Source organism: Lingula anatina, chromosome 4 (genome assembly GCF_051362555.1).
Source record: "Lingula anatina isolate TDL-2025a chromosome 4, LinAna3.0, whole genome shotgun sequence".
Taxonomy (NCBI): Eukaryota; Metazoa; Brachiopoda; class Lingulata; order Lingulida; family Lingulidae; genus Lingula; species Lingula anatina.
The window spans coordinates 12,101,333-12,388,643 of NC_141770.1; the positions used below are offsets into that span (position 1 = coordinate 12,101,333).

General features: G+C 36.1%; 5 protein-coding genes and 2 long non-coding RNA genes across 21 annotated transcripts in view; 5 read left to right on the forward strand and 2 right to left on the reverse strand.

The window, feature by feature from the left end:
- Positions 1–14,726: 14,726 nt before the first annotated feature.
- Positions 14,727–64,347, forward strand: LOC147762318 (uncharacterized). Its single transcript, XR_015334037.1, has 3 exons — positions 14,727–14,838; positions 51,677–51,773; positions 64,121–64,347. It is a non-coding gene; the product is annotated as an uncharacterized LOC147762318 (long non-coding RNA).
- Positions 18,939–193,305, reverse strand: LOC112042664 (uncharacterized). Of its 13 annotated transcripts, none has more exons than XM_087011774.1 (7): positions 193,169–193,305; positions 175,221–175,364; positions 151,981–152,055; positions 107,431–107,475; positions 53,285–55,140; positions 37,684–37,731; positions 18,939–33,369 (listed from the first exon to the last, which is right to left on the reverse strand). In XM_087011774.1, the coding sequence occupies exons 2-7, from the start codon at positions 175,351–175,353 to the stop codon at positions 32,770–32,772; spliced, it is 2,757 nt and encodes a 918-aa protein (XP_086867900.1). In that variant the 5' UTR covers positions 175,354–175,364; positions 193,169–193,305; the 3' UTR covers positions 18,939–32,769. The 13 variants fall into 13 exon arrangements, with proteins under 13 accessions (XP_086867900.1, XP_086867897.1, XP_086867899.1 ...); XM_087011771.1 differs by having other exon boundaries at positions 151,981–152,058; XM_087011773.1 differs by lacking the exon at positions 193,169–193,305 and adding an exon at positions 183,733–183,801 and having other exon boundaries at positions 151,981–152,058.
- Positions 76,480–85,225, forward strand: LOC147762319 (uncharacterized). 2 transcript variants are annotated; one of them, XR_015334035.1, is made up of 3 exons: positions 76,480–76,755; positions 83,344–83,592; positions 83,918–85,225. It is a non-coding gene; the product is annotated as an uncharacterized LOC147762319 (long non-coding RNA). The 2 variants fall into 2 exon arrangements; XR_015334036.1 differs by having other exon boundaries at positions 76,481–76,755; positions 84,286–85,225.
- A 53-nt stretch (positions 193,306–193,358) lies between the features above and the next one.
- Positions 193,359–205,166, forward strand: LOC106157869 (translocon-associated protein subunit alpha). The gene is made up of 9 exons (XM_013533654.3): positions 193,359–193,554; positions 195,257–195,375; positions 196,394–196,493; positions 196,900–197,027; positions 197,606–197,737; positions 199,726–199,805; positions 200,239–200,317; positions 201,105–201,207; positions 203,085–205,166. The coding sequence occupies exons 1-9, from the start codon at positions 193,479–193,481 to the stop codon at positions 203,174–203,176; spliced, it is 909 nt and encodes a 302-aa protein (XP_013389108.1). The 5' UTR covers positions 193,359–193,478; the 3' UTR covers positions 203,177–205,166.
- A 5,872-nt stretch (positions 205,167–211,038) lies between these two features.
- On the forward strand, positions 211,039–224,638 carry LOC106157870 (nose resistant to fluoxetine protein 6). Of its 2 annotated transcripts, none has more exons than XM_013533655.2 (15): positions 211,039–211,433; positions 213,005–213,162; positions 213,662–213,758; positions 214,081–214,180; positions 215,367–215,608; positions 216,103–216,276; positions 216,796–216,889; positions 217,300–217,392; positions 217,680–217,854; positions 218,406–218,485; positions 219,042–219,188; positions 219,445–219,595; positions 219,829–220,027; positions 220,598–220,740; positions 222,198–224,638. In XM_013533655.2, the coding sequence occupies exons 1-15, from the start codon at positions 211,211–211,213 to the stop codon at positions 222,429–222,431; spliced, it is 2,310 nt and encodes a 769-aa protein (XP_013389109.2). In that variant the 5' UTR covers positions 211,039–211,210; the 3' UTR covers positions 222,432–224,638. The 2 variants fall into 2 exon arrangements, with proteins under 2 accessions (XP_013389109.2, XP_086867546.1); XM_087011420.1 differs by having other exon boundaries at positions 215,367–215,587.
- Positions 224,639–243,193: 18,555 nt separating this feature from the next.
- LOC106157868 (transcriptional regulator ERG homolog) lies at positions 243,194–256,253 on the forward strand. Its single transcript, XM_013533653.3, has 5 exons — positions 243,194–243,483; positions 246,641–246,694; positions 249,353–249,436; positions 249,827–249,874; positions 254,454–256,253. The coding sequence occupies exons 1-5, from the start codon at positions 243,363–243,365 to the stop codon at positions 254,978–254,980; spliced, it is 834 nt and encodes a 277-aa protein (XP_013389107.1). The 5' UTR covers positions 243,194–243,362; the 3' UTR covers positions 254,981–256,253.
- Positions 256,254–272,719: 16,466 nt separating this feature from the next.
- LOC106180952 (retroviral integration site protein Fli-1 homolog) overlaps positions 272,720–287,311 on the reverse strand; it is a 30,891-nt gene continuing 16,299 nt past the window's right edge. Inside the window, exons 5-8 of the mRNA XM_087011317.1 lie at positions 284,636–284,689; positions 280,686–280,751; positions 275,108–275,155; positions 272,720–274,521 (exon numbers count right to left, since the gene is read on the reverse strand). Of these exons, the coding sequence (XP_086867443.1) occupies positions 273,986–274,521; positions 275,108–275,155; positions 280,686–280,751; positions 284,636–284,689 (704 nt within the window). The 3' untranslated portion in view covers positions 272,720–273,985. The remainder of the gene's footprint in view (positions 274,522–275,107; positions 275,156–280,685; positions 280,752–284,635; positions 284,690–287,311) is intronic.

Sequence of the window (287,311 nt, forward strand, 5' to 3'; positions counted from 1 at the left end):
ACCATTCCCAGACCCTATCGTACCAACTGTGAATCGATCTATCTCCGAGGGGATTCTCGCCATACTGCAATCAACTCAAGCGGCTTAGATATCTGTCACGCCTACTGAAGCTGCTAAGGGTTAATTAATCATCGTTTAGCAGCTTTAGGCGCACAAGACATATAAGCCGCTTAAGCTGAAAACAATTTAGCGAGAAACGCCTCGGAGATGGATCGATCCTGTTAGATCGATCTAGATATGGGAATCTAATATAAGATCCTGGTTTAGTCTCTCCAGATTACTATCTTTACGCCCATCACCAGCACATTTAATCCCACACATCTTGTTGGATTCTTTTTAAATGGTGTTTTGTCCTTCACATTTAGAAGAATACTTCTCGGGGTGTTTATTGGTGTTAACATAGTACTATTGTTGTAAAGTTAATTACTTACGTTTACACTAACTACAATTAGTAATGAAAGGGAAATCAAATAGATGAAAAGTTAGAGTGATATTGAGCGCAAATTAAGTTTCATCGAGTGTCAACAAGTGTAGAACATGTTTTTAGTGTCAGAAGAAGATGGAAAAGGTCAAAGTCAATGACATTTAATGTGATTGCTTAATTTCATAACAGATTTTTATTTTGATGAAATGTTTATCACATGATAACTAAGTTTTGGACATGATTCAAGTATGAGTAATGCAAATAGTATTTTGGATAAGTTTAGTTGAAAACAAGGCTCTTAGACATTGCCTAATAAGCTAGGGAATGTTCTATGGTAAAGTCAACATGACAATGGAAAGTTTCTGGAAATCACGCCATAAACAATAAAAAGAACATAATTACACGCGTGATCGATACGGAGAATTATAGTATAAATATGGGTAAAATTGTATGAAAATTAAGTGGTGAATAAATGATTGAAGACTCCAGAAACTCGTCGTCGATATAATACTATATAAATTTAGTTGAGATTATTTATGATCATAAGGAGAGGCCATTTAGAATATATATATATATACAGTGTATATATATTATAATATAAATATAATAAATAATGTACAAAGTCATAATATGCAGGGGCGGATCCAGGATTAATTGAAAGGGGGTCCGCGGCTGCTAAGCCGACCTTACCCCCCCTTTTTCATAGATATTAGATATCTTGTCACTAAATGCTTTTAACACATGCAAAATAATGAAGGTAACGTATACCCAGCTTACACATAACGTTTTGATATCAGGGTTATATATTGGTTAGACCATCAACAAGTGTTTAGAGAACGTTATTCTAACGTTCTAAACTGCCACTGTTATCATCAATGATCCGAGGAACGTTGCCATGGCCAGCAAGTTCTATTAACGTATATAAATTTTGATAAAATTTACAAATTATACATTTTTGTTAATTTTGGCAAAAACACATGAACAAAGGATTTCATATTTTGCATTACCACAATTTGCACAACTTTAAGTATTAAAACGTTCTATCAATTTTATAAAAATAAAAAGATGTGTCGGTTATATTTACCAATATAACAAGCAGTAATCGCGCCATACGCTCTCGATATAACGTTGGGCATCGAGCCTGCGTCACACGCTGTCTTTACTACACCTAGTGGCTGATTACAAATTGGGGTTGGGGTTAGTTGGTGACTAGAGCGATGAGGATTTTAGAACTCTCGGCCAAGTCGGTGCCTACTCGAAATTACCGATCAACATGATGAAAAGCTTTAAAAAAAACTATAAAAATAGACTTCAATTATGTAATAAAATTTATCAAAATTATTTTAAAAAAATTTTCAAGTAATCCTGATAGTTGATTGGCATTTGTGACGAATAACTGGATTGTTTTAACTTCATTTTAGAAAATTCATTCTAATAAATTGCTTACAAGGTCAGCTAACACAGGAGTAGTCATATGATAGACAAGTTGGAGAAGTCCATTCATGGAGGGGTTTAGTGGAGAAAAGCCACTCAATCCGTGAGATGATAGGTGGGGCGATTCCATTCCATAAGAGGGTGGGCAGGTAGGGAGAGTTCATTGCATAAAAGAGGTGACAGGTGGGGCGAGTCCATTGCATAAAAGGGGTGACAGGTGGGGCGAGTCCATTGCATAAAAGGGGTTACAGGTGGGGCGAGTCCATTGCATAAAAGGGGTTACAGGTGGGGCGAGTCCATTGCATTGGAAGGGGTGACAGGTGGGGCGAGTCCATTGCATTGAAAGGGGTGACAGGTGGGGCGAGTCCATTGCATTGGAAGGGGTGACAGGCGGGGCGAGTCCATTGCATTGGAAGGGGTGACAGGTGGGCCGAGTCCATTGCATTGGAAGGGGTGACAGGTGGGCCGGGTCCATTGCATAAAAGGGGTGACAGGTGGGGCGAGTCCATTGCATAAAAGGGGTGACAGGTGGGGCGAGTCCATCGCATTAGAGGGGTGACAGGTGGGGTGCATCTTGTTATTATCCAAATTTGGTTCAGAGAACAGGAACTGAAGAATTTGTTCCGTCTTAATCTCAGAAATCAAATTTTTGGCCAATTTCAGTCGTATTCATTAAAAAAACCAACTTGATCTAAGCTTACATCAGAATCATCCCACATTTTCATTATTTTGTTCAAGTATCAAATAAAGTATTTAAGAACAAGCCGCAAAATTAAAACAATTCATGATAGCAAAAGCCAAAATCCGTCAAAATTGGACCCTCCCCATATAAGAAAATATAGGAAAAATTATATCCCAACGAATTAGTTCCATATCCTATGGAACAAAAATCTCATGTGAATCTTTTAAAAACCATTTTAGATATTTTATTTCAGTGTGCTAAAACAGCTTGGAGGGGTTATTTAAAAAATACTGGTCATTTTACAACTATTTAAAATTTAGGTACCACAGAAAACTGCCAGCCACAAAAACATTTACATTATTTACAGATCAGATTGAATTTGAAAGTCCTCAAACACTTAAAATAGCTCGTTTTCCATCATTTATTATTACTATCCTTATCATAATAATTTCATAACAAAGTGAAAAATAAAACACCAAATTACAAAAGTTTTTTATTGAGTTTTCATTATATATATATATATATATATATATATATATATATATATATATATATATATATATATATACGAAGGAGCGTGGGTTCCTGTGTGTGAAACAAAGGCTAGACTTCATAGGTTGCTTTCAGGCGGATGCTGTGCAGACTCATTGACCACCTGAAAAGATAAAATAATGTTTACAACTTTGAACTAAACAGACAGACTCTGTACATTCTAATAATGCATGTAATATCACAGGGCAGAGGGCACATATGAATGGAAAAATGGCATGCACGTTTATTAACTAGTCTGATGTTCAGGTTCAGCTAGCGTAAAACCAAAATTATTATCTGGAATTAGTTAATGATATAACTATTTGAGGCCTCTTGTTAAAAAAGTAACATTAATAGCACAACCCGTTTCTTTCCAGGGTGGGTGAGGTTATTACTACGACCGTTAATATGTTCCTCTTTATATTAAAAGTTAGAACACGTGTTGTAGTACATGTTGACGCATTTCAGAGAAAGAGATCATTTATAAATTCTCTTTGAAAAGCATAACAAATATATTGCACATATATAATAAGTTTTCAACACAACACACGGCACAATGGAGACGACAGGCTGTGTAAAATATGTATCTGTCAATCATTGTGCAATGAGCACTCGAAATCCTTGGATCAGAAGTTCAGAACGGTGACAAGCATCATCCAATTAATTAATTTGGGTGGTAATACTTATACTTAAACACACACGAGATTTTAAATTAGGTCAAAATATTCAAAATTAATTGTCAAGGCCGGGGCACGAGAAATGTTCAAACAGAGGGTTACAAAGTGCAGAGGATTTCAAGCAAACTTAGGTTATCATCAAAAGTCGGATGAATGCGCCATTTATTCTGAATATTTGGAGTCCCAATGCACTGTAAGCAATAATTTCTACCATTCTGAGTGACATACAAGTAACAATGGAAATAAAGAATAAGGATTCATGTCTTAAATATTTGCCGTAAATATTTTTCTCATTCTTTTGCGCCTTTAGTATTTAATGGCTGTGGTTGATGAAGAAATATTGATACTCACATAAATATACATTTGCTTCCACGCCTTGTAAAAGCTCGACTTTCTGACTGCACCACACATACTGTTGCGTCTACACCTGACCCTGTCTAACTGCCAAGTGAGCATTCGGGAAGACAGCTTGCACTACGATGAACAACTTGTTGTTATGCAAATAACAACAGGTATAGCTCGTTTTAGGTGAGAGGTTGTTACTGAAACTGTTCACGAATGTTCAATAAACTCGGTGGTGATACCTTCATATGCTCAAAGCCGTGCAAATATTCGAAGTCGCATACGATACACGATATTCTACAAGTCCAAAAGTGTCTACCCCCCCCCCCTTGTAAATCCGCCACTGATATGTATGCGCCAATACAATGATAAAATGAATTGAATCAAAGTGATATCTGTAAAGAAAGGGTACATGGAAAATCTGCCCCGACTTCTGAAATACACCCTGCACCGTGTTTACTAGTTGGAGGATGGGGGTGTGTGGGTGGGTGGAGGTATTTGTTTCCTTTGAACACCTATCTAGGTTACATAGTTACATCTGTCACAAATGGCGTATTTTTTTTTTATGTTGCTAGAATTTATTCCAATGTGTTATTGGAATACCATTCCTTTTTTATGTCCATGATATATTTGAAAGGTGACCAGTTAAAGTCTTTGAAAAGTTGTTGCTATGGGTAACTGTCCCGGCTTTTTACCAAAAAGTACAAAATAAAAATAGTAATCAAATTTTTATTTATATCTGAAACCCGTGTGTGACATCTGCCTAAAAGTAAAAGCATTCAAGAAGATTCAACTGGCACATCCGCTGTCACAACCAGTGCCTGTTGCACATCTACCGCAATAAGCAGAACAGTACGCCACGCAAACCACCCAACAGTGCAGGAAGGTGAAATGTACACGTTATGAAGAAATCTTTTATAACCGAAACCATATTGGTTAATGTGGCCTAGCACTGTAACTTTATTTGCCTAGTGAACAGAGAAAAGATTACATGATACTGTTTCATTGAGTAAACTAAAGAATAGTAAAAAATAAAAAGGGCCCTGACAACCTGGCGATTTATTTATTTATTTATATTTCAACTGCAGCTCTCAATTAACATACCTTTAAAATTATTCTGCAAATGTTTTTGGCCAATTGAAATCAAATGTAAAATGCTACTGATTCAAAAACTAGACTTTTGCCATATGATATAACCTTTGTGCAACGGAGGGAGAACTCTCTTTTCTTTCTTCTAACTTTTTTCCCGAAATTTGGAAATTTAAATGTAAAACATATTTTCTGAAATGTCGATTTCAGCATTTCCCAAATAAGATCTATATAGTTAAAGAAATAAGAGTCTACGTCACATTACATAGAATGAAATGATGCTTTGTCCGCGCTTTGTCCAGACGGACTCTAGTATTTTGTTAAAGATTTATTAAGCCAATAAATATATAAAATATGTAACAATGGGAATAAATTGCCATGTGAAAGAGTCATTGTGTTTAATTTAAAAGCTTTACAGTAGTAATAATTAAATAGGTTTAAGACTTATAAATATATATACAGTTAAAGAATGAAAGCTACATAAAATAGTTTGCTACCCTTAAAAACTAAAAGCTAGATTCGCTCGTGAAAAAAAATAAATAAAAAAGTCGTGAGCTGGATCTGGATGGAAGTGTCCCTCATGATAGGCATTGTTTAATTTGTTACCCTGTCGAGATAAGTGGATTTAATAGGAGTGCGATCTGTCCAAATCACGCCACTCGCCGTTTTAACTGTCTTTCCCAATTTGTTAGTTTGAACGCAACGATCTAAAAGAATATGGTACTACACGATTTTAAAATGGTGGCTTAAGTGATGAACTACTAGAATAGACTATTGTAGGCATTAACAATGCTTCATTTACATTTCTATTTTTTGTAAAACCGTGTACAGAAAGATTGACTACTCAAATAAGCTATATACGTTTAAGTTCGCGTGTTGATACCAAAATATTTGACCTAGCTTCTCATTACCGATATATTCATCGCTCGAGAGTTATCTAAATTAAATCTCAGTTTATTAATACGAGGCTGGCATACATCCGTAGCTTGAGAACGCACAGATATCCTAAGGAGAAATTCGAGGGTTAAACAGGAAAAGGTTTTGCCTGCAGGATTTCTGAACCGGTTTCATAACGCAATAGTTAGGTAAGCATTACCTTGCCGGTGAAATTCGTCGCCCGTGGACTTGAAATAGAGATTTTTGCAACAAAAGTCTGAAACGATAGGGCGCTGGTTAATGAAGGGGGTCATTAAAAAATGCCTCCCCCCTCCCCTTCATCATTAATAACCACCACCTCTGACATGATGGACGCATTTAACGTCCGGCAGACCTCTGGAACCTAACATCCATTTGTTTCATACTGCCCTAACATAAATCAGAGATTAGTGGCTATCAATCTGCTCAGCGTCTGCTCTTCTGTTGGCACGTTCACAAAATCCCTGAAAATGGTGCACATTAGCAGTGTTGATAGTCTAGCAACGGCGGCAGTGCAAATCCACCAAGCTCAAGTAGATATGACTGATTCACTCCCAAGTGTAAAGAAATAGAAGATATTGGTGACATTCGATTTAGATTTTTTTTCTGTATCTGCTGGTGGTGATTAGTCGAGCAAATTGTACGCTTGGGACGCCGTGCGGCACACTCTTGGACACATCACGAAAAGCAGACGATCGCGATTACCGCAGCCGATCTCACCTGACGCAATTCAAACCCATGGGAGACCATCCAAGTTGGCTACATGGAGAATGACTCCCAAGTGCGCGTCTGCTTTTGAAAGATTTCCTCTATTCGTTGCTGCTAAACAGCGTTCATAATGATAAGCGGAATGGCGTTCTCCTTATTGAAAGCTGAACGAGCCGGTGTTAAATCAGTCTCGCACACTGGAGGTAGAGCGAAAGGTCAGTCACCTAATTTGTCGTGAAACCTGCATTGCGAGTCCCTGTCTCCAGTGTCGTTTTTTTTTTTTTAATCTTGTTGCTGAAAAAAACCTGCCCTGGAAAACGCAGCCGATAATTTATGCGCCTGCTAGATTCTGAAAGACGTTGACTGTTGAGCTATTTAATTATAACCTTCTCTCAAAATGACGGCAATACTTTATTTAAAAACTGAACACATATCGACTTAGTCGACTCATAAAAAGTAGTTTTTTTCCAACTTAATCTAATTCTTGGCAGGATGCGGTAGATCGGTAAATTACGCTTGCACAGAATGTATTGCTCACATAGGTCCCAGCAAAATGCAAGACTTAATTCATCGAATTATAAAAACGCACGAATGGTCACTTAACAATTGTACGCACCGTGATCAATTTGCACAGGTTTATCAGTGAAAAAGAAAAAAGGACAACGAGTATATTTTATAGTAAATAAATCCACGTAAAGAATTTTAGATGTCCATACTTGTTTGATTTAGATTTAAGTAACTAAAAATGCTGAACAGCTGACTTATCATTTTGCAAAACAAAACGACTTTTCCGTACTAAGGGGCACGATAAAAGTTTTTAGGAAAATCTCCCAAGAATTAAACTGAACTTACAAATAAGAGAGAATACAAATCCCTGTCTATTTTATTTATTTATTTATTTATTTATTTATTTATTTATTTATTTATTTATTAAGAAGAAAGAAATATTCTTAATTCACTTTTGAAGAAGTTTCCGCAAAATTGCTAAAATACGTTTTGCAGCCAGAAAGAAACTTAACCAGAACAGGATTGCCTTCAATTTGCCAAAACAAATTGGGCTGTTCCAAATTGGTCGCAGATATTTGATTTACTTTATGGTGTAAATTTGGAACAAAATTGGTGTTTTAAAATTCAATTAAACAATTTTTACATCTACAATCTTCATTCGGACGTCTAATATTTGATTGATTTCTATCCTTAACTTCGGAATAAATGCAGAAATGCAAAAAGAATTCTGATTCCATGGCATTCCAACACACAGTGAATAGCGCATAATGTGAATAATCGACACGCTAAATGAAGTGCTCTTTTAGACACAAAACACGCAAAACAAACGCAATCATTATCAACAACCCCTTCTTTTCACATACCTAGTAAAGTTATCAGTGAAAAAGATAAATGTAAGACGTGCATTTAAGTTTATTTAAAGCCATTTGTAAATTTGTGTTAAACTCACTTTTTTCCTCAAGTTCAGTTACGTAAGTATAAATCTCAAGATAAAAAAAAAAACTTTTAAATGAAAGGTGAACTTTCCTAATCTTAGGTAGTGTTTTTTATTTTAGATTGTGTCCCATTTTTGTTCAGTGCCACTATATGCGATTTTTTTAATTTTTTAAAATCGAATTTTATATAACCCATCACTCTTAGATGAGATACAATATTTGCTTTACTTCATAAGCATCGCAAGCAGAGCTAGGTTTGACTAAAAAGAAATTTTATTGAAAGTTGTCTTAATTTTTTGACTTAGGATATCAGTTATTTTGGGCCATGAAAACCATGCAGTTTAATACTAGTGTGAATAATTTTTGTTCCATGATTTTTTAAAAATCTTTTTGTGTGTGTGTGTGTGTGTGTGTGTGTGTGTGTGTGTGTGTGTGTGTGAAGAAGCCACATATATATATATTTAATTATTTTTTTCGTGGACAACAACTTGTTTATCCTTGATCAAAGTAAATTTTGGTTTAATGAAACGGGACACAGAAATCAATCATACAGTGTGAAAAGGGTGACGGAAATGTGTCCTCCGCTGAGGTGACAGAGAGGATTTTTTTCACAAGACCTTCACAGGCATTTCTCTCGCTGGGCACATTTCTCTCCAAGCAAAAATTTTTAAACAAAAATGACGTCATCACTCAGCAGCCGGCCACAGGTACAGAGTACGTGGCATGTGTCACAGCTGTACGAAAACGACATTTTAATCGGGTACCGCCCTCATGAAATCAGCCAGCATATCACACACATTCGAATGAGCTTTTTTGAAACATTGCATTTGGAAAACAATGGGGATTTTTTTCATGCGTTGTATATTTAATTTGCTTCAAGGGCACTTTCCTGAACAATTTGGGCTCTGCGTGAGAAGATTGTAGCCTATTGTCTTATGCGCCTGGTAATACAGGATTATTTGCGAAATCATAATCCGTTATAAATGGCGTGGATTTAGTACAGTACTTTGAAGTTGCACTCGATATTCATACCTGAGATGAAGCAAACTATAATCAGGGGTAAGATTTTAAAGTGCTGAGATCGGTATGGTTCAACCATTATTACATGTAGAATTTTATCTGCGAGGTAAATATTTCAACGATCATTTGAGAGCCATGTGGAAGATAAGCGTACACTTAACATGGTTTACCCTCTTAAAATTAAGTTTATTTTTATAATTATTTTTATCATAACGAAAAACTATTGGCAAAATGTATGCAAAGTGGACATAAACTATATTTACATAATACAAACAAAAAATGAAATAAGAGGAAAAAACGTGCCGTTATTTCAGGAACTGTTGACCGTTTTACACAATATATTTGTGAGTAGCCTGCCATTTTTTTATTCCTCTTATCCTTATTCTTCAATATATGGGTGGCATTAAAGCTCAAATGATTTCTTTAAATTGGTTTAAAAATTCAATAGAAAGTTAATTTCTCTAGATCTTCTTTTGTTCTTTGCAGAACAATTACCGTTTGCCTAATGTGACAAACAAACTGTGTCTTATTAAATATTTTTCATCTTTAAAGATTTATAAATATAAAACGCCTCATAATTTCGCCTTTTTGATTTTGCACCTCGTCTTGTTTTATTAGATATGCACGCTGGTCGTTGAAAGAACTTAAAACAACACTGAGATACAATGTATGAAGCGGATAAAATTTCTGAAATAAAATACATGTTAAAAACGATGGAAAGCAGGTGGCATTTATTTATAAACTGCAGGAGGTGTTAAGTGTAATACACAGCCCAGAGGACCTTATGGAATTGAGTATATTTCCTGTATTAAATCGATGATTGCTGGTCAAATTTGATCAAGACGGCTGACAAAACGATAGAGGCAATAAAAACTATTTAGTTTCAATGTCTTGTCGTCAAATATTACCTTGAAGGAAAATAAACACCTTTTTTTCTTCATGCCCTCAGATTTTCTGGGTTTCCGGGCACGCGATTGAAAGAGATTAACCTTGCAGGTGCGCTGGCAATTGTTCTACGGTAAAATAAAAGCGTTTGAGGTTAAAAAATCTCTGGTACGTAACCCCGGCAGAAGGCCTTTTGTATGTGGTTAGACTGACGGTCAGGGACGCAAAAAGGGACGCTGAGAAGACTGCCAGGTGGTTTTAGTTTGTGGCCGCAAAGGCGGATGCCAAGGACGGCACTGCTGTCGTCTTATTATTGCAATTTCATAAGGACATATTTCTTTGTATGTCAAACAAAGGAAAAATGCGGGTTACTTGACTTTTCTGTCGATTGGATTCAAAAGCTGATGTAGTGAGGGCCTGTGTGGATTAAAGGTTGATTTTAAGTTGAAATGGTAGATAGACGCTAAGATCTAATATACCGTTTATTAAATCTTAGATAGACGTAAGCCAGACCATATTCACGCCTTTACTCAGTTTTTAAACGAAACAAAATCGATTCATTTGGACTGAAAAGTATTTTATTTTATAAATCATTTTTGATGGAAAGACATGAGCACGCCAAAGGGCAGGAGATAATCTAAGAAAGACTTCTAGTTAGTTTTAATAGAACGCCCTGGACAGTTTACACAATTAAACGATTTGCACCATGATCGTACAATAGATTGTCGAAAAATTGCGTTTCTCCTATTTTGCAACGCCTGGTCGTTTTAAGGAAGAATAAGATTGAAAGATAGAAACGAAGAATTTACTCGTTGTTGTTTGGATAACGTTAGACGCCAATAATGTTTGGAAAATGAAGATTACTTGATTTTTTTACGATTGTTGCCAGATAAGACAAAGAAAGAATAAAGAGAAAACTAGGCATTTGCTTAACACAAAAACTAGCAATATAACTCATTATCAAATAAACCAACACGCGAACGAATGAATGCACGGGCAATTTAAGCAATGTACTGTGAATGGACCTTGGGCATTTTTTATTAATGGAACTTACGCATTGTTCATAAATGTTTGATAGGGTAGAAAAATGATTAAGAATTAGGGGAAATATTCACAAATATCTTCTTATTTTGCCATTTAAGAGATAATAATATGCTTTGGTGAGACATTACAATGGAAACAAAATCCAGAAAAAAAGGGAATGTGGAATTACGAATGCATTTATTTAAGATGATCTCGATCATTTTTTTTTCATTTTTATATCACTCAATCGCTCATCCCTCTTTGATTGAGAACGATTTGTGATCGACATTTTCTGTGACCTGCCCATTCTGTGTTGCCAAACACGGAGTGGCAATAATAACACTGAAAAATAAGGCTACGCAAATACAAATACAAATAGTGGCAAAAAGCTGCCATTATAATTAGGTTTACATCTTAGACGGTTATTATTGTTTAATTTTCCGTTTCATGAACGCATTCAGAACTTTATTTTGTCTTGCTGATTTGGCTTGCTAAAATAAAGAATTTTTGTACGATATTTAATTTTCATTCTTTTGTTTCGATCTACCTTCAAATATACCGAACTATTCGCTGTCTTCAAACACGCGCACACTTGCACTAGTTTACTACAAATAACTGAAAGTAATTTCTTATTTAGTTCCTTCTCAGTTTTTTTTTTTTTTCATTTTTTCTTATCACTGTTTTGGATTTAGATAAAAGGAAAAAAAGCTCATCGCTGCTTCACTTCACTTCACTGAAATTGCAACTCCTTTCTGAGATTACTTCTTGGACTAGTGCCTAATCTGCGTTAAAAATCTTTAAAGTGTAATTAGCTGGCCAGTTAAAAACACGTTAAAATTGATATTTCCATTTGACACAACTTAGAGACATGACCGGTCAAAGAGAGAGAGAGAAAGAGAGAGAGAAAGAGAGAGAGAGAGAGAGAGAGAGAAAAAGAGAGAGAGGGAGTGAGAAAGAGAGAGAGAAAGAGAGAGAGAGAAAGAGAGAAAGAGAGAGAGAAAGAGAGCTTTTGATTATGTTACAACGGAGAGTCTCGTGCGAGATGGAGTGGAAGATGGGTGTTCAAGTTTGTCGTCTGGCTTGTCTAAAGCTTTTATCGTTTATTTTATTATGTGCGGACGCTTGATAAATATATATGCATTGCAGTGGTAGGATTGCCGATGCTTTAAAATCATATACTAGTGCACAGGTGTCTCTAGGCCAGGTTAAACCGCAAACCTTTCTCGTTATACGGGCACTCTAGTTAGATGACACTCTCAAAGCTCTCGCACGCAGTGAACTGAGAGAGAAATGGCCTAAAAAGACAAAATTAAGTACAACAATAATAATAATAATAATAATAATGATGATAATAATAATAATAATAATAATAATAATAATAGATAAATCAATAAATAAATGAATGAAAAGGGAGAGAGAAAAAATAAAAACTTTATATCACACCTGAACTTTACTTTCGACACGCATCAGTAACACATTGCTTAATCAAGAAGTATTTTGTCGTCTGAAGACCGTCCCCTTAAGCGACTGGTCAAAGATTTATGTTGCACGTGGACACAATGTCACCGACCCTGTTAGGACGCCGGACAAAGAGGCGGGAGGACAACTGGGCGTTCTTTACTTCTTTGAAGTTGATACGAATTTTATTGCAAATACTTTCATATATGTTAGAGACTGAAGTGTCAATTAAAAAAATACTGGCCCTCGAAAATTTTATTTTATTTCATTTGTTAATTACTGATATTTCGAATTTATTATTTTCTTTGTGTGGGTTGGGGTCAGATGTTCGCCTAATTAACCAGTGATGAATACTAAAACAAAAATGCCATTTTCGTTGTAAAAAAGAATTTGACTTGTTAATGTTACAAATATATTTTTCAACTGCGGTCAACCTCACCTTTTTCAATTTGTTTCAAACAAAATTAGTCTGTGCATCGTTGACCAGAAGTAAACTAAGAAATGAAGGCTCTCTTCATTGTCCTATGTCTTCCTCCATTTATCCATTGTCTGCTCCTGTTAAAATGGAAAAGACGCTGACGCAATTCTTTTTTTTTTCCTAATATTTTTTGAAAAAAGTTTAATTATTGGAAATGAGTGGGGCTAGCAATCGATTCTTTGTTTCAGTGAATAAATTCAAATATAAAAAATAGCAAACAGCTAAGCTGTTGGCTGTGCTTTAAAAGACTGAAAAATTCGTAACATGTCAATACATAACATACATTTGCATTCTCATCGTTTGTATCCGTTTTAATGCTTTTCATAGCAGATTTCCCCCTAAATCTGATGCTCATTTAACCTTCTTTATACATATTCAAGGATTTGGCTATAATGTCAACATATTTAGGCTAGATGTTGCAAAGAGCACATTCCATTTCACCTCCCTAACTAATACATTTTTTGTTAAACATTACCGGCAACGTTCCCAATAGACAGATGTTATATTACCGACCTTCACTACATCTAATATAGTGTTGGCACCTTACGTAATTTTGGTTTTAGAAAAAAAAAAAAACGATAATAATCTCTCTGAGAACGCCACTTCCTGCCGTTAGGTCAAAGCGACCCCACCTGTTCAACACTTGTACCTATGTTATAATTTCCGTTTTTCTCCCAGGCGGGAGGAACGTCGTGACATGTTTAGTCTTTATTGATGTTTGCGGTTTGCCGTCCCCAGTACATCTGCCGGGTACAAAGACCAAGGAACCTTTTAAAAAGGCTAGCTGACTTTCAGACTCAGATATATCTTAAAGGCTGATAAATGCAACCGGGGTTCATTATAATCTGGTTAATAGAGGTTCTGTATTCAAAATATTATTTAAAATTCCGTTCTCGATAACTGCCTCGAATAAAGTTTTCAGCAACTGTGCCAAGTTACATGGAGTAGGCCTACCTTTGTGGGTGAATATAAATATAAAAACCTTTCAGTGAGAGATTTAAATGCCATGCACTGACTTTCAGTTATGATATATCATACGACAGCCACAATTTTTACTGCGCCTTGAAAATGAAACCACCCCTCACACTAGGAAAGCGTCTCATTTTACAAAATGGTACAAAAAGTTATTTCACATGTTAATGTTAATTACTATATTTATCTGCTAAAAGGTATCCTATCTTATAATTTCTTATTCATTGTATAAATGGTACATACACTTAAAACTGGGTGTCGATTTAAATAAATACCATATGACACAAGTATGGTATGGAGTTTTTGATAGACGAAACTGGTCAAAACACAGTATCCGTTCAAAACAAACAGTAACTGTATTAAACTTTAGACTGCATTTATTTGCCAAGTGGGTGATTTTTAAACTGTACGCTTTCTTTCTTTTCTAATTTATTTTAATTATTAAGTTAAGAAATGAAAAAGACTTAGATGTTTGAGAAGTAACACGAACATGGCCTTTTCAAAACGATCGCTCTGATAACCATACAGCAGGTCCACTCTCAATCCTAATGCATCAATGGTTGATTGAATGAAAAAAAACGCACCTGAAACAGGTAGATAATGAGGAAGGTGCACGTGGCGTATACCAAGCCCACTCCATTGTTAAAAGCGCACTCGAGTACCTTTTCCTGTTAGCTTTGTCTCCGCGGAATGGCGCGTTTGGAGTTACCCTATTTTTATTTCGGGACGCTATCGTAGGGTCAACACAGAGAAATCTGGTAAGTGAAAGTGTTTATGGTCTTCGTACTATTTTAAATTTGTTTCAGATGTTAGATTAGGTTGTTTAAAATCCATGAAGTTGCCTGCAAAACGTTTTTCTCACTTAAAATAGTTTTTCTTGTGATACGTTCATCTGAGGCAGGACAAGAGGGACCCTATATATACAGTATACAGAGAAGATACTGTACGTCCTGAGATGTGAAAACTTCCACCAAACTTTTGGAAACATTCCAATGTGTAAACCATGCCAAAATCACAAGATCAGAATGATTATATGGATCGCACACAGGGCGTACCTTTCAGTCTCCCATACCCAATGTTGACTAACCGATAACCGTTTTCAACGTACAATTTATTTATGTTGATCTCACGTTCACTTTCATTTTGTTACAACTTTTTATCATATACATATCTTGTCTACTGCTTCCCCCTCGAGTACCCATGATTATTGATCAAACCTAAAGCCTTATAGCATGAATAATACATAAAGGCGTATAATTAGCCAGACCAGTTTTTTAGGCCCTTAGTTGCAAAAGAAGATAGGTTGATATGTTAGATACATAAAATAATTGGTCGATTTTATAGATTAGCCAAAACTGATGTAGTAAAACAAGTAATAAGTGATATGAGTAAAATGAGTAATATCGATATATACCATTTATTTGTATCAGTGTTGGATTTACGAGGGACGTGAATGTGCCGTGTATTTATCGAAGAAGATAGCACCAACGCCAATCTCAGATACGGTACACAATGAGACCAATCGAAAGAGTCCGTTCTCTCCGTTCTCTAGATCACTGTGCTAAGAAGGCAGTCATTCCTTTCCTTTGTCAGCTTTATTTCTTCTTTTCAAAGAGTCCCACTTTCCTCTCACTAATGAAAAAAAGACCAGTGGTCATCTTATTCAGGCAGCCAGGCTGGCGTCTCTCGCGCGCGTTTGTCCAGTTGACCTTTGGCCCGTCGGGGGCAGATGGCCTGTCTCCCTTACGCAATATTCTTATGTAACAATTTTCATTAAAACGATAAATCACATTAAGGGCATTAGCTCCACACTGGCACCGGACACAGGAACGGAGAATGACCATTGGCGGTCAATTTAGTCGGACTCGGACATTGAGTATTGTCGAGACAATGCTGATGAGTTTGCACTCACCATCCTTTATTGTTCCATAAACTTGGGTTGTGCGTTTCTTTGACATACATTACCACCTTCGCAGTTTCTTTTCATTTTTTTTTTATTTTGCCGGGGCAAAAGATGTCCCTATGTTATCACCTTGTTGTGATTTTTTAAGCAATTACTGGGCACCGCAATACTTTTAGTTTTGTTTCATTTTCCTTTCTTGTTCAACGTTTGTTTTATGTTAAATACATATCTGTGGATAATCATTTATTTATTTATTTATTTATTTATTTATTTATTTATTTATTTATTTATTTATTTATTTATTTATTTAAAGTACCCTATGTTCCCTATGTGTTATATTCAGTAATTACTTATATTATCAATTGCCACATTTTCTAGTTATATATATAAAGACAATACATGTTTTTAATGAAAATACACTCATGTTTGGAAACAGCACGTCAAATAATTCCTTTACAGTTTCCTTTGTATTTTTTTCCAAACCATCACAAACATGTACCTGCTTCTTATTTCGTTCAACATTTCACGATGTGCGCATTTTAGCAACAGACAAAATAATATATTTAACCCACAACGAAGAAAAAACAGTAACATTAAGATAGTTCATGAATGAAAAAACCATAAGAAAATTACTCATCAAATCACATATATCTTGAATCCAAACACAGTAATATATTTAAAAAAAACTTTCATTTTTGTGAAGTTAGTTATATCAACGTGTATAAAAACTAACATTGTTGACCCAAGCGAGAAACATTTAACTCATTTTAAAAATGCAAATTTAAATGACAAGCACTATTCGTTAAATAAACGCACAGGAATATCTATAGGAAAATTAATTCTGACTATCAAATAGGTTAGGATTGATAGGTTTAAAAGTAGCTTAGATTCAAAGTTGTGCTGTCATTATGTTAAAATGGAGAAAAAAGAGTAAAACAAATTTATCAAAATTGTAATTATTAATTGGTCACAAAAGACCAATAGACAAGATACGTGATCAAATTATACCGACGCTAAAGGCAGTTGCTTTAGATATTTATTAAACTGACAATATTCATATGTACCAGACCTAAAATGAACAGTCTGCTGAACGCTCATAATGGTGGTTAAGTCCAAATAATACTTAAATTACCCGATCATACTGTTTGTTTGTACTGAATAGCTTTGACTTCGAACAAAAAAATGAAAAAGAACGGAAAAAACGATTGGACATGGAAAATCCTACCCCTAGAGCGTGTTTTGATAAGAGCTTTCGTTTTTTTTAAAGGCAGACTGCAGTCTATTTCATGCAATCGCTAAAATATTTCTTCAAATTCGCTGTATTATGTAATAAACTAATCTATTTATATCTAAAAGTAAATTAGTACAAAAGTCAGATTATACATATTAAGGCAAATCGTTCTGTATATTTCACTTGGTGTATTTTGATTTTCACGATTTATTTTTGTGATTGCAACGTCAATGATAACTGCCCGTGCTTCGGGTCACCCGCAGAGAGTCCCATCTTGTGTGTTTTTTTTAGAGCCAAGATTACCCTCAGGTAATAAATTATATACCCACGATGTTTACACCTGAGTCCACGGATCGGGACGTGCCATCATTCAACGAGTTAAACTGGTTACTTTAATGACCTATGCCTATACCAGAAATGAAGAAAGACCCCTTGTTTATTTTCGTTAACAAAACAAGCCTTTGGGCAACGAGGAAATAATCTGACAAGCGGCGTTACAAATGTATAAAACGGAACGCATGGTGACAGTCTTCAACGATATTTATTTACAACTCATAGAGAACTAACAACGAAAATAGAATAAAAATCGACAATATCCAGTTTTTAAAACCAGTTGTCTTAGGTAATTCAAAAAGAAAACGAAACAATAATAATTAATCATATTGAAAATAAGAATGAAGACAATTAACTTAAAAAGAGAAAGCATAATTACACCAATGTTAAATAGCACAAAGGGTGAAAGAAAAAACTTATCGGAACCATCTAAACGTAAGTTACGGAGGGGGGGGGGGGGGGTCGGCTTCGCATTCGCGGACCCCCTTCAAATAATCCTGGATCCGCTCCTGTATAGATAACCGCATAAGAAGCTTATCTCATAATATTCAAAACCATTGCGTTCGAAATTTTTCGTAGTTAACATATGCATTTGATAATACGATAAAGATAAAGAATAAATTTTTAAAAGGCATTTTTTTAGTTCGGTGGTCAAATTTCGTATTGCATTAACCTCAATATTTTAACAAATTCTTTTGGAAACAATGAGTTTCCATATGTTCACCATAGGTCTACACACCCACGACCCAGCAAAGACGCCACGAGACGCTACATTAAAATAGGAGATGTCTCGAATTCTCTGCGTTGAAGTATACCTTCTGGCACTCACTAGAACATTAAAGCTTTTCAGGAAATAGTTTCGTCGTCTCGATATTTTTCTGAAAGTAAAATAGCTTGTAGCACGCATGTCCATTTCCCATTGTCTTCTCAGAATAAGAAACGTAAGAATTTTCCTAAAATACAGGGTGAGGTCTGAGTTTTTTCTTAAGTAAGGTCTATTATTATTCACAGAATGCTCTCACCACAAATGAGGGGATATCTGAATTACGTCACAGGGCACTGGGAGCGATTTAAAAATCAAGCTATCGACTGAACAGATTGCGCAGTCTCTGGCGCACCTAACACATTCCTAATCATTGTGTTATTTCTGGCGCGCTCCAAGAAGCCAGTTCAATTATCATGTTCAACAAAAAACTAAAAAATGAGGCTATAAGACTGTTACATCTTGAATTTTACTACAAGGTTCCAGAAAATTATTCTAAATCATAAGGACTGGAACTGTAACAAACTGAACACATTCTGGACATAAATTATTGAGTAAGACCCGATATACATTTAAGAAATAAAGAAAAATGTTTTTTTTTTTATAAAACAATTTACTCACGAGTGTGTTCAGTAAAAATTGCACAATTTTTATTTACCATATTCAATTGGTTTAACAATAAGAATATACAAGTGGAGTATCTAAGTAAGATGTCATAACAACAGAATTAGCACAATTTCCATAACAGTCATTATTCATTGTTTAATCAATGAATTAAGTCTCCTCCTCGTCAATATGTATCATCATCGATATATTTACTTTATACCAATATCCACAAGAGAGAAAAAACTACTTTTTTAAAGATACAAACTCTTGCATATCATGTTGTACTTCTTTGGTATCGCTGGCGTGTCTGTGTATAATTTCATACACACACACACATAAAAGTTGGAAAACATACATCAATGGGCTCAGCTCTCTCTAACAATACATTTTGGAGACTGAACTATGAAAAAAAAAAAAAAAGAAGAAATTACCTTACTGACACTATTCAAAACACTTACATTGTTTTTACAACATGTACACGTTGACATTTTTTTCAAAACATGGACACCAAATCTCTTCAATTTGATGTCAATTTAAATCTCCTAATCTAATATCAAAGACTATTTCTCATTAAATGGTTTAACACTTTTTTTTTTTGAAAATATTACAGTCTCCTTTTGAGTGCACATCCATGTAGATAAAATAGTCTACATCTTCTAAAAAAATCAGTTTGGTTACCATGGTTACATGTTACTACGACAACGTTCCTGAGTCTCCCAATCATGTGCAAAAAAACTGAGCAACTGTTTCACAAAGCACACCTTGAAAGCTACAGACTATGCAATAAAGGCCCTTCTATCTGTCCAAATTTTCATTTTCCTTCATCCTGACACCCCTTGTGTATTATGTGGACTCTCCCTTTATTTGTTATTTTAAGAGGTACTGGGAGATTTCATTGTGAAGCTTGAAAAACTCACATATGATCTTTAAATATTAATATTCCAGTTTTTTTCTGTACAAACCATAGGTAACAACACGTATATTTTCAGACTGAATCAAGCCACTCTTTTCTGCAGGTACCTGCATATGCAGGGGGATGCACGAGAAAAACAAAGAAATTTAGATGCATTCTGGGACAGATAATGGATTTCAGAAAGATCATAAACCCTGTGTTTCTTTGAGGTGATGGGAATATACAAATGTTTTGATGGCTTTGACGGCTTATTGTGCACATTTCATGACATAAGCAAACTAATTGTCATTCAAAAGCCTACTGTCATATTTCTGTAGCCTGCGCTACAGTGCCTGTTCAAGAACTACCATGACACTTCAATGATTACTCGCAAGGCTGATCATGACTTAAACCAATACATTCTTTCATGTGCTTTGTATGCAAGAGATTTTTTGTTCTATATGTTTTCCAAAGAATACAGATCAATGTCTGCAGGTATGCTTTTTGTAAACTAAAAGCTAATCACACAAAGCTGTTCACACAAAACTGTCATCCACCTTCTTAAGGTTTTGGGGGTTAAAGTCAAGCTATGAGCAGTCCCACTGTATAAAAGAAAAGCATATCAACATATTTGTTGAAAGGTTTAGATGATCATGTGCTGGCATAATTTGCAATGAGTGGACCATGCTACATGCAGTCAGTTGAGTAGAATGAGTCACAACCATAGAGGGCGCTTGTGTACGCACTGCGCAGGGTCTGCCTTCACATGGCAAACTAAGAGCACATGGCAAACCTCACGCCTCCCTCCTGTGCACACGGGTAATGCCAACACAGTGGCAAGTCCTTCATTAACAAAACCAACACTCTACTAATCTTAAAGATGACGATACTGCTTATAAAAGTAAGTGTATGAATTATGAAAGTAAACCTGAACACGGTACAATGTAGCATGTATCACTTATTTCACCACAATGGGCAGTCTTTGGTATGCTAGACGTCTCACAGCCCTTAGTACCTCTGGAAAACATGTATCTCCGTCATCCCTCCTTATTGCCTATGTATGGTATAAATGTAATTATATTATTCTGAAACTGGTAATTACAAAGTCTTGAGGTCACTTGATTGAAAACACAGCTCGCAGAATCAAAACTGGAACATTTTTCCTCCACAATTTTGTCTTAATTCTGCTGTCTACACTCAGTCAATGTTCCATTGGAAATTATTTGGTATCAAAAAGATTCTATCTAAAATATTTACTGCCTTGTTAAACCAGCTCTCATTCTGAGAACCCTAATCTTAAGAAATATTCTCACATCCTACAACCACTTGCTCCCCTAATCCCTTACAAACTGGTGATTGTATAAACATAAACAAATAATATTTTCCAATGTTGAATTAGTGCAAAGCAAATAAGTAATTTCAAAATCTAAATTTAAAAAAGTAAAAATGTTCATGTCTTCAGGTAGTGAAGCATAACAAGAAATTAAAAGGAGCAAAAAAAAAAAAAAAAAAAAAAAATTAAAACATGGGCAATCAAGCTGAGAACTGGCTTAACAAATCCAGCTACATTATCTTGTACACTTAAGCATAATTCTATGACACCATACCGTACCAGACAGTTGACAATATGGGACTATTCCTCATCACAATAATAGAGTTTAGAAATAAGACAAGATGGTACCAGCACTCAACTAACATTCATTGCCATCAGTCTGAAACATTGTATCTAAAACTGAATTCATGTACTTGTCTGTGGTGTCTGGCAGTCTCAAGTGTCAAAATCTAAAACATTATGCATTTAAAATTTGGAACAATTTGCAAAATTTGACAAATTGCCAATTTATCTAAAAATGAGGTTTTGAAATGAAAAAAAAAAAAAAAAAGAGTTTTGTCTGATAGTTGGCTGGTATTCATTTGTTTTATTCCTAACAAACATCCAAGGTTACACATTACAAACTGGTTCAAATTGGTGCATACCTAGTTTGAACCAACAGGTCAAGTTTGAGTTACAGGCAGTTGTGCATGAATATTACCATTTATACCGACTTGTATTAACAAAACATTATGGTGGCCTAAAATGCCTTACGAGCCTCTTGGGCTGAGCTCTGGCTGGCATGAGTATCTACTCCCAACATTTGCACCATGCTTTTTGCACCCGGAGCATACAGATCTTGAATGCACAAGAACACTTCTGAGATCTTGGTGGTATAACCTGGAATTTTTGCTTTATACAAAGAAACAAGACATAGTAATTATTTTTAGGTCACTTTTGAAGTTGCAAAACCATAAATTGTGATCTTAAAAGAAAGAACAAGGGACACGGCACACATTCCAAATGATCACCATGGTAACTACGAGTAATAGAATACCATGGTAACAAGGTATCCCAGAATGCCATCCTGCTGTTGCTAGGTGACCAATTGACATAAAAATGGAACTTAAAACTGCCAAACAGAGTCTATACAATTGAGGTAGACAGTAGGTGCTAAATCACATATCATTTCTTTTTTCTTCTTCTCTCAGTCACTACAGACATAATTAGTTTACAACACAGTCCAAAACCATGATGAGCTCACTAACCAAAAGTAAAAATAACTTAGGTCACACTTTTTTAGACAATATTTTCATGGGCAGATTTTTTGTTTGCAATTGAAGGAGTATGAATAAAAACAGAATTCTAAAATGGTTCAAAAATTCCTATAAATGTTTCTCGTGGTAACCAATACAGATTTAATTCCTTGGGTCTTGTCACAAATATCCATGTAGTGAAACAGATATTTGTTGTCAATAGCTTGTTAACATTTTCTATCTTTGTCATATAAAAATACAAGCTGCCTGTTCCAATTACATTCTTTGGGCTTTTCACTTTATTTCTATTAAATGTAATAAAATATGTCAGAAGACCCATGAAGCAACATATTCAAAAAGGGTGGCCTAAGAAAGAAAAAAAATGAGTTTGAGTCACCAGAATCAAGTACCATGAAACTTTCAAATATTGGAACTGATAGAAATTCCAACTATGTCATTAATTCTGTAAGCAAGTCCTTCTGGTTACTGCAGTGGGGTGTCGTAACAAAAATGTGAGCACTACATAGACAGATATCAATTAAGAAGAACCTTGCTGGACATAATTTGTTGGCCTCTACAATTTTAATGAGTCCAATAACTGCGGATGCATATGCCATTATTTACAACATCTTTCTTTCCTATTTATCAGATCTTTATAATCTGTTTGAAACAAATATTTCTATCACATTAATAATTCTCATTGTTCCTGCAACCCCCAGTCTCCTATCTAAAGAAATGTAAGAAATTCTTTATGGATTTCAGTGATCACTAGCAGACAGACGTTTTCTCAAATGTTGTGACATATGTATGTCCAACACGTTTCTCACCACAATGAATAGAAGTTCACTACAGACTTGCCAGCAATACTCACTCAAAGGCATAGGCGACAACTTTTGTGAATCAAAAGAGATAAGGCTATAGTGTTTGATGAATTATATGAGTTAAATACCCCTAAAAAATACAACTTCATTAGTCAAAATTATATTTGAACAGAGGCTTCTACATAATAACTTAAAAACTTGGTAACAAATTTTTAGAAAGGACTACTGAAATCAAAATAATTTATAAAAATCTTGAGATGTGTTTAGACAGTGTTTAAAAAGACTGAACATAATGGGACTGCCACAGGTTCAATGGCATCGAAGGAAGAATATGAAAGTGTTATCAGAATCCAGTTTGTTGACTCTATCTATCTATCTATTCAGTTATTTGCCTCCTATGCCTGTAATGGTATTCACCTCCCTCCTTGAAACAGTGCATGGCCAAATTATGGCAGCCTGCATGATATTGGGTTGTAATAAAATAGGAAGAAATGGTCTGGTGGCCTTAAGACCAGGGGGTATGGGTGCCACATAAGGTGAAAAACAGACAAGAAAACAATTTCTTTCAATTCTAAACAGGAAAAATTCATGTCCGTGGCAGTGTGATCACATTTTGGGTATTATATGGAAGTTTGGTGGACATACCAGGGTTTTTCCCCCCTGGTGTTCTTTATGTTTAGGAAAGATGGGCACTTGTTGAATGGTGATAAAAATATAGGGACCTATTCTATTCATATCACCACTTTTGAGTAGTTAGTACTATAACAGAGATATTAGGAAAGAATGATTCTTGGAATTTTTTGCTTTAATGGGAAAATTTGAGATTTCTCATTGGTTGTCACACAGCCAGCAGAATGGAATAATAGCGAAACGAAATGCAGGACTACTGAAATTTACAGGTTTAAAAAAATCAATGAACCAAAATGCTTTTAATTGTAACAAAAAGTGTGAAGTGTCTGGATAATAAAACAAAATGATTATTCTTTATGTCTAGACAGCCTTGCCTGCTTATTCATTATTGTTTCTCACAAACCTTGTCTCTTCACACCTTCCAATTGTTCCTTTTTTGAGATTATTCTTTGAATTTGCTTTTAAAAATTCAAAATATGACATGATTTTTACCTTAATTTTGTATCACCTATTCTCCAAAACCAGATATAAAACACTGTTTTTGGAAGATGTAATTGATCTATTTTGCTTATCCTCAATGACTTATTATCAAAGAACATTAGCACCATTAGCAGATCAGAAGAAATTCACAGGTATGTTTTTTTTTATCTAAAAAGGTAAATAAATAAAGTAAGTAAACACACCATACAAAACACTAGTATTCATCTGTCCCAAAAAGTCAACAACTATACATATTTTGAAAGGTCTTCTGAGCTATTGAATGGAAATTAAGGATTACATGGATGCAGTAAAAAATGAAGAAAAATATGTGTATTTAAAACTCAAAAAGAAATAACCCTAGTTGCCAGCCTTATATTGAGCTAACAGAATCTCCTGCGCAATTCCTCTCGGTTTTTCTTTAGTAATGAATCAATTTATTTTTGTAACCCCTATATAACAATGCTGGTTTTAGAGATTTGCAAAGAAGATAAAGCGCATGGGTAGTTCATCAAGCAGTAAAATCAAGGGAAAATGTACTAATGTAATTAAATGTATTTCAGAAACCCTGACAAACACTTCTTTTCACATTGAAAAATTGCCACTTCTTTTTGGAAAAAAATTACCACATATGTGCAAAATATTTCTGCCTGCCCAGCTGTGCAACATTTCATTCATAACAGTTCCTCTTTAAAAATAATAATTTCCTTTTTTAATGAAAAAAAGCCCACTTTTGTCAAAAATTTATGTATATTTATAAAATATATGTGCCTGCCCATTTATGCAATTTTATTATTCTAGGAAACTGATGGCCATTCTCCTAATAAGGGGATATGATACAGGTTATTCATGTGTCTTTTAATTATAATAAACCACTTCCTAGTTTTTTCATCAAGCAAAGTCACATCTATAACCAGAGCCACAGGATATTAAAAGTTCCACATAAAACCCTGCAGGAAAAAATGTCTGGGGAGTCTGGATGGAGACAAGAACAGATTATATGAAGCAGATTTCCACTCAAAATGAAGAAAATCTGATCCTATCATTGCATGACTTTCTGCATGCTTTATTTTTTCTGGCCATACCTGTAGGTATTGCACAAGTCTTGCTTTACATATAATCCAGGACACAGACTTGGGTTATGTAAAATTAACCCCACTCTGAAGGAAATTAATTGTTTTTAACATGTTGTTGAACTACAAATCTGATTATCTTTATCTGTCCTGCAATAATCTGTTCATCAAGGCAGACAGAAAGATGATTTCTAAAAATTAATGCTTCACATTTTCTTATCTATTTCTTATCCCTGCCTGATTCAGTAAATGATCCATCTTTTTATGTGGCTCTGTTATCCAATATCAACTATACTGTTATCAACACTTGTTAATGCCTTCAATCTTCTACCATCATTTTTCATGGGATGTTTAATTTCCATATTCCTTTTGACATAAAATAAAGATTTCCTGTGATTCATACATAAGTGGTAAGAGAATTGAAACTATGCACTTCTTATATTAAAAACTAGTTCACTGGTTTTAAATTTGATTTTTCCCCATAAATCTATAATCTGTTGATTGAATAAATGAAACATTTTCTTATCTAACAGTTTTCATTAACATGCTATTCATTTAAACACTTAATTCTATTAAATAATTTAACAGAATTAGGCGGGTTATTCATATACCTTTCAGTTACAAGAAACCAACAAGTTCTTAGTTTACAAAGTCACATCTAAAGCAAAACCACAGGATATTAAAAGTTCCACGTAAAACCCTGCAGGAAAAAATGTGGCTGGGGAATTAGCTTTGTGTACCAGAATCAAGAGAAGAGCAGGTATTATGGAGTAAATTTTTACTCAAAATGCGGACACGAGTTGGATTCTACGAATTTAACCCTATCAAACAAAACATATATATATCTTTAAAAATGATGTCCAATTTTAAGTCTGATTATCTTTATCTGTCCTGCAATAATCTTTTTACCAAAACAGAAAGACGGATTTCTAAATATGCTTCCGATTCTCTTTTCTATTTCTTATCCCTGCCTGATTCAGTAAATAATCCATCTTTTCATGTGGCTCTGTTATCCAATATCAACTATCCTGTTATCAACACTTGTTAATGCCTTCCTTCTTCTCACGTCATTTTTCAGGAGATGTTTAATTTCCACATTATCTTAGCTGCTATCTACATTTGTGTATCTGTAGTAGGACAGGTGGCACTTAAAGCATCTTCTATTCTTATGCTGTTTTTAAATTCAAAATTTCCTAAAAATCTTAGCTTTTGAATTTGGAATTCAAAATAACAAAAGTACAAAATTTGCCAATATTACAAAAAAAAAAAAAAAAAAAAAAAAAAAAATCAGGAAGGCTGACTACAAGATATTAAATTGAGCATATTCTGAAGTTTTCGACTAGAAAATAAAATGGTGTAATAATTGCCAAATATTTGCAATACTATGTAGTATTAAAACATTTTGAAAAAAAAAAAAACCTTTACAATTTTAAGAAGCAATATATTTCCATTACCTAAACTGATATACTGCTTCACAGTTTTTGTATCATTTCAATCTGCTGGCTGTGGTGTTGTGAATAATAGAGGATAGGTGGGGACGAGAGGTCCTTTTGTGCTTTAGAATAAAAAAAAAATGATAAAACATTTCAGTAACTGTGTTCTGTGCATTTCCTGACATATTTGTGCTTTGAATTCTAACAATATTTAACAGCTGTGTTGGTGTATTTTGCACTGATGGTGACGGTAGCCATTTTTTAGTCCAGTGAGCAAGGGCGGGGAGCTTATCCAACTAGATTAATCACAAACAATTATGTTTAACTTTTATCATAAGTGGCTGAAAAATCATTCATGAAAAGTTTTCTTTTTACAAATAGATCTAAGCAATGAATGGTGCCTACTATATTTCACTTTAGTTCACACAAACTTTTGGTTTCAAGAAAAAATAACTTCTGCCTTCTTAAATCTTATAGCCTATGAAACCGAGTTCAAATCTCCATACAATTTTTCTTCCACATCAGTTTTGATTTTGTGCAAGTTTTCCAACAGTTTTTCACCGCTCACAGGTGAATAACACAATCATCCAGCTAAACTACCATTATAAAATCATCTCAATTCCAAAAAAAGAGAATAAAAATAATCAAAACTAGAGGATCAGAGAGGCGATACCGCCTCCGAATATTGTACCACCAGCTGGAGCAAGCGCATTCGTGTAGACCCCCACATACACAAAATAAGGGGTGCAGCCACCAGTCTTGTGCTTGACAAGCTGTAAAAATGCAATCAACAAGAATTTTCAAAATATGCAAAAAATATATATAACTAAAAATGGTGCAATCAAAGTTAAGTTCATTGTAAGGTAGGTCAAAGGTCAATTTCAAGGTCACAGTAAATTGCCAGTATATGACTTCCTATCCAACTTCAATAGTAACTATGGACCTATCTCTGCCAGTTTTGGAGATAAAAGGGAAGCAAAATTTGCAAAGTTCAGTTCATGGTGAAAAGTAGGTCAAAGGTCAATTTCAAGGTCACAGTAAGATTGCCAGTATATGACTTCCTATTCAACTTCAATAGTAACTATGGACCTATCTCTGCCAGTTTTGGAGATAAAAGGGAAGCAAAATTTGCAAAGTTCAGTTCATGGTGAAAAGTAGGTCAAAGGTCAATTTCAAGGTCACATTTAGATTGCCAGTATATGACTTCCTATTCAACTTCAATAGTAACTATGGACCTATCTCTGCCAGTTTTGGAGATAAAAGGGAAGCAAAATTTGCAAAGTTCAGTTCATGGTGAAAAGAAGGTCAAAGGTCAATTTCAAGGTCACAGTAAAATTGCCAGTATATGACTTCCTATGCAAGTTCAATAGTAACTATGGACCTATCTCTGCCAGTTTTGGAGATAAAAGGGAAGCAAATTTTGCAAAGTTCAGTTCAAGGTGAAAAGTAGGTCAAAGGTCAATTTCAAGGTCACAGTAAAATTGCCAGTATATGACTTCCTATTCAAGTTCAATAGTAACTATGGACCTATCTCTGCCAGTTTTGGAGATAAAAGGGAAGCAAAATTTGCAAAGTTCAGTTCATGGTGATAAGTAGGTCAAAGGTCAATTTCAAGGTCACAGTAAGATTGCCAGTATATGACTTCCTATTCAACTTCAATAGTAACTATGGACCTATCTCTGCCAGTTTTGGAGATAAAAGGGAAGCAAAATTTGCAAAGTTCAGTTCATGGTGAAAAGTAGGTCAAAGGTCAATTTCAAGGTCACATTTAGATTGCCAGTATATGACTTCCTATTCAACTTCAATAGTAACTATGGACCTATCTCTGTCAGTTTTGGAGATAAAAGGGAAGCAAAATTTGCAAAGTTCAGTTCATGGTGAAAAGAAGGTCAAAGGTCAATTTCAAGGTCACAGTAAAATTGCCAGTATATGACTTCCTATGCAAGTTCAATAGTAACTATGGACCTATCTCTGCCAGTTTTGGAGATAAAAGGGAAGCAAAATTTGCAAAGTTCAGTTCATGGTGAAAAGTAGGTCAAAGGTCAATGTCAAGGTCACAGTAAGATTGCCAGTATATGACTTCCTATTCAACTTCAATAGTAACTATGGACCTATCTCTGCCAGTTTTGGAGATATAAGGGACTAAATGTTATAATTTTGGAGTTACCATAATGTGCCATAAATTTCCTACAGAAAAAATTAATTAAAATAAAGAAAAGGTCATTTTGGTCAAAGTTCTTGAAATGGGAGGTTCTCTGAAGTTGCAGAAGTTTAAATTTGATAAAATAATGTCATTTTTGACCACAAGTTGTCTGCTTTGCCAAGCATTATGTTTTATTTTTCCGGAGTTCAAAATTTATTATCCATTACCGTACTGCACATTTTTACGGAAGCCGACTGGTGCCATATGTTGAAAAAAAAAATTATCTCGAAATTTCGAGATAGCATTTTTTTTGTTCAAATTTCAAAATACTATCTCGAAATTTCGAGATAAATTTTTTTGCTCAAATATCAAAATGCTATCTCGAAATTTCGAGATAATTTTTTTTTTGTTCAAATTTCAAAATGCTATCTCGAAATTTCGAGATAAAAATTTTTTTTGTTCAAATTTCAAAATAGTATCTCGAAATTTCGAGATAATTTTTTTTTCTACATATGGCACCAGTCGGCTTCCGTACATTTTCCTTTCACCACCAATATGTACTTTCTGATACAGCGTAACTCGAAAACCGTATGGAATACAAAAAAACCGAGACCACCTCCAGTGTTGGGCTTTACATGCTCTACAAAATGCAAAAAAGAATGGGTCTCTAGCATTAACGGTTCCCGAATTAGAGACAGTTTTCAGTTTCGGTATCTTATGGCCGCTACTCCTGTGAAAATGCACCGATTGACCCCAAATTCACGGAGATGAAAGATGACCTGAAGGGTAACACTTTCCAATAATATTATTGGTTAAGTCTGTGTGGCGTCTGAATAACAGGGCAAAAAAATTTTTTTTTCGTAAAAAATTTCATTTTTTTGAAAATTTTGACCCATTTGACCTTGAAGTAAAGGTCAAAGGTCAAATCCGAGGGTATATTTGAAATCTACACATATGACTTTTGGAAAGCCGTCTATAGAAATTTTTCCCGTAACTCCTTCTGTAAGGTAGATAATTAGCATTTAATTTTGCCATTTTTAGACAAGGGTGCATTGCAATGAGTGCCACACCCAGACCCCAATACCGACAAAGCCCAAATTTTACGTGGAACGAGTTGAGATTATAGGTGACCTAAATCCATGAGATGGGTACGGGGGCCCTTACCGTCTAGGAGGAGAAGCGGTAACGGTAACATGGCGGCGGAGCCGGCGGAACGGACCGGACGGGACCGAAACCATGTGTACCGCCAGCGCTAACGCTGGTGGTAAATTTTTTTGTTCAAATTTCAAAATAGTATCTCGAAATTTCGAGATAATTTTTTTTCTACATATGGCACCAGTGGGCTTCCGTACATTTTCCTTTCACCACCAATATGTACTTTTTGATACAGCGTAACTCGAAAACCGTATGGAATACAAAAAAACCGAGACCACCTCCAGTGTTGGGCTTTACATGCTCTACAAAATGCAAAAAAGAATGGGTCTCTAGCATTAACGGTTCCCGAATTAGAGACAGTTTTCAGTTTCGGTATCTTATGGCCGCTACTCCTGTGAAAATGCACCGATTGACCCCAAATTCACGGAGATGAAAGATGACCTGAAGGGTAACACTTTCCAATAATATTATTGGTTAAGTCTGTGTGGTGTCTGAATAACAGGGCAAAAAATTTTTTTTTCGTAAAAAATTTCATTTTTTTGAAAATTTTGGCCCATTTGACCTTGAAGTAAAGGTCAAAGGTCAAATCCGAGGGTATATTTGAAATCTACACATATGACTTTTGGAAAGCCGTCTGTAGAAATTTTTCCCGTAACTCCTTCCGTAGGGTAGATAATTAGCATTTAATTTTGCCATTTTTGGACAAGGGTGCATTGCAATGAGTGCCACACCCAGACCCCAATACCGACAAAGCCCAAATTTTACGTGGAACGAGTTGAGATTATAGGTGACCTAAATCCATGAGATGGGTATGGGGGGCCTTACCGTCTAGGAGGAGAAGCGGTAACGGTAGCCGTCCGGCGGAGCCAACGGAGCCGGCGGAGCCGGCGGAGCCGGCGGAGCCGGCGGAACGATCCGGACGAGACCGAAACCATGTGTACCGCCAGCGCTAACGCTGGTGGTACAATTAGAAGCGAAATAAAACAGAGCTATACAATGAACACAGTTCACGTAAACTACCAAGGACAGAAAACAAATAGTAACAGAAAATAACTTGATTTGTTAAATATGATCATATCACAATATCGATCGTCGCCACCAGAGGGCGGGCAAGGCAGGCGCTGGGTGAACAATAACTTTCCATAACATTTCTGTTCAACTAGAATTTTCAGAAGGGTGAAAAACATTTCCATATAATCTGACCACAAGGTAAGAATTTTCTTAAAAAGGTTGTACAAAAGCAGCAAAAAATTGTTACACAAATTCAGATAATCAAATAATCCAGACGAAAAATGCATTGCTAAGCTTTTGTTTAAACAACCATCTAATTTTTTATCGTATGATTTTTCTACATTTCATTATATCAAGAGCTTCCTGTCATTGTAGCTCTCAGGCCATCATAAAGCTTGACCCCTACTAATTTTGACCACTACAAATCTTGACCAGCCTGCCCTGCCCTTCTCTGCCGCAGTGACCTAGCACCTTCAAATAGAGCAATAATAAATAAAGACGTTCAATAAATGCATATCTAAACCTCCACAGTGAAGTCCACATCCATTCTCCATCATACCTAGGCTGACCAGTGGTCAAATATCACCCTTCTTTTAATCCACAAACTTTGAATACGAATCCTATAAAATGGAGGGACCCAACAAGCTTATGAAACTATAGGTTTTTTTTTCTATTAAATGGAGCCATATTAGATATTAGCCACACTCAAGTAGAATAAAATAGCAAAGAACAAGTTTGAGCCAAGGTAGCAGATGATCTTCTAGGAAAGCATGGTCAGAAATGATGTGGAGAAGTTGGTTAAAATAATTTAAATTAAAAAAAAATCTCTCATGAAATTTATTGACTGCCCTATCTCATGCATGTTACCACCTGCAACAACAACAACAACAACACACAATTTCTTAATTATCTGCTCTCCCTGTCAACAATAGTAAAAAGACAATGCCAAAAAATAATAATAAATAAAATAACAAACATACAAACAAATAATACACAGTATTGACAACTCTCACAACATCAACCATGCAAAATTAACACAATAATTGCTTGCGTAGCAAACAACAAAACCATGTTGTGATTTCAATCTCAGAAGCAGATTGGCAGATTTGAGAAGATCCTACGGTAGAACTTTAACTGATATATCTCATATTTTATATATATTTTTATATAATATATATGAGCTCCTCCAGGTCTGCAATGAGATGCTCTGACAAGGAGAGAGATTGATATATTTACCAAGGTACATATCACACATTTCTCAATGCTTCGATCACACAATAAGTTGTACATAAAAAGTTACATTTTATCATTTAGCAGATCTTGAGATATTCTGAGGAATTTATATAACACACAATAATAATAACTGTAGTAGTAGTACTAGTAGTAGTAATAATAATAATAATAATTATGATAATAATAATAACCTCTAGCTAATAGCATGAATGTGAATACTAAAATTTGGATGATTTATGTACAGTGAATGAGTGTTTTCATTGTTGAAGTCTGCACAAGCAATGTGTGTACATACATACACAGCAAATAAAACAACCAATAGCTTTCAATTTGTCACATACAAAAAAGATTTACGTCTCAGTATCAAAATATACCACTTTTACTTAGACTAACTACTTTCTCCTAATAGTCCCAACATCATGATTTTTGGTGTTCAGATTTGCTGCCACTGCCGCTAGTTCCATGTTGGCCACCACTGCCACCACTAGGGGCGCCACTGCTGCTGCTCCTCCCGACCTCCATCGGCTGTGGACTTCCTTCCTTTGGTGGGCTCGGCTTGGGCGAAGCCATGATCCCAATCTGGTCTGGCGCGGACCAGCGTCGCTTTCGCTGAGTAGAAGTGGAATCCGTAGAAATATGAGGTAATGACACACGTAATGGCGTCTCTGTGCTTCTCTGAGTCTGGCCGACAGCAGCCTGCACTCGTAATTCACCTTCTGCCTCCTGAAACCGTATGTAACCTTGACCTTGTCTCTCGAGCGCAGGTGCATGACCTTGACCCCCAGACACACTCAGTGTGCTAAAAGACACGGAGGCCCTCTCCACAGGCTGATTTTGGCGGGAGAGTTCGGCCACGCGGTTACTGACGTCTTTATGTGTTAAGGAGATGCAGATGTCTCCAACATTAAGTTTCTGGCATGGCAACCCGTATCGTTGAGAAGTTCGTTCAGGACTAATGGATGACCAACCTTGGCCGAAAACAAAGAAAGGATGCTCCAGGGCTGCCTCTACTGTCACCTGCAAATAGACAAGACCCAAGTAAAACTGATTCCTTTATATAGCACATAAATATTAAGCTTAGACAAAAAATACTTCAGATGACCTAAATTAGAGAAGATGAAGAATATGCCTCACCATTTAAATTTATATTTAAACTGAAAACAAACGGAAAATATGATTCTAAATGAATAAATACAATTTTCAGTAAGCCAAAACTTGTAAAGGACAGCAAAATATGATAAATGCAGAAAATAAATTCAGTCAAATAAATAACAAACAAGGCCACAATTTCATATTTAAATGACATTTTCTTTGCTGATCAATAGCAGCGGTATAAACCATGACGCAGTGGACCTGCAGACATCCCTTCTTCACATAATTCAAAATGTGATTACCTACAGAAAAAAGAGCTAATGCTGATCCGTTTTAAGGAAAAAAAAAAAAAAAAGATCGGTAAACATTTTCCTTCTTCATTTCTTAATGTGTACAAGATATCCTAGCAAGGTCTCACAACATACTACCAGGTGGGGTTTTACAACGTCGAAACATGCTTTACAAATAGTCCTAAAATAACCATTACGAATCAATGTAATTACATTGGTCACCCTAACTTATGCTAGAACAAATAGTCTACTTGTAAAATGTATCAGTTTCAGTTTTTTCAAGTCCTAGGAAAAGTAATGAAGAGGATTGATGAAAGGGTTAGGTTCGGTATCGATCGCAAATTCTGGACTGTAATGTTTAACCACTAGACAATTTTTGCATAGCATCATGAATACTCAAGACCAGTCTTAAAACTGAAACCCCAATCTGTTTTTTTTAATTATCCATTCTCATCAGGTATTCAAATCTAAGAATACATTATATCAACAGATTTGCATAAAAATTGAATAAGAAATTGCATGTAAATATTTATTTAGTTTTCAGTATTATATTACACATACACTTATAATGCAAAAGGAAAAACTATTTCATGATGAAAAACTTAAGAATAAAAATAAAAAAATTGAAGACTCATGTGGAGAACAAAAGACTATTTTTAGTTAAGTTTGCAGAAAACAATCAGATTCCATAATTAATTAAATCTTATAACTAATAACTGAACCTCCTGATTTGTTGAATTACATTTTTCTTTAAATACCTAAAAAAAGAAACCTTGACAATTCTCATCTTCAACAAACATATTAAACCTCTAATAAAAGAGTTTACAACAATTATAAACCTTTAATGGCATACTAAAACATAAATAGAGAAGAAACATGTTTACTTAGTGGCTATTCTGTTTGTGGGCCTAAGGGCCCTACTAAATAAGTGTGAAATATTGGAAACAAAATCCTCCCGGTGAAATCTATAGAGTAGCTGAATACAAGAATACACTTTTGCTTGTACGTTTGTACCTCTCACCCTCCAATAAAAACAGCACTGCAACTAAATATACAACTGTCCAAAGAGTTATCTAGATTTCAAGGGATCTCTGGATGTTCAAACATACTATTTGTGTGTACCTGAGACAGTGACTGGACCTAACAAATGTTTGACAATTAAATTAAGTTTCCAAGCTGTGTAGGAGTCACGGTGTCAACATGTTAATAAGTCTAGTATGGGAATCAGCAGCAATGCACATAGTTCGAGGGCATATTTTAATCTATTTCCTCTGTGTTTGTCTTGACTGTATCGACCAATCATTAAAGTAAATGCTGCAAATGGCTTGCTATCATCTGGTCGGGGAGGGTGACATCATCGGAATAATTGACGTTCACTTAGTTCTCCGCACTGCACTAAAAGACTTGTACACACAGGTATTGATCAGGTGTGGAAATGCAGCGTAATTGTTGGAACAGTTACACCCCTCCATTTCACCTTGACCTACACAGGGAACAGGTGCAAGAACTTCTAGAAAAATTTTGACGTACTCAGTGAAGTTTAAGTTGTAGGAATTTCAGGCCTGTGGCAAGCAATTTCAAAGAGGGGGTGATTTTTTCCCCCTTTTTCTTTTTTGAAAAAGTGGACCTCTTTACTCCTAAAGTTGAGAAATAGCATAGAACCCCTTTTAATTTCAGAATGGACCTTTTCCAGCAACAAAAAAGTTTTGAGAAAAAGAGTTGTGAGTATAAGTGAAAAATTCCAGGAAATGTAGACTCACATAATATGTACAGCCCTACACCTTTCCTTGCTTACTGAAAGAATACATTCAACACCACTGAGCACATGCCATACCTTTATTTCTACCTCCCTCTTCCTAACCTAAGCCCAAATACAAAGCAGAGAAACTGCAAGAATATTTCTCTTTAAATACACTATGTATTCACATCAAAAAAATGTCTGAGCATATATATATTCACACATTATTTTATCAAATTTCTACAGCTAAGCCCTATATCCATCTTTTCACACCACCAGGAAATCATGCTGGGGCACGTGCCGCCAGGGGGAGCTGCGTGCAGTCTACAACATGAGCTTTTCACACCAATTCTCTTGGAAATTCCCAGGATAGATTACCTCGACTACTATGCACTACGTTGCTGATCTTCAAATGATGCTAATACCGCTACTGCTAACTCAGACGTATAACTATAATCATGTCTGCTCACGTATTATCCTACTTTTGAAAACAAATTCCACTAGATAAATACAAATGACGTGGCTCTCAGAATGCACACAAAAGAAGAGAGAATCGATAATTTTCTGGGCAAAGGGCACAATTGATGAGGGTTAAGTTACTTTTAGCTAGAATAGAAAAACTCAGACACAACAATTCCAAGAGGTAAACAAGTACCTAGAATTCAAAAAGTTTATGTTCCTGGGTATAAAGCCATTGCATTTTCCTTGTTAACGTTAAGTACCTCTTTTGTTACGCTATTTGAATAACTAAGAATAATTCTGATGCAGAAGTTACATTCCTGCTAATATTTTCATGGCATAGTCGGACATCAGACTTTAGTAAACAATTCTATGCCATTAGGTGCTGAAAACTACTGCTTATATATATATATATATATATATTAGTTTATAGCGGCAATACGCTGGGTTTTCTTGACTTATCAACTCATTTTTTATCTCCTCATAAGATTGAACTTTTTACTTTCTACACTCAATTAGAGCTATACCTCACAAAGCTTTCGGTCACTCCGTGATATTCTTCAGTGTGAGTTCCTACGAGACTGAGCACTATTCCCAAATGTCTCAGAGTGAATTCAGAGCAGATGATCCGAGGACTAACTGATCTGCAGACTAAATATGGCCGATCTCACTAAAAAGCAAGCTGCCCTAATCCCCTGATGGTCTCCCTGCCCTCACACACACCATATGAAAAGGATTAAATCTCAGCTCAAAAACTTAATTGCCAGGCCCCTGCAGCAATAGGCAGGGGTCTAGCAGGAATACTGTAAGGCTCTATTCCCATAGATTTTAGATCGATCTATCCCCGCGGGGAGTCTCACTAGATTACTTTCAGATAATCCGACTTAAATGTCCGTCCCGCCTACTACAAGCTGTAAGGGGGTAATTAACTTTCGTGTCCACCCGGCTGACAGCTATTTAGCGTGAACCCCCAGGGAGATAGGTCGATCTAAAGTAGGTCGATCTAATCTATGGAAATGGGGTGTAAGGGGATCTGTTTGTCCTTATATCAACTTATTCTAAATGCGCTCTCAGTGCTGTCCCACGCGTGTGACAATTTGGTGTCTCCCCATCTCAGTTCAGGCTTTAATTCAATGTAGAAAGTGAAAAGTTTAATCTCATAAGCATAATCAACAGACTACACAGATGAATTTTCCCCAGATTGTCATTTTCTATATGCATCAAAATGCTCTCTGTAGCTATCAATGCATTTTGTGAAATACATCTTTTTAAGCGATACCACTGAACTGCCTAAAGTTTTACGGTCTTAATTAAGGAGGGTAAAATATATTTTTATGAAGTAAGAGATGGGGCATGTTGTTCTTAAATATAAGCAAACTTGTCTAACTCAACCTATAATAATATCATCTCTAAAGATTATCAGTTTGTTTTTCTGTAAAAAAAAAAAAAAATTCACCCGTCACTAAAATACTTTATATCTAACACTGCAGTATTTTCTATCGTTAAAATTTAAATGGTGAAACAATCACAAAAGAGAAGTTGCAGAACCATACACACTGAGAGAAAGAGAGAGTGAAAGGAAGAGAAAGAGAGACTAAAACTTTGCTAATACTTCCACATTTGGTAGCTGAAATGGAGCACACATAGAAATAACATCTTTCAAGAACATTATTTTCACATCTAAGCTCCTATCATCAGAATGACAGATCACAAGTAGAAATTGTTGCATGCAAGAAGGACGTCCATACATACTGTATAGCTGGACAGCTTGCCCGACTTCTTTTTTTCCGCACGGATTTTCTGAAATTGTAGGGAAAATTGGGAAAAATGAAAATACCTACTCCTTCCTTAGCAATAAAAATCAAAACATCCGAAACGTCCCAATTAAGTGAAGAAGCCTATTAAAAACGTGATTTATATTTCAATAGCCTTATAGAACATATTCAGCATACAACTTGGTTTTTATCCAAAATATTCATAATTGTATAAATTCAGAAAGGGAGTGAAATAGTACATTCATGAAATGATAACAAGACAGAACATACTGTATGGGGATCTGTTGTGACAATTTTCTAAATATTACCAGTATTTTTTTAGTTATATATACTGAAAAATATTGGATATGATTTTACTTTAAACAAATTTGACATAAATGTCAACATTTCATAACAATATCTAATTTACATAAAAATATAAATCCTTTAGAAATGCATGGAAAATATATGGCACATATCAAACACAGAAAGTTTGTGACAACAGATTTCATTTTTTTCCTTAATCTCATTTATGCTTTGCTTACACTTTCCAATTTTTTACTATCTACGGTTGGCTTGTATATTAATTTCAAGTTTATATAAAGTAAACTCCCCTTTCACTTTTGGAGAAAGGACTTTTTGTAATGAACCCTTGCACACTGTTTTAAATCATACTTCTGCATGTTGCAAAGCAACATATTTCTCATGACCAAAGTACAGAATAGGAACAAAAAGGTTACAAATGTAGAGATGTCTTGTGTAGCACAGCAAATATTTTGTCTAAGAAGGTTTTGATATAAAAAAAAACAAAGTGATCACGCTATTTAATATGCTCCGCAGTAAAGGCGAGTAAAATTGATGGTTAAAGTATGATTCTGATTGCTAAAACTTGGAAAAAATGTTGCAAAATAAATAATTCAATCTGTGTATCATGTTAACCATATGATAATAAAAAACAGGTTGTTAACAAAATTCAAATCAGGTGCCAACTGTTCAAATAAATAAATAAATAATGGTTCATTTAAAAAAAAAAAATTTATGATTTTTGTATTCTTCACATGAAACTGTTATGCTTCTTTTCAATTCTTATCCATTTTATATTTTATAGAGTAAAAAGAAGAAACATAAAAACATCCTTTTGTCCGGAAAAAAATGGCATTCTTAAGAAACATCGAACTTGTCAGCCATGGCGGAAAAAAATCAGCATTTATTGATTTTTGCATCTTCTTGGTAATTAGAACAGGAACCAGCAAGTCTGCGAGGCATCATTTCAATTTTCCTTTTCACCAATTGATATTGTCGTGATCTACTCCACTCTACATTGAATTATTCTAACTACGCATATCAGTCCATCATATTCAATTCCACTCTTTGGGTGCGCGTTATTCTTTTACTTTCAATTTCATGCTCAATTTCCACTTTTAAAAATGACCCTTTCACATGAAGTTAGAAATTGCACTGAGAGACCTCCCGAGTCATACAGAATAGAAAAGAGGGACTGTAAAAATTATAACAGTCAATGGCAGTAAGGACCTTAAAATTCAGTCCTACATAAAATTCTTTTTTAAGTGTCTTAACCCTTGTGATTCCTCTTGATAAAAGACCAATGGTCAATAATACTTATTACTAAAAGATAAATTGTTTGCATAGCACATTCAGTGAATTCATAGGCATTACTTTTCAAACAGCAGCTGAAATTCTAAAAGGAATGCTCAGCCAAAACATGAAATTCTAGGTATGTGACACAGCTGAAGAGGGAGGACATTTGAAACATTAGTGTCAGTCACACTGGGTAAATAACCCTAAGAGCTTATGACTACAGAAAAGAACAAAATACTTTTTCAAATAACTGCCACAGTCAAGTGCACACAATGCAACTTGAACTGCCAGTTAAAAAAATCTACCAAGGCAACACCAAATAACTTGATTATACCAATCCTGGCATCTAGGCATTGTTCGCCTAGACCCCAGTGCCGCCTCTGCTGTGCGATAATCTGTTAGTCATATTGCGGTTTACAGGAGTCCCCCTCACAACCAATGAAATGTAACCCGGCCTGACAGCGGATAATGGTGGCACACGCCAGCAGACTCCACTTACACCTTTTTCATTCCTTTCACAAAAATGTCAGCAAACACTATTCAGCGTTAATAGAACTGAACTGAAAAGCCCGGCAAGCACGTGGTGTGGGGATCTGAGCATGGTGAAAGGGTTTCAATAAAAAAGACCTGCACCTCTGCCAACCGGGGTTTTCTTGGTGTGCACTCAGAAGCATCCCCTGTTAAACAGATGGCCAGCCAAACTTTCATTGAAACCCACACGTTGCATACCTTTGCATAGTACTGACCTAAGGCAGGGTTAATTCTCTTCACAGGACGGTACATTCTATACCTAAAGGCAATTAAATCTTGCTGAAAGCAGGAAAATATAGTTATAACCAACAGTTGACAGTTTATCAAGGACTTGTAAATATGTATTCTTCTTCAATGACAGTAGCTCGGCAGGCAGAACTGCACAGAGGACGCGTGGAGTGCGATGAAGTGCAAAAAACCAATCTGTTTACACAGACTTATTGAAACCCACATGCCTGTAAGCTTTATTCTTATTAGATAATCCATGTATTTTTTACTTCTTTCATTCAGTGCCATTAGTAAAGAAATAGTCTGAGCAGGAGTCAGGTACTGTAAGAGGATACTCGCCATTCTTTGCTTTGAAATAAAAAGGTAGAATTAAGGTGCAGTGTATTGAAAACAAGGGAAGAACAGGTAAAACTAGAAATCGATTTTTCAAAAATTTGTTTAATGGCAGTAATTGCAAAATTATCACCTATCAGGTAGAGATCTGATGCAGAGTTGTTTTTTTTTTTCCGTGATATTCAGGTAGTTTTCATGTGAGCCGGAAACTAACCTGTTGAGATTTCCAGACAAAAATACAAAGTCCCCGCTCAGGCTGAAAAGATGCCATAAAATACTACTGCCACTTGAGAGTGTAATTTTTTTAAACTAACGTTCACAAGTCTAGGCATAGGAAGTTGGTTTAGAGTATCATAAATGCAATAAAGGGCTCTCAAAGCATTTTTTTCAACATATTTTACATTGTCATATAAAAGTTTGTTTTTTTTTTTCATTCTGAGTAAACTGCACACACACTCATACAGAAGTATGCCTACACACATGGCTGTTGACTTCATTCCCTCATTTGACAAATTATTCACTAAACTGATCTACCACTTATGTCTCTCTTTTTCCCCTCCCTTTCTACTTGACTAACTGAGATAGGCCATTGCTAATTCACAAGTAAGCCATATAATTTGAATTCCAGCTCAAATTAACAAAAGAGATAAAATGCTACAATTCATTTTTTTCGGCATACAAAACTGCAGAATGCAGACTGGAAAAAGATTTGCCAAGCATTAATATTGTCAAAGGACTTCTTTTATCCTATAATAGCACTGAAAAGGAAAACGTTTGAATATCAGGTGTTTTAAATATGTACAATAAAGTGAAAGCAAGCCTGACACTGTTTGCAACCAATTTACTGTCACTATTGCACGAGTAATTGGGGCCCCAGAAACCAAACAAAATCTAGTCCAAATTTATACTTCGGAACATGAGACATAGCAAACACATTTTCTTTTCAAAACTTGGCGTGCCACCAGTTAAATCGATGCCTCCAAATTACACCTTTACAGCAGTGCTAACAGTAAAGTATTTCAGAGTGAAGGGACATACATTTTTATTTCATAAAAGAACACATCCAAAAGGATATTACTTTTTTCAACAGCATAGATATTATATTTCCTTCTTAAAATTACAGGCAAAATGGAGATACTGAAGTGTTAAAATTAGAAACAGTTTCTTTTCCCTGTTTTTTGTTTCCTCTTACAACAGACATGTAACTGTCAGAGTGCATGATTTGTTTCTTGAGACATTTTGATTTTCACCTCTCAGAAATATAAGACTGTGATAATTTAAGGTGTATCAGATTTTCCCTAAATAAATGCATTCACACAATCAAGTTCTCTTTCACAGAATTGCTTAAACAGAGCTCACACTTTATCTATGTAAATTAAGCTAATTATGAAAGTTCCAAGATAAAGAAGGCAAAGTGTTGTTGCTGGATATATACACCATATAGGAGAAAAAATCTGGATCATGTTTTTCATAATTTTCCCTTAATGCTCAATGTCAAGTTAACTGATATCCCTTTGCCCCAAACAATATCCATTAACGTCTGTCGCAATTCTGACCCTGTGGGCACGGCCTTCAATTCTTCTTCTTCTTTTCTTTTTTAAAATCTTCTAGTATTGCTGCTTAAATGTTTTAGATTTGGGACGCATAAGTCATATTCTAAGGAATTAAAACAATTCTCACTTTACTGACACATAATTAACATCCTTTCTTTTGAATTTAACATTTACCTATATTCACAGAAAAAAAATTACATAAAAAATTTCAAATTTGGTGCTGAAAATGTATGGAAAAAAAGCATAAAACAGAATAACCAAAATTAATTCTTAAAATACGCATGGACATTGCACTTATCATGTTGATAAAAATAAGTGAAACCTGATAGCAAAGTTGATCGAAATAAAAGAAAAAAAAACTAAGCATACATGTACATTAGGCCACCTGGGAGGTGGTTTAAGTCATTTGAAAATGTCTAATTCTTTAAATCACTTAATGTGCAGGGAACCTTTAGGTGCTGTTAGCAGAAAAAAGTATTTTAACAGAAAGTGAAGACTAATGTATCAAGTAAAAGAAAGTCTAATTTTTTTTACTTGGCTTCAAGGGTAGACATTGCTGCATCAAATCAAGTCTTCGAGATAAGAAAAAAAATTGCATCTTATTGATGGAAGAGAAAGTATGTAATTCAATTTCAGAGGATGGCAAAAAACCTTCATTTTGTTTTTATACAAAAAGAGAAATAAGAATATTACAAAATGATTGCAAAGAGAGCGAAAATATATCAAAAACAGGATATGTTAGAGAAACGCCAACATCAGCATTTTTTTTTACTTAAAAAAAATGACAAAAACTCAAAATTTACCACAAATGCTTCCTCAGCCAGTCTCGATTAGAAGCTCTATTTTGCTTTAAAACTTTTTAGACTTAAAGAAAACAGGAAATTCAATCCATAGCAAATGGCCAGTTTTAAACAATTTGGTTTCCATCCACCTAATTTAAAAGCCCGTAGCTTATACCAACATCATGAATGAACTAATTTCCCTTTCCTTTTCACTTAAGCTTTTAATAAACCTTTCAAGCTAAGGATCCTAAATGAATTAAGAGCTGCCGTGTCAAGTCTACTATAAAAAGTTTTCGAAGCATTTTGACAGGAAAATGTTATACTCAAATTAAAATATAACATATATCTTCATTTTAACTGTATATTTGATTCTGATTATGTCTTTTTAAAAAATTACACCAAATAACTTCATTACAGATGAATAAACAAACAAGAAAATGAAACAACCACCCAGCAACAAAAGAAATACAACTTGGTTATTCAGAAAGTGACAAATTATCATGTTTAAGAATCTAGGGAAATGATTTTGCAGAAGAAAATGTTCTACACCTAATCCCATGAGGGTAATTGAGACTACCAGTCTACCTGATCTCAGTTTACCATTAATTTTTCAAATTCTGCAAAAATTAACTTATGTACTATAATTCCAGCCATGGTTGAAATCGGGTCAATAACACAGATAGTCAATTTAATTATGAGTTGACATAGTACATAAATGAGGGGAAGACAAAGGCACACCATATATATTTATCATATTCCAGTCCAATAACTTAGAATTTCACTCAAATTGAACCTCCATGGAAAGTCGTCAAATTTAGTCTCATATTTCAATTTGATATCGGTCTAATAAGACCTGCATGCAGTTTAGAATTTCAATGGTATTGGTTTTCTCAGACCTGCACACAGGTTTAAAATTTCAGTAACAATTCAACATGTTCTCGTATTCAGCTAATAATACCAAGCCTGGTGTCCCTTTTTTTGCGACTTATCCTTGAATTAATTTTGAGAGTTCTGACTTTTTAGAGATACAACTCTGCCAATAAGGCTCTGTGTAGCTTTCTACACATGTTGTGGGTACAGAAATGTCAACCATGTGCATTTATTTTCATTTTTCTTGTACTGTTTAGAGATGTTATACTTTTGTTAATACAATATGGACAATAGACCTACCCATTTAAATACTGCCATGACAGATTGGCATAAAATGTTGCCGATACCCCCTCCCCCCCCCCCCCAAAAAAAAAAAAAAAAATAAATAAATATCTACTCTAAAATCAGCAATTGAAACAAATAACACAATGAAACACATGAATTTCTACATTCTATTAATCCATTCTATATATATTTATTAATATTTTCAAAATTCTTCCACCAATTATATATACCCAGCAAACAAAATACATGAAGATTACCATGCAATAATTCGAATATCAGAATAAAAATTAAAAAAAAAAAAAATCCCATTAAAAATAACCTCCGTGAAATGTTGCTAGTCGTGGCCCGCCTGGTCCCCCAAGCCCTGACCTTCAACTTACAGCTGACGTTGTTGTAGCCTCACCACGGAATAACTGCATTAAATGCCACGTGTTTCCCACCCTACTCTACAGACCAGGTACACATCGCAGGCCAGTGGCGCACTCCATATCTCCTGATTGAATTTCCCTCACTTTGTAATCTAATTACCGTGAATGAAAATCTGAGAGATAGTTGACAACCTGAGCTTTGGAGTATTCCTAGGAGAGTCGTGAGCTGGTAGGAATCAATATGTGACAGATACCATCTCTTTTACTCATGTAGACACTCACTGGTTGATTCTCCTGCTTTTCCCACCTGCTTTCCTGCCCGCCCTCTTCTATTGCCCTTCCTATTTCTACACCAATCCAAAGATTTAATTTCTTCAAATTTGTTTCTCCCACTCAACTGACCTTGTCCAAGTATTTAGCTATAAGAAACTTACTTCAACACACACAGTTATACAAAATAACTTTTGTGACTAGATTTTAGATGGCTAGATTTTACTAGTGGATGGCAAGCTCACCTCTGCTGAGTAGCCTTTCGATAGCTTCAGGGTGAGCAAGGTCAAAATTGAACATTAAAGTGAATTTTATGTTTACACTTTTATACTGAATCCACATCTACAACCTTCTAAATAAACTCTCAGGTGTGCCTTTTCTCTTCCTTAAAAAATTTATTAATGGGCCGGTGTACTCTTTAAGCACAATCAACTACAAATCAAAGTAACAAACTTATGCCAGGAAAACTGAAGGCAATTTTACAGCAAATCTCTTTTATCTTTCATGCTATACATTAGCAGATAATCATGATAAAACCAACTTGTAGAAAAAAAATAACCTAGCTAAGAAAAACAATATAGTCTTTCTGGAAAAACAGTTAATAAGTTTTGATTTCAATTCAGCATATTATTTCTTATAAAAAGAACAATAACAGTAATGACGAAAAAAAACAACAATAATCATAATAATAACAATCAAGGAAAATCCCTTAATTTTCTTTAAAGTAAAAACTGGGACACACAGTTCTTTCAAATTCTAAAATAGATATTACACAAAAGCCCCTTATATAAATAATTAAGCCAGCATTAAAAAGCGGAGTTTCACAATTATCAGACCATATCTATTGTCTGGAGGAAATTGTATTATTTCTTTTTGGGCTTTTTTTTTCACAACATAACATGGATATTGCAATTTCAGTGGCACCATCATTGAAATACCATTCCATAAAATGTATCAAACCAGCATATACCAACTGAATCTCCATTTATATGCAGACATGATTTTCTATCAATCAAACTAGAATAATGGTTAAAAGAAACAAAAGAGGCCGTGTAAATTTAACTATGAAATCAAGAACACATGGTGTATCAATATTTCAATTGATCAAAAAATTATGTTCGATGAAAAAAAAAAAACAAAGGGAAATATAGTCAAACATGGAACTGTCTGGACTAGCAGACATTTTTTCTCTCTTCGCTCTCTGCGTATATAGTGGTCAACCAGGAACACAAGTATTGATTTTTTTGGATCAGCCATGTCGATGGTACATTATCATTTTTTTGCATGGCCAAGTAGCGGTCATTTTGATACAACAGGGAGAACAGGAAGGCGAATCACGATTTACACAATTTTGGTAAAAAGCAGGACCTAAATCATTTTATAAACAGAGTTTACATTTACTGGGCCATGAAATAATTGCAAAAAAAATTCACTTCTGATATTTTGCCATCTTGGTAGAACGTTTGAGTCATGCTGCAAGGTATGATGAAATGTCTCTCTCTCTCTCTCTCTTTGGCAATGATGTAATGTCTGTCTTTATACTGAGACACATGTGTCAAAGCCTCTTTAAGAAATGAGTCTAGATAATACTGCTGAATTAGGATAAATAGGAAATTACACAAATAAATTCAAATATCAATAACCAATTTTGTTTCAATAAACATTTTTGAGGATTTTTTATCCTTGACTTTTGAAGCATCAAAATACATATACATACTATATATGCCTACATCTATCACCACTTTAAAAAGGAGTAAGAATGGAATATTTTGAGAAATATTTCATATTTTGACAAGCATTTTCTGTCACATTCAAAACATTTTCAAGGGTGAGAGTGACTTTAACTTGCTTTTCTTATCATCATTACAAATAGGGAAAAATGTATTTTGCAACTCATGAACAAGCTCTATGAACTAATACAATTTTCCTCCTTTTAATCAAAGAAATGATTAAGATTTTAGATTCAAGTCCCAAAACAGGATCTTCCATACTCATTTTCATCATCTTACCATGACATATTAGTTTAGAAATACAGCAGGCTGCTCCATATTCTTAGAAAAGAAAAAGGGCAGAAGAGAACAGAAGACACAGAACAAAAGACAAACGAGACTACTTTTTCGAACCAAGGGTTATGTCTGCCGCCATTCTTGCACTGGTCAGCCACACCGGTCTGGTTGTCAATGTTGACATGCGCAACACATTCATCTGTGGAAGGAAGATTGAAGCCAGAGCTGTGCACGACATACATATGAAGCCTGTTTCAAAGGCCAAGACACCGCATCAACCTTTTGATTGTTTAAGATCCACAACTGTATCCTCCTAAACCTTATACCTTGTAAGGCTATAACATACACCCAACACACATACACAAAAAGATACAAAATAAAAACAAATAAATAAAAATAAAATAAGCAAGATGAATGACATAATTCCCACCAAACAATCTCATCATTTTTTAAAAAATAAATACATAATTATATACTCAGCCATGGTTTAATTCCAATATTCTCAGCCATTGTTAAATTTCAAAAGTCCATTATCAATTAGGAGAAAATAAAAGAAAGAAACGAAGAAACCTCAAAAACAAAGGACAAAACAAAAGCCACAGAAACCAGACAAATAAAAACCCTTCAAAATTCCGTTTGTCATAGATGACAATGTAACTGACAGAGTTGTATGCCGTCTTATCTTCCCTAGCTTTCGGCAAACAAAATCGACTCCAACTTTTCTTTAGAGAAGTGAAACAGTAGTCTTTTTCACTAGATAGTATCACCGTCAGGTGACCGAGTTCGACCTCCTCCTATTCTGATTTCAGATCCAAGTAATCGGCTGCATCTTTTCTCTTTCCCTGCAATGAGTACTAGTAGGACTTTTAGAAAGAAAAAATCTATATTTAGGATGGTCTAATATATATTTAAACAGGAGTGCAAAGAAACGATGGATCGATACGAAATGGGATCTAGCTCTTTATGGTGAAGTTGGTCAACAACAACCCTGAGAAGTCTTCTTGCAAAAATCAAAATCAGACAATCAAAGAACTGCTACTGTTGCAGTGGCATTAGCATTTGATGTTGATACAATATTGACATTACCAGACGCAAAGTAACCATCATATTCGATCGCAGGGACGAATACTGAGCAGGCCAGAGCACCTCGGTCCGTTGTGCCCAGACATGGTGGGTGTTGGATCGAATCTTCACAAGTCTGCGCAAACATTCCCTGCTGCAATGGCTGCATTTATTTTCTAGTCAAAATGTCAATTACCCATTTAATGAAAGCTATTGTTTTACTTCAGCCTAATTAGCACAGCCGCTCTGACCCAGACTGAAGGTGTGCCTGCACTAGGGCATAGAGCAGATATCTCCAATGGTTTTTCCTATAGTATTGAATTGCTGAGTTTATCATGTTTCAAGGAAATCTTTTATTTTAGTGACATGCTATTTCTGAGTACATTATGCATGAAAGGAGAACGACATCTAATATTACAATTAAAATGTGAAACAGATATCCAGTAGAATGAGAGAGAGAGAGAATGAAAATATATATCAATGAAGCACATGCTTTGTTTAAGTGATTATTTCTGGCTGAATGTTTTGTTGAAACTTGAAGTTGATTTTGATAAGTCAATTTTTGTTCATAATGCTACTATTGTATCATATACACATGTATGTTTGTATTTGGGGGATTAGTATTTGATGACTGACACAGAATCAGACCTATCACAATTAAGTTTGACGCTAAAAAATAAATGCATTCACGTTAACAATGCGACGTATCTCTAAATCTTCTCAAACTGAATAATCAATGTCACAGAATCAAGGTAAAACTGGGGCACCTTTTCACTGAAATTCCAATAAAAGAGATACTAATAAAAGAGTGTGCGCGGTGTCTATAAACGGCTAATTTACAAAAAGACAATAACAACAACATGTTCTACTACATTTGCTACTAAAAATACTCCTTCTCTTACTACTACTACATTGTACTACTACTATTATACAGACCAGTAAAAGGGGGGGGGGGGGGGAGGAGTGGGAGGGGTGCTAGAAAAAACTGCCTTTTGGACAGAAAATGGTCTACTCTGTATCAAATTTTGATTTAATTTCTATACCATTTCTGAAACTTGATCTACTACAGGGCTAAAAGATCATTCCCCTCCTTTTTTTAAAAGAAAGATAGCCTCCTTTAATAGTGCTGGCTATGTGCCTGCTCTATGTACTACCAATCTTACTACTGCTACTACTACCAATACTCATCCATCTAAAATACATTTTGCATTCTTTAAATATCCTCTTTCTTAGCTGTACAGTATCAATTACTGATAAAAATTTCCCTTTTCTGATCTCGCCTTTAGTACCACATAGTTGCATACATTCATTAACTTCAAATTTTGTTTATGTCCAGATAGAAAAATATTTGTACATGACCTTAAAAATAAATATTTCTCATAATTATACAATTTCTACTTATAACTTGTGAAATAAACCACAATAATAATTGTATTTAAAATAGATGAAGGATGAAATATCACCTAAGATCATCAGGCACACTTTTGAGTATCTTTTTCAGATAGCTGCAATCTGGTGACTTGATTATGCTATACAGTATCTTACATAATGAGAACAATTTGCAAAAGGGGAATCCTAACAAATGAGTTGAAACAGTGGCATTCTGACCAAAAAAATAAAATCAAAATCTTAAAACAGATCAATGAATATTTGCATTTTTTTTAAACATTAAATGTATACATACTAAAGCATAAGCCTGTAAAGTTAGCTATACAAGTGATTCATTATAGAAAAGAATGATGTCAGTTTGACCTTTTGGTCAAGAAATCATCTTCCTGACCTCTGTTTGACCACCGGACACTAGTTAACCTGGCCAAAGAACCAGAAAAGAAGAAGGTGAAAATGGTCTGCTAATATTTCACCCCAGATATTGATGGCCGGCTATGATCCTCTATAAAGTAACTGACCGAGTCATTCCCTTCCTATGGCAATATGGAATAAAGCTTCGCAGACAGGTGAAACTGATCTAATTATCACGCCCATGATTAATCAATGCAAGCTTATTTTTTCATTGAATTCTGCATTATTTTAGACATTTCTGGAGGCAAATGTGTGTGTGTGTGTGTGTGTGTGTGTGTGTGTGTGTGTGTGAGAGAGAGAGAGAGAGAGAGAGAATCAAACAAAGTATCAAACAAAACAATAAACAACCTCATGTTACATTTTCATGTACGGATGAAGACCCTGCGCATTTTCAGCCCCAAGTAATATCAAACTTCTCTCATTCATCTATGTCAAGAGTTTAAGTCTCCTAATTTTATAACTGACTATGATATCGGAGAAAAATGTATCCAAGCAACAACATCTATACCATATCACAGTATGGTATCCTACACTAATATTTCACAATTACAATGTATCATTTACTTTCCATCCTTCTGTTGATATTGCAATTTTCTCACTTAAACATTTCAATAAAGTTGCATGTTTCTTATTAGACTAGCCAAACAATATTTTATACTTCATTTAAATCACTGGGTAGGCAACACATAACTGAGGAATCTAAAAACTGACTTAAGTTTACAAGCTGGTGCTTTGATATAGATTAAGAAATAAGGATTGATCAGCTTGAGGTGCACTTGGATAAAAATATTCAGGTATTCACAAATAATTGTTGCCTATTAAAAAAAAAAAAAAAAAAAAAAAAAAACATTATTCAAAACCCTTTTACTGATCTTGCTTTTTATGCCACTTCATTTGATGATGATGTTCACTTTTTTCTGATCCCAAGTCTTTTAAGACATTAAAAAGCACTATATATAATCCTTTCCTCTTTTTTTTCTGTCTAACATCACATCAAAATTAGCCATTTATGAAAACAAAGCAGACTCTAATACCCAACTGAATAAATAGGCCCCTATCACACATTCTGTGTTCAAATCCCACGTATTACCATTGTCCATGTTTGGTGACTTTGTTTTTGTGTGACCAAATAAAAAATATCCTAAACATTCTGTGGAAAAAGGGACCAGCATGTCAAAGATATCTGAATCCATTTTAAAACCAGCATGTGTTGTAGTCTTTTTTTTTTAAACAAACAAAACTAAGTAGACAAATAGGAAAGGTAAATAAATATATTTCACTGAAAGGATAAAATCTTACTTTTAAAATTTTTTGCTTGTCAGTTGTTAGACTATTTGTATCAGAGATTGAAAGCACAATGCGTCATCTGCAACCATATTTTACGGTATTTTATGAAGTATAAACATGCTTTGTTTCAATAAATAAAAACACATTTTTCCTAGCACTTTAATTTTTATCAATGCTAATTTGAGGAAAAAGCAAAATAAAAAGCAGTTTCTACAGGAGAACACGCATTGACATTATGTCAACCTCCTTTTTTTCTCAAAATTTGACGAAAAAAGAACAACATACATTCAAGTGTGGAAAAGCCACACCCAACCAGATGTATTGCTAGGAAAAGGTCCAAGATATCAATCAAAAGTGCACCAAATTTTGCTGAACGCAACCAGCAGGGTGCTCAGGAAATATATGAACACATTATTCTTAACAGTTCAACCTTTCTTTTTTGAGCACCTATATATTTTCATTCAATCATTTCATCAGACGCATAAATATCATAAAAGAGACTGAAATGGTGAGGCAAGCTCGTTCTAGGTGCACAGCAGGCCATTTAATGTGTAGATGTTGTCAAAAACGTCCTCGTACTCCTTTTCTCATCCACATCAAATATACGCACCTATATCATCTATCTTTTCTTCATAATATTTTCAAACACAACACTTTTAATAACTGGATATTTGATGTTGGTCATAATTTTTTGATAGTATTTCACAGGAGAGACAATAACCCACCAATGGCTGCAAGGAAGCAATCCATGTCTGATGATGTTGCTTTTGTATAAGAGTGTCTGTTTTTACTATATTTCCCATGTGGTTTGTTTTTCTCCTTATACCTGAAGCCCCTAAGAAGTACCTAGCTAAGCTCACTACAGTTTCAACAGAAAAAAAAACTCAATCAGACATTTTACAATTCTGGAGGAGCAAAACCCCAAATGAATGCAACAAGTGATAGCTTCCCTTCATCTTCTTCTCACTCCGTGCTGGGTTAACGATCTTAATGATGTATTGGTACTGATATTTACAGGGAGACGGATGCAACAAGTGAAGGTTTCTCCTGTTTTATGAAGCTCGCACCGCAGTGAGAAAAAGTCAAGTCAATGACTAACAAGCCATTTCCAAAGGTGAGCCCCTCCAATAACCATGTCTGGGTTGCTTGTCTCCTCGCTCATTTTCTACCTGCTCGTTTACTGAACTGCTTGATTTACGTTTCAAGTGTTGGGAGGGTCAATGGAGTGGGGGGGGGGGGGGGGGGGGTTGCTAGAAAAGAGGGGAAAATGAGGTCTTGTATTTGGATTTATGCATTTTGAATAATTTTTATCATAACTGCCATCTGGTATTTCCATATCAGAAGAAAAATTAACATCAAGACTTTGATGTTTATTTCACACAATGGAGGAAACTAAGAGTTGGAGATGAGAACTGATACATTCAGTTTTTTTAATTGCATTTCTTTTTGTTTAAATAATCTATATTGCATGGCATCCCCGCATGAGAAGGAAGACACTGAACATGTAAATATGAGATTGAAATCCCATATAGCAAACAAGAACAAAAAAAGGCCAAATAATTCCCATTAAAAGCTACATATTATACTACATAATCACTAATGCTAAGAAACTAAATAAAAAATACTAAACAAAATATCCTTATTTTTTCACTCTTTCTTCTTTACACTTCATAATTTATTCATTTATATGCTGGATAAAATGTAAATAAATTATTAAACAATTGCAACACTTGATTCTACTTCAAAAGCAACTAAATAAGTGAAATTAGACTTATGCAATCAAGAAAGCAAAAACTGTCAAAGGTACAGACTCATAGTTTTATTATGATTAACCTGTAATCCTCAAAGTAAAAAAAAAATAAACAATTGGTTTAATTAAATGAATGAATGAATAAATAAATAAATTGGAAGTTTTGCTGACAAGGAAAGCATTTAATATCGTTACGTGACTCCTATATATTAAAACCAAAAACAATCTGCAAAATGATCTGATCAGGCTTATTTGAATTTGACCTATATTTCAATCTTGTGGGAGACTAAAACTTCAAAGCAAAACTTTTTTTAGTAATTCCAATGACAAGCAAATGAACTTGCACAGAAACAGCCATAAATGGTATGAGCAGACAATATATAACAACAACCGAGAGAGAGAGATGGGATTTTTTAAGGAGGAAAACTGCATATTAAGTCGTGCAGCCTACTGGTAATTTATAAAACCCATACAAAATGCCACATGAAAGCAATAATATCAGGTACACATTAATTGAAACATATTATACTAAATATCTTACTTCAACCTGCATTTTTCTCTCATGTCACACAGTCATAGCATATTATAGACATTTACACCAGTGTGATCTACCTAACCCAGACATTTTTTTTTTTATGAATGCCATATTTCTTTTAGATATCAAATGGATATGATTTATTTTCACTGAAAAGAAAAAAAGAAAATATTGGTAGTGGAAAAAGACCAATACAATCTTCTCATGAAAAAGAGGATAATTTTTGTATCCATTTCTGATGCAAATAATTTTTTCTTTGTCTATAAATGAAGAAAATGCGTCTTGAAAGCACAGGCTTTCAGCACTCACACACGAACACACACACACACAATAAGCGTACCTGTACTTTATGTTCCCCTACAGAGAATCCGAGCAAGGCCGTCCCTGAATCCGCGTGTTCTTGGACCTTCACCAGAGTACTGCAGTCTATTTTGAGATCAGAACTTATATCTGCACTTTGCTGAAAATCTTCAGTCCGTAAGTCCTCCACCCTCTTAAGTTCTCCATTAGCTAGTTGTATGATTGAGCCCTTCATAAAGTGAGGCGGAAAGTGGGGCTGCGGGAACGTGGACACGGGTTGGAGGGGTGGGGGAGGAGGGAGGTGGGTGGGGAATGATACCCCGGGGGGTGGACCACCTAAATGAGGCGGGGGCCCACCTTGTGCAGGCTGTAAAGGTGGAGGATGCTTCTGAGTTCTTTGTCGTTTCGGAGACGGGGTGTCTCCTTTGAAAACTTGAGCAGTACCCTTAGAATTCCCTGAGCCACCTGTGCTGTCATAGTGTGTGTCGTGGGGCCTTTCGACCTTATGCGCCTTCCATGGCCCCTCTTTCCCACCCCCACCAGCGCCCCCTGTGTGTCTGGACATTTCAGAGCGATACTGCGAGGCCTTCTGTGAGAGTGAATGTTGAGGTAGCCCTCGTTCGTGTCCACCGTGTCCGCCAGGAGAGGGCGGCCGTCGCATTAACGGGCCTGACGTGGCTTCCTTTGGTGGCAGGTGTGTGGGGGTGAGGGGTTGTGTAGGGGGCTGGGGGTGAATGCTTGGTCCTGGGGGAGTGCCCGGTGGGAGATATGGAGGTATCTGTGGCCCGGGGGGAAAGAGTGAGGATCTCTGGGGGTGAGGTAGTTGCCCGCGACCTAAGTCCTGCAGGGCGGAACTCGCACTGTTCCCGCCAAAAGTGTCTACAGTTGGAAACACAGTCAACGCACTGGGAGGGTACATCCCATAATGTGGAAAGATAGTCGAGTACGGACTGAGAGATGCAGAATTTCCCGTGTACACAGATGGCAGGTAAGACGGCAACGTTGTTGCAGAAGAATACATCGGGAACTGTGATTGGTAGATTCTACCCGCATGATCTGGAAGAGTCAGTGGAGGTCTAAAAACCCCGGGGTAGTGGACCCCGGGGAGAAATGGGTGTGGTGCTTCTCCTGGACCTCCCAGCCCCCCACCCCCTGCTCCTGATGGCAGCAGCCCAGGCTGAGGGCGGTGAGGCTGGGTGGTGATCGGATTAATCCATGGCAGGTGGGACTCTGTACAGGTAGTGGGCACGTTACTCCTGGTCATGGTATTCCTGTCCACACCATCTGTATTCATACGCCCGTCCAGACTGACCGATAGTGGACCGACCTGACCATCGACATCACCACCACTACTGGGGTCACTGCTAGTGGAACCCTGGCGCCTTTGCTGCTTACCGCTTCCACTTCCTCCCGCACCAAGCACCTGCTTGTGCTGCTGCTGCTGCTGTAATATATGTTGTTGGACTTGGCTGCTGTAACTGCTGTTTACTCCGGTGCTGTTACTGTTACTGCTTGTCTCCGTTGACAAGTCGAGACTTCCGTGTCTGCTGCGTGGCTGGCGACTGCCGCTGTTCCCTTTCCCTCCCTGTGAAGGGATGGGTTTCTGTAAAGTGGGGACTTGTAAGTCTGTGGCACTGGCCACCACCAGGTCCCGGCCACTCAGTGGCAGGGGAGGTTTCTGTATCTGGACAACTGACCAGGGTCCTGATTTCAGCCGGTCAGGGTTGTTATTGTTATTCAGTGCGTCTAGTCTCCTCTGCCATGGTAAGGAGGACGCGGCATCACAGTTGTGCTGCTGGAGTAGCTGACTGGTGGCACGGTGAACAAGGTCTTCTGGGTAACCTGGCGAGCTGGCCAGCATAGACTCCGGGCATAGTAACGTCTGGCTGTCTGCCCCTGCAAATATATAAGAATTCACTTAGTTTATATGAAGTGAAAGGATAGGACATCAGATATTACTGAATATATGATATTCATGGCAGGCTGCTCTTGGAACAAGACAGAGACCGCCATGAATGAAGGAGGCAAAAATAAGCACATCTATATATACATACATATATAACATACTATTATAGGATACAAGAAGCCGGGTATCTGCCTCTGCAATAAGTATTAGAAAACACCTTGAATGGAATTGCTAAAAGCAAATATTACTCTCTTCTTATAAAAATTTATGACAGAAAATGCAACGTCAGTCAACCTCTTGCAGCTATAACAAAATGAGAAATGCTTTATGAATTAAAAGTCAATGGGTCTGTCATATCAAAGAACTGCCTGTCATTCACTACATAACATCACACTCCTCATTATAATGGACTGTCAATCCCAGATTCTTTAGCTTAAAAAAAAAAATATCGACAAGCTTCATCTATCTGGGTCTACAAGAACACTGCATCCCACAACTGAGTTTCAGAATCAATGGCAGCATATCGGCACTAGCTATCTTATCAATGAGAAAAGAAAAAGAAGTATACTTATACAGCCTCCCATGGCCACATAAATCAGTCTCAATGAATTCATGCATAATGTCCATCAATTCACAGCAGCAAACACATACAAACAGTATTCGGCAGAATGCACAGACATACGGCAAAACATACGTAATAACCTCCTTGCCTGACGTTGCTCCCTCACCTTGCACGTACGTCTACACACGTCTGCGTGCAGACACATTCCCCGCATATGGCAAACACAGACTGAAGGCATTTAACATGAACTCACTCAGACTGCCGCTCTAATGCAAAGAGCTTGATCCCTCCACCTCACCTTCACATACTCCGTGCTTTCCTTACCTCAGCCCTACTGGCAGTTGCAATGCAAGCAAGCAAACAAGCACACAGTGCAGCAGTATACACGTATGGAGAGAGAAGGACCACAACATCAAGAGGCTCAGTTCACAGTTTTTGCTTCATCACGTGATGAAATGAAGAAACACCAGTTGAAAAAAATTGTATTTTTTTTTTCTGGTTCAGAGGCACCAGGTTTGGTTGGAGGAGAGCCAATGGCCATCTTCTTCATTGTCGTGGAGAGAAAGCCTACCCCTAGGGGCACCCCAGTGTTAGCACTAGCTACACGCCAACCAAACTGGGCCCTCGTCTCCCTTTAAGCTATAATTTAAGGTTGGGCTGCAGACAGTTTCTGCATAACCCCGTCTCTATGTCAGACAACTTGTTATAATGCCAGCACTGGGGCCTAGAGAGGGAAAGGCAGGGCCATGGTGAAAGGGTCCACAGAACGTATAAGTTCTTAAATTATTCATGGGAAACGCTTCTCTTTCTTTTTTTTCCTTTTTGGCAAAAGAGTGACTGCCCTGATCCAGTATTAACCTTGATCCTTGCCACAACCAAGGTCTACCATTACCTCGGCAGGTAAAAAAGTACAGAGGATTAAGCAGTGAGAGTACAATGGGCGTTGATACATGGGGTGTTTGCACTGGCCTGTTGAATTATTAGCACAGACTGGTGAATAGCAACATGAAGGCCCAGGCATGGGTCCTGTTACCTCACAATCCCTCTGTCCAGGCTGTTTATAGCCTCTTTTTTTACCCAGGGCACACAGATGTGCTTCTACCACCCCTCTATCCTCAGCGTGACATAGTAAACAAAAATCTGTTTTTCCTGCCCTTGTATTTCTAAACTCTTCCCTGCACTCGTGTTTCAACATCCTCCAATATAAGCAACATTGCACGTACGAGAACATTTCTGGAGACCTCCTGCTACTGACGAGTTACATAAAATGCGAGCCAAAAATGTTTTGTTTCTATTATATACATGTACCACCCCCTTACTACTTTGTATAGGGTTATCCACAAATAATACCACACAAGAGTAAGAATTACCTTACTAACTCTGCAGTTTTCCTACTTTAAAAACCTCTCTCTCCTTAAAGTATACACTAAAACACATTTCAGATGTGCTGTTATTTTCTTTACATCATAAGGAAATTGACCTCAAGTTTGTGGGTTAAAAATACCAGACTTATCAACAGGTGTGCATAGATTTCTGTAGGACTGTGTAATGAGGAAGGATAAGTGTAAGTGGACTAATTAGTGCCTGGTGGCAGGTATTTCCATTATACTCTACACAGAGATTAAAAACGCTGGGTCTACAGCTTCTCTGGCTACTAGTCTGTTAACCTTTACTAAATATGTCCCTACTGACAGGATCACTCCGCAAACTTGTTCCATCTGAAGGTTCGCATTAGCACGGAAGATATTTATTTACCAGCTGACATGGTAAATTTTGGGTGAAATAGGTACTGGTAGATGATTAAAAAAAATTTTTTTTTTTACTGATTGGTGACCAAAATAGTAATTCAATATGGAAACAGTAATGTTGATAGCATTTTTGTCGTATTGTTAATTTTGATTATTATTTTTCTGAAGGTTAAATTACTTGAAATATTCTTTTTCAATTAAGAAAAAAAAAAAAACTGCTATGACCAACTTTTTTCTCCTAAAATATATCTTCTCAGTTTGGTCCTTTTCACTTTGAAATAACGTTTGGGTAGAAAACAAGATCTGAACACACTTTGTCAAACAAAGATACAATAATAAATAAATAAAAAAATAAGTAAATAGACTTAAGTCAGAAAAAAGTGATGTAGGAACAAATTCAACCACAAAATCAATAAAAAGATACCTGGATTTCAATACATTGCTTGACTCACAAAATTTGACAATTTTGCTAAATGCCTCAACTGGAAATAAAACTTACAAATGACTTCAGAGAAAAATTCATCAACTGTTTTCCCCAGAAATATGGACTAATGACAAACGCTTAATGAAACATCTATTTCCATAGCAAAGAATTGATGTAGTTCATTTTTGCTTTCAAATTTCCTTATCTACCGAAGTGAACCGAAAAGCACAACCAAGAGGTGCAGTGCCCAATGCTTAACACAATTGTTACACACGACCACCGTCAATAAAAATCAAATAAATACCAAATCATTCCGCTAAAACAAAGCATGTGAAAACACTAGTGCAAAAATTCAATAAAGAGATAATAAATTTTGATGCGAGACAGAAATGAGTATTTTTCATGAAATGCTCTCCCCTTTGTGTAATTTTTCTTCATTACACTGCCATATTGCTATGAACTGGTCAATATCCTTCTCCTACTCTTTCACTCTTGTTCGTACATGCCTCTTATTTACTATAACTCTTCAGTCTATTTTTGTGCAAAAACAAATCAATCAAAAATAAATAAAGAAATCAATAACTTTATAGATAGAAAAAGCTTAACATTTTTCCTTGAGAAAAAATGAGCCTGAAAAGACTTAACAACAGTTGTAATGAATTTTTTTAAATTTTGAGAGGAATAATTGTACTAATCACTATATAAAATGGACCTATAGAAAAAAATATGTAGAAGAATTATTGCTAATAATTTGTGCAAGTGAATAACTGAGTAGATGTAAGAATTAAAAATTATTCTTACCCTTAATTAATTCCATTTATCCAAATTTACTTAAAATGTGGCATCACCATATTAAAATAACCCAGAAATGACTCTGAAAACTATTTCCTTTCTTCCCCATCTTGTTTCCTGTCACATTCACTGCATTTTTTATTCGACCACAAATATCCACCATTCAATACCCAATTCTGCCTGGACTGTTTTGCTGTCAAAGAAATCCGGACTTACTCATACAATTCCACCATGCCATCAGTAAAACCTGTGAAGTGAAGTCCTCATATACCTGACTAGTGAAATATCTATATTTCTTGAGGGGATTCCTCTGTCCTTGTTTACCAGGGATTATATATAATGAGATCCCATAATCCTTGGAATCTAATAGGATTAGTTTCATTTTAAAATAAACATATTTTACATGCAGCTTATAGGTTTTTCTTTGCAAATAAAAATAACTCTTACTGCCTTTTTATTTATTTATTTATTCATTTTTATTTGATACCTAGAATATATAAAATCAGTAATCTAAAATAAATAAGATCAACAATCATAAAAACAAAATAATTCACCTGTGCATATTTATGAGGAAGAAATAAAAAAGAAAATAGTTTCTTTGCAGGAATGCTCAGAACGAATTGCAAATACTAGACGCTTTTTTCTTCTTTCAGAGGGAGAGAAAAAAACATTAACGGCTCATTTTTTGACTTTGACCTTTGGTTTTAACATAAATATCTTTGCTATGTTCACCTGGTGATAAATAAAAGAGGGAATACACCTGGAAATGAATAAAACAAGAAAGAACCTCTCACCAACTCTGTTCACTATTCTGCAGCAGAATGCTACTATATACACACTGGTTTTAAAATCCATGGTCTCTTCCTGCACTCTATAGCCACTGTCCACACCAGAACCAAAATGCCCCATAAATTAATTAGCATCTCAGTCAACAGTAAATCTCACAACACAAAAGAATGTTGGCATTGTCTCAAACAATTACCTATGAACCAAAGAAAAGAAAACTGATTTCTACTAATGTGAAAGACGATTAAAGAACAGACCCCCACTCTGTGATTACAAGATAAAACGACATACTCACACCTGCAACAATGCATGAGCCTGCACGGACAGCAATAATTTCCGTTAATTTCAGACATAAAACGATAGCTGCATCCAACAAGTTTTCTATTCACACTGCACGCTGGTGAAACAAGTGCCCAGAGATTGGGGAGAAAAAAAAAGACGAGGTAACAAACTTACACTAGCATGACCGAGCCAACCAATCAATAACCTCACTGGGTGGTTGCCATGACAACAGGAAAGCAGGCTCAATGCTGTTCAATGATTTGCTGAATCAGGCAGAATAACTTGAATGATAGCTAACAATTAGTGAGGAAACGCTTTTTCCCATTATCACACTCAAAGGCAGCCCAGATCAGCCATACTTGAAAACCAATATCTGCGGGTCTTTTCTCAGCGAGTAGGAATCTAACACTCCTCGTTGGTTAGATTACAAGGGATATCAGGAAGAGACGGCTGAACATGTCAATACTGAGTCAGCATCGGCCAGTAACAAAAGGATTATCCCTACCTGCCTGCCACACCTTTCACTCTAGTACACCCTTTCACTCTCACGCCTTACCATAAATCCTGTAGAAGTTTTAAAATATATGATTTCGTTGTTATTATTATTATTCCCCTGAACTGCTTGCTGTGAAAGCAACCTAACCGTTGTTTACAAAAAATATATATCAAAGTCTACAGCTTTCAGTGCGGTAAGCCAGTAACCTTCATCCCAAATCTCACCTCTGGGTTCTGAGAATTGTTTTCTGAACTAAACCTACTTTTGTTTCCTTGAAATATTTTCAACTATCAGGTACATAGATCTACCTGCTGGTAGGTTGCAGGTGAATTTTTCTGTCTACCTGAGGAAATTTTACTTTGAAACTCCGGGACAGACAGTAAACGGAGGTGCTTTATATCGAGACTGACCTGCTGTGCTACCTCAGATCTCAATTATAAAAAAAGGAGTAAAAACCATGATAAAAAAATTAAGAATAAAAAAACTATATAGTGCATCAACTGTTGAAGATTTTGCGCTTTATTGAAGATCTCTGTTACTCTTTGTACTTACCTAGCATGGGTAGCATTACATAACATGTCTGTTTTCATGCTACATTTTTGTGCATCAACTGTTGAAGATTTTGCGCTTTATTGAAGATCTCTGTTACTCTTTGTACTTACCTAGCATGGGTAGCATTACATAACATGTCTGTTTTCATGCTACATTTTTTCTAAAACCACTGCAAGTGGAAATCATAAGAAACTGAGATGTTATAAGCAAGTGATGTTCAACACAAAAAAATGGCCAGACAATGTATCCCTATCCAACGTGAGTTCAAACGGGTTATTTTTTCTCACTAAATCTGAAAAAGATACAGAAATGAAAAAAAGGGAAAAAATAAATATGTACACCTTAAGCTGATGATTCATTATTTTAAAGATCAATAAAATCAAACAGGGGTGATGATAAGAAATGAATCACCTTATCTACAAAGGTAATAAATCAAAACATATCTATGAAGAAGACCCAGTAAACATTTTCATATTTCTTATCTTTATCTTCTTCACTCTCTATTCCATAGGTAAATACCAGTTATGCGGATAGGAAATTCAAATACATTTGTTTACAATGCAAGCAACTCGTAAATCTGGCCCTCGCATGGCAGCTAAATAAACCAAACTCTAATTTTACTCAAAGCATGAAAAAAATTGCTATCAAAAGACTATTAAAGATACTATAATGAAACAAAATATGCCCTCTCACACTGTATTCAGTCAAATTCAACTGCAACTGTTTCCTTTTATGCAGCTGATGCGTAGGCACACAATAAAACTGCAGTCAAGTATAGAAATCGTGCTCAAGTACCAATACCATCAGAAAACACCATTACGGGCACAAAAAGCAGTATTTTTTTTATAAACCCTTATCCTCATTGAAGGCAATTAATCTGGCAATAATTGGTCGCAGGAGCACCATAGCGTGTCACTTATACACCCCAGGACTGAAGACCGACTCTCCGCAGTCAAAGGGCAATTTTTTTCACTGTTCTCCAGACAACAATACAACAATAACTCCCTCCGAGTTAGTAGCTGTCAACTTGAGTCATTTTTTTAAAGGCTGTTTGCTGAAGCATTGAGATGGGGGTACAAGGGGTCACGGATAATAGGAAAAACATGCGACTGGAGTGTGCTGGCAACACGTGTCTGACACGCGCCGCCTCTTGCTGAGGCCTGACAACGGAGCTGCAGGAAAGAAGACCAATTTTGTGGATTTTTCTGCGGAGCCTGACTTGTTCCTGCTACTGTTTCATGCTGATAGGTTTCTGATAGGGCATTGTTCATTTGTTTTTTCTTCAGAACTAAATATTTGTGATCAGTATGAGATTCAGGCCTGCTGTATGGGAGACAGGTTTTTGTTGTGGGAGGTGACTTGCGTTTGTTTTACTGGATTTACCAAGTCATTTCTTTATGCACTTATTGTCAAAAATATTTTTTTCATATATTTTGATGGGTATGTCTTTTAAGGACAAATTTAACATGAGGATAAAACAAAATCTTACTGTGGCATTTGAGGAATTCAAACCCAATCGGATTTAATCTATTGTTAGAAATAATCTGTTATACAGGTAAGGGGAGGAGGAAAAAGGTCACATTTCTTTTTATGAGGCAGAGAAATGACTGAGACATATCTGTGGTATATTGTTTTTTTTTTTTTTATTTTTGTGGCATATTGGTAATAGAACCAGGCTTTTTGTGGCACATTAGTAAAAGCACAAGTTTTTAGAAATAATCTGTTATACATGTAATGGGGGAAGGGAAGGGTCACATTTCTTTTTATCAGGCAGAGAAATGACTGAGACACATCTGTGGCATACTGGTAACATAACCAGGTTTTTCTTGCCATTGACAAAATCTCTTTCAACTGAACATGGTAAAAAACACCACTGTCAACTCTGAACAACATAAAAAACAAAAAATAATGATCTTTTTGAAAAGATAATAGACTTTCAAGAAATGAGTTACAATTAATAAAACAACAATCTGTTCACCCTGACACCTTCCTACTCACATCTACAGGCATGTTCATACCAGGATTATATTAAGATTGAAAATTGACCAAATGACATCATCAAAAGACGTGAGACTACTTATACTCAAAAATCATTTGTCCATTCATAAAAAGGGGGTTCTGATGCTATAGTCACATGGTGCTGGTGGGTGGATTGTGGGGGGGGGGGGGGGGGATTTGGGGGGGGGGGGGGCACCAAAGTGACTGTATGTTATATGTTCGAAAAATTAGTTTTTTCATATTATGTCTGGCAAAAATAAGTATCTTTCTGGATCAGGGGCAGATCCAGAGCTATTTTCTGACAGTCTTCCAAATTATATTTGTTGATCCCTTCTCCATTTTTGACCATCATCTGACAGAAAAAATACATACCCGCCAGTGTAATCTCGAAAATCTGACCGTCTTTCGGAAGACCCAGAAGATGGCCTCAATCCACCCCTATGAATATATTTCATGATTAAATCATTTCTGGCATGAACATGTCTTAAAAGTCTGTTCACTATAGGTAAGGCAAAGGCTATTAAGAAATGAAGTATATATGTTTAAGTTGATCAACTGTCGAGTGACTGTCACATCACTGACTGAAGAGACATTTAGGATAATTGTGTTCATTTTTTCTTTGCTTTCCTATAACTGCGAAGAATTCCATATTTATTCTGGACTAGAATTTTAGACAGGTGAGGTTGCATTATGATGGCTTCCTTCCTACCAATGGAATATTTTAGTGAAACTAATCACTTAAGGAATGAAAAAAAAATCCTAAAATAAAATAACACAAAAAACAAAGGCCACCGGCTGCACATTATACGCTCGTGCATTTACTGACAAATTTCTAACCATGATATATTTCTGCTACAATGCGGCTTTTAATGTACACATTAGGATAAGGTTACATAGAATTGCCTTACCATATGGCTGTTCTCAATGAATTTATTTTTTCAATTTTTTTTTAAATTCAAAATTAAAAGTAACAATTACTCAAGTGCAGTGAAGCAGTGGCCATCAAAATGTAAAATAACTACTGACAAGGGCGTTTTAATGGCCTAAGCAGAAGTTAACTTCCATTTAAGTTTGCTGCTTGTTTCTTAATTTGATGATCTTAATTTCTTCAGGGTGGTCACAAAATGCGCACTCTTCACTGAACAATGATGACAACTATTAATATATACAATGTAATATCAATATTAACACAACATTTTGTACAAATCCTAAAAACAATTCAAGATATTTTTTTAAAACTTTCACTTTCTACTGACAATAAGCCTCAAAATACTTATAAATTAACATTCACTGACACACAAACTAAAATTTCTTTATTCTCATTTTGTAGATTCTGATTCTATTTGGATACAAGTAAATATCTTAGGAATGCAGACACAACAGCCAGAACAGATCCTAACATCAAGTTGTCTGAGAGGATGAACTCCACAATAACAGTGGGACATCCAGAAATCCCAACAATTTCATGTTGGGATCAAAGAAAGTATTTCAACTGCTTGGTATCAGGGTACGAGAGAGGGTGAAAAAACAGTATGGAGCCTTACAAGATAACAGAAACTACAGGTACAAACACTTATTTTTTTTTACTTAGGGATACACAGAAAATATGAAAATGTTATATATAGTATTTTGTTTTTGGACAAAAGGTTATTCTGACTTGTGGAAAAAAAAAAACAGAATTATTTTCTAAAATCAACTTCTAAAACAGCATATTTTTTTCAGGATATTTAAGTTTTTAGATCTCCTTTTTATCATAAAAAAGTGCCAAAGACTTTTGTTAGCTGAATACCATCACAACCTATATGATTTAAAACCATCCCAGGGTTTTTTTTCACTCCATCCATGTGCTCTATTAATCTTGACACAAACAGAGTCGTGTTTGTTTATTCTGTCTTGTAAACATAATTCTTCTTCCAGTGTGTATTACCTCTCCTAAACATTTGCCCTGGAGGCTGTAACTTCATCCATACCACATCAACAAACAGACAAACTGGAACCTAAACTAAATACCAAATTTTAGACCAAAACTTTATTCTTTTTTTTTTTTTTTTTCCTTTTCAGATGGATAAAAAAAACCTTCAAAATATCCGATCTATTCAACATATCACTTCTGCAATGCGGTGGTCCACAACCTGTCCTAAACAACCTCTTCCATCGTGAATAAAAAATAGACGCTAAATGCGGCAGGGTCCAACTTCCTGTTAAATGCCACACTAACTGTATCACTTTCCTGCGATAGCATCTCAAGATTAAGCACTTTTTTCCAAATGAGTGCCTGTCGGCTACTATAAACAGTAGCATTTCACTCAGGTAAGAGAAATAACCAATGCAGTGATAAAGCTTCAACTTTTGACATTCCTCTGGCTTGTCTATTATTCTGTTTATTATTCCTGTGCTCAAACTTGCTTTTGTTTGTTTATTCTTCTATTTATATATTCTGTCTATTATGCGTGCTATTCATTTTGCAAGTTAAAGATACATTATCTGTTTTTCTTATGGTATTCAAAGAGGTATATTTCTGAGTTATAAACTATAAAATACAGGACTAAAAGAAAGTTTTGATTATTTAGTTATTTGGAAGACTTCTAATGTGATTTAAGTTGCAATCATTTAATTCATGACAAGTGAAACATTTCGTAATCAACCTGTCTTGAGTCAGACCACCACAGACTCCTAAATTATCCCAAGTTTCTTATTTCAGTTTATAAAACGCCAAAGAAAATTTATTTTGCACCTCCTTTTGCTTCTCAAAGTCATCAAAACAATGTCAAACAGTTACAGCAATTTTTCAAATCAATTTACAAAGGGAAAGGGTAAAACCCCCTGATAGTATAAATCTTGTGAAGTAAATAACTGTAGGCTGTCAGAAAACACTTTGCCCTTTAAAACAAACTGTACAAAAGGGGGAAAACGGTCTTTTTTTGGAATACCAGACAGGTCAGTTGTGGTCAGCCAAGTATTTTGATTTACGGTCACTTCTACTTGACCTGCAGGACTATTAGTGCTTTATTCACTGAACTCTGGGCAATTCTTTTACTGTAAGACAAAATTACAACAAAGCATGTATTACACCGTTATCTGAAAGCTTTTACTCTATTAAATTAAGTCAAAATATAAATAAAAAATAGCAGAACTTTTTTTGTGAAGTTTAATTCTCCTTTCAAGTAAATATCTTTATTTTTTTAAATCAATGCATGTCAGCAGTGAGACAAATTCGTTTTTAGTGCATATGATTTTTTTTAAAATAAGTCACTTGCCTAATGTGCAAAGGAATCAGTTTGGTCATGTTTCCCGATTTCTTCCTACAGTAAGTAAAAGCCTAACGTAAGCTCTAGTTGACAGTGAACCAGAAATTAGGCAGGTCATTTACCTGGGTTCTTGTATAGGTGCCCTTTTCGGTTGTCTAGAACACGGATTGAAAAAGATCTAGGGTCTATTTGACAAATGCAATTTTTAGATTATGATTGATGTTACAGATCTGTTGCTAAATTTCTGTGCATCTAAATAGCATCCTAAGAATGAAACTCATAAAAAGAAATAACTTATAGCTAACAAAGATCTCAGACATTTTTTGTTGATATTTTCACTTTTCTGTAAGAAACTTTATTTTGGTTGATATCAATTTTTTCCAGATGACTTAATGTGGTAAAATAAATAAATAAATAAATAAATATATATATATATAATATTGTTCTCTATTTCATGTGCCTTTTTCAAAACCAAGATTTGTCTTGCATTTTGTTTACTTTTTCTAAAATCTTTATCGAATGGAAACTTAAACCTACTTAGCAATTGGCAAATTTTCTTTTTCACAAATAACAGAAAGAAGATATGAAATGTCTAGGCAGAATAAAAGAAATGTACACAAATATAATGAATGTTTCTATAAACTCGCATCTATCTATCTATCTATCTATCTATCTATCTATCTATCTATCTATCTATCTATCTATCGCTAGCTGTGCAAGAGGGTTCACCATTTTCAGCATATTTGTCAGTATATAACTGCCTGACACTGCGCCTACCTTACACATATGGAGCGTAGTTATCTGGTTAAGAGTTGTAGTACTATACATGTGACATACTGATTGGAAGCAAAACTTCATTAAAAAGGTCTGCCCAAAATAACACAACTGTTGCTCCACGCAATCTAGTTCACCTAACGAGCTGGGAATGAGCTCCCAGACTCCAAAACAAATAACTCTTAATTGGTAAAGGTGGGAGCTGCTATGGCTGGCCTGAAAACCAAATGCATAACTAAATTTCAAGGCCTGCAGCACAAATGTTTTTCACTTTTGCCAGCATTATGTACTAAAGTTGCAGTCCGCATATTTGAGATGATTTTTTTTTTGTACATCTCCCAAAACACTGGGCTCACTACTGACGATGTATTAGCTATAAAGCAACATTTTCATGTTGTATTACGTTATCCACAATCAACTGAGATGATAACCCCAACAGTTCTTTCTGACCTGGAAATTGTTTCATCCTAAAATATTAAATTGTACTTTTCAGAAACACTAAATAAGGAACAGGTGCCAACATGGTCTACCTCACAGTACCTACAAGTCAACAGCAATACTGAGGATGAGTTTTGTCTCTGGCTAACACTTAACAAATATCAGGCTACAAATTCTTCAATCAACTTAAAAGTTTGCTTCTCAGTAAGCCTTTGAAATTTGCAAAAGGAAAAAAAAAAACTTTTGTTTCAATTATAATGATATTTCCCTAAAATGTGTGAAGAGTTTGTGACAGAAAAGTCTAAAATGTATTTCCAAGAATGTTTGAGTACATTCACATTTCAAGCTGTGTTTTGAGACGAAACAAAAACGGTAAGAGCAAATAATTCCGAAAAGAGAGAAATTTCAGGTTCTTGGTATTTGTACCAAATTTTCTATACATACCGATATTGAAAGTTGTTGCTATAAAATCTGAGAAGCATAATATTCTACAAGATGTTTGAAATTTTTAGAAAACTTTGTAGAAAAATGAATAATACCAATTCAATAAAAAAAAAAAAAGCAAACACATCATCTTACTTCTTTGTCTCTGATATGCATTTCTTTTAGACAATGAAAAAAATCTACAAACATATCAAATCCTACAATTTATCACACTCTCACGTAAAGTGATTAAAAATTTCATTTACAGGCACCTCCCAAGATAAAATAAACCTACTGCCTAGATGGGGAATTAAACATACCTAATCATCCAAATATCTCTTGTCCTTCTTGGCTATGTTAAGCAGAAATAACCATGATCCATTAACTTTGAAATACATACAGGCTTGATCCACTGTGGCGAGATCTCAATCTCATTCTCTCTGAAAAAAGCCTCAAGATGCTTCAAACAAAGTTCTCCTCTGACCATTTTCAATAAGTATTCCCCTCTCACCTCTGCTGCAATGAGAATTTCACCAAGAACCTCGATTTTTAATTAACATTACATCAATACAGGACAGGTGCGGGGCATTAGATAAACCTTTTTTTATTTGGCAGGAGGTGTCGTGGTGTAAAATTTCCCACTGGCACGCTTTCTGTGGTCAAGTATTTTTCACAGTGCTGCCACTTCGTGGTTAGGAACTCGTGGATTTCTTTGTAGATGTCAAAGAAAGCCTGAAACCACATCATCAATCTTTTTCATACGACTTCTAGCAATTTTCTACAAAGCCATCTGTCCTATTACTTACAATGAATATCAATTCAGTGGAGAGAAAAAAAATCCATTGTTAAATAAATAATCATTTCAAAAAAAAAAAAAAATTTAACAATAGAATTCAACCATTTTGTTTAATAGAAAGATAAATTGTGAGCTCAAATGCTTTTTGTTTTACTGACACAGAAATGAAATCATCAAATAAATCATATTGACAATAAAAATAAATCTAAATTCTGAATACATGTTTAAATAAGTGGTTTATCTACAAACAATCATAAAAAAAAATTAGGCAAAATAAATCCACCATAAAAAATCTCTACAATGTTTAATTGATTGGAAAATAATATTTAAAGGAATTTTTGGCCATGAATAGAGTCAAAATTGATATCATAAAATGAAAAAAAGTTCACAACAGGTTTATCAGAAAAAGTGGTTAATTCACCATATATAGTAAACTATGAGGCAAATACAATGGTAACCAAGAAAGACAGACTGACATAGAAAAGAAAAGAGGAAAATGAAAGAGAAAGACTCAACCGAGTCATAAAAAAGAAGGAATGAGGAAAAAAATCGGCATGATACCTAAATACTATGTGAAGGTAGCAGCTGCTTAAAAAAAAAAAGAAAGAAGAGAAATACCACAAACTCACAAGATCCCATAGTAGTGCCTCCCGCTTATCCTCTGGTGAAATAAAACTCTTAACCATGAAGGATAATAGGTATTTACTATTAGGGTCAGAAAAAGCTCACAAAAATGGCAAAGGCATAACTCGAGCACGGAGCCAGCAGCGTATATACTCACAGAGCCAGGTGTAACTGACCACAAATTCGGTTGACTCACCGATCAAACAGTTTTTACGAAGAGCACCTCAGCGTGGGCTTTAGTTTGAGAAAGAAAACCACCAACCCCAACAGCCCGTCTGTTTCTAATTTTTCTATCTCCATGATCCCACCTACACACTACCAGGATCTCGACCACAAGGCCCTCCTTACAAGGCGTTATTACCACCATGTTTACTATACCCCTACTACTACATGGCAAGGTGTATGGCACCAGATGAATCAGAAGAGTGAAAAACCCAAACAAAAATATATATTTCAGTACCAGATCCCCAAAGGGCTCTTCCCTAATTGAAAAACCCTAGTTGTTTGCCTATTTATAGTATTTACCATTTCAGAAGCTAAAACCAGCTCAAACGTCTAATTTCTTGACATTTTCACAAAGTTTTTTTTCTTTTTGTTCATCTTTTTCTTTTTTTATGGAGGGGGGGGGGGGCAGATACTGAAATAAATCACCACAATTTAAAAAAAAAAAAAATTGGTTAAAATTCCCCGAAGAACAACTTAACATCACTTCAACTGCTGTTTGTCGTTTTCAACTTGTTTGACATTCATTTCAGTTTACCTGCGGTAACATGATATCTCCACCTGTATAGTAAGCCTGACACCTTCACCTTTTCTTTCTTTTTTTATTTGTCATGAATTTTCAACCTTCTTGAATATCTTGTTGGGTAACACGCACGATTGGTAATGCGAGAGTGCTCTTCTACGGCTCAGCTGTTTGCCTTTTAAAATCCTGTTCTTCCTTTTCATAAATCTCCGAATCCTTCAGAAGTGTTTTGAATGATACTCATATTTAACAATGGGAGTCAACAGAAGAAAAATATGACACCAATTTGATGTTTTAAATCCATCATTTTTTTTCTTTTTTTTTAATCTGTAGCAATCAAATTCAAGATTGAATAATTCTATGTTTTCTACAAGGTTCATATTATTGTCTCATATATATACTAGTATACTTCATTGAATTTTAGCGCGTTATTATCTACACCAGAGTAAGCAAACAAAGACAGCAACAAAAATCATTTTTTCTAAATTCCTGAAAAAACCTCAACACTGTCAAGTGGTTTTGGCTTTAGAAAATGGCTTTTGACTCTTTAAAGTTCAATGAATTAACATTAAAGGAGTTCACTTCAAAATTAGGCCTTAGTTTTTTCAGCCCATCTTTATTTTCATCAGAGAGTAATCAAACAAAGATAGCACCAAATTACTTTCAAAAATATGAAAAATCTCAACACTGTCAAGTGGTTTTGAATTACAGAAAATGGCTTTTGGCTCTTAAAAGTCCAAAAAATTAACATAAAAGGAGTTCACTTCAAAGGTAGGCTTCAGTTTCTTTGTGAAATCTCACTGCTGATTAAAAAAGAAGAAATGAGAACAGAATAAACTAGAATTTTCTATCTCTGTCTTGAATGATTTTTCATCTCGTCAATTCGCTTTTACTTCAAAGAAAACATAAATATTAATGTAGCAGCAAATGAATGTAAAAACATTTATTGATTGACATGCATACAAGAATTATTCCTGCATTTTTTAACATCTGCACTACTGCCACCTATTGCTTTGTTTCTAATAAAACTCATTTCCGATGTCGAGCATTTATCTGTAAGAATTACCTTGGCAAAACCTCTCCCTTCAATATCTTTAAGTCATCCAAAATGATATACTAGAACAAGCCGTTCCTTATTACACAACATGCCATAATATTTCTTATTACATAGCTGTTGCTAGGAAACCAATTTCTGAAGCACCTGGGAAAACTACAATAATAATAACCTTTGCATGTTTGAGCTTGTGCAAATGTGATATGGCTACTCTCTGTAGTAATTTGCTCTCCACAGTGCCATCATATTTGATTGCAAACTAACAGCTAGTCTACAACACCAGTTGGGCATTTTACCTAAAATATGGTCAATACACAGACAATATTACAGCAGCTTATTAACCTTATTGTACTGAGGGAACAAACAGTGTGTGACTGAATAACACAATTTTAAAATCCTGTTCATTTGTTTCACAATGTTTTTTCTTTCTACCAAAGTCCCCATGTTTTTTTCTTAGAGTATCACAGGAATTAGTCATATTTTGGTTTAACTTTATAACATGTCTGAAGTAAGATTTACTTAATTTTTCTTCATCTATTTGCTCTTTCCAGGTGGGTTTTCTTTGACAAAAAAAAACTCCCAGAGTTACAGGTGCAGTGGTCACTGTACCACAGATCCTGAGTCAAACCTCTTCGGAATCCAACCATCACATAGGATAGCAGTCTCAGATAAAAATACATAGGTCACTTGTAAAGTGCAAAATAAATACATATTATATTTTCTCCCCCCCCCCCCCCCCAAGGCTTCCATAGTAAAGGTCACCATGGGAGAGGTCTAAAACTTTCTATCATGTTATTTTTAAGTGGAAAATTAGGTGAAAAAGATACATTTTTTGCTGTTTGATATTTACGTCATAGACATAGTGGTGATAGAGAGTCACCCAGACTCCCTGTTATGAGTACAATTTTAAGTCCAGCTTTTGAAATATATTTCAATAAATGGGTACAAAGAGACTTTAAAATCCAAACAAGAGAAAAACAGTTCCCAAAATTAAAAACCAAATTGCTCTCAGCACTATAACTATCATGAATATGAATATCCTAAACTCTTACCAAAAAGAAAAATAATTTCATCAAATCCTCCACAATATTAACAACTATATATCGATTCAACCGCTAACTTTTCCTATAGTTTAAAATGAACCATTGATGCCTAAGTGGGTCAAAAGTACCGTTACAAACTCATTTTTGTGCACAATTACAATCTTCCAAGATACTGACTGCACTTGCTCTCATTGAAATAAGACCAAACTATGGTCGGGTCGTCTACTGGGCCAAGCTGTCTATAGGCCGAGTAGTGCAGGTAGGTATCAGTTTCAAGACCCTCATGACTAAAGACAATGAGACATTTGCATACAGTTACAAAAGACCCCCATTAAATCGAGGTAGTACCTGTATTAGTTCAAAAACACACAAATGAAAACGCAATTCATTCACAATGGCGCTGCCTCAGCTGGCTGGACTTGTTACCAGTCTCCAATAACAAACCCTACTCCAGGTAATACAATTGTTAGGAACCTCAGATGCAAAGGTACATTTCTGAGGTTCACAGAAATTGTGGACTTTTTCCAGAAAACTCCGGATTCATTGGAACTTCGTCAAAATGTTTCAGAAAACTGGTTTTGTTATGTTAATATGTTCTGAAACTCGTTTTCAAATTCATGCATCTCATTTATCTTAAATCGATGGATAATACCGCATAAAGCATAACATGTTAGTTTAACTTGAATATTATTGATCTTCATCATGTGAGATATTTTGTCAACTACTTCTACCTAATGGGCAACACAGACAAACACACGCACACACACACGCATGCGTACAAGCGGTGTGCCTCCATCTCTAATACTGGATATCATTGCAAAGAACAAAGCCCAATAAAAATGTTCATGCTTTATAATTTTTTTACTGACAACATTTCTGAATTGAAAAGTAATAACAGCACCACTGCTCCATCTATCACCATGACAAATATATGTTGATAAAAAATCATCCGTATCACATTGATAAGCCACAAGACCTACCATAAAGTTTCTCTTTTCTAAGTTTATTATTTTTTGTAGACAGTAAAGTGAACTCCCCCTGTCCATTATACACATAAACCTGCAGGTTTTATTGCCATACTAAAAGTGTTGCATCAGACACTGACAAAGTGATGATGCCAGGATCATAAAAAAGAAGCCTCATAAAACTACTACACTCTGATGTACTTCCCAGAAATGGTGGATTGTGGACAGGGTGGAAATGGTAGGCAGTTTACCAATCCACATTATTTCCATTGTTACTGTAATGATAGTTATTTTATTTTTACAGAACTATGTGTGATATATGACCACTGACAGGTCTGACCATCTGACAACTGACAGGTCTGAAAACAGACCATTTGACAACTGACAGGTCTGACCATCTGGCAACTGACAGGTCTGAAAACAGACCATTTGACAACTGACAGGTCTGAAAGCAGGCCATCTGACAACTGTAGGTCTGACCATCTGACAACTGACAGGTCTGAAAACAGACCATCTGACAACTGTAGGTCTGACCATCTGACAACTGACAGGTCTGAAAACAGACCATTTGACAACTGACAGGTCTGACCATATGGCAACGGACAGGTCTGAAAACAGACCATCTGACAACTGACAGGTCTGAAAGCAGGCCATCTGACAACTGACCTTCTGACCACATGATAACTGGATAATCTGAAAACTCACAGCTGATAACCAACAGGTCTGACTACCTGACAACTGACAGCTCTGACAATCAGCAACTGACATTTAGATGGTCCATCATGGGTGATCTGAAAACTCGTATCTATCTGACAACTGACAGGTTTGACAACTGAGTGGAATGAAAATGACATCTAACAAAAGATTGACATGATATCTGTACTAAAAACAACAAACTCAGTAAGAATAGAAACCAAGCTTACTATTAACTATAAATAATAACATGTGTCTGTCTGACAGCTTATTATAATGATTAAGTGGATTATGTTAGTTATTGTGTTGTTGGCACATATTTATATAGAGTGATGGATCAAATGACAAATATAATTATGTCATTGCTATTGAGACACTAGCTGAAAGTGCCGATAAAACTAGATTATGAGCTTCTGAAATAAGAATTGTATAACCATAGGTGAGACAGTTACACAGATGGGTGAAAATGAACGAGAAGGAAGGGAAGAAAACCAATATGTTGCCAGTTCACACACTCGGGAGTCTAAAAATAAAAATGTTGTCTATCATTAATGCACTACAACATAACAGAACAAGAAAGGCGATTAGCTTTGAGCAAATTCAGCTCTTTGTTCTCTCTGCCCATTAAGGCCTGCCCAACTTGCGAAGAAAAACTGCTCGAAAACACTGCCATCACATCGCCACTTGGCCACTGCTGGAAGTGTACTATTGATTCCGCACAGGGTGTATTACTCAGGTGTAATTGGTGGTGTGATCCAAGGCAACCTAATGGTGCCGTTTTTCTAATGTGGCGGTTGCCTTTTCAGGCCACATTCTAAGTACTGCCTGGGGGGGTTTTCATAAAAGAAGTTAAGGCTGAAAATTAGTCAACTTTGAAAATCAAATATGTGTCTACTTCAGTTCAGATCATACCTGTATGTAGTAGTTGACTGAAATAAACTATCAGACTAACTGAGTGTTAAACATTAGCCTTATCTTTTTTTGTTATAAAGAGACAGTGCCACATTAAACTGGACCAATGATACCTTAACTTGGGTCCTGGAAGACTAACATTTTGCTTCAAAATTTCAGTCTCAATTCATTCTGTAGACCAGACCCCCCCTTTACCACTTCAACTGATAGATGTCACAACAATCAGAGTCACCACTACAGCAGAAGTCCACCTGACTCAATCATTGTGGTCATTTTATCTTATTAATAGGTGAATCAAGACAGACACAAACCTGAACAGGTTAAGGTTCTGATGGTGTCACCAGACGAACAATTTGCATAATTAGTGATTTTATGGCCTACATGTAGTGGGATTCTCTCTCTCTCTCTCTCTCTTTCTCTCTCTCTCTCTCTCTCTCTCTCTCTCTCTCTCTCCAAAGCTACACTTTCTTGTTCAAAGTCAACAGGATCTTAACAAATAACAGCCTTAACTGGATTACAACAATTAATACTTAACTTGTAACACACATATAATTCAGACACCTTGCAACGTCATTCAGACCTCACTCTGTGCAGGGTTTTCCTGGAACTGTAGTTTTCCCACCCAAGGTTATGACACTATGGGGTAAAGCATCAACACTATCAACAGTCCTTACTGACACCACACCAAGAACTCACTACCTGGTACTTGTCACCTTGTGTGCAGAGAGGTGTCAACCGCGGAGGGAGTTATTACCTGGTAGTGCAGATGTCACCTTGTATTTCACGACTGTCAACCGAGTCTTAATGTTGGCGCCTTGTCTTAAGATGTGAAGTGATTCATTCAAGATCCCCCCCTTCCCTTCCCCCCCCCCCCATTCAATGCCAGCAGAGGTGCAAAGACTGTCTAATATGGGCAAATGCGTACATGCAAACTTTCCTGCACATGCACAAATAACGTCAAACTAAATTACAGACACAGAGGCATTTAAATGCATGTGTTTCATGCGAGATGTATGTGACCTAACGAACCTTGTGCGACATATCTTCCAGCTACTTAAATATCACGCAGCTTAGTAACAGAAGAACAAGCATTCCAAGAATCGGAGCTTCCATAGGCCATACTCATAAAAACTCATACACGTAAAATACAATGGGCCATAATAAGAAAAGCTCATTTTTGACAACTACATAAAAACAAAGTGCAGTTTATTTAATTGGTTTGACATATAACTTGGATACATTAAGACTGAAAAATGTTTTGTTTTACGCAGTGTGTTATGAAGTTTTGTAATTAAGATGATGAAAATGCAAAATAAAAATCTGTAACATGAGAATTGTTCACAATAAACAGTAACTAGAATTATAAGGTGACCAATTGTGTGAGTATATGAACAATATCTATACCCAAATGGGATAACATCATATATATATTGATTTAACTAATAAAGCATACAGAGAAATATCATTTGTGGATGTACATTCCAACACGGTGCTAATTGCACACCAAGGTCTGAGCATAATAAAATGCGGATCAAATTCACGTCTAATTTTATCGATTAACAAGGTTAATTTTCTACTACATGTATGTCTGGATCAAGGTCCAGCTGACCAACAGACTCTGCTATTAGGTGACCTATTTGGGTCTAATATAGGTGTCACAGGAACTGGAGGTAAATACTGAACCAAAATTGCACTTAAAATATTTACCATCTAGTACTTGAATTTGTGCACGTCGTGGTGCAGCATAACGATGAGCGAACTCTTCAGGTTATGATTATTTCACTTTTTTCCCAGTTCACATTTCTTCATTTCTACATAGAGAGGGCCTTATATTAAACCAGTTTTCTGGACTTGGTCATTCTGTTTTGACCACCTTCTGGAGTTGTCATCCATTCTCTGAGACTAGGGTCAGTTTTAACACCAGATTGTTATCAGATCACATGATAAGAGGTTCAGGCCCAGGTAAACAATGGCAGAGGAGTTAAAGAGACTAAAACAGCAGAGAACAATGAATTTGGACAACTCACTACAAGTGGAACTTTTACTGCAGGAAACTACAAAGACAACTAGAAAACTACATGTGAATAGATTGAATTAGATGTAAAAGGGTAAAGAATAGATGGAAAGAAAGCAGACTCCTTGGGAAAAAAGGTAGCAAAAAGATGCCAAGGAGGAGAACACAAGACAGAGGAGAATGGGAAGAAAACACAGGGAAGAGGAGAATGGGAAGAAAACACAGGAAGGAGACTGGTAAACAGAAAAAAAACATAGCAAACTGTTCACAGGGTATTTATACTGGGGATCAAATGATAGAAGGGAATTGGGGGGATATTGACAAAAGAACACTGGTGAAAGGAAATGAAGAGGAAGTGGTAATGAAATAGAGATAAAAAAATTATCCCCCCCCCCATGACAAATCATATCCACGCAAGAACGAAATCATGCTTAATGCAGGTGTCAAATTCAACTTCATAACAAAGCGATCATTTTTTACACGGTAATACCCGATTTAAGAAAAAATACACTTGCTTAACTGGAGAATAATTATACTGGTATATTATGTTTTCACATAAATCTCCTGGCCTCATTGAACACACTGACAGCTGAACATAAAATACAAAATAAAAAAAAAATTCTATAGAAATTCATAGCATGCTAATGTGCTACCCCTATGTAAGCTAAGCTCAAATGAAGGTATATTATGTGAGATTGAAGGCAATAGCTTATTATGGTTCCAACTTTTTTCTTGATATTAACAGATAAATGCAGGTTTGGAAATGCTGATTAATGTTCAGGTTACTGCTCAGCAGTAAATGGAGCCTCTCTCTCTAGTCCAAAGCAGGTCTTTAAAATTATAGTCATGATAATCATTCATAATTTATGAATTTGAGGTCATGCAATTGCTGAAAAAAAAAAACTTTTTTTTATTGATAACATGCTTCCTTGTACAGTAATAGATACCAGTTTTCTCTCATTATTTTCAAAAGACCCTGAACTTCTTAAAACTTTTTCTCTTTGCTTTCTCTTTTGGCGAAATTAGAACTGTGTTTCTTTACAACACATTTTTATTTTTTAAAACCTTGTGGCTTCTTATGTTTCAAATTAAATGCTAGAAACCATTTTCAATGAGCAACTTATAATGTGTGTGTGTGTGTGTGTGTGTATATATAACATGTGAACAGGAATGATGAAAACAAAATCTTTCAGTTGAGAAATCCTAACAAAAAATTTATCCACTTCAATTTTTATAGAAAAAAAGCTGGTCTCATCCAGAGGTGAAGGTGGGAGGAAAGGGAGGGGTGGGGGGGGGGGGGGGGGGGAGTCACAAATCAACCAACTGCTGAAAACAGAGCCAATTCATGATGTCATTTTGCTGAGGATCATGCCAAATACTACACTTTAGACAGCACTAAAGAAACCAAAAAAAAAAAAAAAAAAAAAATTGGATAAAAAACAGAGAGAAGAGTTTACTATTAAATCAAAGAACAATAATGGATACCATATGAACCATAGCAGAGACTACAACTTTTTACTCCAGCATGTTCATCTGTTGCCATGGAAACACCGACTGGAATAAAACAACAGCCCTAGTCATTCTTAAGGAGGGATCAAGGCTCATCCCTTATCTATTTTTCTTTAAACCTCTCTCTCTACGAGTACACTTCTCTCTACTGCATTCATCAAACACATGATTTATAACCGTCACTCAATGACCATTTATTTGCTTGACAATCACACCTCTTATTTTTCTCTCATCCCAAAAAACTTCCGTACACTTCCACTGAGTGGAGAGGATGATAAATCACCAAGCAGAAAGGAGCTGTCATCACATTTTCCAGTCAATTCTGCCAAGTGCATCAAACCAAGCTCCGGCAGGATTTATTGACATGAGAAACCAATTCTTAAATTTCACACATTTTGAATTTTTCGAATGAAGACCTGTTTGGTTCAAGTTTATATTCATGACCACAAATACTCACCTATCACAGAGACTGTAGTGAAAATTCTACTTAAGGAAGAAACGATAGGCAAGTGATAAATTAGGCACACCGACAATCAATCAATCATACTTTGAGAGGAATGAAGGCAAACTACATGTCAAATCGGTTTATGCTTTCTTTGTGCATTTTATGATGGTAATATGTAATATGCCAAATTCAAACATTTTGAACAACAACTGATTTCATGTCAACAACAACAACAACAAAATCAGATATCATGCACATACATAAAAACAGATGATAAAATGCTTAACATGATCTTAAAAAATAAGTTCTGCTGAAAAATTTGGAACAAATGATGTAAGTGGACATGAAGAAATGCGCAACCCAAGGATACATGACTTTTCAGCCCTGGTCACTTCCTTCTCCATGACACCCCCCCCCCCCCCCACACACACACACACACACACTGTCCTTCAATACCATGAACAACAGGGTGAAGGCTGCATTCACAACAGCGAACTTAGTAGTCTGTGGACCAAATATGGCGACTCACTTGAAAGCTTGCTGTGTAATCCCCCAAAAGTCACCAAATAGATTCCCTGCGGGGAAATACCCAATAAGTATTCAAGTGGATTGGCCTATTTGATCTGTGGACTAAATAGTCTGCTGTTGTGAATGCAGCCAGGAAAATGAACCAATCAAACAGCACATGTCAAACCATTACCATGGCAATGGGTAGGGCAATGGAACAGAGACATTGGATTGGCTACCCACTGAGATGTTATTGTCATTGAATTGAACTGGTGCATAGTTGAGTCAACCTATCCATGCAGTCAAAAGACGTTTCGTTATCTCCCATGCAAACATGTCTATGCAGTAGGATACAAGGTTTGCCTGGTGGGAATACACAACTATACACACATACACCCAACAATGAAGTTGTGATGACACTGAGGGTGTGTTCACAATGAAACTATCTTACTAGGTAGATCGATTCAACTCTGCTGAATGCAATCAGACTAACTGAATAACATGCTTCCTTGAGCAGCTAGGGCATCATCAACTTTCAGATCAGTTACTCTGATTGCATTCTGCGAGAGTCCCTGCAGAGTTGAATCGATCTACCTAGTACAAAAACTTCATTGTGAATGCCCCCTTCAACCATACACCTGCACTTAAATTACATATAACTATTGAGATCTGCTTCCAATGCATATACATATACATGTACCTCTTAGTGTCCTGCTGTCTTTAGCTTGCTACACTCCCCAATGGTAGGCAGTTGAAACTCACCACAGACGAGTTTCAACTTGTCTGATTCTGATTCAGCACCATGTGAGTTGTACTCATCATAGTTTTGAGGTAAAAACATTCCAGCTTCACTCAAGATGTGGTCAATTTTTCTTTTTTACCACATGCACCTATAATCCTGTCTATTGTTCCTTGTGCTGTTGGTTAAACTCAAAAATTCAAGAGAAGACAGTGAGCGTAATCAATTGCCTATATCCCGAAATCAGAACAAATTTTGGGAAATCTAACTGCTCCGAAGTTGGCTTTATACATTAAGACAAGGCGGATGAGTCACATATGTTACCCTTTATATTGTAGACATGTTTTGGCAGGTAGATAACATTACCTAATACCAAATTATGTGGGTACACTACAATACTGCCTTCCACTTTAGCTGCATGATTACTCAACACTTTCAGATAGATGGCAGCATTATGTCTTACTTGGATAAAATCAATCATTTTTATTTCAGAGAGAAGAGACTTTTCTCCAATAAATTTGGCAACTACATACTTTTCTTCAAATGGAATGGACTCCATGAATTCATACACATTACTTAGTTTTTCTTCAGCAGATTAAAAAAAAAGGGGGGGGGGGTTGGACATTATTATGAAGGGATTAAGTAATATACCTGATACGCTGGGATTGATACAAATCTTGACATTAAATTCAAGCAATAATGGTGTGAGTACTCACTCAATGAAGACTTTAAACTCCTCCATATGCCTCATAAACAACAATTACTGTTTGGTTTTTGGAGATGCATATTTGTGACTGGGATTACTGAACAATGAAAATATTGCCTGCAAGAAGTGAGAGAGAGAGAGAGAGAGAGAGAGAGAGAGAGAGAGGGGGGGGGGGGAGGGGGAGGGGCGGGAGAGAGAACAGACACCTTCATATTACACAAGAATAAATTACCAAACTCATTCCATCTATCAGGCAAACAAGAGTAAGAGATCAAACTGAGGCCAATGTAGACCTTCACCTGTCAATCAAAGTCATGTTAATTGTATTAATTTCTAGTAGGGCTCCACTAGAATCTTACACACTGCTTCTTTATAGTAAGTCTCTTACTTAACCTGTTCAACTTTATTCTTAGAGTCAGGGCAGGTAGTAGATAATATTATCTAGTTACCTGTTGACAGCAGGGCACACACATCAGATACAGGTAAGACATGTGACAAATACCCCATTTCCATAGAATTTTAGATCGATCTATCCCTGTGGGGATTCTCACTAGATTACTGTCAGCTTGGCCGGCTTAAACGTCTGTCCCGCCCACTAAAAGCTGTAAGGGGGTAATTAACTATGGTGCCCGCTCGGCTGACTGCATTTTAGCGTGAACCCCCAGGGAGTTAGGTTTATCTAAATCTTAATCTCTAGATCGATCTAAATCTCTGGGAAAGCACCCAAATATGGGGCATGTACACTACAGGATAACCTAAAACAGTCTTATTAACTCAGGGTCCCTTCACAATGAATTTATCCACTTAGCTCTTGTGCACTAACTCCAGGCAGACTCTCCCTAAATGTAATTATATTAACAGACTAACACGCCTCCTCCTGGCGTTTAGTAGAATACAGAAAAGCTGGTTATTATACCAGTATGTTAGAAATAAGAAGAGGCATGTTAGTTTGTAAATCTGATTGCATCATTCAGAAACCCCCTCTTATTAAAGCTAATTCATGAAAGTTTAAACTTAGTCATTCTAAAAGTTAGTCAAGCTTTGGGATCTATTTACTGGACCTTAATTGATCATAGCGTATTGGAGACCAGGTGTCCCAAATGAACTGAAAGCTCAAGTAACTTTTGTTATGAATAAGTTAAAACATTCGTGAATAATGTGCAATCTGGTATATAATAGATGTGTTTGCATAATGCAATGTTCTACTCAATACCATATACTCTTTTTAGCCGTTCAAAGGACTGGTGATGATGATCTCTTTATTAAAGGACTGAATGATGCAGTGTGAGATCATGGTTTTTGTCCCGTAATCCAGGATCATATATTGGTGAATAATCAGTGATGTGTATGATCTCACCTTGATCCCAGTTCATTTCTGTCAAGTAGGGTTTCTTGTATGACTAACCGTGCTGTCTTGGAAAAATGTTTATGCTTATTAACTTGGATTGATTTGCATGTTTCATATGTAATATTTAAGAAAACAAATTTCTTTTTCTACAGAAGTAGTAACTTTATGGACAAAAGTTGTCATTTTTTATGTCTCGAGCTAGGGTGCACTTAACCAATGGCTTAACATTATAAGCAAATGACTATCACTCTTCCAATAACAAGAACACAATACAGCCACTCTGATAACTAGACACTATCTAGAACACTGTTACAGCATATATATACCAATTTCTTTAATTAATTTGGCTAATCAAAAGTTTCATTTTCATGATTATGGATGTGATATTAGAACCTGATGTCCACTTTCAACAGGTTATATGAGCATCCAGAAAATAAAATGACCACAAGATTGTCCTGTAGGACAATTTTTTTTTTGTTATAATCCAACTTAATGGTTTGAACAGAAATGACCACAGGTTTGTGATTAAGAGAAAATTAATTTTTCAATTAATCCATTTCCAGAATTGTTAAAATTCAAGGAAAGCAATGCAAGATTTACTAAAGATTTTTTCCCATACTGCTGTCTAGAGCAATATTTATGTCCCATTGAAAACTGACAGACTATATAGTAGAACCACTTTGGCACTTCACCAATCTCTTTTAGCAAACATTTTGATCATTAAAAAAAAAACTTTTTTGCAGAACCCACCTTATGCCATGGTAATTATCAGTTTATTCAGTTACTTAAGATGTATATGTTAAAACCAAAAAACAAACGCTCAGGCACGGTCAGCTCACGACTCCTATCTTCCAATTCAGTAACAGTTAACATAAACTGATCCTGGCATAACCGAGCTATTTCGAACAATAAATACCAAAATAAAACAATAACTGAATCATTTTGGAACAAATTATACTTTCATAATTTCATACAAAGAGAAATATTTGTCTTGTTTCAACTCTTTTCTATATCTTAATTTTAACTTTTTTATTTTTAAAATCTTTGATATAATTTAAGGGTTTTCCAAGCTCCACACTGGACCACTACCTCCACCCCAACCCCTCCCCTCCATCCCCGTTCCAAATTTTAAGAAGTCCAAGCGGATAGGTTATCTTTATCTGGGTTATTTGCTCCTACATGAACACCCATCCTTGTCAAATTGCCAGATCTGTTCTTCACGAAATGTGTGTCGATAAAATATATTGTTTATCAATTTTCATGACATCAGCATCAAGAAAACACCTGACAACAACAACAATAATCTGAAGTCAACAACTGAAACAATATCAAGGGGTAAAATTGGCAGACCTTAAAATGAAGTTGGACCAAAACCAATAACCTAGCAAAAGCGTAAATGGGGACAGTGAATGATGGGAAGAAAAACAAAACACAAACAAAAACTCCCTACCTTCATACAATACAACCCCACAGACAGACAGACAGCAATCACCTCCTCAACACAACAGAAGAAGTATCATTTAAGTAAACATAGGTAGTAGTAAACCCTGATCATTCCTCTCCACTCTAGGTTTGAAATTAAATCTCCGCTGTGCCTCCGAATTGGCCGTCATCCACATCAGCCAGTGCCCAGTACGCAAGCCTCAACTCCAGTGTACTTTGCCACCACCTATTCATGAATGCTAGAAGGAATTCAGGTCTGGGATGTGGTGCAACATGAAGAGGCATATCAATCACGGCAGTTGCAGTATATAGTTATGATTATTATATCCCAGAATGTTAATTAATAATCTCGACACGCTCGGCTCAGGAGGTCACGGTAAGTGCGATAAGCAGTCTGATCCTAGCCTAATTCTACCTGTTTAACTTGATGATAATGCACAACCCACTGCCCATACTATATGTATATCTTTATATACGTGTAAGTGTGCTCTTCAAAAATTTCATCTGAAAATATTTGAATATTTTAATTTTAGCATAATCAGCCATTCATGTAGTACATGCTCATTAGCCTGGTTCTAACTCTTATTCAAAATTATTTTTATCAACATAAATGACAGTCCATGGTAAAGACCTAGTACTGTATGTAATGGCTATTATGTCCTAGACTATTTATAAATAATTTAGTTGCACTATGCTTACAGGGTCATAGCAGAGTGGGAGGCTAATCAACAGTCAGCGTAGACATAGTCAGCCTATGCCATTCCACTGCACTGTAGAGTGGCAAGGTTAACCAAGGTCCACCCAGTGGGCTAAAATAGATATGACCGATGCATCCTAGAATATTTAATAATAATAATAATAAGTCAACTGGACAAGCTGTTAGGCCCATGAGGTCACAGTGAGTGCTGTGAACGGCCATAGCTTGCTTACCTTTACTATCCACTGCAAGGCTGGCACGCTTACAGCATTACAGCAGTGTAATATAGTCTGGTGCCGGAATACTTTGTATATAATTTTTATATACAAAAATGTTCATGAATATGATCTGTATACATTCTTCTCTTCCTAGGTGATAGTAGATCAGCCTGTGGCCTCTTGGTTTTTACGAAGGGGCCCTAGTACTGCTGGTTATATAGTACTGTGTGTGCGAGGTGAAACAGCAGTTGCCGCCTCCTGGAAAAAACCTAGTGTGAGCTCCGTCTATTAAAAATTCCCAGTGATGGCCTTCCAGGAAATAATGACCTTTAATTTGACCGCTTCCTCTCTAAGCTGACCATTTCCCACCCGTCTACAGACTGACCATTTTCATAGGAAATAAAACAATGCTAAAAATGGCTGCACCGCTCTTCCTCCTTGAAAACCAGCCATTTATTTCTTTGCCTCTGGAAACCTGGAGGATCAGACAGCCAGAGAAATGCTTTCTCTTCTAATCACGCTGACCATTACTAGCTGACCTCCTGGAAACCCATACTGACCAATGACTATACAGATGCAGGGGAAAATCCTATCGTCATTAATTGTTAGCTGGGTTGGTCAGTTGTTTTCTCCCGGGAGACAAAAGTCGAAGAGCAATTGAAAGGAAATCTCTATGGGGAATCAATGTGTTTCACTCAAACCCGATGTCACAGGTTTCTATGGGAATTATGCATTTGCTTCCACCCGCTGAAGCACGGAGCAGACACTATTTTACTTCGAAACAATCCAATTCCGACCAATATTGTTCCATTATATAATGGACAGACAAACAGTTGTGAGGCTACTGGCTGAACCATTTCATTATGCCTGCCATGTTAAGTAGCATTCAGTACACTGAATCCCAGACAATGTTTTGATTGGCCCATTAAGTAATATGTCTGAACTCAGGGTTAAGAGGTCAGAGCTCTCGGAGAAAAAGGGAGTACTACAGGATGTGTGGAGTCTAGTCTCTTCTGAAAATGTGAAATTTCGACCTGACTACTGATTAAATTTCTGAATATTCTGAATAATAAATGATTGTGGTGTCAAAAGAAGATTGTGGTCAAGCCTGCATGTGGCAATTTGAAAAGAACGGAGGGGGGTGGTCTTTTTCTAATGAAGTGGACCTTTTCACCCCTTTACTTGATCTAACTTGAGGATTGGCACATCACATGAACAGTCAGTGCATGGTGACGCGTGCATGCAAGCACACGTACAAGGGTACCTGTCCACTTGGCAACAGCCACGTTTAATTCTATTTAAAGCAAATTTTACACAATTTTTGTCCTCTGAATAGATCATAGAACTAGTAAATAATTTATCCTGCTAGTGTAGAATGAACACACTTTAGTCTGATAGATAAATTTAAAACTTGAAGAATAAAAAGCTGCAGTAGCACATACAATGTGCGATTTTTATATTTGATGAGGACTGTGTGTGCAGTGAAATGCAGGGATGGATTGGGGCCATCTTCTGAGTCTTCCAGAAGACGATCAAATTTTCAAGTTTACATTGAGGGGTATCAATTTTTTTTTCTGTCGGAAGACGGTCAAAAATGGAGGATGGATCAAAAAAAATTTGGAAGCCTGTCCGAAAATATCTCTGGATCAGCCCCTAAAATGTATGTGTGGGCACACATACTAATACATATCTGTGTAACTGATGGAAATATGTACACATTTGAATATGTTGAGAAAATTTCTCTAAATGAAATGATTAAGTTATACGAACACACATCGAAGTGCAATCGTTCTTAATAACAAATAAATTTCATGGGGAAATTAATAGAATTTTATTTCACTTTGTCAGTTACAAGCCTTTTCAGTCATATATAAAAAAGGAAGAAAAGGATAGAAAAATATCACTGCACTTCTGCCGATAAGGAAAATGCAGCTAACCTGATGAAAATCAAACATTGTAGGAAAAACCAATCAATCTTGGACACAACTTCAATCTGCGGTCACTTAGTCATCAAGGACTGACAAAGTCACCTGAAAAGATTGACAGCTGTCTTTCTCTTCACTCACTTCCATTTACGCACAGCATCTGAAAAGCTACAACTGTATTCTTCCATAATGCATGCATCTATTCAATTGGTTTATTATGATCTTATTTACTGAGCAACATACTAAACTCGCATGAGTGCCGAGGCAACATGCAAGATCAACAACAACGTCTACCTGCCTAAAACACAGGTATACTAATTATGTAGAGTTATTGTAGTATATGGCCTTAATGGCAGGTAAAATGATACTTTTCAGTCCACCTCCCGTGGGGAAATAGAAACGTGACAACAACGCCAAAATGAATCTACATTCATGGAAACACTACCTCCTAACAAATGAACCCTTCACGATAATCGATGATATATTTTGCTCCATTTTGCCCAACTATTAAGGCTATTGTTATAGATATTTTAAAACCAGTTATTGCCTTTTGTTGCTACTGCCACTAAAACTGATTGTTGGTCTTTTGTCTCTTTCTCATTCTTGTTCTATTTCACTGTCCTATTCAGTGCACTGTTAAATTGCTGGAAAAAAAGTTTTGAAAAGTAACACTTAAGCCCCTGCCACTGGCACTTACTGTTTCTCATTTCATTCATCCATTCATTTATTCTCTCTCTCTTTGCATAATAATGCACCCTTACATGCATCTTTACAAATTTTTTAAAAAATTGAATAAAAATAATAAACTGTTAAAATCAGTGACATATTCCACTCCTTAAGTTTGCCATATTATCCTAGAACAACTCAAAAAAAATAAAATAAAATAACAAAGTGTTCTGCAGGAATATTTGGAGAAACAGTCGACATTTACCACACCTGCCCAAGGTGCGAACGACACCTATGCTGTCTGGAAACTTTTATTTTTATCCCTTATGTCTGTGACATCATCACATTTATTTAGCCTATCTTGTCTTGTTTAATGTCCTTTTTGCTTGTGAATAATTAAAGGATACAGTGATATTCCCCCTCCCCCCCTTCTCTCTCTCTCTCTCTCTCTCTCTTGTTCATCATCATCATCACTTCTCTCTCTCTCTCTCTCTCTCTCTCTCTCTCTCTCTCTCGCTAAAAATCCAGACAGAGCTGACGTAGGTTGTAATATTTCTCATTCATGTCTGCATGGATTTGTTTAAGTGAGAGTATCATGATGAGAAATTGACTGTACAAGTCTGTCACACAATCTGTGCATGCTTCCAATGATTGCAACAACACTATTTTGTCACTGCAGTGCCACTTCAATTAAATGTACCAGGTAAGACTGTCTGAAATAATGGCTGTGAAAAGAGCGTACTTTAATTTCTCTGAAAAGATACAATACCAGTTTCCCATTCTCTCTAGGTCTGACCTGATTCTTCTATAAATATACCCTAATAGATTCATTTGATATACGTAACACAAATAACTAGACACAACAGTTTCTAAACCCTTCTTGTACAGGTAAACATAGCCAATAGTGTCACATGTTAAAACGACCCACTTTTTATCTGTGTGTAAAAACTTGTGTAAATCAGCTTCTCCTCCCCCCCCTCCCCCAAACATTTTTGTAACCCATTTATGTTGGAAATATTTTTTTCAACTGCTCCATGAAAATTCCAAGGATTTCTCCTTCTGACATCTGTTTTGGCACATTTACCTGCCTTCTCAATACCATGGCCCAAGAAATAGGCATGAAGCTAATGATTTGGAACTAATCACGTCCTAAATTCTTTCGCGTTTTCACCACTTTCTATATCTGGCATACATTAAGGATACTAAATTAGATAGACAGGAAGAACTTAAGCAGTACATTTTGTATATTTAGCATCTACTGTTCATCTGTCTGTCAATACTAAAAAAAAAAGTCATCAGATGGATGCAAAATAATAATGGGCAAATTTGGGCGTAACTATCATGGCCAATTAAAAAAAAACATTAAACTCACTACTTAAATAAATTGAATATTGAAAATGTAAATGAGCTCAGAATAAGATTTTTGTCATAAGAAGCTATGTGTAAGAGATGCATATTTACATAACTGAACTTTTAATAATTAATTTCTTAAATTCATCTCAATAACTGAATTCTCAGGTTAGTAAAAGCCTGATCAAAAGTGTCTATCTGAACATTCAGTCAGACTGAATACTAAATTGCTAGTAAAATTCACAAAAAATCTCAAGTCTACCTTAAAATCAATTCACTCCAATGATTGAACAGATTTCCTGACTCAAAACACTAAAACCATGTGAACTTAAGAGTCTAGGCTCAATTTACCATCCAGTAATGGACCTTAAAGTTACATTTATAGCAAGCGTGGATACTCAGTAAGGCGAAAAGCAACTTCTACAAGTTTCTTGTATGACCAAAAATAAAGTTGACATGCAAAGGGATAAGCCAAATTAATCACTGGATAAGCCATAAAAGAGCTTTAAAACTGCATCTTCTTCAAATTTCTGGTTGAGATATCTGTCCCTCCTGTTAAATGATGGAATACTACACGTGCATTGCATAATCATCACTCCAATGTGTGGATATAGCTGTACGCATCACATATTTATTTAAATGAGTTGCCGAAAATGACTGAAGATTACATTTAGCGCATAAAGCAAGCATAGAATATCCACCCAAATACCATTTTTCTGGTAATATTAAACAATGTCCTTTGGTATTTCTCTAAGTTACACTATTTAAAACTGTATGGAGGCATTTGTCCGGGCTTTGTGGCAATAATTCAAATGCATCTTTAAAAAGTACCCCACAGATCATGCAATTATTACCAACATCACTGAAGGAGGTTGAGTTTTCATCAGTTTGGTGTTAATTCAACAAGGTCGCTTAAAAAGTTCTTCGAAAATTTTGATGAAATTTCAAGGACCATAGCATTAAATGAAAGAAACAGTAGTCTTTGAGAGAACTTAAACTTATATCAGTCTCACAAAAGTTACCATGTAGAGCAAGACACATGCAACGTATTTATTGTATGACAGGTAGCACGAGAAGAATAGAATTCCTTTTGAAAAGCTTTTTATATCACGGTGCTCACAATGGGAGGGATACTTTTTCAGGTCAGTGGGGGCAAATTTTGTGAAAAATCATTCTGCATTTCATGGTAAGAAATACAAAAGGAGTAAAACAACCTTGATGAAATGTGAGCGGGGCTGATCATGACTGTTTATGTAAAACCACCATTCTCAAAAGATTTTGTTGAAAGTACATGCAGAGCAAACATATTTCTATGGAAAATTCTCTGATTACCTGGAAGCACAGATACGGGATCTCAAATACACTTCATAACATATCTTGTCTCTATTACCTTTACTTTTTTGTTCTTTGTTCTTCTGACAAATTGCATGCTTTGCAAAGAGGACTGAAAACTTTACACACAAAATATAATAGTATGAATTAATTAAGTTTTACAAGTGTGCGTTATTAATGTCAAACTTGGGGTTTTCATGTGCTTCAGATGTGGTGAGAGGAGTCTTTGGAAAGAAAAGACATGGCATGCTAACAAGTTTGTTTATTATTGATTTTCTTACACATGCAACAGACAGACAGATAAACTGGAAGACCAACAGACAAACAAAGGGACAGACAGACAGATAAACAGATAGACGGACGGGCAGACAAACAGATATATAGAGTTATAAATATATCTTTACCACCTGACTGACTGATACACCTGAAGGCCTTGTAGCTGAAATATACTGACCTCCATTTCAAACTGAAGTTCTAGTAAAAAGATCTATTAGTTATAATTCCACGTTTATCTTAGCTGAAAGCAACTGCATGAATCAAAACTTTGGCTTTGATATGTACATAATAACTTGAGTCTCTCTCTCACACACACACACACCAACTCTCATCATGAGAAGATACACTGATGAAGCATTTCATGTTACCAATATGAAGATACAAAATAAATCAACAAATAAACCAAGAGAATAAAGTTTTTCTTTAAGAATCAATTTTATATTCTTTCACATCCAATCATGCACATAGTTTGCGATCACAGCACTCTGCCAATAATAATAATATTAATAAAGCGCCCACTTTTCCCACACTGTATTATTCTGACTGCCCTTGCAATCCCCCAATCAAATTCAAGGTACTGCAAAGAAATATCAATACCCGAAGTCCAGCTGGCGGTCAGCATATATTTTTCACCATGGATACCCCCTCCCCCCCTGTACCTTGTGCAACTGCCCTCCTCTTCTTACCTTGAACTCAGCGGGTTGGCGTAGGCCTGTTAGTCGATGGTGGGTAGCGCAGGCTATTCATTAACCCCCAGTCAATCCAATCACGCTGTTATAGAGCCAGAGACTGCCTCGTCGCCGCCTAATCAATACCAGTCACTACTCTACACAAATTCCTATGGAACAAGCCAGCCTTCCTACTATATTTATATATATATATGTATATGTACTACCCGATCTTTCCCACTCTTACAGCCAATGCTGCCTTTTATTACTACTATGTGTGTAGGCTCTGGGAGCAATGTGTGCATATATTACCAGGGAACCAGAAGGGGGCAGCCTCCTTTTCAGATGGAGGCTCCATGAAGGAAGGCAGAAGAAGAGAAATGAATGTCTGGAGGGACCTCTACTACTGCCCTCTGCTGGTCAATACTAACCTCTAGAATGCAGACAGTATTTATCTATTTATCATTATAATCTTTCGTTCCTGCCTCTGACCGATGCAGACAATCATCAATAATTCTGACTTGTCACATCTCGTTTAGCTTTTTCTGGCCTCAAATCAGCCGTTCTCTCTATCCTGCCATCTTCCAATACATACTCTGGCCTGAGCAGTTCCAGGAAGGCGAACTGATGAAATCCTGTTGCCATAGTAACCAAATAATTTATACACCATGCAGCAGACCAGAGGCAGTGTCTTTCCGATCGGAGGAGAGAAAAAGACGAAATGAAAGAAAGGGAAAAATTCCAATGAATGAAGCATATATTTATTGCCTGTTTAATTAATTTTCTTTGCTGATGAAATAGCTGTCGTGTGTCTTTCGTGAGCCCTTTCTCTGCATGTCCACTTTATTATGACCACACAGCTGGCTGGGTATATAGGTCGAATACATTGGCATAGCAGTTCAATAAGGGAAGGCAGATGCATAATTCAGTAATGGCAGTGCAGTAGGCTGTACATGTACATAGTTCAAGGCTCAATTCAGTGCCCTGTAAAAAAACATTGCTGCAGACTTTGTCAGTGCCTTCAGCATACCTCATGTAACAGTGAGGTCCACGTGTATTGTCAAATGGTTGCTTTAACTGTTTGATGGAGATGACAGTATTCAGCAGCTTACAAGTGTTTCATCACATGGCAGAAACTTCACTGCAGACTTTTTCATTTTGAAGCTGTATGCTGGCCGTGAATGGCAAGCCAGATGGACCTGGTACCCCAGAACACGCTGGAAATTTTATTTTCTATGCTGTGAGGGTAAAGGATGTTACAAGAGCTGCAAAATCAAGTGTATGATCAAAATATGCTCTCCACTCTTGCTGCCTGTGTTCCATGTTGGTTCACGCTGACACAGTGGGAGAGCATTGTGTAAAAAGATGGAAAGATGAAAAAAAAAAAGCTCACGATGTAAGTGTATTTTTACACTGCATGAATTGCCTGCCTAGGATGAGCAAGGAAAAGAAGTGCCGATCATAAGAGCAAGCCGTCTGCCTGCCTGTCTGCATCGTGTTAAAAGCAGCAGAGAATGTACAAAGTTATATCGCATTACGGGATGTTCACTCTTTGAACAGGTGGACTTCTTCAGTCTGGTCCCTGCACCCAACCACCACAGTTCAGCTGTTACTACTACTACTTTAGACTACGACCACTAGTGTGACCTCAGCACATTTCTCACTGTATGGTTTATCTGTTTTCAGATGGCATATGTTCTGATTACAACATGATAAGCAATGAAACTTTTACCATTATCATTACTGTTATTGCCTAGCAAGCTTTGTACAAGCTTACTGGACATACTCAATGTTTACCTAACCAGGACACAGGACTAAGGTGGGGAGGGGGGGGGGGGTATTTTTTAAATTTATTTTTGATCATAAATTGTTCATAAATTTATTGTTATTCATTTTTTAATTTTTTTTTAAAATGAAATTTGTCCCGAAATTTTGTTATATATAGCAAAATAAAGGTTATGAAGTGCTCTGTTCTAGGTTTTAAAACCTTATCTAAAAAAACAGTTGTAGGAAATCCCTGGCTAGAAATGACATGCAAAATCCAGGGGTTGCCAACAGAATTAGAGTTCTCAAACTGTCTGGTTCCAAAGTTCCTTCTCTGCATTAGAATAACACGTGAATACAACGAAGATCAATAGTGAGAAAAAATTTGTAGTATTCTCCAAAATGAACCACTGGCAAACGAAGAACTTTGCCAATGGTTTCTAGCCATGGATACTTGCAGTGAGGTCAGAGCATAGACAGAGAATCCATTCATACAGTTCCTGAGCCAGCGATATTGACTAAAACACAGTGAGAGTGGCTGTCTGCATAAGTAACTAGGTGCAATGACCCTTTCAGGGCCACCACACTGTATCTGGCACAGCCCCTAGCTCAATGCCTGCTATCATCAATCAATGGGTAAAACTACACAAAATGGACAACGTATGCTTTCTTCCCTTTTTTCTCCTGAACTGGACTCCTCCATATTTTTGGGAGAAGTTCATGTTGGAAAGCAAGGGCATGTGTGTGTGTGTGTGTGTGTGTGTGTGTGTGTGTGTGTGTTTGTGCGTGAGTGTGTGTGTGTGCACGCCTGCATGAGTGGGTAGGGGGCGAGGAACTGGGCAGTTGTTTAGCATGCAGTATGAATTTTCTCAAAAAACACATTTGTAAAGTAAAATGGATGTTTTTATTTCACTTTCAGTTTTCAACAAACTCTTGGAAGATTCCAGATTGCCAGACAAAAATCAGGAAGATCCAACACATCTCTAGAATTCATAGAACCAGACCTTTAGATTGGCTGACGCACTTGATAGATGCTTCAAAGAAATCGGGTGTTAAAAAAAGCTCAGATAGAAATACAGACCAGCAATTTTTTTTTAGATATATAAAATCTACAGTGCCTTTCATTAATCTTCTTTAAATAAAATAAAATGCCTAGGAATAGTTGACTTATGAATGGTTATATCAAATGACAAGAAAACTGATCATCCTATAAATTGCTGGTCTTGTCACACAGCAATTCAAAAGTAAGAATCCGACCTGACAGGTCATACAACAGCCGGTGTAAGATGAGTAAAATGACATTTCGTAATCTCATGACATTAAAATTTTAAGACCCGGTGTGGATGGTAATAGAATTGCACTTCGTCTGCTTTTTTCAAGGCTCTTTCTTACTTGCAGGTTCACTTGCAATTTCATATCATTCCATTTTAGCCAAGGAGATAATTATTTCATTAAAATCCAATTATAAAGCAATAGCTATGGCAAACTGAAAAAATGACAATTTTTTGTTATCAAAACATATTTTCCAATTTTTACAGCTAATTTTGTCAGAGAATTAAATGTGTTTTACCACTGGTGAAAATTAAGCATTCTGGCCCAGGCACCGGATAAGAATATTAATATAAAATAGGATGCTGAGGTTAGAGGTTGTAAATTAGGGTTAGAGGTTATAAGTCAAGGGGTGTGTAGGTCTGATGTTACTGATAGGGCAAACATTCACCTGTAAAATAATCATACACTGGAAATCTGGTGCCAAGAGAGTGTTCTTTAAGATTTGCAACTTCCAGCGTGTTAAAATGAACTTCCAAGTTATAAGCTACTTAATATCAACTGATTGTTATTCTCTTTCTATTTTGGAAAACTGCCATGAAAAAATAAAAAAAAAAGTAAGAGATATAAAAACTGTATGTCTTTTGTTACCCATTTTCATAGCCAAGTCACAGCAGTTTAACTACAAGAAGTTCATGTTTAAAAAATCTAATTTCCGAGAACATTGTATAAAGCTTTTCCGTGACTCAAAATACCACACTGCGAGGAGCTGAAAAGATCAGTTTGTCACGGATCTCACCCAGATGTCCTTTGCAATAGAAATGGCAACGTTTAAGGCTCTATTCCCATAGATTTTAGATCGATCTATCCCCGCGGGGAGTCTCACTTGATTACTTTCAGATAATCCGACTAAAATGTCCATCCCGCCTACTACAAGCTGTAAGGGGGTAATTAACTTTCGTGTCCGCCCGGCTGACAGCTATTTAGCGTGAACCCCCAGGGAGTTAGGTCGATCTAAAGTAGGTCGATCTAATCTATGGAAATGGGGTGTAAGATTCACAAACATGGAAAACCGTGACTAGTGCAACAATAGGAATAGGACAGTTAAATAAAATTAACAAAAGCAAAAAGAGGAAACTGACGGTAGCAAACTATGAAATCCAAAAAGAAAAAAGCCCTATTTTTTTTATGACAGTCCTTCCTCCAGCCATGAGGCTAACGTGCCTCGGCAAACAGGTTATTATTTGAAGCTTTCATGTCAAAAACTCATCATCCATACTCTACTTCCCTCTCTGATCATTACTTTGCATGAAAACAAACCAACTCCCTCAGGTATCAACACATAAAATACATCGGCTGCAATTTGGCCAAATCCACTCTATCAATAATTAATAACCAGACAACGACATGCATATAACCTCCCCCCCCCCCCCATCTTTCTCTCTTCCCAGCACTTGCACGGACACATGTGCATTCACACATCTCCAATTTGTTCCAAATTACAGGTATGCTCATTAATAGTGCGATTTGGAAGCAGAGAGGTCAAGAGTTTAGTGTCAACGAGTTCACCTGAAATCTTTCAAGTAGTTTTTTATGGCGCTGTGTAAAGTTATCGCTCGTTATGCCTAGGTTATTGCATGTCGCAGGAAACCTTACATGTGGAGAGCTCCGTGTGGATTGTGCAAACAAGATTTATTGTGTTCAGCATGGCAGAAAGGCACCTTCTGTTACCTGAGGAAAAAAGAAATTGCTATAATCACCTGGTGATGAGGTGTCTTTAATAAACCTCGCTCAAGTGACATAAGATGGTATGATTTACATGTTGACAGTTGTCTTAAATGAATGCTTGTCAGGTGACATAATTACAGGTGTTATGTCTGGTATTATTCAGGGGTGCCGATGTATCAGTTCTTGGCTTCAGTTCTGATTTCTTACTAAATGGCACTTACTTCAATTGGCTATCATATGGATTTTAGAATTTATCTTTAATGTGTTTCCTCACCCCTTTAATATTAAAGGGAGCATTCAAAAGATGCAGCCCTTTTTAAATTGGGAGGGGGGGGGGAGAGACCAACACCGTGCAGCTTACCTCCTGAAAATACTCTTTGAAGAGCCCTAGTCACAAGGCACTCACAATAAAGAAAGTCACAAGGCACTCACAATAAAGAAAGCAGGGATAAAATATGTCTACATAGACATTTTTCCACCTTCCCTATTTATAACATAAAATGTGGAAATGTAAAATGCAGTATCTGAAAACAGACATCTAACAATAACCTTCACTTTCAGTTAATATCCTCGGAAACCAGTTGTACAGAAATTGTTCTAGTACATGGTTGAAACTGGGTACATGTATGTCTTCTCGTCTTCCAGGAAATGAAATCAAAACATAATTGCCAGATTTTCCGCAATAAGAGAGAAAGATAACAGCAACAAGGTGAAACTATATGCCGTCATATTCCAGTATATCATTTCAACATTTGGGAAACTGGCAGCGATGTTCAAAGAAAAAAAAAAAAAAAAAAAAAAAAACAGAAAAAATCAGAACAGAAAACAGAAAGAAATATAACATGACATAATCATTCATAATTAAACGTAATTAAACTATAATAACTGTTTAACTTTCAAAAACAAGCTCTCAGCTGCAGAGGGAAATTCAACCTGAGGTGGCAGAGGCATTATGCACTGAAGGATTTTTGTTTCGTTTTTCATTCAATAAGGCACCCAGAGGTTGCAGCTGACATTTTAAATTCACAGATTCATTAGCATGCCAGGGCAGAAAAAAATGGCCTTGGATTAAAGTGATATATTATGCATTACCTACAGAAAATACCATTAATGTAAACCTCTGAATTAGTCAAACTCCTGTTTTCTTTTCAAGCTGATTAAGAAAGAACTTAAATGGATTATATTCTAATAATTGATCTCACAAATATATCTGCTAATTCCACCACGTCCCATAATTTAATCATTTCCAACATCTGCACTGAATGAAAAGATATTATGAACATTTATTATTTCTTTCAATGTCAATCAACATAAGCTATAACGTCTTCATAAAAGTTCATTTTCCTAATCAAAAATGAAAATTTCCTTTTTCAATTTCCCGCACATTCATATCTCCCTAGCTAGCCACTGATCTTAGTGAGAATAATGTCTATATGATTTTCCCCAAACTAATCGGTTAACTGACACTATTTGAAGAACAGTAAAACACAGCTAACTGTTTCCCTATCACTGGACTTAGATCAATTCAGGTTTTATAAAAGAGAGCGCGTGCCATACACTTTCATGCCAACAGCCATATGTACACGACGCGTGCCATTCCACACACAAAAAGAAATCTCAAACGTACCCCAATGATACTGACACACTCTTGCCCTTCAATAAACAGAACGTTCTTTTTTTTTTTTTTTTCTAAAAACTGCCCTTGGTTTCCCAAAACCAGTTTCCCTGACCTATGACACCTCATAAATAGTTTCATGTGCACAAAAATTCCTTTTACAAACTTTGAAACCTGTAAGTCCCATTTTTGAGTACACCAGTCACTGAAAGTGGAGGCAGAGCTAGTGTTTATGATGACAAATTAATAGCAAAAAAAAAAAAAAAAAAAACAGACATGAGTATAAATTACAAATGTGTTCTAAAGTATGGAATCAAAATTTAGAATGCTGTCATGCTTATCACAGCAAATGAATATTCATCACTATTTTTTCTTAATTCTAGTTAACCCTCTAATATTTGGCTTCCATAACTCTAGCCCTATCAGGCCAAGCTTCAAAAGAAAAAAAAGTTTTGTCCAACTTAAGAAGATCCATCTTATCCCATTATCATGGGTGAGTGTTGTAAAAACTAAAAATCCTGCAAATTAAGCTTGAAATTTCTCATCACTTTTAAACCATTTGTAAAAAGTGATCAAAATGAAGACTGAAAATCCTGAAAACAGACATAATCCTGCAAACTTTCAACCACGCGCTATCTTATGAAAGGATTTTTGATGAGAAAATGGCATTATAGCTAAAAATCTTGGAAAATGCTCATAAATATTCTAGAATTTACATATTTCTCAATCAAATTAAAGTCTTTTCTGTATCAGCTAAAAAAATCAGGCTGTGATCTTGGTAGAAAACCTTAGAAAAAAAACTAACCAGGTAACAAGTAGATTTTGGGAAATATAAAAACATGGAGAAAAACTCTTCTTCTAGCTTTTTTCCCCTCATTCTTCACTAAATTACAATGACGCAAGTGTCCAAAATTCTTAAACATTTCAGGCAGGACCCCCCCCCCAAAAAAAAAATAAATAAATAAATAAATAATAATAATAAATAAATTACATGTGACATGGATAACATGGTTCTAAAGGTTGCAAGACCTGGCGACCTAATGGCTGTTAAACTGAAATAGAGGACACCTTTTTAAAACCATCAAGCTATACCAGCAGTGACATCAAGTGCTTCCAGTCACATTTACAGCTGTGCTGGCTCTGACGTATTGCGCTTTGTGCGCATACATCTCTGCAAAGCTTAAAGGGATAATAACTCTTCGTTTTGGCCAAAAATGAATTTTCCTGGAGTAAACAACAATTTTCCCATACTTGCCAATGGTTAATGAATCCATTTTTACAATCAAAGTTAGTCCCTGGTTTTTTTCCAAAAAGTTTGGTTTTTTGTTAAAATCTCTTAAGAGATTATAACAGAGTATAGCCATCAATGGAGGTCACGTGGTCTGAAGACAAGCTCAGATATCAGAATAATCGCTATAACTGCTGTTTTCGTCATAAAACAGAATATATTATATTTCTATGAGTTATTCACAATTTTTTTATTGTGAAATATAGATTTCATATGAAGAGTTATTATCCCTTTAAATGTACCTCGATGGCAGAAACAGGCAGGAAATTAAAACAAACTAGAAACGCTCACAAAATTAAAACATATGTAGCATACAGCATTATTCCCTACCTACTGTTTAGACTACATAATCATCAGTCAATCAATATGTCTGGGGATATAATAAAGGTATATGTACTCAGCGTCAGGTGCTTGATTATTATGGAGAGAAGGGACTGGTAGGACAGACAGACAAGGGGATAAAATGTTTTACGACTTATTTCAAAGCAGTCAGTGCACCTTCAGTCTGTAGAATCATCCCTGTGTATGCATTGCACATTTTACTTTACATCCAGGTGCCGACACTTAGGAGACCATTTAATGTTAAACTGATGCCTAATGATGGCTTCAAGACAGGGCGGGAACAGGTACTGCTTGAGGCGTGTCCTCACATCTCTTGCTTTTGTCATATAAAATAAACAACTTCACTTGAGCAACTGAATGATAATTTCTAAGTAGAATTAATCAAATTTGGCTCAAGGTCCCCAGGCCTTGATATATTGTTTGAGGGGAGACATCATCATTAAAAACCTGATGCTCCAGTGGCGGCACCTAATGGGAAGAGTGAAAACTAAAAGTCATCAGGTAAGCATATATATCCTTGCAAGGCACTTTTAGTTAAATAACATCCAGAATGATTTTTTTTTTTTTTTTTTTGCTCCCTACTTCATGGTAGAGGAAAATAACTTAACTCAATCATATTTTCATGCACATTTGCCTCTCCAGTGGTGTTGCTTACCAGATTGTTATATGAACAATATTTGCATGAAACTCCGAACCTCCCCCCTAAACATCTAAACAAGAGAGAGAGAGAGAGAGAGAGAGAGAGAGAGAGAGAGAGAGAGAGAGAGAGAGTCTAGAATGTACCTGGCAAAAGTTCATGGATGACTACCAGTACATTACTGCGCACAGGAAAAAAAAAAGGGGGGGGGGAGGTGTCCAGAAACAAACTTCTTCTCAGACTGGTATTTGTTGCCAAACCAGCTTCAGGTAAACATGACAACAAAATATAGCAACAATATAGAGGCATTTCACGTTTGTGAAGTAAACAACCTTACTACAAATTTTTGCACAATAGCTTTTCATATCTTCACTTCCTTTCTGTGAAAAATGCTGAGTCACCAACATTTCATTAGATTTTTAGCACTTTATGTTCATGACATGGAGCCAAATTTGACAAAGACAAAAGACATAATGGTAGAAAAATAAGTTAATAAGAGATCTGCAACAATAATGGTAAACACAGGAATTGAAAATATGTACACAAAAGCCTCAGGATCATCTCCCATAAACTTATCTTCAGAAAAAATGCATTATTTGTTCCAATTAATAATAACCAAAAATTTTGCAATTTCCACAAGTTGTGCAACATTACTTTACAAAACTGCAGGTGCTTTAACCACTAATTCATTTTTGTTGTTACAGGACCAGGTTATCATGCAAGGTTAGGGTCAAAATTTATTGTAACGACCACAAACTCCCGCAGGTCCTCAGGATATCATAACCTTATCATCATCATCATCATCATCACGTCCCAGCACCACACTACCTCTGCTTGGTAACTCCCCTTTCCTTTTTCTTGAAAAGCTCACATACTTGTACAAGTAACCTTCACCAACACATACCTTTACGTATTACCTGTTGCTTGGTTGAATATTGCCCCTTTTGCATCAACTGCTGGCAACAAAGAAGAATTTTGATTCGGAGTGTAACTGCTACCCAGTCACGAACTAGAATCTACCAGTGCCAATTGCAAACTGGCAAAATTCACCAAGGACGCCACCATATATATTTGCCTACCCCTCTTCCTCTTTAACCAAGAGGTTTCTCTGATAATAGGCAACCCTTTTGACGCAGCATATTGTTGTCAGAAAATTTTCTGTGCAATTTTAGCCCGCTGCCTTCACAATTCTGCACACAAAAACATTAAAAGGGTAATTAAAATAACATCTGTAATCCCAGACATAATGGCTTGGTATTTTGCAAAAAAAAAAATATATATATATATGGCAGAGTATGACGAAATGTATATCTAAACCGAGGGCTACATATGCTGGAAATTTTTAATAGATTAAAACACAAGGGAATTGCTGAGCATATGTTTTAAGACATCATGCTTTCATAGCTTGATAATTTACCAAGGGGAGGGGGGGTGGGGTTCCAACTCCATCTTATCAATGCAAATACTACCAATTTTGTCTAGGTTAAATACTTTTTGTTTCTTGGTTATAATTCTGATATCATCAATATTAAAAAATAGATGTAACTGTTTTGAATTCATTTCAATCCGATCATCAACAAAACTGGTGAAACTAACCTGCTGCAGATGTTTAATTATGGTGCGTGTACCCTCACATCCAACCGGATTGTCTCCAATCAATCATCGATACCTCATGCAGAAGAACAAAAATTGGCAAGTGTTATATGTCAGTGATGCCCTCCTATATTGTTCCGCCTAGTAAGACACTGCATCTTCCTCAATGTGACGCTGTGGTTGACCACCGAGTACAGATATATCAATCCCTCGTGTTCTCAACATGTCAACAGAGGAATGTGCAGCTTTGAGGATAATTGGGCAACCAAATAGACACTTCTAATTAGGACTGCTATTCTTAGTATCCGTATTGAGCGTTTGGATAAAACAAGATCACTTGGTGCCTTCTGATCAAATATTTATTGTGGCATCATCTAATATTTGTTGCCAAATTTATATGTGCCACCTCCAATGGCCGACCATGAACACAGATAGGGAAGTCAATAGTGTCCTCCATATGGGGTCAGTGCGCAATTACTGAAACTTCTTCTGAACACAAAAATCTGGTATTTTTCTTTGAACTAAATAGAGGTATCATTTGAACCCATGAAGGTGAAATTCTGGCTTCATCAAGTTACAGGTTTGAGTTAAATTGATTTAAATTATTATTGCATTTAATTAATTAGTGAAGTTCATAATAACATAATGACAATGAAATATCTGTTGAGTCTATTTAACATTTCTTGAAAACAGTTATTTTCTTCAGTATATATTTTTCATTCATTTTATAACCAACACTATTTTGTTATATTCATTAAGCACACTATTTTATTTTTGTACAATGAAATGTGAGTTACACATTTTCATTTCTAATTTGATCATTTCCAACATGCTGTACAAAATATTTGCCAAGCTCAATATCTATGGAAGTTGTGGCACAAATGTCAGCTATCCTGCAAGATAGTAAATGTATTCTTTTTTTTTAAATTTAAAAGCGAAATCTTAATTAGCATTCTGTTCTGGTACTACACAATTAGGACAAAAAACATGGTGTTGCACTTATCATTTTTCATTTTAAGCACTGTAAAAATTGAGAAGTTGCAAAACACCTCAAACATGAATTACAACTGCAGCTTTGGGTTGCAGCTGATATCATTTAATAAAGCCAAACAAACCCCCTTTCAGCTTTCAAAGCACATATTGATACACGGGTGTCCAACAGTCACCTGAACCGACCCCTCCATTGAACCCAATTTCACCCTGAGGCAAGTCCACCTGGGCCAAAATAATCATGCGTGAAACTGCTTCATTCCCTGTTCCATTCATTGCACCCAAGAGCAAAGAAATAGGCACTGAATTCAAAACCCATGTCCTTAATAATAATAATAATTAAAATGGAAATTACAACAATGGAAGTTCACGCGATTATTTACTGTTAAGAAGACTGCGTGACTATATATAAATAATTGGCACGTCAGGTAGCCATTTTTTCCCTGCGGGCACTGACTTTGTCGATGAACCGCGCCGAATAATGACAAAGCTTTTAGTGTGAGATACTGGGAGGCAAATACTGAATAGAAGGTAGTGGTTGATGAAGCAGAACTGAGTCAAATCAATTCTCACATATCATTAACCTCTCCACCACACTAGGATATATATAATTGGCTACAAATTCCGGGATAAAAATGGTGGTAAAGCACCTGACCACAGAAAAAAATCGATAGTTTCAAGTAAATAATTTTCTTACTAAACTAATTCAGGCCACTTATTTGATTTGAAACATTGTAAATTATGTGAATTGTAAATTTCTATTTCTTAAGACTTTTTTAAAATAATATTTTTTCATAAATAATATATATATATAATGTTAAAATGTCTTATCTAGGACAAAAAATATCATTGAAAACTATCTAGTAATTGCCATTATTTTTTTACACCTGCGTGTTCTATACCTCTAGAACAGAAAATCAATTTTAAAATAACTCTGTACAAAGAAACTTACAGTTGCCAGAAGAATGGTCAATTTTCAAACACCACTCCATGTCGAATCCTTCACTCAAAAAGACGTATCATTATCCTTTCATACAGTGACCATTGCAAATTCCACACAACTGAACAAACACAACCACTTCAGAGCCAGTTGTCCACACAAATTATTATGACCAAATATTAAGACAATGTATCTTCATCTTTTAAAGCTAGTAGCAAGACAACTTACAAAATTGACTTGATGGGCAATAGTTGTTGGTCATTTGGTCAACTCATTTTGACAATTCATCATTTGTTGAGAGAGAGCACAGAAATCCTAAATCACAAGATATACATGGTCAGTTTTTTATGCATTAGATATTTATTTTTGATGTGTGTGTGTGTGTGTACATGTATTTGTGTAAGTGCATGCATGTATGTTGGAATACATGTGTGACGCGAGTGATGACATATGAGTGTGTGTGCGTGTGTTAGGAAGATAACGAGACAAGACTACCTACATCGGAAATATTGCAAAGTTCATCCTAATCATTATTTGAGATAACTTAAGTGATTCATCATAATCTAAAACATTGAATACGATAAGAAACCAACATTGATTTATGAGTAGCATTAGACAAAATCTTCAACAAATAATCCACATCAATGTATAATTATTTTTGAGTGACCAGTAATAAAAATGACCTTCAACTTCAGAGACACTAATTTTTTTCCCTTTTCCCCCCATTCTTTTTCATGCTGGTCACTTAATGATTTTTACCTATCTTATCTTTGAACAAAAATCAAGGCAAAAGGAACTGTCACAGCAAGAACCCAGCCAGATGCTCGGTCATTTTTTCCCTCCTTATCACTCTCTGCCTGGCCGCATATTAAAAAACCCCGGTCACCGAGTGCACTGGTCACCTTCTGATGACCACGCAGTTCTTTTAGTGCAAGGAAATTGACTACGGGTCAAAATTAATTATGTCCTTAATTACATTAATCACCTTTTCTGATGACCCAGTAGATGACCAGCGCATTGAATATGGGAAAAAACATGCTATCAGATAATTGAAATATGTGGCGACCATCTTAGGGCTCTAGGGAGTCAGCTATGCCATGGCAAGTCAATACTAGAATGAGGGAGGTCAGCATTCATTTTTACTACAGATGAAATGAGAACTTGATATAAGAAAGAGATTTGGTTTTTCATTCTTTCGTTTCACTATCATCAAATTGCAATACATGTGTTTTATCTTATTACCAAATATTTAATTGGGATTATGAAATGGTTTTATCACTGACAGAAAAAAGAAAGCTCAAGAAGATAATAAAGCAGTCACTCAGTTAGCCTTTCTAAATCTTGACCTCTGTGTGTGTTCCCTTTGCATTTGAAGTGAAGTGTCCAATGTCCAAATGTGATAACAATAGAAAATATCATAAAAATTATGATAAAACAAAATTATGAAAGTACACATAATTAACTTATATTTTGCTATTTCAATGTTTTCTTTCTTAGTTTCAGATAAGTGCACAGTGGCAATGTATAAGGTATGGTGTAAATCTAAACATGATAACCAAGGACGACAAATCTGTGTTAGTTTTGAAAGCTGCATCCGCTGATATAAGAATAAATCATGATGTTTTTATGACTAAAGATGATGTGGCATTTAAGTCCAGCATATTAAGTGAAAAACTAGATAATGTGGTGACTGAATCATTGATAGAATGGATGTGTGAGTTTATGGGAAGCATCTGGACATTATCTTTTTACATCCATTTTATGCAACATATATATCTTTTTACGTCCATTTTAAGCAACACACACACACACACACACACACACACACACAAACACACACACAACGGCAAAGCCCCCCCCCCCCCCCTCTTTCTCTCTCTCTCCCTGTCTCTTTCTCTCTCTCACTCAGTTCTCTAGTTTCTAACAAATTAGTCATGGTGTACACAGCATTTCTAAAAAGCAGCGGTTTAAAAACGCACAATCCTGGCATGCATCTTCGACTAAGCAACAAAAAAACGGGTATATTAATTGCACTCAAGAGCACTTGAAATGCACAGATCAAGTAAACTGGAATACAATGACTTCTTGCACAGCATGTATGTACTGTTTTCAAATCTTTCTCAATCCATGTCCTACTTACCCTCTATCACATAAAAGTATCTTCTTGGAGAATATCTATCAAACGCAGACTCCATTTTTTAAATCTATAAAACCAACATTCATGCGTAGATATATTTTCTTCAATTTTTTTCATCCAAAATTCACTGTATATACTTTGTTTCCAAGGTATAATATATACCGCATTCCCACCACCTGTTATGTGTAGTAGAAACCTTATCTGAGATTAAATGACCTTAAAACTCTTTTCAAGCCTTGCCATAATATGCCTGGATTTTTTAAAAACCTGGTATATTATGCACAAAGAGGTGTACTTGAGTGTGAGTGTATTCACTGGCGCTAAACTAGTGCTAAAAGGCCAATGGAACGCAAATAAAAAACAACAACAACACAAATACTGCATTCAGATCAGTGTCACCCGTGTCGTCCCCTGAATGCAGCGTAGTACGCAGTACTCTGGTCGTACAAACACAATGGCCATGGTAGTACACTGCAGACAATGGGGGGGAAATGACCTTCCTTAACTTACTGAAGTCCCTGCCAAAATCTGTTTCTTTTCACATAACATCCAACTCGATGAACTGCAAAAATGCTCTTTATTATGAGGGGTAAAGCCATTCCCTCTCAGTCCCTGTATGACTCAATGTTGGGTAACTGCTTTGTCCTCCAAAATGCAAACAGTTATACCCTATTCCTTACAGTTGATTATGCCCTATCAATAAGTATCATGCAAAAATTGATAATCCAAACAAGTGATAAAAGCTGCCCAAATTACAAAGTAAACAGAAGGGTTCCCGGGCTCAGAAAGATATCTTTTTAACTGGTCTTAAACAGCTGGAGCCGGGGACTTGTACATTGTTCGCAGCCCTGGGGGCTCATTAGGTGCAAAATGCTTGATCTGACTGTGATTTCTTCCAATGAAAAATAGGCGTATTAATAGTCTCATTTTTGCTATAAGCATGTACGCTGAATGTGTTATAATAACATCTTTTTCCATCTTCTTTATTATCACGTGCAGTGTCTGTTGAACTTTTATGATCCTTATTATTTACAGGTGTTGCAAACATTTTCAGGAATTTTTTTTTTACTTTCTTGTTCAAAAGGCAGAACATACTGTCAGCTTCATTCTCGTCTCTGTTCATCAAGTAAATATGTCACTTGCTTTCTGTATGTGCAAAACAATCTTTGTGTATTTCAGCCTTTAATTTGAAAAAAATCTACCTTTAGAACATTGTATTTTTAGAGGTATTACATATTTTCAATTGGGACTATAATATAACTTCTTTCTACATGATATGAACTGAAATTTGGTAGAAGGAATGAGTCAAACAGGATTTTGGGTCAATAAATGTGCCGTAGCACTCGCCAGCACAGACATGCTATAAAATCTCTCTGCCACCACCCGCACACACATGCTGTAGAATCCATCTGCCACTGCCCGCACACATGCTATAGAGTCTCTCTGCTGTCCTCAACACATGCTAATTTAAACTAAGTCTACAAAATTGGCCAAATTTCTGAAAATATGTATTAAGCAACCATCAACTGTGATCTATTCAAATGCTCTGATGATCTTAGCAAAATTAACTTGTCTGAATATTTCAATTAGTTACTGTCATTATCACCATTTTTTTCCATTCAAAATTCAAACTTAGTTTCAGTTGTAAAAAAAAAAAGGGGGGGGAATATATATATATATATATATATATAGAGAGAGAGAGAGAGAGAGAGAGAGAGAGAGAGAGAGAGAGAGAGAGAGAGAGAGAGAGAGAGAGAGAGAGAGAGAGGGCAAAGGCTGATTTTGTTAGGAAGTAAAAGCCGCCATAGCTTCATAAAACTGATGACATTTTAAAATAATATAACATCAATCCACGTTGCAGTGGCATTGGCAGAAAAACCATATATATATATATATATATATCTGCCAAGCATAGGATACAGTGCACTTCCAGAAATTTTTGTGACAGTCCAATAAATTATAAATTATAAAGTTCTGGTGCTTCATAAAACCAAGTTTTGAACTTTTGATTTCATCAAAGTTTCTATAAAAATTCTATCAACAAATTTCAATCAGATAAATCAAAATACAATTGTAGATCTAGACTAAGAGGAATAATGTAGACCTTGCTAAATCTACAATGTAGAATTGGAAAAATATGTATGCAAGTCATGTATAGATTCTTCACTTTGTAACTTTGAATTCATTTTCATTCATTACAAAGGTAACAAACTCACAACACCTCACACAATGTAGCATCACTTCATCTTGTAAGACTGGGACTAAAATATATTCCTCAGATAGCCACCTGTATGACAGATTTCACGCCAAATCTGTTCAGCAATGAAATATTATATAAGACAATGAATTATAAATAAAACAATACATCTACACAATTCTGAAAGAAATAGAAATACCATACAATACATGTGTATAACAATAGGTATTATATGCAGTCATTTTTTACCACAGTAAGAAAAGGTCACATAATACATAAGAATACATTAAAACATGCGCAAGCCCATACACATATATTATATACCATCTTTAATTGATACATTACACAATTTTTACAAAATAAAAATAAAATTGACAAGCTTATAAATAAATAAATAAATAAATAAATAAATAAATAAATAAATAAATAAATAAATAAATAAATAAATAAAAGACGTCACTTTAATTTGACAAAGCGCATGCAGTTCTGGTTAGGGATAACACACTTCAAGAGTTTTATTCTTTTAATAATGTGAATTCTAATACAGAAGTCAGAAAATATACTGGCAACAAATTAACTCACCTTCTGTTTGGTTTTTCTGATTATGACCCTGTCCTTTGATTAAATCTATAAAAAACAAAAAATAAAAACATTAAGAACATTAAAACCCTACAAGATACCTTTATTGGTATTGTCAAGTATTTTTACTGATACTAAACAGTTAAAAATTCTAATTTCTTCAATACATAATTATATGTTCAATAAAATTAATTAAAAACATATATGTATATTCCATGGGCTCTTAATACAAGGTGGTTAGTAATATGAAAGATCAATCTAAACAAATAGTTCAAATTCAGCAAATATATTTCACAGTGTTCACAATTTCAAATAAATAAAACTATTTAGGTATACAAAGGCTGTGTATATTAAACAGATATCCATTTTCCAACACACACAAAAGCTATTCTTCTCTTCAAGGAAAGTAACATTCTCTTCGATACTTGTAACAATCTTCCCTCCGGCAGAGGGTTCTTCTTATCAGACCATAGTCTCCATGTTATCAAAGAAACAACAGATCGGTACATTTGTTTTTTTGTCCAACACGCTGGGAGAAGGTGTCATTGGCCAAAAGTTTATCATGCTTTGGTTTTACAACAACTACTTGGCAGATGATATTCTTCTGACCAAGCAGGCGCTATCGCTAAGACCTTTTCTCAGTTCTACTTCCTGTATTTTTTCGTACCCCCACTGAATAAATTCACTTCCTTTTCAATTAATACTTTGAGTTTTCTTCCTAATTCTTGTTCTTGGGTTATCGATTGCTGTTATTCTGATATCTAGCACAAACTTCTGTCACTTACAAATGAACTATTTTTCAATTTAAAATGATTTCAATTCCTTTTACATCAGTTATGGTTTAAAGTCACTCACCATATTCAACCACTTACATTACTTATCATAAAAGTAATTTTATGAAAATAAATAAAAAAAATACCAAAAATAAGGCACGGTCTGCAAATCAAATATTTTTGAATACAATTAGAATTTTTTGTATAAAACTATAGTTTAGTGAAGCACATTGTTGCGTAACTATTATCACTTGATGTGATCATTAGAAAAATTACAAGATTAGTTTCTCCATGGAGAAAAAAAAAAAGTTTCATATTATGAGAAAGGTCAGATGCACTCATTAATACTACGCGGTGTCGATCGATGCATTTATGTCCAAAATAGCTCGCCTGAAAAATGATGGCACTGGCTTTTTTATATAACAATGCCATACAAAATTGGGCAGATTTCACTTTTAAAAAGTGACTTTTGGGACAGTAATAAGATAACATATCTTACTTTAATTAAGTAAATTGTCATGTGCTCAGAAAGAGAGAGAGAGAGAGAGAGAGAGAGAGAGGCAGAACCATGGGAAATTTTAGCACCATACAAAATATACAATGTCATCTTCTATTCTGCAGTGATAATAATTAACCGTAGTCAGACCTATCATCATTAACATTCTTAATAAGGAATCATATAGCAATGGATAAGCAATATCTCCAATTATTACTTATAACATTTCATAGCTCCAAACTTAATAAAACCAAACTGATTAAAATCTGTTGAAACAAATCCTACATATATATGTATTTATATATATATATGTATTAGAAAGACTGATAATAATTATCATGATAATGCAATGATGCTATCTATGAACAAAGCAAATAAAGTAATGAATATGTAGGGATAAAAATGAAAAAATCTGACATAATCTAGTGCTTTGATCATTACCTAAGTCTACTGTTCAGTACCGTTCAAGCACTGGGAGCATAGAAGCATTATTGAAATAAGCAACTGTTCTTTGTACGGCTATTACTTGAAAATTTCACACACCAAACTTTTTCCATTACAACTTATCATTTTATCATTAGTTAACATTTATCGCTACTCACAAAAATGCATATTGGGATATGAAACAAACTCATTTGTCAAAACGTCTTAATCAACATTTCTATGTTTTATTGATAATAGGTATTTATGAAGAATATCATCAATTAATTCTGTTCACAGTTAGTGAGTAATTATCGTATACTAACAAGCTGCTGACACCTCAATCAAAAGAGATGCCACTTATATCATATTGATTGTGAGCCTGTTATCTGAAAACTGAAGCCCTTCTTTCACATATTGTATCTCCCCGTAAGGACAAGGGAAGTTCATATAGTGTAAAACTGCAGAGGCGTTATCTGTGGATCAAACTGCAATCATCAATTAATTTCCTGTAATTTGTTTACTATATCTGACTATCTCTCCCCCCCTCTCTCCATCAAACACTCTTCAACCCCTTTTCTAATTCACTCTCTCCTTTACTCTCTCTCTCATACACTTATCCCTTTTCTAATTCTTTCTTTCCTATGCTCTCTCTCTCTCTCTCTCTCTCTCTCTCTCTCTCTCTCTCTCTCTCTCTGTGTCCCCCCTCCCCCCCCCACCCACCCTTCAATCTCTTTCTCATATCTCATCCACTACAACTAATAACGGGCCAGTCTCTAATCAATCATATACCGTAGTATTGATCAGCAGTAGTGCACCAGCAGTCAGGAAAAAAATTACTCAATGGCCATGGCCCCGAGGTCAAACCGTGATGGCCGCTGGGCAGACCTATGCTAATGTGCTATCTCTGAGATAAGTTGCTCCTGGGAGGTTGCTCGGTGCAATTTTTACATGGTCCAATTTTCTCACGCTACAATTCCCTTTTCGGGTGGAAGAAAAAACTTTTTCTAAAAAGTTTTTGCAAAATCAAATCTTTTAGCAGCATCAATAAATATATGGTTTATTTATGTCTTCTTCTGTTTCATGGTTAACTATTATTTCATTCTTTCTTTTTTCTTATTTTGAACTTTCAACATTAATGAATACCTTGATAATTTTTTTCCATTTATTACATAACATCTTTTTTTCCAATATTAAGGCCCATGCAAGCAAACCTTGAAGTAGACTTCAAATGCATACTAAGAGAAGGGAAAGAGGGTCATTACAACATCCATAATTTCACTTGTTTTACCCAGCAAATATATTCAAAACACCAGCCAAGAACAAGAGTTACTAACTGATATTACCAGAAAACCCCCTTTCTTAAAATTCGCTAGTCTATGTCTATCTATTTGGCTGCCTTTATAGGTATTTATTTCTGGTCTTAGATAGGGAAAAAAAATGGCTCTAACACTGGGTGCTATCTGATTGTCACCTACAAATTTGACCTGAGATGAGACAATCCAGACAGGTGCTTGGTCACTGCATGCTTTTATTGTTTTTATTTACACTTTTTGTATGATGCAATTATAACCCAATACTGCCTTATGTCATAATCAAACAGTTTTTAAAAAAACCAAATACTCCAGATAAAATTCATATTCACATATATATTTTTTTCCACTCATCAATTCAAATCATTGTAGGCATGGCCTTTGCATTCTAGCAGGGCTTGTCATGAATACTATAATATTACTTATCAATGAACCCTTGATCCAATAGTTCATCATGGGGCCCTGGAATGAGAATATTAAATACTAAAACCTCTTGGGGACTCTCTCCGGCTCAGACCTTCACTGCACCTAATATCCTCTTTGACTAGCGCTAATCCAAATTAGCACCGAATGAATGAAATAGCAATACTCTCACATTTTCCATTGATTGTCTTTTATCACTCCCCCCGCCAATAACTGACTGATATGTGTAGCATGAGAGAGAGAGAGAGAGAGAGAGAGAGAGAGAGAGAGAGAGAGAGAGAGAGAAGGGGGGCCGGGGTGGGAGGGGGGGAGGTGAGGGGAAAATTAATATATTGCATGACTTGGAGATCCTTTCACCACAGTTTTGGTCATCATAATATCTGTGTCACTTGTCTAACTGGTGCAATGACATGTGGCCGGTAATACACTGAAAGAGAGGGGAAAAAATCCAAAAGGAACAAAAAAAATACAAAGGTCAATCCCAGTTATCTTGGACCTCGCATTTTATCAATGAATTATCGATAACCTTTATTGATCTATCACAACTATGAGTTGGGGTGTGTTCTGAACATTGATTCCTGATACAAAGCCTCTCTTGGTGTCAGCGGTGACAACACATCTGGTGTCACAGGGTGCAGGAAATAGTGCAGTCACCCCAACTGAGCTGGTACGTCAGAGGTCTTCATATTACTACAGCTAGGCTATCAAAAACGAAATCCCCATGAGAAGATTAATTTGTTGGAATACAATTGAAAATGATATGATATGATATGATAAATCAAAATATATTTATTTTATGTCTAAATTCCATAAAATGTCCAGTAGACTTGACAACATATAAAATTTATAAATTTGTTTAGATAAACATGATTATAGAGACATATATCTACAGAAACTGGTACAAATTGTATACATGAAACCTTCCAAATAGAAAAAAATACTACAATAAATGCATATGCCAAGCAGTGCATATTTCAAGTTTAAAAGATTTAAATAAATTGAAGCAAACACAGACTCAATAAAAGGTCTGGTAAGACTTATATATAACAAATCCAGGTTTTACTTCATCCACATATTTCTGATAGTATCATAACTTAAGCCCAGCAATATGTCACCTGATTTACTAACTTACCCTTACCATCAACTCTAACAGCTACTAGTAGGCACCTGGCCATACAAAGTTTAATTATCTGGTGATGTCACTTAAGCTGAGACCAGTCAGGGTTTAAGAGTATCTTAGGTCCTTTTCACAATAAGATGTATACTTATGGGATACAATCAGTACATGTTAAGCTACAGAGGGTTTCACTCCCTTTCACAAATGAACCACAAGTTCACTTTCTGGTGTTTTGTTAATTCAAGTTAATAATTAAACCATGCCTTACACACGTTGTCAATCTCTCAAAGTGCACTGAACTGCTGAAGTATACTGCTCCAAGTAAAAAAGCAAAAAGGGCCCTTATACACCTGAAAGTAATGGAACTGCTAAGCTGAAGAGTGGTACCCCAGCTGGTCTGAAGCACGGTACCCTTGGCTAAGCTGAATAGTAGTACCCCAGGATAAAATGAAGAGTGGTACAACTGGATAAGCTGAAGAGTGGTACCCTGGGTTTACCTGAAGAGTGGTGCCTCTGGCTAAGCTGAAGGGTGGCCCCCTTGCTTGGCTGAAGAATGCATGGTACCCTTGGCTGAACTTAAGAAGAACAGACTTATCCTTACTGCTGAAAACATGAGAACCCACAGGGAGGATAATGCCCAATCTTAAACTTCAGAAAATACTACGTAAAACTGTCTTAAACCTCATCAGCAACTCTTAATCCCGAGCATTATACCTGGGAAATACAGAGTAAGAGGAGGTAAACCCTGGCTCACAATCTACCTTGAAAAGATTACATTTAGCAAACACACTGGTTTTTCGATCAGATGCACATATCCTCACTTTACATATACACGTTTATCCAGCTCTAATCAATGACGACCAGTGCAAGTCCTCAGAAAGCAGTGCTGAGCATTGCAGTGATGCAATTTTGACTGCCATATTCACTATATATATATATACATATACATACAACACAAACACCACTGCTTGCACCCATGTACCATTCACAAATCATTGGTGGACTCCTGGAAATAGCGTTGTTTATACTTAATGTTTTTAAAAACCAGGTAATAACTTGATGGACAAAATGACGACTGCATAATGCTAAAAATAACTAAACGATAATATTTGGGTATTTTTAAGAAACCAAGAGCTGTATCAGCATAAATCAATGACCATTTATATGGCGGCATGTCTGGCTGACCTTTCAACCTACCAAGTTTTTCCATTTATAAATCCCTTACAATAAAAATCAACATACAAATGTACTTTACATGTATAACTACATACCTATCTTCGAAACTCCTCAAATTATGAGTATTTTGTACAGGCATGATCATTCTCTACATTTTGAAGGAAGGAAAACACTGTGCCCAACCCAAGTCAACATATTCTCACTGATACCAGCTGCCCTTATGTTGTGTCATCATAAATGCAGTTTAAGAAATGGCATCAATTTTTGGAACTTTACTGCTCTTATTTTTGTCACTCTATCATAGACTACTACCACATGTATATATCTGCCAAACACTGGAATATAATTTCCAAATACATTCAATTTTAAACGCCATATCACCCTTATTTCTCTTATCATACCGAATGAGAGAGTTTAAAATCAATGTTGGTTCATATGCAACAGCATTAAAATCTTTTCGTAGGCACGACATACTGTTTAACATATACATACCACATTACCGAAGCTGCCCATTTTTTTGCCGCTGAACAACAGTTATTTCCTCACAAACACATGTGTTTATAAGTATCAGATGAGCTCATTTAAAATCAATGGCTGCCTCATATACCTTGCTGTATTTTTAATTGTGGACAAGTATTGATTGGTGTGTACCTCTCAGGCTGCCAGCTTCCATGGAATAACACATACGATTTGTGACGTACAAACTTCCATGCTCTCACTGGGCTACGATGGTCTAGCTAAACATGCAAGACAGACTGTGGGTAGTTACCAACGCAACAGTCAGCATTTCGCTCATCAAAACAAATAGATTAACAAGTGCGGATTTCTGCATTGCATAATCAGCTAGCTTTCATCTTAACTATCGCTGTATGTAACATATATATATAACAGTGTAAAACTTTGTCCAACCAGTTAATTAACTGACTTTTGACACATTTTTTTACTTCACTAATATTTTAAGTGGTTTAAGTGGGCTGAACATACACAAAGTAACAATAATATGTACCTTCAGTTTGAAACTATTACAGATTCTTGAAACTCCCAACAACATGACATCACTAGTAATTATCTGAGCATGATCATTGACTTTCTACATGTATTTCCTATCATGATTTTATAACACCAACCTTGATCAAAGCAATTAAAACCTAAATGCGCAGCAACCATTCACAAACAACAAACTTGAACATGAAGTCCAAAGTAAAAAATACAGCAGCAGCAATTTCTCCTCACCTTTTCCAACTTACCTTAGTCTAAGGAGCACCAAGGGAGCCTCGCATCCACTTGATGCAACAGATAATTACCTTTTTCCAGAGAAATACCATGTAAATAACTGTGAGAACAGATAATGGCCTAGGTATTTTTCACGCTGGAGTCCTAGGGACGCATTTAATGGCTGCCACTGGCGAAAAGGGATGGGCGCTTTTCAGGACAATGGAATCTTTTGGGATTCCAGAATAGACGTATTTCACCCACATAAAAATAAATTGATCTTGTAGGTTCAATAACATACAGCAACTTGATTGTTGTCTATTAGTATGAAAATTTTACTATTTTTATAAATAAACTTTTATATTTAATTTACTATCCATTTCTGTTGTTGTTCTTGGTACATTGTACCTTAGGAACTTAAAATACTATTTTAATCTTTATAATATAAATTATTTCACTGTAACAAAACTATTAATTGATATTTATGGAACTGGCTCTTTTATTCTGTGACAAATCATTGCATTTATGATTGTATGTGTCTTTTAATGTGAAAAATCAGATAACTTATCATTTTTCAGAAATCAAACCAGATATCCTTAAAATATCTAATATCAAAATATTCACAGAGAAGTCATTTTAATGACATTGTAATGTAATATAACAGAGCACAAAGAAAATGTGGAATGGATGACATATGCACATATATGTATGAACATTTTCAGTAAACCTGAATAGTAATGAAAAACAAGAAATCCATGGTACCATTAGTTGAATAATCAACACAAATTATTAATAAATTTTTAGATTAATTCGTCCACTTCTTTAAAATGTAAAACGCAATTTTGCCTGACCAATACAAACAGATTAAAAATGCATCAATTCAAATATCAAAATTCCAAATACTGCTGACTACAGTTTCCAAGTAAAAAGCACTTGAATCTATATAATTATATTCAGACTGACCAGAAAAACAGACATTAACTCTACACGTAAAGAGAAAATTAATTCATCAAAAGTGTAATACCCCAGCAAAATAACTTCTTTTGCTGAATTGAAAAAAAAAAAAAAAAAAAACAAACAAACAAAAAGCATTATGTACAACCTATAGCAAATCATTTAAATACCATTATGAATAATTTACTACTTGAAATATTGAAACAAAGAAAAAAAAAAACATTGGGGGAGGGCCACTTTACTACTCCAGTCCTCTCATCAATCACAATTTACAAATTTTACCTTAAACAAAAGGCTGTAAAGTGGAAGATTCCAAAGGTGAGTCTTGCCGTATAGATTGCTTTAACAATCTGATTTCCTCCGTCCAAGGTGAAGTGCATAAGAGGCCGTTGCATCGGTCACAGGAAGTTCACGTGGACTGTCTGCTTCAGCAGTACCCAGAGGCCTTCTGTTGGGTTTCGAACACCGTACCTGAGAATTGTTTCTGAGGAGGTTCACACCTGACGCAGGTGTCACATTTCTTAGAATTAATTTTCTTTTGTCTCTCCTGGCATCTCTAATGAGACCGATATACCGTATGTATATATATAAACCTGTGAACGTAATCCTACTGGTATGAACCATGGCTACCAGTCTGAGTTCACACTCTCACTAGCACAATTATTTTTCACGATGACAAAAGTGTCATAGAATATAAAAAAAGATTCAAACTTATGTTAACTGAAAGAGGATTTGATAGCACCACTGAATAAATAAATTAACTAAATAACTTACATTTATTCTTTTAGTACCTGCACTCCTTTCAAAAAAAAAAAATAAATAACCAAAATAAATAAAAAATAGATAATTAAATGAAAAGGCATTGAATTTCACTTTTTGCCAATGGTTTTAACTAATTATAGAAAATTTTAATTGCACTTCACCTGAAGTTTTGGAACTAAACTACATTGGGTAAAATAGAGGTAATAAGTTTTAATCTGGGTTAAAAAAAGGCTGGACAAAAATGCTGTGGTGTGTCATGTTGCCATACAACACTGATCAAAATATTTTTATATTCTTCATTTTCGCAAGTGCCATAAATAAGATCACTGTTAAACTGCTGTTTGTAATACAGAAAATTCTTCATTAAAAGCTCAATCTTCAGGAGAGAGAGAACCTATTGCCACGGAGAACCGGTCTATTTTTAAACTTGTCTGAGCACACCTGGACTGTTCTGGTATTATATATTATGTATTATGGCCACTACTCCGGGTGCCTCAGTATTCATAATTACTTCGTTATCCTGCTATTAGCAAAGATGTGTCATCATCACGTGCTTGTAACCGTGCCAAATATTTGGCATGATGGTAGTAGTTCTAGGAAGTGTCAACAAATGCCACGGGATACAATTTATGCCACTTTGTCATTTTTCTAAAAGAACTTCTTTTCTTTTGCTGCCACGGGATCATAAGATTCATAAATAATCTTGACTTATACATGTAGCTTTTAACTAACTTTTTGCCTTGTTAATTTTCAATAAAGAAATTCCCGCCATTTTATTACAGCATGGTCTTTTACTAATAATCATCTTTTCCGCTGGATATCATCAAACATAAACATGTGAATCATGCACGCTATTTTATATGTATCCTATTACATAATTAATGAGTAACTTATGTTAAAGAAAAATATGATAATTTATCTCATATCTTTTTTTTTTCTCACATAATACATGAAAATTGACAATAACCTTTGGACACTGGTAAACCTTGATATATAATTTCCAGTAAATGCTGCATCTACACATATGGTTTATTACTTCGCCTAAATATTAGAAAGACAAAGAGACGTTCAGGAAACTTCTTGGTTCACTTCTAGCACATTAATTTTTGTCAATTATGCCAAACATATTATAATATACACTTACAAAAAGTACAGCATCTAAATATTTTTCCCTTTTCTTTTAAGTCTTACATTTTGATATGGTTTAAATCACCCAGCTGCTTTGGAAAACAATTCTTAGTGCTAGTCAAGAATTTGTAGTAAAAAGAACACTAAAATGTGCTGATATTCAAATAGCCAGTAAATGACAAAATGATCACCAAATGATCAAACTAAGTTATTTTATCTTCAGAAAAAAAAAAACTTGACCACTCTTATTTTGATATAACACCGAGCTTCTGAAACATGCCTTATTCTGAAGCCTTTATGTGACAGAGAGCCACTACTGGATTTATGTAAAAACGGCATTTCAGTCGGCCATCTTTAACCTGACCCTTGCTCGTTACATAATTAGCCGGGTGTATCATGCTACTGGAGAATTCTCTTTACAACCAATCCACCTGGTAAAACCTAATGTGCAACGACACTTAAAAAGTGCAAACTTATTAAGCCGGGATGAAAAGGTTGGCCTTAATACCACAGGGTTACCTAGTACACTGAGCTGATGTTTTTTCTACATTTTTTAACCAGTATGTTTTTTCTCCTTTTTTTCACCAGTAACTTTGAAAGCCAGGTAGTGTTATGGAATAAAGAATACAGAACATTATTATTACTTCTCATCAGCACACAAGGAAAAAAAATGGGTCATATCTGACCAACAGACTGTCAAAGTTCTTTCCAAGGCAGAGGGGCACAACCATTGGCTAAGCCCAAATTTGTGCCTCTTTCCAATAAAATCTATTCTAAAAAAACTACCAAATGTACCCATGCAGGCAGTGCAGTGAACAGACTCCATGTCAAATGTTTACCTGGAGAGCTATAGATCGATCTGTTTATTTTTCTTTACGTCAGATTCTAAGAAATTATTCGACATTCGGTTTACTATAGAGCCTGCATTTCATTAATTAATAATGTTCGAGTATGATTAATTTTTTGCCGACAATGTAGGTATATTTAAAGTTGCATTTTGGTGTTAATCTTTAATCTATGAAATCTAGCAATGTAGTAGTCTGTACTTGATGATATTACTAATAACCTGACTTGACCTGATTCTGCAGGCATTTCACTAAACATGTAGATATGTTAATAAAAACATCACTCTAAACTCTTACAAAGCTTTCTTTATCATGATGGATATATTCCGATCTTCAAAGGTTTCAGAGTCACAAATTCAAATTTGCCAAAACACCTCAAAATTTGTTTCAATCCCTCTGCTTCATTTTCTAAGATTCATTCGTGCTTAACATAATTTCCCCTGATGTTGCATGCATTCCAATGCAACAAATCTCAATTTCAGTTTTTAAAAAATCTCCCCAGTTGCCCTGGGTATATCACAAACTCATAGATGGTCTATAGATCACGAGAGGTAGCCAGGTTATGTACTGTCTGGGCCACAGCTAAAAATATCGCAAATATATAGACCTAATAGATAAGAGCTTACACCTTCCAACACATCCAGATTGATTAGCATGCAGACAGTACTGTATACCTGCAACATTAATATCATCTTACCTGAAGGACCTCAGATACATTCTGCCACATACATATATATATATATATATATATATATATATATATATATATATATATATATATATATATATATATATATATATCTGAAATAAAATAATTTTCACCTATATATACACCCAGGTGACATATTAGCACATGCACAGCTTATTAAGAAGAAGGTTAAATAAACAAAGCTTTTTGTATTCTATAATTGACTATTGTTTTATTTAGTTACATATATATATATTATCAAATGAAATGATCGAGGCAGAGTGGGGATAAAACACGTCTCTGTATCATTAAAAGTGCATGTTTGTGCATAAGTGTGGGAGTGCAACCTCCTATCTTAGCATACTTGTTCATTATCATAAGTCTCCACAGGAATATCACAGGTAATAGCACAGGTAATACCTCAGGTAATATCATATAGGTATTAGATAGGACTCTCTGACGGTCTCCTTGCAATCCTTAGGTAAAGTACCTGTACGTAAAGGCCCATTCCCAATGTAAATATCCTTTTACCAGATCGATCCAACTCCGTGGGGGCTCTCGCTAAATGCAATCAGATTACCATGCCTCCACCTGGCATTAAGTAAAATACAGTAAAGAAAGTGAGTATATGAGTACATTAGAAACAATGTAAAATTAAAGTTTCATTGAGAATGGGCCCAAACAAATTAATGTGGATTTGGACCAAGTCTGCTTATACCAATAAAGTATTTTTCACTGTACCCATGTTAAATTGGTGAATAAATTACTCACCCCCCCCCCCCCCCCCACCACCACCACCACCACCACCACCAAACTCCCACGATTATTTATCCAAACTTAATCAACCTAGCAAGTTTTTTGGCACTTATTTGATGGGCAAGCCTCAACTTCAGGGATGCAATTTCAACTACTATATTTGTCAACAGTACAAGCATATCTACAGTAGAAGTAACTTACTTCAAAACAATATGCCATACTTCAAGACTGTTATACAGCACACCTCTTATTAGTGGGCTGGAGCACATGTTAAGACAGTCCACTCACTCAATGATAAAAGGGACCCCTTGCACCAAATTACTCTGCCCGAGTTCGGTCAATTTTCACCAAAAAACCTTTTCAGTCTTAGTAACTTAAGGAAGAAGACATGCTTTAACCTACACCTCCTCCCACTAAAAAAAATTGCCCAGTAGTCTTTGTGTTAACTGCTGATTCAGGTCCTAGTTAGTATGAGACAAGACTGTTTGCGTGGTAGGGGGCAACACTTAAACTCCTCCTTTTTGAAGTGAGAGCTGAAACAGTTTAAGTTCAAAGCATTCGGAATGTGATTAGGTAGCCCTATGTTGTAAATCCCAAGTATTACTAGCAGAAGGAGGAGTGTGTGTGTGTGTGTGTGTGTGTGTGTGTGTGTGTGTGTGTGTGTGTGTGTGTGTGTGAGCACGCACGCATATGTGTGCTGGCTTATCAGCACCAGCCCAGAAAAACTCAAGTCATTTAATGATACGGTAACCTCCATGACTGGTGACTGCAGGGTGTGCCGCAAGCGCTCACAATATTAAGTGCCATACACACACACACATACACGCACACAGAAGCACTCAAACGTGCACGCATACAAACACACATACACAACTAAGGTGGGCTAGTCTGAGATGTCCTGACCATCCCTGAGCTGTTTTCAAACAACAACTAAAACTTGTAGGTCTTTGCTTGTTTAGAAGTAAGTGAATTTGTCAATACCTGTTTCACATATATTAATATTTTTACAATTTCATCAATCATTATGATGCAAAAAATAAAATATTATTAATCTCAAAGATCCAACAAGCAGATTTTTCATAAAACACATCACCAATGATGAATACAACAGTATTAAAAGTCCTTCCATTGTTCCTCCCTCAGAAACATAACCAAATTAATTTTTCGCCATCTAAAAAACCTAAGTCTACAACCAAATGATCCAAACTACTACCATTAAAGGTAACACCATTAAAGGTACACCAGCGTTTTCTACCATCAAAATATATTATATTATATTTAACCTTTGTAAAAAAAATATGTATGCTCAAAGCCCAGTATTACTGAACAGAATAGAGGTCAATAGCTAATAATTAAGCCTGTAAAAGGCCCCAGAAGCCTTTGCCTTTGAACAATCCAACCAGACCAAAGTCAGTGTTTATAACAACAAAGCCAACTTGGCTTATAATTTATGAACTCACCACAGGATGAGGCACGTGCTCGCACTGTTCGCAGTCACACTTTCAACAAGCAGCGTTGTAATCCATCCCCATACGGTCGCACCTGCACGTACTAAGGCCAATGACATTTACAAATTAAAGGATTGGGTTTCTGTATCATAAAAAAATCTATGCAATCAGCAAGCCAGTGTCACTCAGTGCTTTTATGCAGTGTCATCAACATTGACATGGTGTCCAAATCCCCAAAGACATTTCAGCTCTTCTGGTGTTAACGTACTGTTTTATTCTGTGACCAATACAAAAAGTTTTTATTCTATTTCTTACAAACCAAAGGACCAATTTGCTGGCTTAAGTAGAGCCAACAAGAGCCAACATCATTTATATTTTTAACGTATAAATTTTGATAGATGATCTGAAAGAAGATGAACTACTGGTTTTAATCTGTTGTTTTTTATTCATTTCACCTGGCCTAAAAAAGGCATGTGATCCTTAATCCTCTTATAAACCACTGTTCTATGTATAAAAATGAACAAATGTGTAAGACAACGAAAAAGATAATCCAAACTTCTGTCAAAGTTCATCATTTTTAGCTTTTCACCTTGCAGACTCTGAAGGGGGCAGGTCTGAAAAAAGTCTACGCTTTGTAGACTTGTGAAAATAATGATAAAAATGGATGACCCTTAAGACCATAAAGCATGCCATGACAAATACTATGATAACTGAACTGTGAGAATTTTAAAGCATCTGGATATTATTAATAGTGTTTCCAGCCGATCTATTAGTTTGAGTTACCACATGGCAAATGCATTCATCAGTGCCAGGCAGCTATTTGTAAATAGCCGCCATTTTAAATAAAAGATATATATATGCGAAGAAGTAGAATTAAGTAAACCATGTAAAAAAAGGGACTTCGTCTGTTAATTTATTAGCAAGATGGAAGGGGAGAGAGTGTGAATGGCGTTGATGCTAATACGCTGAAAGATGAATTATTCCTAAGCAGCTCAGAAATACTGCATCCTTTCACATTGGAAAATGTCAACTCATCGAAACAATATTTACAGCAACATTTTGTATCTATGTTATCAATCTTCTAAATTAAAATAAGGAAACAGTCACTGAACAGCTGTTGCTTCTACTTTTACTAAACCATCAGGTATGTCCAACTCTTTTAAGTTCTAAAAATATGTCTACGTATTGTTCTGGATGATACAACTTCAGGAATGTCTAACCTTATGTAGTTCTAAAAATAAGTCGACATATTGTTTATGGTGTCCTCAAATATAGTGAACACACAAAAGTACACTGTCAAGGGCAAAAAATGTGCATGACATGATGAGATGTTGACTCTCGTCCACAGGACTTGGAATAGTTGTACAGCTAGAGAACATGACGAATACAACACGCTTGGTTCCACTACAGGGTCTAAATGCACTCTTACTATCCAGCGCTGTCAACTGGCGCCACAAACACACACACGCACATGTTAATAATGCATGCAAAAAACACATTAGCAGCTATGAGTTTCATTCATAAATTATTCTTCAAGCGATTATTTTTGAAAATGCTACATTTAGTAATTTTAATAATGTATTGAGCAATGTTGTGCAGGTTAAAAACTGCAATGTTAGTGTACTGAGTATACATGTTTCTAAATCACACATGCAAATTTATTACTATCCAAAATATATTACATAAAATGAGTTTTGGGAGCCCCTATGAATTGCGAACAGATATCAATGACAAATTATGATGATAAGCAACACTGCCCTTATGAGGAGTACATCTAAATAATGTACATACAGGGGCGGATTTAGGCCGTCTTCTGGGTCTTCTAGAAGACGGTCAGATTTTCAAGTTTACATTGTCAGCCATCTAATGTTTTCTGTCAGAAGACGGTCAAAAATTGGAAGGTGGATCAACGAAGATAATTTGGAAGACTGTCAGAAAATATCTCTGGATCCGCCCCTGACATATGTATCTAATAATGTTGGAAGGTAGAAAAGACAGAGATGCATAGCACATACTATATGAACTTCCATATGTTCATGTGTATAAGTACATACATGCTTACCTACATACATAAATACATACAAATACAGTATGTGCTATATCTTATCTGATTGGCCTGTTACAATGTTCCTAGTCCCTGTAACCCCAGCAGAACAGTTACTGGTCAGGGATTAAGGGCTCATTCCCAATAAAACATTTGTTCTACTTAGATGGATCTCACTGAGTGCAATCAGATTAAAAGATTAACTGGCCTCCTCCTGGCACAGAGTAGAATACAGAAAATCTGGTGATTATAGGAGTTTTTTAGAAACAAGAGGAGTCCCTGCAGAGTGGGATCGATTTACACAGAACGATATATTCATTGGGAATGGGCCCTATGACTGCACTTATTACTAGACAAAATTAACACTCGTGTGGCAACTTTAATAAATCAGCTTACATATTTTCCATACACTTATACTATTATACAAGTAAATATATATGAGTAATTATATACACATGCATGCATACAAGCATGCATGCACATGAGCAGCGACGAATCTCATTTTGTTTTATAATAAGCTCTTTAATATGCTCTTTACTTTGGCTGAAGAAAAAAATTAAATATCCTGTAATTCTTTATAAGGGTTTTACCATATTCAGTTTAGATAATTGATTTTACAAGCATTCCCAATTGCTAAGGTAAAACAAATTTTATTTTTCTGCAAGGCCAGCTACTATATACTTATTCAGTAAATTATCCATAGTCAGGGCCCTCTTGTTGTATTTGGACCTAGACATGGATGGTACAATGCAGTAAATCTGACAAATTTAGACACCGTTGTAATAAGCCACAGTTATCCACAATACAGGCCTTTTGAATTAAGTACTCAAACCACGACATGAATGATGGAACATCGTAAAAATCATCCATTTAGCATGGCCTGAATATCATACAGAAGTGCCCTCTCCAGTCCTGTCCTATTAAAATGCTGCAGAACACTATCAATAAGTCATTGTGGTAAAATCAATGAGTTGAGTATAGCAGGATTTGACTGAGTGGGAGAGAAATGGACAGCAGTAGGTAGTGTGTGTGTGTGTGTGTGTGTGTGTGTGTGTGTGTGTGTGTGTGTGTGTGTGTGTGAGAGAGAGAGAGAGAGAGAGAGTGCATGTGTGTGTGTGTGTGTGTGCTTGTGGGTGAACTAGCACGTGATAGAAAAGAGAAAAAAGAGTGCACACACCTGCAAGTGTGTGTGTGTGTGAGAGAGAGAGAGAGAGAGGGAGAGGGAGTAAGGTAACAATTACTTCAAATACTCCAGTATCACATGAATCAAGAAATGAAGTAAATATGCATCCAAATGTGTCATAGGTAAATTATGCACCTCCCTTCTTGCTACAACCAGTATCTACCAATGCACTTTGAAATAAATGATGATCCTAATAATTTTAAGAACATGTTCAACATCTCTTACCTGAAGAATTTATACCTTATCCCAGAAATGAATACATTTGCATAATGACAATAATGTCATAAAGAAACAAACAAATTGTTAATAAATGCACTCCCTGAATTTGAAATATCACTGGGATAGAAGAGTGGGAGGTGTTAGCACATGTTCAAATCCATAGAAAATCTATATTCTTAAGAGGAAGTAGATAAAATATACATATATAAAAAGCCTGGGTGATAATTTAATCACAAAATCCGGCCTCCAGTGTAATTCATGATGCATAACACTTAAAAAAAAATTGCCAAAAGCAGGCCCCAAAATCTCTCCAGTCCTTTACTGTTGAGTGGGCAGATTGTATACATTTCCTGGTCATTAAGTTCTCTTACATAACAGTAATCTGGTACTCCACAGCCTCTGAATGTTGGCCTACTAGTACCCTTCCCGTACTCATCCAGACAGATGGATTAATGCTAAGGTAGCAGTCAATCAAATGGGTCTCCTAGCAACCTGATACATCACTCTGCATATACAGTTCTTAGAGTCTTGTTCAGGAGTCTGTCAACCCTCTGGAGCCAGGGTGTAAAGCACACAAAAAGGTACCTCTACTGTAATTCTTCTATCTTAATAATCAATTTAAACAAACCACTATTTTCATCATTTCTTTCAACACAAATTGTACAGGAAAAATTCTCAAAACACAACACAATCCGAAGGCCAAAATATTCAACTGAAATAACATGTATTCTACTTATATCTGAAGACCAATTTTCCTTTGTTTTTTAGGTATTTTTTTCACTGTTAATAACATAATTACAATAGATCTCCACATGTTGAGAACGCCGTTATTGACAGCCCTATTTATGGTCCAGAAGACATTCCACTAAAATCAATCATAATGTACTAATATAGCAATCAATCAAATATTCTTCCAACCACATATTACATAAAACAGGATATACTATTTTTTTTTCTTCCTTTTGTTTCTGTATATCACACACCCACAATGACAATATTTATTTTCTTTTTACCCTCTTCTTACTTTTATGCAATTTTATTCTGTTTTTGCTCCTAATATAGGTCAGTCTCACTAAAGTGGTCACTTTATATCATAGATCTATATGAATTTGGTATTTAAGAAAAAAGTAGGAAGAAACAACTCAATGACCCTTTTTTTTTTTTTCTTTTTTTGTTCAGAAAACCATATACTTGGTATCAATAATGGCCATATTGGGTAAATATCAAGAAAAAAAAAAAACTGTGACATATTATTTTTTTGCAAATCATTTTTCATTTCAATAATATTATTTTTAAATTGTTCAAGGTATCACAATTTGCCTTCATCTGTCCCTTGAATATGAGAGAGACGTGCCAGGGGGGCAGGGAGATTGGGGGGGGTGGGGGGGGGGCAGGAGTCCATGTTGAGGGTGTGTTGCCCATATGGAGACCATATCACATATATACATCAGTCTATTACAGTAACCATACATTTGGTGCTACTAACCCACATATACCACCAACCTGGTACTCCAGGAGATAACCTGCATTGCCATGGCAACAGTACATACATTTTGTACGCAAAAGCACACATATATTATATGAAAAAAGAGCGATGTTTCTCTATGGGTGCAAAAGTATATGGAGGAAACTGATTTCCCTGTGGCGATTGGAGGTAAAGTGGGATCTATTTGTTTTCCTAAAATACAAGACTTCCTGAAGAGTTATGACTGAAACTCGGACTTTATAAGTCACCCTGAATTTTAATTTTGGTTGTGTGGACTCAGGACAAATATGCATGCAAATGAAATAAATAAATAAATAAATAAAATTAGGAATGTTCACTTTTATACAGGGAGAATTTTACGAAAAAGGAAGTTGGCATATACTTTCAAAGATTATTGTCAAGTAATTGATCATGTACACAAAAAGTAATTTTGCCCACATTCCAGAAATATGACATATCAATAAAGGCTGACATTTGGCTTCCCGAGCTGGCTCTGAATATGTAAGGGTTATGATCAATGTGACGGCTGTTTGGCCACATTCACATTGGTTCCATACTTAAACCATTACCAATTTATACACGCCATATATTCGCAATAATTCCACAAGACAGTCTGCAGGCCCATAGCCTACGATTTCGGGGGGGGGGGGGGGGGGGGGGGGGACTGAAAACCTCTTACCATGATAATTTTGCCCAGAGCAGACCTTTTCCAAGCAAAAACAGCGTTCCTTTGAACTTCCGAAACACCCCTCCATGACAACAGCTTGGTCCGTAAAAAAGTTCAGAAGGGCTTCTCTCTGCAGACGAACTTCCTGAGTTTAATCTGGTCCATCTAAAACTGCTGTATCTTAAAACCAGTCTAAAGACAGCTAAACACACCTCCTGACTGTGACACACTTTGAAGGTATCCGGAACATCTGACCTGGTGGATCTGTTTGTCTGTAGCAAACCTGCCATTAGGTCTGTGACCCTTCCAACTAATTTCCTTATGTAGGAACCACAACACTAAAATAGTGCGACTATACTGCTGCGAAATAGGGATGGTGTCCGTTTGACACTTCTGCAACATTTCTAAGGTTTAAAACTTTACTGCAAATTACACTAAAATTTTAAAATGAGAAATTAAGATCCACAATTGACACCTATTACTTGACTTCTGAGATACCCCTATTCTTTAATTAAAAATAACCTTTCAAAAATACTAAATAACCAAAGAAAAAAGAATATAGCACTTAAATAATCCAAAAATTGAATCCTTTTTTCTTTTTTACTTTGCGATCGAAAAAAATCCCTGTTTCCATAATGCTATCAAGTTAAAGCATTTCAACTAATAATAGGCTGTCCTTAATTTATTAACAAAATTTTATAAAAACAGTTTTTAACCTGACCAAATGCTGTAAGATAATGGCCCTGGAACATTGTAAAAAATATTTATGAGATCAGAAAAGAATAAAGAATAAAGGAGTAATTTTCTCAAATCATCTGAAATCAACCCCCAATATTTTAAAACTGAAACCTGTACCCGTCTTTCTATAGGCAGTGGTGGTGGTGGTGAGGAGGAGGGGGGGGGGCATATCTTATGCATAGAGGCTATACAAACTATGCATATGGATATATATACATGTAGATATATAGCACCATTCCCTAAAGAAGACACTCTAGACAGAAGCTGGAATACTGGAGGTAAAACAAATTCAATGTCAGCTGTTGATTTTAAAAAATCACTTTTTTATTTTCATGAGCTTGTACCTCAATATTTACCAATATTTACACATGTTGCCTCGAAATCATCTATCCCAGAAAACCCTGTCTTTACATCCATCTTATCTCCTGGTACCAGTTAAAATGGCTACAGAAAACTATAATTTTTTTGCCAAGGAGATAAGAAGAGGCACCTCACAAGACAAAGCCTCTTCAAAGACCACGCCACTAAATATTTAAGACATGTTGCCATGGTAACTTGTCATGCTTGACAATGCTCTGTGGAGAGGCCTCTTTAGTAGTGAACCTGGAGTAAACTGGCCGCAGTCACATCACTGACCCTTCTATTGAGATGCAGAGTAGGGAACACGGTGAGACAACAATTGACCACTCCACTGGACATTGCTATTCACAACTGACCACTCTATTCATATTGACTGACCAGTTCCTCCACCTCTTCTCGCATGCCTTGCATATAAATTTCACCCCGATGATTGAAATATATATATATATATATATATATATATATATATATATATATATATATATATATATATATATATATATATATATATATATATACATTCATGAGCTAAAAGGACAAAGTTAGTTTCCAATAAACTTTCATTAATATACATTATTATTATTATTATTATTATTATTATTATTATTATTATTAGTTGGGTTGGATTGGGGAGGGGTGTGAGAGTAACTGGATAGATGGAAAATTTTGTCAATGTGTGCTCAGATTGTCCACTAGCCATTGATTCTGCTTATTTTCTGGCACTTGCAAGACTGACCCATACCCAAGTGTTCCATGCTACCTTTTCCTTATTGCACTCAATGTCCTTGGGTTCTTATGTCAGCAGGTTCATTACCTCACACTAAATACCTATCGCATTCTTTATTTCGTACTGGACCCTAGCGACATTATTTATTGTGAGCCCTTGGGATTATTCATACTATCTATGATATCGCTGAAACTGTGCGATATCATTTTCTTAATGCACCCCCTGCTACTGCTTTTCATTTCTTATATCTGACATTTCAAGCTTAAAATGAATATCTAATGGGCTGGCAATTCTAGGCATTTGGGCTTGATCTTGGTCACTGATTTCTGGTGCTCTATCCACGTCTTCAGGTTATACTCTATAATAAATCAGACAATCAAGAAAACATTTTGTAGAACTATAGTGTCAGCAGCCCTTAATCTAGCTATCACATCTCACTTCATGCCCAGTACATAAGTGATATTCTTTTTTCTTCTCTGATGCCCTGGGGTATAATTGGATCTTCAAATCAGTGACCATATGATATTATTTCTTTAATCATGTTCACTGAACTCTCTTATGTGACATTTCTAGCTTGAGTTAAACATCTGCTATCATCTTGTAGAGGACAGATCCCGTTTTTTTTTTTTTTTTTTTTCTTTTTGAAGGGTGTTTCTTATAGTTTGACATTGTCTTGAACATCAAATTAATTTCCTCTGTCGTAAACATATTTTCTGGTTTCTATTTCTTGACTTCAATTTCACTTTAATAGATTTCTCCGTCTTTTGTCATCATGACTTGATATTCCATAAATTTTAATGACATGGATTATACTAAATTCATCCTATTTATATTATGATTACACCCCCTCTGACATACATATTGCACTTCTTTTATCATTATCCAAGATAAATATCTCACGACAGACATCAGTTACAATCATATAACTTTTGAACTGAAAATAATCTCTGTTTAAATTCATCTTTCATCACAACAACCAAAATGTCAAAGACACTAAATTAATACATCTATAATATTTCAATATAAAATCCATTTAATGGTGAAATAAGCCTATGTCCCACCATTACCAATTCCTAGATAAACTAATATAAACTAATATATAAATATTATATATATACCTATGGCTACCAACTTGCTAATTAATAACCCTACATATATATTACTACAATGATAAATCCTGCCTATGATTAAAGAAGCAGGTGCCCCCATCACAAGGAGTGCCCAGATTACAACCAAATTACAAACATGGACACAGACATACTTCACCAGCTTCACCTGTTTAACGATTCCCGAAACCCTGTGCTATGTCTAGACACATACTGGCTAGCCTTAAATATCCAATGAAGTGACCCAGTCGTTTCCTAGACTGAATCAAAACATTTCCTTGACTCACGTCAATATCTCTGTCCACATAGTGCGTTGTACTGTTAGGTGAAGGCTGGGTTAACCCAGTCAGTATATATTGGCTATGTGTGCTTTACCATATCCTGACCATAGCTAGAGTACACAGCAGCTAGCCACTGGCTGGTTGTAGTAGTCACAACATCAAGACTAACTAAGACCAGAAATAAACGACCTGCGATGACATCAAACTGTCAAGTTTAACAGGGACGGGCAGGCTTATTTTACGATTAAATACCTTATGATGTCAACTGGTTCATTTTGGAGTTGGATCTGGAGTGAACAGCGCCTTATTAACACAGCTTTGCGAGTACAGCTAAAAACAGGCTGTTGCATTCTATACATACATATAACATATAAATACACACACTTAATCTATACAGACGTATATAAATATTCCATGCCATGGCGGGATATTCCTCCATATTACACAGCAAAGCTTCCATGGGCTGGCCATATTTTGTGAATGGATCACGATTTAAAAAGTTTTAAGGCTACTGAAAGAATACAGATGATACCAGCCTTTAAGATTAGAGGTCAAACTGGGCTATAATGACAATAGAAATTCTATCATTGCACATGAGTGTTTTAATCCCATTTACAAAGATATAAACCATCCCAGTTTGGTCAGGGAGAACTGAAAATAAACTTTTACTTTTACGCCAGGCTTCCATGACCTAACCGGGACCTCGGCTGTTTCATAACCTGTAACATTTACCCAACCCAAACAAACAGTGATATTTTATAGTTGCCAGGCCAGTGAAGTAGCCGTCAGTGCCTTGCAGGCTGGCAGGGAGCTCTGTAAACACAAGGCTATGCTGAGCTCGTTTCTCACTTGAAATCTCTACAACCATGCAGACCATGTGTGACCAGTCCCACACATAAGCCTAAGCTTACTAATAACCCTGACCAGGTTAATTCTTAATCAACCCATACATTTTACTACAGCCAGGCTCCATCATTTCATATCATATCATACCCTATCTGTCTGCCAGGCTATAAAAATCCTAGCCTAACCCAGGTAAGCAAGCGTGTAGCTTTAACCACTCACTGTAGTAATCCGAGAATTTAAGCCTGGTAGCTTGACCAAGGATGGTCACAGCTCCCGTCTTAACCTCACTCACTTCACCTGACCTGGGCCACGCAGACTGCCGCCTCTTAGTCCAGCTAGCCCCTAGCTCATCTGATCTACTTACACTGTAATCTGAAGCTCTGCGATGCCCCCTGAAGTCGTCTTTTGGATCTCTCTCACACATACACACCACCCTGCTACTATAAGCTGTTGCTGTGTCTGTGGTCAGGCCTCTTCCTCAATGATATTATCTCCTTAATGTCAGCAGCAATGGCAGCAACGACACAATCCAGTCTCCTCCACAGCTGTTAACCGGTTAAGTATACAGGGAACAGAGCGTCCACTGTCCTGGGAACTGGCTCTATATATATATATACTGCACTGCACTCACACCTTGGCTAGAGTAGACAGCAGTGTAACAAGCCCAATTCTCTTCAGCTGATTCCAGGAAACGGCCTCCCAGAAATCTGAGCTTAAGTACTCACTCTACTATGTCTCCTGGTACTGAACCAACTTAGTCGTAGTATATAGTAGTAGTATAGGAGTAGTAGTGGTAGTAATAGTAGCTAGTCCATGCCCGTCTGGTAAGATCCTCGAATCCCTCTGGGATTTCAACCAGTGCACTGGAAGGAGTGGAGTGACTGGGCACCGATCTATTTTTGAATACAGGATGGATCGCCCAGACAGTCGCGGCAGACAAAGGTCAGAGGTCAACCCAGCCACATGATTGAATTATTCACTATGTTGGGCTAGCTGACTGCTGCTGCTGCTGCTGCTTACAGTGCTAGCTCGCTGGCTACTCCATAATAAACTCACTCTCGCTTAAGAAAAAAAAATCAATTTCCATAAAGGTCAGCCTGCAGTGCATTTTTGCCAGTCAGTCATAATGAGTGCAAAAACCTACAGGGAGAAGTGAAGATGGAACTGGACTGATGTTCATATCTGTAGACATATATTATTAGAATGCATACACATATATAATGATAATAATTATTCCATCCAGGGTAACAAAATACCACTTGCCTAAAAGCAGTATCCTAGCTTCTTTTCTTCCCTGCTCTGTGTATTTAAAATTACTTTAACTAGGCAAATGAACATACTGAATTTCTCTCTCCAGTACTACATGAGATTGTGGAGTAAAAAAAATCTTCTGATGACTCTAGAGATGCGAAAAAAGTGTTTTGTGGAAGTGTACTACAGCGTAAGGCACCACAATATTCAGAGAGTATTCTACTCCAGTCAACTTGGACTGTGTTTTACCATAATAAATTCCACGCAATGAAAAAAGTCCTGCAGTTTTCTTATAGCTTCAAATACAACCAGATATCAATGCTGGTATTTTGGGGAAACCCGAGCCACATTAAGAAGAATGAAAATATTTTACGTGCATCCAATGTATGGCACTGTGTATAAAAAGACCATACATCTGACCAGTACTATATAGACAGATATGATGCTAATAATGCTTGGCATGCTGAACATGTGTTTCCCTCTGTTTCACTCCCAGGTCAAGAGAGAGAGAGAGGAGAGGGGGGGGGAAGAAATCTGCACTATTAATATCCTCAGCAGGTAGCAATACCAGACACCGTCTTCCATTTACAATAGCCACAGCATCAGTAGCCAAGACAAGCTCATGCTGGCGCACTCTGCAGGCAAGTTCACAGACAAAGTTAGACTGGCAATAGAGTAAGTGATGTCACCAGCAGACTATGCCTTGATAAGACTTCCACATCTCACATTGAGTGATATGAATGTCTACTGATGTCAATAGATATATATTTTTATTTAAGTTGACTCAGTTGTGAACATGCCTGAAGACAGCTAGCATTATCAACATGCCAAGATAGTTGTCCAGTGAACTCTTGCTTATAATACTTTTTGTTCTGCCAAAATCTTTTTTTTTTCTTTTATTGCAAAAATGAGATTATTCTTTTATCATTTTACTTATATTAATCTTTGATTTAGTGAAATACTATTTTAATAGCTTTGAAGGAAAAAAGGCCTCAGCGATCCAAGCAATCTATATGATATTTCTTTCAATTGTAATCAGCATTACTATAATCATTAAAAATTACATAAACATAATCTTCTGCAACAAGGTATACAGCAGCCACTTACTTGCTGTCAACAATCTCAAATGGAATAAAATCATATATATATGATGTGTTGCTGGTAAAAAAGTGGGTATAGCATTTTAACGGGGTGTGGAATACATTAAAGTTTTATGTTCAGACTTAGCATGACAACGACAATCTATGTGATCATAACTGAAAATTAAGACAGTTGATTGCATTAGGTCATGTAGAGATAAAAGTTCTGTTTGCAGTGAGACCAATTGACCCAATTGATCAATGTTATGAAAAATTAGAGTTGATTGCATTAGGTCAAGCAGAGATAAACCAGTGCTGCTGGTAACTAAAAATGACTAAAATAGATGAAGAAACTTCGAAAACAGTCTTTTAGAAAGATATCTATCTGGCATCTTACTACACTTTCTACTTCTAAAACAGTTAAAAGGCCAATTTTAATACTGTAAAGATAAATTGCATGAACCTCAACTACCCATGACAAAAAAGAAAACCTGAGACATTCTTGTTAAAAGACGAAATTTAATCAATAAATAGCCCTCTATTAATTCAAGAACCCATACTGCGTTTACACCAAGCTATGTTAAGTCATCTGTGCTGACAAACTGTTTTTATTTTCAGTTCAACCACCTTCAACTGCAACACACTACTCTATTACCAGTCTAAAGTGCATTTTATTCTCTTTTTTTCACTCTAAACGAATGGTGGAGGTGGGGTCCCCCTTGGACAAGGATTTTCATTTCCTCCACACTAACTAGATTCCTTTGAGATCTGTTCGCTACCATCATCGCCATGTTCCTGCAATGTGATTAGATTCATGTTCCCAACTTCTTCAATATACACTGGAAATTATGAATGAAAATGTTGCCAAGCAACAGGGCAAAGCATGAGATATATACCCAAGAGATCCGAGACACGCAGGAGATTAAATGGCTAGTTACAGGTATGAAAGAGATGCTTCACGCTACAGTATGAGAGCTTTCCTCAGTGCCTCCACTTTATAATATTATGGATGAAAAGTAAAAAAAAAAAAAAACTCTTGAGGACAGACAAGTGCTCTAGATCTCTTAAGGGCAATGCTCTGCAGTGTTGTATAAAAATAACTTGTATTCTTAGAAATGAAACTTGATTGCATACATTGGTGAAGGTCTATTGACTTGTTTACAATTGGTAATTTTTTTTGTCATAAATTCAACTATAATCAAACTACATAAAATTGTTCTGAAACTATATCACATACATACATCATCATAAAAAATCCATAATATTCTTGAAAAAAAAATGATCAGCATATTTTTAAGATAAATACATTTTCACTAACATATAAGCATAGAAAATCTAGCCGTCTACCCAGTACAACTACAAATAACAACAACAAATCAAACAGTAAAACAGATAACAATGTTTTATACCAGAACAGTTTTATTTATACCGGGTACAGCTAAGCACCCATTACTCTCTGAGAGCATGGCGGTTATCATTCCTCTGACAACCGAGCAAACGGAAAGCTTATCTCTCCAAGTACTACGCATCTGCACGCCAAATCAACTGGTTCTTTCTACATAACTCTAACATCAAAGGGGAGGAGGCAGGGAACTGACTTAAAGGTGCTTTTTTTTAATTCAATGGAAACTTGAGGTAAGTGATACTTTTCTAAGATGGACCACCTCAGGAGCAGGACACGTCTGGCGGTGACCTACTTGACATCCATGTGCCTGTCTACATATTAATGTGCGCCGCATATTGTTAAAGTGCAAAATGCAACAAATTAGGGGCCCATTCAAAAGTAAGGTAGGCAGGAAAGTACGCTACTTTTTTTGCTGGTGTAAAACTTGTCAACAAGGAAAGCATACTGTTCTTTTTTTTTTTTTTTTTTTTTTCAAATGAAGAAAAGATGAGTTCATTATGTCATTTTAGGTATTACATTACATCTACCTGCAGTACAGCCAAGTTAAATATGCATAACTCTTATTAGGATATAATGAAATGCTAATTTGGATATACTCTGCAAGGCTTTTGTATGATTAATTATATTTTTAAAATGTGATTTTACAGACTAACTTCTATGAGGACAAATCTGTATCAATTTTTAAAAAAATAATCATTATTAATATCATTTTGTTTTGATAGACTGTTTCAGTTTTGTTCATCATTTGCCACCAGTGAGACCTAATATATTTTATAGCACCATTCTACAGTTATGAAATATTAAAAAATATCACAAAAAGCATTGAAATACGATGTTTTTAAAAACAATTACTTTTCACAAGACAATAAATTCTAATTTTTTCCAGTGTACTATATCTTCATTATCCACAAAGGTGAAAGTTAAAAAATATCTAGTTTATTTTCAATGAAACAAAACTGACAGAACAAAAATGCATGCTGCTTTAGGATAAAAAGGGGTTGTCAAAAACAAAACATGAGAAAATCAGAAAATGGCAGGAAAAGTGCAAAGAGGGAAGTTATCCTGGACCCACAAGAAACAACTGTCAACATGAAATTCTATATAGCATGATCAACTGTTCACTGATTATTCTAAAGGCATTTATCAAATATTCATATAATTTTCAATTAATAAATCTTAAATTATTTATCAACCAGACCCTTTTAACCCCCACCCCCATCCCAACAATATTTCTCCATTTAAAGCCTTCATACTCAAAGCCCACAGTTTAATATCTGTACTCAACTCCTCACCATGTTCAGGTTTTTAGAAAGTCCCAAACCAGCCATATAAGAGAGTGTGGTAGGAGAGAATGCTTCAGATATACCAACTTTTATGTATATTCATCTTCATGAAAACCTAGCATCCCCAAAAATATGTTCTTTTTTCTTTCAAAATGTCATAAAACGAACAGTATCCATTGTAAATAAAAGAAACCATTAATAACTCTTAAACAAAAATGTTTCTTTGGGTGTAAATAAGGAAAAAAAAACATTGAAAATAACAAAGAAAAGTAAAATCAAGGAAACAAGCTAGGAGGATCAAGTCTGCTGTATCACATTCAACATATAAATTTCCCCCAAACCCTATCCAACCAGTTTTTTTTTTTTTTTTAATATTTGACCCTTAATCCTTCTTGTACCCTTGAGTGCCACTTTCAAATTAAAAATAAATGACCGCCAATATCCAATTGACCCCTCCCCATAAACTACCCTTGCTCCACCCTTCCCTTTAACACACCTTGACAACAAAATTTTCCCCTAAAAAACTGACCCCCTTTTTATCTTTTTACTGAACCCTTTTCCAGACCCCCTGAAAGATCTATTTTTCAGCCATTGTTCTCTGTGAGGACCACTTTTTTTTTCTTTACCCACATCCTTGCAGGCAGATGCCTGGGTTCTTCTGACCCTTCCAGCGGCCATCGTAAAATCTGGGTCATCAAGTGAGGAACAATAAAGCAGATCTAATGGAGACAATAATAGTGGTGATCATTTAATATCTGCTGTATAATCACATCAAGCAAATTACCCAAACGGTCACTACAGGGAGCTCAAGGCTTGCAGTCACTGAATTACTAATAATAAATTAATATTCCATATGCACTTAATGTAATGGAAGACGGTCAGTGGAAATGATCCCGCCTTGGGCTACTTTTCTTTGTGTTTGAAGCAGAATAGCATGTATTTTTAAAAATCAGGAAAGATTGCATTTATGGGTCAGAAAATATTTTCAGAAAAAAAATAAGAATAATAATCAAGAAATTTGAGCTCATAGTCAAAACTATGGCACATTTTAATTTGACTGAAAATGTATAACATGTGGTATAGCTTTACACCATCCAGTCTGTGTACCCTCTGAAATGACTTTAAACTCTCAATATTTACTGCAGCAGTCTTGTGGTCAGTTGGTGGCGTGGTCATCACCATCGCTACTAGACATCCCAGATCAATACTGCCCGCAGGACTAACCGCAGTTGCCATGGCTGATAAGAAATTCCACTGACCACCGACCTAGAGTTCACTGAAGCTTACTCAGTCTTCTCCAAGAAATCAATTGTTGTAGTCTGCATGGCAAATTGATATTTCTAGATCCCAAGACACTCTGGACTCGCATATATTCTGCATGCATTAGTGGATATAGGCCACAAGGTCAACTTGGTGCGTTTTCCTCCCGTCTTTTTTTTTATTATTGGATGAAGGAAGCAAGGGGGGGGGGGGGGGTCATGATAGTAAAATTAGGGGTTTGGGGTTTGGGCATGATTATATCAAAGTATTTTCAGTAGTACAGACATGACAAAATAATAAGCTTAATTATATTTTTGATAACATAATTGGATTATTTCTTTAAATGACAAATATTCAATTTTTGAATCATGTATTAAAATATATAATAGTATTTTAAGTAGTTAAAGGCATAAAAAAACAACCACTAGCATTTAACATATATTTTTGACAATTAAATTAACTTAAATAAAAATTAAAAAGACATTCAACAGCACATTAATTATACAAAGAAATGAAATTCAGACTAAATCTTCAATCCTTATATCTTTAACAACCACTCCTTTACATACAATATTCAAACCTTTCCAACTAAAAGTAATAACACAATATCCATTACATTTCTTTTTCATCTTTCTTTTTTTTTTTTTCTTCTTATTGGCACTTCCACACCTTGAACCAATTTTAAAAGAGTAAATTTTCTCACCATTTTTTCTTTGGATATGAAGAGATGAAGATTCTTAAGAAGGAAAAAAGATGCATAGAGTGGTGGAGTCCTGGGTGGAATGGCCCAGTGGTAGATTGAAATGGACACACATTAAGGCATACACAGTAGAAATTAAGCCCAGTAGCCGTAAAGTTAAGCCATGTTGCATTATAATGCACATTACAAATTTAAAGAAACATCTAAAAGCCTTGGCAATTAAGACTCTTTAAATTCTCCTGAACAAGTCACAGTATGAGATAAAACATGGTTTTAATACATGGTTTTCTGTTACAGTACAAGTTGCTTTGCAGACAATTCTGCTGATGAAAAACTTCAGACATACAGATGAAAAAGTTTCCTTTTTCTACCTTTTTCACTGTAACATATCAGCCAAACTATATCCCTTTTAATTTCAGTGTTACACTTTTCTGTATGGAAACACTCTGAGAGATAAAAAAAATTTAATAGCTCAACTCTTATGTAAGAGACTCACCTAAACAGACCCTTCCCCACTACAACCTTAAGTATAGCTCTTCAAAATTCAAGTCCATCAGAAAAAAAAACACCATAGAACACCTGGCATCATCAGGGGCATATTCTATGATGTAAAAGCCAGAAGGTTAGCAGCACAACCCTATAACTACCTGAAACACTAAAACAGAACACTTTCAATACCTTACACATTCCAGGTTACATTCTGAGGAAAGCACGACCCTCACCCCTTAATAATAACACAGAAACAAAACTTAGAAAACTACACTCTGTATTGATAGCAACAGGTAGTGGATGTCATGTCGATGTTCCATGGTTTAATTGAGTAGCGCCAGGTGAGAAAGGTGGAAAGATGAGGACTAATGAACCTGGTCCCTAACCAAAAGAAAAAAAAAAAAGAATTCTGGATTGTTGCAATGAAAAAAATACCAATTTTGAGAGTACACAATCTTGGCACCATGTTAACTTCAAGGTATGCAATTTGCATTTGAAATCATGCCCCCAAAGTCATATTTATTTCTATGATGTCTACATATCTTGCAAAGCTATCTTTCCCCGATTCAGGCCTTAAAAATGGTAAATCCCTGAAATAAAAGTGCCGCCTGATGCCAATATAATTTCCCTCTGAAATGTCAGGAAGACTACGGCAGTCTAATTGTCTGACCAGACATTTAAGTAATTTCATTAAAAATGGTATAAAACATCAAATCCAAGTGTAAGGATCAGTCGAGCAATGAAAATAGCGTGGGAGAAAAAAATTTCTCTAGGAAAATCAAATTTAGAGCAAAAAAAATCCTGGATAGGACACCTTTAATGGCAGACTCCCAAACTTGGCCTAGAAAACAGCAACAGCACTTGGTCGATCATGATCGTTCTGTCAGCTAAACTGTACTGAAGGCTTACAAGGAACTACCAAAGCCGTAGAAGAGGCGTAAGATCAAAGTTAATATCCTCATCTGTCAGAGGGCTATTGGTAAAGAAACAAAACAGCCTATATACCTCCTACATCATCACTCACTTACTGTACTACACAGCTAGCATCTTAGACAGATGTTAGGCTTTTTATCTGACTTTTTTTAAAGTAAAAATAATCTATATTCTTGACCTTAGCAAAACCTCCACTGGCTAGCTAAACAGGTGTTGGACATACATCTTTTCGTGAAAATATGAAAATTCATTTTTCTATGCATTCATCCAGTCTTACATACATCAAATCCAATAATAATTAATCCAATCAAAATTGAATAACTTCTGCTGACGATAGCAATTAATTCCTTTTAAATATGCTCCAAGACTTACAGTTCTTAAACTAATTTGGTTTTGCAATGATATTCCAAGCTTTGGCATGTTTAAAACTCTCCACTCCATGGGGAAAAAGCTCATGTCACGCACACTTAAACTTATGCAACTTTATAGAATTATAAATGTCATATTAAGAAGAAAATAAAACCTTTTAGCCAACATTACCCAATGAATTAACTCAGATTAAAATCAGTTGTTTGCTTATTGAATGACTCCAGAACTATTCAATTTTTAAACTGTACAGCTTTTTTGGACACATAAAACATAGACACGCCCACTGAGAGATTATTAGACCACAAAATTTACGTGGGAAGCTCTAACTTGCATGTAAAAAACTTTCATATTGACTGCAAAATAATACAGCCCAAAGCAGGTTGCATCAAGTTTTTGTCTTTCCATCTTTTTTATCATCATCACTTTATTCATTTTTCATGAATTCTTCAGGAAATGAGATGATATGTGATTCGCTAATTGTTTTAGAACAAAATTAACATTAGGTTTTTTTTAAAATAAAATAGACTAGTCCTTTAATTTAGTCCCACAGATAAAATTTCTTTTATTTATATACAAACCGGATCTATTTTTCAACTAAAAACTTTCTTTCAGTTAAATAGGCCAAATCTTTGTACAGATCCATTTTCCCCTCTGTTGAAATAAACTGTATCTCCAGAGCTCTTAGAGCACCATCCAGTCAAGTAGTTGCCATAATCACACCATGAACGTATGCCATTCTCCGCCACTTCCAACTGCCAAATAAATTATCAAACAAACAAACACTGAAACCAATCAAGCCCACTTAGAATGCACAAATCCTGGTTTAAATGTGTTTTAAGTGTTCCCTAAAGGCAGCAGACTGTAGTACGTCTGTCTGGATTTACCCAGTGTTGTTCCAGGTATTTTCACCTTGCATGACTTGCCTGGAGGTTTTATGGTCTGGGCCCTGGGAGATGGGCCAAAATTTGAACTTTCTACAAATCTTTTTTCTTTTCCAATGAATACAAACGGACCCTTAACCAGTCCATTTGTTTGAGTAGGATCAGTGGGAGTGGGGTGAGGGCAGGGTTATGGTGGAAATCTGTACATAGACACCTGTGCTATCACATGCAGGCACAATTACACATGTACACACATACATATACACACATACATATACACAAGGACCCTCTTGGGCAAAATTTTGAACTTTCTGTATCCTTTTTTTTTTTTACATTTTTAATGAAAAACAAATAGGCGCTTAACCATTCCATTTGTTTTAGTGGGAGCAGCAGGAAAGGGGAGGGGGAATGGTAGCCATCTATACATAAACACCCATGATGCCACTTGCACGTGTCTATACACACACGCATGCACGTACACACGCACACACACACAAACACATACGAGAACCTTCTAGCCAGACAAGTATAACAGACCAACCCTCACATACATTAAAATGTACAGCTCACTGAATACCTTCTAATCACCAAGTGACTATTATTCATCATGCTGTTGTCTAGAAAAACCAATTGGTTTGAATCTGTTACATATAAATATACATAATACCATGCAAGATTGATCCTTATCAGTATAAATAACTTTCCAATCAAGGGATTGAGTATTAATTCCCTGGGGGTTCAGGCAAATCTCTCATCCCAAGGGTCTTAAGCCTTATTGGAGCTCTCTGTACAACAAACAGGCTGCGATTTAGCAAAATTAATGTATTCATGTCATGAATTCATAGTTTAGCATTTTAAATCAAGTGCACAAAGCTAGATCAGAACTCAACAAAGTAAAAACTCATTTGTGTATCTGGTAACTATTTCAGAAGTTCTTTCTTTATTTATTTTATCTATTTATAATATTCATTCATCCTTTAATTCATTCATTTATTTATTTGTCATTTTCACTACCTGCTTTTTTTTATCATGTGGATGTAAAATACAACATTCAGATATTAAGATCCAAATAAGTTTGAATTCGGACTTTAATATACCTCTATCAGTATGTACCAAAGCATTATAGTCAACTAGCCCAAAGCAAAAAAAAAAAGTGTCCTGCTACCTGATAAAAATAAACAAAAATTTACAGTCATTTAGTGTCAAGCCACTGTTACCATCACAGGTTCTATATAAATATTTTTTCAATTACCAGAGACCTATTACTTAATACGATCCCTGCCCCTCCTCCCAAAACCACTATGTTTGAAGGAAAATGAATTCTAACGATTAGATGTAAGATTCAAAATCATCACTTTTTTTTTTTTTTTGCTTTAACACATCAAATTCAACAAGTAGATAATTTCCTTGCTCAACTTTTCATCTAGTAATATGTTTCAGAAGTTTCGTAAGATGGCCTTGGCAATTGGGTCAAAATCAATCATTCACAACTAAGATCCCCATGAGAGTCTTCCATTCCAAATGAAATGGTCCCACCCCTACCTCAAGTAATTATGTTCACAAGGCTTTGAAGCAGCCATACCTGCAGAGACCAGCATTTGGAATTTATGTGGGTCTGACATATTGAAAACTAATTGAATACATTTACCTATAACGACAACCATGTATGAAAACAGTTGCTCCACCCATCTCTCCACCACAGCTGACAGCAAGTTTAGACAGAGCATATATAATAATACAAGTGTTATTTTTATTATTATAATATTCAATTATCTATTTTTTTTGCAATTGTAGAATATACCACTACTCACTTATACAGAATTCCCTTTTCTTTCACCCTTTTTAATTCTGAATGTGAATGAATATTAAAAGATTACACGAACACTGATATGAAGTGTGAGAGAGTACACTGTGCACCTTTAACTATGGCCAGGGATTAATCTAAAACCAGGATCATACTGAAGGCATTACATCTTTGAGTGAAAAACTTACATAAAAAGCATCAGGCAAACTGACAATCACTCTGATGAATTTGTCCAGATTCTCTGATCTTGTACCTCTGTTATGCAATCTGGGAACTGTCAGTGCCCAGTGTACCACTCCAAAGTTTTGTCTCATAAAAAAAAAGATGGTGGCCAAAGACCATGAAACATTAATGTGAAAGCCATCTTGGCCTCAGGCTTCCTAAAGTGCAAAGGAACCACTTAGATCCTCAAAGGAAGGAACGGTAAGAGAGCTGGTGAGGATCTGGATGTATTCTGAGGAATAGTAAGCGAGGTGGCGAGGATCTGATGTATTCTAAGGAATAGTAAGCAGGTGGCAAGGATCTGGATGTATTCCGAGGCATAGTAAGCGAGGTGGCGAGGATCTGGATGTATTCTGAGGAATAGTAAGTGAGGTGGCGAGGATCTGGATGTATTCTGAGGAATAGTAAACGAGGTGGCAAGGATCTGGATGTATTCTAAGGAATAGTAAGCGAGGTGGCGAGGATCTGGATGTATTCTGAGGAATAGTAAGCAAGGTGGCGAGGATCTAAATGTATTGTAAGGAATAGTAAGTGAGGTGGCGAGGATCTGGATGTATTCTGAGGAAAAGTTAGAAAGACGTTGAAGATCTGGATATATTCTGAGGTATGGTGAGAATTTGAACGTATTATAAAGAATAGTTTCAGAGAGATATGAGGATCTTAATTATATTATAATTATTATATCCTTTGACTATATTTAGAAACACTGACAGTTCTTGATGAAAAAATTTAATAAATGATCATTTATTTATTTATTTATTTATTTATTTATTTATTTATTAATTTATTATTTATTTATTTGAGATATGATGAACAGATATTCTCTTTTTATGACTTTGTAAGATGTTCCAATATAAAACACAGTGGACAGTTTGAGTTCAGCTACATTGGTCATATATATATATATACAGCTGTGGTCAGTAAATCAACCAGATGGCCAGACAGATAAAGCCATTCAGGCACAAAATTCATCACACCTCCACCAGACACCAAGTGTTACAAAAACAGTAAACTCCATCCATATCCAAGATCAGGGAATTACTAACTGTATAAAAGCTGTAAACCTGGGAAATTCAACTTTAGCTCCTCTTCTGTCATCCATTTGTAAAGCAATAAACTGCATTACCCCAAGCTATGAGAATCCACGCTCAGCACTGTTGGCACCAACAAGAAATCAAGGCTTAAACTTACAGGGCACCATTTTTGCAACCACACACATTTGCTTGATAAAATGAAACACAATTTATGATATGTTTAACCTGTTTGACATCAACTTTCAGAAAATCCAAATATTGGGCAAAAATGTAACTTAAATTCTATTGCCATGACTCAGCAATTAGGACAATTTTGAATATTTTTTATGAAAAATTTCTTCAAAAGTTCTGAAAGGAGAAATGTGTTGATGTCAAGATTTTCTTTTTCAGGTCACTAGAATTGACAAATCTTATGACAAATAAAAATACAATATGAAAGAAAGTGAGATATTATTCATTTGTGAATTATTATGGTATCCATAATACTGTATCAGTTTAACAAGAACATGTATATGCAGTGCTGAAACACATAAAAATGCAATACAGAAAAAAAGGAGATTTAGTTAACATTTATGACAACAAAGGTACATAAATATTCTAAAATTTTTTAAGTAAAAGTAAAGTATAACTACTAACTGCCAATTCTTCATGTCTCAATGTACATATTATTAAAGCTAAATCATTTTAAACAAAAATAAACAGAAAAAAAATGTTTGGAAGAAAACAGAGGTGTGAGTTATGATGCTGTTAGGCTACAGGCCAGTGTTTTCCAAATCAATGAAAACCTCTTCCCCTCCCTATGTGTGCTCCCAGGGGGCGCCTCCCCTTTAACACTCTATCCATCATGCACCATCTGAACCTAGCTGCCATATTGGCACTTTTCACAGTGTTCCATACAGCCGCAAACTTACAGATAGAATCAAAGTCCTGTTCACATCAGGGTTAACTTGGACCTGAAGTAGAGACTAATTGACATCATCAGATTACCAGACTGTTAAACATGGGACTAAATAATCTACTAGTGGGCTGCTGGGAGAGAGAGGAGGGAAGGGGAATCTGGGTTACTTATCACTTGGTGATGTCAGAAAGTTTCACATAGTTTTCAGTTATTCCTCATGTGAATGTGGACAACATTTGTAGCTGTGCACTGTACTGAAATATTATACATATCAAAATGGTGATAGGTCCAAGAAAGAATCAGGGGCCACTCTGGTGTATATACAAATGTCCATCTCCTGAAAACACACGTCTGCCCACATAAGTTCTAATGAACAATATTTGTAAGGCAATACCAGAGGAAGGTTAGAAACAAGAAGAAAATTTCCCTACGGGTTGCAGTAATTTCCCCTGTTCAACTTATCTGACCCTCAACCAGGTGTCGATTGGTCTGACAAGTAATCAAGCATAAAACAACATCAAAATATATGGCACTTCTGAGGGAAATAAAGATCCCTGGCAGAGGATGTGCAAGCTAGACTGGATCAGTGAGGGAACAAATGACGCATGGCGCATTCTGCGATGATATGTGTTCCCAATATGTACGTAATGTAAATATTCGGTACTTTTGAGCTCATCTTTTTATTAGGCAAAAAATGGACCTCGTGGGAGCACCTAAAAATGGGAGCGGAAACCTAAAACTGCAACAGATGGAGGGCTCACCTACCACACTCACAATGCTAGTTCTACTGGACCCTTGTAAAGATGAATAAAAACAATAAGCTTCCAATAAAGTTTATTCAAATAAAAATACTCCACTGTACAAAATACCACAGCAATGTTTCATTTTGATATTTAAACTTTTGAAATGGTTTTTATTAATTTTATCCTTTTTTGGTCTTTTCTTTAAGGCAATAAACTTGAAAACTTGACCCGAATATTCACATAAACCAAAAAGAAACAGAACCAAATTTGCAACCAACAGAAAAAAAAATAGATAACAGAAAAAAAGGCATATCAATGCAGAAAATCAAAACAAATTCAAATATTATTATCTGGATAGGTGACTATAAAAAAGGATGATATGAGTAAAATGCTTAAGAATAATTAATCAATGTATATAGGCCTGGGCATTATGGACTTGCAGATGAAAAAAATTACAGCCTTAGAAAAAAAGAAGAGGAATTCATCAATATAGAAATGGCCATTAAGAATTTGCACTAGAACTCTCCCTTTTGATCAGACAAGATTTATGCCATTACTCCCACACAAATGTCAATTGAATGAAACCAAAGCATACGTGAGTCAATACCAAATCTAAAACTATAAATATGGATATTGATAATCCACACATTTTCCTAGAAACAAGCAGTGCTAAAATATAAAAAAGGCATCATAACCAATCATTTGTTAAAGTATTTCTTCAAAGAAATAATTTCATTCCTTTACCTAGCCTCTGCTTAATGGTTATTCGTATTCATTTCAACATAATGGAATCTTTATCAGTGATTTTTTGAAAATATACAAAATTAATTACTTATTGAAATACTGCTTATCTGATGAAAAACAGACTTGGCATAAGTAACAGATCAGTACCAGGAATTCCTTCAAAGAAAAAAGTATTTCCATGAAAAATTGGTCGATTCATGGCAATGAGCATTTCAGATAAGAGAATTGTAAGCTTCAGTCATACTGAACCCAATGATATCTTCAGTTTTACTATCAAACAAATTAAGGTATCCTTCAGAAAAGATCATGTTCCTGGTTGGTGGACCACGATATGAAGGGCAATTTCATATCCACAGTTTCACTTTCTGGCTTTAATCTGCATTTTTTTCTTTTATTTTTTCAGTATGACTTTACTGATTGGAACACTTTTTAAACTTGTTTTCTGAGTGTAGTTTTACCTAAGGTGAGTAGACTTTAGACTGTTTTTAACTCATAAGACAATATAAGCTAAATTATTAATTAAGAATATAAAAACAAGGTGCAACAAGTATTAGAGAAGTCCCACACCTTTGTCAAAATCGATTATTGGAAAGGACTGTTTTTTGTATCATATTTTGTCATGTTGTGTTGTGTCATGTTGTTGTGTTGTGTCATGTTGTGTTGTGTCATGTTGTTGTGTTGTGTTATGTTGGACTAAACTGTACTTCCTGTGAGGCAATAAATGGGTTTTTTATCCTAATGCCCACTTATTTCAATTGTACTGTATTGTATTATACCAAACATGAAACAAAATGTTATTAACATTAATCAAATTGTTAAGTATTGCATCTCTTAATTAAAACAAAAAATCAAGCATAATATGTAGTAGTGTTTGTTTTTTTTTTCTATTCTTTTAACCTATCTATAAATGTAGCAATGATTAAGGGTTTCAGACCTCATAAACAAAACAAAAAAGCAAGGACACCTTTGCCAGATATGCTTGCAGCATTTTATTTTTACATAAACTATGTTTATATAAGACTTTTACTGCCTCTGGGACTTTGGATGACATCCTAATAATCTGAACAGGCAAAAAAAATCACTACCTCATAGGCCCAATTCAGAATAGGGGACTAACTAGTCTGAGGGTCAAATATGGTGACCCGCTACAAAGCTTGCTGTCTAATCCGCTAATAGACACTGTATAGATATCCAGCAGGGGAAGTATTCAGTGGGTCAGCCATATTTGACCCTCGGACTTGTTAGTCCCCTATTTTGAAATGGAGCCTTAAAGTTATCTTTCTGTCTACTACCTATTGTGAAAAAAACTAGTTTGAAAAAAAAAAGCACCATTACGCAATATCAATTTCATTAAAACCCTCTGGTAATTTTCCTTTAATTCTGTCCGCATGCCTCTTAACTTTAATTTACATAAACCAGTGGTCTACTGACCACTGGCTGGGATGTTTCCAACATGGCCTGTAAAACCAGTCCTCCTGACCTACAGGGCTACTGACACTGGTGACATACACTCTAATCAGCAAAACAGGTAGATCTGAACCTAAATACTGCATGACCTACAGTTGTATAATTGGCGGCAAATCTCTCTCTCTTTCTCTCTCTCTCTCTTTGTAATACTCCTTGCATGTAGTGATTTCAGTGCAAAATAAACATAAACTATGTCTAGCATAACCTAGCTATTTCGAACAATAAAAATTGTTTCGTTTATAACTTTTTAGTTGTGTAACACTTCACAGTTAGGTCAATAACCAAACTTGAATAATTTCCAGCTGGTAGAAGATCCAGCATGGCAAATACTCCCAGGTCCCTCGGCCAAGACGGCCCCTGATGAAATGAAAGCATCCCTAACACTGTGTAGACTGAGTGACATCAATTGTTATTCATACTACTGCAAAATGTTTAAAGCATGAGACGTCTGCTTGCTTGTTCATTGTGTATACAGTGAAACTTTTCTGCTGTGCCATCACTTGTATAAAAAGAACTGACATAACTTGGAAAAGAAATAAATGTAAATGCTTCTTGCTCCCCCCCCTTCCCAGTGCAATTCAAACCAGATTAAACTTGGATGAGTGATGAATTTAATTAGGACTTGAGCTATGCAAATATATCAATCAGAACTTAAGTGGGTTTCAAATCCTTTTATCCATCCTCTTATTGCTTTTATTAAAATTTAAAGATTATCTATGGTATTCTGTTAAAGAGGACGGTCAAAGATAAGAAAATCACTGATTTATCACTGGTCACTTTAAGCTTGAGAACAGGTCCATGTTAAACCTGTTGTGAACGCAACTATAAAACCTATAAATTACCTATATCTATCAAGAAATCACGATTACCTATATTTCCCAAGATATCTACGTATTTCATATTTGTTAATCCAGGGTTTCCATGGCAACCAGACCATCAAGCAGACAATCGATATCGAGTGACGTGGACAATGTAAAGTTGTGGTTAACAGTTTTAGATCATAATCAACAATTACTAGGGATATGCTGCTTCTGCTGACAAGCATTAATCCCTTATTAATTGTGCTCTCTCATCTATTTCAGACAAAATATTGATGTTCATATAATAATTCTACAGTTTGTAAATCTCATCTATGATGTTAACTGCTCGAAAGCATGCCAAATTAAACTCATACTTCTCAGAAAAGGGAAGTAGTAAGGCACATACGCATTTAAGTAATGGCCGAATAATTATATTTTATGGCCTTAATCACCTAAAGTATTCCCCCGGAAATCAATGCAACTCCATCAAGTCTGCTGTGCATCGTGTACCATAATTACATAATGGCATATAATGAAGACAATCCGTGACCAAATGAAGCTGTCTGCTGAATGGACTGATATGATAAGCACATTGTGTCATTTGAGACAAAAAAAATGCTGATCAAATACTATAAAATACTTGATGTTTCATAACACCAAGATAACTGTTTTTTTTTTTTTTTTCCTTTGCATCAGGCACTGATGCTTAAAATTTTTTTTTGACAAACTGCGGCCACTGCAGACAAGCCACTGTCACTGTGCTATTTTTAAATTACAATGTGCACCATTCAGCTTATCAGTTGTTCTAAAGAAAGTTAAACATTAAATAAAACTTTGTTTGATCTAGACAGACTGGTACAAAACATGCATGCTGTTTCATTTTGCCTATCAATATCATGGAGTCATTGTGGATACAAATAATATGTAATATCAAAATCATCAATTTACTCATATCTCAATATGTCAATATCTGATACTTGCTAATCATTTTTTTTTTTCGCAATTAATAAACACCAAAATAAGCTTACCTACAGTATGTCTAACCCCTCTTAACCATCAGTATCTCCAAGGCCAAAGTCAATCAGAAACAGAACTCTGTACAACTTCAACTTAAAAGATTTTTTTCCCTGTTAGACATGCAGAAAACAGAAAACGGTCACCTCTTTCTATTACTACAAGCTGGTCATCTAGGCATTAAGAGTGGCCAAAAAATAATATAATGTGGCTGACCAACTGTCTAGCGGCTAGCTCCAGGTGTTTAACGACCTGGTCACACCCACTTGGTCATTAAATAACAGAGGTGCCAAAAAGTTCAAGCACTCTAGTAAAGTTGGATATTAGATTGGCACTATTTAATAATTTTTATTGCTATGTTCATAATTAGCAATGTGATATGACACTTCCATTTTTCATTCTCTCTTTCTTTACTTATTACATTATTCTTGGGACTTATACATTCATTTTTTACAAGTTCATTACAGGCCACACATTGGGGTCTCAAAAAGCCTTTATTTTTGTTAGCTTAAATTTATGAAATAGTTACACAAGTATTAACAGATATTCAAAGGTAACCAGTTTGTGAAATGATAAGCAAAACTATACGAGTAAGGCTTGTTGATCTTTTACATAAGAAGTGAGCATTCTGTTTAGGCGATTTCCAATGATTGCGTGACTTAGGTCGTCAACAAACCCCTGACATTTTATATCCACTAGCTGTTGACCAGCAGATTATGCCAATGTAGAATGAGGCATGGCATGATTCAAAAGCAAACGTAAATAATTTCAAACTTTGCAATTTAATATTAAATTGTCTTAGTATATGAGCAAAACATTTCTGGATTGTTACAGCTTTTTGTATGTAAAACAATAGTTACATAGTTATATAAAATCATGGTTTATGAGAGCTTAGTATAACTTCTGTAAAAAACAAGGGAAAAAAAGAAAAATGATCTTTGAAATTTTAAATTTTTCTAAGACATATTTCATTCTGAGACAGACATACTGAAATACTTTTGCTTTTCAAAACAATTTGTCAAAGTTCATTTTCTTACTTTTATCTCTTGGTGTTGCATTTCGTGGTAATTTACTACATTTTTATAATTTATCAATTTGCTTATGGTTTATATTCCAACATAAGGCACTTATCTTCAATATTTAACTTATAGGAATATTTTCCTTAATTAGGCATAGAAAATACGCTTCAAGGTTGATGCTTATATAACCCATGCAATGTCAGCCTTAGGACAATGCTAAAACTAAGTTTTATCATCAAAAACAACATAAAGATTTGCGTCATCTATGCTGCATTAAAAATGTTTGAGAAACCAATCTTCAGTTAGTCAGAAATCAATATCACTGAAAAATGCTAAAGAATGCAAGTACATCACATTAGTTAACAAGGTGAAAGAAACAGTTTACATACAGGGGCGGATTTAGGCCGTCTTCTGGGTCTTCCGGAAGACGGTCAGATTTCCAAGTTTACATTGACGGGTATCTAATTTTTTTCTGTCGGAAGACGGTCAAAAATGGTGGATGGATCAACAAAGATAATTTGGAAGACTGTCAGAAAATATCTCTGGATCCGCCCCTGACATACATTGTGAAGAACGGGTTGTTCACAAGCTTCACACTACCACTAGGACTTGTCTTTAACTGCTACAACAACATTATATATATATAAATAAAAGGTAATACATGTTACCTGTAAATTATTACTAGTGAAAAACGAGTCATTTGGCTAAAACAGAAAAAAAAGCATTTGTTTGACCCCAGTTCAGCACCACATGGCGTCCATGTTGATAGAGACAGCTGACATTAGAAGGTAACGTTGGCGCCAAACTCTCTGTCCAACTCCGACACCTGTTGCACTCCACATAACTACCATCAGTGAAGTGTCATAGCATCATATACGTCGGAACTCAGTCTGCTAATGGATGTTGGACATTATAGTGTTGACCTCTGCTACACTGATCAAACAACTATAACAGGCCGATTGAAATAGATGTTCAATGGGTGTTCATGCTAATGCAACCCAGCACAAAAGCAACTGTATGAATATTTGTGTAGGATTCTTCATTTTCATTAGTCTTCATTATACTCCTGTTTGCTTCAATGTACAAATGTTAGGTAATGGAATTTGGTAAATATTGCACTGCACCATAAATAATTTTAAAACATTACTTAACATAGTATACCATATACCTCTTATTACTTCCTTCATCATGTAACTGACAGTAGATCTCAACATTTATTTATTTATTTATTTATTTATTTATTTATTTATTTATTTATTTGGAGGGGGAGAAGGCATAAAAACTTTATGTCCCTTTGATTTTAAAATGTAGTTGATAAATACATCAAAAAATATAAATGAATTTTCAATAAACACTTATCTCCTTCAAATTTGCAGGTAATCTGAGGTAAAACCTGCCAACCTGTGCCTAACCTTATACCCAAGATAAAACTGTGACATCATATAAAAGAGGATTCATTTCAGGCTCTTGAAAATCCAAGGTTCATATGCTGGTCAATTTTTCAAGTAAAAGTTAACGTAATAACTAGCCAAATTCAAACAAAACTGATTAATAACAGCTCCCAATAAATTGCCATATTCACTTTGTAATACCTCAGAAACAGGCCTCAGAGGTTCCAATTAAAAGATAATAGGATTTAAGTAAAAAAAGTATGTGAGATCTTCAGTCAGATTAACTCAAAATATTAAATCTTGAAATTAAAAACATATTGACATATGTGGAGAGTTTGAAATTTGTTAGTAATGACTGAAACACAATGTATACAGACATATGCTAAATAACATTGGCCATTCTAACCTGATATTTACTAGTACAGCGGCAGATTTAGGCTGTCTTCTGGAAGACGGTCAGATTTTCAAGTTTACATTGACGGGTATCTATTTTTTCTGTCGGGAGAGGGTCAAAAATGCAGGAAGGATCAACAAAGATAATTTAGGAGACTGACAGAAATTATCTTTGGATCCGACCCTGGAGTAACAGTTAATCTTACCTGTGACACTGAAAAGGTAAGGGTTGGCTGACTGGATATTAACTGCTGCTGTGGTTACTGTTATTGGTTGGTCTTCTGCTGCAAAAAATTAAATAATAAATGTGTCAGAAAATACATAAATTATGTTAATGACAAGTGTAATTATGGGACTTGGGTAAATCCTGTGGTAATCCTTTCAAAGCTAATTTCATAATTTACAATACAGTCTCAGAACTGCAATTAAACCTTTAACCTCTATTGCAAAATGGAATTTATCATTACAGTAACACTGTTCGCAGTTTACTGGAACTTTTTAATAAAAATGTCTCTTTATATTTTCCAAAGTCAACTGAAAAAAATCATTGCCAAAAAAAAGTATGTTTCAAAGTGAAATGCCTATTTTAAATTCACGCTGTCAGCCAATGATGTTAACTTAGTAACAAATAAGTCACACAATAATCAAGTATTTTCCAATACAGTCAACCCACATTTCATTCCCTCCTACTAGCTGGCTCTGTATGGGCAGGAGCAAACATTCACCATACAAAGAGGACCAGCTATTACTGGTTTACTACATTTGATTATGTCCCAAAATCTTATTTTTGTCCAAATACCATGCAAAACTACCAAATGTTTTCCAATTAAGACTTTTAAAATGATAACACCCCCCCCCCCCCCCCCCTTAAATAAAAGCACCTGATGTCAGGAGTTCCCTTCTACAGGAAGACATTTAGAACTTAAATTATCTAATTAGAAATGCTTCAAAAAAAATCAAGTCAAAGCACAGGGAAGTGTTGAGCAATGATTCATGAGCAGCAAAAAATTGTTTTTCTCGAGAAAAATTAGATTTGGCATAAAAAGTCTTACGTAGACAGGATACCTCTGATAGACAATGTATTTGACTAACTCAACACCAGCTCTGTCAGACACTCTCAGTCTCTTACTTCCACCCCTCCCCCTTTTTTTTTTTTTTTTTTTTTTTTTTTGACAAACATTGACAACGACAGTGCAAGATGGTCACCAGCATGATAATGTCATATTTAGCGACAAGCTATCTTTCCCTAATAACAAGGCATTAAGACAGAAATATATCACAAAACATACAAACAGCATGCTATTGTTTACAGTATGTTTCATGCCCACAGGTTACAGACCTATTTAAAACAGCTGAAGATTTTGCTGCATAGACATATTTTTTTACAACAGAAACTGTCTGTGTATTTGTGTGCACACATGCAATATGCATACTTTTTAGGTGCTTCTGTATCCTTTTGAATGTGTATAATATATGTGCATTTACCTAGGCCTTGTTCGGCAATCATTATTTTTGCTGAAATGACGGCGCCTCCTTAAAATTTAGTAGTAATACAGGATTATTTGAAAAATTATGGAAGCACTTGTCAAACAAGGCCACTGGCACTACTCCTAATGGAAAAGAATCCTTTGAAAAATTATTGGATCTGGATAATGATCAAGATCACCACCAAAATAGAATCACTTTTAACTACGCTGATTTCTGACCCATCTTGAAAACTTCATCAAAATCCTGCCATAACTTTCTCAGAGTTATAGATTGGTAACAAACAAACAAATAAGCAAATAAACAGACAAAATACACAACCTCTTTGGTGGAGGTAAAAATAAGAAAAGAAATAATCTAAATATCCTTAAACTGGCTAGGACTGACTTTACAATGTCTTGCCAAAGTCCAAGATAACGTACTGCCAGATAACTTACTGTTTGACTGTTAAAAAAGATCTGCATATCAGGTTGTGACTTACCTTACAACAGAATGAGAACAGCAAAGACAGTGAATGCAAGAAAATGTTACGACACAGAATGACTTGCTGAACGACTGATTTAACCACAAACTGTTACACAATAATTATTGTATAATAATCACACGAAACTTGTAGCAAAACACCCGTAAATTAATACAATGCCTGGACTTCACATAATGTGCTGGTTTTATCATTGACAAAACAGCACGACAACCAAATATAAACTTGAAGTGACATATAATTAACAAAATTCAGACAATATTCAGATGACTTTGATACAAATTTCATTTGATTTATTACTATTTTTACTGGTAAAATAATAAATAAGTAATACACCTATATATTATACCGAAATATAATTTTGGTTTTAATTATTTATTTATTTATTTATTTATTTATTTATTTAATCTGATCTGCTACCTGTCTTACAGTGTGCCATGACGTTCCAAGATAACAGAAAACAAAATTTCATTTTTATTGATGGCAAATAGTTATTAAATTTACCATGTTTGTTTAACAAAACCCAAACAATTCAAAATAGTACTATTAAGTTTTAAATTCAATACAAGTCTGTATCTGTTTTTATGACTGCTTTCATATTTTTCTGGCCTTATTCTGCTGTCAGTACTGCAACTATAAGATAAATATTTAGTTACAATGCTTACAATCATAACTATATTGTAAAAGTCAAAAACATTATCAAAAAATCTTAATCATATGCTTGGAATCATTTTTTTATCATTCCGTTTTATGATCTTGCTTCAACAAAACAACAAATTCAAAAAGATGATATTAAAATTGTAAAAAAGAAAAAAAAGGACAAATATTTAAAGGGATAACCATTCGTAAGATGTCCATATTTCACAATAAATACATTGTGAAATATGGATATCTTACAAACAGTTGTTATCCCTTTAAATATTGTATTTCTATGTAAATAACTCATAGAATTACAATAAATTCTATTTTACCCCCAAAACGGCAGTTAACACAATTATTTTGGAATTTCTGCTTGCCATCACATCAGGTAACTTCCATAGAAGGCTACACTCTGTAATAATCTCTTAAGAGATTACAAAAAAAAACTTTTTAGAAAAAAAATAGTGACTAATTTTGACTGTTGGATGGATTCATTTACCATTGGTAAGAATGGGACAATTGTCCTTTACCCCAGGAAAATTCATTTTTTGGTCAAAATGAACAGTTGTTATCCCTTTAACATATAAGTCAAAGTTAGGCAACTTCAGATCCTAAAGACAAAATTATACAATAAAAAATCACAGGCTCCAGTGAGCCTGATAGTCAGCATGCATAAACAGCAGAACTTTGACAGGTGCTTTCAGCTTGCAGAAATTGTGATGTAATAAACACTCTAATACCATTTTCCCCGATGTTACCTTAATTGTAGACATGAAAGCTGAAGCATGCTAAGCATATCACCAACAACAGACAACCGTTCAGTTGCATAAAATATTGTTCCACAATGGCTTCCATTCTATTTGACAACACGTTATTTTAATTTCCCTTCCTCTTGCCTTCAAAGTTATTCAATAAGTTAACTGACCAATCATCACAGCCCAAGACCAATTAGATACTTCAAAAAAGTGTCAGCAGCAGAAAAATCGGCACTTCAAACATCTCACAGCAAGCTTTTCAAACCTTGCTGTTATAAGGCTCACTATCACTACTACTTGTATCAGGGCGTTCCATAACACCAAACTTTAAAAAAAAATCAAAACACACTATTTTAATCTACTCCATACTTAAATAAAAGCTAAGTCTCTTCAAGTTTCTTCTTTATTCATTGGCTATATATTTTGAATTCTATCTTGGAACCCCTATGAAAAAAAACACTGCTATTCACCTAATTTACAGAGCAAAAATCTGCTGTCTTATATTCTTGACATTTTCAGATGATCTTTAACAATTTGCAGAGTTGCCAACTGTATATATTCTATGTGTTATTTAGGACAGACAGCCATTGTTGAAAAGTGTTATTCTATTGTCAGTAATGTGTTAGGCAACAGATCCACATATTTTGAGTAGTTACGTTGATTTCTTCATCATTTCTGAAACAACGTAGAAGATAGCATACAGCAATATTTCATGGCTATTGGTCTTATTTTCTAATTTCTCTAGAGATCAATGATCTTGGAAACCTTAAAATTGCGCTCACCTGTATTGAAAACAACTTGGTAGGCACCGCAATTCAGACTGTGGGAAAGAACGCAATCACTGGCTGCTGCATTGGTAGTTTTACAGGGAAATTTTTAAGAAATGCGTTAGGTGAGATGAGTAATAAAATAAAACCATATAAATCATTTTAGAGGCCTGAAATGAGACCTTTGGCACTGACTGACATCAAATGAGACTAGAAAACATACAAGAGCCCATGCAAGATTGGGTTGAATCCAGGTGAATCTCATAGGTTTAGGTTTGTTGTTTTAAAAAGCAATACAAAAGAGCCCAACCAAGCATTCCAGCTCGCCAGAGAGAGAGAAAACTCTAACTCTTTCTCCCCTCTACACCGTAACTGGTATAAGAAGGACTAAAAAAATAAAGAGAGAGAGAGAGAGAGAGAGAGAGAGAGAGATAGAGAGAGAAACACATGGCAAATCGGTACTGCTGTGTAAAACACTTCCATTCAACAAAACAACCAGAAAAATATCTGGAGAAATTATGTCAGCTTTTTTTATGATATATGATATCTCATATTCAGAATTTCAGTATTTGATGATGTCTTATTTTGAAATGTTTTTATGTTTCTGTTTTGTCTCATGAGACAGCCATTTTCTAGTATTATTTTCAAGTAAAGCACATATATTTATAACTACCAGTTATCTTAAAATTAAGACACATTTGACATTCAACTTTTTCAAACAAGAAGCCACTGTTTTCCACACTTCTTTAATGAAAAAATTAAGAACTATTTGTTTCTTCAAAATTTAACCATTTGGGCCATGCAAGCTATCTAAGATTAAAAGATTTTGTTGATGTTAGATAACTTTAAAACATAACTTATCATTCAAATGTCCTTTATGTGCTAGAATGTATTTTAGAGACCTGATTATTTCCTACCTCATTCATTTAACCTCTGATAAACTTCTCTTATTGTTTAACATTTTTAATAGTCTTCTGTTTTATTGAACAATTCAACTGCATTTAGTTGCAAAATAATCATGGTTGTGAAGTTAAAAAACACTTTCATAAAAAATAAAAATGTATAATATAGGAACGCAATGTTAAAATTTTCACTGTATGTATGTATGTATGTACATATGCGAACATGCATGCAAGAATGAATCTTTGTGTTCTTTTGAATATAAAAAGGTACAAGTGAATTAATATATATATGAAAAAAGTACACTTTTTATACTTTGTATGTGCCAGCCCCTGCATGAGCCCATTAAATGACAATGGGAACTCAAACATCAAAATTCTATGATACCCCTGTTTACACTCTTCAGTAACTATACACAGTATCATTTTAAAAGGTATGGCTATACAAACCAATGACACTGAACAGAAATCTCCACTGCACTCTTTTCCCTTTTCTGACAGAAAAAAAAAAGTCACTGTTTATACTCTGTGTCTGGCATGTGACAGGTCCCTGAAAAGCTATTTACACTTACACACACTGAAAAGATCTGTTACTTTCTGATCTCACAGCTGTTAGGAGGCCACCAAGTACACTTACAGGGACTATAATACTGTATCAGGCCTACCCAACTACCAGACTCGGCACCTACGGATCCTGAATTAACCGGTATATCGGACCACGCTACCCGTTTTCAAGGTGTGTGTCAGATCGCATTTCGGAGTATCATACCCCAGAATAAATTTTGTAGCACGACTGCGGGCTCATCCACGCTCGGCTGAACAACCTGAAACTGTACTCTTACTTTAGAGTACTCTATTTTATTGTCTCTATGGGGGTATATGGGGACTTTACGACATTCGGTTTGAATGTTTTAACCACTTTTGATAAGGCTTTTTTGCATTGTATTAGATTAATGTGGCAGTCTTAGGTTCATCTAGGTGGCTTTCAAATTTATGCGCCCGGTTTTAAAATCATATAGCGATTTTACGACAATCGTTTACTATCCAATCAAAGTGACAGCCGAGCATGCCAGGGCTCATCCTGTCGGTGTTCTGCCTGATACTCCAAAATGCGATCTGACACACACCTTGAAAACGGGTAGTGTGGTCCGATATACCGGTTAATTCAGGATCCTTAGGTGCCGAGTCTGGTAGTTGGGTAGGCCTGTGTATGCTATATATATATGTGTGTGTAACTTGGGGGTTATATACAGGGTTTTTGAACTCCTCAATTGTTATTCCTGTCTCTCTCTCTCTCTCTCTCTCTCTCTCTCTCTCTCTCTCACTTTCTCCCTCCCTCCCTCCCTCTCTCATCCCTCCCTTCTCTGTCCCTCACATTAATATACCAGCATTCTAAGCATTTGTATTTAAACAGCCAAAGATCACAAAGTTTGTTCCCCCTCAATTTTGTGCACACTCGTGTAGTAAGACCCTAACCAGTTCCTAGTTCTGGTGAGTTACTCCAATCACTGTCTAAAATCTAGTTCGACAGCAGGATTTTTAGAAACCCGTTAGCAGAAATGTTCATGCAGTCACACTACAGCAATTATCTGAACCGTGACCCAATTCACTATTTTTACGGATGAATGGCCATAGTGTGAATGTGTTATAATAGAAAATTGTTGTCAATCTCTGACAAATCATTTGACTTTTTTTCCTCCACCATCTTCAGTTCCAGGAGATTGAAAGTCATTTCACTTTACCCTCATTTTAAAGTACAGATCCAATTATCTTATCATTTCTGAGAAGTGATGGTAAAATCACATTTAACAACTCTTCATAATTGCACATTTCCTTTTTTTTCATATGAGAACTGCACCAACTTCAGAAGGCAATAGGAATAAATATATAATGGCCTCATGGTACTCTTTCAAAAAATTATTGCTAAATAATTCATCTACCATTAGGCTGCAGAAGGTTATGTGATTTGAGTATTTCATTCACAGAAAAAGAAAACCTCTTAAGTAAACTATACAAGATGACAAACAGCAACCAGTTAGCATAAAATATCTGACAAAAGTGTACATTTCAAATCCTGCCCAATTTAATTTAAACAAGAAATATCAATATGATCATAAAGTTTATTTCATCCAAACATGCAAATGTTTTCAGTTACCTCGTGCAGGAATACAAAATAACGTAGGACAACCTTTGATGTGAAAGATCAAACAACACACAAAGACCTTGGTAAGTCCCACTCAATATTGACCTACCTAAATGAACCTTGACAGAAAATTCTAAATGTCTATATCTACTAATACTATAAACTTTGTAACACTCAATAAAAAGATCCTCTTTGTTCTTATATATCATACTCTGCTTTATAAAAACAAATGCCATAAAATCTTGTGCTTAAAATCTTGAAATTTTTTCATCATCAGCTTTTGGGTTTTGACACTGTGAAGGAATTCAATTTTGAAAAACAAATGTTTAGTACTATGAAATCTAAAATGTAAGAATAATCAAAACTAATATAATGACAGTGACCTCTGATTTAATGTTCAAAACATTTACTGTGCTCAATCTTAATCCCCCCTTCTATTAGGTTAATTATGAAAAATGATACCATCCAATAGTAAATCTGGCTAAAAAAAAAAAAAAAAAAAAACTCAGCAACCAGCAGAATGCCAAAAAATTCATTTAATTCCAGTCACGTGTTGCATTAATCGTCATTTTCAATAATTACCTTGCTTATTAATTATACAAACAGACTTTGGCCGAGAGTTGGACACCTTGGCATTCTGTCTCAGCTGCTGTGGACTATTACCAGGCATGATCCCCTAATTACTACATCCAGAGAAAGCACTGTCTCCATAGCCTACTACTAGACACAGTCAGGATGTTACATCTCAATCACTTTCAACTAATATACCAGGATAGTAGGCTTACTTCAATAGAGTTCACTGAATATTAATACCTGCTTCCATTGATGTGGGGAAAATGATAAGTGCTCTTTACATAAGAAGTCAGCTGTGACAAAAAATTACGAGATCGGGAGTTTTTACTGATGAGATTATTTTCGTAATTTAATGTTGACTTACCAAAATTACTATCGCGATCAATGGATGATCAATACAGGGAGTAATTGACCGCTCCGCCAAAGGTCCTGATCCTACGACTCGCGCTTTAACCACCTCTACAACCTCTCCTCAGGTGTTAATGAAACACATCATTTTATTTTTCTTTACGCTTTGAAGAAAATCTCGGACACTATCTCACAGTCTGCGGCTAATGAGCAATTTCCAGCGGGTCAATTTGTAATCAAGATCTAATTAAGGGAAACAATGGCAGTAGGCACTGCCCTCGCGCATTCCTTTAAACACATTCGCACTCACTTTGTTTGCACGTAACGAGACAGGGGTTAGATATGTATTGATTGATTTTGCTGTCCCAATACTATTCCAGCAATTGTGTACTACAGCTGAGTATTTAATGTGGTTTCAATTATTCACTGATGAATGGTGGGGTTTATGGCCACAAGTATGCTAAAGGTTGTAAATGATACCGTCTGCTCCACTGGAGACAATATATGTCACATAACAGTCTACATATCATTTTTGGATAATCATAAAAAGTCTACAACCCTTAGTATTAATCCCCCTGTTGTCTTATATATGCACATCTATGCATTGATATCAAAGTACATATATGAGAGAGAGAGAGAGAGAGAGAGAGAGAGAGAGAGAGAGAGAGAGAGATTTTGACTTGTTGTGGGCCACACATTTGAAAATGTATCCAAAACAAACAACAATTTGGTGGACATTTTGTAACTGCACTTTATTTTCACCATAATCAAACATAATTATTATTTTGGGGGTTTGATTATTCATAGCAACAGCTAGCACACTACCTACTACTAACTACTAATTTTACCAAATTGCACTTTACAGATGTTTTAATTATTTAAACTTAGATTTACAAAAAAGGACTTAAAACCTATAGCCATATGCCAGTCTTACATATTCAAAACTTTGCCAATTTCTCTGACCTATTCTGATCTTTTTTACTATGTAGTTGTGTACGCGGTAGTGCCTCAGGAATCTGCATGGCCTTCATATAAATAACTGTCACAATACTCCCATTTCTAAAATGATTTGCAAACAGTAAGTCTAGGAAACATTATTAAGAATTTGACTGTATGCTTTGTATATTGTTATCAATCTTCTATATTACCTTGAAATTATATTACTTTTAAAATATTAAATCTTTCTTTAAGACGTTTTATAACATACCTGTTTTATTTAAAGCATTATCACGCTTCTTTCATTTCTGTGGATTTCCTGCTTCATCTTTCATATTTATTCAGCAAAATCTTTCATTTTGCCCTTTATCTTACATATTAATATACAATATACATAGATATAGCATCCCCAATAAAAATGAACATATAGATGCTTTCAAACTTTGCTAAGAATGGAGTCCCTTTTCATTTAATATCAAAATAAACAAAACGTTTATTCTGTCTCCATAAACATTTTAAGTCGGCTCTAAATTACAAAAACCCAGTGCATCTATTATATTGGCGATGGTCCTAAAACAAGGTCGATACAAAGTTCTTTCAGTTGTTAAATAGTTTGGCAATAAAAAAACCTTAACCATGTGATGATCTACATCTAAGTCAAAGCAGCAGTCATGCACAAATCTGATACAGTTACCATTCAATCTTTCCAAAGGGCAAAACTTATCAAACTTCCATTTACATAATTTTATAATCAAAAAAATTATATTTGTGTATAGCATTTGCGGTGCTTTTAATGCAAAGAATAGAAGTATTGAGTGGCCCACTTTTGTATTTTTTTACTACCAATCAATAGAAATGTTCTAAGTTTACAGGATCTGTAAAATTCACAAATTTCCACCATTGAAAAGTTTGAGTAATTACCATAAGCCTGTATAATATCTATAAATAATATTATTATAAAATCATGCAGGAATAGATATAGGATGACGTAAAAAATACCACAATGGTGTTTTTTTTTTTTTTGTTTGTTTTTTTTTTGTTTTAACAAAATACATTTCCTTCAGTAAAATCAATTTTCATTTTCTGCTTTATCCATGAGCACAGGCATGTGTGTGTGTGTGTATGTGTATGTGTTTGGTGTGTGTGTGTGTGTATGTGTGTATGTGTGTGTGCGTGCGCGTGCTTAGATGAACATACGTGTGTTTGTAAACATGAAGCATGCAGCATATCCTTTCCTTGTACACTTCCTCCATTCTGCAAACCCGTCACTTTTTGACCTGACAGCTACAACTTAATCAATGGTGCTGCAGATGTGTAATATACCTAATTTAAGTTTATTCATATTTCATCTAGGTTGGTATTATTGTTAATTTTTTCTCCTGCTGGTCATACATATGTAATTATCTAGCATTGAAATTGCCTCACAACCTGATGCACACGTCATCTGAGGTAACTATGCCTGTGTGTAAATGTACTGATTTAAAATAGCTCACTGAATACATGTATTTATGAAGCAACATGGTTTCTAGTTAGCATATTTATTAATTCATTCATTTTTAATTTAATATAGATATCCAGTGAGTATAAAACAAAGTCAATTATATAACTAAAATTAAGCAACAGCCTACTTTTATTTACATAATCTATTTATTTTATTACTTATTATTTTGCTTTAATTATTTGTCAACTTTGTCAGAAGGAAGAATGTAACATAATTTATTTTTACTTTCGAATCAACAGAGGCATGTTACTGGCAGATTGAAAAAAAAGCAGTTTCATTTCCTCATTTTTCTCTTAAAAGTTACTCCATCCTGAACTGTCTAGCTTTACAAAAAAAATTTCAGGCTGAAATGTTATGCACTTCAAAACAGGTTTTCCTCCACTGAACTTAAACCTGGGCCAGGGTTGACAAATAGGCAACATTCCTTCTATAACCAAGAGGGGGAGCTCTGCTTACTCTAACTTACATAAACTTATACAAAGTTAAACCTGCACTTCATTTTACCATTTATATATACTTGTCCTTTAAAGGCATGCTGTTATCTCCTTGACATTTGTTGCCTAATATTTGTATCTACTTTAAGTTATTAAATTGACACAATTTCTTTGACCTGTGGGGTTTGAGGGTGTCGTGCTGTCAACCTTCTCGACTGCATGTTTTATCACTTATTAACACGTACTTTCATAATGCACCTCCCCACGACTGTCTGACTACATACTAAGTGTTTACTCATGCAGATCATACGCACCTACCAGGTAAAAAAGACAACCATCAAACATTTTTTTAAAATTCTTCTTTTATATTCTACACAATCACATGCATAAGTATACCAGGCATGTCATTACAAAGGAATTTAAAATGCATACCCATCACAGGGAGGGGCTGATAATTCACGTCTACAAGCTGCATTGACTTTATAATACTCTACAAAATATTAGTTACTAAATATGTTGTGTACTTTATGATACTTTGCACTGTTACCAAAACTTGACATTAGACACAAATATTTATGATTCACGTCTGACATTAACTTACATGCAAGCACACACATGGACACATGCATACTACAGCATGCGCGTGAGCACGCACACACACACACATACACACACACACACACACAGTGCCCCTAATTGCTTGTAATAATAATCAGCATTACCTTGAAACTGGATATTTTCCCTCTTTGCAACCTAAATGGTGGCCCACCTTCCACAATTATCATGTCATCACTCAACCACCACTAACTGTGATATGTTTGTGCATAATCTACTACGCCCAATGTCAGCGCCTGCAGTGCTACAAGACACATTCAAAGCTGAGCTAACTTGAACTGGTTTACATAACATCACTTAATGAATGTGTATCACCTTAACAGGTGCTCTCTCTCTCTCTCCCTCTCTCTCTCTCTCCCCCCATCTCTCTCTCTCTCCCCCCCCCCCCCAGGGGTTTATCTAACATCATAAAATAAAGCATAACAGAACAGGTCACTGAAGCTCCCAATCCCCACTACTTTTCTAACTTTAATTTTATTAGATGAATATTATCACTGTGACCACAGAATACTAACAGTAACCTCTCACACCCCACTCCTAAGATCAGAATTTCAAAATCTACGTAAAGCAATCTCACTTACTGCCAACATCGGCTGAATATTTCCTGTGTAGGTTAAACCAGTGCTGCACTAAGACGGAGATAACAAGTGGCAATGTTTTCTTAATGATGTGACTTACATAATGTAGTGCAATTATACTGGGTTGTGTGACTGAAGGATGGTGCATGGATTTTTTTTTCTTTTTTTTTTTTTTTTGAACCTTGCAGAAATACTGATCAACTTAATTTGAGAATAAAACTCTTATTCTATAAAAAAAAATGGAGAATCTTACTTTCATGGGGTTTTTGTTATTTAAATTCTAAAAATCTTATATCTTTAGTTTTTGTGTATTAATATATATATATATTCAGAAGTCTGAACATTGATCAGTATAGGAAGTCTATACATTCTTTAAATGCAAAAATTCATCTTTGAAAAAGAAGGGGAAAACAAACATAGGCTCAGCAAGACAATAAGGTCAATGTATCATCTCTGTAAGTAAGGGAGGAGCTGCTTTTAAATTCTAGTGACTTGTAATTCTTTTCTTTGTCTGACGTCAGTTATGTATGAAGGAGTTCCACCTTAATTTTGCCATACCTGGCCAGGAAATTACATTTTCTAGTAGAAATTGCTCCTGAAATATTTTCTTTTTCATAAATAAATAAATTATGAACTAACTCAACAATTGTCATAGATTTGTAAATAAAAATTGCTTTTAAATTATTCGGTTTCTGATTGTTAATCTTTTATGTTAAAACACCTGATATAAAAGACAAACTGCCAAAAATATGGAAAGAATAAAGTAAGTTTTCCTATCAAGGCCGGCATCAGTAGAATAGATATCAGGTCGCCATAAGCTCCTTAAAAAAAATTGGTACCATTTTCACCAAAGAACTGGAGTCAAAAAACAGACATGCGATTAAGCATGCAATTAAACATGCATCACCATTCCTAATAAATGACAGCTAGTATTACATTTTTTACATGTAATTTTAGATTTTACATGTAATTCTGCAGTCATGAAAATGGTAATGGCTTACATAGGCTTCTTTCAAGGACACAAAGCAGCAACAGGAAGATAAACTGTTTACCTTTATATGTTGATCCATCTTCACTAAAATTTCCAGTAGATAAATTATTGCTCTCTCATTTTCTTGGAACTCCAGTTGTTGAATACTTGTTATTTTATTTATTTATTTTGCTGCTAATATGCAGAGTAGGAGGTAAAAAATTATTGATAAAGTTGTAAAAGAATAAAAAAATAATAATCTGGATAACAAAATTGCAGGAACATGGTATTATTAACACCATAAATTTGTTATATTTGATCTGAGACTTATTATTCTTACACATCATAGAATTAAATCTTACCTCAGCGTACCCCCCTCGCCCCCCCTTCTCCCTCCCCCCCCCCCACCCCCTCTTCGCTAACAACCAAAAGTCAACACAGATCACTTATTTGTAGTCAATCAGAACATTAAGTGCTACGGCATGTAGTAATTTATTGAACCCATTTGAACCTGACGCATTCAAACGCATTAACTGCAGTGAAAAGCCAGAAGTGAGCACAATCATTGGTTAATTAATGTCACATTTTATTAACGAAGATGCAACAAAGGAGACTGGAAGAATGGAGCATTAAGTGAAATAACATCGATCTTTTTTTTTTTTTTGAGAGTGTCAGGTTTCTGTCTCGCCAAGTGCAGTGAATAAGATGTTAGGGCTTATCATTAGGGTGCCTTGTGTCATGCCATGTAATTTTCTAAGGGTGCATTCCCAGAGATTTAGATCGATCCAGAGATTAAGATTTAGATCAACCTAACTCCCTGGGAGTTCACGCTAAACTGCAGTCAGCCGTGCGCGCACCATAGTTAATTATCCCCTTACTGCTTTTAGTAGGCGGAACAGACACTTAAGCCGGCTAAGCTGACAGTAAGCTAGTGAGACTCTCCACAGGGATAGATCGATCTAAAATCTATGGGAATGGGGTCTAAGGTTACCGTAATGACTCCATCTTTTCATATTTTTTTTTACAGCATGTGTAGTGCCTTTAGTGCATAGAATAGAGTAACAAGGGAGTTTGTTTTTTTATTTTGTTGCTACCACTCAATTTGGAATGTTTTAATTTTAAGGATATATGACTTAAAAATACAGTATCTGAAAAATTCATAATTAATTTCCCCATTGACTTACCGTATGTTTATAACCAGACCAAATTAAGTCAAACATAGTCTAGCCAACAACAGATTTTCAGACCTCCAAATAATAGATTCAGTAGTTAAAAGGTACTACAAGGGTCCCTATGTTATCTGCTCTATATAATACCTCAAAACAGCAACAACATCAAGCATAAAACACAAGGAAAAAATAATTAAGAACAAAAAACAACCCATAAAATGCTTTTAGCCTTATCTCAATCTGTCTGTGTCTGTGTCTGACCCATATCTAGTAGAATACCCAGCTGTCTATAGTACTGAAGGCCTGATAAACATCAAGTCTCTACCTTCACACCTGTGTAGGGAAGCTTTTCTACTACAACTTACTCGACCGTGTCACGCACATGTTGTCTGAGTTCTATGTCACGGTCCGCCAGACAGGTGGAACGCTACTACAAGGCTGGGGTCCTCGCACAACGACAATAATTTACATATCTGCCAACCTAGGCCAATGCACAGTAGTATCTCCTACCAGGCAATTTTTTTTATTTTGAAGCCCTGCACAAACTGAATCATTTACTTAGCTCAGATTTTTGACTTAGGATCACGTTATCGTAAGTTTTAGTCATTCGGTTTTTCTGGCTGCAGGGAGTTATGCAGGCAGGCTGCCATGTTATTTTTTAAGAAATACATATAAACAGGCAAATTTCATTTAAATAAGTTCATGAGTTTGATCCCATTAGGACTTGATAAGACAGGACAAGGACTTACTAAGGCCAGCAAACGTTGAAGGCCGCGGAGGGGCAATTTTGTAAAATTCATGCAGCCTTCACTGGCTAACAACCTGTCCTAAATCTACCCCCCCCCCTACCCCCACCCCCAAATTCAAGTGTAATGAGGCTCTGAAATTAGTCAATTAATCTAATTCATTTAAATATTTCACAGCTGTAAAAAGTGAATCCCATTCTGAACAAGTTACCAGCACAAGAAAATTTGATTTAATAGACACAAAAATTAAATCTAAATGCACTGTTACAGGGGGGCTGGGCTGATCTGATGCCTAAGACTCCATCCTCTCACAAAAAAAAAAAGATTTTAAGTCGTACAGAATATTGTTTGTGAAAATGTGTGGAAACTTGTAAAACTTGCAGAAACAGCCATATAGCTATGCGTTAGTGATCAGACCCGTGCAAGCAACAGCTCTGTAAACTTTCAAAAAGAATATTTAATATTTCCTGACAATTCTATTTGACACCAGTAAACGGCAAGGACCTGCAGTTGGTCTTAATACAATGCTGACAGACCGACACAATCCTGCATCCAGGTAACACAGGTGAGTCAAAGTCTGGGGCACAGATGAGAGAGCTTGTTACACTTTTGAATTTCGAGGATCAATTGGCCCACGTGTTCATGCTCATTTTGAACAAGACCGCCACCAACAAACAAAGGGTAGTCAAGCAGCTAGCCAACGAATTTTTTTCCAGGGACATTTCAATGAGAGCAAAAATAATAAATAAATATTCAAAATTTAAAATATTTCGGAGATTGCAATATGTGTTGAAAACAATACGTACCAGGAGATTTCAAGATTAGGAGATACATTTCACTGAATACAATAACTATAAGGAGATATTAAGATCAGGAGATCTTAAAAAGTTTTATAAGTCTTTATATTATAAAAAAAATATATGTCATACATTGATTCATATATTAAGAGAGAAAGAGAGAGAGAGAGAGAGAGAACAAATGAGACAGCCCATTACAAAGTGAAGGTTTGAAATTTGTGCTAAACTGCTTCAGTTATCCCGCTGTTCTAGCCCTGACAGGCCTTAAGTATCACTTGCAAACTGACTTTTAAACTGACAAATTTGGTAACATTGTTCAGGTGCCCCCAGCAAGACCTGTCAAAATACAATCCACAAGTACCATACTCTACAATAAAGTGAGCAGGAAGAAAAACAAAACCTTCCTGAAACTGTTTCAGTGGAGACCCAACGAAAATGCTTCAAGAGCTGCTGAAATGTAGAACTATAACAGAGTATGACTAAATCCTCTCTCCCATCTCCATCCCTTATTATTCTGTCCAAGTGGCAAGAGACAAAAGGACAACACAAAGTTTCAATGGCAACCAAAAAAGTAAGGCACATCTACACCTGACCAGACCCTTTCTTCAGTTTTTATGTTCAGAAATTATTCTAAATGACTTATCATGCCTTTTAAAAAGTTGGTTAAGGTAAACCAAATGCAACTCGTCCGAAAGCCCTGGTTTTACCAGTTCAACTTTTTTTCTCTTAGTGAAATAATTTAAAGCAACAGTGTTGAACTAAAAGTTAAAACTGAGAAAAAAAAGACATCAAGCTTTTTATAATATGAGTGACCTTCACAACATAGGCCTGAAATAATGAAATATTTGACAAAATGTCAAAAAATATTTTATTTTCAAGAAGTGGGAATGTCGGATACCATTTGTTTGTTTTCTTTTAAATTTATTAGAAATGAGTGACATCCAAATAACACTACCAGACATACACGCATGATCAGCAACAAAGGTTAGATATATTAGCTATAGGAGGGTGAGAGGGGACATGATTGAGATGTATAAACTAGTCACTGGGATATACCATAAATCAACTAGAGATTTTACTTAATTATGGTCCAGTCATTCACATAGGTCTGGTAATAGAGGAAATTGTTTCAAGCTATTCCGTCAAAGAGCCAAATTAGACTTGAGAAAATACAGCTTCACTGTGCGTACAACACAAATATGGAATAGCCTACTCGATCAAGTTGTCAGGGCAAAAAGCCTCAACTCTTTTAAGAACAGATTAGACAAGTGGTGGGATGACCAGGAACTCAAATATGACAATTATAGGTCCGAAATTAACATCATCGGAAGTCACAAGTTAGTTTTGGAGGAAGAGTCCGATAAAGAGGATCCAGTAGGAACCTGAATCGAAAATCAACGCTAATCTAATCTAATATTCTATTCAGGACTCTTTATTCATCACCTCCTGAACCAAACATTGTTTCACCTTTGAATTCTACAATTACACATCTTCTTTACATCTTTTTTTTTATCCACAAAAGAAAAAAAGAATGTGGGAGTACACTCAGTTTTTACTAGTGTGACTAAACTGACTTCCATTTTCTTCGTTTACAAGCAGGCTGCATACTTAGCCTGTGAACTCTGGCACTATTTTCAGACAAATATCAATTTTCGTAACAGACGACATCGTCCATTTCCATGTTAATTTTCATAAGAGAAGCCCAGACCCACAACTATTCCCTCCCTGTGGAAGAACCCTGGCGTCCTTGTCTTTGCAATCAGGTCACCAAGAGAAATATTTTTGTTTTTCTCTTTGGACGACTTTAATTCTACCCACCCCCTTTCCTAATCCAAATTTTTACTCTCTCCCCCCTCCTCCCCATTTCCCTCTTCTCCTCCTCCTCCTAAAAAATTACATAATTTTTTGTAAACTTTATTTCCAAAATTAGGCTACATTCCGATAAAGCAAAGTAGCAAATGTACTACAAAAGGTTTTAGTAAGGGAGGGTTCAGTTAGAGGAAACTACAATATTTTGTAGTTGGCCTTAGACTTCCTGTCATGAGGGGATGTCATCCAGGTTACGCAGGGTGGCCCACTTTTACAACTCCTAATTCTACAGTACGCTGCTTACAAGTTTTTATTTTAACTCTGCTTGCAGGTTTTGCGTTAAGTTTCTCATTTGTGTATCACTTAAATCTTCAAAAATTGCAAAAATCTTTCAGAAAATTTCTTGAAAAAAAAATCATTTTATTTCATGCCAGTTTACTGTTCAGTTGAAACTATGTTGTGGATTTATATGTTATGTATATAAAAATCCATCCTTATCAATAAATTCTACTCAACAAATATCAATGGAAAAAATCAATCATGTTCCAAGCACAAAACTACAGATTTACTCACAATACTGTTTATGATATTCTTAATTTGATAAACACTCAGAGGTGTTAGCATCATGCAATTGTATTTTTCCATGACTGAAACTGCCAATAGCTTAAAATTATCAGAATAAAAATATGCACTCTCAAATCTAATTTCACGAAAAAGAAACCAGAAACTGAAAGAGCAACTCATAATTCAAATGTCATTTACAAACACCATACATCGAAGTCTTACAATATTTGACATTCAATTCCAAACTGCAACAACATGCTTACCAAGCCAATGCTGCCCACAATTTATTTAAAAAAAATCAAATGGTCTTTTTTTGGCATGCCACACACATGCTTCATGGTTTCTTTATAGAGACCTCACACAGTTAACTGCATTCACAGGCAGTTCACATCAATCCTAAATTAAACTGACATCATAAAATAAGTTGACCATAAAATGTATGTATGAAAAATATGATTTATGTGAACATTTATTTGGTTACGTCAGAGTACAGGACCCTTTAAAGGTACATACGAACCGAGCATCGGTGGAGCGTGGATTCCCAGTAACACATGTAAACCTCTTCTACTAGATTCTTTTATGACTCAAATAAATTCTACATGCCAAGGGATAAACTGAATAGATCACTCGATCAGCCATAAAATACCTATAGACTGCTCCTTTCTTTAAATTTTTGGTTGTAAATTTAACCTACTTTCGTGACCTACTTTCCTGCCCCATTGACATACAGTTTAGAATGCCAGCAGAAAAATCCGTTCAAACCTCATTTTCGGGTAAAATTAAACAATGCCTTTTGGTAATTCTCTTAGTTATACTACTTGAAACTATATGCTGGCATTTGGTTGGTTTTTGTGACAAAAAATTGACTTTGTATGCATCTTTAATAGTCCCACTGGGCCTTTGTATTCTTAATTAGACTTAAATCGACCAGCTCACATGGAGATGTCAATTCGGTCTCTTTTCTGTTCAAGTTAGGTTGGTTGTGAACATGTCTTCTCACGGCTTCATTAGTACAGCTGTTATTTCCATTGCGGAAAGCATGATTGTGAATGAATGGATTGTGTGCATTAGGGAGGCCGTCACCTCACCTATGTTCACATCGTCACCTCGCCCATGTTAACATCGTGACTGGGGCATAATCAAAGCTAAATATGATCAGTTTCTGAATAAACTGAGTTCAATATCAGTGCACTGAACAATTTGCATTCTTGATATGTTATATGGTGGACTTGATGGTGCCAGTGTTCTGGTCTTGCTTTTTATAAATCAGAAAAAAATTATCCACAATAACAATGGGTTTTGAAAAAAAACTGACTATAAATCAAAACAGATATTGTTGTAACTCATTCATAAATCTTATTTTTTTAAAAAAAGTGATTCATTAATCTTGACAAGTAAAGAATGAACCAGTTCTAACAAAATCCTAACAACAGATAAAATCAAGACGAATTCCATTTTTGGAAACACTGTGCAGCAATTGCTTCTCTAAAAAAATGTCTTTGATCAATTTAGTCATATTTCCTAGCAAGCTCAAGATGTAGAATCTTCACCAATCATCATACTGGTAACCTCTGAGAAATACAAATAAAATGCATCTTTGGTCCATTTACTTTTGTAATTTCTACTTCAGGCCTTCCCAACTACCAGACTCGGCACCTACGGGTCCAGTATAAACCGGTTTATCAGACCACACTACCCGTTTTCAAGGTGTGTGTCAGATCGCATTACAGAGTATCAGCCACCACACCGATTTTGCCTGGTGCGCGATGTGATAGCAATGATCCTAAGCGGGGTTGGAAAGTAGTGCATCTCATCTAGATTCATGCGCTGCTGCAATTTTCTCTGTTTATGCTAAAATCTGACAGTACCGCAATTTTTAACATAAAATTTAGGTTCGGACATAGCCAATGATGTTTTGTAAATAAGAACTTGCAAACTTATATATTAATTTAGAAAAGTAGACCTAATTTTGATAGCAGAAGCATATTCTGTCGGGGGTTAAATATTTTCGTGACTACCGGGATGGACGAGATTGAGGGCAGGAGAGAGGGGTGAGAGGGGTGAGAAACGTCCATTGTTCTCGTCAGCGCGGCTGTCCTTTTTCAGGGTTTGTACGCACGGACAGAAAACTTAAGTATTGTGGGAACGTTACTAATGAAGCCACTGGTAGTACTAGTAGATATCAGCCTGTAGTCTTGAACAAGCGCCTCGATGACGAGTGAACAGTTGTCAAAAACAAAAGACCCAGTAGTTCAACTACTGTTGATGCGTGCCGCAACGACCAAACCTAATTGCTCCTCAAGGCCACAAAACAATAACCGGTACTGACGGCTAGGCTCGTCTTAATCATATAAGTAGCGCGTTTCCACCCCCTGATTGAGGGAGTCGTCTGTTGTATTCATGCGACTCCTACTTGACGAAAACGAGGCGCGATACCCAGATGACAGGTAGGCTTACAGAATTTGTGATAGGGTATGATACTCTTTTATGCGATCTGACACACACCTTGAAAACGGGTAGTGTGGTCAGATATACCGGTTTATTCTAGACCCGTAGGTGCCGAGTCTGGTAGTTGGGAAGGCCTGTACTTTCTGCATACAGGGAGGCAATCTCAAAAAGAAATTTTAATAAAGCATAAAAAAAAAAGGACACAATTTTCACCCAATCCCCATATTAAAAGTACAGCCAAATGTGCTGACTCATCTTCCTTGTCATTCCAGATTGTCAACTATTATATGAATTTTGGGCTCATTTTGAGCTCGGACCGACCTCCAAAAAGTTATGCTAATGGGAACCCTGCTCTCATTTTAGACATAATAGTAATCTTATACGGGACATTAAACCTGATGAACAAACACACGGAAATAATGTCTCAGTTTACAAATATAATATAATGACATTTCATGCCACTACAAAGTAACATTTATGAAGCCCACACAGTATAGGCAACATACATTAATAATCAAACAGTAACAAGGAAACAAAGTTCCTTAAAGCTGTTAAGACTTGAATACATTCATTTAATTACTGCCTTGACAATGAGCGCATGATGTTGCATTTTGAACAAAGATAGTTTAGTTTTAATTTCAAATAGAGCCTAACTGACACACACACACACAGAGAGAGAGAGAGTTTGGGCAATATACATAATTGAGTCGTCAGTCTGACAGTCTCTACAAGATGATCAGGCAGAAGTGGATGATAAGCAGTAATTGAGTGAAACAATTTGATCTTCAGCAATAAACAAAACCCCTGTTCTCATCTTTCCATTCATGGTGCATACATTAGATTTACACAAGTAAACAAGCTACTACATAGCCTGGTTATATAACCAAACATGGCCACAGGACCTCAACTCTTCTGTCATTTGACAATTTAGGAAGTTAATGTACTGTGGCAAATTAAGCTTTAAAAAAAGCTAGATTGGAACTAGGCCATGGGAGTGAACTGACTTCTACAACTTTTAAAATTACATTATTAAGATCATGCTTACTTGTAGATGTTCATAAACGACACATTGATGAACTAGACAGGTTAGCTGGTAAATATACAGCCATTTAATGGAAAAAGCCGGCATCCCCGTTTTGTTGTTAAAACAATCAGGCACATTTTAGTTAGCAATAACTTTTGTAAAAAATAATCCAATCATGGTGTCTTTCACAGTGATCAGAATATCTTCAATTACACAGTGTCTGTATATAAAATTGTGTATTATCTGTAATGGACATACATGAGTGAGGCTCTTTTGAAAATGTGTTTAGAGCCAGATCAAATTTTTCTTATGCAATGAGAAGCAAATAGGTACCTATGTCTAAGACAGAAAATAAATCAATAAATCTGTCAATAATCTTAAGTTGAAATTTTTTCACAGTTGCTTTATGGGCACAACAAAAAAAATTCATACCTATTTTTTTTTTTAATTATTAAAAGAAAACGTGAAAAGTTTTTTAAATATTCAAACATTTGAAATAGCATCCTTTGTAAGTCCCTTGGCCAATTCTGAATTTTTAATTCTGGAGTTGACCATTAAGCAGCATTGCCCAATTTCATGATTGTGTAAGATAGACTTTTTCTACACAAAATACGAAATGTTCTTTTTTTAGTCCACAAATGGCTGTAATTAAAAATGATCAAGAATAGCATTTGCCATTATCCTCTAGTCTTAGATTTCACTACCAGTTCTTAAATAGAGCAAATAACTTATTTAATCAAATCAGTGTCTATCATTTAATAATAATTATAGTTATTATTATCATTTCTTATCATTATTATTACCTCTGTAGAAAATTGTATGCCCAAGTGTGGGCCTAACTACATAACAGTTCTGCAAAAACCACCTGTTGCGTCCACCTGTATAAGCTAGAGGTAACCTATTCCTACTTAGGACATGACACAGTGACACACTTGATAGTACTTAGCGTCTTTACTAGTGCCAACATTTATGATTAGTCTCACTGTGATAATAGCTTTTTAGTATTCAGATGATAACCTGCACATTCTACATGGCCTTATTTCCAGGAATCATATTTCCAGGATCTGTCTATTTTAAAGAACAAAACAAATAGTTACAGGTTTTTTTATTATGGATTCAGGGGACAGCCAGACCAAATATAAAATAAAAACATACCCATCTTTTTACACATTCCCTTTATCTGTTTTATCTATTAATAATTCTATCTATTTATTATTGATCTAATTTAGCTTATAGAAACTAAATTAGATAAATAAACAGATATAACTACAGTAAACTAAATATCTAAGACAAGTAATAATTCATCTCCTTGTATTCCCAGTCTGAAACAGTGACAACATCAGTTTCATTACAACATCAACATCAACAGTAACAAAACCAAAAACAGCAGTTTTACAGTAATAACATCAACAGTGACAACAGCAACATCAACAGTAAAAATACCAAACAAACAATCATTATAGTAACAACACCAACAACACTCACAGTTACAATAATACCAACACCAACAGTAACAACACCAACAACAGTCTCACAGTAACAACACCAACAGTGAGAACACTGGGGTAGCGCTAGCAATTTTTTTTCGTTTAGCCAAATCACCACTTTTTTGTCAATTTGTTTTCACAAATGGTAATAATTTGACTAAAAGAAGTCAAATCAAGCTCTTTTTGTTGAGCCAATTTAAGTCAATTTTAGCATTTGGCTAAATTGGCGAGTGTTAGCGCTACCCCAGCGACAGCAATCTCACCCGTCAACCACTTACCTGTTTGCACTGCTGTCAAACCTTGAGTCTTACTAGAGGGTATGGTCACTACAAATGCACTGCGTCTTACTGCAGGGTCACTGCTAATCCCCGGGGAGTCCGGCTTCCCATTGACACGTCCTCGCTCGGACATGTTCCTGGATCCTGAGGAGGAAAAAGACGAGAATATTGGTCTTTATATACATATCAGCATGAAGATTGTACCATGTGATGTTGGGAAAACAAAAACGTGAACATGATTCTGATTCAGCATCCGATCTGAATGTGCAAGTTGTGTCAGAAATATGACAGTATGGTTGCTATGTACAAAAATAAAAAAAAAACTTGGTTGGAAAAGACTTCAAAAAGAAGATTTTTGAGCACAATTCCTTTTTTTCTGAAGTAACCTATATATACTCACCCACCCCTCAGGTTTTCTCCTCAACTCAATTTAGAGAATTATTCAATACAAAAAAAAAGTGGGTGGTTGCATTCCTCCATTTCCTGACACAAGTAGCACAAGAATATTTCAAATAAAGTGGGTTTCATTTAGCCTTCCAAATTGAAATTGCAATATCTAACCAAATGGAACAAGTCTAAGGGTATATTCCCAATGAAACTACTGTACAAGGTAGAAAGATCCAACTCCACAAAGACTCTTGTCAAATGCAATTAGATTAAATGAATGACACACCTCCACAAGCAGCTAGGAAGTGATGAACTTTCACATTTGCTTGGCTCCTGGAAGCTTTTTCATTTAACTTTGAGTGCGACAGAAAATACATTACACAACCTAGTGCGATAGTTGCATTGGGAATGGATCCAAACACATTTTCCCACCCACCGGTAATTGCTGATACCGAGTTCAGTCATATGATGTACTTAATGGTGACAATGATTCAAAAGCATCATGATCCCCAGGAACCATATAGCTAACAAGCAGCTTGTGACTGAAAGTTTGTTTGAAGTGTCAGCACAAAATTTTGGGTCTAAATTTCAAATCAGGATAAAATCTGCAGTAGTCCACTCACATTGAGTAACTAGTGGTCTAAAAACAGGACCATTTTCTTTTTTGTAACTGAACAGGCACTTTTTAAAATTCATTACGAATATACTACTGACCTGGGTCAAAGTAGACTTAGACTCTGTTCTCATACCTAGATCAATCTGGCAGGATTGACCCATCTCTGAGGAGATTCTCGCTTAATTGCATTCAGCTTAAGCGGCTCTGATGTCTAGCATGCCTACTGAAGCCATTAGGGGGGTAATTAACTATCGTTTAGCAGCTTCAGTAGGCATGCCAGACATCTAAGCCTCTTAGCCCGAATGCAATTTAGCGAGAATCTCCTCAGAGATGGGTCGATCCTGCCAGATTGATCTAGGTATGGGAATGGGATCTTAAACATTGGACTCGAAGTTTAGATCAACAGGCTAATGATACTAAATTGAATGGTCATAAGTAGAATGTTAATGCACCTCAAAGTTTAGTAGCACTGCCCATATTTTAATGCAAAAAAAAAAAAAAAACGAAGTATTTTCACAAAGCTTTATGTGCAAACTGCAGATTGACAATATATTCTACAAAGACTAAATATGGTAGAATCATTTTGGTTAAACCATGAAAATTCAGAAGTTGCAACTAATGAAATTGTTTTCATATAGGTATAACAAAAGAATCTAGAAAAAGGAAAAGAAAAATGAAAGGATGAAGGAAAGGATACATAAACCTTGTAAGATACAGTGACTTTACATCACATGCTTGTGGTACATCTGACATTTTACTTTCATAGCTTTTATATGCAAACATTACCTATCACTATGTAAATAAACAAATCATTAACTTAATTTTCTTATATATCTTTAAAGCTAGAGAAATATTTTTTAAAAATATTTTCAAATAATAAAAAGAAAATACTAAAGAAAGACATTTTACCATCAAACCCCTCTCCAAATCCTTTTCATTGCTAACACCACCTTTTGTGACCTGATAATCAGTGCTTATGTGGGCACACAAAAATGACTTGCATGTATTGTAAACAAGGCAACAGGTGTTACAAGTACTAACTCTGATTTACATGGCAGAATTAATTCTGGAAAATCCCGAGTGGGGGGGGGGGGGGAGTAGCATGGATACACTTATGAGAGTACATTTGTGTAGTACATGTAAATGTTGTTTACTCCATATATATGCAACTGAGCTAGAGTAAATGGAAGGGGGGAGGGGGGGAGAAGGCATTTATTCAATATTAATAGGTGGGTAAGTACACAGGAGAGAGAGAGAGAGAGAGAGAGAGAGAGAATTAAGGGATCATCCAACTCGTGAAAGTAAGTAAGAACCAAAAGACAAAAGAAGGAAGAAAGAGAGAGAAAGAGAGACTTACTGAGGACTCTTCCAACTCAAAAAAAGTGCAAGGAAAATTGAAGTACTAATAATGTACACAATTATCCAGACACACAGTTGTACTACAACACATGCACATGTATCCACCACAAATCCCTCTCCATGACCAACAATAACTTACTGTATAGCAGGTGCCTTGAACAAAACTATAAGTGAGCAACACTTGGTATCCTAGCACAACAGACTGTACTACTAGTACGCTCACTAACCACGGCTTTTACTCCACTTAAACTGGTCACATGTTGTTTTTTAGAGGGGAAGTTTAATGGTACATTGTTAATTCGATGGGTGAGTCAATGGCCAGACATCCAGGGGCTTCCCCTCCAGTGCTGACAGATCTGCCGTCATCCATCAAAGGCGACATCAGGCCAGTTCACAGTCACGCAACCCCTACATATCTCCATATCTCGGCACTCTTCTTCACGATGACCTCAACGAGTGGATTAGGTTCACCAAAATTAATAATTTACGTGTATCTATTTATTTGCTGAGCATGCAGACATGGATGTCGAGTTTGGCAGAACTGGAAAGTTATGTCAATGATTACTTCAGATAAGTACATTTTGAAATAGACTTTGGTTAAGTGCCCATGAAAAAATTAAATAAAATTTTCTGCTCTATAAACAAAGATGTTACTGTATGTATAGTAGTGGTCTACAGACAAAATCACAAATATCTTTATAGTCGAGTTGGTCAAAAAACCTAACAGAATGCTGAAAAAATTCAAAAGGTATGAAAATTGTTAATAATTTTGAAATAATTTTATAATATTTAAATGAGAAATAAATTTGGCCCACTGGTCACATCTTGGGTTTCATAATGAGACGTCTCAAAAAAGTACTTGAATTAAGATAATAAATTATTACTCACAGGGGAACTTCAACGAGTAGTCTTCTACACAACCCATGTAACTTTTATTTTCAGTCAATTTAAATGATCATTCTCAATAGCAATGCTGGGGCAAAAAGTGAAATGGCACTTAAATCCAAAGTGTTATTTGGATTTGACCTTCCACTTTACAGAGCCCCTAGGGTACCATCCTTGGGGTACAGCCCCTAGGAGGCAAGCTCCGCAGCTACATATCTAGATCACACGACCAGAAATATGTTCAAAACTTTCCACGTCTGTACTGGCAGCATAGAGGCCATTCAGAATGAGAAGATCTGAGTGCTAACTGGTCCATGGCCTAAATATGGCAGACCTACATGAAAGGAAGACCGTTTAATCCTGTAATGGTCTCTACGCCTCTTTCACGCCTCCCCACGCATCGTCCCTGCAGGGGCACAGTAATTGAATCTCGGCTCAAAATCGATCGGTCATGGGACAATGCGTGGGGAGGCGTGTGAGGGGCGGAGAGACCATTACAGGATTAAGCAGTCTTCCTTTCATGTAGGTCTGCCATATTAAGGCCATGGAACAGTTAGCACTCGAATCTTCTCATTCTGAATGGTCCCATAGTCTCACTTTTTTTGGGTTTTTTTTTTTTTTTCTTTTTCTTTAATAACTCTTATAACAGCATGCATAAGACAATAAAATGAATCAAATCATTATTCTGATGAAAATGTCTTCTGGGGTAAGAATACTTTTAGTATCTATTACAGGTAAATAAGCCTGATGAACTTCCTCAAAATGAGGTCTATGAGACAAAGTTTTATGAGTCTCGTATCTTAACTATTATTTCCTATATATGTTACTCCAAGGGGTCATAAAATACGGCTGTTAAATGATACAATGCATTGTATGCTAATCTTCGTATTATGCCGCACAGACCTCAAAATTACTCATCATAGTCTTGTAGCACCTGAAATTGGTGTGCACGTTTGATAATATTTTTCTAATGGCTTTTCTTGTGGTTTTCATTTCAGGTGCCTGTTTTCTGTGCTTTATGTTGATTGGCTCTTTTTTGTTGTTATTTCTTTTTGACTTCTATTAATTATATGATTTTCAACATATGAAATAAAATAGACTGTTTTGTCATGTAAAACACATCTAGCATAGTTGAATTACTTTAAGTGCTCCCTGTTATGCAATAAAAATAGTTTAACACAAATACCCAAATCATGAACCATTTTGGTCTGACTGCACCACAAACGGCTCTATAGGTGCATTCAGACAAGGGGATAAATCGGTCCAAGTTTAGGTTCAGATGATGACTTTATGGGTGCATTTAGACAAGGAATGAATCAGTCCAAGTTTAGAACCAGATGATAACTGATGTCAGTTGGACCAAACTGATTTATCACTGATGCAGGAGACTGCAACCCAGCAGGAGCTCACCATCCCATATGTAAAACAACTGAGAAATCAGACTGGATTTGGATCTGTCAGAAAAAAATTAACAAAGAAATGTCATGGTGGTTTTACAACTGGGGTCCCTGGACCACATAAGAAGAAAAAATGCAAAGAAAAAAATCACTGTGTTCAGTCAATTCAAAGAACCAGCAACAGTTCTAAGAGCTGCCATTTTAAATTTACAATCAGTCTGATAAAAATGACCTTTAGTCCAGCAAATTTTTTCGTAATAGCCAGTCCAAATGTCCATCTGTTACTTTTTTTTTTTTATATTTTCAGTATGTTTATCTTGCTGCCTGAATATACTAAACCATAAACATATTAAACTCACATGACATATTTCAAGAATGAATGAGTCAACAGAATGACAAAAAATCCCCTCTTTGATAAAATGTATTTATCAACCACACAATCTATTTTGAAGTACTTAAGCAAATCTACAATATTCACTATTGAGTGACAACAAATATCTGATACTTAAGGCTCATCCCCAATAAAATTATCGTTCTACATAGATCGATTCAATCCCGTTGGGACTCTCGCTGAATGCAATCAGATTAACAAATTAAAACGCCTCCTCCTGGCATTGAGTAGAATACAGAAAAGATGGTGATTACGCAAGCACGTTGGAAAGAACAGAAGTGTTAATCTGTTAAACTTAATGCAATCAACGAGGGTTTCCACAGAGTTGGATCGATCTACATAGACCAATAGTTTCATTGGGAATGTGCCCTAAGGCTTAAATTGATGCAATACTTTCTAGGATGTAATCAACATACCATACATTTGGATGAAGAACTAAAGCATGATAGGGTAATTTTGTAGTTGATAAGTTCTTACTAATCCTTATCTATTCCAGTATCTTGTTCTTAGTTTATATTTGGTTAAAATTTTTATTTCGAAATGTTCAGTTTTAGGGGTACAAAATCGAATTCACAAGCATTTTAATTTCAATTGCCATTGGTAGAAACCCAGTTTCTAAATGTCATGTATATAATTCACATTTTTTCACAATAATTGTATAAATGTAGCTTCATATCTTGCTCAGGCATTAATTAACTCAACCTGCCAGTAACAGTACCACAAGCTGGATGCTCAGTGCATAACCTCCTTCCTTTTATAATCACAATCTATATTTGATAATCTTTGGATGAGAGCTGCTACTACAAATTGTAGTTAATGTGTAATTCATCGTAATGTCTACACCCAAACAAGACATTCTTCCAGCTGTTACACAAGGAAGGAATGTTGTGCGGCATTGAATTCAACACAGTCACCCGCATACTTTAAACGCTTTGGTTTTTACTACAAAATTCTTTGCTCAGTTTTCAGACACAGGCCAAAAACTGAGTTATAACTGTTGTGCTGCTTTTTTTCCCAATGTAATCATGGCATTCTTCAAGGCCTTATGCCCTTACTGTTCAATTTGTTTCAAATTAATTTTTGATTGCAGTACTTTTTTTTACTTAGCTTTCAAGCACAGAGTTAAAACAGAGTACATATAAACAGGATAAAAGATTATCCAAATTAAGTCAGTAATTGGCTTTAAAGTCTAAGGGACCATTCCCACAGATATTTGGATCGATCTATCTCCCTGGGGAGTCTCACTAAATTGCCATCAACTTAACTGGCTTAAATGTAGTAAAGCTGTTTGGGGGTAACTGTCTTGACCCCCTGGCTGATTCAGTAGGCGTGACAGACATTTAAGCGGGTTAAGTTGATAGCAATTTAGTGAAGCTCCCGAGGGAGAAACACCGATCCAGATGGATCGATCTAGGCATGGGAACTCAGTCTAAGTACAACCTTCATGACAACCACATTTCCTCAAAGATCGTTAATTGTCTTGACTAGGCATTTGTGTCAAACAGTTCAAATGACACAATCAATCCAAACCAATAGGTTTTTAAGTGATTTTTTTTCTTGGTCCAAAAATTTAGAAGAAACATTAATTCCAAGCAACAATAGTTTCATCTTGTGTCAACCATTTTGACAGTGCCATCCAGCAAAAGAAGGTATGTATTGACCCTTCCGGATATGACATCACAATCATGCAATCATGTGACCAACGGTGTGGATGTTTGTTTCAGCTTCCACTGCCTACTAGCACTGGCAGGTACAGTGAGTAATGACTAGATCTTTTCAATGGAGAAAAAATTATCAATTTTTTTTAAACATAATTTTGGAATCATGTAAAATATTTTCTACATATAAAAAGAATTTTGGTGCTTTTTTCTGTATAGAACAGAACTATCAGGTAGCCTGCTTATCAATTCTGTAGCAACCACCATAGGAATGTTCAGGAACTGGTGACTTAAAAAATATACTGTATCTGTCAAATTCACAATTTTCCCCATTGAAAAAATTGAGTCATTACCAGAAAGAAAATGCTTCCAGCATCTGGGTGAAAATAATAATATAAATTTTTTAAGCGTAAATAATAGAGCTGTACATATATTTTATATATTCAAAAATATTGAACTTCTACATTTAGCTGATAAAAAATTTGTTAAGTGAAGAATTACATTGAAAAAAAGCACTGTGTTATAGCTGGGATAAGCTGAATGCTTGCTTGTAAAATCTTTCAAGTTCTGCAAACTTTTGACTTAATTAGAAATTAATGAAATCCGATGGAATCCCTGTCACTTTGGTTTATGCATATATTCACTTCTGAAAACCTTTTACATGTTGGGATACCATTCCCATTTTCATTGCAAAAAAGCCTAAATGGTAAGTGGTGGCCCCAATCCCACCATCTTCAAAGTTTGAGGCCTCCATGGCTGCACTTCTCCACCCAAAAAGGTCCATAAAAAGTTTCAACTGGAACATGTTTTCAGTGCACATCTAAATGAGCCCTTGCAAATCATAAAAGTCCAGTTACTGCATCAAAGAAGGCTCAAATGTTGCAGCTGAGCAATGGATACATGTGACACTAGGTTCTATTAACAGTTGGATAAATGACAACATGTTGATTTATGTGCAGCTGGTGTTTGCCTTATTTTAAGGTCACAAGGCCTTTGGTGGAAAAAATGGTTTACACTGCAGTTGGGCAGATCTAGCCCAGAGGTTTTACATTTTACTTTTAACTTACAGTAAATGTTTTTTATATAATATCAGAAAGAATATGCTTCATTGCAATTCATCTTTTGAAATCCTGATGTGTGAATACTCATTATGTTGACCTGTTAAAAACTACATGTACTAAGTACACTTAGACCCCATTCCCAGAGATTAGATCGCTCCAACTAGATCGACCTAACTCCCTGGGGGTTCACGCTTAATAGCTGTCAGCCGAGCGGGCATGAAAGTTAATTACCCCCTTACAACTTGTAGTAGGCGGGACGGACATTTAAGCCGGATTATCCGACAGTAATCTAGTGAGACTCCCCATGGGGATAGATCGATCTAAAATCTATGGGAATGCGCCCTTACAAACAGCATACCTGTGGTGTACCCCGTCTTCTGTTGTTCTTAATGAAACAATGAAATGATTTAAAATTTGATTACAAAGCTACGGTTCAAAGACGTTAGTCCCTCTTAAATATGACAGATTTCCCAGGTTTTCATTACAGACATTTCCCCTTATAACCAGTCAAACACGCTCCCCAAAAAATTTTGTATAGACAAAAATCACACCAGTAGCATATTAAATCCTTTTGTGCTTTGACTTGCACCTACAAATTGACTACATTATCCTATGCAGTGACTTTTTTAAATAGACCCACCTTAAGATTCCTACTATAATTCAAGACATCACTGATAAAAATATTATCATTTAGCATAAATTATGCAAAAACAATTAAAGACCACACAAAAGGCTGATCAAAGATAAATGTAGATTACCGTTTTCATCCGATTTCACAATTTCAGAAGTTGTAGGGCCTTGATCGATCTTTCAGCCTAACTGCAAGTTGAAACTAGAGTAAGCTCAAAAAGTGTAATGTAAAAATCAAATAAAAGGTAACTCAATTCTAGGTTCATAATTTGTTCTACTATTGTGTCTCGTAACAAACAACACTCAATGGCCCCGCCCGCCATTCAACTGCACACAATAGGACTGCATGATTTAGTAATAACAGCTTACTATAAACTATGGCAGTAAAAAAAAAAACACTCAGAAGGTTTACAAATCATGGTAAGCTCACTGGAAAAGGGGGCTCTGTCTTATCAAAATTTCGTCACATTAACAGCAAGATAACATAATTCACATCAATCTGCTTAATGATGTTTCTCATAGCTTCCCTATTTTTTCCTGACGTTAAAACTAATCAGCCGTGAGATATTAAACGACTGAAAAACATTACCAACAGGGCCTCCATTGATGTGGTCCACATAGTATGGCACCACTTTGATCACGAGGTCATAAAAGGGAATTAATGCCCCCATTGTTATATATCTTTATGCAAACTTACACAAAACAATTTGTAGCACTGAATAATTCACGAGCTGCATGCTTTCGTAGACCCCACGAGGAACGCACTGTCCACAGTGGGGTCATGCATTCAGTGGAGGTAAACCTCAGCTGGGTAAAATGAAACTACTTTATATCAATACATCAAGGACATCTGTCTGGGATTTTACGAGGTACCAGGATAGGGTAACGGAGGGAGGTGAGGGGGTGGGGTGGAGGGGGGGAGGGGAGGGAAAGGGATAGAGAGATTTTTTTTACTCACTTAAAATGGCACAGTTAGGTAAAGTTTTCGACAACATGCCAGTTCCTTCCCCCTTTCCTCCTTCCCACTTTCACCTTAACCTGCTTTCGATGTCTCTCTCTCTCTGTTTACAATTTTGTAACCTCAAAAATACCCGTTTGTCTGCTCTACCATGTATCTCATACAGTCAACTTCTCCGATTATTCAGTTTCAAAACACTTTATGTATTGGTTGTAAGCATTAATGGGGATTATTTGAGATCAGCAATCAAATTCTAGAATATCAAGTTTATTAGCTCAAAATTTTCTGTGATCAATTCCCCAAATGTAAAGAGACCTGGTGTAGCACTGATCTAAATTGGTTCCGATTTAAATATACCTATGAAATTTTTAATGGTTTGGTATATCTGACTCTGTGTAGGTAATTAGAACCAGTGGTGAATGATAAACTGTCTCAGATAAACACGTCTATGATAATTTCACTATATCCAATGTGATCCAGGTGACATCACTATTTTATAGTACACTGGAGTTTTAGAAGCACCTCTTATCATTGTGGTATTAATGGCAAAGAGTTTTTATTAGCTTAAAAAAAATAATAAAGGCCCCATCTCTTGTATTCAGAGCCTCAGTCTTACCCCCTTATACCCACCCACCCACCCGGGACCCCCACTGAATTTATAACCTCTCTTTATCCCACCCCCAATCCCACCCTTCACCCCCCCCCCCCCCCAAGTTCAAAGGTAAAAAAACTAAACAATATGTGGGACAAAAAAAGGTTTTACAATATGACGCAACTTAAATTTCCTTCTTGGTAGAGCTATGATCTTATTATTTAGATCATGCACTGTATACAATAGCTCTGTAGGTGTGTAATGTTAACTGTTGTGAATTAGGCATGACAAATGTTAGGTTATACTAGCATTCCGAGGCTTCACCCATCAATCTCTGTCAGATAGGCTCTGTTTTTTTTGTATGGTTATGGATCAAGACACCAATCTTTTTAAATAATCCATCTGTATTAGTAAATAAATTAAAAAAAAAAAAACAACACACCAATTCTATCTGCATCATTCCTACCTGCCAATTTAGCTTTCATAACGTCACAAAGGTGGGGGAGCCGATTGAACCATCTAGTTACTAATTTGAAATTAATTCTTTTGATAAAAATATCAGCCCGCGTCAGTTTGAGAAAACGGGACTTCAACAATGCCTACTTATTCTCAACCACAATTTTCAGGACACAGAAGTGTTATAAAGTCTGCTCAAATATAAACTTAGATCTTCAAGTAAACAAGCCATTATACTCAGGTAAAAAATGTATTCAATGTGAAACAGTTCTGATGCCCCTCTGCAACATTTCCCACCCACACTGTTTTTCCTCCATTAACTTTTTACCATTTCTCTTTCATCCAATTTACTTTAGGACAGTTAAGATGAGGTATACACAGAAGTTGATTTCTTTTTCTTATTTTCTCTGACAATGGAGTAGGTAATGTTTTCGTTACCATTACTGTTAGTGCCTTTGTCTGTGTAGAGGGTTACACAAAAAGTAATGAACAGATTTTATAGAAATTTTCAGGATAGGTCACAAATGGCCCAAGGAAGAAATGATTAGATTTTGGTGATGATACTTGAATTAATTAATTATGTACAGATCTTGGTGAAATCTTTAGAATAGGTCATAAATGGGCCAAGGAAGTAACAATTATATTTATTTATAGGTTAAAAATCGGCCAATTTCATGAAATTTTCAGGATAGGTCAGATAAGGACAAAGGAAGAAATGAAAAGATTTTTATTATGATCCATTTATTTATTATGACATATAAAGAGATTAAAAAAGTTCACAGTGAAAAACAAAAAACTCAGAGCACAGATTTCTCCCAAGACAAATAATTAACTATTAATAATCATTAACTAATTAATGGGTCATCACCAAAATTTAATCATTTCTTCCTTGGCCATTTGTGACCTATCTCGAAAATTTTATCAAAATCTATTTTTCACTTGTTGACATAATTAACTAAAAATTAATAATTCATTAATTAATTTATTAATGATTCATCACCAAAATCGCATTATTTCTTCCTCGGACCATTTGTGACCTATCCTGAAAATTTCATCAAATGCTGTTTATTACTTTTTGACTTAATTAATTAATTAATTAATCAATGGATCACCACCTTTATTATTTTTTCCTTGGCTTCTTTGTGATATATCTTTAAAAATTTCATCAAAACCTGTTTATTACTCTTTTGCGTTAAGTTGCTGCCAGACAAACTATAACAAAAACAATACCTTGGCAGAGGTAAAAATGAAAGTTACGAAAGGAAAATACGACGTGGCATGTCCCATACCAGGTATTTACCCTATGAAACATTTCATCACTATTACAACAGTCGCAGTGGGTGGAGTGTGACAGTAGGAAGAAAACGTGCACACAATGACCTTACGACTACGTATACCTGGATTCAGGCCACTACACAAGGTCGCAGGGGGTGTCACTTTTACGACAAACATGCATGAATTAATAACAAGGTGGCAGCATTTGCTGATAGGCGGTGAGAACAGAAAGTGCCTGCAGAGGCGTCATCACCTCAATGTCCTGTATAAACTTCCTCTTCGCAGATCAACTTGGATTTAAGGTCAATCAAATATTACAAAATAATTTTTCTGTTCAAAAGCCAAAATTTAAAAAGTAAAACAGTGTGTGACTGGAAGCACTTTCAGTATAAATAACCATGAAGTAATCGTATTAACACAACTACATGCTAAGACTAAATAAAATACAGGTTTCATTTTTTTTTCTTTAGGTTTTCATGCACAGTGTAACGAAGGAAGAGGCACCTGTGATCCTGATGGACTATGCCATAAAATATGACTCATTTCCAGTCAAGATAGAACTATATAACTTTGTGCACACGATCTCAGCTGACAGCAAGTACAGTGTCAAACCATAGGAACCTGACTTAACTACAAGTGACTTAATTCAATTACAGTTGTGGTGTGCAGCAGACTAATCAGTTTGTCTTCTTATGGTGAGTAACACAGTCTGCTGAGATAAAGAAGGTTAAGAAATAAGTTGAGCCTGCACATGTTGATTATAAATGGGGCCTGTTACTATGACTACACAGACACAAATTTCTTTTTCAAGAACAACACCAGCAGTAGTATTCCATCAGTCCTGTTGGTTACATCAACCACCTCACAACACAGAAAGAGACACAATTTCTTTACAATACCAACCAATACGCAACAGGCAATTTGTAAAAAACTTACCATCTTTTCAAATATGATATCCTGGCAGCAATAAAAGGAAGAAAACAACAATTGAAAGAAAAGGTAATTATTTTACATTAATTACAATTATACTACAGTATAACTTCCAAGTTAATTCAAGATTATTGATATGGAATCCTGTGACACAATCATGCCTTTGCCATAAACACACACATTCTCCGTCTGCAATAAGTCCCTAGTCATCAATACTTCTCAATCTCTGGGCTATTTAACAAAAGAGCTTAAGATAAAAGTTGGCCGAAACTTAACCTTTAAAGATCTATACATAAGAAACACTTATAATTTATACTCTGGAATATATAAATCATTAGTATCAGTTTCTTACACAACAAGAACAATAAAACTATATTATCTCTCCAGCAGCCAAAAAAAAAAAAAAAATGCCTTCTTTAAATTTCTTGTGAATCTGCCCCCCTTACTTTCCCTCTAGTCCATAAAGCATGGAAAGTAAGCAGGAAATATGTGGAAATATAATTTTTCAGGAAATCATGTAACAAAACTCCAAAATTTTTAAGTTTTACCATCTGAAACTATTTGGTGGCATTTGGTTGGGTTGAGCAACAATAATAGCACTCATTTAATATATATGCATCTTTAACACCAAAAAAAAATTAGTTTACTTCATCTCAGGATATATTGGTCCAGGTGCGCAAAAAATACTGAATATTTGAAACAGACACTTTTTTCTTTAATTTTTATTAAAATAGTGAACTACAACTGATCTAAAACACCATATGAAAGTAGACTAAATTTAGCCATCTTTAAGAAAAAAACTTGCTTTCTATGCAAGTTCTTTTGTGTCGCCCGGCCCTGGCGTAGGTATTGTACATACCATCAGGCCCCCAGCAGTTCAATGAAATGACACATGAAGAATGTGAAAGTACGACTTAAGTATTTACATTAATAGTGGCTTACTCTACAGACATGAAAGTAGGCAATATTTGCCATGCGTATTATAAGAGGTCTGCATTATGATATGCCCAGACAGCTCAATGGCATCAAATAACCCATCATCCATAGACTACCAGGTGTGCTAGCTTTATACATTAAAATATCTGAAAATAATTCTTTGGGGGAGGGGGGGTGAAAAGGGAGAGAAAATTTTATGGTCTTTGTTGCTTGTGTAATTTACCACCATGACTTAATATGTGTGTCGTTATGCATCTTAAGCACTCCAAGTTAAAATTCTTTACAATCGTACTCAAATATTATTTCAAGTGAAGTGAATAATTATCAAATAAAGACCCTATCCTCCCATACCCCGTGTCACTTATAAATTTCATCTTGCACAGCTATATTTTTATACTGATGTCACTAAGGGCGCATTCCCATAGATTTTATATTGATCTATCCCCATGGGGAGTCTCACTAGATTACTGTCAGATAATCCGGCTAAAATGTCCGTCTCGCCTACTACAAGCTGTAAGGGGGTAATTAACTTTCGTGTCCGCTCGGCTGACAGCTATTTAGCGTGAACCCCCAGGGAGTTACGTCGATCTAGTTGGATCGATCTTATCTCCGGAAATGGGGTCTAAGACATCACTAAAGGGACATTCAGAATAGAAGATCCGAGTATCAACTGATCCAAGGATCGAATATGGCGGACCCTACATGAAAGGAAGGCCGTTTAATCCTGTAATGATCTCTCCTACTCTCACACGCCTCCCTTCATGAATTCAAGGATTTTGGTTTTTTTCTTTAAAATTGTCCAAAACCTGAAAAACCACTCTTCTAAAACAAAGCCAATAGGTATTTAAAATTTGTTCAAGAGAAATTGCAACGAAAATCTCTATCAGTACGGACTTTACCAACAGTGACTATATATCATATATGAATATCTGACAGGAGAACTCCAACACACAAGCTGCAGCTTTTCAGTCTTCAATGCATACTTGAAACCTTTCACCGACAATGACCTTTTTCAGCTGGCATGTCCTCCATATTGTATTTTCCTTGACAGACACAGTGTAATTTGAACAATCGGTGGCGTGACTTGACATACTAGTATATCATGTTTTGCTGACATCCTCAGACTCTATGGACTGCCAGCTTTGTACCAGTAATGCAGCAGTACTAAAGCACTGAAACACTGCTGAAACCTTCTCAGGTCCTAATCAAGTTATTTTCAAGCAAAACAGTTTAAAAAAACTTTTAACATAAAATGTGTACACTTTTTATTTTAATCCCTTGTCCATGTGACACCCCCCCCCTCCCCTGTCCCAAACCCTGCTATAAGAGGTCAATAAACTGACTGGTGTCCACTAATTCCTATTGTTAGTCTAAAACCTTTTCAGTTAAAACTGATATATATAGTAATATAACCATAAACTTTACTAGGCTCCAGCTAGCATGCTACATTGTCAACGCTTAAAGAATCTTGACTGAAAATTTTGAAAAAAAAGTTTTCAATCATTATCTGCCAAATTATCATTGAATTCTTAACCAAAAAGCTTCAGAAAATATATTCTTCGTATTCTACCTATTATTTCTTATCATTACAATTATTAATTTTTAACATTTTTATTAAAAACTGACCAAACAAAAATTTATCATTTGACTTTGGCAAAAAAAAAATCCTAGAATGACCCTAGCAGTACAAACCTCCTATACAATTAACATAGCATCTCTTTGGGGCAATAAATAAAAAGTACATCCAAGAATGTATCACCCCTTTCAACTGCCAGCTGAAAGTTAATAACCAAATCATTTATATGCTACAGTGAACACTATTTTTTATTAGCATTACTCAAGTACATTTTATTCCATCTTCTATCTTTACTCATTTTTTCATACTAATCCTGAACACTGTAAACATGCTCTTTGACCTATTTCTGATTATGATATTCTACAAACAAATCTGGATTGATCATTGCACCTTGGAAGATAAAACAAACTGCTGGTACAGCTGCACTTCAACAAATATTTTTTCACGTGCTGCCTTTTTTTTTTTACGGAGGATGTTTTCCCTGTGTGTATCCTCAAGCCTTTGATATTACTGTTTTCTTGTGTCCCTGTATCACACCACACGCAAACAAACAATTAACTATCCTGGATAATAAAATGCAAGCAGAATGACCAGTCTGAAACTGGATCCCTTTGTGTCTTAGGGCAATGATTACACTGATTGCGCTTCAGCGAGGAATCCCCAGCAAAGTTGGACCAACCTGGCTCATATGAAATGTGAATCAATCTAAATGCGGTCTAAACAAGCCAGTCAATGAAGGGGAAACAAAGGGGATGGGGGGGGGGGGAGGGGACAGGGAGAAACAAAGACATGCTTCTAGGTTTTAACCTACTGCTACAACATGTTTTGTTTTTTGTTTTGTTTTTGTTTTCTTTTTTTCATGGTGGGGTATGTATATATCCTTTGCCATTTCAACTTCAGACTGGGCTAAATTCTGGCAGATGTTTATACTTAAACAGTATGTCACATTACAAAAAAATAAATATGCACTCAATTGTAAGTTCAACTGAGAATGCCGTTTAACAGATCTGATATGGCGTAAAAAATAAAAAAGTTTTTTCACAACTCCTAGGCACCCTCTCGTCATGTTACGCTGCATGGCATGAGGACTGTTAAAAAAGACAAAGTGGAACTTTTTAAAAGTAACGATGCATTTCCTGAGAAAACATTCAGCAAATAAAATTTAGGATAATTTTTAAAAACCTGTTTGCAATATGTGTAGATGTGCATTGTGCATAAGGTAATATGGCGAAATGTTCAAGTTCAATTAAACAAAAACTTCAAGCTAGTTCATGTTCTACAGACCATGCTGGAGCGAGCGGGAAAAAAAATGAAATTTATGAACCGTACTATCTCAAGCACCTGTATTCACTCTGCATTCTATCTTTTTTTTTTTTTTTTCATTTTTCAATGAAATAAATGCCTTATCGGCTTGATATAAATGTGCGAGTGCCTGGAAACAGCTACCTGTTGATCTAGATAATGAAGGTCTTGCTGTAGGTATTATTATCACTTCACCCTTTGATTTTTAATCAACAAAAAATCATGATAGTTTCCACTAGGAAAATATATTCTTCCTCAATAAGAAATATCTACTATTATATCGGCTTAATCATAAGGTAAATATGTAATTGTAACTATTCTCCGTATCTCCAAACATATTTTCAAAAAATCTCACAATTACGACAGAAGTAATAATCAGTTTCAAAAAGAAAATAAAAAAACATGAATTAAAGTGAAGCTAAGGAAGGAGACGTATAGTAACAAACTCCTGTTTCTTATCTAAAAATAGATCAAGATTTAGAGATCAGCACCGGGCTCTGTCCAGGGCCCAGTCAGCTAACCGGGGACCCTGTGTGTGTGTGCTCATTTGAGCATGACTCACACTCTTAGCATACTTCAGTCAATGGCTTGGCCCGGGAGCCGAGGCTGAAATCTTAGCTGGCACCCCATGCGTGTGCAATTTATTTGAACAATACAAAACCTAGGAGTCAATGGTTATTCATTCAGCACAATGGCCAGGGCCACAATCAATAGCAACCTGCAACCCCCTTGCATATCAATTACATGCACTGATGTTTAATGTTTGTTTGCCGTAGTAAAAGATTTACTACGTCCCCACACCCTAAGTCACTGCTTACGACGTGAGGCGTTTTTGAGACGGGTGAGACAGAGGCACATATTGACAAAAGACTTAAGCTGTAATAACAACCATGCATGCAATTCAGATCCCTGATTGCTTTGGCATATATTGAGTCATGCCATGGGGAGCGAGGGGGTCAGAGGTCACGTGTTTATGGTATGTCTGGGTTCAGGTTCACAAATAAAGATATATCTCTCCAGTGACGGCACCAAAAAAATGAGGGGTGGCGGATTGCACTGAGCATTCCCTCGTGACGTTCATGCATGAATCTCTATTGCCATTAAGCATTTTGTTTACCCTCGCGTCATTAATTAAGGCTCTTATGGCTAGTAGTAGTACTATACGCGTTCAAATAAGTCGAAGTAATTATCAAAAGTAACTTCTACTGCACCCCCAGGGCGTGAAAAGTTAGATCGCACGTGATAAGCGTACTATTCTTTCGCAACACCTGTGTGAGCGTAAATAGTTTTGGTATCCAGGCAAATATTTTGACGGATCACCGATAAGCTTGTCACCTATGGCACTCTGCCTAGACATGCACTCAGATTTAGTAGGAAAAACCACCTGACGAAAAAGTTTCTAACAACTAAAAACTCTGCTGCAGCTGAGCTGTCAGCTTACGTTTAAGTTTGTAAGCTTTAGCTGACAAACCCAGATTAAAGCCTGCTCATCTTCTCTGTCACTGTCTGATTGAAAAACAAGAATATTTAATCACTTACCGGTGCAGCTGGTTATCCAAACAGCTGAAATATACCGGGAAGCACCTTTCAACTATGTCATTAGTGCATTAAATTGATTGTTAACCGACTTTTGATTGGTCAATTTACTACAAATAATAAACGTAATGTGTTAACAGCCATCCAATCATATGACACATGACTTGGCAAAAGCGCACGTAAGTTAAGCCTCGTCTTCAAACAACCTTCCTTTTCCGGTTTTGTGTGGAGTCTGCCACATTTCCAGGTTTGATAGATGCTCAAATCTGGTACCATCTAACCTCTTTAACAGCCAGACAAGACTTCAACGACAATGACAAAGTTTCTAGGAAAGTTCCTCTTGCTTTTGCTCCTGATATTACCATCGACTTTCATGCTGGCTGGAAATGGTAAGTGATCTTAAGAAGCCGGTATCCTTACGTGTACCGTAAACAACATACGTGGCACCTGTTGCTCACCTAGTTGTGCCCGATCTTGAGTCTTTTTGAGAATAATTGTTGCAATCAAGCTAAATTCTTCTTACCCCCAGTCTAACTAGAGGTCACCTGAACCGTATCAAATTTGCAATTTGTCTGAAAATCAGTTTAAAGAGGGGTTTTGTATGTGATCGGTTGCCAGGTCATCGGTATCGCAGCTGTTGATGAAAAGAAAATATTTGTTCCATTTGCTACAAAATTGTACATGTTGTAGTTTTGTTTTGTTAACTTTCATTGAGTTTTGCTCTGATCTGTTTATGTATCATAGTTAAACGCTTAGGCATGTTAATGAAATGCACTAGGATTCAATGGTTGGCAACGTGTTATTGCCTGGTAAATTATTGCACATCTCGGCCACACAATCCCCTGTAATTCACCTCCAGTGATGAACTGCTGAAATTTCAAGTTGCCACCCTCAAAGAACAATCTTTATCCTTTTCATTAAGATAGTTAGATTCACTTGAACGTAGGAACATAACCACACTGCCTCATATTAATATTCTTCACAGTATACCTTCACATTGAAAAACTAGATATTTTAGTGAGAAACATTGGGGAGGGGCTCAGGTCATGTCTTAATAGGATATCTGAAGATGCAGCACAGTGAATGGATTATGTATGTGGAGTTTTACCTTTGGACAATTCAGTTGATCAGGGTTTCTATAAATTAAATTGGGGTTGGGAGGGCCTGGGGGTGTTGATATGAAACTTGCATGGCAGTTGATATGGTAATAGGCACACTATTTTAAAATTAGACTTTGATTTGAGGCCATGTGTTTATTTAGTAATATTGCAGTGAAATAGGAATAAAATAAGTTAGACTATACACAGTGTAAAATTACTTGAACTGAGACAGTGGTTCTTTTGTTCCTTGTCAAGTTGTGGCATAAATGCAAATCATATTAAGATTGTAGAATTACTCAGTCTTAAACTGTATCCTTCTTTGCTTATAAGAATAACCACCAGTTGCTGCTTATTAAATGTCTTTGGGCAGGTTTATGTTAATAGAAGGACAATAGAGCCATAGATCTACTCCTTATCCAGTAATCTCAGTGTTCTGTCTTCATGCTAGCAAAAAAATATTTGAGATTTTTAAATGTAATAGCAAGCATGAATGAAGTTCAGCATTGTTGAAAGTTATTTATTATATTTGATCCTAATGTTTGGAGGGGAGAGAGAGAGGTTGAGGACAATGAAAATAATAAGAGGAAGGTCAGTGTACAAGCCAGTGAATGGTTACACTGTATATCTCTGCCCATCTAAACCCTCAGCTAAGGGGGAATTCAAAGTGAAGCAGCAGTAGAAGAGCAGTTAGGATGTGATTAACTTTTGTGTGCTGATCTAGGAGGCGATTCATTCATTTAGTCTGATTGCATTTGGCGATAGTCCCCCCAGAATTAGATTGATCTACCTAGTACAACTTTATTTTGTGAATGAACCCTTCATTTCCAATCTATGCTAAATCCTATCACTGTCCTTGCTCTATGTAATCAACAGTAACTGACCTTAGAACTGACCTTGACACTGACCACTATTCCAGGTGCCAGTTAAACTGGAGTTTGTTCAGATACTGGCCACTTGTGTGTTGTATTACATATTGTATTGTGGTTTCCAGGAGTGGTGAGCGCAGCAGAGGACCCGATCGAGGATGTGGTTGATGGCGAGGAGGAGGATGGAACTGTAGAGGAGGAGGGTGCTGAGGACACTGGCTCTGAAGCTGCTCAGACAGACAAGGTGAGGAATGAAAGGGGTTTATATCGGGATGAAGGGAGAAATAGGACTCTGCGGCTGCTCAGATGGACATGATGAGGGATGGATGGGGTTCATATCGGGATGAAGGGAGAAATAGGGCTCTGCAGCTGCTCAGATGGACATGATGAGGAATGGATAGGGTTTATATTGGAATGGAGTGGAAGAAGGGGGTCTCTTAAACTGTTCAGACGGACAAGGTGAGGGATGGATGAAGTTTTTATTGGGAGGGGGGAGGCTTTGATGCAGCTCAGACAATACAGGGCTCCGTATCTCGAAAAGTTCGCTGTGTTGCGCACATGCGCAAGTGTCTCGATTCCATGGCCCCGTATCTCGAAATAGTATCAGTTATGGAATCGAGACACTTGCACACGTGCGCAACATAGCGAACCTTTCGAGATACGGAGCCCAGGTGTGCTATAGATATGAATTGAAAAGTAGGGGAAAGTGGCGGGTGAGAGTATTTACCCGGGGAAAAAGTTTCAGGACCAGCAGAGTTAGACAAAACTGAAGCAGGGGTAAAAGGGTCTCATTATTTTCAAGGGACAGATGGATAAATTGGTCAAATAAGACGAGCTATAATTTCTGGTCATTTAAAGGTATCGAGGATGAGGCACATAAAGAGGGTGGTTTACAGTTTCTTATATTAGACTGAAAAGACGGATATGATAATAATGGGAGTCTTAAAAGGGAAAGGATGATCAATACAAGACTGGTGATATTAAAACCTAGATTAAAGTTCGCATGTAGGATTGTAAACAAATGCTTTAAATAATTGGCTCTAAAAATGCACCAAACACTTGGTTCTTTGATATTAGTTTGATGAAATTTGTTGGGTGGCTAACAGAAAAATGCCCAAATTGTCACTATGGCTTGTTTCTTCAAAATCTGTACTTTTGGTAGTCCTTTATTCCAGTCATTGGTTGTGAAGGATCATGATCCGTCTTACAGAGTTATCACAGTGGTCTGTATAACATGAGTTAACAATATTCACTATTTTCAGGGTGACGAGGAAGAAGAAGAGGAGGAAGAAGCCACCCTAAAACCTTCCCCAGATGCTGACACCTCCCTCCTGTTCACTAAGCCTGCAGGTGCCACCACAGGTAGTATGGGGAGAGAGTAATAATGATGACAGGTTTTAAGTTTAAGGAGTCATCAATTTTTATCAACCTGTATTCACAACCCTTAGATACCCAGAAAGTACCATCATTTGAATAATTTTATTTGTTCTAGCTATTTTTGGGTTTGGTTATATTTTCAAGTGCATTGCAGAGCCAATGCTTAAATGCATACAAATTCTGGCTAGTGCTTTGGTATTTTGCTGTGTCAGATTTTCCCCTGACATTAACAACTTTATTTTCATTTCCAGCTTGGAGAGTAGTGAAAAATGGTACTGCATCTTTGGTTTACTCTTTTTGAAGTTAGATCCTGTGTGCTTATTATTTTTTTTCTGTTGATTTACTTCATGTACATTTTCTTTTTGTAAAGTTGGGGTCATTGTTATTTCAGAATTCTTTGGTGGCAGCTTGGTGCGCCTTCTGGTTGGCTTTGCTAACAGTGGAGAAAAGGACTTCATCGTGGAAAGCATGGACGCCTCTTTCAGATACCCCCAGGATTACAGCTTTTATATCCAGAACGTAAGTAGACCACTTGACACTGTAAGCTTGGGGATTAATCTTAGTATGTTTAAATCAACTCTAAGACTGAAGAAGATGGCAGATTGCACATCGAAATATTTCAGGAGCAATTAGTTTTTATTTAGTTTGTGACAAAAGAGCTTTTGATCTCAATCTGAGCAGGTGTTTTAATGACACTGAATTCCATGAAAATAGTCACTGATGCCAAACTTCTTTTTTTACTTTAATTTAAACTGATAATTTTTTTTTTTTTTCATACGGCCCTCAAGTCATTTTATCTTATTTCCTACATAATTAAATCATGTCTGTGGTTCAGAAAAGACGTTGCATGCATGCAGAGTGCAGTTCCTGATTTTTTTATTGCTTAAAAAACATTCCAGCATCTCTCTCGATGCATGATTTGCTATTGTATATCACTAACAAGATTGTGGAGGGCTTCACCATTAGTGAAATGAAAGTGAAATTGTGGATTAGCCTTAGTGCTTTCGTTGTGACATTCAGGGCCTTTGTCCAATTTTTTTCCTGATGCATTGGAAGATAAACATCAGTGATTATGATTTCCTTCATTGTTTTTCCAGTTCACTGCTGCCCGCTACAACAGGCTGGTTGAACCCAAGGCACAAGCAACTTTTGAGTATGCTTTCTTCCCCAGCGAACAGTTCAATGGCAGACCGTTTGGATTATCTATCAACCTGAATTACAGAGATGTGGTAAGTTTGGGAATCCATTACACACCCAACACACAGAACATTTTTATTTTGTCACCACTGGTTTAATATGAAATATTATTATAAAAGATAACCCCCTTTTTCCCTTCACCCTGAAAAAAATAGAAAGAAAAAATGAGTTGTGGACTGCACTACACACCCAAAACATCTTATTAATTGTGCTACCACCTTGCCAAATATGAAATATTATTATAAAGATACATAATTTATTACCCCCTCTCTTCCCTCCATCTTTAAAAAAGTAAAAAATGAGTTTTGCCTTGTCTTATTGCCGAGTGCATATTTTTGGTACCCCTTGATAGGACATCCAAAGAAATGTATGGAGGTCTTCTACATATTTACTTCTCTGTGATCATTGCTATTCAGAAATGTTTTTGTTAGATCAAAAAACAATTTTCATAACATGCCACATGTTACATTGTGGAAGTGCAGTTCAACTTGTACGTAAGATCATACATGGGCTGGCACGATTCTTTATATTTATTACATGAAACATCACAGCATCGCATTCCGTGCTTGATGTATTGCTGCCATTGTGTAGTGTACCCAGTTTAGAGTTGAGTTGGATTTTATGAATTTCAAACTGGTCCTCATTTCTCAGTTGTACAACCCTGACACCTGTTAGCTATAAACCCTGTGCCAGGGAACTTGTTGGATCTTAAGGCCACTCACCTCGGGAGTTTTGACCAGATGTGAAAACAGTTTGAGATTATTTGAAGTTGACCGGGCACTTGGTAGTTTCATTTTTTTTTTTTTTTTTTTTTTTAGGGCAAATGGCTAAAAAGAAAAAGAAGTATGCCTGATTACAGCTAAATTTATGAAAATATGTTCATTTCACTTCTTTTTCAGTTACTTAGCCAAATGCTTTTATTTTTTCCCCACATATCTTTACCTGCTTCCATCAAAATACTGTTAAAAGGGGATAAGGTGTAAAATGTATCAGACATGATTTTGTGTCTTATTTAAATCATATTTTTTTTCACTTTAATCAATCCAAGACCCCCAGTTGCAAGACCATCAAGTCATTTCTTCCTAGCTTTTGCTTATAACCTAAAACCATGTCTCGTGTATAATAAATTAATGCAAGTACCAGCAGAGCAGGAGATATCACTGTATTCCTGAACTTCCTAGAGACTTGCTAGAGAAATAAAATCGGAGTAGTTTGAGACACTGCTGCCTCAATATGCAGTATGGGTTATAGGAATCTCTGACATTAGATGCATATAAAAACTTGTTCTTGGACCTGGTCTATAGCTTGCTTGGTATAAATGTGCCACTGGCACCTGGTTCAGAAATAATTTAAAATCAAAATTGGTCTTGGCAACAACTTCAAAGAATTTGAGCTGACTAAAGTGCACTTGACAAAGAAATTGCTAAGTTCACATGCCTAATGCTAAGCCTCAAAACCAATTTCATATTATGGACGCTTACTTTACTCACTGCAATAATACCTCATGTAGATAACAGTAATTACTGTAGACTAATAATGGAAGGCTGCCTTGTCCAGCTGACTCTCGAGGGTTGGCAATCTTTGGCAAAAAGCTTCTCTCTTTGGGAATGTGGGCAGGGGGGAGTCTGTTTAGTTCCATTTTGATAAATTTTATTTTCTGTGTTTTTACATCAGAAATGTGGCTAATTGGTCTGCTGGTGACTTAATAACTGGTATATTAATCAAGTTGTCAAGATACATCCAGTCCAATGTCTGAAAATGCATGTGGTTACCTCATGTGATTACTTTCCAGTTGCCAACATCTCACTTTTTTCTATACTCACAAAAATGTGATTTTCAAATTTAAATTCTGATGCTAGAACTTTGAAATTTTGTTGACCGGGCCTCAGGGACAGAATAGATATGGGAAAATGACACGGTTCAAATTTATCAAAAGGAAACATACCAGAATGTATTTTCATTCATCAATTTACTGTACTTGCTGAATTGGTCTCATCTATGTTTCACTCAATCATTGCAGGAAGGCAACTACTTCCAAGACGCTGTATTTAATGAAACTGTGCAGATTGTGGAATCTGATGAAGGACTGGATGGGGAAACGTAAGTACCAGGATGTTCAGCCATGACAGTTTGCATGCCACAGGAGCAGTTTTGTTATTTGCCAATTTTGAAAACCATTTACCATTTCCTTGGGTAAAAATGGCGTTGAGTAAAATTTTACGATGCTACTCAAGTTTTCAGGCGCGGTGAAAATGTTTTCAAATAGTTTTAGATTAAGGATAGGCACAGGTGAAGAATCACATATAAGGCCCTGTGTTTTGATTGTTTAATGTAACAAAGGCCTTGTTGTAGTTGATATAAATTTACTCTCATTGAAGCACATAAAAAATATGCAAAATTACATTACTCTTTTAGGAGTTTGAAAATTAAAATGTAATAATCTGTAGATTGAGAAATTTTACTTGCTCAGACGTCATGTTTAGCAATATCTATGCTGACTAGTTTGTTAATGATTTATTTTTCTCTGTTCTAGTTTCTTCCTGTATGTTGTATTAGCAGCTCTGGCCGTGTTGCTGTTGGTAGGAGCACAGCAGTTAGTTGCAACCTTTGGCGTAAGTAAACAAATCAATAAATATATCCGGAAAAGGGTTGAAATATCTCATGGGTTTTTGGTAAACTTTTTTTATTTTAACATGGCCATAGATTAGCATATAGTTTAGCAAATGACATCCCACCATCTTTCTTCAATGTTATCATGACCAAATACTGTTTGGCATGGGTTAGCCCTATATTCAATGGTAACACAGCCATAGCCAACCCACAGAGAAGGTCTCATTGGTTGGATCAACCCTATTTTCAGCGTAAACGCAGCCATAGGCTGTGTGGCATTGGACCCAAGCTTGTACTCCTTTTCTGTACTGAACTGTTCTGTTCTATTTGGTGAAGTAATCATTGTCACAAGAGCAGTGCTGGGGTAGCGCTGGCAATTTTTTTCGCTTAGCCAAATCACCACTTTTTTGTCAGTTTTTTTATCCAAATGGCTTTAATTTGACTAAAATTAATCAAATCAAGACCTTTTTGTTTAGCCAATTTCAGTCAGTTTTAGCATTTGGCTAAATTGGCAAGTGTTAGCGCTACCCCAACAGTGGAAAGTGTACAAGTTATAAGTAATTTTATGAAGAAATTTAATTTTTGGTTAAGTTAGATGTCTCCATGATTCTGCGTGGTAGCATTAGACTCCATAATGCCTGCTTGTCAACCACATAATAACAATGGGATGTTTCAAGGTTTGTTTTCAACAATTTGCCGATTAACTGAGTTTTGGATTTAAAATTCATGCCCTATGAAATATTACCAACATGTAGTAGTCTATAAATTGTCAGTATTTTGTGGTTACAGAAGAAGAGACTGGGCAAACCCAAGTCTGCAGTGGAGATGGGAACTCAGAACAATGCCGATGTAGACTTCGACTGGATCCCTAAAGAGACGCTGGAAGCACTAAGTAAGTCGCTCTTGAGGAGAATTGGAGTGTGACATTAAACTGTAACTCCTGAATCAAAGTTCTGGGTTGTGAATGTGAGTGTCTTAAGTATTTTCACACCCTAGTTCAGTGGCATAGCAGATGTAGGGATACTAAGGATCAAGCTTTACTTTACTTCCTGAATGAAAATACTTTTAATGAAAAAAAAACATATTTTAAGTGCTGGAGAGATCGGCTGTAATGGTTAGCATTGCCTTTTACAGGGTTCTCCCCAGGATTTGAAAATAGCCCTTATTTTTTTTACGCGAGAGTACCGAAGCATGCAAAGCAAGGCACAAAGGGGGGGGGGGGGGGGGTCCGGGCATGTGCCCTCCGGAGGAAAAATTTTCATTATTTCATGCAAAAAGGGTGCAATTTCATGCAATCTGAAGCTGGCATTAAATCATTACAACATATCAGGGCTAACATTTGCACACTTAAAATGTGTTCTGTTTCATGTTTACGACGCGTTCCCGAACTTTAGAGTGTGATAGACGTGTAGACGCGAACATACATGAAGTCAGATCACTAAGTAGATCAGTATTCGCACCCAGACTATCACTCGAAAGCCTCATACCTGTAGGCCTATCACAAGTTGATATCGGCCTTTTAGCCGATTACGATGTCAGATAGATGGATCTAGCGGTACCTGGATCTAAAGATACGTGGGTTTATAGGAATCTGTTGGTGGATCTATCGGAACGTAAATTTAACGAGACGTAAATCTATTGAGACGTGTATGTATAGAGACGTATCTATCGGGACGAATATTTTATTGGGACGTTTATCTATATGGGGGACCCCTTCACTTTCATAATTTAGCTGTAAGTTTGCTCAGACTTCGTTTTGCGACTGCACGTGTTTTGTGCCAGAAGTAGGTCACTCTTTTCAGTACCGTCTAGGAGGAGACAAAAAGACGTTGGTATCCATCAAAAATGATTTTTTAAAAGATTTTTGCTCCAAATTTCTCATAAATCATGACCTGTCTGTCGGACAGCCAACACTGCACCTGTCCGAGCTGAATTTTTACCTGTCCCGGACAGGCGCTTATGTAAAAATAGCGTTGCATCTTTTCTGATATTTTCTCTTGCCGCTTGGATACATTTATTTATAAATGATCACGACTGCTACTATTCTTCAGTCAAAATAACATGAAGGATAGACTATTTATTATATTTCTCCAAAAATACAGATAAAGCAAACAAATCTCACAGAATCACATTGATGACAAACCTAAAGCGGATGTTGATATTCAAAACTTGTCAGGACGCAGGTCCCGCGCCCTCAACATGAGAAGTTAATACTTGTATTACTGCGCCAGGCAGAATAAAAATAAACAACTTAACGTGCACACAAGAGATCCAAGTACGCACACAAGTCGTTTACGTCACTACTGTCAGGAATAAAGGCATTAAAGGCATTGGTCACACACACACTCTTAAAGGGTATCGGAGTTCAAAGAATCGTGTCGGCAAAAAAGAAGCGTATCGGCAAAAAGTGATGCGTATCGGCAAAAAGAGATGCGTATCGGTGCCGATACGCTATAAAGGCATGGGGAGAACCCTGCTTTTAGTTTACAGACATACTGCAACTGTTTGTTATGACCTATATAATTTTCCTGGGAACCAATAGAAAACTGTTCAGTCAGTCCAAGGTACTGATGGCAACAATTTTTAAAACTTCCATTTTGAGTTTACAGCCAAAAAGTCCTTTCGGTCTGCCAAAATTTTTCATAACTGGCAGTCTGAAAGTCCTGCTGTTATTAGACATTGTTCACTCGTCTGAATTGATATAAACTATTCCTGCTCTATGACCATTGTCACTGTTGAACTAATAGTATATACTTGTCTCCATTTCAGATAAATCACCACGTAAGTCTCCGAAGCAGTCACCAAGACAGTCCCCCAGAGAGAGGCGTACAAAAAGAGCATCAGGCGCTGGTGATGAATAGGAGAGCAAGAAAATGTCTAGAATTTGATATTTATAAAAAAAAATTAAGGAGATAAGAATTGTTACTTGTCACAAGGCCACCAAATGTTAAAGATTCAAGTGCAAAGAATGAAATGTCGGAATGCCATATGGGACCTGAGGGTCAGTTGTTCAAGAGCAGAATGGAATGAGCTAGATATTTTGAATGTTTCAACTTGTACCAATAATTGGAAGATATCGCATGTGTAATTGAATGAATGTTTCTACAAATATGACAAAGACAAAAAATACTGCACCATCAAAGCCCTGTGATGTCTTCATTCATTGGATACATTTTGCACGAATTGAAATGCAGAATGTTAGTTTAAAAAACTATTTTTAAAAAAATAATAAAAGAAAGGAAAAATATGCCTAGTTGTGCAATTCGTGATGAACTTCAGTCTGGTATTGGTCTCAAAGGTACCTGAAATTTAAAAGGTAAAACCTCACTGAACACAACCATGTTAAAAGATGCTTTATTTGAAGCTGCTGTGGTTATTTTTTGGAAAAAAAGTGTCGAGTTTGAAAGCAACTTGAAAGCTGATGGTAGGTCTAACTTGCACCATTGCAATTAACTATGAGTTGTGTCCAAGGCATTGTGAGGTGAAGTTCTATTAACCCATTTTAGGGTATCTCTTTGTTGAATAATTAGAAATATATTGTATGCACATCAACTGTTTTCATGTACTTACACAACTTCATATCTGATAACTTCATGGGCTAGTGCTTTACCATATTCAAGGGTTTGTCAAGTTTATAAAGATGCCTTCTGTCACAGAAGCAGCAGTTCTTTTTTTTAAAAATGAAATTTTTGTATTGACATTTCTTTAGTAACAAGTAAGTTAAAAATTTATTGACTGTTGCTAATTTGTCAATGCAAATGTTTACATTTGGCCCTGATGAAGTATTTTTAATTGTTTCTTTGCTTTTGGAGATTATAAAGTGAAAAATGTTTAGCTTAAAAGAGGAACTGATTGCTCCATAATTCCACATGCTAGAAGGCCAGTGTAGAGGAGCTGAATACAGTTAAAGACGCAAGTTAATTTTTTTTTTTTTTTTTTTTTTGGGGGGGGGGGGGGTGTCTCATGGAGTCTAACATAAAATGATCTCCTGAATTGTTGTAAGATATTTTTTAAAGACAAGATTTATGTGTTAGACTCGGTGATGGTGCTTTGAGTAAGTAATCATATAAACATTTATTCTTTCTCTTGTTAGAAGTAGTATTTTCATAATCCGCGAAGAGTGCTGTCACTTGAAAATATAGTATGCCATAATATATCTGTAACATTCCCAGAATTGAGCATATTCTTCACTTCTCTGGAAACTTTCTTTGAATCATGGGTACAAAATTTGTTATCCTGGCTGTCAATTTACGACCAATTCTTTTTGAGGCTCTTTAAAAGAAGGAAGTGCTTTTTATGAGGGAATTTTGAAACAGATGGGTATGTTGTCAGATTTAGCCTACATGCATTGCTTTATTATCACATGCAATGGGGAAATTCCACATAATTTGGCACAGATTCTAAAAAAAACATGATTTGCACAATGCCAAAAGTAGTGAGAATTGATGAGCCTAGATGTGAGTTTCACTTTCATGATCTGTAGTAGTCACTGTTACTAATAAACGTACCCAGGCTGATTTAATACGCTGTTGGCTCACGATTTGTCAAATTCATTACCACAGTCATACTTCTGATGCTTTGTACATAATTATTTGCGTTCATTGCATTTTCCTGTGTTGCAGGACATTTGTGCTGCTGTTGAATTCCAATGACATTGTTCGAAGTATTGATAATGTTGACATTTGCTACATATTTCACGTAGAATATAACTGTTCGTGACATTTCTTCTCTGTAAATGTATACCATATAATATTGTATTCATTTATTGCCATTGTACATGCAATGTTTAAATTTTGCTCATTTCTTTGAAAAACTGGAGCAGCTAAGAGAAATAAAAGGAGTAAAATAGTACTTTTTTTCTATGGTGAATTAAAAATTCATAGTATGTGAAAAAAGTGTCCATTTTATTATATCTATATTATTCAGTGAGAGACTAAATTGCCATCAGTTTCTTAGTTGTATTGTCACAGACTGATGTCTTACCACATTCGAGTGCTGTCATTCCCAAATATTGTCGTGCTCAGACCATCTTAGGTATTCATAAATGCATCTATTGTACTAGCTTGTGTGCATTCACTCCACGGGGACTCACTGAATGCAATCAGATGAACACCCTTCCTCTTTTTTCCAATGTAATTGTATAATACCCAGTTTTTCTATTTGCACTCCACAATAGGAAGGTGTGTGTTCATCTGACTGCATCTAGGGAGAGCCCCTGTGGAGTTAGTGCAGACTAGCTAGTACGATAGATTCATTGTGAATGCACCCTCAAAGTTCTGAGACCTCGGTGGCCAGCTGCTAAGGTTGTTGCATGCCATTACAGCCTAAAGATGCCTATGGAGTTAAATATTTAATTGATCCTCTCCACAAAACAGCACAAAAAACATCTAGCACATCCACATTTGAAAAATTTAAGTGCAGATTACATGCAATGAAAATTAGCCATTATGAGAGTAATTTACCAGTGACAAAGGCAGCCACATATACACCTACCAACCCACCCACCAATCTCTGGATGTCAAAACATTATAATGTTACTCCTAAGGCACAGCACTACGTTTGGTTTAAGTACAGAGGGAGAGCATAGGAATATACTCCAGTATACATGTATGTATAGAGAGAGAGTGGGACGTGAGGGAAAAAACATCTTCGCAGAGATCTTCTACATCAAATGTGAGCTTGGTTAGTTTATTTCAGCAGTTTTAACATTACCAGAGCGATGAAATTCAATATACAATTATCATACAAATTGTGAAATCTGTGAATGGCGCAGAAGGCGGACATATGGAAGAGACAGAAGTCAAGCCTTTATGCCCCTATTTCACACAGACCACGAATCCCACAAATCGCCAGGAATTGACAAATTGCAGGATTGGTGAGGATTCGTGAGATTTTGCAAATTTTCTGGCCTAATTCGACACGCTCTACGATTCAGTTACGATACAGGTGCGATAGTGTTACGAATATTCGTGGGATTCGGCTGGTAGCCTATCGCACGAATATTGTCAAAAAAATTCACTACGATTTTTTGGAATCGGGAGTTCGTGGCCAAAATTTTGAATAGCTCAAAATTTGTGCCACGAATTCCCGATTGATCAAGAATTGCAAGAACTGACTACGATTATATACGAATCTGTTAAGAACTTCACGAACTGATTACGATTCAACCACGAATCCTGAAATGTGTCAATGCATTCCTGGCGATTCGTGGGATTCGTGGTCTGTGTGAAATAGGGGCATCAAAGTTTTTGCCGCGAATTCCTGTTGGTCAAGAATTGCAAGAGCTGACTACGAATATATACGAATCTGTTAAGAACTTCACGAACTGATTACGATTCAACCACGAATCCTGAAATTTGTCAATTCCTTGCGATTCGTGGAATTCGTGGTCTGTGTGAAATAGGGGCATTAGCGGTATCACGCTGTCACTACCCAGTGGCGGATTTACAAGTGGGGTCAGGGGGGTCCTGACCACCCCCCCCCCTTCGGTTTCTGAAAAATATATCACATCAATATTCCCCTCTTGAAATTAGAATTTTGACTAGCTAAATCATAGTTCTAAACTGTACCAAAGGGCACTGTTTTCTCTCCAGAAAACCAAAAAATTTTCGGTGTCCTTGAGCAGGTCCCAAACCCTACACCAAGGGGGGCGATGGTCGGCTTCGCATCCGAGGTCTGTTGTTCTGGAACCCCCCCCCCCCCCCCCCCCCTTCAAATAATCCTGGATCCGCCCATGTTGACAATCTGATTGGTAAATAAATCAGTCAACAAAATGAATAAAGAGATAAATAAACAGGTATAACAGGAGTGGAAGTCCTACGTAGGAATAATGGATTAGTACAGGTTAGGGTTAATTGGAGTATTGGGGTTAGTATTTGGACGAATATCACCTGTACGAAGTAATGGGAAGCGGACTACGGTTCCTAGCGGACTTCCATTCCTGTTACACCTGAGCTACATGTGTAGTAGGCCCAGTTAGATACTTTTGGACTTGTAGAGACATCGAATATTTGCACGGCTTTGAGCATATGAAGGTATCACCACTGAGTTTATTGAACTTTCGTGAACAGTTTCAGTAACAACCTCTCACCTAAAACGAGCTATACCTGTTGTTATTTGCATAACAACAAGTTGTTCTTCGTAATGAGAGCCGTCTTCCCGAATGCTCACTTGGCAGTTAGACAGAGTCGGGTGTAGACGCAACAGTATGTGTGGTGCAGTGAGAAGGTCTAGCTTTTATAAGGCGTGGAAGCAAATGTGTATTTGTGAGTATCACTATTTCTTTATCAACCACAGCCATTAATACTAAAGGCGCAAAAGAATTAGAAAAATATTTACGGCAAATATTTATGACTTGAATCCTTACACTATTTTCCATTGTTACTTGTATGTCACTCAGAATGGTAGAAATTATTGCTTACAGTGCATTGAGACTCCAAATGTTCAGAATAAATGGCGCATTCATCTGACTTTTGATGATAACCTAAGTTTGCTTGAAATCCTCTGCACTTTGTAACCCTCTGTTTGAACATTTCGTGTGCCCCGGCCTTGACAATTAATTTTGAATATTTTGACCTAATTTAAAATCTCGTGTGTGTTTAAATGTAAGTATTACCACCCAAATTAATTAATTGGACGATGCTTGACACCGTTCTGAGCTTCGAATCCAAGGATTTCGAGTGCTCATTGCACAATGATTGACAGATACATATTTTACCCCACCTGTCGTCTCCATTGTGCCGTGTGTTGTCCATCCATTACACGGTGCACTTATTGAAAACTTATCATATATGTGCAATATATTTGTTATACTTTTCGAAGAGAATTTGTAAATGATCTCTTTCTCTGAAATGCGTCAACAGTACAACAACACGTGTTATAACTTTTAACATCAAGAGGAATATATTAACCGTATTAATGGTCGTGGCGACTCACCCGCCCTGCAAATGAAACAGGTTGTGCTATCAATGTTACTTTTTTAACAAGCGGCCTCAAATAGTTATATCTAATTATCATTAACTAATTCCAGATCATAATTTTGGTTTAACGCTGGCTGAACCTGAACATCAGACTAATTAATAAACGTGCACGCAATTATTCCATTCATATGTGCCCTCTGCCCTGTGATATTACATGCATTATTAGAATGTACAGAGCCTGTCTGTTTAGTTCAAAGTTGTAAACATTGTTTTATCTTTTCAGGTGCTCAATGAGATTCTGCACAGCATCGGCCTGAAAGCAACCTATGAAGTCTAGCCTTTGTTTCACACACAGGAACCCACACTCCTGTGTATATATTATATGAAAACTCAATAAAAAAACTATTGTAAATTGGCGTTTTATTTTTCACTTTGTTATGAAATTATTATGATAAGGATAGTAGTAATCATTTTGGAAAATGAGTTATATTCAGTGTTTGAGGACTTTCAAATTCAATCTGATCTGTAAATAATGTAAATGTTTTTGTGGTTGACGGTTTTCTGTCGTACCTAAATTTTCTAAAAATAGTTGTAAATGACCAGTATTTTCTAAAAAAAAAAAAAAAAAAAAAAAAAAAAAAAAAAAAACCTCCAAGCTGTTTTAGCGCACTGATATAAAGTATGCTTTTTAAAAATTCGCGTGAATTTTTTGTTCCATAGCATATGGAACTAATTTGTTTGGATATAATTTTTCCTATATTCATTTATATACGGAGGGTCCCATTTAAACGGGTTTTGGCCTTTGCTATCGTAAATTGTTTTAAATTGGCGGTCTGTTCTTAGTATAAATACTTTATTTGATACTTGAACATAATGAAAATGTGGGATGATTCTGAAGTAAGCTTATATCAAGTTAGTTTTTCTTAATGGATACGACTGAAATTGGCCAAAATTCTGCTTTCTGAGAGTAAAACGGAACAATTTCAGTTCCTGTTCTATGAACCAAATTGAGATAATTACAAGACTCACCCCACCTGTCACCCCTCTGATGCAATGGACTCGCCCCACCTGTCACCCCTCTAATGCAGTGGACTCGCCCCACCTGTCACCCCTTTTAATGCAGTGGACTCGCCCCACCTGTCACCCCTCTAATGCAGTGGACTCGCCCCACCTGTCACCCCTTTTAATGCAGTGGACTCGCCCCACCTGTCACCCCTCTAATGCAGTGGACTTGCCCCACCTGTCACCCCTCTGATGCAATGGACTCGCCCCACCTGTCACCCCTCTAATGCAGTGGACTCGCCCCACCTGTCACCCCTTTTAATGCAGTGGACTCGCCCCACCTGTCACCCCTTTTAATGCAGTGGACTCGCCCCACCTGTCACCAGTCTAATGCAGTGGACTCGCCCCACCTGTCACCCCTTTTAATGCAGTGGACTCGCCCCACTTTCCACCCCCTGTAATGGAATGGAATCGCCCCAGATAACACCCCTTTATTTGGAATTGAGTCGCCTCACCTGACATCCCTCAATTGCATGGACTTCCCCAACTTGTGTACCACATGACCGTGGCGTACTCATCAATCTTATTTGCTCCTGTGTTAGCTGACCTTGTAAGCAATTTATTAGAATGAATTTTCTAAACTGAAGTTAAAACAATCCATTAATTCATCACAAAGGCCAATCAGCTATCAGAATTACTTGGAAACACCTTTTTAATAATTTTGATAAATCTTATTACATAATTGAAGTCTATTTTTATAGTTTTTTTTTAAGCATTTCATCATGTCGATCGGTAATTTCGGGTAGGTACCGGCTGCCCGAGGGATCTAAAATCCTCATCGCTCTAGTTGCCGACTAACCCCAACCCCAATTTGTAATCAGCCATTAGTTGTAGTTAAGACAGCGTATGTGCAAATTGAAGTGGTGCAAAATATGAAATTCTTTGTTCATGTGTTTTTGCCAAAATTAACAAAAATGTATACATGTAATTTGTAAATTTCATCAAAATTTATAAACGTTAATAGAACTTGCTGGCAACGTTCCTCGGATCAATGATAATGACAGTGGCGGTGTACAACGTAAGAATGACGTTCTCTTAACACTTAATTGTTGATGGTCTAACCAATATATAACCCTGTAATTAAAACGTTCTGTGTAAGCTGGGTATACGTTACCTTCATCATTTTGCATGTGTTAAAAATATTTATTGACAAGATACCTAATATCTAGTTAAAAAAGGGGGGGGGGGGGGGTAAGATCGGCTTCGCATCCGCGGACCCCCCTTTCAATTAGTCCTGGATCCGCCCCTGATTACTAGCAACCAAACTCCACTTTCCTGATAACTTATAAGAGAACACCTGTCGAACCTTTGTCACTGCAACTTTTACCATTTTTACCATTACTATTATTATTTATTACTCCGATTAATAGCAGAAAAGAAATTTTAGACGTTTAAATAAAGCTAATTTTGAAATATAGACTTCGACCATAACGTTTTATTCGTTGATATTCGTTCTAGTCGCATAACACACATACTTGACGTTGAACTCGGGGTGCATCTTAGAACACGTGAGCCGTCTGTTTTGGTCATGTGATGATGCTTGCATCTAAATACAAGACTAAGGTGATAGCATTGTACGTAACACATCTTAGCATCTATGATATTTTCTTCCCTCTTATTGTATAATTTATTTATGTTTTACCAAAAATATATAAATAGATTTATACTAAAATTGATTAATTGAGAAAGTAATGCAAATCTTGTCAATGGCTTTTGTTTTATTTCTGGAGCCATTCTACTTTTGTGTAATGCCACACATGATCTTATTTAGGTCATGAAGGAAGTGACATTGGCAAGGAGCTCATTGCGTTGCTGCAGTCTGTTTCAAAATTATAACAATGTGACGGATAATCGCCTTGGCAGAAAGTTAAGTGGACTGGGTAGAGCTTAAACCCCCTGTAATTCTCATAAACCATGGGCAATCACGGGAGAAATCGGTTGTTGTCTGGCGCTCTTCTACTCGCGTGGATTTCCTCCAGCTGGGCCTTGCACCCGTCGCAGGCACGTATGCTTGTTCAGTTTGTGGAAAGGGACGACTTTAAACCAGTGCATACGCTAAAGCCCTCCAATGTGTCCGAGGACTGCAAAAGAGGCATCCACAGAATTATCAGTGGACGGCGATTTGATGATTACGCTGGTAAAATAGCTTTTAAAATGTTTATATGCGATAAAATATTTGGATTGTTGTTTGTACATTAAAACATAAATGAATACAATTTTCAGATGAGATTTTAAGTTCAAACGAATCTGTATAAAAAGCCACTGTCAGCACAATGAAGTTGAGAGTGCAACTGGTAACTTTCCTCGGTACCCAGTATATATATATATACTCCTGCACTCAGCTACCCCTTCATTAAAGTACTGGTACTGTATGTGGCCTCTCAGATTTAGGGTCGTCGCCCTCACATTAATAAAGTATTAGAGTGAATAGTCTCACAGTAGCACTTTCTGTTACGTTATATTTATAATTTACTAAATTGTGCTACAGAATACACCAGCTATGTATAGTTGCTGGTACCCGTACTCCAGAAATGGGAGGGGAGGGCAACCCCAGCTGGAGTCACCAAGTCTGACTTCTCTCACTTTTACAAGGTACCATACAAAAAGAAAAAAATGACACGGTTTGCTAAATCTAGAGTCTCCATTTGGGGTAGGCCCATTTTTCCTGGAATTAAATATATATGTGTATGCCGTAGCAGTATAGCAAAAATGATAAGTGTGAACAAAAGTGATGGAGTTTGATTAAATTCATACTACATGCATGTGTGAACAAAAGTGATGGAGTTAGATTAAATTCATACTACAGGCATATCACTCACAGTATCAGTGACATATCAGCTTTACCAGTGATAGTAGTCACACTATGAAATCAGTAATTTTGTTTATGTTTGATTGGGCCATCTTATGAGAGCCAATATGTATGATAGTGAACTGATAAGGCTTGTAAATGTATGTTGTTTTTTTCTTGATACTGACAGACATTTGTGAGGTATTTCTACCTCTCTTGCACCTGACATATCATCTTTACCAGGATCACACAGAGAGTATTTACTTTTAGCAGTATTTGGCAACAGCAAGAATTTTTTCAAAAAAATCATCATCTAGTTGGCTTCAGGTAGATAACACATGGCCTATACCATATTGCGACAGGGCTCTAACATAGGATAATACATGTGAAATCTATGGGTGACGTGACAAGTGTTACAATTAATTGTCATAACTGAAAGTACTTGCGTGATGTGGGGAAAACTTTGTGGTCCATGGTGTTGTTCATGTTGCTTTGACAATTAAGATTATTATGTGGACTGTGCCTCAGCTTGAATCCCGGGTGAGATAGATCAATCCTCAGGCCTACCCAACTACCAGACTTGGCACATAAGGATCCTGAATTAACAGGTATATCGGACCACACTACCTGTTTTCAAGGTGTGTGTCAGATTGCATTTGGAGTATCAGTCAGAACACCGACAGGATGAGCCTGCGGTCGTCCAAAAAAAATTGTTCTGGGATATGATACTCCGAAATGCGATCTGACACACACCTTGAAAATGGGAAGTGTGGTCCGATATACCAGTTAATTCAGGATCCCTATGTGCCGAGTCTGGTAGTTGGGTAGGCCTGATCTTGCTAGTATGATAATTCTGAACATAGCCTTATATTGTAGCCTTATATTGTTGGTTCTTTCACTTGGTACCATATATATTCCAGCTCTGGATGCTTTTGGTAAAGTTGTCTCTGGCCATGTGACTGGCAATAATGCCTGGCTGGGCAGCTATGACCTGTGTCTGGACATCCCAGATGTCCACTACTCCTTGGCCTTGATGCAGATCAGCTGGCTACTACCAGTTGAGAGACAACAAAACCATGTAAGTATGGGGACTGGTTAGATAAAGAAAAGTGGCATTTTATTCATTTTCCTTTGTGTCAGGCATATGACTTGGCACAGCTGTCTTTTTTTTTATCCTCAAACTACCTCTTAAGCATGGTTGGTCAGATGAAGGATATCTATCAGGCCCGTAGCCAGGGGGGGTTCGGGGGGTTCGAAAGAACCGCCCCTTTTGCTGGGAAAAGGTCCACTCTGGGTAAAATTTGATCTAGGTACATGATGTTTTTATGGAAAAAGGTCCACTTTTTCAGAAAACGAACCTCCCTTTTGAAATTGCTGGCTACGGGCCTGTCTATTGACAGATTTTGTTGTAAATCTGTACATTTTTACATACCAAATGTTTGCATTGAGTTAAAGCCAAGTCCAAATTGATTCTTCGGTAATTTGCAAATTTGTTGGAAATATTAGCCATTTGTCTCCAATAAAAGTAAACATTCTAACTGTGTTATGGTTGAAAATTCTCTGTTTTCACGTTTCAGTCACATGATGGGAAGGAAGTGGTCATGTGGGGCCTCTGTATTCCTAAGAACTGTTCCATTAAAGACATACAAAACAGCATTCCTGTGCTTGCTAATGGTTTGTTCCATTCTAACAAGCAAAATCTTAACCAGTTGATTGAGACTTTGTTTTCTGTTGCATTTCTCATTTTTGAAGTCCAGATCAGAGTTTATAAGTAAAACGGTTTGGATCAATTGATTAATATAATTTCATTTGCAATATATCATGTATGATATTTATAGGTCTATAAATTAAGATAATTTCACACTTAACAATACCTCAACCACTCACAAAGTTGAGAGTTTGATGGGGAATTCATGTTCTCTGACAAGACATAGCGATGTAGCATTTAACCTTTGGACTTTGCTGCGAATTGTTATCTATTTCTTTTTTTTTCCAGCTACACTTCCATTGAACAAGTTCAACATTACCCACGTGCGTGTTCATAAAAGCATTAATTATACCAAGAGGGATTTTGATTCAGGTTTCATAGGAACAGTGTAAGTGTTGTTTAGCAATGTTTAGTTAATTTTAATAAAAATTGGCCAAGACAATCATGGAGGTTCCTAAAATTATCGTAAAATTGGCCATGACAGGCACAGAGGCTCCCTTTACATATAATTCTCTTGTATAAAAGCCATGCAGCTTCAAGTGGTCTATCTCTCCGAGTCTCAGTGTGTACCAGCACAGGCTGTCTCACTAATGTTTACCACTTAATGTGGAAAGGGCTATAAAGTCTGTAGTTACCAAGAGAATACGAAGGGAGGTGCTTTTCATCACACAGTCCTACACCAGCAGCTAGTAAAATTTTATTTGGACCAGTAGATTTTTTAGAATATGTGAATCTAGTGGTCCGACATGGCCATGATAAGTTTTCAAAGGAGCTTTAGGTTTGATTTAATTTTTTCTGAAGTGTAACTTACGAAATTTGACAAAACAAAGATCATGTCATCACTAATATTAATTCAATACAGGGAATTGCCTGATCTTATAAAAATTTTTATTTCAACCAGTGAATTCTGATTTGGACCAGTACGTAGATTTTAGGAAAGTGGCCATCCAAATAGCCAGTAAGCTGAAAAATTTATGACACAGACTGGTCTTTGACTAGGTCAAACCAGCTATTAACGCATCCCGAGTAAATGAATTTCAATTATTCAAGTGCCTAATGATTGCCTGCATATGATGTAGAGTAATTTTTGCTTGGTGATATATCTAGTCGATGCATGCAGGTGCTCTCCTTGCACTTATAATCCATATGCACATGGAGGATAATGTTGTGCTGTCAGTATGCAAATAGATATATTGATTTTATATGGAACATCTGGTCTGATCGGTTAGATCTCACAGTCACTGTTGCCATGCGCAGAACCCTCTGTAAATTCGGTAACTGGAGAATGGATAGTTCTGTCTATCTGTTCTCAGACATGTTTTTTTATATGATTTAAGTTGAAATCTTGGTAGTTTTCTGTCTTATATGTCTGTTCTAAAAAGCTATTCAACATAATGCTGAAATAGTATGATGTTTGGTGTATTTTCTTTGCATTAAATGTACATAAGTAAATGTAATATAATAAAAACACATGAGTGTTGCCTACATCTCATTAACCTGCATAAAAATTGTAAAGAAAAAGATCAAACAATTTTATGTTCATAATTCTCCAAGTTCGACCTTCAATATTTCAGAGTGGTATTTTCTCTGTTTGGACTGCTAGTGATCCTGGGCACCATTGTAGATGGTGTTGAAGATTACAAGAAGAACCGAGCACCAAAACTGATTCATAAAATGGACGCCAATGGTTCCCACCTTGTGGACCCTCAATACACCCAGCCACGACATGGGGTGCAATCTGTCAGTCCAGGAGTCCACGACTGGGAGACCCCACCCACGCCTGAGAGAATCCGTAGTTTGTATTTTAATTCACCAGGTAGATTTATAGCATGCCTTAGCTTATCATTGCTTTTCTGCATGTAGCATTCACTTAAAAGTCAAGTCAGTTGATGGTACTTGTCAGCTTCACCTTGGCTCACCAAACACATTTTCGCAATTAATTTTCCAGTGACTTTTATCTCAATTATTTCCATACTTCATTATGATAAGCCTCTTTGCATGCCCATAGATGTATAGTTTGGCAGTTAGATAGTTTTCAATGAAAGGAATATAATGCTTTTTTTAACATTGAAGGAAATTTTATGTTTTAAACAGTAATACAGTGTTAAACAGTAGCAGAGCAATTAAATTAATCAAATAGAAGAATTAGCCAAGGTAAAGTCAGCCTATACTTAAAACTCCTTTATATTTACACTTTCATCAGTTTTTCCATCAAATCCTGTCATAATGTGTATCAAATCAGTGAAGCTCATTGATAAAGATGAATATTCTGCTGATGATGATGAATTACTTGTTGTTTCTCTTCCACAGGTTTGTTTAGGCAGGTCATCTGTTGTTTCTCCATTCTGAGTAACATCAGGAAGTTGCTTTCCACAAAGGAGGGGGACGCCAGCCTGAGTTGTCTCAACGGGATGAGGGTGATCACCATGTTCTGGGTCATATTAGGACACGTGTGGCTGTTGACCAGTTTTATGGGCCTAACAGGTGCGCGCGCGCATGTATGTGTGTGTGTGTGCATGTGTATGTGTGTCCATACATGCATGAGTGTATGTGCATATTATACGTATGGGTGCATGCATGTTTGTGTGTGTATTTGTGCATACATGCATGAGTATATGTGATGTACACATGCATGCATGTATAGGTGTATGCAAGTGTGTGTGATTTGTGCATGCATCTTTGTGAGTGCATGCACATGTATGTATATATGTTTGCGTGTGTGTTTGTCAACACGTTAGGATACCCGGCCTGCCTGAAACTTATTGATCAGTTAATAATAGATGCAATCAGAAAGTTATGTGTGATATCCATGAGTGTTGAGTACAAGTGGATGGCAAAGATATCTTTCTGGGACGTGTTGTTTCTGACTTACACCATGACTCAAAAACTTGAATCCATGCTACAGAGGGGTTTTCGTATTCCTGTGGAAAAATGAAATGCAGCAGTGTCAACTGTCTGATGGTTGCAGTGACAGAAATAAAGTTTCTGTATGTAATATTTCAGACAATACCCGGGTTTTATACCAGTATCCTTCCCAGTGGACCTTCCAGCCTGTGGTCAATGGATACTTTGCCATTGATACCTTCTTCTTTATAAGGTAATTATGGTTTGATAAAAAGAGCTATTTTATAGCATTTTTGGTATGATTTTCAAAAAATTTTAATATAAGGTGTAAATATTTGAGCAATTGCTGATATTTTTTTCTTTTTTGTGAGATGCCAGGGAATATATCTTGATCTTATCCCATTTTTTAAAATCATTTATATATATAAAACAAAAGTTGCAAGTTCCATTCCTATGGCAATCAGCCCCATTAAAGTATTTGAAGAATTTATTTTCAAATACTTAAATGTGGACGTTTGCCATAAATGTTTAAATCTTGAAAAAAAAAAAACAAAAAAAAAAAAAAAATATATATATATATATATATATATATATATATATATATATATATATATATATATATATATATATATATATATATATATATCTTATCTCTCTCTACAGTGGCATACTAGTGTGTTACAGTACACTGAATTATATGGACAAGTGCAAGGGGAGGTACCCTTTCCACAAGTTTTTGTTCCACAGATACTGGAGGTAACCTCTCTCTCTCTCTCTCTCTCTCTCTCACACACACACACACACACACATTCAGCACAGGATATCTTGCATCTAACTTGTTTTAGTTATTCATTTATCTACTGTAAGACAGTGACATAGTTTTTATTGTATTATACGTTATCACTCACTGTGGAACATTTTGATTTCCCTATATGTACAAGAAAATTAGATTTAAAAAATCACCTTTGGTTAGGACAATATTTCTTGAATTCATAGTGAAGATACATTTTTTCAACAAATATGTCTTTATTTCCAAATGTCAGGTTAACCCCTGTCATGGTCATGGTAATCTTGTTCTACGTGAACATCTTTCCTCACATGGGGGACGGTCCACTGTGGTTTGTGGTCAAGCAAGTGACCACTGACAACTGTCCAGAGTACTGGTGGACCAATATTCTATATATCAATAACTTTTACCCTGTAAAGGCAGCTGATGAGGTAAGCAATGCGGGTAGTTCTCAGTTGTCTGTGATATATTTAGCAATATAAAACTGAAAACTAACTGGTTTTGTCATCCTGTTTGATCTGTATTGGGTATATACTGAGTTATGTAATTGCTAGAAAAAGTAGGTAATTTTTAGCATCAGATGTGAAGTTTGATTTGTTATTGACCACCAGAATGTACTAGTACACAATGAAATGACATACATATGATGTTTAAAACAAAAGACAAGATGGATTTGAAAGGCTTGTAATGGGCAAAAGTTCACAGAAAGTGTGTGTGTGTGTGTGTGTGTGTGTGTGTGTGTGTGTGTGTGTGTGTGTGTGTGTGTGTGTGTGTGTGTGTGTGTGTGTGTGTGTGGTTGGCCTAACAGAAATTTGAAATTGATATCTGAACTGCATACAGCCACCTAAATGGATAGGGGCGATAATGTAGATATGGAATTTTAAAGAAACGTATGTATGAAATTACAAGCTCTCTGTTGTGATAGAATATTTTCCATCAACAAGGCACCCCTATCACCTCTGCAATATCTTTGTCTTCACAGTGTCTTCCTTGGGTATGGTACCTTGCCTGCGATATCCAGTTCTTCTTATTTAGCCCCTTGATACTAATATTCCTACACAGGTGAGATGACTTTCCTGATTTTAATGATTAATAATTTACCTTTAAAAAGCATGGTATTATTATTATTATTATTATTATTATTTGTATATATTTGATGATAATAATTATTTGCAACTTAAAGTTTTTCCATCTAAGAAGATGAATGTAATTTTTGAAATAGCAGTAAATGTAGAATTATGAAAAGAGGTAAAGACGTTTAAAAGAAAACAGGGATTTAAATACATTTATTTAAGAATTACATAATAAACTGAAAGTGAATGAAAAAAAATGACAATTTATAAATTAATTAAATTATTCGAAATTGTGGTGATTTATTTATAGTGCATACAATATAAAAGGACTGGAATATTTTCGTAACTTTTCATATATTCATAAAGGTGTGATAGTATGATGACCATAAAAACACTGGTTTCTATCTTTTGCCAGTTAAGAAAAATTGGTCAAGCATATTAAAATCCTGTGAAAGAAGTTATACATGGTCTCTAAATAAGATAAAGAAAAATACAGAAAGAGCTGAAAAGTTTCAACAGATTTTAATTATATGAATCTATTTCAGAGAGACCAACACCATGAAATATCTAGGTTTTGGTGTAATGGCCCTAGTCCTGCTAGTCTGCTTCATATTGAGGGCCAGCTTAATGACCCAACTGGAGGATGGTATGGGCCCCACCCCGTCCATGGGAATTATCGTACCCCCACCCAGGTAATAACATTTACATGCTCTTGTGTAGTTAAGTTTAAATTGAACTTTTGGTCAACCTTAGATAACACTGTACCTCAGACAGCATTTGGCCATGTGCTAAATTGACCGATCATATAGCATGTCCATACTTGGGGGGGGGTTATGCAAGAATGTCAGTGGTACCTATGAAATTCTTAGTAAATATGTGTCAGTAACCATAAAGTCACATAATGTAAGGATGCTAAATGTTAAATGTCTGTATTTGGATATTATACAGGAATGCCAATGGAACCCATGAACCTCCCACTCAAAAATATTCCTCGGACGTGTACGTGAAGCCGTATACAAGAGTGGCGCCTTACTTAGTTGGGATGATGGTGGCTTATTTTATACAGCAGCTCAAGGGAGCCAGGAAGAGAATATCCATGGTGGGTTGAATAGTTGAGTTCTGAAAATAATCTTTCTTTTTTGATAACCTAACAAAAAACAAGTTTTTTAACTCAGAATAATTTTTTGCGGTCTGTGTTTGACTACATATTTTTTTAAATGGAGGGCATAAAAATGAGGGCAAAGGGAAAGGGTTTTCTTGAAATTTTAGGCATACCAAGATACCATATGCTATATATTATCATTTCACACATACACACATTTTTTTTTCCAGATCACAATCTCCTTAGGCTGGCTGGTGTCTGTGGCGCTGGCCGTTGTTTGTATCTATATCACGGTGCTGGCCTACAGTGTCTATCATGGAGACTACCTGTGGAACCAGGGAGGGAAGCTGGTCTATGGGACCTTCAGCAAGTTTGCCTGGGCCCTATCCCTGGCCTGGGTTGTTTATGCTTGTTACCATGGTTATGGAGGTGGGATATGATTGGATAAAAATCTTGGACTGCTGATATTTATCCTACTGAGCAGATCCTTAGACTCTAGTTGACAGGGTTTTGTGGGAATATATAAATGTTTTACTTTTATCTTGGAGAGCAATTAAGAAAAAGTAAAAGAAAATAAAGACTTCAACTTATTTTCATCAGTCTTAATATTAAGATTTTATCTTTTGGTGTGTATAGGTCTCTTGAACGCCAGGCCTTTTTTATTCAGTCCTGTTGTTGCTAAACTTAAGGAGTGCTTTCACAATGAAACTATTGCACTATGTAATTTGAACTAAGGTTGCAGGGACTCTAACTGAATACAATCAGATAAAAAAAATTAATCTGATTGCATTCTGTGTGAGTCCCCACAGAGTTAAGTCAAACTAACTGGAAAAATTAGTTTCATTGTGAACACACCTAAGCACTGTTGACTAAACCCCCACCCCCCACCCCACCCCCTCCATCAGTCTCCACTACAACCACCACAAAAACACACAGACAACAACACAAATGGCCACACCTCCAGTTCAGTATCATAATCCGTATCTTTTTATATTCCAGGCTACGTTAAGGACTTCCTCTCCTGGCGAGTATGGGTTCCCCTGGGCAGGCTGACCTATGCTGCCTATCTCATCCATCCTATTGTGATCCTATGGTACCTGTTCACTCTCCAAGAACCTATCCACATTACAGACAATGTCATGGTGGGTATTGGCTGGATTTTCTGCACTTGTGGCTGTTTTAACCTGGATTTTTGCTATAAAACCAAAAAAAGGGAAACAAACAAGATTGCCCAAGGTCTCAAAAGCTAGAGAGGTGTTGTAGGTTTGGTATAGATTTTGTTAAAAAAAAAACATGACAGAAGGTCCACATTTTACTGAGAAGGGTAAAACCAGGTTATATTAAACTAAAGGTCATGATTATTAAGTTTTATCCTGAATATGTACACAGGAAGGCATTAGGACAAATTGAAAAAACACTAACTACCCATTTAGTTCAGGTAATCCTTTTCACCTTTAGGATTAGCAGATTTGTGACTAAGGGCTCATTCCCAATGAAACTATTGTTCTACAAAGATTGATCCAACTCTATGGGGACTCTTGCTGAATGCAGTCAGTTAAACAGATTAACATGCCTCCTCCTGGTATTGAGTAGAGCACAGAAAATCTGGTGATTATTCGAGTGCATTGGAAACAAAGGGGGGGGTGTATGGATGAATGAGGGTAGAACAATGGTTTCATTGGGAAGGAGCCCTAGGCCTGTGTTTGTTCATTTTCACTTTTCTTGGAAAAGGGAGGATGTTGTAGTGCAAATAGCAGGTGCAAGTGCACCTGCTTCAGAACAGTTGCACCCAGGAATGGGAATAGAACTGAGGTACAAGTAGCCTAAAATCTTGTGATTTGGCTTAAAATTTGGCAAAATTTTCCAGGAATTGGAGAAGAGCAGGGTTAGAAATGATGTCAGGTTTGTGGGTGCTTGGCAGTCTTGAAAAAATAAAAGCAGTAATAATAAATTCTTTAAAACAGCATTCCAAAAACATCTCAGCACATGGAGAACAATAAAACATGCCATCCAGGTTTATCAAAAATAACTAGTGTAGATAAAAAGTGAAACTGAGACTATTAAAAAGAATTTGAAATGTTTTTTTTTCAAAGCTTGCAGAATTTATCCACAAATATTTATCTAGTTGTTTTTTTTCTTAAGTTCTATTTAGTACAGTCACTTGAACATCAGCACAAATTTTTTGTGTGTAACTTTTGTATTACTCTCTAATAATCTTAGACAATTTCCCAATGTGTACAGTTTCATCCTTATCGCTAAAAAATTCAGCCCATCTCACGTGGATTCTTGCATATTTTTTTAGTCACATATGATGTGATGCAATGCCGACAGTATCCTTTTAGGTTATTTTGGATAATTCCCAGCATCAGAAAAATCAAGGTTGATTTTTTACTTGCAAAAAGAGTTTGTTTGAGAGTTTGTTTGTTTGTGAAATTTGTCCAGCAAAAGAGGCCATAATTTCATAGAGATTTTCGTTTCACATATTTTGGGGGTAGGTAGATGATAGACTCACCCCATCCCACCCAGACCCACCTTATCCCACCCCAACCCATCCTCACTTCATCATGTTTATAGTATCTTGTTTCTCTTTTGATTTCAGTCGTACCTGTACTTCTCCGTACTGGGCTGTACGTATTTCTGTGCCATAGGCGTGCTACTTGTGATAGAGCTGCCCCTGGCTAACATAGAGCAGTTACTGTACAAACTCTTCTCTTGTTGCGCGGGGTGCCTGTGCTGTGGTGCCTGTCAAGGGAACACCTACCGCAATCTGGAGGAACCTGAACACAATCACAACTCTCTGGAGGAGGAGGTACAACCAACATCATCCAATTAAAGCCATCTCAAGGACCCCAGAGCTAGGTCTCACCACCCCTGGATGAGGCCAAAATGGCTCCGTTATCAGATAACCTTATGTCTTCACTTAATTTTTTTTTTTCATAACTTAGATTTTCATTTACGTCAGAATGATTGATGGTTCTACCTAAGTATGAATCTGTCTTGCAGAGAGACATATTTATTGGATGTTGCCAATTTAGTGTTATCAGATCGATCATGCAAAACATAAGTTTTAGAAGTTCATTTACCAGATGAGATATTAGTTTATTGATGTCATCCAAATGTCGGCAATCTTTATCTAATGAAATACTTAGTGGAAGAAACTTGGTTTTCTTGTATATCTCAAAGTAAAAGCTATCTTTGTGAATGTTAAGCAGGATTCTCAATAAGAGAAACATGGAGGTAGGTATAAGAAAATGAAAACTCCCCTGTGTTTTTATCAGCCCATCGCATTTCGCAATCACAATAAAACAGCAAAACAGCTTTTAGTTTTTGGCAGATATGTTCCTTTTTTTTAGCTCAATTGAAGCTGAGATATGAAAACTGTGTATATAAGATACTTTGCAGAGAATTTTGACCCCATAGCAATAGTTAATTTTTTTTATTATTCCTGGTGCCTTCCACAATTTCCATGCTATAATGGTGATCAAATTTTTTTAACCAGGTTCAAGGAAATCCTCTAAGATCTAAATTTTTTAGAACTTTTTTCTTTTTGTTTCAACTGGCCTAAAACAAGCATTCCCTGCATTTTTTCTTGAGGTAGAAACATTTTTTTTAGTTTGCTTAATACTATTATCCAGGGTATCTTGGATTCGAGCTTGAAAGTGCATGATGCCTTTGAAGGTCTTAGATACATACGAGCCATTATGTAAGTCCCGATGACTATTAATTTAAGTGAAAATTGAACTTTGTAATTTTTGTTTTGTGTTCACTTTCTTCAACCTGAGAAAGTTTCTCAATCTGTGATAGAATCAGTGAGAGTAGTTTTATTAGAGATCGTGTAAATTTGAGAGAATATTTTTTTAGCACCGTTAGTTCTTAAGTACTTATCATGTCGGCCATTGTCGTCGAATGCATGTGAATTTTCCGATTTGGTAAATTCACGCACGTGTAGACGAGGCAAGTGAGAATTAAAAACTGTCGCATTTCTAATCATGTACTAGTCTGATCTTGCAAATTGTGTCAGTCATTAATGTTCTTTCACAAATCCTTATTTGAGTTCATTCCTTTTAGTTCTTTATGATAGCAGCTTAAAGTTACTGTAGTGTTTTCTTAATGGATGGCATTTTTGTTTATTAAATATTTCATGTTAAAATATTAAAAATCATACTTAATCGGGAGGGGTTCACTGCATTTTACATTAGTGGTATCCAGCATAAAAAGCCTATAGCCGTTGGTATGTTGTTCTTAGATATATATGACAATCAGATATGTAAGTGGTAGTTTTTGTCATTGTCAGCATGAATAGCAGAATGATGTTATGAGCCATTCATCTTTTTTTACTATATCAACATGTGCCATCGCTTGAACAAGAAAACTTATTGTAATGTAAACATGTAGTCTTTTTGACAGGCACACACAGGTGCACACACACACACACACACATACACACACACACATACACACACATGCACACACACACACAACATTTCAAAGCTTTTGGATAGTGGTATTAGATGAAGTGTTTACCAGTTGTTGGAAGTTGATGATTGGGACACTGTGCTTTCTATATACTTTGTAAATTTGTATACTTTGTTAAGGAATTGATATTGTTAATTTTTTAAAACTATATTTAGAGACAAGGGACAGTTTAACCCCTTTGCCATTATCGGGAGTATTTACCATTTTGAAATGATATTTATGTTAACATTTTCGCATAATGGTGGCACTTCCTGGAGTGCGATGCGATGTAGTCTACATTAGTATTATTGCAATCTTATGATTTTCTTTTTCAAATAATAGTAATGTTAGGGCTTTCCTTTTTATTAAATGTTTAAAAAGGCTGTAGATTGACGTGCAATTTAATGATCCATCATTGGGGGGAAAAGAATTGTTTGTTTGATTGAAATGACCAAGTTATTCGAGGATATAAACTTGAAATGTTTGATTTTATTATAAAAAGGGTGCTTTCATTGACTCTGGTTCATAATTAAAAAAAAAACATTTTATACTATAACATGCAAATAAAACATATTTTGCCATCAATCACTTTTTGGCCTTAATGCACTAATGATTCTGCTGCTCTCTCTTCTCAGCAGATAGGAGATTTATACCTGTGATAGGAGATTTCAGATAGGAGATTTATACCAGTGATAGGAGATTTCAGATAGGAGATTTATACCTGTGGTTGGTGTGGAAACCAACACAATATTTTCTGAAGCAGGCTGCCTACTCCAACAGCCAGTCACAACTACTATCCCTTTAAGGCCGCATTTCTCAGATAGCTTCTGGGGGAATGGAGCCGAGATTTAATGACTGTACCCCCGCAGGGATGACGCGTGGGGAGGCGTGTGAGAGGCGGCGAGACTATTAAAAGATTAGGCGGTTTTTCTTTCATGTATGTCCGCCATATTTAGGTCTCGGCTTTGTTGAGCCTTGGCTCTTCTCGTTGTGAATGCAGCTTAAAAGACTACTGTATACTAAAGCCAGTTGAGTTATGGCATCAATTCCATACAGAAATTCTCACTTCACACAAAAGAAAGGTAGACTGAATATGAAGTGAAAAAACAACCTGTGGCCCTTCTAAAGGGTATGCTCAGTGACCAGTTTGTCCAGTTCACGGTGAACACTAGTGTGTATATGAATACTGAATCTAAAATCATCAAATCTTACATCAGTAACAAGGTGGTCTGTGGCAGCCTTTATTAAATTTGTGTCTGTCATAAAATTATATCGGTGACACAGCCTTTTTACTTAGACCTTGTCACGCAATGCAGCTTCTTTTTGTTTGAATTTGTTTCTGATATTTTAGTATTAAATTTTTGAAAAGTTAAAAATATCAAATTTTGGGAAGGACAACTAGGGTAACTGTCATCATATGGTATCTGCTCTCCTCTTCCTGCTACATATTTATTTATTTATTTATTTTATTTTTGAAAAAATATTTTAGCATAGTGTTTGTTTCAGAATCAGTTAAGAGAGCCTGAAAGGATGCAGAGTGCTTACTTTGTTTAGATATACAATCAGAACTAGGGCTGGAAATGAAGAAAAATTTCAATTTAAAAGAAATTATATATTACTACCTTAAATTATTATTATTATAAAATACCAAGGTTACTATAGAACAGTATTGTAGCTCTCCAATGCTTTTTATGTACAGACACAGATGTGTCTGTACATATTGCCATCACCTGCGTCTGTCGTCGCCGATGCCGATGCCGATGGCGATGCCGATGGCGATGCCGATGCCGATGCCGTCGCCGTGCACTTTCCTTGTAAACACGATAAGTGGAAGGCAGTTTTACTTTTTGGCTTTATATTTACAGAGCTGATGAATATTCATAAAACGCAGGTCAAGTTCGAAAATCAGCATGATCGGGCCATTATTGTAGAAGTTATGCTGTTTTTTCACTTTTCAGCATATTTTTCACATTTCCTCAGATTCAATTCGTAGGCATGTTAACAGTCTCATTATTAAACTAATAAGATACGTAAAAGTTTTTGTTTGACATTTCCTGCATCTTTACAACATTGTTAGTTGATTTTGTAAAAATGATGGTAAACTTGTTATCGTGTATTGTGTAATAAAGTGTCAAAAATGGAAATAAACTCATATCATTGCAGTTTGTCAGATTCAATCATTCACTATGTTCAGAATCTCAGAATGGAAGAAATTGGACATTTAACACTGCTTTATTGATATTTTTCCCATCTCATCAATTTTCTTAGTTGATCATATAAAAATGGCAGTAAACTGTTAATTTTGTTTTATGTTAAAAATTGTTAAAAATGGAAAAAAAACATTTCAGAACAGTGCTGTCTTGTTTACATTTTGGCATTTTCAAGTTGTGACTTTGAAGTTCCATGGGCCTGAAGACCTTTGCTAGTCACATTTTCTGAATATCCATGATACTAATATTTTATTATTAAAAATTGATGGTCATTATGCTGTTAAACATTATGTAATATTGCATCAAAATTTGAAAAAAACCTATTTTGGGCACTGCTCCCATGATGACCATTTAAGAAAAACCATGTCACTTACTGTTCTCAAACAGTACAGTAAATATATATATAGATGTGTCTGTACATATTGCCATCACCTGCGTCTGTCGTCGCCGTCATCGGCGTCGCCGGTGCCGTGCACTTTCATTGTAAACACGATAAGTGGAAGGCAGTTTTACTTTTGGGCTTTATATTTACAGAGCTGATGAATATTCATAAAACGCAGGTCAAGTTCGAAAATCAGCATGACCGGGCCATTATTGTAGAAGTTATGCTTTTTTTTTCACTTTTCAGCATATATGCAACACTGTAAACACATTCCAAGGAAAACCGATAGGCCTGTTGTCATGAAACTCACAGGAGTAATCTATCTTACTAAAACGCAGGTCAAGTTCAAAAATCAGCATGATCGGGCCACTATTTTAGTAGTTATGCTGTTTTTTCATTTTTCAGCATATATGCAACACTGTAAACACAATATAAGAAAAACAGATAGGCCAATTGTCGTTAAACTCACAGGAGTGGTCAATCTTACTAAAACGCAGGTTGAGTTCGAAAATCAGCATAATCGGGCCATTATTTTAGAAGTTATGCTGTTTTTTCACATTTCCTCAGATTAAATTCTTAGGCATGTTAACAGTCTTATTGTTTTACTAATAAGATACATAAAAGTGTTTGTTTGACATTTCCTGCATCTTTACAACATTGTAAGTTAATTATGTAAAAATGATGGTAAACTTGTTATCGTGTATTGTGTAATAAAGTGTCAAAAATGGAAATAAACTCATATCATTGCAGTTTGTCAGATTCAATCATTAACTATGTTCAGAATCTCAGAATGGAGGAAATTGGACATTTAACACTATTCTATTGATATTTTTCCCATCTCATCAATTTTCTTAGTTGATCATATAAAAATTGCAGTAAACTGTTTATTTTGTTTTATGTTAAAAAATTGTTAAAAATGAAAAAAAAAAAAAATTTCAGAACAGTGCTGTCTTTGTTTACATTTTGGCATTTTCAAGTTGTGACTTTGAAGTTCCATGGGCCTGAAGACCTTTGCTAGTCACATTTTCTGAATACCCATGATACTAATATTTTATTATTAAAATTGATGGTCATTATGCTGTTAAACATTATGTAATATTGCATCAAAATTAAAAAAAAAAACTGTTTTGGGCACTGCTCCCATGATGACCATTTAAGAAAAACCATGTCACTTACTGTTCTCAAACTTACAGGAAAGAAACATGGGACTAAAATACAGCTTCAGTAGGCAATGCAGTCTGTTTGGTAATTCTTACTGCCAGTTAAACGGTTTCACATATTGGCATTTTCAAAGTGTGACTTTGAAGTTCCACGGTCTTGTTTATTATTGCATCAAAATTGGCAAAATGACCTCTTTTGCATCCTTTTTTCTGTTATTTTGTCTGTACATTTGACAGCTTTGCTGCCTTGTTATTATTATTTACCAAGCAGCTTCTGTTGTGTAGCTACCAAAAATATCAGTATTTCATTAATAATTTCATCGGGTCGGAAATAACCTCAAAATGTCGCAAAACATGTCGGTATGATTAGGGTTAATGAACCCCTATTCTTTTTCTGGTGGCAAAGTGACTAATGAAGTGGATGGTATATTTAGACAGAAAAAGGCGGTAATGCCAGGACAATAATATCATGCTAAGTAAAGGGCAAATCGGGCTGTTTTCATTGGTAAGAACGGATATTCAGCGAAATTGTGCTTTCCATTAATTACATAGTTGTCGCTTGTTTGCACCTAAGATTAACAAAAGACCATTAATTGCATTCCAAGAAGATATTTTTAAAGACGTTAACCATAAAAATCATTGCCCCCCCCCCATTCTTCCCTGAACCAATACTATACTATCCGCGTTTGAAAATGTTCCTAAGTCCATATATTACGATGTTACTTTTTTCCAAATTAAGACATTAAACACGTTTAAAAACCTAAAAAGTACCTGATATTGACATTTTCTTCTAAAATATGTAAAAGACATGATGGCCTAAATCACTGGTCAGTCATATGGTGCTTAATTAAAAATGTTATTAAAAAATCCAAGTGCAGGGACATTTTTCTAGATCTGTGTAGTTGTGTAACATTATTTTTCCCTTGCCTCGCCCTGCCTCATTTTTAACTCAGAGTTGACCTCTGTATCATGCCGTCAATTTTCCAAAGATACTTTACACAGAGATGAAAAAATCTGGTAGTGATTCTGGGTATTCTTTTCTTAGAACTACCATTTACAACATTTTACAAATTCTTAAATGAAATTTTACACGCGTGAAGACCTTACCGTGTATCTTCTAATCTTGATATTTTTACATCATTTGCCGCTTTTTGAAATCTACTTTTTTCATCTGAGATCAGTGTGATTGGCTCTTGAATTATTTCCAAAACACTTATGATTTGTGATTGTGATTAAACGGGGTACGCCTTATATTCCGAGGGTTAATTGTTCAGAGGATCCGATATTCCGAAGATTGTAGGAGCCAAGTTCTAAATTCAACCGCTGTTCCGAGAGTTAGATATTCCGAAGGTTAGAGGGCCCAATATTCCGAATGATTTTTAGTCTGAGGGCCCGCTGTTCTGAAAATAGGATAACTGCTCTTAAACGCAGTGTTATTACTTGCATGTGCAGAGAGGCGCTTTTAGCTGCTATTTCCCAAATATAGAGCAAATTCTTGATAGCAGTATATGCAGCGCATGTTTAATTCTTTGGCTTCGGAATAGCTGTCCTTCGGAGCAAAAGTCCCTCGGAACAAAAGACCGTTGGAATATATATATATATATATATATATATACACTCAATTAAAAGACTGCTGTAAACGAAAATAGACACAGTATTTGGAGAAAAAACGGCAAGTGCGGCGAGACATTTAAGTACCGAAGTTGGAAATACAAAACACGAACTATATCTAACCTCACAGGAGGAATTGCATTCTCTGCACATCTAAAAGCTGTGATTATGATTTCAACAAAAATAACTTATTTCATGAGTAAAAGGGGGAAAAATCCTGATCTGGTATCTGGACCGTTGGCTTTGATTTTAAGGACTGGGGGCGGGCACTTTTTAAAAACAATTTTCCAACCAATTTGTTTGAATGGATACCGCTCCCCCCAACCCCACTTAAAACTGTCTTCCTGTGCGCTTGTGGCACTCGGCTGCCAAGTTTTACCTACCACGCCGTTGAGTTTGTTTTGTTTCCTCGTTTCTTGGAATCCACACGAATAAATGTGTAATTTCAACGTCTCTACTATCTTGACTAATTCAACGATTGTTCAAGAGGATGGTCTTATTTAAACCCCCTACAAAAAATTAATACAAAGATATCTTTACCAAACTTTTATTGCTCACTCTGTTTAAAACAAGAAGCCACAGTTAAGAAATATTAGAATTTGTGATTTTATTTTTCGACTTTTTGTGTCATGTTGTCGATTAATATTTCTTATAGAATAATGACACGCGTGGTTTATTTGGTTCTGATTAGTGAAGCAATTTTGCTTATTTATTTATTTATTTATTTATTTATTTATTTTCATCTTAAAACCAAATACTCTTTAAATTTTTACTTTCTATGACAGTGAAAGCAGTTTGTAACTCAACTCTAGACTTGTATACCAAAGCGTAAAGTGGCACCTTTCACCTGTAATAAGCCCTCTTCTTTGGTTATTAATCATGTGAATATGGAGCGTTATCAAAAATTAGGGTACTTGAAAAGTTTGTTAATTGATTGCATCCGTAAGCACTTCAACGTCAAAATCAACGTAGACACATATATAGAAAATGTGTCGAGATAGATATATGGAAAATGTGTCGAGATAGATATATGGAAAAGTCGAGAAAGATATTTGGAAAAAATAAGTTTCTAGACCCGCCCAAAGCCGTTCAGCGGGTCTCTAGAAACTGAGCACTCATTTCCAATGAAATTGCCGTTCTACGTTGATCGAGCCAACACCGAAGGGACTCTTGCAATCAGATTGACAGATTAACATGGTCTTCTCTTGTGTACAACGTGCTCGTATAATCACCGTCTTTTTTTATTATTATTTAACCCAACGCCAGGAGGAGGTATGGTAATCTGTTAATCTCATACAGGTTAGGATAAGCATGACGTAAATGGGTCAAAATTAAGGTCAGGATTTACTTGCACAAATCAATGGGACCCGAACTATCTACCACGGGGGACGCTCTCAGGTACATGACATAGGGTATATTTGGAAGTATTAATTCTAGTTAGAATTGTAGCTCTGTACTAAAATATAATAAGTGACGACCCTGAACATTGGAAATCTATTTTTTTTTTTTTGTGGAACAAGCACAATATCTTCATTCAAGTCTCATACTATTGAAATGTTTTGGGTCCAATAGGCCTATTGTTTGGTTCTACAGAAAAGACGATTTTTCGATCTAAATCTTTTTTGAAACATGCTACTGGTGCAAAACAAGGATAGTTTTGAATGTGCTACTATCTTTATTTCATTTCCCCTCCTATTCTTTTCTCCACTACAATCTGTCCTTTTATATTAAATGTTGAGAAGTGCATATTGCACCCTCCACCAGGGCCAGAGAGAGAGAGGAAAAATTTCACAAGATATTTTCATTTGTTTCTCTAGTTATTTACTAGACGTGTACATTTCTGTATAGTAAGGTTTGGTAAGGATACATGCACAGCAACGTCGTCACCTGCCTGTGTTCAGAAGCTGAAGGCCTGTGTAACGGGGAGTCCGCTAACTATTAGATTCATACAGGTGAGGGTTAGCATGACGTAATTGGCTCTAAATCTAGGACGAGACTTACCTGTAGAAATCGATGTGAACCAGACCCTGCGTCACGGGCCACTCTCTGGTCGGTGTCGCCTGGCTTTGACAGAGAGTAGGCGTATTTCAGGTAATGCAGAATGCTAAACTGTACTCTGAAAATCGGTAAACGATGACGCATAGCGAATGCCGAGTAGAAAAGAAACACATTCAGCGCTCTATAGATTCTTTGCGAATGAAAAAAATTACCTCTTCATCTCAAAAGGTGCTTTTACATAATTTAAATGCATCTGAAACCAATAATAATAATAAAAAACAAAGAGAAATAATTAAGGATATTAATTTTTATTTGTATTCATTCACTTTGATTTGCTTTGATTTTAGTTGTATTTTTGTATCTATCTATCTGTCCATATATTTGGGGATTGATTTATACATTTGATAATTTATTATTATTTTTTTCATTTATTTATTAATATATTTTTGTCGGGATAAAGCCGGTTAAGATGGTTGATATTTTATACCTAAGCAGGGTTGGTAGAAATGCGGGGGGGCGCACATGGAGACTTTAATATAGTGAGTAAATTTCATCCTAAAAAAGAATTTCCAGTCGCTTGATTAAAATACGGAAACTGTGCACTGAACATAGGATCGTCAAAGCAATTTTGATGGGGCATTTCCGGTCAATATTTTGCCCATCACACTGTCAATTGTTTTAACATTTGTCCTAAAAGAGAAATTCTGACCAACTTACGTCCGTAGAGGAGAATAAGATGGCTCTCCTAACGCGCAAAGTGAAACGTGAGAAACAATCGTCGATAAAATCCGAATCTCATAGTCCACACCAATCAATGTGCGGGAATTACTCGCGTGCAAAGATCAAATAGAAAAACGAATGAAAACAATGAAGTTTCAATTTCGTTGTCCATTAAGTTGAGACGAGAGGCTTTGATGTTCAATACGACTCTTAATGCACGGGGATAAATTCACAATTATTCAGCTCGGAAGTAGCTAGATTAGACTAAATTTACACTGACTTTTCGTGCTCTTAGAGATCGATAATGGTAGTTTATGAAGTCTTTATTTTCCCTGCGACAACTGGCTCTTCAGGAGCACGCATCCTCATAGCTGACATGTCAATTACTGTGTAGATAATGACTGAAAATTACAAGAAATCGTTTTCTAGTCCGCCGTGAGAACGCTTCCTCCGATTCGAAAAGCAATTTTGTCGGTTTCCTGTCGCAGATTCCCGAATCTGTAGTAGTAGTGAGCGAGCACAGAGAGCTAGAAGACAGATTACTACATTTTCCGATTTTCTGAGACATATTTCCCGCTTGCTCCGGTGGTAAAAGCGGAATGACTCAGGAAAGAACGGACGTGGTTAGTTTATGAAAGGAAATAAAGTTGAAAATACTGTTATGTTTGTAGTTGTTCAACAGCCAATTAGACAGATAAGTTAGATCCTATTTGTTACATATCTAATATGATAAGGATGGAATGCATGTTTTTCAGTGTTTTTTTTTCTTTTACGGTTCTCTCTATCTCTTTCTCTCTCCCCATCTCTCTCTCTCCCTCTCTCTCTCTCTCTCTCTAGCTCTCTCTATCGGGTATTCAGGTGTTTCCTGAACCTAACTTACTTTTGCGTTCATTCCTTGAGACGATCTATCATAATGCAAAGAGACGTCACTTTTTAATATAGTATCTTTTATTACTCGCTCGGGGAAAATTGATGGCTATATCTTCCCAGATCAATTGTGATCGTTCCTAAATAGTATAATAACACGTTGGCTGAGTTGACAAGGCGATGGCTCACGCAAGAGACAAGTTACTAAATCACTTATTGATTCTCTGGGGGAAACTTAAGTGCTTTGTGCAGTATTTTAAGATCAATTCTTTACGTTTTCTCCCTATTTTATGACGGTTTGATGAGATTCCTTGTTTTTATTTACACTTGCTTCGTCGCACCCTCTGCGGGTCTTAGCACAGTCACATTGGGAACAATGGTGTTTAAAACGTGCGTGCACTTACGCGCACGTTCTCATCAAATACCCCCTCATCAAACATGCAAGGTTACACACACGCTCACACACGAACACACACACACATACACACACACATTTTTGTGTGAATCAGAGTGAGCAGCAGAAGATAATAGCATGCAAAAACCTTAAAATGTGACCACTGCACACAAAATTTCATTTACACATACCTCTGAGCTCACTTACACACTCTCACATTCTCTAACGCACGTTCTTGACTTCATCTGCTTATTCGACTTTTATCTGTCTTGAATAACGGGATTTTGTATCTTATTGCCATTGTCATTATTGTTAAGTGTCAATAAATGTACTAGCTGTTGCACTCTTTTTTTGCTGTTGTTGTACCTTTCACAAAGGGTGTTACATAAAGGTATAACTGGTCACTATTGTCAGCCTTCCACTATGTTGTTTGTGCCGGTAAAATGACTACTGCTATTGTCATTGTTGTCATTGCATCACAGTTGCTGTAACTTCAACAATCCTGCAAGCACTGTTCTTGTCCATCACGTTTACAAGTCTGTTTCAGTTTTTTCATATTCTCGTGTCCCCGATTATGATTATTTGGTCAGAATTTCCAGATATGTAAAATTCACCTATTATGACATATATCTGAAGATTCTTATAGTTTAAACGTACACAATGGTGCTATTGTTTTTTATCTATTTTTTTTTTTTTTTTTTTGTGAAATTTGGAAATATTTCTTATTTTGTGACGATCGATACCTTGAATCACACTACTGAGAGGCGTTTGCTATGTAAGAAAAAAATGAATTAAAAAAAAAATTGTTCTCAATCCCTATATTCTGGCTTCCCAGGTATGATATCGATCGAGCAGTCAATTTGTCATTACCCAGATTTCAGAGAATCTCGCCACTGATCGACAAAGTTACTTAAACCGATTTAATAAGACATGACCTGAACTTTAGAAGCAATAAAAGGCCCAGATCCGTGCTTTGACGAAGATGAATCAGATACTATAATGTTCCAATATCTGACATGAAATTGCCGTCTCTGTTTTCGTGTTTTCTTGCCAATATTTCACGCTATTTTGTTTCATTGGTATTCTCATCGTCATTTTCTATGACACGCCGGAAGTCATGGGGTTCGAACGCCGGTTGGCCATTAAGTCAGAAGAGCGGGAAATGAGCCTAATACATGAGACTGTGAGTCGAAAATCGAAACAACGCTTTTTATTTCTGAAATGATCGTGGTTGCCAAGGCAACCACTTCCGAAACCGTCATGGCTGGTGAGCTTTATTTGGAATAATGGATAGCTAGGTAAATAACAAACGCATTAAAGCACTCGGGGTAACGTAACACGAGCTTCTCCATCACGTCCTTCCTGAGTTCCTTCCAGTTTGAATGCCGTCTGCTTTCAAAGGGAGTGTCGTCTGCGCTTTGTGATTTGCGTTCTTTTCAATGCAACATCGAGAAAATCAATTAGTTACTAGAAGAGGAGGAAAATATTTTGTCGTCGGATAACCGTGTTGTTCGTTCGGAATTCCTTGAAAGATCCGTAATATGAAAAACGGCTCAAAACTAGTTAATAAATTTCCCCCAGACGCGGCATCAGAACTTAATGCTCTGTAAAGATTTCAGGAAATTCCAACAGGCGTAGAGAGGAAGATGGTTTTGTCGTTTTCACCGCTATCGGGAAAGTGCCATTTTCCTCACTGGTTTCCTAGGAGGAAAGGGAGAAAATGAATTGTTTCTTTATGGCTACCTTGTATCTTCCTTTCTCGACATATTTTAGACTAATTTAGTATAAGGAAATTGATAAATGTTAGTCAGTTTGTTAAGGCAGTTAATTGTATTAAAAAAATTAAAGAGCATTTTTTTATGAAAACAAAATAGCACCACAAACCAATCTTTATTCGCGAATCACATAAAGAACAAAAATCTTGCATTTGGCAGACAGACGAACAAAAGTATGGTTAAACTAAATACGGTGTAAGGTAAGTATCATTAACAGACCGACAAGTTAAATGACAAACATATTGACTACATTTTGATTGATGGTGATACTACTGTATTCTTATAGACTATTATGGTTTAGAAAATGTTGAATTGCAATGTAAAGGACTATCAAACTTAAACTAAGAATAAGGAGGAAATTTCGGCGGGTGAACAGCCTTGTTTAGCTAGAAATAAAACATTACTCTTAATGCAAAAGATTTTAGCAGAAACATCGAAAAAGAGGGAAAGCATTTTTCAAAGTGACCACACATCAGTCAATATAGTGTATGATTCAATCTAAACGCCATTTTATTTTGCTCAGAGTTTTTTTTTCTATCTTTATTATAAATGCCTCGATCATCTGCGCTGTTCAAATTTCGACAAGAACGTGAAATTTGCTCGTTTACAAATTTCCCTGTCGACAGTCTGAATGCTAATTTTTGATAATTTAAACGCTATTTAAGTGATCTTGTCATTACAAATACCCCTCAGTAAATTGTAATATTAATGTGAGTTCTTTTCCAGAGTCATATTCGGGAAATTTTCCAATTCTTTGATTTCTTCATGCCATTTCTACATAGACTGAAGAAGATTAGTCGCGGCTCCTCCATATTTTTAGTTTCAACTCAAAATAATGGCTAATAATTTGAAAATGAATATCTTTACTGGGATAGTTAAGATGCATATAGAAATTCATATATTATGGTATGGGTTCTAGTTTGTATCAGGGGCGGATCCAGAATTATTTGAAGGGGGATCCTGAACGACAGGCCTCAGATGCGTGGCCGACCATTGCCCCCTTGGGGTGGAGTTTGGAGTCAGGACCCCCCTGACCCCCCTCTACTGTAGTGTAAGGCGACTTTTCTGCCAACCAAATAATTAAAGGTCCACTGGTCATAACGTCATCTGGCCAGTGCAAGCACTCACAGTAGAATTAATACACATGCAGTATACGGGCCCTTGTGCCACAAAGTGAACAGAAAGATTTGAATTATATTTGAATACTACCATCTTTCTGCTTGTGCATTGAAGGATTTGTCTGAACAAAATTAAATGGTAATAAACCGGCGTGACAGGAATGACCAGTCCACTTGGAACCGTAGCCCGTTACTTTGTCGAGGGCGCATTCCCTTTATATTCTGATACAGACATTTGGGCTAACATTAACCTGTGTTGATAATATGGGGCATTGTATTTGATTCCTAGATCTGCCATCCCCGCCATACCAGTCTTTTCTCATGTTCATATACTTGAGGCGGAGCTGCAGGGGAAGAATCACTGGAATCCATAGCTGTAAATTTTCGTATCTGGTCCCAAAGAGCTGCTCAAGGTGTGTAAGCCGCTTTAAGTCGTCGGCCCGAAATGTCCAAATTTTATCTCCATGGTCGGTCCTGGACTCCAATATGTGTTTCTAGGAATTTTTGGCGTTGATGAACAGCGCATTTAGGTGAATTTTTCATATGGTGCTTGTTTACGAGGAAAGGCGATGAACAATGTACATAATATCTTTTGTGCAATTTTCAGGAATTGTCATTTGGTGCAATATTATTGGGGTATTTCACTGCATTAATTAGGCCTGTAATTATCAGTTTTCTGATAACAAGCAAAATTATCAAAATCAGCTGAAAATGTGATGAAAAAAAAATCAAGAAAATTTCATTTCAATTATCTCCCTGAAGTGTAAAAATCAGTTATTATACAAAATTAACATGATAGATGATAATTTTGTTTGTTATCAGAAAACCGATAATTACAATTAAAACCGATAATTAACCCCCTCCTCAATTAACACAAAGAATCTGTACGTCAAACAATTTTCGAGGCATCAACGCTCGACCCGTCCCTCTTAAATAAAATACTTGATTGCATTTTACAAAGGCAAATCACAGACATGCAATAAACCTGCTCATTTCTTCTGGTAACATCTCACTCTAAGAGCGCACCAATACCACGCCGGGCTGTCCGTGTAAACGGAGCATTCGTCCCAGGCGGGCGTCAACAACCTTGGCCACGCGCAGACGACGTTAAGTAATGGCCAAGTAGCCTTTGGACATCGATCAATCGCTATAACAAGACCCTTTTGCAACTTGTCGTCTGCCAAAGCCGTCGGTCAAGTGGCTGAGAACTAAGAGGGCTTAGTCTGCAATCTGGTGAAACATTGGAACGTTGCTGTTTGAACTAAGTAACTACAATGGAGAACTGCAAGCAGGCCAATCTCTCAGTACTGAGTGGTAGTCCAAAGCAAATGGTTTTCAAATTCCAATGTTAAAACTGTAGCTCTTTACAATAAAAAGATGTCTATTCCACAAGATACAGGCAGGCTTTAGAGTAGGCCCTAAGCGTGTTTCCACTCTATACTTACAAATGGGTATCAATAGAAATCATATCAAATTATAATTATTGATGCATCGCTTGACAGCCATAGACGAGAGGGTATCCATTTCAAACATATGTTAAGATGATAATATGACTAAAGGAGAGAGAGAGAGAGAGAGGATGGAAAGGGAAGAAAATTTTACCTTCCGCAGGGGCGGATCCAGAGATATTTTCTGAGAGTCTTCCAAATTTTCTTTGTTGATCAAGACTCCATTTTTGACCGTCTTCCAACAGAAAAATTGGATACCCATCGATTAAAACTTGAAAATCTGACCGTCTTATGGAAGACCCAGAAGACGGCCTAAATCCGCCCCTGCTTCCGCTAATGAACACATAGTGAACACAGTAAAAGATGCTTCAGTGTAAGCACCGCTCATACCGGAGGCTATAAATGACACAAAAAGAAAAAAAAAATGCACTACAGCTATTACCAAGCCTGGTGGGCTGAGAAAGAAAAGCATGCTCGGGGCACGTGCTCTTGGGTTTCTCGACGTGACTTGCTGACGATTGGAAAAGTGTCACTTCAGGGGCTCGTGAGAGATCGACGGAGAGATTTGAATACATAGAAGATAGAATATTTCAGGCTGATAGCTTGAAATATCTTGGAAAACATGTTTTATTTTACAAATTGTTAGCATTTTGCTTTTATATTTTATTTTTAAACGGGATATATATGCCTAGAAAAAATCTGCCATTACTTCCATACATAAGCCTTTATTATTATTATTATTATAATTATTATTATTATAATTATTATTATTATTATTATTTTAAGCAGGATAGTCATCCTCCTTTTATGTTGACTACTATCTACTTATTTAAATCTTTCCTTGGTGTAATTCATTACTTAGAACATTTTGTACAGTTTTTATTCAACTTTACAAATATGTCAGTCACCGTGTTATTCAACCAAGACATACACATAATTGCTTTCCGTTTTATAGTATTATCATAGCGTATAGCATCATACTGTGCATCCGTCAATGTTGCAACTCAAAAGATTGACGTGGTAAAGAAAAGACAACTCAGGATATCATTACACATCTACAGATTCCGGTGAGAAAACAATTTTCAAAAACACACGAAAAATAGACAAATGAATGAATAAATATATTAATGGTAAAGGAAGAAAGAGATAATTAAACAAATAAAATTATGTGAAATCATGTGAAGAGTGGAAGAGTTTCTAAACTATCATATTTTGTTTTCATGAGTTTTAGTTGGTTTTGTGGCTCTTTAGTAATCTTACCGAAGCTTTAATTTAATGGTATGTCTAAATTCGGTCGAATTATTTTAACCCGTATAATTCTGTCTCTAATTCTGCTGTTGGCAATTCACCCAGTCGTAAGTATTTATGTTCCACAAAAAACTAAAAGACAATGATTAGAATCCTAATATTTAAGCCAGAGGCGAAAGAGAAAGAAAAAGAAGACGAAAATATGTGCATGGAAAACATATTAGGGAAGAAAGGGAGACTTGCGAAAGAAACAAAGCGACAAGTGTGTGAAAGACATTTTGGGGACTTCCAGCTGCAGATTAGTTCTGCTATGAATAAATTAGTGGTGGGGTGCAAGGGAGAGAGAGATCAGTGATTGAACGAGAAACAATACACGGTCGTGCTAAGGCACAATTTTTCAGCTAATTGCACGGAGGTAGACCGCTGTGGCTCGTGCAGTGCGCGTGGATGACGTATTAATATGCCGTGCCTCGTTAAAATTCATACATCCCCATGACGCTGTTATTATACTATTGGACAATCCAAGCATAGATTTTATAATCTCCTTTGCCGTGGGTCATTAGTTATTTCAAACAACTATATGCCTCTGTTGTTTACTGTCTTATGCAACTAGTTGACAGAAGTAAGCGATATTTTGATTGGGTTGTATTCTCACGATCTTGTCGAGTTTTCTTTGTCTGCCGTGTATCGCGTGCTTGTGGCTGCCTTTCACCAGCCTAGTGGGCGGTATGAGCCAAGCTCCAAAGAGGAAGTATTTTACAGAAATTTTACCGAAATTGATCACCTATTTTTGAAAAGGCCGATGTCATTTTTACGAATGTATTCATAATTTTGGATAAATTATTTTGGGGTTCTAAGATCCCCCACTTTCTCTCTTTCTCTCTCTCTCTCTCCATGCACTTCACTTTACTAGTACATGTTCCGTTCAAGCACCTAAGCAAAGTCATGTATGCCTCTGTGGTGACGAGATAATAGAAAAGCTCACACATAGTTAATCTAAAGAATCCCACGGGACAAACTGGGGTCTATCAACAGTAATTTATGCTTGAACAACACTAGTTACACGATTAAGGAGAGCATATTGTTTCGCACTTTAAGCAAATTTGATCTGTGAATAAGACTATTGGCTGAGGGCACGCGCGTGTTTGTATTGGAGACGTGCACGATTGGTGATTTAGTGGCAACTTAATGGCCTGATTGACAAAGATTGCGTTGTTCAAATAGACCTGCACTCGCTGGAGGTTGGAGCGTATTAAACACATTTTCATTGAGATTTTTTGTTGTTGTTATTTTTGATTGAACTGTGCAATGTAGCCTCTTGTCATTCTCGTATGAGATGTATTGGTTTAATGGTTACAATTAAAGAGGCGGTAAGTATTTTGGCTACTTAAAGGCCTCTTGATTTTGTTTTATTGGCAACACGTTTTTCTTGTTTCTTTTTCTTTAAATATTATATTCTTTCGCTAAAGGAGTGGGCGCGACATAAAAGATCTCCAAATACATATAGTTGCACGTGGATCGACATCCCTTTCATGGATATTAGGGCCTACGCCTGAAAGAAGAACGTCACAACCATCCCCAACATATTTGTCTTTCTCACGTTGTCACACTTGCTACTTTCTCGGAAATCCAACTAAACATCTCATTTGACGGCCTCTCGTATGACAACAAGACAATTACGGTCTTAATTTAACAATAAAAAGCATGTAATTTAAGAGAAAATAATTTGTTCGCTATACATCAGGGGTCATATTAGAAATTAGGACTTCACGTGACAAAAGCGGGACGCGTGCGTTGTTGAACTGGGCTCTATTCAGCGAGGGTCGGCCGCCGGGCCGCTGTCTCTTTGACTTGGATTGTGGACAAAAGTAGCAATCGATAGCAGTCTATTTTCCCAGGAAAAAAAGAGAGAAAATAGCTCCACTTACTTCAATATTGTCTTGTTGGTTCTGTGTTTAATTCCAGTTGATCAGAACGATTTCTGGAGTTAATTTAATTTCAACGTGAGGGAAGAGGAAGGAAAGACAAAATTCAGAGGAAAGGATGCGGGTGGAGAGCCACAATAGCCACATAGAAAAAAAAATCGCATGGCCCCTCAAAGGGCACGTTCAATTTATTCTTCATTTTTTCACTAAGCCAAAACTTGCTCCTGAAACTTACATCGTACTCTTTTTCCCTGATAACTTCTTATATATCTGTTTTTATCAAACAGTATTTGTGATAGGATTTTTAAAAATTTACCAAGCAACAGTTTTTTTAATAGTTTATTCGTCTACACACACTGGACAATAGAAGTGTCACCCTACTGAACCAATACTTTGGGGGAAATAAATGACTGTGGAATGATATGCTCCTGGTATCATTTTATTAACATCAAATTTCACAAAAAGACCAACAATACAATTCCACTCATTAGTCACATTATAAGTAGACCAGGCATTATAACTTTGATTACTCTGATTCAGGGGGTGACACTTCTATTGGCCAGTGTGTGTACATGCGCAAATTTATGAATATATGAATCTGCATGGAAAATAAAATTTTGATGAGGAAATTTACGTAAATACAAAATTCAAACAACAATAAAGTATAACATCAGTTCAAGTACAAGTATCTAAGTGCAAGTCTCATTTTCTGAAAATTTTATTTTAACCATGAGTATCGCTAATGAACTTGTTTGGTCGAGGGTTGCTTTTTTACACGAATAATATAAAAAACATTTCGCTTTACCTCACATTTTTTGTCAGTTATTCTAGACCACAAATGCTTTTTTTATCTTATTTTCTTTGTCCTGCCTTCTCGTTTACTCGACAAAATATTACTGACACTTTCATTATACAATTCTGCATAATAATGATGCAATAATTTCCAAAGGTGGATTGTCACTGACATCCTACCAAGTTGTGAATTTTATATTTCAAAGCAAAGAACAATACGCATCACAAAATGTGCAGTTCGCTAAAGAAAAATTAAACAACAAAAATACAAATCAAATAAAAGGGTAACTAATTAATTCGGTTCTCCATGTCAAATAAGACAAAAAAATCTCGAGTTTTAGAAATAGGTGAAACAGGAAAGGTAAACGATGATGTGAATATCCCCACTGTCCGCGAGTTCACTAAGAGCTTTAAATATTACTTTTGAAAGATTTACACCAGGCTATGTCAGTTCATTTGAAGGAGAAATTGTAGAGGTTAATTAACTAGCAAATTAGTCGACGGATTTGCACCAGGTAACTTACGACCTTTTGAATGGCAAGTAGTTAGACAACATTAAAGGATTCTTAAAACATTTGCAGTAATAATTTCAGCAGTTATTCTTGAAACAAACTATAATTAGTTCACGGAAAATAATGTGTGTGTGTGTGTGTGTGTGTGTGCAGTTATATGTAGAATATATAATTGTCACCTGAATTTGAGGTATGTAGGTGTCTATGCACTGCTGGAAGGATATTCATGGTAGATTGCAAGATTTCACCCCTCCCCCCCTTTATATCCTCCTTGAGCTTGGGGAAAAGCCACAACAAGAACATTTGAATACACACATCATGTGACACATGACCGTACGGGAGCAATCGCCTCATTCACTAGATTTTGCTCTGTGTGACATTTTTCTTTCGTCCAAATTGAAATGTTGATTCTGATTTTGCCATGGTTTTGAAAATATATATTATTTATTAAAAAGGAAGATTGAAGTTTGGAGAGAAAATTGTTCTTGTGACAGTGATTTCTTTCCTTATAAATATCAGTTTTAAAAGTCTTTTCTTAGAGTAATACTAGACAGGTCTGTTGCGAAAAATTAATTTTTTCCTTTGAAAAAGTGGACCTTTTTACCATGGTTTTACTTTTAATTGCATAAAACCGAGATCAAATTTTGATTCAGATTGGATCTTTTCCCAGAAACAGATCGGTTCTTTAGACCTCCCCTCCCCTCACCCCTCCCCGACTATTGCGCCATTTTTACAATCATTTTTACCATCTCTTGCTAAGGACGGCTGCGTGCCGCCGCTGCCCACTGTCCACCTCTCGGATTCCTCACTAGCAAACCGAGTAACCCAGTGCTACCGTATTGAACGAGTTCACCGTCTGCCGGGGCGTTAACTTAATACCAGGACAAAACTCCGCTGAAAGCTCGCGGCACCACATGCCGCGGCACGCGGGTCAGTGACGTCACGAAGAGTACCGCCTGCATTCTCAGTGCTCTTACAAAAATGAGCGACTTTTCTACGAGTGTCAAACGTGTGTTTTGTAAGTTGCTCGGCTGACCGTAATCGCTCCACAAGAGGAACAAATTACCCTGTGCACTCTGACATTCGTAAGCGAACGGCAAAAAGGAGGCAGAGCCTGAAAGGAACGCTGACAGCTGACGACAATTTAAAATGCAGGGCATTCAAAAACGCGACGACTATTTCGTTGCCGCTAACATGCAGGGAATTCAGAAGCGTGAGGATTACTACAGAGCCTGTACCTTCAGTGGCCTGCCAGGGATGATGTTTCCAGGTAAATGAAAAATTTCTTTATGTCTTGGAAGGTTATATATATATATATATGGTTGAAGACGATATCTATTGTTATATTTATGACTATTATACATGCAAGTGGATTTTTATTGATTTATCTTTATTTTTATTTTTATTTCATAAAGAAATTAACTTTTGTAAAAAGGCGATCAAAATCTATTTGTCTATCTATCTGTCAGATATTTCTGGTAAGAAATGTCGTTTCCTTTTAACCATGAAGTAAATTATCTTGCTGCATAAAATACACCTGACCAGTCTCTGTCAAATGTTCAAATTGAGCCGTTCGTTGTGTTAGTCCGAAATGTGAATATAAATCAAACGTAGCGTCTTTTAAGTAAAACGAATCTAGCTTTAATGATTTTATTACATTTTGCGATTGTTAACGAATGATTATGATTAACGAAAGTACCCAAGCCAACAACTCGGGTGATTTTGTGAGTAAAATGAACGAGAGAAAAATAAGCCAACTAAAATAGATCATTTTTGCTTATATCACAAGCACTTAATTTTCCGCCATGTCGCCTGGCGGGTTGTAGTGGAAATAAAATATGCAAACATCATTCTGCCAAATATTACTGAAGGTTACTAAAGCTCGTCCTTAGACAATAAAATTGAAGAGGAGACATTTATTATTCACACTATTCCAGGATTCCACTGAAAACGTAATGCCTGTCATCTAGTTATTTACCAATTTTGAGTAATTTGACATTTTCTATCAAGTGGTTGATTTTATTGAGAGATTAAAGATACCTTTAATTGAGACATTTTAAATAAGTAAATAAATAAAATTGTATACATTACAAAGAAAAGCTGCTAGTGATCAATTTCTTCCGCAGTTTTGCATTATGTTAAAATCACAAACTGACGTTTTTAAATGTCAAGGTTTGTACCTTTGGTCGCCTGTTTATAATCGGCAGTCATTTTTGACACGTGGGTGTTTATCATATGATATACAAGTTACAAAATGTAAATGTTAATAACTTTTTTGTGTGTTACTCCGTTGAAACAAATAATCTGATTTTATCTAAAATAAATTTTAAAAAATTATCAGTTTCACTTTCTTTTTAACTTCAAGATAAGACAAAAAGATAATTATTTATTTTGTCATATTCATACAAGTATAAAATGAAAATTTCTGTGATCTCTCGACCAATTTCCCAGAGTAAAAATCAGGTTAAAAGCTACATAAAAAAGTCTGATAAGTTTCAATGTGGTCATCAAAATGTTTTGCTCTTGGATAAGAACTATACAGCTTTGCTACGCGCGGAGTTAGTATTGAGGGACCGTAGTCTTGGCATTGGTGTTGAATCACCACAATGTGGTGCTAACATCGTGCTCTTTCCAGCTTTAATGCGGCTACAGCAACAGGTATAGCTGCCTCAGTTATTACAAATATCTTAATTACAAGGATGAAAACATTAACAAGTACCTCAGAAAATCAAAACGGCTTCTCTGAAACTTCCTGCTTAGCATAAAATCTCGAGACCTTGTAATTATATAATGTCAGAATATAAAGCCAATAAATCCTGGAAGAAGGTGTGTGTTGCCAGTGAAACTATGGATCATTTCGTGTCCACAATTAAACCCAATCTTCCTTTTCTAATGAATTCTAGTATATGAACGTAATAAGCAAAGGGTACCGCAGGCTTACACGTTCAGGATTTCTGGTTAGCGGGAACCGCTGATTGAGGAAGCTCGTTAAAAACAGTTAAAGTCTATCACTTTGCATTCGACGCAGTTATCAAACTGCAAATGAATTGCCGCAATTAATATATAGTGGGAAAAGAGTATTAAACGAGACTTTATTCCCGACATAGACGAAACAATGGCCAGTAATGAGCTTGTGATAATCATGGCCCTGAAGTTCACTTATTAAACGCACTGAAGTTTTACACTTATTAATCACACTAAAGTAGCATGATTTGTATAACTATAACTGCAGTATGAAGAATTGTAGCAAATCCAGCCAGAAATGTTCTAGTCCCATATTACATTATCAACCCTAGGGAAAGGGTGTATGGGTATTAACCTCAGGGTATGGGCGTGTTAGTATTAACCCCAGGGAATCGGTGTATGGGTATTAACTCCAGGGTGTGGGCTTGTGGGTATTAACCCCAGGGGAGGGTGTGTGGGTATCAACCCCAGGAGATGGGAAAGTGGGTATTAATCCCAGGGGTTGGGTGTGTGGGTATCAACCCCAGGGGATGGGTGTGTGGGTAATAGCCTTAGGATAGTTGACTGTTATAAGACTGCTGTTTTCGTGTAAATTGTTATTTGGCACTTTATGCAAACGTAATAGTTTCTCCATGTATGTTTTAATAATTTTGTATAAAGATTTTGTAAGACGCTCAGTGTCCCCACTGCAGTTTATCACTCTCTTTTCATTATTCGGCAACCTGGGTCAAATATTTCAGTTGTTAAATTTTCAGCATATCTAAGAAAAATTACAGTTTTTTATCCTTTCAAATCTACATGATTACCTTTCACTAGGTTTTACTACCCCTCACGCAGTCTTTAATGCTCGACGTGTAGTTCTAGCAACATTGTGTATGTAATCATAGACTAGCATATATCACCATTCTATTACATTATTTGTTACAAAATGGTATTTGTCATTTGCATTTTTAACAAATATGCTTGACTCACTGAAGGTTATTATAATATACATATATATAATGTTAAAATAGCAACTAAAATTAAATCATAGTAAAGATTCTTATTAGTTTTTATCAGCATTAGATAGAAAAGATTTGTGTTAGTTGTGTTACTACATGTTTGCATGTTCCTTTGAGAAGTGTTAGATATGAAAGTCCCGTGTTATTTTATACATTATCTCCAAAAGTAGCAAGACCTTAACTGTTCATGTTCCTTACCAGAGTAAGATAGGAAAGGTCCATCTTATTTTATACACTATCTCCAGTAGCAACAAGTCTTTAACCCGTGTTTTTTTCTGTGTAACAGTCTTGTATGGTTCTGTACATTTTGTGGTTTTACCCTTTCCGCTGTGTATAATAAATGTCTTTGTGTGTGTGTGTGTGTGTGTGTGTGTGTGTGTGTGAGAGAGAGAGATAGAGAGAGAGAGAGAGAGAGATTTGATTATTTCTTTATCAACTCAAATTTAATTCCTTAATTTACAGATCCGTCTTACGGAAAAGCGCCCTGGACACCTCCCAGCTCCTCACAGACTCAAGGTGAGCATTTTTGTGACCATTTAGGGTATTTGGTACCATATAAGGCAATTTCTATTGTCTTTTTTATTTTAGCTAAAAGTCATTCCAAAAGAATATTTGCTCTCATTTCTTTCAGAAGGGTTTATTTAGCAATTGAAGCCTATTTTTTGTCTTCTCGTGCGTGTCTTTCCGCCTGATTAGACAGATTATGTTCAAGTATCACCCTCTCTCTCTCTCTCTCTCACACACACACACACACACGCACACACACACACACACATAAACAAATAACCGCAGTAAGTCATAGCTTGATGGCATCGGACAGAGTAAACCATGTTAGCATATACATAGCGTATCAAAGCTACCGAATGCATATAGACCAACTTCGACCTTTTGCGTCAAAGGAAACAAAGGCCAAGCTGAAATCAGATTTTCCCAGGACCTTGATTTCAGATATTTTTTCTATTGATCCTACCTTGTTGTGTGTGAAAGAGCCCTGCTTACCGACACCATGCTGTCAGAGTTAAAGAACGGACATGCGATAGGAAACAATCGATAACAATTCCATTCCTCGTCTTGATCAGCCTAATGAGGAGCCGTGATTAGCTGCAGTAAAGGCCAATTTGGCGAAATTGGGGAAGGCTGGGGACCGGAAGGAAAACGTTCATTTTCAAAGTACCCTTTCCCGGCGTTTCTTCGCAATTCTGTTTGACGCGTTGCAGTTATCTTCACTGTGTACTCAGATGAGGAAATTTCTCTTAACTTAACAATTGACACATGCCTGTACTAGAAGTAGTTGCTTGATATTTTGAATTTTCATTCAATTCGTGTAGCAAAAAAGCGTAAAGAAATTGCGTACAGAGACCTTGGGAATAGAGGGTTAAGCAATATATATATATAGGGCACTTCCGGACTTCAATAAGTGTTCATTATTAAATTATCCTCAAGGTTTCTAATTTTTGGCTATAAGGCATGCTGATGTCTGGTGTTCTTTCTTGATTTGAACTGAATGGATATACTTTTTTGTGAACGTTCTAAAATTCTATAGACAACGCCCGCCGCGTTTCAATATGCCATTTCGTCAGAGCTGATATTTTAGGTTTCTTTGTTAAGTTTTTCGTGATTAGCACTGTGGTGATGTCGTCCGAATCTCTATCCCGGACAAGAAATCCTTTTGTTTTAAAGATATCTTTTTGTTGGAAAGATCGCAAAAAATCCTTTTATTCTTATTAATCTTTTTCATTTCCAGGGTCTCACCCCATTTTATAGTAGAAAGATATCTAAAAGATCGAATTATATTTTTTTTATTGCTCATATCTCTTTCTTTCTTTTTTGTTATTTGATGAGACCCCGAAAATCTAGGAAAGGATGGTTATATATTTATTCTAGTTGAAGTGCTTCTACACGAGCATAATTTATTGTTACGCTGTTAACAGGAATTTATTAATCAAGTCAGACACTCATTCAAAGTTAAAAAGATAAATGACGAAAACTATAAATAAATAAATAAATAAATAAATAGCATTCGAACGTGTGAGCGATTTTTCTGTCAGTTAATTGTTTTTAAATTTACTAATCTGAACTTTTATCTACATTCATCTAAAAAATGAAAAGCATGAATACCACATACATTTTAAATCGATAAGGATTATTACTATCAAATATGAAATTTAAGTGGAACGCGGGTCGTTAAGTCAAGCGCTATTGCCCCAAGGACACTTCCCACCAATTAAGTCATGCCGTCGTCTGGTAGGACGAAACAGTTAAAATTTATTTGGAAAACTCTTTCTTTTGGAATACATGTAATACAGCAGTGAAGGCTAAAAATAAAGAAGACAGTCCTTACAGGAAACTTTGTGAAATATTATTTCAGTGCCAGATTTCCGGCAGATTTATATTGTTGAAAGGTCAGGGTCTTAGTACACGCAGACAATGCAACAGTATGATCAGAGATCGTCTGCACTATATTCCTATAAATGCAGAGGTTAATAAAATAAGACGAAACCCCGGGAACTTTGACTCACTTTAAGACTCATCGGAATTGTTGATTAACTTGATGCATTTTCACTCTAGCGCTCAATTGCCCCTTAGTTTCTGTTCCTAATATTTCCATGAAACTCTTTTAGCCTTGTTATTGATCTGTTAGCGTTTAGCATGAGTCTCCACTCAGACGTGGAACGCGGTGACGAAGTAACATGTGCGGCCATCTGAAATACGTGCTTTTTGGTGTACTTTGCTGGTCGTTGTTAACTAGCAGGCTATATTTGGTATAGTGCTGAGAATACAAATTGACGTATATAAAACCTCCCGAACATTGATTTAAAAAGAAGTTTGCTGAATCCGTTTTTATTTACTGTCATTTTTGGTTTTGGCCAAGGAAGTGATAGCAAATAAATGGTGGCGGTGGTGGGGAGGGGCTTGCTTTTATGATTAAATTTATACACACAAAATTATTAAATCTAAAATGATTGAATCATAGATTAAAATTAAACGCACGCAATGTTTTTTTAGTAATTACATTACATATTGTTTAGATTAATGGATTCTCTGAGCATACTTAATGTTATAGCCACATAATGACGGATATTTCATAACAATTTATTGAATTATTCATAAAACCGTTTGTTGTGCTCTTTGTGTTTTGTATTCATGATAATGTCGGTTATAATTCATTTCCAGCGCCGTATCCGACTCCCAATCCGCTATCTTGCATGACGAAGCCGCCCGCCATGGATGTTTCTCCTCCCCAATGGCGACCTCAGGGTGAGTCTCCCCCCCCCCCCCTCTCCCTCTCTCTCCCTTTCACCCTTCCTCTCTCTCTCTCTCTCTCTTCGACTTGTACATTTTCATACAGTTTTACCACTGATACACAGAAAATATTTTTATGGCATCATTCCGTGATTCGCAGTTACAGCAAATGATACATTTTCTAAAGAGAAGTGCAGTAGATCGTCTTAAAGTTAGCTCATTTTTCTACTGAAGCAGGTGCGTCGAGTATGGCCTACGACTTTGTGTGCTCAATCCGATATGACGCACCTGTAATAGGACCGCTTAAATCGTAACCGGAGCACAAAGCCACATTGCTTTTGAATATTAAAAGCGAAATTACTTCATATTTGTTTACAACTTAATGGTCTTAATCATCAATTTCAGATCCCTATCATATTTTTGCCCCGACCAGCGGGAGACTTTCGACGCCTGGTGAGTTAGAAAATATTTGCTTTGTCCTTCACATTTTAGGAGAATATATTCACGAAATAAATGTTTTTGTATCGACTTCAACATATCAGACTATTGCTTTCAAACGGATGAAATATTTTCTTTGTCTTCAACGCTTTGGATATAAATTGTCGGTGAGAATTTTTACAGGCCATTTCGATAGACAAGGACTATTATGCTGCTTTGTTTTGTATGTTACGTGAAGTTTCTTCGGTGTTGTGATTACTGACCAGACCCCCCCTCTCCTCGCGCACATGTGTTAACTTTGTCACGATATTTTTAAAGCTTTTCAATTTCTTCTAAATTATTTGATTTTTTTAGATAAGCATTAATGCGGTAGGAATTTCCTCAAAGGTCCTGAGCGTTATTATATAAATATTAGTGTTTTTTTTTTCAAATTCATTTAATTATTCATTTGCTATAGTGTATTTGGTAATTATCCATGTATTTGTTTATCAATACATTAGTCATCATTTCATTAATTGATTAATTTCTTACTTGGCGTTCTTGGTTTCTTTTAATGTTAATCTACAAATTATCTTCCATTATATCGTGTACGTAAAAGCCGCGTCGTTTTTCCATTTTTTACAATCTTGAAATCATTAATACTGAGTGATTTTTTATCAGCCCTTCACAGCGTTCTTGCAATCAAACGAGATACCATTTTTCTGTCCAGTCGAGACGAGTTATATTGTATTTCTATTAAGCCTATTTGATTATATTTGACAGGTGCATCTCACGGTTGATGTAAAGGATTTAGTAACTATTCAGCCGTGTCCTGAGTTATAGACTAAATTTCTTTTTGTATGACGTCACTAGGTTGTTCAGAATCCACCCTACTCTGTCAAGACATCATTTCCCTCTGGAAGCTTTATGTGTCTCGTGCAATGATAATAACCCCGTTGCAAGCCACCCTATAATTTCTTTCTTTCTTGTTCGGAGTAAGATATTTGCCTTAAATATGTTATGTATAAATGCAAGATTATAATTGCACTACATTTAGATGATTCTTCCCGCATTTGTGCGAAACATATCCAATCCCATTTTTACACATTGAGCCGAGTTCTTTTAAAAGTGAAACTATTCTTGTCCTGAATACAGGAAGAAGAAGCTTAAGGATATTGCTAGCCTTTGCCAAAATCTCCTTATTCACTGCCTTACATACATTCTTTTGGGTGAAAGATAAATTTTCAGTGTGCAGTGACTAAATTAATTAACATGTTAAAATTAATTAACATGTCATCTTACAGGTGACGTCATAATATCGATTTGGGGGTAGAAATGAAAAATCGGTTTTCCAAATTTCTCCTTTACCTGAGCATGAAGTATATATATGTACATATAGTACTTCCATGACCTGAGCACCCACGAACACCGTTTTAACGCCACTTTAATGATACGATTTAGTGCTTAAAAACCCTATCAGCGATTTTTCTGAAAAGCCTTAGTTCAGATTTTATCGATGGTAAGGCAAAATAATACCTTTGTTTAATGAAAATATTGTAATTAGGGGCTCATAACTCCATAACATAACCAAAATGACAGCACAGAATTGTAGCCCATTGACTTGTGGTCAACTATGCCGATTTTCGTAATAAAATCTTGTTTACAATACCCTTAGTTGAAACCGACTCCTATACTCATTTTAAGGTAAAAGGTGAAATGTTGTTAAGATGACACTTAAACCTATTCCTAAAATTAAACTTAACTTTTTTAGAATGGATTAAAATCATATAAAAATAGATTTGAAATTGAAATCACATACTAATGTTAAAGATCAATTTTAATCTTTTTATCGCTTTAACTTTTTGTGGTTTAATGACATACATAGATAATAATAATAATAATAATAATAATAATAATAATAATAATAATAATATAGGCTAAATGCATAAATATACTACAATGATATTTACAGGCTAACCAATTTATTATAAATATACTTCCAGATCCTCAGTAAGAAATGGTAGTAAGATTAAAAAAAGAATTTATAGTAGGTCTGTTTGAAACCAGGTACCCGCGATCTCTGCTTTTTAAATTGTATATTCAAAGATAAGGTATACTTCCAATTTGTAACACTATTATCGTCGTGGGCTAACCCTTGAAAAAATAATGATAAAGCATTTTAATTAAAAATAAAAAATGAAAAAAGAAGAATGAAAAAACTGTGAACATATATCATGGTAGCATTTGTAATTGAGGAAATAAAAAAGATAATTGTAACTGTTAGTGAATCCATTTTATATGTATTGCACTCCTGCGTGCAACTCAAAGAAATGAAATCATAGGTGCAGATTTCATATTCGGATACTGTACAAAACAAACAAACGGACGTTAATTAATGTATTGTAGTCGTACCTGGCAAAATACGCGGTGCATGTACACAAATCCCATCACCTGCCATTGGGCTAATCCTCATTACAACGGCAATTAAGACAACAATGCCTCAATATACGCCAGCAGCGGGTTGTTAGCCACTTTCATTGACCTGTATTAGTATGAGTTCACTATTGTTACGAACCTGAACTGGACAGTTTATAACATGCTTGGACACTTTTGCGTCTTAATGTTATTTGTCAAAATACAAGGATCACCAGTGCGCATTGTTTGTCACAGACCACGGGGAGGGTTGTAAGTGTTAAATATATAATCACAGGTGGGCGTGCGAGTCAATGGCACATGAGTGTCACTTAGGCAGGTGGACCAACTCCTCTACTCTGATTTCGATGTAGAACTAACCACTCCCTTCGGGATGTTTTTCAGTCGACCCGATTTCCACCCAAGTTGTTTTCATTGAATATATTCCCTCTGTACCGGCGCGTGGCAGCGCATTGTTCCGCGTGGCACGTGCGCAGGTACAAAGAGGACGTAATTTAACGAGGGTTCAGACAAATTAACCATAGGGGATTCAATGGAGCGACTTAAGCACCTCCGTGTCAGGGATTTTGGAGTTCGATCTTGACTAATGTACTGAGTACTAAAATAACAAATCTCCAACGATTTTGCCTCTTTTTAATTACGCCCATCAATTGAACCATTCAATGGCACAGAAATATATCTGCATAGCCAGTATTTTGTAAACATGACATGAAAATGAGAAAGACTTCTGCTCAAGATTTCAGAAAAACTTACAAATAATTTTATTCTCTTTTTCAAAAAAAATCCTTATCAATAAAGATGCTTATTTCTTTTCATTATATTCTAAAGTCTGTTTTGACATTCCACAATACATTTGGTTTCATGATTAAAAATCCAAATAATAATAATAATAATAATAATAATAAGTGTGTGTGTGTGTGTGTGTGTGTGTGTGTGTGCGTAAAATATTTCATTACTGCTGTAAACGTGGATGGAACAATTTCATTGTAACTCAATAAATCACAGCAACCGTGATTATATATAATCAGCTGAAAACGGGATGTAACTAGAAGCTCATTATAGTTCTTTTACAAGCACAATTTTTACTCGAAGAGCATACTGGAACATAATTACACATGTTAAGTAGAACACAGTAAGCAGAATTCACATCCATCTAAGAACGCTAGCATCAGCTTTAGAAAAGAGCTGTCAGGTCTTCTGTTGATAATGATCACAGTTGCAGGTTAAGTGTAGTTCAACCCCTGTTTTATCGCAAAAGTGGCAGAAGCGTTTATTGTAGGCCATAAGGATGTTTTGTACATGTGTGTGCGGTACATGTACCTTTGCCACTCAGTGAGACAGTGGCGGTTACGGTCTGTATATTGACAGCTTGTCTAGTGCAACCCCACCCCCCCCTCCCCGGGGAAGAACCCACAATAGAGTTGTTTTTTTTTTTTTTTTGCTTATTCTGTGCAAGAAAGTCCATAGTTCATTCGTTTAAAAGTCTCCCCGTGCCGTTTCTTTAAATCAGCAATTCAACCATAGTGAACTGTTTGTTTCTGCAAAAGCTGCTGTCTCAAGCTCTATTTCAACGTTCTGTCCAAGCCTTGTCGCTTTTGATTCTCCCGTGGGTATAGACATGGTTGTATTCGATAGTGTACGGCGATGGAATCGCAGGTCCGTTGTGAGATCCGTTCTCACCATGAAGACAACTTGTACACGCCATGTTGACGACAACTTTGGCATCTCTAACACAGAGAACGGAAAGCGGAACGAACACGCACGCAGACAAACGGAAGCATTATGACACGTACTACATGTAGTGCGTGCGCCTACTTGTGCCTACACAGTCGCAGAGTCACAGAAACAGTTGTGAAATAAGTAGATCAAGTACATGCATGCATAAATGAGAAAGACAAAAACATTTGGTTGAATGAAAAAAAAAGATGGAGAAAAAGAAATTTTCTAGTTTCTCATATTCTTACACGGTATTCCTTTGCGCCATGACTGACCGCTCTCTATGTTACATGTACTTCTTTCATTCATTCATTCGTTTTTGCTTTTCTCTCCATATCTATGAATAGACTATTGACGTTTCTTTCATGACCTCCCCATTTTATTTTTCAAATCAAGTTTCTAGTGAAAATATTATTTTATTAACAATCTTAACTATATTTTCATTTGTCTTCTACATGTATTTTAGGAAGTGGCCAGATCCAGTTATGGCAATTTCTTTTGGAGCTTCTCTCCGACAGTGGCAACTCAAACTGCATACAGTGGGAGGGCACCAACGGTGAATTCAAGCTCTCCGATCCCGACGAGGTGGCTAGACGCTGGGGAGAACGCAAGAGCAAACCAAACATGAACTACGACAAGCTGAGCCGAGCTCTACGCTACTATTACGACAAGAACATCATGACAAAAGTCCACGGGAAACGTTACGCGTACAAGTTCGATTTTGCCGGGCTAGCTCAAGCTATGCAGCCGGCTACTGCAGACCCAACCTCTGCCTTCAAATATCAGCAAGATCTGTTCATGTCAAGCTATGCGAATTCGAAACTAAACTTCATGAATGCACATGGCCCAATCTCAAGTTCAGCAGCAGCATCCGGTTTCTTTTCTCACTCGTCCTATTGGCCAAGCGGGGGCTACACGAATCTGTCCAATCACCACGCGATGACTCATCATCCTGGTCATATGACGTCACATTTGGGCTCTTATTATTCGTAACTCTAAACTTCGCCATCTATAATTTAATAAAACATTACTTATCATAAGAAAGAACACTATCAAAACTGTGATTGAAGCAATCAAAACATTCCAAAGAATTTCGTTATTTGTGAATGGTTATATTTTAATACTGACACAAGTGCAATCGAACCTCCACGTGCCGAGAGAGAGAGCGTGCTGCTGACGTAATATTCAAAAACGCCTCTTTTGAAGTAAAGAACATGTACTTATATTACGGCATAGCCTTATATGTGTCCGAAACAAACGCGTCTTCTTTTGGAAGAGGGAATATCATGGTTAATTTACAAAAGTCTGCTTGTATGGATTCCTGTTTAAGGAAAACAGCGACAAAGAGGGACATGTGCAATTATTTATTTTCATCATAATTCAAACCTTTAAAAGTGCAATGAGAACTTGAGATGCGTGTATTGAAATAGGACCTGCGTTGTGAGTTTTCCAGTAGGGAAAAGCTGCAAGGTAAAGTAATTTGCAAGACATTTTTGTGTTTGAAAACGATATGAATATACATATATAGCTTGTAAACGTATGTTGACTATTTAGAGTTAATTAGATTCAGGTATGAGAAGTTAGATTAAAGCAGCGTTGACGTTGCTGACGTAGCTATAGTTGGCGTGTGCCGGTCACAAATGCTAATATGGTGGCTAGCGTAGACGTTTCAAATGACGTCACATTAGCCTCAACATCGCCATTTCATCAATGGGAATAATGGGTAGGCATAGAAATAGATGGCGCCATTTTTTTCAATATTTGATTCCCTAATTTGTCAAGCCCAGGTTTCTTTTTGATACTGGTAGCATTATAGTATCACGTTGAATGTGGTTGTCGAGAACGAGACTTTAACTCGGAAAGCTTCAAAATGTGTGTTGAATATGCTGAGGAAAAATCTTATAAACTTAAATAATTAATCAATGGCATCAAAGAGATATAATCAAATGTGTCTACCAACCAGTTAGGTAATTTTTATTCCATATAGTTAATCAAGAAATTATTTTGCTGAGACCACAATGTATTTGATGTTTCGTTTTTTCCTCTTTGTTACAAGCTACAACACTTTGATTTTTCATATATCTTTTGGATTGAAAAAATCTGGGGATTAATATAACATAGAAGTAACAAAGAGATGTGAATTCAATTGGATCTCATTTCAATCAGATGGGATATATTATTATTATAATTTTGACCTGTTGGCGGCAAAAGTTTTTTCAGAATATGGAATTCAGATTTAGTTTCAACCACTGATGTTTTAGAGAGACCAGACTTGTTGTTGTTGTCTTCTTGCCATTTACTAAAAGTAATTTGTAATGGATGTTTCAAAGCTTCTGAAAAAACTTTAAAGTGACAAAATAATACAATAAATTAAAGACTAACAAAGCTTATTTTAAGTCTTCTGCGAAAAAATCTATTTGTTTTGATTTGATGGAGCCGTAAGAAGACAAACATAAAATCAACGTCATAATGAAATTATATTGAAATGAAAAGAAAACTGCCAATAAAGCAGTTTTGAACATTACAAAATGTGCTAGCTTAAACATAGCAATTCATTACTCCCAACCAGTTGCCCTTCTAGTTGTTCTACATGTAGCAGTTACAGAATTGGTGGCTTTTGTGACGGATAAAAGGGCTACTGGTCGAGAGAAGCAATTTGCTCAGAAGACCACGAAATGCTACTTCTGTGTCCATTAACGATATTGTATACATGCACGTTAACGTTTGTTTGTGTGAAACAACGAATTGATGCAAATTTTGTTCAAGCACCCACAACCGTATGTTTTTTAAGCATTTCAGAAAAAGCATGGTAACTTCATATTTGTTTGTAATCTTTAATTCGTTAATCAACTTCTTGATCGTTTGGTCATTATGGCACCTGTAATTCATTATATATATATATATATATATATATATATATATATATATATATATATATATATATATATATATATATATATATATATATCAAAACGGCTGTTATTGGTTATTATGTATGGAGGACATTGCAATTTAACAAGAAAATCATTGTTCAGATCACGTGACTCGCTTACTTTATTAAATCCAAATCCATAGATGGCAGTCACTAGGTATCATCATTCTGTGACCTTTTACAAAACACTAATTATCAAGACATTGGGTTTATCTCTAGTGCCATATTGAAAAAAAAAACTAAGCTCTTTCGAAGTATGAAAATATTAGTTAATGTATTCCATATTTTTTTCTTTATATTGTTATCTTATTATTGCTCATTTATCCATTGTCGATAATATCATTATTGTGTAAGTTACTTTACTATCAGTATACCGTTAGCACAACAGCTTAGTTTTAAATTATGACTTAGCTTTTAAAACGTCGGTTCCCATGTGGAAAAAGAGATTAAGACATGACTTTATAATTAGATAACTATTTCTAAACTACGCTGAGCTCCGTCCGCCCTCTTTATATAATGAGATACATTTGCGCATATGGGGATCTTTTTTGAGGATACATTATGAAGTGGGAGTAACTGTCCTGTAAAGTATATGGATTATTAGTGCCAATTTTTTTTTCTACACGAAACATACAGCCAAAATTAATCTCTGGGACAGCAGAAAATGATTAATAACTGCACCTCCTTAAATTTTCTGGTAATAAACTTAAGCTGTTTATTTCTTTTCCAGCCCGTAAAACGCAGAAAGTATGCAGATAGTTTATGTCCCTATAACAATTTTGGGAAATAATGTAACGAAATTTTGTGGTATTTCTTAAGTTATCCTTATTGAAAGTACATGTGTATAGTAGCATTTTTTGGTCGGGTTTTTGAATTCGCTTGGCAAGAATCTTTAAATGTTACTTTAGAGACTGGGAATTTACACAGTTGTTGCTACATGAATGCGGAGGATGAGCAGTATTTTCAAATGTTTTAAGTTTGGAAATATAAGTAATTAAGGTATATTATACTTTCAACACCTTGCTGTTGTAGAGTGGACGATTCGAGCCTGGGTCAGTTTTTAGGCTCAGGCCTAATTCGCTTGATTTCGAAGTATTTCAATATTTATCACACCTGGACTATTCTCCATTTTTTGTTGCTTTTTGTATATTTTGCAGCTGTAATGGCGGAACAACGATTATGCCAATACCTCTCAAAATCAGAATACCTAATAAATAGGCTCTATTTCCCCCCTTCTCGTCGACGACTATGTTTTGAATAATTAGGTTGTAATATTTTTTTACACAGGTGACCAAATGAAATAAAAGACGCTAATTACGATTAGTTTGAAGCCCGTAATGTACCGGTATATCATCTCACTGGGCATGACTGAAAGGCACTAGTTCAAGTAGTTGGTTAGATGCTGTCTTTGCTGAAAATATCAAGACGTACATTTTGTCATATTTCACAAAGTCAAGTTACCATCCTGCTATGGAGCGTGGTATACAGTATTTGAAAGTTCGTTTTGTATATATTTTTGTACTTTGTATTTTTCATCATTTGACGTAATAGTATTTATTATCAAAGCAATTTGAGGGAGACAAGAGGATTATTTTTTGGGCAATTTTATGAACGACCCCTTGCACCTTTCACTTGTAATTAGATGTTCCCATTTGAAGACGATGTTATGAATTTCCGAATTGCTAATAAAATGCGGTGAAATGTAAAATATTTGTTCGTGTTTCACAGTTTCTTCAGCAAGGACATTAGGGACAAATCCTGTCCTCCCACTTCATTTTAGTTCCCTGTGTTTTTAACTCCGCTTTTGCCTTCTTGTTGTTGTGTGTCTTGAGAGAAAAAACTTAAAAAAAACTTTTTACGGCGAGTGGAGCAGTTTTCTGTATCATGCCCATTTGGGAGATTGCCAAATTCGTAGCCTGGCTATGACTACTAAACAGAGATTTCCCCCTCAACCCCCCCCCCCCCCCCAGTCTACATTACCAGTTATCTGGATTAATTTTGATTGGTGCAAAACCTCCCCTAGAGTAATTGCAAGATAGGCCAGTCATACGGGTGCGATACAGAAAACTGAACTGTAGACTCTTAGTCTGTGATGTTGTTTGATTTTGTTGCCAAATATAAACGATATGAAACAAAGAGAAACGGAATTCCCCTTTACACAAAAGAGTCGGAGATTTAAACAATAAGCATTATACTTTTGAGAAATGCTAGTTTATTGCATAAGGTCACTTGGATCATTAAATCAGCTTAATCCTGTGCCCGGTAAAGGTGAAGTTAGCTTAATGAAATCCTTAATCAACTTTAAAGATACATTCCTTTGAACGGCATCAAACGTCATACCCACTGCGCTGTCTTTCCGTAACTACAGGCAAAATTACATCTCTTGGGGTGATTCTTATTTTTGACTGAGCTCTGATTTTTTCGCTGATAAGCATTTTTGAAGGAGACAATGTGATAAACCTATCAAACGCATTGTTCATATTATAATATTTATAAACCAAAAAAATGTCGAGAGCGTCAGATTTGCATGAATATAGAAATCCTGACAGGAATAGGAGATAATGTCCGGTTATTAGGTAATACATACAGTTGTACATGCCCATATTAAGTCTCTCTATTAGCACGCAAAAGGTATTTTTTGCAGTGTCTTTATGAATCTTTTGCAAATAAGAGGGAGAGAGATTGCTTATATATTTTTGATAAAAACATCTTATAGCTGAAATTGAATACATTTGAGAAAAAGAACCGCGAACGAAATGTTTACATTAAACAAAATTATCATGCGGGCATTCTTTGAACTGTGTTCACCAGTGACCCGTTCGGCTGCGAAACTCTCAAGCAGCACCTAATGTGCCCGCGCCCGGGTAATTGTAGTGGTAAAGATCAGGAATATGGTCGGTGGGAAAAAACAAGATTGAATAGTAGCAATTAGCACGAAGATTAACGAACCAGTATCACTAACTAAAGGTATAACCACGTTAATCGCAGTTCTCACGACCGCCCTTAATCTTTGAGCAATCAATCAATTTATCAATTATGAATAAGAAAAGGTAATAGACGCGGGCGGTCATCTTACTGCGGTACCCGCACCTTCGACGTGCCTGACATTATTGATGTTATCAACTCGTACGGTTAGCAAATCAACGCTAGAGCCAACATGGAATAAAGTTTTTTAATTAAAGGTGTGAGTATGTCAGACACCGTCCACGCGCGCGTCGCACAGTGAAGAAAACCACCCAAAGAAATCCACAAGCCTGCTAACGGACTCGAGCTGGCGTGTCATTTATCTGGAAAAGCAATTTAGGCGTCACTATGTGTGTACGATGACATCCTATTAGTGTCGTTATGAGCCATTATTGTTATTGTGTGACGTGAAACAATAAAAACAGACGACGTTTAATGGCGCGGGTTTAGTTTCAGGAATTACGCATGCGTACGCGCTTCGAAAATTGGACTCCGCACGTGCGAGAGCGACGGCGTGCACTATTGTTGCTCATTACCAATAAGCGAGGTAGCAAGGAATTTTTTGCCTAGATTGCGGGTTTCAAGCTCCTTGAAGCTGTCGGCACGTTGTTGCCATATTACCCAGCGCGGGGCGCCGCGTGCTGCACTTCTCGCACCTGCGCGCATCGCGAGATGAGGCTGCAGGGCCGCACGCAGAAGATAATGGGCTCTTTACCTTTCATGGACACTGCAATAAATCAGAGAGATTAGCTATGAATACATTTGACCTGTAACGAACCATTGTGAACTTAAGGAGTTTTGTTGCGGTAGATTAACAAAGGACTCTTCGTTGCACTGTGACTTTGCATGGTCTACCCGACATGACTTGACATTGGCAAGAAAAGAAATCGCGTTCGCGTACGCTTGATTTGCCCTTAAATAATAATAATAAAAAACGATTAACAAAAAAGAATATGCTAAAACAGGACGAATATGAAGAACATGACAACAAAAGAATTCAATGTACTTTAAGACAGCTACTGTAACCAACTGACAAAAAAATCGAACTAGATGTATCTAAGAAACTAGAAAATTAGGCCTACTAGATTTTAAGTTAATTCATTTATTTCCGACTTCATAAATCTTTGTCATTTTAAACAGGTGGGAGAAATAGAAAGCTATAAAATTGGAATATGCAGGATATTAAATTTTCCAATGTTGACTTCTCTTTGTCGTTCAATCCATCAAAATATTTGCGATGTATGTCTTCAAGGAGTCGTTTTAAAATCCTATTATTACAAGCCACAGTGAATAAAGGGTTGATTCTATGTATATGTATAATAGAAACATGTAGGAGAGAACAGATTTAACACCCGGCAAATGAAAAATTGAAATGTTTGAGTATTTTTGATGATTATTTTTGCAAATCGTTAATAATACTTGTCCTAAAATGTCATTGAGTTATAATAAGAGGATTTTAAAACGACTCCTTGAAGGCATACAAAAGACACAATGTGTCATGAATAAAGAGGTTAATTTCAAAACAGTCCTTTTGTAGAGCGTGGAGTTATGTACATTCTAACCTCAAATTATATAGAAACAGGTTGTAATTTACTTTGATTTACAGTACGCCCCGCAGGCCGTGGTTTTTTATGTAATGTGTTTTGTATTTGTTAAATGCCTAAACGCAAACTAGAATATTAATTTTCGCCACAAAATAATATTTGTCAAACATTCTCAAACATTTCTAGCATGTAAAGCTTTTGATCAATACATTAAGAATAAATTTCTGAGTAATGGGCCTAAGACATCATTATAATATGGGTGTTTTTACAAAAGAAAAATAAATGGACGAAAAATGAATACATGTTTCTTCCGTTAGGTCCCGGGTGTAAATTTTCTAAAAAAATATTGGAACTTATTTCTTTACTATGAGCAAAACGAATATATATTTTTTATTTTTTAATCATAAAAAACAAATGCTATTTGACTCTACCCATTCTTAAATATCAATTGTTTAAAAAGTAATAATCTTGTATGCTGATTTTTTAAAGACTATCAATGAGATAGTAATTTCCAAAATTAACCAGTGTTTTCAGATTGCGTAAATAAAAATATACAACGTTTCTGACACAACTTGGTCTTTCTGATGCTTTAATTACTGTTCCATTGTTCAACTTTTTCCTTTTTTTTCTTTCTTTTTTCTTTTTTTTTTTTTTTTGTGAAACGTGGAGTCACTGGAAACTTTCTAGGCGAATATCTGCATATATCAATGAGAATGATTAAGTGCATTGGGGGGGGGGGGGGGGATTGTATTCAACTTTGTGCTGATTTTTGAAAACAAGAATTTTTAACGTTTGAGAAAATTTGAGCAATGGACACTGAAGTGAAGGGCTCCACGTTGCCTCAACACGTTGAGATGGATTTCTCCACGTCGCACAATTAGACAATTTGATAGGGGGTAATGTTTCTTTTTTTAATGAAAATTATTTTTCACGCAGATTATTCAAGTAAAAGCTAAAAATGTGTTGCAAGCGGCTGCCCGCTGCAAAGTTCATTTTTAAAACTATTCCAAAGTAGAAAATGAGCCTTATACAAGTCACTGTCGTAAAGCAGCCTTACAAGTGCATTAAAATATCCCATGTGTTCTTACTTTATTGCATTAAGTAAGATAACAATTATCTAAGACATGCTGATTGATATTAATATGTCATGTTATGATATTTATTATTATACTTATTTTATATATGTATATATACTACTCGTATATTAGTGAGCCTGCAAATGTCAAACTATGTACACATTCAGTGCTCAATAAACATTGTTATAAAAGATAAGTATCTAGGTTTAACACGTTTTGTGTGGTGTAGACAGTAGATATATCAAAAATACATTGATTACGATAACTTGTCCACAAATATCATAACTATTCAAACACTAAAATCTTAAAGAAATGCGTCTTTTTGCGACTTGAACAATCATCGCAGCATCTTCCCACCTCTTGTAAGGATTTCGCAACGACTGATCTCCAAAGGAGAGAGAGCATATTGGATCCCGTAATCACTGCCAATATTTTCATCTGTTTAATATCTCTTGAATCTTTATTAGAAGGTGTCTTCTCTTGTTAATCAGCGACGATTAGGAGCGGCTGATAGTCAGCAACTGATGTCACTTTAATTGGTTCATCTAAATGGATTCGTAGCGTTCGCCGAGCCTTATGAAAACATGAAAGGAGAAATGTTCCTTATCGGATGACGAATTGACTTTTTTGATCACTGTTCCCGACGAAGAGTTGTGTTTATGAGACAGGCTAATGAAGAGATGATGGCCTTTTTCCTGGGAATCATCCCGGACACATTTACCCTTTTCCGGAAAACAATCGGGTTTTATGGGAGTTAGTTGTAGAGTTATGGGGATGGAGATGGTATGAGAGTGCATGGACTAGTATATTTTCCTGACTCACCGTGGTGGGTATAAATCATCAATAGGGGATAAGTTGAAGATCAATCAAAAAAGGATTGAGGATGGAATGGCCCGATATCGAGGGCCGTTTTATAAGAAGCTGACAATAACCAAAGGAGGACATTACTATATGTGTATCTCTGCATGCAGTGAAACGAAATTCAATCTTAATTTGATACCAAAAGAAAACTCTTCTCCATTGTGCAGCCTATTAAAATAAGCCCTCCTTTACGTCTACATGTATCATTCACTTCATTTACTCCTTTGATGAATATGTAGTTATGATGCCCCATGTTCAAAATGTGCTAAAATGGATTTTTGAATTTCTGCGTTGGATATCACACAAGTATGGTGGCTCACAGAAAAAAAATCATGTCTAGGTTACACTAAAAAGTCGCCGAGGCATAAACTGAGATTATTAGAATATTCTAATATCCCCTCCCCCTTGTGAGTCAGTAAACTGAATTAGAAAATCACATCTCTGGTTCTTCTGAATAATGTGCAACACTGTTTGATCAGGTGTAGAGAAAAGAATGCAAATCATTAAAATCAGCATGGAATATTTCCGCAAAGATAATGAATAATAACAGACCAGCAAATTTAAAGGTGGCTAAGTTGAATATATCGGTCATAAAAAAAGAAGAAAAAGAAAGTAGAAGAAAAAAAAAAAACAAAATGCTTTTCTCTATAGGAGGCAGGGCTAAAGTCTAAATTCTACAACTTTTCGGAAAACATCTTGCGACACGAATAAGAAAAAAACCTACTCCAAGCAAATCACTTTGAATTGAAAGAAAATAAAAGTTACTCCCAAAGCTGCATTTTGCGCACAATCACGGAGCTTTCAGCGCATCGATTGTGACAATAATGAATTGCTGGTCTCTCATTAGCGGTTATTACGTGGAATAACACTAAATCAATTCCTCACTTTCAGCTGAGCCCGGCCCGAGGATAAAATCAACAACAAAAACATTCCTGCTTCATCTCCGGTGCTTGATAAACATACTACAATTTAAGTTCTAAACAACAGATAGCGCAGTTGTAGAAATCATTCAGTGGGGTGAGAAATATGGTGCGTTAAATCTATCAGATAGCTGTGAAAATTCATGACTGCCAAAGACGCTAGAGGTCTCTTAAGATAAACTTCTATTTATTTATTTATTTATTTATTATTATTATTATTATTATTATTATTATTATTGTGTGTGTGAAATGGAATAAAGACAATGGGAAACACGATAAGTCGTTTCAGTTTTTTGGGGACACAGATAACGGCTTCACGTAGACATATGAGCGAGCGCGAGCAGATGAGATTGTTAAAATCGGTTTGCCCGTGTTTGAGCGTTTGCCCCCAGACATACGCGTCTCAGCGTGCGCGCAAGCTCAGTATGCGTGTGCAATATTTGTGTGCATGTGCGTGATGAAAAATTGAACCAATTCAAACTGTTGCTTTATTATGTACGAGTGTAAATTAAAGTGAAAGCTTAAGCAGGTGTTTTTTGTGCCAAATAAGCAAATGGCGTTCATTAGTTAACTAAAATATCTCTTATCCAATAAATTTAAACATAATAATAGTAGGCCTAATACAAACATCAAGATACCAGATCACGCAAGGAAAGGTGGTAATTGTTGAGAAACGGCAAAAAAATTAGTTTTGGAAGAGAACGCCTATTTTCAGCCAGCAAAATATTCATATAATCTTTTACACACTTAATTGCCATCGTAGCAATTAACGAGCACATTGTTAGCATATAGTTATAACTTCTAACACGACGGGAACCGTGCTATATAGAAACGTGCGTATAATGGTTTATGAAGTGATCGTTACGGAATTGGAAATTTGTGATTTCCAATATAGCACATCCCATAGATCATACCAAATGTCTGATCATCACACAAAGATGATTAATGGGGAGTGATTTATACTTACAACCGGTTTATTGGTCATAAAGTATTCAAGGAGGGACCACTGCACGACTGTGAAAGATTATGCAGCGTATTTATGCATCTATTTCAATGTTTGCACGATTTCCGCGATCAGCCAATAACTTTCCAAACTTTCAGAAACCATGTAGGCCTATATTGTACATGTGGACCCTATTATCGTTACCAAGGAAAGATGTCGTTTGAGCGGGGAATGAAATTGTTATTAACTAGATATGCACTGGAGAACCGGGTTTTAGCATGTACAATATCATTTGTTTCAATTCCGTCTCGTAACGTTTCTCGTCGATCTTCTTGTAGCTTTTCCTCTGCGAGAGGAAAACGGAGAAAATGGCGGTTATCCCCCGACAAAACGCTTTCCTCTCGTTCCTTCGTCGTCTCATTCATTGGCCTTTCAAAAGTTAATCACAAGAGGTAGCTATCGACATTTCTTGGTCGGAATCCGGGAAGGAGGTAATGGAAGACGCGCTGTAGCGTTTGAACATGCTTGATGTTTACCCAACAATCCATTTTCATGCCGGAAAGTGCTTCCGAAGCAGACGACGCCGGAAACCGTTGCCATGGCGACACCGATCAATACCACTCCGATCCTTTCAAAAACAATGGGTGGCGGTTTGATCTCTTTTGTCGAAACGTTGTGAATTAAGCTTATTTTTCGCTCTAATGGTTTCTGAGAAAAAGCTTTTTGCGTCGTGTCTCGTTCTCTCTCTTTCTCTCTCTTGCCAACAGTACCCCCCTTTTTGAATTTGCTGCTTTTACGACATACCCATTATCAGTCCCAGTCCTGCGTATCGACCGCAAGACCCTCTCACCGCAAGAAAAAGCAACCCTTTCAACGAAAGTACCTTCTTCACGACACAACAGGTTTCCGTGATACAGTTAGACCGAATGATCTCAAATCTGACAAGATTGCACTTAAAAACACTTTTGTGAAATCTGTGCGAACATCCTAATTACTGAGTGATCGAAAAGTGACTTGAGGGATGCACACAGAGCGTGAGAAGAAAATATCAGGTGTTCCAAGGTTGAAATACGGACATAAAGCCAAAACCGGGCTGGGTATCAACATATAGCCTCAAGGCTGACTAAACAACTCATTTGTTAATACACAAAATAATTACAAATTAATACACAAATTAAGGCGACGGCATACATTATGATAAATTCTCCAATCTTTTTTTCCCTTTTGTTTTGCAATAACTTACAGCAATGTCGTAAAATGTCTCGCATCCTTTTAAGCAATGAAATGGCTACCCCCTCCTCAAATATTGCTTTTTTTGGGAGTGGAAATACAGAAAAGCGTAGAGATGTTTACACGGCTTACGCTGAGAAAAGAAAGAAATCTTATGAAATCGTAGGCCTATATTGGCTGGGTAATTTGAGTTTAGAACTTGGTTGTTATATACATATATAGTAAGAACGGAGGATTTGCGAAAGATGCCAGCGGCTAGATTTTCGCAAACGCGTATTTATATTTAAAATGACAGAAAAAAATTCGATTGACTGAATGACGTTGTTTGGGATTTGTTTGGAGGCCGTTTTATAAATATTTCAATGTTGCTTCAAGTCATGCATTCTATGATAAAAAGTAGCCTGAAGATGTCGATACTACATTACGTCCATAAAGCTACGGAAATGATGCGACTCGATCTTTACAACGATTTGCACAAATATAACATAAAAAAAATTAGTCAATTTTTATCATGGCCTATTTTACCTCCATTCACTTAATAAACAAAAGGGTTTTATTTTCTAACGTTAGTCCTTTCACCTAACTTACCATGTTGTTCTCAACTAATTACAGCATTGATCAAGACGAAAAATTGATGTACTCTTGTAAAATCAGGAAAACTGTTTTCCTTCCTTCCTAGTGAATAAAGTGTCCACACCAAGAATTCCTTCGGAAATTGCGTTCCTGTTTGTAAAGTGATAATTGTTTTCGTACAGACATAGAATTGTCCGGGACAGAGATCAGTTTTGCTAGAAAAGTGCACAGTAAATATATAAGGTGAATCTGCCAAAATTGAAAAAGAAAAAAAAAAGAAAAAACGATGGCAGAAATAATGTACATAACATGCCAGAAAGAAAAATAACAAGAAATATAATTCGAAAAGATTTTTTGGAAAATCTCTTGTTATTTTACTTTCTGAAATCACATCCTACTTTTACTAGCAAGGTTTACTATATTTGCTAAATTCTGTACTTTTTATTCGTTGATGAATATTTTAAAACATGCATGTGAAAATGTGAAAAAAAATATTGGTTAATAAAAAGATGGATTAAAGAAAAATACAAAATAGGTACAATTATGAGATAATTACCACAGTGTTCTTAGTTATAATGATAAAACCTGTCATTTTTATACTATTATTTATATTTTTTGCCAAGTTTTTATAAAGAGGACTAATGAACCATATTTAAGTAAATAAAATCATACTCTCTTTCTGGGGAATAAAACACAATGCGAGAACACATCCTAGCCACGCGGTTGTGACAAATGACGCGATTAGTCACAATCAGAGATGGTTGCAGTAGGTGAGACACCTCACAGCAAACGCAATGGCTTTGAGCCTAGTATTGAGGCATATTTCACGTTTCGTCTGTGTTCACAGACAAAGAATCAGGGCCACATTTTTGTGTTTCATGCACTAAGTACGCATAGTGTGCACAAAAAAGCATTTTATTTTTGAAACCAGTTTCGATACGGTCAAGGGGAAGTGTTCCAGAGCTAGGAAATTTAACAGCAAAAAAATATTTTAAATGAGTGATCGACATCGTGAGTTGTTCCATGTATTTAGATAATACCAGAAATTGCCTACATAAGGTTAAAAATGCTCAACTTTACCGCTTAACCTTACCGCGTAGCAGCATAAATTCTGACACAAATTCTCTAGCAATGCGTTGAGTTGGCAAGCATTCAAATCGATTTGCAACTGAGGCCCACTTCATGTTGCGAAACAGATTTTTAAACTGATTTGCACAATAAGTCCGTGTACTGAACACAGTCATCAATTAGCATCATTTTTTTTTTTTTTTTGAAGAACAATTTTTTTTCTTGAGTAGAGAAAATAATTTAAACAATCGAGCATATAAAAAGTCTGTCATTCGAGCTGAAATGAGTTTATAGCAAAAGTAAACGTGACAAAGCTAAAGGGGTTTAGAATTATGTTCGTTGAACACAATATAAATTTGATCATTAATTGGAAAATGTGAAAAACGAAAGAAAGTAAAAAGGCAGAAAGAAAGAAAGAAAGAAAAAAGGAAAAAAGAAAGAAAAAGATAAATTAATCCATCATTATGCTGATCAGCCTTGGTTCAAAATCAGACACACCATATTGTCATTTTTTTTTAAACAAAATAAAAGAGAACGACTTTTTCACCGTCTGTGCACGAAGGGGCCCAACATGTCTCCGTCGTGAAAGCTAAGTACACAAGATCTCACCGGAACGCATTGTTATATATTATCTACTTCTTATCACACTTTTTGCGTTTCCTTTTTCAACTTGACAGGGAAACGATACGGCCGTGCCAACTTCCGCGGCATTTCCTTCGAGCAACACCGAAGAACAAATATTAGTTCTTCCCAAAACCAACGAACAAGTTGCTGAAAAACAAATTGCCAAACTGAAGGTCGTTGCCTTTCTGCACCGAGTCTAATGGTGTCAATATTTGCAATGGTTTGTTTTGGGGGCGGGGGAGAACGCGGCAGAGGCATGGCTGCGATCTAGATTCTGTTTTGTTTGCCGTAATTACGTGTAATATTAGGGATCAATCAATATTTAACGACATTTGGGAACTCTTTAAGTGTTGACAGACTGGCTTTTCACACGAATTGCCTCCCTCAGCCGTAACATGGATACAGCGAGGGGTGCTGGGGCGCGAAAATCGACTTCGGTGTCGCTCAATGCCGTTTTAACTATAGCCGTTCTTAAAATACACCCAGGTAGTTCAGAAAGAAAGTTTCTTTGGAAATATAATTTCTGGTTTGCCATTAGGAGGGTATGAATCCCCCTCAATTGACACTCCCCCATCCGCTCATTCTGATAACTTAACTGAGGATATACGGTGAGTTAGTCTAAATACGTTTATAGTCAAAACGGTCCTGAGCGTCACCCTAGCCTTCTCAATGATGACAGTGTCAACCGTCTACCGCTGTGTGTCAACAAGCCTTCTCCAGAAGTGAAAACTTTCGCACTAATGGATGGCAATCCTTTCTATACAAACTGACCATTCATTGTGTACACAGGAAGGAAAAGCCTTGACTTTGGTCACTTTTAACTCCGTCCCCAGGCCTATTGAGGGCTAAATCCGCTGATTGTCCACAGCGAACGCTTGCGTTGGTCAGAATATTCTGGCATCTCTGATACAAACGCCCAACAGCCGAAGGCGATAAAAACAACAAGTTATCAATATATTGTTCATTTCATTTGGAGATTTAAAATGGCCCGGAGAGAAAAGAAAGGAAAAACGTTATAAAAATTAAAACCCTGTCATACCGTATCCTTCCACAGGTTTTATATAGGGAAAAACTTTTTCTTGCAGAAAGAGAGTACTAGAGCAAGTGATTCAATGAACATGTAGTTTGTGTTGAAAATATGTGTACTACGAATAGATAATTCGAAAAAGAATTTTAATGAATTTTGATTGAATTAAACTTTGATTGATTTAAAACATATTTCACGCATCCACCTACCAAATACGCAACTTGCCTTACGCACCAAAATATCTTAAGTATTTTTTTTAAAAGTTAACGCCGTTTAACTTTTTGAACTCATCCTTAAATAAAGCTACTCATTGCGTCTTCTAATGAGATTGTGCCTCATGCTCGTAGATCAGCTCGTTGATACAAGCGGGTCTCTAATAAACACCCCACACAGACTGCGTTACCTATGTAACACCCACCTGTTATAATGTCAATCTCTCAGTCGTTCACTTAAAGGTTACACGTTTGCAAATATTAACAAAACTACGCTAGAAGAAGGATTGGAAAGAATTGCACCTTTATTATTTCCCCAAAAATGCATCGCAAACAAGCGTGCTTTTGGCGTCCCAGAATTTTTAGTTCACTGTTTGGTTCCAGGTTTAGGGAGGGCCGAAATAATCAAATGGCAGGTAGCAGTTTATCGTTAAAGTATTTCAATATTTACTTGGGTTGAAAGTGTTTGAAAGGTTGCGTAAACTGCCTAGAGGGAAGGAGGACTTAACTGCAACGTAACACTGGCGAATGCGTCACGAATTTGACCGAATAGCCCCAGTTTTTCATCAAGCGTGTGTTGGGGAACAGTGCTGGACAATGCTCGCTATAAAACTATCATTTGTTTTGAAAATGTGTTTTAAAATGAAGGTTAAACTGCGAATAGGTGTCATTTCCCATAGAAGTTTAGTCAGAATCGGTTGAAACTTTGTATTTATTTAAAATTTGCTAAAATAGACCTACTTTCTCAATTGTTCAACGTCGTAGAAAACCATGCAATGTATCACTGCATTAACCCTACTGGTATTAGGATATCTACATTTCTTTTCGAAGCACAATGCGGTAGCTTCCATTAAATGAGTTTAATAACAAATATTTATAGAGAACAATGATTTTCCTTTAAAAATCTTTAAAACCATACACATCTAAATTAAGTTTGACCAACTGTGATACATGTATTTACTAGTAAACTTCGTTAATGCATTATTTTATTGCAGTGTGAAAAGTATTGTGCAGCTTTCACCGGTTATTTATTATAATTTTAACAGTTATACTCACACATGTTTTATACTACACCTCGGAAAGCACAATTGAAATTAAACGAAGCTACAAAAATTGTTTTTGAAGTTTTAAAAGTCAGTCACTTTCCCAAGCATTTCACCGCATGACACAGTTTTTTTTAGTTTTGGTGGCATTAAAAAGAAAAACTGTAGAATTATCACGGCATAAATAACAAACCAACCAGACATAATATCATGTTATAATGACTAAGTAATAGAATTAGTTCCAAAGGTCATGGTGTATACGGAGTATTAAAATAAAAGTATCTTTGGCTGTGCCAGTAGTGCCAGAGTTGTCGTATTCATCAGTATTCTCCACGTTGTTGCAATATATTCAAATTCCCTTTGCCTTCGTGGGTCTGTCTAATTTTAGCGACAAGATGAACGATGAACCAACTCAGTTTGATTGTTTCATTATAAAATGTGTAGTTTAAAAATAATTTGATAAATGGTATTTATCTACCATAACAAAATTTTCCTTTAGAGTTCGTTTATTTTTCTTAGAATTACCAGTATCATTTCATTGTGCCTAGAGAAAACTATCAATCAAACTCAATGAAACCAACAAGCAACTTCTGTTAGTGAGCTCGGTATGTACATGTATATAATTTCAAGAGGAGATCTCATATGATTTATACAATAAGCTTGCCATCACAGTGAATTACCGTTCATAGACCCCATTTCCAGAGATTAGATCGATCTACTTTAGATCGACCTAACTTCCTGGGGGTTCACGCTAAATAGCTGTCAGCCGAGCGGACACGAAAGTTAATTACCCCCTTACAGCTGGTAGTAGGCAGGACGGACATTTAAGCCGGATTATCTGACAGTAATCTAGTGAGACTCCCCGCGGGGATAGATCGATCTAAAAGCTCTGGGAATACAGCCATAGACATTAGTGAGTTGAGTGACCGCCAAGTCAACTGACTACGAATACAAACAAATTAAAGAATTAAGACAACGTGAATAAAATGTATGCAAATAAAGACATTGATACCCCCCCTGTAAACTGCTTTTAGTAAACAACTGCTGGGGGATCTACATATATATATAATACTTTGGTAACTGTCATAAAAAAAGTTGACGAAGATAATTTAACTTTTAAAAGCAAATCACTGGGATGGAACGATGCCTTGGTTGTGTCTCGCTCCGCTTAATTAATTTTTTTTTTTGGGGGGGGGGATGAGAAGGGGACCTCCGAAATAATGGAAGTACTGTGCCAACCCACCATTAGAAAAGTTCTATCAAATAGTAATGTTGACATGTGCGCAAATACATGGCATAACTTAAAGTTGACACTGACAAAAAAGGCAAATTTGAAAATGAAACCAAAAAAGATTCTGAGGCTGGGTTCTGCGTTGCTTTCACAAATATGATGTATTAAGGACTTAATTAGATACAGAAAGTTAATCAACCAGACTCGTGAGGGAACCGGCTGCTCAAGACCTTGAACGAAATAACCTGAATTATTGAGATAGGCTACATTTTACATACAACAATTATCCCGTTAGTGTTTGTATTAACTAATTTTGGTTAGAAACTTGAAGTATTTTACAGCATCGTAATGTTCTAATAATGTGAAGGCCGAATTGGCAACAAAAATCTGTTTTTTTTCATAAGTTTTAATTGGTCACTCTGTATTTATTTCTTTTTCAATAAATAAATAAATAAATAAAAATGAAGAAACAATATGCTGGATATGTGCGAATGATAAAAACGTTTTTTATCCAAAGATTTTACTCAGGTATATGGAACATTTGAAACTCCCTTCGGCTCACACATGGTGCATGTACATGGTGTGACATATATAAGAACCTATAGGGACATTGTGGGGTGTATGATTGTGACGTCACTTTACGCAAGAACAAATGTATATTACAACAAACAATTATGTACAAAGTCTGATGAGACTATAAATTTCAAATTACATTCCTAGATTTATAGACAGACTAATACATTTATATGTTTTTACAAGCTGTACATCATGGCGTAATGAAAACAATTAAGGCCAATGATTCTCTACTAAATAGTATAATTCTAATTCTAAATATAACAAATAGTAAATAATACAAATATCAATTGAGTTTTTGACTCAGAAGTATTACCAACTTTTCAAACCCAAACGGCAATAATTTACAAAAATTACAAAAATACCACATTCATGTATCTTGGACACTGACAGTACTAGTAGCGAATGTCTTCGTTTCTCGCAAGCAAAACTGTGACGCATAGATAGGTAGATAGATATGTGTGAGCTTCTGACAACATTTTCCGAATGGCTGATTTCTTAAAGAAACCGCATCGATTGCCATGCTTTGAACTGTAACACGACACCCACGTTATCGCAGAAAAACAAATACTAATTACACCCCGTCCCAAGATACAGTTCTTACCATAACATAAATGACACAAATTATATATATATACTGAAGAATATGGCACAAAAATAGTCTACTTAATTGAACATTCGATTGTCAGATTAATATCATTTACAGAGATCATCAACGAACACTGATCACCTGAGATGATGGTTTCAGAATCTTTTTATCTTTTTCTTTCTTTACTTAGTCATTGAAAAGAGATAACGATGTATAGTACACTTAATCAAAGACACACCTCGATAATTTAAGTTTTTCTTTGGAAATGTCAATGAAAGTGTATCTAGTTTCCTTTGACCTGTGATGTATAAGCCTTCACGGTTTTATAAATCTCCTTTTGGGCTTTTAGCCACATAGCTCAAACCTAACCCGGAATTTATACACTATTTCGTAATACATCTACTCAAGCTATTGTGACATTACCAAAAAAATGGCTTGAATTATACAACGCTGATTATTTTCTTAAACAATCAATAAGTATAACAAAAAAGGAATACCGAAATTTGTGCTGTTATTTCAAAGAACAAATGCTGAAGTCGATTCCTGATATTAGTCAGTAAGATTGGCGGTTTACCAAAGCAGTTCTAGTTATGGGTAATAGGACCCTAAATGTGATGGAGTCACATGACTGTGGTGATGCGTCATCGCGTGATTGGAGATATTAGGATAGAGATTGGCGGCGCTAGGAGCGGACCAATAGGAACCCGCGCCGGCGAAGAACCCGGACGTATTGGATGAAATCGGCGCATGAGCGTTCATGAAATTAAGTTTTGAGTTGGCATGGTGATAGCTCGACATAAACAGGTCTTGCTGATATTTATATGTGGCGGGATCAGCAGCTGGCTGCATAGCTTGAGCTAACCCAGCAAAATCGAACTTGTACGCGTAACGTTTCCCGTGGACTTTCGTCATGATGTTCTTGTCGTAGTAGTAGCGTAGAGCTCGGCTCAGCTTGTCGTAGTTCATGTTTGGTTTGCTCTTGCGTTCTCCCCAGCGTCTAGCCACCTCGTCGGGATCCACGAGTTTGAATTCCCCGTTGGTGCCCTCCCACGTGATGCAGTTTGCGTTTCCGCTGTCCGACAGCAGCTCTAGGAGGAACTGCCATAACTGGATCTGGCCACTTCCTAAAATGGAACAAGATGGTTTATTAAATCTAATGTTATATTTTCATTAATGTTAATGGCTATTTCATGTAATTAAGTGCGGCATACTTGTATAAATGTCCGTCTAAGAATTTTTCGCATCAATCTGAGTTTTGAAATGGAGAAATCCAGAAAAGCAAAATGCCCCAACTCTACTTTTTCCCTGCACTGTAGGTAATGGCCACAAAATCTTAGACGCTTTCTTGTCAGTTTATTATATCTATGGTAAATAATATAGATATACTGATATGATAGGCCTATAATCGAACCACGATTTATTTATTTATTTATTTATTTATTATTATTATTATTATTATTATTGTTGTTGTTGTTGTTGTTGTTGCTGAGATGCTCATTTCAGAGAAGATCAATCAGTTATTTGATTTAAATATATGACAAGCATAAATACTTGTGCTGAAATGAAAAAAAAATAAAACCGTGCATACGTTCATGCAGGTGCCTGCTTGGATGGGAACGGTAAATTTACAGAAAAAAATAATAACAAGTAGCCCGCTCTTGCCCAAGCGCACACAGGCGCGAATGCACGTTCAGGTTTCAGAAAACTCACCGGAAGTAGAGAGGCGGCTAGACATAGGCCCAAAAAGCTGGTAAGGGTCTGAAAAAAAAAAAGAAAAGCATTTTGTTAATTATGTATAAATTTCACAAAAACAATAACTGGTCGCCTAAAGTCCCTGCACCAAAATATATTTTATCAGCAGAATTTTGAACGTGTTCCGATTCCAAGGTGCAGGTGAAGGTACCTTTGGTGAAACGCACTATCAACTGTAATCGACAGAACTGTAGGCCTTATGCCTCACGTTGAAACAAAAGACAATCAAGTCACATTTTCCCGTAAACGTCTTAGATACTGAAATAAATGAAACCATATGACATACATGTGGTTTTCTTCCTTCCGTTACCGCTGAAGTGAGAGGATTAGAATTAGAACACGAAGACAACGGCGAAATTATTTTGAAAAACCGCAGCGCGTGTTCAGTTTTTCGGGGACCAATCACATACCTTTCGTTGCGGGCCTGACAGGATGATCGAAAAAAGAAATCTTGCGGACGATCTGCCGTAGTGAGGATTGCGCTAATGTTCAATGCCGAATTTAATATAACGGACGTCATTGTGACCTTATATAGTAAGATTGCACAAACACCCCGCCTGTGCTATGACTATACACAAGCAGGCAAAAGAGGAAGGCTGCCTGGGGAGTTCAAGCAATCTCGTGGGATTTCTCGAGATGATTGTGTTTACCTCATCAGTTAGCAAAAGTCGTTTTACCCATGGCGTCACAGCTGGGTGGTTTAATGATCTATTTAGTGGACCGAGAATGGAGCCCTTTGAGCTCACAGTCTGACAAATATGGCGTCATTGAACTGTGAGAATACCGTTAATGACACGGCTGCTCAGCCTATCATGCGACATCTATACAAACAATGGTTTCTAGTGAATCTTGATTAACCTTTGCATAGCGCAGTGTCGGTAGCAATGCGGTGTTTGCTCTTAGTACGCCCAGGGTGAACAATAGGCGGAAATTGTCTAAAGATTCATTGAATCTCAATGGATAATCCAGCCGAGTAAAGCTCCTGGGTCTTACCGATTTCTCGCACTGCACACGGTCAAATGCACCTGTGTTCTTTCGTTAACCAAGAGCCTTTTTGTCCACACGTTGCCATCTATATTCATCAATATATGCTCAGTGAAAGATGTGAAGCCACTGGAACGCATTAGTATGCTTTAAAAATATGGCATTTGTGAGTCTACTTCTTCAGGATACCGTGAACGTAATTAATTCATACAGTATCTGACTGTGCCTCAGCAAGAAGTGTCTAAAATCAAAAGAACTCGCAGTAAATTGTTAATTTCACAGTTGTAAACTACGAAAAGATAAAAAAAAAACAAAAAAAAAACAAATGTAGAACAGACGCCGAGAAGCCCGATGTATTTAACATTACTATATCAAAGCTAAAACAATAAAAAGCCACATTTACAGTATACAAATACAAGCGCAAAACAATTTTTTTGCAAAAACGCGGCGTCACGTACTCCATCTGATCCATCGACAACCGAGGCTACTTTTTGTTCAATAGAGCAATGAGTTAACTCACCTCCACCAAGGGGGTTATATTTTACCTTTTTGGTTTGCTAGTAAATAGCTTAACTAAAATATTTATAGACACATTCTGCTAAAATTTAATAAAAATTAGAAATAGGAAAACGAAGAATAGATTTTTATTGATGGTGATCCGTTAATTAATTTATTACCTCCGCTAAGGAGGTTATGTTTTTGGTTCCGTTAGTTTGTCTGTCTGTCTATCTTTCTGTCTGTCTGTCTGTTAGCAACATTACAGAAAAAGTTATAGACCGATTTTGATGTAATTTTCAGGAACTGTCAGAAGTGGGCCAAGGAACAGATGATTAGTTTTTGGTGGTGATCCTTATCATTAATCAATCAATAATCAAAAAATCAAAAAACTAAATCATTATAGATGAAAATTTAGGGGTGAAACGGCATTGGGTGGAGACTTTGCTGCCTTGGCTTTTCTAGTTCGTTTATCCATTCATTAATAAAAAATGATGAAAAATAGGCTGCCTTTGCGGAGGACTGCACTTTTTGAGTGCCTGTTTTAATGAATTTTCGTCCTTAAAATAAATAACCATCAGGACCTGAAGAAAAATACCAGGGACATTCCCTCAACATTAACCCAGCTATCGGCAATATTATCACAATATCTTAGCCTTATTGTGTAATGGATCAATTTCCCTTCTCTTTGCTTTGCCTCATCATCGGAAATCCAGATTGATCTATCTCCGTCAGTTGTTGTATTGTTGATTCCATTGTACCCAGTATTGGGCGACAATGGATTCGCTGTAATTCAATTACATCAGCGCAAATGTAATTGGAGAAATTACCGCATTTCATTTTGCCATAATCTAGTAACATTTACATTGCTTACTTGTGCCAACGCACCTGTCTTGTGAAAAATGAATTTCAACAATACTGCAAAAACAAGTAATATTGAGTGAAGGGATTTCTCACTTGTACACCTGACTTTGTAATTAATTTCTGCAAAACCATGACATTGGAGAACATTGTAATTAAGGGACGACTGTTCAACATCTGTCTTTTTTTAACTGAAGTTGTGTCAGTACTAGGATATCTATAGCTGATTTCTAATTAATTATGGTTCAAACGTATCACATGATCGTTTCTCCTGCTTTTACTGCATAGATGCTTTAGATATATTTTTCACAGCATCTAGCATTTAACATATAATGGGATATGTACAAAAATGTCAGTGGGTGGTCTCAAAACTTCATTTTCCCAAAATTCCGTACAAACTGGACTTGCCTTACTAAGGCACCGGCCTTCGTATTGACAAATCACTTGGCTGTCCATGCAAATAAAAGAACGGTAGTTATAACTGATTACTGGAAACGGCAATTACTTTACCGCGCCAGAGTTTCCTAATTCCATTTCTGGTGTCGGGAAATATCGCCCTAACTAGCGGGGTAGCATGGCCTGGACTACTATACCATTCAATTAGTGCCATACTCGATCAATTGCTTCATTCGCAACCCCTTCTTCCACCTTGCCAGCCACTCTAAGCCCAACGTGTTTCTGTCAAAATGACCTGACCGATGGACAATTCGTTTTTAATTAAATGGAACATCACCGGAGCTTCATTATTTCTATGGATGGGTAATTTCTTCAGCCATGTCACCTCTCAAAAGACAGGATTTCTGGGGCTATTAACGAAGGACTGCGACAAGACCCTGGCGACAATGACAACAGCGAGGGGCCTCCGGTTTGAGCAAACTCCCGGATGAAAGAAGTTGCTCAACAAGACGCGACGAACGATGAAAAAGGAAACTTTTAGAAAATTGCATTTTCCCGCGGAAGGATTTCCGTGAGCAGCATCAATTACAGTAATCAGTGGCTTTTGAGTCTTTAATGTCCATTAAGGCGTTCCCGGGAGAGAGGAGGGAGACTGTACACACTGTACGCTGTACTTAACAAGTCGTAAACGCCTGCCTCACACTTGGAGTGCATTCAATGGGGCGTTCAGTCGTTGCCAGACGACGTGGCCAGCGTAGCGTTCCTAGACATAGCCAGCGGGGGATGTCAATCCGGTCATGCGTATCGCTGCCCCTGAAGAACGCCTGATGAAGACCTGAGCGTCACGGTGCGTCTCCTACACAATCTTTCCACTTGTCTACACTGTCCTGAAGCGCGTTTGATGACGATCATTTAGTTTGGTGAACCTTGCGTGTACTAAACTGCAAGAATTGCACTCAAAATACCCCTAATCAAGAGTGCTACAACTGTAGTACTCAACGTTTCAGTTGATTGCAATGGACATCTGCTAGATATTATATTATTATAATTATTATATATTGAATCTAATGTTAATGCATTGTATCAAAGTATCCTGCAATGCTTCTACTCGTAGTTCAGCCAAAACTCTTGTATGGTTATAATTCAAGGTACTTATATGGCTGAACATCACGATTCAGGGTTTTATGTCATCTTTTACAAGAGTAAAAGTGTAAGCAAAATATTCATTACTGCAAAGAAATCCTCGTGCCCTATGTTTGCCTAAGTTTGGTATTAGCAATAACACTAAATTTATGACAATAAAGTACTTAAAATCAGGCTGTCACAAAATCTGAAAATTGAAATTAAAAAAAACAAAACTTTCAAAGTCATATCAGATCATCGCCATAACAGATAAAAGGAAGTGATCTGTTTGGCCATATCCAGATAATTTAGGTTTTCCCTACAACTAAGGTAAAAACTGTGAAAAATGACAACGCAGAGAATAAATGAGATGAAGAGGAACCCCTGAAATTCCCCTGCCTACTGCAACCACGGAAATTCTTCTGCATTTGGACATTAATGCAACATTTGGCGATTCTCTTTCGTTTTGTTTTTACTGAAAATGTAGAATTTCACTTTCACTTTCACTTTAACCACGACCACGACCCATGACGCATTCACGGAGGCGTAACAAACCGTGCAAAAGATGACAATAGATATGAAAGTAGCAATGTAGTCTATAAAATGTCCATCAATACCGTATCAAACCATTTCCATTTTGGCGGGTGTAATTTCTGTTTATAGATTTTGCTAAAGGAGGTATAAATTAATAAATACTGACGGTCGTTAACCACACCAGGGGCGGATCCAGATATATATTTTGACAGTCTTCCAAATTATCCGTGTTGATATATCCTCCATTTTTGACCGTCTTCCGACAGTAAAAATTAGATACCCGTCAATGTAAACTTGAAAATCTGACCGTCTTCCGGAAGACCCAGAAGACGGCCTAAATCCGCCCCTGCACACTAAATGTGTCAAATGTTAACAAGTCGTCAGTAAAAACAAGTCGGAACAATTTATACCTTTTTACCAATAAGAAGGCCTATATTGCCGGTAATAAGGATAATTTGACATTGGCGTTTTTGAAGGGAATGACTTGGTTGCTTTGCAGTATTCACTCGCGCTATTCTAGCTTCCTATGATAGTAACGGTCAAGGCCACAAGAGAGTAAGCGTCAACTTGACTACTCCTATTGGCTATTTCACCACATTGGGAATAAGTTCCGGTCTTAATGTTCAAAGCATGGTATATTGGCAAGGAATATGAAGTAAGCGGAGACCCAAAAATTACTTTGGGGCATTTGGCGTTCATAACACTCCCAATATTTCACACTCCCAACATTTCGCAAAATCGAATAGCATGCTAATTTCTTTTAACATACTTCCTGACCTTATGAACTAATGTGTAGCACCAATGTCTCACGCATAAGCAAATCAACCAAGTGTTATACGAAGTCTCACAAAAGCTCACGGACATATACTTATTGAATTCAATGCAACAGTATGATTATAGATATTAAGTACCAGTAATTGCAAATTACCTAACACGGTTATAAAAATTGTACCCGTAGTAAATTTTCATAGTGGTGTAAATACACTGTTGTAATAGTATTTATTTAGATACAGTTTTGACATTATCCTACCATGAAAATGGTTATGACATAATCATCAAGTCATACATGTATATGAACATTATTTGTTTATATCAAAATGGTACACGAAACTCGGTAATTTTGATCGTTTGGTTTCTTTCTCACCTGGTTGTCTCCACTGTGCATGCGCCGATTCCATGTTTGGCTTGGTCATTCCATGAGGTGGATATGCTGCAATATTTAATGAATGATATATAGCATCACTGAGAGACAGGAAGAGAGATAGAGAGAGAGATATAAGGGGGAAAGAGAGGTGTAGTAGAGGTGTAAAATGGCACGATTGATTTTCAAATAAAAAGTAACTGGGGCTAACTCATCGAATAAAGGAAAATATCATTGATATGAGCCATAATGTGACTACTGTGCTATATGTAGAATGCTTTATCGTTCAGTTAACGTTGCACATGCTTTTGCCTATCTCATACTAAGAAGATCATGGCTGAAAGCTGCTTTCTAAACACAAGTGCGGCCGAGCGATAGAAAATAATAGACGTAATCTGTAAGACAAAGCAGGAAATCTCCGATGGATCAAAGTGCTTAGTTTCAACACGAATTTCTTCCACTTACACGATTATCCATTGTACGAGTCTTTCCCGTTAATTCGCGGACGTCGAAATTTCCAACGCATGACTACGTCACTCCGAACCAGGGCAGAGTATATACGTAAATAAGAGAGAGTAAATAGAAGTTGTTAAACGGACCAACTGATGACGCTACACTGGGGCAACAGTAGAAGTTGACATTGGTTAAATAGACAATTTAAAAGAAGCGATTGCTCTCCCCTTCTAAAAATCCCTTTCCATCGCTAACTTTTTTTTGGCTTAGAGAGATGTAAAAGACGTATAAAAGAGCACCAAAAATAAAAGTTTTAACCCGCGGTCAAATGTTCACAATGGTTTTATTGATTTTCAAATTATTTGAGAATCTGATGTTATGTGGAATTTATTTCGGCAAACCTCCATGCAAGGTGCTGAGAGCCACTGCAACCCACAGTTTGTGCAATTTAACGTCTGATGTTAAAGGAAAACCACTGTGACGATTTCAAAATATTCACGCACCATCTCCATCATTACGCCATTCACATGTCTACGGCACAAAAATAGCTTGTTACCAATTGCAGTATTTGTTTTTAGTTTATTTAGTTTCTTTTTTACCCGCAAATCATAGCAGTCTGCATAGAAAATAAGAGCCATACAACAGCTTTGATTTAAAAAGCGCATGGCGTCCATAGTGATTTTTTCTGCCAAAAGCCACTTCTCATAAGACTGTTACCTATTCGTTTTTGTTATTACAGAAAGTGATCTCGTATTTTCATAAGATAGTTTGTACAAATATACCAACCTGCCAACTCACGGCTGTGACAGGATCTCACCCTTACAACATACCTACGGTGTAATATCATATGGCGTCGTCTAAAGAATAAAATGGTATATAATCTAGGCAGGTTCAGTTCAAAAAGCTCCATTAAAACGGATTTCATATTATGGCTGGCGAGGATCAGTTAGATTGTTCGAGAAATCGAAATTTCACGTCGGTGGCTGGAAGCTGTTGGGACAGAAATTCTATCTGGGATGTAACAGTTGGCAGAACGGAAAATGAGAGATGGCCGAACAATTGGTCAGTTTGCTGGGTCAACAGCTTCAGCCAGCTCTGGTCACTTAGATGCTACACTATTTGCAGTTCAAAATATGAAAATATACAAGATTTGCCTTCTTTTAAAACCATACAATCCACTTCAATATAAAAACAACATTACAAGCTGCCTAAATCGCTTATAATTGACTTCTAATATTGCAGCCGTCAAAAGAGCACACGAAGCCACTGCCAGATGACGCCAAAGGCCAGACTCCAAATACGACCATTTGAGCTAGTTACTCAAAGAGAAAGCACAGATATTGAGAAGGATACCAGTGATAAACCATTAATCATTAAAGTTCCCAATCTAAAAAAAGACTTGGCAAAAAAAGGCAAAATCTTAAATGTATTTTTACCCTTAGTGCTTAGCGTTTTGACCCTTCAACAAAGGACCTTGATAATATGACTGACTTTTTTACTATCTTTAAACTAGGGACAATAAAAAAAACCTTTTTAACCCTGAGAAAACTTACTCGTTTGTTTTCAAACTCCGTCGATGATTTAATAACCATTTGTATGAGTACGGGTTGTTAGCGCGAGGAAGTTCCTCGACAAATTCAAGATTTAGGACGGAAATATTGAACGAGACACTAAGACGTGTGGACAAAATGAAGAAAATTGTTGATTTAACCTTTGAATTCAAACATGGAAGTGTTATGTTATTCTGACATCAGGGCAGTTTTGTTAATAAACCATATCTAAGTTTCCAAAACGAAAAAATATTTAATAAATGTAGACAAATATGTTCTGTATGCACTTAAGATACAAAACGCCCAACAAGGGTGTTCCACCTGTTTTTTTTTCTTATGAAAGTTGTGCAAATACACATCATGATTATAACTCAAATTTATTCCAGTGCTCAATGATTTTCTAAAGTCTTGCCTAGCTTTAGTGAAAAATAAACCTCTTTGTACACGAAAGAGATGTCTGCTGCGCAACTTAAGGCAGACGATTATTTCACGATCTTCAATGGTTCAAGGGGATTGGAGGAAGCAGTAAAATCTCGGTTGTTTTTTAATAAGACGAAGCCTTCCAATGCCCTTGGTCTGGGCTATCACGGAAATGGAAGCCGTGCAGTTTCCGAGCTCAATTACAACGCACGGGGGCAGACGATACCCCAGCAGTGCTGACGACACATGCTGCGCGCGGAGAACCGGGAACCTGTGGGACTTCTGAAAACAAGGATTTACTTTCTCAGAGCAGAGTCATAGGTTCGTATCCTTAAACAATAAGCCCACACTCATTGTTACATATATGACTTTGGATGCCGAAATGCAGTGGGCTCGTATTATAGATATTAAATCATTACACGCAAGCTTAAGTGACGAAAACTAGTGCAAAGTAGTTAATTTCTACAACTATGCCAAAGTAGAAAATGAGCCTTATACGAGTTACTGTCGTAAAGCAGCCTCACAAGTGTATTTAAATATCACGTGTTCTTACTTTATTGTATTAAGTAAGGTAACAATTATAAAGGTGGTATTAATATGTTATGTGATTTTATTTATTATTATCTTTATTGTATATATACTACTCTTCGAAGATTAGTGAGCCAGCAAATCTCAATAAACAATAAATATTATTATTGAAAATTATGAAAGTATATGTACAGATTTTGCAAAAAATCCAAATTTTACACACGCCTTTTAGATAGACCTTCATTTTCATAATAAACGGAGTGAAGGTGACGACGATTATATATATATATATATATATATATATATATATATATATATATATATATATCTTCCCCTTAAAAACATTTTGTCAATTAAGTTTATATTACAGCTCAAAGTTGTATAGCGCACTCTCATTGGTCAGGAAAGTATCTTTTGTGGGTAACTACATGGCTCAGCATATAGACTGCTTTACATCAAAACACTATCTACATACGTTTACAAAAACTATGATTATGATTTATAGTAGATATATATACGGTAAACTGATGAAAAAATTTAAAAGTTGCAATTATTCCAAATAAGTTGTTATTCAAATAAGTTGTTATCTTTTTCTTATAAAAATATTGTTCCTATCTTGAATTGACCCTATAAAAATGAAAAGTAATGCTAAGCACTCCTTATTATTTCAGCTATGATTTGAATTTTGTTATCACAAAAGTCAATTGAATCCATCTTTACCCGATGTCTAGTGAACCGACATTATATATCTTAAACTTTCCTTTCAAACTACCTACTTAACCTAATGTGTGGTGTATTTGGTAATCAGTTATTTCATAATCAAATACATTTCAACTGTGAAACTTCTTATTTTCACTGAAATTTGCTTACACGCCTCAAATTGTGAATCACTTACGACGCAGATTTTGAAATACAGGTATTCAATGAGCAGCCGTGCAGTATGTGTTATAATTACACTACATTTATGAAGGTGAGTTTTGATGTAGAATTCAGAACACTTACCTTGAGGAGATGGGCTGGTCTGGGGGGTCCAACTCGGCTTGGCATAGCCTGGATCTGAAATATAGAAAGAACTTTAAGAAAAACTATCTAACATCATCGCATTGTTAATTCAGTATAATGATGTGCCCAATAAAACCGACGCCATAACGGAAATCAGACCTACAAAGAAATTAGTGAAAATCATAGACAACTCACTCGGAAAATTATAAAGCGACAGCATCTCCGAGGTAAGCATGTTAGAGAAGAAATATCCCTTGTTGTTTCATCAGTGTTTTTTTCTCACTGAAAGTGCAGATACTGTATAGCGTAATGCCGTATACAACGTGCGCGGTTGAAATGACGAACAGCGGACACTTGATCCAACAGAGAAAACCTATGACATAGCCAGCGTTCGTCACGTCGAGGGTTCTCACCACTCCAAGCAAGCAATCTTAACTCTGTGAACGTGTAGCAAGCGACAGCCAACTCCAACGGCGTTTCATCTTCGATCTGCAGTCGTGCCGGAGATTATCAGATTTTTGCTATCGACTTCACTAATTACATTTCAATTAGGCGTCTAATCAAGCGTCGGTCTTGTCAGATGGACAAATAACATATGTTGTATTGTTTGCATTGCGTAAATGGAGGAAAGTTGAACGAAGGCAGTGCACAGGCACAAGACAGAAGAAATTCACCACGGATTACTAATCTACTTTTAGACTCCGACTTTGAGTACGCTTTTGCAAACAAATGATGACATTAAAAACATTACATCTATCGATTCTTAAAAATATTTGCATTTAATTCTCTTATTTCATTTCTTAGATTTTTCCATGGTCAGCGGTGGTGGATATGGAAAAAGATGAAGTTCGCCGTGTATACGGTATATGATATTGTAGATTAAAGTGTGGGCGTATCTCTACCTTATCAAACACTCTTTTCAGAGCAGTGATTACATTTCTCATCAAGGCCAACTTGTCACACCACTCACGGGTACCCGATTTGTTTCGCAAATCAGTATGGCTTGGTTCTCGAAAGGCACATTCCCAAAGCACGTACAATCACACAGACACACGCAAAACACGCGCAAATTAACGCAATCACACAACCACGTGCATTTACGACGCCATTTGTTTTTTCCTATCGCGATCCACAGCGTAATGCGACGCATATCAAAGTTTAAAGAATCAAGGAGACTCGCGACTCTATCAAGTGGCACTGGATTACACGGTTAATCCCCGTGTAGCGCGAGGATTATTGGGAAATAACAACATTTATGAATACAAGTCCATGTACGCAGACGCTTAGAGGTAGAGTACTCTACAGTAGTCGGAAGATTAAGGAGTAAAATCTTGAGTCAAGCCTGCGCTCCTGTTATTCCAGGTTGTAAAGGCTATAAACCGAATCTGAGAAAAAGAAAAAAATGATTCACTATTTATTTAATGGTATTATGGAAAAGATAACAAAATCTGAGGTTGGTACGTACACATACCAGTAGTTATCCGATATAATCAAGCGTAAAACTTGGATGTAACATTCTTTGACATCAATCTTTGCGTTAACTTATTGTAAAATTCTTATCCAACTTACACCTTTTCTTAATATAATTTTGCGATTGTTAAAATGCTGCTCGGCAGACTGGTTTCAAAACGAGTGTGGTCTTTCGAACCATGTCATTAAAGATGGGACAAACATCCTTCATGTAGTTGTATGTTGTTTCCCTCTTTCTCTATTGTCACCAATCCTTAGCCTTCGATCTATTTGACTCTGGGTGCATAACATAACAGTGTTTTTGCTCTTTTCCTAAAGGTAACTTCCGTATCTATGTACTTACTAACGCACCAAAGCGAAACAAAAAATACTTGAAGAAAACATTTCTTAAAACCGAAAGATGTAAGAAAGGGAAATAGGGTGTTATGCACGGGTACCTTGATCATGAGCCTCAAAAAATAAATAAATAAATAAATAAATAAATAAATAAATAAATAAATAATAACAGAATTGTGAACCACTAGCTTTGCAGAGCCAAGTGGGATTGCTCACGGCTGAGCTGAAAAATATCGAGATATGTTATTAATTATCAATTCGACTGCATCTTGACATTTGCTGTTTTTATTTCATTTTCGATGTTTCAAATAAGCCACACGCTGGTGAAAATGTCGCAACAGTGAGAAGGAAGCACTAAAAATGAAGATGAGATTTCTACTTTTTATAACACAAGAATTCCTTCAAATATTTTTCCAGGATTATTTTACCATATTCTATCAATGAATTAGAGAACATATTTTTAAAAACTGAATGGGATTATAGGAAACCTTTCAGACCTAAAAACAGTAACATGAGTATGAATAGTAATATCGAATGTAGAATGAAAAAGTCAAAACCCTTTTTTGCACGCCGTTAAAAATAGCAAGATTATATCTTTGGAGAAAGGGGATATTCAAAAAGTTAAATTTCACACTTGCGTTCCTACCGTGGGAGAGCATCATGGCGCTGTGAAAGCTAGAGAAGGCGCAGGGGTGGTAATATTCCTGCTTCTGGTGGTGATAACTCTGATGATGGTGAAACGACGCCATACTCATTTTGCCGCGTTCGTCTGTCGTCTGCGTCGCCGCTTTTACACCTTTACTGTCTGCCTAAAGTTATAGATTCTGAACAAATATTTTACGCCTTCGTATTTGTACCCCGACTTTGTTT

Bases quoted from the DNA above. Each gene is read 5' to 3' on its own strand.
- LOC112042664 (XM_087011771.1), bottom strand. From the start codon at position 175,353: ATGTCCGAGCGAGGACGTGTCAATGGGAAGCCGGACTCCCCGGGGATT. The intron at 107,476-151,980 runs GTAAGATTAACT...TGTTTTTTATAG, and splicing joins TTACCTTTTCAGTGTCACAG to ATTTAATCAAAGGACAGGGT. The intron at 33,370-37,683 runs GTATGTATGGAC...GTCTATTTGCAG, and splicing joins GCAAGCTGTCCAGCTATACA to GTGACAGTAGAGGCAGCCCT.
- LOC106157869 (XM_013533654.3), top strand. From the start codon at position 193,479: ATGACAAAGTTTCTAGGAAAGTTCCTCTTGCTTTTGCTCCTGATATTA. The intron at 197,738-199,725 runs GTAAGTTTGGGA...CAATCATTGCAG, and splicing joins ACCTGAATTACAGAGATGTG to GAAGGCAACTACTTCCAAGA. The intron at 201,208-203,084 runs GTAAGTCGCTCT...TCTCCATTTCAG, and splicing joins AGAGACGCTGGAAGCACTAA to ATAAATCACCACGTAAGTCT.
- LOC106157870 (XM_013533655.2), top strand. From the start codon at position 211,211: ATGGGCAATCACGGGAGAAATCGGTTGTTGTCTGGCGCTCTTCTACTC. The intron at 215,609-216,102 runs GTAGATTTATAG...TCTCTTCCACAG, and splicing joins TTTGTATTTTAATTCACCAG to GTTTGTTTAGGCAGGTCATC. The intron at 219,596-219,828 runs GTGGGTTGAATA...TTTTTTTTCCAG, and splicing joins CCAGGAAGAGAATATCCATG to ATCACAATCTCCTTAGGCTG.
- LOC106157868 (XM_013533653.3), top strand. From the start codon at position 243,363: ATGCAGGGCATTCAAAAACGCGACGACTATTTCGTTGCCGCTAACATG. The intron at 246,695-249,352 runs GTGAGCATTTTT...ATTCATTTCCAG, and splicing joins CAGCTCCTCACAGACTCAAG to CGCCGTATCCGACTCCCAAT. The intron at 249,875-254,453 runs GTGAGTTAGAAA...CATGTATTTTAG, and splicing joins CGGGAGACTTTCGACGCCTG to GAAGTGGCCAGATCCAGTTA.